The 245,428-nt window shown below is 36.9% G+C and overlaps 4 protein-coding genes across 28 annotated transcripts in view; 2 read left to right on the top strand and 2 right to left on the bottom strand.

Annotated features, from left to right (window-relative positions):
- The first annotated feature begins 62,912 nt into the window (after positions 1-62,912).
- cd180 (CD180 molecule) lies at positions 62,913-65,824 on the top strand. 2 transcript variants are annotated; one of them, XM_019094555.2, is made up of 3 exons: positions 62,913-63,031; positions 63,189-63,349; positions 63,448-65,824. In XM_019094555.2, exons 1-3 carry the CDS (start codon positions 62,930-62,932, stop codon positions 65,177-65,179), a joined length of 1,995 nt encoding a protein of 664 aa, XP_018950100.2. In that variant the 5' UTR covers positions 62,913-62,929; the 3' UTR covers positions 65,180-65,824. The 2 variants fall into 2 exon arrangements, with proteins under 2 accessions (XP_018950100.2, XP_042580975.1); XM_042725041.1 differs by having other exon boundaries at positions 62,929-63,031; positions 63,315-63,349.
- Positions 65,825-67,950: 2,126 nt separating this feature from the next.
- mast4 (microtubule associated serine/threonine kinase family member 4) lies at positions 67,951-198,420 on the bottom strand. 18 transcript variants are annotated; one of them, XM_042725022.1, is made up of 31 exons: positions 197,947-198,420; positions 168,309-168,462; positions 158,679-158,806; positions 125,244-125,275; positions 109,065-109,145; positions 97,896-97,984; positions 95,741-95,810; positions 95,061-95,081; positions 94,275-94,353; positions 91,092-91,246; positions 90,790-90,865; positions 90,485-90,694; positions 90,204-90,305; positions 89,915-90,047; positions 83,159-83,226; positions 82,813-82,904; positions 82,328-82,536; positions 81,647-81,785; positions 81,169-81,301; positions 80,713-80,878; positions 77,899-78,000; positions 77,323-77,445; positions 76,709-76,821; positions 75,819-75,940; positions 74,621-74,838; positions 73,982-74,179; positions 73,599-73,825; positions 73,292-73,414; positions 73,058-73,194; positions 72,535-72,719; positions 67,951-72,304 (listed from the first exon to the last, which is right to left on the bottom strand). In XM_042725022.1, exons 1-31 carry the CDS (start codon positions 198,205-198,207, stop codon positions 68,328-68,330), a joined length of 7,923 nt encoding a protein of 2,640 aa, XP_042580956.1. In that variant the 5' UTR covers positions 198,208-198,420; the 3' UTR covers positions 67,951-68,327. The 18 variants fall into 18 exon arrangements, with proteins under 18 accessions (XP_042580956.1, XP_042580957.1, XP_042580955.1 ...); XM_042725023.1 differs by having other exon boundaries at positions 77,323-77,448; positions 91,092-91,228; XM_042725021.1 differs by having other exon boundaries at positions 77,323-77,448; positions 197,947-198,419.
- Positions 198,421-205,913: 7,493 nt separating this feature from the next.
- Positions 205,914-224,320, top strand: LOC109079850 (protein sidekick-1). 3 transcript variants are annotated; one of them, XM_042725018.1, is made up of 16 exons: positions 205,915-206,139; positions 206,249-206,284; positions 206,714-206,776; positions 207,959-208,061; positions 208,232-208,395; positions 208,632-208,774; positions 215,254-215,389; positions 215,677-215,774; positions 217,609-217,819; positions 217,975-218,184; positions 218,921-219,049; positions 219,570-219,716; positions 221,939-222,082; positions 222,241-222,334; positions 222,439-222,493; positions 223,376-224,318. In XM_042725018.1, exons 1-16 carry the CDS (start codon positions 206,103-206,105, stop codon positions 223,901-223,903), a joined length of 2,298 nt encoding a protein of 765 aa, XP_042580952.1. In that variant the 5' UTR covers positions 205,915-206,102; the 3' UTR covers positions 223,904-224,318. The 3 variants fall into 3 exon arrangements, with proteins under 3 accessions (XP_042580953.1, XP_042580952.1, XP_042580954.1); XM_042725019.1 differs by lacking the exon at positions 219,570-219,716 and having other exon boundaries at positions 205,914-206,139; positions 223,376-224,320; XM_042725020.1 differs by lacking the exons at positions 215,677-215,774; positions 217,609-217,819; positions 217,975-218,184 and having other exon boundaries at positions 223,376-224,320.
- A 5,717-nt stretch (positions 224,321-230,037) lies between these two features.
- Positions 230,038-245,428, bottom strand: part of srek1 (splicing regulatory glutamine/lysine-rich protein 1) — a 22,160-nt gene continuing 6,769 nt past the window's right edge. The window contains exons 2-13 of one of the 5 annotated variants that reach the window (XM_042725015.1): positions 240,154-240,536; positions 238,393-238,523; positions 237,950-238,065; positions 236,854-237,018; positions 236,351-236,529; positions 236,066-236,196; positions 235,860-235,965; positions 235,089-235,199; positions 234,863-234,994; positions 233,130-233,204; positions 232,930-233,044; positions 230,038-231,195 (exon numbers count right to left, since the gene is read on the bottom strand). In XM_042725015.1, coding sequence (XP_042580949.1) covers positions 231,040-231,195; positions 232,930-233,044; positions 233,130-233,204; positions 234,863-234,994; positions 235,089-235,199; positions 235,860-235,965; positions 236,066-236,196; positions 236,351-236,529; positions 236,854-237,018; positions 237,950-238,065; positions 238,393-238,423 — 1,317 coding nt within the window. In that variant the 5' untranslated portion in view covers positions 238,424-238,523; positions 240,154-240,536 and the 3' untranslated portion in view covers positions 230,038-231,039. Of the gene's footprint in view, positions 231,196-232,929; positions 233,045-233,129; positions 233,205-234,173; positions 234,195-234,777; positions 234,995-235,088; positions 235,200-235,859; positions 235,966-236,065; positions 236,197-236,350; positions 236,530-236,853; positions 237,019-237,949; positions 238,066-238,392; positions 238,524-240,153; positions 240,537-245,428 lie in introns of those variants that run through there. The other 4 variants (XM_042725014.1, XM_042725013.1, XM_042725012.1 and 1 more) reach the window with 4 other exon arrangements.

Below are 245,428 nucleotides of genomic sequence, written 5' to 3'. Positions count from 1 at the left end.
ATATTCAGATACAAGAACAAAGGAAGATGTCACTCTGCAAACACCAACCCATTAGCTTCTTTTATAGATTCTTACATCAGTAATTTATCTCCCTCATTTACATATTGATGATTTTCCACCTTCATGGGATGGGATATGAAATCAAATGTCGGTTTATGAAGCAATCAGTGCCTCCTTTGTGTGAGGAGCAAAGGCCTACCATTCAGTTTAACTGCATATAAAATGGACAGATAAATCCATCCAATCCATCCAGTCTTCCACTAGAATAAGGATATTTACATAAATTATGTTGCTGTTTTGGAGTATGCAAAGATATCACCCCAAAGGTCAAGAGCAGATTTTAACCAATCACTGGTCTGCAGTGAAGTAAACAGCTTTGACATAAATTTCTTGTATTATACTGCTGGTTTATTGTTGTTAGGTATTAGGTTTCGGAAATATAGGCTATTCCTTCTTGATATCTTTGACTGTCAGCCATAAGAGTGCTCCATTCCTTGATGCTTGAAAGATGACACAAATTAAAAAGCAAAATGGTACTGGATCTGTTTGGTTTGTAGGTGTTCCATAAAGCTCCTTGGCACACTGCAACCAATTTGTGGAGGATAAGTGATGCTATGCAATGTTAGCATTTGTTCTGCAGGTGTATCATTATAAACAGGGAGGATGATTTTTTACACACCTGCAGTTGTACAAATCTTTGCTAAAATGATTTCATTATCATGTAACAAAGGGAAATGTATTCATTGCTGCACTTTATTTACCTGAAACTGAATGTTCAGTATGCATATCACTGTATCAGTAAGTGTTTACCCAGGGAGGGTGCCACCACCACATTCGTGTTACATCATATATCTGCATCGCTGCGATGTTGGAGTAAATGTTTGCATGAGTTTCCAAGCTGAAGGTCTGACATCAAATGCCATTTAATCAAATTTTTCCAAGTAAGAAGTTGGAAATTCCGACCTTCAGAGTTTAAATAGAATGCAGCACAAGTCCACAAAAACAAACATAGAGTGGTGAGACTGTCATTAAGGCAGCTAAATGCATTCTTTCTGTTACTAGAATTGTACAATTTCAGAGTTAAAAAAGAATTTAGGACAAATTCTTGGGTTTGTGTTTTCCACTACTCTACTCAGGTAAAACATGTGATGCATGATTGTCTAGTGTGTAGCTACTCTAGTTTGATTTGTTGCAATATTGCATGCAGAAATGTTTCAGAACATTGTTCATACATCAAGTCTGCAATGCATTTGCAGCATTGCCACAAGGGGCACTATAGTAGATATTAGCATAAATTGTTTCCTTATGATGAATTTCTGTAAGAATTTCTGAAGGATGCACATGTGCATATATATGTAAGAGGGAACCCACAATGAAGTAAACATCCAACAAAGCAAAATGAATGGGAACAAAATATAGCAAAGTAGTCACCAGGTGCCTTGTTCAATACAGCAGCATCTCACAGAAGTTATTACTCCACCACATGCACATGATGTCATTAATACCAGCCCTATAACACAGGGATGCAACCATGTTTGGGAAACAGTCGTGAATATCTAGTTAGTTTCCACAACGATGCATCACATATGTATTTCTTGCACTGCTATGATGAGTGCATTTTTACACTATAGGGTTAAACCAAAGAAACCACATAGCATCTGTTCACAGTATGTAGAATGGTTTAAACTTCTGACAGAATGTGATAATTCTAAGGTTTTATTTCCTGGTCTGTGCCGTAATCCCTTAGCAAAATCAGGCTTTGTATCTTTGTAGGTCAATTTTTCAAGTACACACTTCATTCTATACCATTTGCATTTTAAGTTGTATGCTAAATGTTTAAAAACACCACAACTTGGTCTAAATGGATATAACCCTTGTGATTAGTACCCTCTGGCATTATGGATCATTGAGTGTTGTATAAAAGCAGGGTAATAGCTCTCTGTAGTGCAGATTGCATTACTGTGGTAAATTGAGTTCTGTTGGGAACAATGCAGACTGTGTGGAATGGTCACATTTTATATTAGGGTTTAATCCTTGCTATTAATAAACCATTACCTATGCTCTTTTTTCCTCAAGAAATTCCTAATTTGCTGCTTATTAATAGTTAGTAAGGTATTTGTTAAATTTAGGTATTGGGTATTAGGGATGTAGAATATAGTAATGCAGAATATGGGCTTTATAATAAACAGCCAATATGTTAATAATAGGCATGCTAATATGCAACTAGTGAATAGTAAGAATTGGTCCCTATACTAAAGTGTTACCAAAATAAGTTAGTAAGAGATAATTTTCAAAATTAGAAGAAAAAAGTGTGTAGAGGACATTTGCTGGGGAGTATTTTATTACTCAGAGGTCTTTCTTTCAGAGCTTATGAGAATTAAAGGGATATTTAATCTCAAAATGAAATTCCTGTCATAATTTACTCACCATGTCGTTCCAAATATTACTTAGATCAGTTCATATTTTCTTGGAACGATCTGATTTCAGACTTCTGTGAGATTACATTTTTGTGACATTCTTAGTTAGTGACTTTGTAACATTTTCAGTGACAAAACCTATGTATCAGAGTAAGAGAGTAAAAATGATCAGTATTCATTCAACTGAAACTAATCTTGTTCATCTGTTGGTTTGTAATGTGAGAATTTACAGTCATGACAGTGTCCTGCTTCCTGACCTGCAGCACATATGATATCAAACACATGGCTGAACACCGTTCTTACATTCTGAGTCCAGCGGGAGTGCAGAGGGGGGAACTTAGACTGAAACGACAGGCTGAAGCTTAAATTATTCAATGACAAAGTTCTCTTGAACTTTTCAAGCATGGCTCAAAATTAGATAGCTCCAATTATAATTAAATCTGTCTAGATTGAAAGAGTATGGCAATGAATACAGGTTTGTTGATGATTACAAGGAAACTTGTAAAATTTTGATGCAAATAAAACTGATTCAGTCAGGCTATATTTGTCTATCTTTGATAAGGTTAATAAAAAAATACAAAAAAAATCATTGTTAGATGAAGCAGTAACTCATATTTCCTTTTATTATTTTATATTTTAACTTTTATATTATTCTATATTTTGAGGGAATTTAAAAAAATAAATAAATTGGTAATCTAATAAATATCTAAACATATAGTGTGGTCTTCGATACAGTCTCACATAAAATCTTACTAGGCAGACTGGCTTCCTTGGAATTATGGGTATCTGCTGGTCATGGTTTAAATCGTATCTCTTTGGACGCACTCAGTTTGTCCAAATTTTTAATCTGAATCATCAAATGTTACCACAGGTGTTCCCCAAGGTTTTGGGCCCTTTGATGTTTATTATTTATCTACTGCCTCTGGAACAAATTTTTAGGAAATATGGCATCCATTTTCATTGTTATGCAGACAACACCAAACTTTATATGTCTTCTTTATCTACTTGTGTTTTTCTTTCAACTTCTTTGTTAAGCTCTCTAACTGAAATAAAAACCTGGTTTTCTGAAACTTAATAGCGACAAAACTGAAATTCTTCTTTTAGCATCCATGTCTAATCTGGCTAAATCTTGTAGCTTTTCTGTGTCTTTTGATCAGTCTATCTATAGTTTCTCCTTCATTACAGGTAAAAAGCTTGGGTGTCACAACACCCTTGTTGTACACTATCTTATGAAACTCACATTAATAATACTGTCTGATCCGCCTACTTTCACTTACAAAATATAAACCATCTTCGTCCTTTTTTAACAACAAATACTACTGCTATTCTTGTGCATTTCTTGGTTGTCACGTTTAGATTATTGTAATTCTTTACTTTTTGGTCTCCCTTCAAAACTCTTACATAAACTGCAGTTGGTACAGAAATCAGCTGCACGAATTATTACTAGATCCCCTCTTGTAGAGCATATTTCACACATTTTTTTTTATTGAATATTATTTTATTTATTTATGTTTTAAAGCTGTATGCAGTAAGTAGTATACTTCCATCTGAACATGGCGTACACAAGTGTGCTGTTGTCAGCCACTGCAACTCTGTTTCTTAGGAAGGGCTGTGGTGGCTGGCAGACTTTATGCATTTCACACGAGGGAGGAGCAGCATGAATAGGCAACGCATGCCTGCTGGCTCCTCACATCCTCCACTTTCACAAGAAAGCTAAAAACTGAACATACAACAGGATTTGGAGGGAGATATATAAATTAAATAAGAATTTAAGATGACGCATTTTAAGAGAGAAATGTAAAAATGGCCATCTGGCCCCATCAAAGATTAAAACTGGCAACAGAAAGACGGAAGCACAAAGTGCAGTCAACAGAGAACCGACTAGCTGTGGTCATTATCGCGTGCTACACAAGCAGAGGCGGTCAAACTCCAACTGCTGTGGTGTGTGATTCATCCCTCTCATAAAATATTTAAGCATCCGTGTTCTTTTTTATTTATTTATTTTTTCCCAAGAAAACCATCTAGTATAAATAACTTTAAAGCAATCCCCGTTTGAAACTTTAAAGCATTTTTTTTTTAGACATTAAAGCAGTTTGGTGGAACAGGAAAGGGGGCACAAAGGTTTTGCATTCATGTGCACGAATAAAGCATTAGCCTGCACAGTTCTAGTGAGATATGCAAACCTTAACCCATCACATCTTTTATCTACAACAAACCCACAGAAGAATGATTGACACCTACATATATTGCTCAGTGTGTTTCTCTTGTGGAAATACAAAAGCTATGGATGTAGAATTGAAATCCTTTCATGTCTTCATTCGCATTGGAATTAGATTTGAATGTCTACTACAAGGTTATCATAATTTCTTATGTCAAACCATCTGAAATGGAAAGTTCCCATCATAAACTTGAGTTATTGTGTAATTTCTTACACTGCCATATCATGTTATAGAATAGTTCACCATTGCATTGTGTCTACCTTTGTGTCAGTTAAATCATTTGAAATATAAATACAGCAAATATGCAGCAGTCTCACCATGTAAGCATATGCAAGTAACCCACCAAAATATTTCATTATTTTAATTTTGCCCAAAGGTAATTCGTTTTAAAGATACATAGCACAAACACTTTTCAATCCTAAAATTTAAATCCTAAAAAAGTGTATTTTAAACTATCTGTGCATAGTGGATCTTGTTCATAAGTAACGGTAAGTAACTTAAAGAGCTGTGGTTACTCTGCTGGACACCCTCCAAAAAAACTATTTGGAAAAACCTAAAGCTCCTTCTGAGAAACTTTAAGCATTTATTTAGAGAAGACAATTGGTTTGTTATCTACTGTAATCCCATTCAGAATTTTTTGAAAAAACTTTTCATGCCACTGCAGATAATATATAATGTTGACACTGTGAAACAGAAGGACAACATAAAATATCCTGCCACTGGAAAAAAGAAAACTGATGTTGTTCCTCTAGCAGATGATGGTGGGAGGTATTTATGGTTTCTGATGAAACACTTGTGATTGGCTGCTTGAGACACACCCTCTCTTGCTTGTCCAGATCTGAATGAGCACTGACCTGCTAACACTGTTCAAAGGGCACATTCACAGAGCCACAGGAACACAACACAGAAAAAAATGCACGCAGCTCTCCAACACAAACAACAGTCTTATCAAATGTCTGTTTATTTCGTGTTCTCAGTACAGAATGCTTTTACCTCAAAATCTGAATGTTATTTAAAGATCTATGGTAAGAGGACAGCACACTGGGAAAGTGGTTTGTTCATATTTTGACTTGTTGAACCATGCATGTGAGATTGAATCTCTGAGACATATCCTCATTTGACATGAAAGTTACTGCATTATTAAAGTAACAGTGGTAGCGTCTTATATAAGGACTGCTTTTATGTAACCTGAGCTTTTCAATTAGCATCTTGCATTTTTAATAGCCTACAGTTGTGTTTTCAGGAAATATCTGTTTTAGGCTTACAATCAGGGTTAGGTGCTTCTACACCCTTTAATCAGCTATCATTTTCCACTGATTTTATGAATAAATTATGGGTAGGGTTAGGTTTAGGGGTAGGGGTTTTGTTGGTTGTGTTTGGGTTAAGTCTATTTTTTTGGGATATTGTTTTTATAGGGGCTGTGTATGCGTGCTCTCCCCTCAATCCAAGCTCAATCCAAAGAGCTTGTGATCGTGATTATTATCATGGATTTACATGTGATGGTCATGCTGTGCATCTCTTTGACCATCAATGTTGATTACTTGCCCCAAATTTGACAATCTCCTTTCCGAAAATGGAATTGTCAATAATTGTTCTTTTGTTCTAATGTTGAAAGCTGTTCAAGCTGCTAGTTAGTGGACTTGCTTCTGACTTGTGGTGCTAGGAATTGATTTACAACATCCTGTTGTCTTGAGCCTTTCTGTGGAATTCGGCTCCTCATGTTTCAACCATGCTCCCGATTGAATCTTTAATTTGTCTGGTTCAGGTCTGATACCCTACATTGGTGCCGTGATCGGTCTTCTGAGCATCAGTGTCGGACGTGTGACGCCAGGAGGAACTCAGCATTGCGCGAGGCTGACTTCGGAGGACTGGTGCAAGGCGGACATCCAAGCATCGGTGCACATGGGACGTCAGGGGACTAGCGCGAGGCATTGACACTTAGCAGAGTTCAGAGCATCAACACGGGGCGGAGCTTGGAACTCAAGATTGTTGTTCCCCTCTTTGGATCGCAACACCCCGAGACAATATCTAATTGGTCAAGACAACATTTGTGGTGTGGCCGAAAGGCCAGTTTAAATACTCAGGGCACCATCAAATTTTGCTCTTAGCTTTTGCTTGTAGTTTTAGATTTTAGCCATGCTTTTTGTCATTACATTTTGCGTTCTTTGAGCGCCATTCCAGCGTGTTTTGGCATGCACGCCTGCTGCTACTTAGCCACAATGAGAAGAAACACCATCTAGTCTCGTCAAACTTTACTTCTATTCTTTTACTTTAGTTTATTTATTTTTTTTCGTTGAGAGTTTCATGTTCTGAGTTAAGTTTTGCCAAATGCCGTGTCTCCGAGTCCGACCTCGAGTGCCCGTCTAAAACTTCAACCAGCCCACAACTCCGCATCTTCAGCCAACGTCCAGTGACTGGCTTCCCAAGACGTCAAGACTACTGAACTTCCAGCCAATCAGCAACTTCGGGAAACCCCCTTTTCCACGACAACAAAAGGGAACCCTTTACACAGGCAACACAAGTAACTTACCTCCAGATTCTAGCTTAACTGGTGCATTTAATATAAAGTTTAACCTCACTGAGGAGCTCAATACGAGGGTTAATTAAGTGATTGATGGTTGTTCATGTCTATGCAATTTCACGCATTGCTGTAAACTTGGGATTTCACAGTTTCATTCTCTTAAATTCATTCTTTCCTAACTTTGTCTCTTCCTGCAACTTGTGTGAATGTGTGAGTGTGTGTGCTTATGTGTTAGATTAGTTTATATGTCTTAGATTTATCTAATAAAGCCTTATTCATATTGAAAAGAGAATTATCTTGTGTTTTGTGCTTACAAGTTAATGTCTTAAACTGCTGATCTTTTTACTGTGGTAATTAATAGTGTTTTCACTATACTTTGGATATTAATATCCATTGGAGAGTTGGTGTTATATGGCTCGTTCAATGAATCGTTGGTCGTCTCAGTGATCAGCCGTAAAACAGTGATTCTGTCCAAATTCCCTTTAAAATCTTAAATGATTCCCTTTGAGCTAAATTGACCTGTTTCCCTTACACCAATGTAACTGGTCTCTTATCCTCTTTGCATTGTGTTGTGTCAATAAAGCTCATGCTTCAATAAATCGTCTCCCATTCATCAATTTATTCACTGAGAAAACACAGTAACACAGAGTGAGTTGATATAGGCCTATTCCAGCATATTCGACACTCCTCGTGCTGGTGCGCTGGCCTTACACACGTGAACTGATAAGTGCAATAGAGCTGAACAAATTCAAAATATATATAACCCATGGTTCAAAATAATGCATTCTCACAAAATCAAAATATAACATGTACCTGAGAAAACACAGTAACACAGAGTGAGTTGATATAGGTCTATTCCAGCATATTCGACACTCCTTGTGCTGGCGCTATTATAAAACACATATTTTTCACTCTCTTCACCAACATCCAACACTTTTCTTGATATTGAATATATGTTGTTGCTCTTAATATATCACACTCTTCATTAGCAGACAATTACAGCCAGAATTACAGAGCTATTAATCACATGACTTACGGGCCTTACACACATGAACTGATAAGTGCAATAGAAGGCACACAGCACAAAGAACCACCCAGCCAATAGGAAGCCCTGTTAACCCTTATTCTGTCCAATCATCCTCCAGTGTGAATATTTAACATTCTTAGCAAGCGGAGACACACAATATATTGTATATGTACAACTCTGTAACATTAGGCAAGTTTTCAACAACTTTTTTCCCTTAATAAATGGAATCATTACTTCAAAACTGAATTGTGTATTTACTTGGGTTGTCTTTGTGTAATATAAAAATTTGTCTGATGATTTGAATAATTCAGATGCATAAATAAATAAATAAACAAACAAACAAATTATAACATTTATAAATAAGTAAATAAATAAAAGGTGGTATTATGATATGAATTATGAATGTTGCCATAAGTATTCATTCCAGTTGATTGTAGATAGTGCTGTCAAATGATTAGAAGCGATTAATCGCATCCAAAATAAAAGTTTTTGTTTATGTAACATATGTGTTTACTGTGTATATTTATTATGTATATATAAATACACACAAATACATGCATATATTTAAGAAAAATATGGTATATTTTTATAATAAATATATTGATATATAATATAAATTATATAAATATACACATGTAAATACATGTAAATATTTTCAAAATATATACTGTATGTGTCTGTATTTATATAGTCATAAAAATATACACAGTATACACACATATATTATGTAAACAAAAACTTTTATTTTGGATGCATAATCGTGATTAATCGTTTGACAGCACTAATTGTGTATAATGTTGACATTAATTTACCCATCATCTAATTTTTAGGTTGTCCAGTGATTGAGTGTTTGTGTGTCAGTCACTCATCCCTTTACCCACAAGTAAATAACATCTGTTAGCACAGATTTCTGACACTAATTAATATTTATGAATATACTCCAAATGCACTCAGAATCAGATAAAGGAAATGCATTTTACTCTTCACTGACTGGAAAGAAAAGCCTGCAAATCAACCAGTGTGTTCACATCAAGTGATGGTGGAAGAACAGAAATATCACAATCAGTCTTTTTAAATTTAATTTAAATAAATCTGAATACAAAGTGTCATCATCATGTATTTAAATCAGAATTACAATGTGTTTTTCTTTCTGCAATGAGTGAAGGAAATGCAGTTTCTGTAAATATATGCAGTTTTCCACTAATTATGTACAAATCATTAATCTAATAGTAATATTGTGTCTGTCTAATAGTAATACTTTGCAACTTCACCCAACTGTTCTCTTGTCTCCAACAGAACAAGTCAGCTTGTTTTTGACTGTCTGCATATTACATCTGCCACAAAGCCCTATGCATACTAAGTAGCCCATCAGGTTGGAGCGGGGCCCTGTGTGTTATGGTTGGAGATAGAAGGCTTCAGATTGCTAGCACAGAGTGTGTGTGGGCGGGCTTTTAAGAAGCAAAACAAGGTCGCTTGGGAACATTTGGTACGCTGCATGTTCTTGTCAACTAGTGGTAACAGAGCAAGTTGAGTCATCATGCAAAGATATATAATTGTCCATCATGGAGACCTGTTCTGTGCAGAATCATTGAAATTGTGAAAGTAAACACTGAACATCTGATATGCATCATGCATGGAGACACATATTTCAGCATGCACAGCTTGATAGGGTTTTGGCCCATTTTATGTTATGACATGTTTATTGAACAGTACAGTTGTCATCAGTACACAGTATTTTATTATTATCCACTTTTTTGAAGGAATATATATATATATATATATATATATAGTAGAATATTGTAGACTATATTTATTAAAGCAGCTCATTCATACTGTTCATTTTAGCTTGTTTTAGTCTTGCTTTTTAACAGTGATTAGGTTTCTGTCAACTTGTTTAGGATATATCTTTAAAAAATGTTGAATGAAAATGTTTCCTGGCATAGAGCCACTGCAAAAAACAAACAAACAAACAAAAAAACTCTGAGAAAAAGGCCTTGAAACTGGCCCCAGAATGTGGAATTCAGTGTTTCTTTATACTATTTCTTTCCCAAACATTTGTCAAGTTTCTCTCTGAATTAGACATGAAGCACAAAAAAATCATCTTTGGAATAAGTTTAAACTTCACTGTGTCCAGAATAGAGATACTAGCTAACTTTATTCAAAATATTGTGCAGTGCTATTTTTTTAACCTTGTTGGAAACACTATAGGCCTATACATTATGCTATAACTATGTTTAAAAAAAAGTAGTATGCAAGACTATCACATAGCATTGCATGTGATTTACTGGAAATAAATACAGCTAGATTTATTTCAGTTTTGTGTAGAAAAAGGAATATTTTAAACCGGTATTAACCTCCAGTTCATCACACTGGAAAGATTTAAGTTTTCTTGCAGTATACATTTTTGTATTCTGTGCATTTAAAGCTGCAGTCGGTAACTTTTGGGGCTCGCGTCTGGCGGAAGAACATTGTAGCCGGAGCTACTTCTCTCCAATATAAACAAAATCCACCGCTCCCGGCACTTCTGGTCCAATCAGCGCAGGGCTGAGCCACAGTGTTGTTTTGTGTTGAAAATGTAAAAAATATATATAATGAGTGAGTACATCATGAATCCATGTTCCAAACCGTGTTTTTGTCTTATCCTGAATCACTACGGTACACCTATAATAAGTGTTTATATTTGGACTGTTTTAGTCTGGTTGGGGTTGGCAACGCTGCAGAGTAGCACAGTACCTGTGTGACTCGCCATAGATGTAAACAGAGAGAAGTAGCTCTGGCTACAATGTTCTTCCGCCAGACGCGAGCCCTAAAAGTTACCGACTGCAGCTTTAATAATATACACATTTAATAATAAATATAGTATCAAAGATTGTAGGTCATGGGCATTCTGAGCATGCATTTGAAAACATCTCAGGTTACGCATGTAACCATGGTTCCTCAAAGGAACGAGACACTGTGTCGGAGAATGCATTGGGAACGCCTTCAACGTGACCAGCTCTTAATCACTTGTGTAATCAGTCCAGTGGATGGGCGAGACATCATAGGCGGTTGACATCAGAGACCAGGAAGCTTAAAAGCATGTGCAGTGAAGCCGGAATTTAGCCTTTAGGAATTAATGCAAGTGCCGGCATAGATGCAGGAAGTGTAGCACTGCGACGCAGCGTCTCGTTCCTTCGAGGAACCATGGTTACATGTGTAACCTGAGACGTTCCTCTTCAGGAACTCTAGCTGCATCAGAGAATGCTTTGGGAACGAGATTAGCCATGCTGCCAGACTTTCAAATCTCTGCCTAGTCTGGGAAACTGCACAGCTAGGGCGATAGAAATGAAGAGCCTGGAGTGGCTTGCATATCTAGTCCATAGAACCTGACAAAGTTTAAGGGCGTGGACCAACCCGCAGCATCGCAGATGTCCTGCATAGCGACACCTGCTAAGAAGGCCTTAGAGGCCGCCACACTTCTAGTGGAGTGAGCCTTGACTTCCAAGGGCGAGGGGAGATCAGAGGACTCATAGGCTAAGGAGATGGCATCCACTATCCACCAATTGAGGGTCTGTTTCATAGGGGAAGACCTCTCTTAGGGGGACCGTAGCAAACAAATAACTGTTCCACCCTTCTCCACAGGGCAGCTCTGTGGACGTATGTGTCCAGTGCTCGAACTGGACACACACAATTAAGCTTCTTCTGGTCTGGCTCCCTGAAGGGAGGAGGACTGAAGGAATGGAGTATGACAGGCCGTGGTATAGAAGAGGGGACCTTTGGGACATACCCCACTTGGGGGTAGAGAAATGCTTTGGCCAGACTGGGCGCAAAATCTATACAGGACAGGGCCATGGAGAGGGCCTTCAGGTACCCAACTTTCTTAAGAGAAGAAATCGGCAGCAGAAAGGCAGTCTTTATAGTAAGGTGGTGATCCGAGATCTCCGCGATAGGCTCGAAGGGAGGCCTACAGAGAGCTTCTAGCACCACAGCCAGGTCCCACGTGGGGACACGAGAACGTACCGGAGGCCTCAACCTCAGTGCACCACGGAGGAAACATGTAACTAGGGGGTGTCTGTCCACTGACTGGCCACCAAAAGGGGCGTGGTAGGCCGCAATGACCGACACGTAGACCTTCAGGGTGGAGTGGGTCAACCCTGTTGAGAAACGGGCCTGCTGGAGCTCCAGCACTGTACCAACCGGGCAGTTAACTGGGTCGGCTGGTGGTCTCCACACCAAGAAGTGAAAAGTTTCCACTTCAAGGCATACAGTTTCCTCATTGAGGGAGCTACCGGAAGCTATGATTTGTGCCCCCTCAGAGGCCACACCCACAGCTTCCACAGCTCCAGGTGGGGGTGGACTATAGTGCCCTCTGCCTGTGAGAGTAGATACCTCCTGAAGGGAATCTCCCATGGAGTGCCGTCGAGGAGAGAAATCAGGTCCGAGAACCATACTTGGCCCGGCCAGAACGGGGCTACTAGCAGCAGACGGACCCTGTCTGCCTGGACAGGATGTCTGCTCCCATATTGAGATGCCCAGGAATGTGAACTGCTCTCAGCGAGAGGAGTTTGTCCTGGGACCACACAAGGATCTGGTATGCTTGTTTGTACAAACGGCGTGAGCGCAGACCCCCTTGGTGGTTGATATAAGAGACCACTGATGTGTTGTCAGTGTGCACCAAGGCAGTTTATATGCCATGTCAGATGGTGACCACCCCACAGACAGCAGGCAGGGTGGCCACTCATGACCGCACCCCAGCTGGTGAGGGATGCATCCGTCGCTAGCGTTATGTGGCAACCAGGAGCTCCCAGCACCGGGCCCTGAGACAAGAACCAAGGCTTTCTCCACATGTCCAAGGCACGTAGGCATTGCCGCGTGTCCTTGATCATGCGAAGTGGTCTTGAGCCACCACTGTAGGGGTCTCATGTACAGCAGGCCAAGAGGTATCATGTTGGATGCAGCAGCCATCAGACCCAGTAGTCTCTGAAACTGCTTGACAGTGAGTGACCGGCCTTCTCTCACTCTTGCGACTGCAGTGAGGATTGACTCGATTCGAGCAGGTGATATCCCGACAATCCCACACCATGCCCAGATAAGTTTTCTTGGGATTTAGTCTTAACCTCAGCTCTCTCATGTGGGCGAGAATGACATCTCGATGTCGAACCACTGTCTGCTCTGATTGAGCTAAAATCAACCAATCGTCAATATAGTTCAGTATGCGGATGCCCTGGAGTCGCAGTGGAGTCAGAGCTGCATCCACACACTTCGTGAAAGTGCGGGGTGAGAGTGCAAGGCCGCAGAGATGAACCCGATATTGGTACGCTTTGCTCCCAAAAGCGAACTTCAGTAACTTCCTGTGAGTGGGAAGGATGGAGACATGGAAGTATGTGTATTTTAGATCAAACGTGACAAACCAGTCCTCGGACCTGATCTGAGACATGATCTGCTTGAGAGTAAGCATCCTGAACTTCAGTCGCATGACTGAGCTGTTCAACTGACGCAGATCTAAAATGGGATGCAACCCTCCATTCTTCTTTGGAACTATGAAGTACCAGCTGTAGAACAGGTACCCTCTGTCATGAGGAGGAACCACCTCAATGGCCTCCTTCCTCAGGAGAGTGTCTACTTCCTGTTCCATGACTAGAGCCTGCTCGGGGCCCATCAGAGTGGGAATAACTCTGTTGAAACGAGGCGGTGGAGAACCAAACTGGATTCTGTAGCCTCTTTCTACAGTGTGCAGGACCCACTGAGACAAATTTAGCAGTATTTCTACGCTCCCAAATAGTCTATTAAGGGAATCAGTCTCTCAAGACTAACCTCTGGTGTAATCAGAGCAGCTAGTTTGGTGCCCTGTAACTGCGGACCGGCAGGAAACAGCCCAACTAACTGTTGTAGAGACCTCCACGGAGGTGGCGAGCCTCTCAGCACCGCTACGTTTCCGGCATGATAATCTCCTGAGGTTAGTGAGGCGAGATGGACACAATGTAAACCGCTGCACCCCGGAGGGGACTGCCCTCATAAGCCTTGGGCCAGTGGCATCAGGACTTTTTAGCCAAGGACCTCTTAGCCTTAAGGACGGTCCACAGATCCGGCTTAGGCTTAGAGGCCCCCGACCCAGAGTGCCGTTCTCTGACCCATGGTCCCAAGACAGGGGAGCACGTGAGGCGTCGCTCTACTTCTGAGACTCCCAGTATGAGGAGCTGGTACTCGGTGGAGGCTGCCCCCACCCGCTGGAACACAGCCATCTGTTTGCGAGCCTCCTGGTACCTGTCGATGAAGGAATTAATGGCGGGGCGTCCATGAAGCACACCCAATCTTTGTCCCTCATATCAGAAAGGGTCAGCCACAAATGTCTCTGGAGAGACAAATCAGCAAACCTCCTGAGCTCCGTAATATCCTCAGATTTTACGTGCTCACACTCATCCAATTCCTTCAGCAGGTTGGCTTGGTACACCTGTAACACTGCCACGGTGTGCAGACACTCTGCCGAGTATCCCTTGCCCACCGGCGCTGAAGTGGTACGCAGTGACTTGGAGGGCATTGCTGGAGCCTTTAAAGACGATGCCGTGCCAGCAGACAGATAGCTTACAAGCGTCTGTTCAACCCGTGGCATCATCTTATAACCGTGCTCACTCATGACCCGCCACATTGCCGTAGTGATCAGAAGAGGGAATGAAGAGGTGGGTCGAGAATGGCTTTCCCCACAATTTATACACCTCGGACCACAGAAAGCACTAATCCAACTTGCTTTTCTGCGGTTCATCCCTTTTCTCGGCGGGCCAATTGATGTTCAACTTGGCCATCGTGCGAGTTACCACCTCCAAAAGCTCCTCATACTGGGGTGACTGAGGGGGCGAATCCTCATCGACGCCCATCACATCAACCTCCTTTGAGGAAGACATTTGAAGCGTTGAGCCCACTCCCCGGGGGAAATTAGCACCGGAGTGCGCTTCCGATCCCAGAGAACTTGTGCTGGATCTGGAGGGTGAGGAAGAAGATAGGGACTCGCCCATCTCCATTCCTTCCGCCAGATCCAATTGTGAACCCAAAGAGCGTGACCACTGCTCCGCCTCAGTGGAAGTGGGACCAGCACCGCGGGGAACGCTAGCAAAGGCTCCATCGACACTTAGGAGCAAATGAACAATTTAATCAAAACACGGCTGGAGACGAATACACACAAATGAGGACATTAACAGAAAGGATCAAATAACGGGAATGGAGGCACATGAGGAGCAAAACTCACACAAAACATGGACCAGAGTCTGACAAGTATACAATAAGTACACTGGAAACACAGATTGCTCTTCAGAAACTCGAGCTGTGTCGGAGAACGCTTTGGGAATGCCTTCAGCATGACCGGCTCTGAATCACGTGTGTAATCAGTCCAATGGATGGGCGAGACGTCATAGGTGGGTGACGTCAGAGACCAGGAAGCTTAAAAGTGCATGCAGTGAAGCCGGCATTTATTGTTATTTATTTTTGCAAGTGTTTTCTGTGTGTGTTTTGTTTGTGTATTTTTTTTTTTGTTTTGTGAGTCTTATTTAGTGTTGTTTGTCCCTACACATTGTCAAAAGCACGAGAAAAGACTAAGCACAAACTGGGCGAGGGCAGGCAACGTTTCAAGCTGTGTGTTCCTCCCTGCCCGCATTACATTACGGGTGGGGATACACACAGTTTGTGCATTGTCTGCCTCGGAGCAGAGCTTGCAGAGTCAGCTCTTCTCTACTCCAGGAAGGCTCTCTTTGCCATTTGGTGTCTGTGTACTTAAAGTGAGTTCTGTCTCCAGTTCTTCGTCAGCTGTTAAATGTCATTCTGTTCTCCTGATGTCTCCAGTCCTGTGATCCCCAGCGTGCCATAAATAAAACCCCTTTTTTGTTTTATCTATTTATTGTTCCTGTGTTCCTTGTGTGCGAGTCATGATAATACTAGATTTATATTAACTGTGCATCAATTAATATGAAACTGTATACAGATCCATACATGGCCATACATAAAGCTTTTATTCAGTTGTTAATTTTAAGTTTCAGGTTTCAGAAATAATGCTTGTTTATTTATTTAATCTTTTTAAACAATAAAATAGGCTACAATTGTCAGTGAGGCCAACAGAGCAACTAAATCTGAGAACATCCGCTAGGGTTTAACATCTGTTTTCCTAATAAACTCACAATGTTACTTTTTACTTTCTCTCTTGCCCCTCCACACTGGTCACTTTCCTCTCATGCTACTTCAACTCTTCTCTGACCTGGGACTGGTTCTGTCTGAGAAACAAAAATAGCAGTAATGGTTTCAACAGACATTCTCTGCCATATGTCTGAAGGTTGTAAACCAGTAAATCTGTTTTGCCTACTTGATAATAATTGTGACAAATTTCAATTACTGATTCTTTAACTTAATGCTGTCAGAATATTATTCTTGTTTCATAAATCAATGACATTAAGAGCATCATTCCTGATAGATCAAATCATCTAGACTGTACTTACTCAACTGTAAGTCTTAACTATAATTGTGTAGCATTGTCTCATTTATTTCTTTTTGTATTGCTCACATGGGCATTTTAAGAGAAGCATCTGAGACAAAGTTACTAAAACCATCGCTCACCCCAAATAAGTCTTCTGAGCCATGAAAAAGCAACCTCTGAGCAATAAAGATTTACTTAGGACCAACATATGACAGCAAAGCCTTAGAAATGCAACAAAGGTCCTTCCATCAAATTAGTGAGTACTGAGTAAGTGAAAACTCTTGACTTTTACTGATACCGTCTCCAAGTGGCACGAGACTCAGTCCAGCTGCTCTGCACATCCCATCATCGTTTTCTTTTAGCAGTTCAATCAATGTACTGTGAGTAGTAACTGAATAACTCGGGATATTGGTTTATTTCGCTTCAGAGGGAGTGTAAGGCACTTTTATAAAAGTTATTTGTGGATTACCTATAGGCTGTGAGTCAGAAGCGCAAGACTGTCCTTGCAAAGTTTGAACTGGCCAACTTTATACAAACAGCCATTGTGCCACAGACGCAATGCAGGCTGCTGATTCAGGAAACAGTCCTCATCCTCCATAAAATGTGCAGCACACATCAAAATATTTAGGCTGGACTGTTCTGGAACAGTGTTGAAACACAACTTTACCACTGATTTCTAGTTGTGTCCTCTTTTGTAAGAACAAACAAAGTTTCACTTCAATGAAACACACAGAGACTCCATAGCACGGCAGCTGCGGCAACAACTAGCATAAACGTTACGCCTTCTTTCTTTGCGTGAACATTAGGGCGGCGTTATGCAAATCTTCCCACATAGTGACGTAGAGTTGTGGGGGCGTGGTAGAATGAGCCGTTTTAGGGGGTGTGGTTGACCCTTAACTTGTATAAAGAATATCTCTTTGGATTTGAGACTTTAGTCTTTGTAACTTTACAAATCTTCTTTATGCACCAAGAGCCTGTAACACTCCAAAGAGAAAAGAAAATTGAAATTGCATCATATGACCCCTTTAAATATTTTGCCAATGCAAGTATAGCACTCTCAGCTCTATTTATCATGCTTACTATAGTGCTGTGAGACGGTTGCCATGAAAACTGTGTTACTGCAGTGGTCTGTTGCCACCGGCAGTAGTGGACGTGACATCACACACTCTATAACAAGCATAAAAAACAAAGTTTTGTATACAAGTGTGATAACAGTGACAGTTGTACTTTATTTAGACTATAAGTCTATGTTAATTTCTAGACAGCATCAATGATTATTATGGGTTCTATAGTATTTTGTCTGGCCTCACCGCTCAGGTCCGGTGTAGACAGTCAATTCACCTTTATTTATATAGCGCTTTTAACAATGCAGATTGTGTCAAAGCACTTTACAGTATTAAATAGGAAAACAGTGTGTCAATAACGCAAAATAACAATAGTAAAGACTCAATTTTCAGTTAAAGGCAGTTCATCATTGTCATCATCCAGCTCAGTTCAGTTTAAATAGTATCTGTTCAATCAAGTCGACGATATCACTGAATATTAAGTGTCCCCAACTGAGCAAGCCAGAGGCGACAGCGGCAAGGAACCAAAACTCTATCGATGACAGAATGGAGAAAAAACCTCGGGAGAAACCAGGCTCAGTAGGGGGGCCAGTTCTCCTCTGTCCAGACAAAATCAGCAGTTCAATTCCAGGCTGCAGCAAAGTCACATTCTGCAGAGGACTCATATGGTTCCTGTTGTCTTGTTCCGGTGGCCATGTAGGAGACAAGGTCTTCACTGGGGATCTGTCTCTGGGGCGCATCTAGTTGTCTTGGTCTCAGTTGACATTCAGAGCTATAGAGGTCATCTCTAGGTGCTGATCCACCATCTGGGCTGGAAACATACTGGATCCAAGTGACTGCAATAACCATCTGATCTGGATACAGACTGGATCTTGTGGGTATGGTGACCTTGTAATAAGAAAGAAACAGACTAATATTATCTATAGTGCACTGATGCATGGTTACAATTTCATCTCTAATAGTATCAATCTTGGAATTAAAGTAGTTCATAAAGTCATTAATTCTGTGTTGCGAAATGTCAACACCTGTTGATGTTTTATTTTTCATTAATTTAGCCACTGTATTGAATAAATACCTGGGGTTATGTTTGTTTTCTTCTAAAAGAGACAAAAAGTAATCTAGCAACTAGGATCTAGCAGTTTTTAATGCTTTTCTGTAGGATAGGGTACTTTCCTGCCAAGAAATACGAAATACCTCTAGTTTTGTTTTCCTCCACCTGCTCTCCATTTTCCAGGCTGCACTCTTTAGGGTGCGAGTGTGCACATTATACAACTGTGTCAGACTATTTTCCTCAATCTTTTTTAAGCATAAAGAGCAACCATATCTAAAATGGTAGAAAAGAGAAAGTCCATAGTTACTGTTACATCATCAAGTTGTTCTGAGCTATTGGATATGCTGAGGAATTGAGATAAATCAGGAAGATTACTTACAAAGCTGTCTTTTGTGGTAGAAGTATTGGTTCTACCATACTTGTAACAAGGATTAGAATTTACAGTTTTAGCTAAATGCAGTTTGTACAAGACTAGATAATGATCTGAGATATCATCGCTTGTCTTCATAATTTCAACACCATCAACATTGATTCCATTTGACAGTATTAAATCTAGAGTATGATTTTGACAATGAGTAGGTCCTGACACGTGTTGTCTTACCCCAATAGAGTTCAAAATGTCTATGAATGCTGATTCTAATGCATCTTTTTCAATATCAACATGGATATTAACAATTAAAACTTTATCTGCAGCCAGCACTAACTTAGATAGAAAATCTGCAAATTCTTTAATAAATTCTGTATGGTGCCCTGGTGGCCTGTATACAGTAGCCAGTACAAACATCACAGGAGATTTATCATTAACATTTGTTTCTTTGGATAATGTTATACGATGCACCATTACTTCAAATGAGTTTTACTTGAAGCCCGCCCTATGAGAAATACTTTAAATATTGTTATAAATTGTAGCAACACCTCCCCCATTACCTTTTTGATGTGGCTCATGTTTATAGAAGTAATCTTGGGGGGTAGACTCATTTAAAATAATGTAATCATCATGTTTTAGCCAGGTTTCTGTCAAACAGAGCATATGTAAGTTATGATCCATGATCATATCATTTACAAAAAGTGCTTTCATAGAAAGGGTCCTGATATTCAATAAGCCAAGCTTTATCATTTGTTTATCTGTATTACATCTGTTTTTATTTGTTGAACATCAATTAAATTGTTACTATTAAATTTGTTTGGACGTTTTTTGTATTTTCTAGTTCGGGGAACAGACACAGTTTTTATAGTGTGATATCTAGGTGAAATAGTCTCTATGTGCTGAGAATTAACTGATTTCTGTGGTGTGAGGCGGCTAGCAGACGATCAGTTTTTTTAAGGGTGTATTTAAAGGGATAGTTCACCCAAAAATTAAAATTCTGTCATTAATTACTCACCTTCATGTTGTTCATCAGATTTGATCTTCAGAACACAAATTAAGATATTTTTGATGTAAAAAAAATAAAAATGTTTTTATATTAAAATACTTATATTTTATATTAAAAATATAAAAATGTGCTTTACAGTTTGTGTTTTTTAAACATTTCATAAATTTGCAAAGTTGGCAGTAAAGCAGTTATCAGTTTTCCAAAATATTTAATAAAACACTTAATTCACCCTTAAATATATGAATATCATTGCATTACATTAAGCATATGCATTCAAGAAGCTTTAAGAAGCTTAGACTTCAAGAAATCAGTAGTGAGGCCACAATATGTAACGCTAGTGGACCTCAGTAAAATAGGATGGACCTCAGAGCCAACTCTCAAACTAAAGTATTGACATTATTGGTATTTGCCTGAAAGAGAAAAAGAACAAAAGCATAAGCCAAAAATATATGCCTGAACTGAAAATAAATGTGACTTCACATGAAAATGTGATCTGTTACACATCATGGATAGTCTTGAATCATATATTGATGAAACAGTCTCAACTAGCAGAATACAACAAACATACTAATTATTTCAGGAGACCAAACCAAATACCAAGTTTGTAGCAAACATCAGTAAACCATTGTGGATTACATGTATTTATTTAGAGCAGGTGTTCTAGATTCAGATGACCCCAAACACAAAACACGCACACAACACAATCACATCACGATAATGATGCTGCTGCTAATGTGATGTTCCCCAACATCATTCAAAAAGTTCAACGAAAAGTTGTCGGGAAGTTCAACAAATAGAAACTGGATCTCAGGTATTATGGGAAGGGATGATGAGTAAAGAAGGATATGATTGTTCACTCATCTTGACAGCTCTTGCATTTACCATTCACTACAGAATAGAAGTGCAGAACTGGAAGATTAGCACTCATCCATAAGAATATTACTACTTACTCTTTACATAAATAAATTAGGTGGATCAGCCATCAATCTGAGTGGGTCAGTGTAACCCTGGCCTGTATATAGCCTCGCCACTGGACAATATTGCATGTATTTTCCTTTGAGCCCATATAAGAATGTAGATAACATTCCCGGGGTAAAAGTATTTATAGCAATCAGTGTAAATATATGTACATAACACGGACATACCAAGGAGAGATCTTTACATAAATGGTATGCTGAAATGTTTGCAGTCCTTGGCTTTGCTCCAAGCATTTGATTCAAAGATACCCTGAACACCGTGTTCCAGCATGTGTCCTGTGCATGTCATTGCATGTAAATTAAAAATATGATCCTGCCCCAGTTACCAGGTAATTGAATGTTCTGATTTCAGAGAACTGAAAACAGCTGTGGAGAAAAGATTTCAAATATTCTGTGAATGCAAAGCTCAACATAACATTCACAGCTCTCTTCTTGCTGAGCAATACTGAACAAACACATAGGGCAGATTAGGGTTGGCTGGCTTTAAAATACTCTGGCCACCATAATAATACAGATGGCCACAGATGGCAGTATGTCAGAAGGCAACTTGAGGGTAAAGTTAATAAAAAATATGTCTAATAAATGCATAAATATGCAGTACTTGAGCATATAGTGTTACCCATGCAAAATAAAATAAATAAATAATATAATGCCATAACTTTAACTAAACTGCACATAACTGCATACACAAATAAAATATTACTTACTTAAATAGAATATAATAAAATATCATGCATCACACAGCGAGACATCACACAGGAAAATCCTTAAGGTTTTCAGTCATAGTAAAATTGAAGGTTTTTTTTATACAAACAATATTTTAGTGAAAAGATATAGTAAATGTATTGTCCTATTAAATATCTAATTAAATATTTCACTGTAAAATACTGTGTGATAACTGATACTTCTAAAAGGCATATTTTTATTAATAACTTAAATTTGTGTTATTGAAAATGCATGTTTATTAACAAATTGCTCATTTGTATGATTGTACTGTAGTATTTATTTATTTATTTGTTCATAATAACTTCCATAAACTTCCTTTTATTTTTTTTCACAGTTTTTTCCATGTTCATGTGCCTTTTCTGTATGACAAATATGGTCTGTATGTAAACTGATCTTTAGGAACGTCTCCTAGTGAAGCAGAGATCATGTGTTGCTTCCTGAGAGTCACAGATCCAAAACTGGGATCCTGCATATAGAATAATAATAATTTCCATTTTATCATCACAATTTATTACTTTTAGTCGAGCGACAGAGAAGGACAGCAGTTTGTAAGTGTTTTTTGCCTCGTTTTCTCATTAGAGTACTGCGTGATTATCGTTGCTAGGGAAACTTTGCTTTAATCACTGTGTGTCTTACGTGTGAATTGTGCCGTTTGGTTTTGCGTTTGCCTATCGCGGGACTGGACAGTTTCGGTCTGTTAAATAGAGAGGCGTGACAATAGCCAGTAAGCCGGTAAAAAGTACTTAAAGAGCTGTTTTGTAAACGCCTGTCAGAAGAAACAGTCGAGCGACAGAGAAGGACAGCAGTTTGTAAGTGTTTTTGCCTCGTTTTTCTCATTAGAGTACTGCGTGATTATCGTTGCTAGGGAAACTTTGCTTTAATCACTGTGTGTCTTACGTGTGAATTGTGGCGTTTGGTTTTGCGTTTGCCTATCGCGGGACTGGACAGTTTCGGTGTGTTAAATAGAGAGGCGTGACAATAGCCAGTAAGCCGGTAAAAAGTACTTAAAGAGCTGTTTTGTAAACGCCTGTCAGAAGAAACAGTCGAGCGACAGAGAAGGACAGCAGTTTTGTAAGTGTTTTTGCCTCCTTTTTCTCATTAGAGTACTGCGTGATTATCGTTGCTAGGGAAACTTTGCTTTAATCACTGTGTGTCTTACGTGTGAATTGTGGCGTTTTGTTTTGCGTTTGCCTATCGCGGGACTGGACAGTTTCGGTCTGTTAAATAGAGAGGCGTGACAATAGCCAGTAAGCCGGTAAAAAGTACTTAAAGAGCTGTTTTGTAAACGCCTGTCAGAAGAAACAGTCGAGCGACAGAGAAGGACAGCAGTTTGTAAGTGTTTTTGCCTCGTTTTCCTCATTAGAGTACTGCGTGATTATCGTTGCTAGGGAAACTTTGCTTTAATCACTGTGTGTCTTACGTGTGAATTGTGGCGTTTGGTTTTGCGTTTGCCTATCGCGGGACTGGACAGTTTCGGTCTGTTAAATAGAGAGGCGTGACAAGCTGACTTCAATCACAGGTAATCAGGCAAATATATAAGTGGTAGTGTGGCACCGCGGCAGCGGTCGCGGCAGCCCTCGTGAAAAGACCATCGACTCTACCTGCGCGACTCCACCGAGCAAGGACACCGACAGGGCACTTGAGTATTGCTTTTCTCCCCTTCAATTTTTGTACCGCTCTTTCCGCAAATACTTATTTTGCTCACTTGTACTCACTATGTGCTTTCAGATCTCTACTATCACTACTAACACTCGGAGAGCACGCTATGTACGTCGAAGGAAGGCCTGCCTGACAAATCTAAGGCCTGTCCCTCTGACCTCTACTCCGACGCTCTCTATTCCACTTGGTCTCTGGAACTGCCAGTCGGCTGTTAACAAAGCAGACTTCATTTCTTCTATTGCTACTCATTCTGCTCTCAGCCTCATGGCACTGACTGAGACCTGGATCAAACCTGAGGACACTGCCACTCCCGCAGCCCTCTCCACTCATTTCACTTGTTTCCCACACCCCTCGTACGACTGGGAGGGGTGGAGGTACTGGTCTCCTTATATCGAAAGATTGGAAATTTGATCTTCTACCACCACCTACAGGTCACGGTTCATTTGAATCACATGCTGTTACTGTAACCCACCCTGTTCAAATCCACTTTGTGGTCATTTTTATCGTCCCCCCCAGGTCAATTGGGAAACTTCTTGGAGGAGTTGGACGTGCTGCTATCAAATTATCCTGAAGATGGTACTCCTCTGGTACTGCTTGGTGACTTTCAACATCCACCTAGATAAACCCCAGGCTGCTGACTTCAACACTCTGCTCGCCTCATTTGATCTCCAGCGAGTCTCTACTACAGCCACTCACAAATCGGGCAACCAACTGGACCTCATCTACATGCGCTGTTGCTCAGTGGACAACACTTTAGTTACTCCACTGCACACCTCAGACCACTTCCTCATTACTGCTAATCTAACACTTACTCCTGAAGCGGCACACGCTCCAACGCGGGTCACCTTTCGACGGAACCTACGCTCACTCTCTCCATCTCGCCTATCCTCTGTGGTTGCATCCTCACTTCCTTCACTCTCGCAGTTTTCAGCTCTGGACACGAACAGTGCTACGGACACTTTTTGTTCCACTCTGACCTCCTGCTTGGACAACTTTTGCCCACTGTCGTCTAGACCAGCACGCACCACCCCATTTTGGTAGGTCGTAGTCACGAGAGGTAATGTTTCTCGCTCTAAACTCAGGGCTGCAGAGAGGAAATGGCTTAAATCAAGAAACTCTACCGACCTCAGTGTGTATCAGTCTCTCCTCTCCTCCTCTCTCTGCAAACGTCTTCACTGCTAAAACATCATATTACCACGACAAGATTAACAACTGTTGTGACGCTCGGACACTCTTCAAAAACCTTCTCTTCTCTTCTTAATCCGCCTCCACCTCCTCCTCAATCGACTCTTACAGCTGATGACTTTGCAGTTTTCTTCACAAATAAGACAAGAACCATCAGTGACCAATTCTCCACGCCGCAGACTGAGGATAACTTCACAACGACTAATGCTCAATCGTTCTCCTCCTTCTCTCCACTCTCAGAGACGGACGTTTCCAAACTTATCCTGTCCAGTCATCCTACTACTTGCCCTCTGGATCCGATCCCCACTCACCTCCTTCAAGCGATTTCTTCTTCAGTCATACCTTCACTTACTCACATTATCAACTCCTCTCTTCACTCTGGAACATTTCCCTCAGCATTTAAGCAGGCTCGGGTAAGCCCACTGCTGAAGAAACCATCTCTAAATCCAGCACTTCTAGAAAACTATAGACCGGTATCCCTTCTTCCATTCATTGCAAAGACACTCGAACGAGCTGTGTTCAACCAGCTCTCTATGTTTCTTGTACAGAACAACCTCCTGGACAGCAATCAATCTGGCTTCAAAAGTGGCCACTCAACTGAGACTGCCCTGCTCTCGGTTACTGAAGCCCTGCGACTGGCAAGAGCAGCTTCAAAATCCTCAGTACTCATTTTGCTGGACCTGTCTGCTGCTTTTGACACTGTTAATCACCAGATTCTCCTGTCCACCCTCAGAAAGATGGGCATCTCTGGAACCGCACTCCAGTGGCTTAACTCCTACCTGTCTGATAGATCCTTCATGGTGTCTTGGAGGGGTGAAGTTTCTAAGTCACAACAACTTGCTACTGGGGTTCCTCAAGGCTCAGTACTTGGACCGCTTCTCTTCTCCATCTACATGACGTCATTAGGATCTGTCATTCAGAAGCATGGCTTTTCCTATCACTGCTACGCTGATGACACTCAACTCTACTTCTCATTCCAACCAGATGACCCGACGGTAGTTGCTCGCATTTCAGCCTGTCTGAGTGACATTTCTAGCTGGATGAATGACCATCACCTTCAGCTCAACCTTACTAAGACTGAACTGCTGGTGGTTCCAGCTAACCCATCGTTTCATCACAACTTCTCTATACAGCTGGGTTCGTCAACCATAACTCCTTCCAGGACAGCCAGAAACCTAGGAGTTGTGATGGATCATCAGTTAAGCTTCACAGACCATATTGCTACAACGACCCGCTCCTGTAGATTTGCCTTATTCAACATTAGGAAGATTAGACCCTTCCTGTCAGAGCAATCCACCCAACTTCTTGTCCAAGCTCTTGTTCTCTCCAGACTGGACTATTGCAATGCTCTCCTGGCGGGCCTTCCTGCATGTACTATCAAGCCTCTACAACTGATCCAGAATGCAGCAGCGAGGGTTGTCTTCAATGAGCCAAAAAACAGCCCATGTTACTCCTCTCCTCATCAGGTTACACTGGCTACCAGTAGCCGCTCGCATCAAATTCAAGGTACTGATGCTTGCCTACAAAACGACCACTGGCACGGCGCCAACTTACCTAAACTCACTAGTTCAATCTTATGCACCCTCCAGAAGTTTGCGCTCTGCAAGTGAACGACGCCTTGTGTTGCCATCCCAAAGAGGTTCAAAATCACTCTCACGGACTTTTTCCTGGACTGCTCCCAGCTGGTGGAATGACCTCCCGATCTCAATTCGAACCAGCTGAGTCTTTACTCATTTTCAAAAAACATCTAAAGACTCATCTTTTTCGCCTGCACTTAACCAACTAATACTAGTACTTACCTTTTTTCTTTTCTATCATATTCCCAAAAAAAAAAAAAAAAAAAAAAAAAAAAAAAAAAAAAAAACCCTGGCTACGTGTTCTGTACTACACTAACTGAGACTTGTCATAGCACTTGTATACCGTTGTTGTTCTCGATGATCTGATTGTTTCTACTGTTCTCATTTGTAAGTCGCTTTGGATAAAAGCGTCTGCTAAATGATTAAATGTAAAATGTAAATGTTAATAAGACATTTCCATTTTATCATCACAACCCACTGGACCTCACTGGTGGGAACTCTGGGTGACCCTTACTACATAATATATTGTTATTTCATAATAAAAACACGTCAAAAAGCAGTTACCTGTCTGCTTAGTGTATAAAAATGTCAGTCCTCTACAACTTTAAAACATATTGAATTCATTACAAGATGATTTCTGTGACAATATATTGAAAAGAAACACTGAATGAAAAGACTAATTTCCAGGATAAACCTGACACTGGAAATTTCAGTGAAACATAAGGTATGCAACAAATAATAAAAAAAATCAATTGGTTAACTCAGAGCAGAATCGATATCTTAAGCTCTACCTCCTTCCTCATCACTTTGAGGTATGGTATCTATATCAGTAAGATCAATTCCATGCCATATAATTAAATCTAGCTTATGATTAAAATGATTAGTGTGCCTGGTGACGTTTTGCTTGACTCCAAAAGAGTTTATTAGGTCAATAAACGTAAGTCCTAATGCATCATTTGTATTATCAAAGTGAATGTTAAAATCTCAGACAATTAGTGCTTTATCAACATTTACCAATAGGTCTGAGAGGAAATCTGCAAATTATTTTAGGAAATCTGTATATGGCCTTGGCGGTCTATACACAGTAGTCAGAGCAAGAGATGGGATAGATTTATTTTATATATCTGACAGTGTAACATTAAGCAGAAGTATTTCAAATGAGTTAAACCTGAATCCTGTTTTCTGATTAACATTGAGAATATCACTATATATAGTATATTGTCTGACAGGGCTCATGCTTATAACAGTAGCTTGGTGGAGTATGATAAAATAACGTTATTAACTGGTTAATGGCCATTTAAAATTTTCGATTCTGTTGGGAACTATAAAATTTGATTTAGTTTCTGGTTCTGTTCCTGTCAAAATTTAGTTTGTTTCCGGTTTTCGTTACGTTCCTTGAACCGGTTCAGAGCCTTGCCAAAAATTTCCCAGGTAAGTGTGCTGAATCCCATACACGTCCATACACTTGAGATGCACTGAGATTTTTGGATACAGAATATTTCTGATTACACACACACTCAACATGTTCAGAGATTTCCAGTATACAAGCCCTTAAAATAATTTTGTTCTTTAAATTTAATTTCCAACACATTTCCAACACCAAGCATTCATTTTCAAGGACTTTACATAATTTTACTAATTAGTAATAAAGGAACATTGAATAGTTTATGGTCTTTTTTTTTCTTATTGTATTTTTCATAAACAGTAGTAGAACTTGCCGCTAGCAACAGCAAGGTCATACATCCAATTCCCAGTGGAAGCATGACGTAGCTGCAGTGTAAGTCACTTTGGATAAATGCATCTGCCAAATGCATAAATATACTGTAAGTTATGTTTATATACTTATAAACTTATAACTTTTGTAGACACAATTCCTTGTGTAAACCTTTATTGGATGACTTTTATTTATTTATTTATTTTCTATTTTGTAGAATACAATTTATTTAGACTAACAACTAAAAATAAGTTTTGCAAAATTCAGTAAGTTTTTAAAAAATTAAGCTACACAAACATGTCCAGTACAAGTGCCTTTTTTTAACCTTTGTCACTTTGTGACTTCCAGCAAATCTTGACTTAGCAGGTCAGAAGTACTTAGCATGAATGAACCTAGTCAATAAAGCAGAGGATAATGTAAAGGAGAAGTTTGATGAGAATTAACACAGCTCATCTCCTCACCTGTAAACCTGATTCCACTCATTGACCCCACTTTCCACAGACGTGTACACAGATGGTCGGCTGATGCTACAGACCACACACAAACCCTGAGCTAGAGGTGGAAGATGTAAACTTCAGTTGAATGCTTTGGCACAGAATATAAAGGAAGATTGAAATGTTTATAGTAACTCAGCCTTGAAGTTTCTGACGTCAAACGTCTGTTGAAGAATGGTGGTGTGAGAGGAACAGCCCATGGCGAGAATAAAAGTATAATTGTATGTGGTCATGATGCAAAATTTAATCCAATTCAGACGGTCAAGGTGTAATAATATGTAAATTTATTAAAAAGAATATAGAGAATAGAAACCACAAATCATAACTTGGAATAAAGTTCTGGATAATAATAACAACCTTCAAATATAGAAAATATAAATCCAATGTTAGTAAATTTTTAATAACAATCCATTTATGATGGATTGAGCCCGTATTAATCAAAACATTAATAAAATTGTAAGTAAAACATAAACAGTTATTTGTTTTAAATCAAAAGTACCAAAGTATTAAGTATTAAAATATTATAATATATCAAAGTATCAGAGTATCAAAGTATCTGAATTTCAAGGTATCTGAATTTGAATAAAAACCTGTAAGACTTCTAAGTCTGAGTCTAAGAGTTGTCGAGTGAAGCCAAAGAAGAGGAAGTGAGCTGAAAAGATAGAGAGACCAGAGTCTCAGAAAGTCAAAAACCCCACTCTATTTTGCAGAGTCTATCTTATATACTGTTGTTCCAGACATAAGTCGTCATCTGGCTATCACTAATAACAACTGACCTTTAAAAATAGACTAGTCAATGTCTCAATTTTGGACTTCTCTTTTAGATTCAAAGTATCATACTGATAATTCTAAGAAATATTGATACAAAAGAACAATACATGCAGTTCAACTTCATATGCAAAACAGACTCAGCTGACTACGTAGTTAGAAATACTGTGAAATTACATATGAAATATACCACAAAGTTTACCAAAAACATTTTTGAATATAAAAATGAAACCTGTTAATATATATATGAGACCGATCACTACCATGAAATATTAATTTCTAACTTTTGAAATGAAACTTATCATTATGAATAGAACACATTTTGAGTACGTGACTTCTCAGAATCTCTCAACAACACTTGGGTTTAATTTAAATATGTGGACTTCTTCTCAGAATCTCTATCACCATGTGGATTTCTTAGAATCTCCACACACCAGGTCATATGAATTAAAGAGATACTCCACCCCAAAATTAAAATTTTGTCATTAATCACTTACCCCCATGTCGTTCCAAACCCGTAAAAGCTCTGTTCGTCTTCGGAACACAATTTAAGATATTTTGGATGAAAACCTGGAGGATTGAGACTGTCCCATAGACTGCCAAATAAATAACAGTGTCAAGGTCCATAAAAGGTATGAAAGTCGTCGTCAGAATACTCCATCTACCATCAGACGTGCAATCTGGGTTATATGAAGCGACAGGAACACTTTTTCTAAGCGAAGAAAACAAAAATAACGACTTTATTCAATAATTCCTTTGTCAACGGTTTCCTCTGTGTCTCTCCATATCACCGTATGCTGTGTATGTTCTTCTGTGTCATCCGCGCCACATGCGTGACACGCGTGATATGGAGAGACACAGAGGAGACTGTTGACAAAAATTTCATTTTGGGGTGGAGTATCCCTTTAATATAGGAAACAGTTTGACTTTAGACAGTTAATTTAATTCACTACATACACTAGCATCATACGTTTGGTATATACTGACTCCAGTCATCAAAACTATGAAATTATCAAACGTAATTTCTCTCAGCCATCATGAGATACATTCTTGGATGCTTTTATTGGAAGTACCCATGTATGCTGGACACTTGTTGGATTGTCTGTCACTATCTGAATATTTGCTCAAGCATTTGAGCAGAAACTTTTAGATTAAAAGTCCTTGAGGAACACGGATGCACTGAGTCAACATATTAGACTATTAGTGTTTTATTTGTGAGTACATTTCCCTGTGTTTTAAAGTGCAAGACACAGAAGCAGTGACATAATTGGTGAAATAATCAACAAATAACCTGCAATGCTGTGAAAGCCCCTTAAGTAAGTCACTTAAGCCCCTGTCTGTGCCCCTAGACAGGATTTGCATTATCATTCAGTGGAAAGAACGTTAAGAGTTTGGCTGGACTCTACAGGATTACTTGTGCTCTGTCACCCATGAGCTTTGAAAGGGTTAATGACCAACCCACTATTATATTTCAGCTGGTTTGGTGGGTTGGGAGCAGGAGGGGGGGCTACTGAACCCTGGGTGAACCCATTGTGCTATGATAGCCATCAGCTTGGGCAAAGGAACATACAGCAAATGTATTATTAAAAGACCATCTGCTGAGTTTCACACGATACGATAGCCATCAGCCTGCCTCCACCTGTGTCTGAACACTATACTCATCACTGCCTGTCTGTTGTCACCTATTTTAGATAATGCCTGTTTTGTATTTCCAATTTATTATTATTATTATTATTATTAATTATTCCATATCCAGATTGTTTGGTTTTAAAAAAAAAATTTCAAGGCGAAATCCAGCAACTTCAAAATGGTACTCTGATTGAGTAAGCATCTGGACTGAAATGAAGTTTCAAGCTTCTCTTTAAAGCTAAAGTGTTTAATTTCTGCACTAAGAGTAGAACCAAACAGAATTAAAATAGGCCATTGGCTATTTTTGATAAATAGCAGCAGATGTTATTTACACTAAGTGAAAATAGTAGTATTTTCTTTGCACAAAAAGTGCAAATAGTATGTTAATGTGATTTTCGCTAATTGCAAATAGAGTTTATTTATACTTATAGTTAAAATAATGGAAGATACTATTGCACCTCAGTGCCTTGCAGTGCATTATAAAACTGTAGACTTTATGGATTTACCAACCCATCAATGCAAGGGCACCACAGCAAATTTCGGTAACACTTTATAATATTATATATTATAATAAAGTATTTTTCTTTATTCATTGTCACTGTAATTAACTAAATTATTATTGTTTAATTAGCTTATGTGTAAAGAGTTAGATAATGCTTTGTTAACAATTTATAAACCATAAATAGTTAGGAATAGAATACAGCATAAAAGCATGTACAGTACAGTATAAAAAACATTACGCCTCTGAAGAGTCAAGTCAAGTCAAGTCATCTTTATTTATATAGCGCTTTAAACAAAAAAGATTGCGTCAAAGCATCTGAACAACATTAATTAGGAAAACAGTGTGTCAATAATACAAAATGACAGTTAAAGGCAGTTCATCATTGAATTCAGTGATGTCATCATGCAGCTCAGTTCAGTTTAAATGGTATCTGTGCAATAATTTGCAATCAAGTCAACGATATCGCTGTAAATGAAGTGTCTCCAAATAAGCAAGCCAGAGGCGACAGCGGCAAGGAACCAAAACTCCATCAGTGAGAGAATGGAGAAAAAAACCTTGGGAGAAACCAGGCTCAGTTGGGGGGCCAGTTCTCCTCTGACCAGATGAACCAGAAGCAGTTCAATTCCAGGCTGCAGCAAAGTCAGGTTGTGCAGAAGAATCATCTGTTTCCTGTGGTCTAGTCCTGGTGGTCGTCTGAGAGAAGGTCTTTACAGGGGATCTGTCTCTGGGGCTCTAGTCCTGGTCTCCGCTGTCTTTCAGGGCTGTAGAGGTCCTTTCTAGGTGCTAATCCACCATCTGGGCTGGATACATACTGGATCCGGGTGACTGCAGTGACCATCTGACTTGGATACAGACTGGATCTGGTGGCCACGGTGACCTCGGAATAAGAGAGAAACAGACTAATATGAGCGTTGATGCCATTATTCTAATGATGTAGCAAGTACATCGGGTGTTATGGGAAGTGTTCCCGGTTCCGGTTTACCTAATTAATGCAGCCTAAAAATCCTTTAACGGATTTGGATATTAGAAGTGTATTAGCGTGTTATGTGTAAGCCAGGTTGAAAAGAGATGGGTCTTTAATCTAGATTTAAACTGCAAGGGTGTGTCTGCCTCTCAAACAATGTTAGGTAGGTTATTCCAGAGTTTGGGCGCTAAATAGGAGAAGGATCTGCCGCCCGCAGTTGACTTTGATATTCTAGGTATTATCAAATTGCCAGAGTTTTGAGAACGGAGTGGACGTGGAGGACTATAATGCAACAAGAGCTCGTTCAAATACTGAGGTTCTAAACCATTCAGGGCTTTATAAGTCATAAGCAAGATTTTAAAATTCTATACGATGTTTGATAGGGAGCCAGTGCAGTGTTGACAGGACCGGGCTAATATGATCATACTTCCTGGTTCTAGTAAGAACTCTAGCTGCTGCATTTTGGACTAACTGGAGTTTGTTTACTATGCGTGCAGAACAACCACCCAATAGAGCATTACAATAGTCTAACCTTGAGGTCATAAACGCATGGATTAACATTTCTGCATTTGACATTGAGAGCATCGGCCGTAATTTAGATATATTTTTTGAGATGGAAAAATGCAGTTTTACAAATGCTAGAAATGTGGCTTTCTAAGGAAAGGTTGCTATCAATTAGCACACCTAGGTTCCTAACTGATGACGAAGAATTGACAGAGCAGCCATCAAGGCTTAGACAGCGTTCTAGGTCATTACATGCAGAGCTTTTAGGCCCTATAATTAACACCTCCTGTTTTTTCAGAATTTAGCAGTAAGAAATTACTCGTCATCCAGTTTTTTATATCGACTATGCATTCCGTTAGTTTTTCAAATTGGTATGTTTCGCCAAGGCCGCGATGAAATGTAGAGCTGAGTATCATCAGCATAACAGTGAAAGCTAACACCGTGTTTCCTGATGATATCTCCCAAGGGTAACATGTAAAGCGTGAAGAGTAACGGCCCTAGTACTGAGCCTTGCGGTACTCCATACTGCACTTGTGAACGATATGATACCTCTTCATTCACTGCTACGAATTGATGGCGGTCATATAAGTACGATTTAAACCATGCTACTGCACTTCCATTAATGCCAACAAAGTGTTCTAGTCTATGCAAAAGAATGTTGTGAGTATGAAGAGTTTGAAAATAATGTATTTGTAAACATTTTAAGGGACAGTGAATATGAATGCAATTAATGGTCAGTAAAAATTGGTTTAAAGCACTTAATTAATGAAATTTTCCCATTTTTTCAGTGACCTAAAGTGAGAACTATTCACTCGCTATTACCCACTAACAATTCCTTTACTATGAGCTAATTAAACAAAAATAATTGTTAATTACAGTGTTAATGAATGAAGAACTCACTATTTGTATATAGTCTAATAATGTATTAACTACAGTTTATAAACTATGAATTAACTATTAACTAATAGTTTGTTAATGATCTGTAAGTACTTTATTAGCATAATGAATGAAGAACTCACTATTTGTATAGAGTCTATTAATGTATTAACTACAGTTTATAAACTGTGAATTAACTATAAACTAATAGTTTGTTAATGATTTGTAAGTATTTTATTAGCGTATATGTATTATTACTGTGTATTACTGTATTTCCATTATTTGAATATTTCCAACATTAAAAAAAAAATAAAAAATACATAAACACCTCTCGTAGCTAATATGCAGGGAGAGAGAGGAATGTAATAAGAAAAGGACAAATTCAAATTTAGGTCAGTCATATTGTATACACTATCCTTACTCTCCACACCACTGTTCCAGTTACCAGATAGGTTTCTTTTGTAATTTTGTCTGGCTCAAACAGACAATGGTGGGTGGAACTTGTGGCCCTTGCCAACAAGATGGGCTATTTGAACTTACTGTAAATAGACACTTTGTTTAAAGCAACTTGTTTTTTTTGTTGTTGTTTTTTTTTTAAGAAAATGTGGCTTGTGATTTAATGTGCAAAACTTGCTGCTATGATGCTAGTATGTAGCCAGTATGATTGCTAAGCTGTTCTGGATGGATTTTAGCATGTTGCTATGCTGTTGCTAGGGTGTTCTGGGTGGTTCCTATGCCATTTCTTGGTGGTTGCTTAATGAATGTTTCTAAATTCTATTCTCTATGATATTTTTGTCTCCAGATATGGCACCAGTCTTCAAATTCAATGTAAGTCATACTATCATTCATCAAGCAGGTTCATTTGCAGCCTGATATGTAATTGCCCTATTTTTGTCAAAAAAAAAAAAAAAAAAAAAAAAAAAAAAAAAGTTTATGGAAATGTTTGTGGACTCTCAGGGCACCATATGCCATAGGTGCAGGCTCATGTTATGTGAGCTGTAGCCAGAGAGGAATGACAATGGAAATTAGCCCGTTATTCAGGAACGGGCATGCTAAATTCACAAAAGCATGTCCAATTTAGAATGGATCAGTTCATCTGAGGGTTCATATCTCTTGGCGACTCAGAGAAACCTGAGTGGTGGGGGGGCACACAGGCCTCTTCCAGCTGCGCAGCTGGGCTGAAGTGTTGGACTCTGGGTCACAGTTCGCACTGTTTCTCATAAGGGTGTAAGACCTGGGAAAACCCTAGTGGAAAGAATTGGCATGCACTGCAATTTGATACTGTGTAGAAGTATTTATCAGCAGCCCTCATAGTGTAACTGGAAGATTGGATTAGTTTTATATTTACATAACATGATTGACATGATTGACATTGAATGCTGCATCAAATAGGCAAGTCACGTATTAAGAATATAATACAGCTGTGGAACAAAAAGAAGTTTGGATGATTATTTTCACACGTGTAATTACGCATGTATTTCATGTTCAATATTTTGTCATGTTTTCTGTGCAAACAGGAAAACATTTTTATGCTTGTTTTCATGGGACCATGAAAACAAGACCAAAATGGGGCCAAAATAAAAATGTTGTGAGAAACTTCAAAAGTGAACTACTTCAGATAAAACATTTGTACAAGATAAGAGTAACTGGAAGAACATTTAACTTTTTTTTTTTTTCACTTGAACTGCTCAGATTAATGTGATTCATGGTTTCCTGTGTGAATGTTCTCCCTTGATCTGTATCTCAGTTAGGGATGCAACTCCAAAGAGATGTTATTTTCAGAGTTTGTTTAATGTCTAGCTCATAAACCTGATTCAGTTTGAGAAAGGAGTTTAAAAAGCATACCTTTACATGTTGAAATAGAAATTTTACAACAGAATACAAATGCAGTTGCAGTTGTCTTAAAAATTATATTATAATATATAATATATATATATATATATATATATATATATATATATATATATATATATATATATATATATATATATATATATATGTATATATATACAATCAGATTACAGTCAAAATTGGAACAGGTCTAATTCTTTATTAGCATTCTCAATGTCAAAGCCATCAAAATAATGGAACAGCAGTAATGACTAAAAACATTCAAAAAATCTAGTATTTGAGCTTATCCGATGTAGCTCTGAACATTCTGGGCATTATCTTGAACAGCTTCTTCAAGTGCATTCTGGGATGCATTTTAAACAATTGCATTGTATAGATTTTCATGTAGGCTGCATGTTACTTTACTTAATTGTTCAACTCATTCATTAAGTTTAGTTTTTTGAGAAATAATTTTTTGACACAATTCATTTTTTTCCACTAAAACTATTTCAAGCATTTAAGCAAGTATAAGGAGTTATATGAGGTTTAAAGATCATGAAATTCACTCAAGTCTGTCCAACCTTTTTGACTGGCAGTCTACTTGCTAGATTGACACTGTTGACATAATGGCAGCAAGTGAAGCTGGATTTCACAGTACTAAAAGTTAAAATATACTGAGAATAATAACCTGAAATCAATGTATTTCAATTTCAAAATGATATAAAATGATGTTGGGAGGTTGCATTTTTATTATTTCCTTAGTTTGCTGTAAAGCTGTGTGTGCTAAAAAAAAAAAAAAAAAAAAAAAAAAAAAAAAAAATCTTACAAAAGGGATGTAGTTTTTAGTCACACTATGTATTGAAATAAATAAGTAGTTTGCTACTGTAAAAAAAACAAAAAAACAATGCAAGTTTGTATAGTGTCTTTACTTTTCATTAATCACTCCTTGATATTGACTGTGATACATCAATATGAGTGCCACAATGAATTTATAAACGTTAGTATGAAATTCTCCTGTAAAAAAAAAAAAAAAACACAAAACAGAAAACTTGAAGGTCGTCCTTTAATATTTGACAAGGTCAAGTGGAAGATAGAAAGAGATAATGAGAGTGACAGGCTGAAGAGAAGGAGAGCACATTTCCCCCTCAAGCTGATTAGAGCACAAGCCCAAAATCACAGAACATCTGCAACCTGTGGCCTCAGCTCAGTCCCTTTCTCCAAACCAGCAGAGCTTCCAACCTGAGGTTCAGACTACTTTCATTTTTTTCAAGGGTCTGTTCTTATCAAGACACACATCTGAGGTCCAAACTATTTCAAATATACACATACCAGGGGATTACACGGGCACATGTTTAACGGGATGCTTGGCCTGACATGTCCAAGCAAGGAAAAATATACATGATGTTAAGTTACAGAAACAATAGACGGATCTCCACTCTGTGTGCCAACTCTGGGAAAAGGACATGGTCACTGCTTCTAGAATGTTTCAACACTGTAGATGGAATACGGCAGGTGACAGCTGTAATTCCTTGCTGTTAAGCTTAAATGTACTAATAACACCTGTTGTCCTCTGTCACAGTGTCTAATGAAAAACTTTTATGTGCGGGAGTCATATGTCTGGACAAGCAAGAGAATTTCTGACTGATGTATATTTCATCTCCTTTCTATTTCTGAAATCATAAACAACTATTGTTTGCATGAGTCGTGACTTGAACGTAATAGATAGCCTGGAATGACAATACTGTTGAAATGAAAATCATGTGCTGTTTTATATATAAACATGTTGATTGATTTTACCACATTATATGTATTACTAAAATTAAAATATTCAGTTCCAAATATCTTTTGGACACTTTTGGAAGTTAATTGCAAGTACAACAAGCTATGGATTCTATTTTGTAAAATGTTTGGTTTAATCCTACCAGTGTTTCTTGAACCAAAATGTGCTGGGGTCTCATTTATAAAACTCTGCGTAGGATCCATACTAAAATTGTACGTGTGCCCAAAAGCCAAAAATAGCGTACGCCAAAAAATATTAAGACTTATAAAACCGTACTTATGCACACCTGTAAGCAATGTTCCCTTTATAAATCACGAATTACCTGCAAGTGTGCGTACTATAATCAGCCACTTACCCCGCCCTGTACACGCCCATTTTTAACCATAAATAGACAATGCAAAGCACCTCATGAATGCTAATCTAAATATTAATGAGCCTTGCATTCACTTGTGCGTTGTTACACTGCATAATGGCGACAGGTGAGAAAAGAGCAAAAAAAAAACGTAATTTCTCAGACACTGACATACACATACTTGTAGGGGAGGTGGAGGCCCGGAAAACAACATTATTTGGTGGCCACAGCAGTAGGATCACTAATAAAAAGAAGCAGTGCGAGTGGCAACGTGTTGCTGCTTCTGTCAACTGCATCAGTGGGACAGAACAGACAGTTGCAGAACTAAAGGAAAAGTGGTCCGATCTGAAGGTATAGTACATCTTTGTAACCCTTTACCAACATATTTAATTGGTGTTATCTGTATTAATTGCTAATTATGTACTATTTATGGTTACGCTACAGCTTATATTTCTACACTTCTTACTGACGTGCATATATGTGTGTGTGTGAGTGTGTAAAGCTTGGATGTACATCTGTAGAACTGCAATAAATGCATTATATTCTTTTGAGTAAGTTTTATTTTGATGTGCTTATTTGTTTTAAATGTGTGAAATAAATAATCCCATTCATTCAAGGTGGAGGCAAAGAGAAAACTTTTCATTTTAGAGTCACATATGACTCGCACATTAATATAATGCACATGCTTTCTGTTAACATAAACAAAATCGTTTTCATATGGAGCCCTTATAGCCAAATGAGTGCAGTCAATTGCACCGATTACATTTGGGAAACCGGACATTGCTGCAAACTGCATTTTAATTTCTGCCTGTTCTCGCACAATGTAGGGAAACCTGATGTATCGACTACCCATATTAATAATACCATCCAAAACGGGAGGCATTATGGCACTCAGGGAAGGCTGTGATATACCAGACCCATAGGATGAGATTTAATAGAATTATATTATATTCAAAGAAGGTCTTAGTGAGAAAGTTTAATATTATATATAATATTTATATAGAACACTTCCCTGTCTGCCAATTCCCGCTGGAAACAGCCGGTTGCCAGTAACCCCAGACTGGTGGGGACCTGTATTTGGACAGGGATGGCATGGTTCCGGCATGTTGCCATCTCTAGTACTGGACCCAATTCAGCACATACATCCAAGAGCACGGCTCTACGGAACCTAAATCGGCTTCTTAGCCACTCATTATCATGGGCCAGGAAATCATCATGGTCCCTAAAGACTCTTTCTCTCCTTATTCTTCCATTGGCGTAATCCTCCAGCAGTGCCATAATGCAACATTACGCACAGGGGTTACTGCAGCATTTATATGTTCACAGTAATTAGAGTGATCATTAAAACCTTGCCAAAATCACAGCATGAAATACTGGTATCCTCTACCCCAGATTAAATTTGAAGATGAACATATAATACGCGAACATGTTTCTTTGTGCTGGTTTTGTATGAACACCATTAGTGAAAACAAGGACATAGAGAGCAACGACTGTGCGTGAGATTAGTGATTGCATTTCCAGATTTTGACATTTGATGATGTATGCACAGTATTTAAGGTAATTTTGTATATATTTACACTGTGTTCTGCAGTTATCTAATGGTAGAGTACGTGATGCTATCCTGTACTCCATCCTGCCCTGCCATCTCCACCTGCACTCCCGTAAGTGATCATGAGACAATGCTGATTTAATATTTACAGAAAATTTTAATTTAAAATGTGAGTTGCAGTTTACAAGAAGGTGTTTATGAAACAGTTATCACTCAGTACAAGAACAAATGTTACTGCTGGATTTAATCTTCATGATAACGTGGATGTTATGAATGATATGGAGTAAAATTAAATGTATGTGAGGCATCAGTACTTATCATTGCTCCCACATTTACTTACTACAATCTGACTTTAGTTCACCACTTCGCTATCTGTGTCGCCAATTCCCCTTATCTTCAGAATGTGCGTACACATGGCTTAGAGTTTACTTAGAGGTGCGTACATTCTCCCGTCAAGTTTGTTTTTAATAGATCACAACCTTTGCATGGGAAGTGGAAACGTTTATAAATGAGACCCCGATCTGTGGTTTAGAGTGGAAAAATGTGAATGTAGTTGCATATGTTACCCCAGAAACGGCATGTTTAGTAAGAGTGGTAAAGTTAGGAACAGCTTGACCACCAGCTAAATGTCATGTTATTTGATACAGCCCTCTAGAGCAGAAACAATACCATTCAATAAAAACATAAGATTCTATATTCTGTTTTACAAATATGTGCTGTGGAAACAAATATAGTCACAACCACGATGCTCCTAAACTGAACCCAATCCCATTCTGATGTGGCCAGAGAAACAAAAATAAACCATCTAGCAAAAATAAAGAAGAAGTGATCTGAATTTTCCTGAAATGTTCCATCATTATTTCCAAGATGGATATATTATAAAAATATATAACAATATATTACTAATATATTAAATATAATATTATAATATTAACATACTGTATATAATGGAATTAATAGTTTCAATCCATGATAAAGATTGGTTGAGTAACGTTCAAAGTTGCTGTCCGCTCTGTATCATGCCTAACAATGGCCCTTAGCTGTTCTACATTTCTGTAAACAATGGCTTCTTGAGGTTTATTGCTTTAATATGTAATTTTGTGTGTAATGTTTTTTTTTATTTTGTTTGTTTGTTTTTTCTGCAAAGATGCCTTTTTTATAATGGCTAATGGTAATGAATCATTAATGCTAAGACTTACTATTTTACACAAGGCACTATGTATCAGTTGAACAGATTTGATGAAAATTTATGTGACATCTGTACACTAAGAACTTTTAGACATGAAAAAAAATCTCTATAATGGCTTTTCTATTTTAGTCGCACTGTTGTACAAATATGTCTTAGTGAAAAGAAAAGAAGAAGAAGAAGAAGAAGAAGAAGAAGAAGAAGAAGAAGAAGAAGAAGAAAGTATGGTCAGCATTCTATTAAGAGAGTTAACTTAAAGGTATACTCCATCCCAAAATGAAAATTTTGTCATTATTCACTTACCCCCATGTCGTTCCAAACCCATAAAAGCTTTGTTCAGCGTAGCACCATTTTGACAAATCTGAGCAGTACGCAGGCGGCTTATGCTCTTCTGTATCAGCCGCGCCACAAGGATACGTTTTATCGTGTATTTATGCTTTGGTTTGAAAGCAAACAGTGCATCGGCGCAGCATGGCTGACACCTGTGTACTGCTCAGAATTGCCAAAATGGCACTACGCTGATTTGGAGAGACACAGAGGACAGGAATTGTTGAATAAAGTCATTATTTTTGTTTTTTTTCGTGTACAAAAAGTATTCTCTTCGCTTCATTATGTTACGGTTGAATCACTGATGGCAGATGGACTATTCTGATGATGTCTTTCATACTTTCCTGGACCTTAACACTGTTATTTTTTTGGCAGTCTATGGGACAGTCTCAAGCCTCCCTGTTTTCATTCAAAATATCTTAAATTGTGTTCCGAAGACGAACGAAGCTTTTACAGGTCTGGAACGACATGGGGGTAAGTGATTAATGACAAAATTTTCATTTTGCGGTGGAGTAACCCTTTAATGCACATGAAAATGAGTGATGGTGTTTGACGGTCCCATTAAAACTGACTTTCCTTTTCATTGACAACACACTACCACTGTGTCATAATGCTGCGAGGTTAAGCTTTTTTGACCTCAGTTGGCCAACAAATCATCCATACCCTCCACCTCTGCATCCTCCATCTGACAATGGCTTATTAGTGTTGAGGGTATCAAAGCCTCTTTCACTAATGGCTCAGGCAGAGGCTGATGAAATGCACAGCTGTGTCCCACGTGTCCTAAACCAACCCTAGTTATTCACTTTCTGACGCAGATCAACAAATCCAATGTATTACTATAATACACTACACACTTAATACCACTTACCAGAGTAAGTGCATTAGCATCTGATCAGCTCCCATCTGTGTTTGTTAGCACATCATCTCTTCTTGCTGACATGCACAGGATCAGTGCGGTCACCACTGAATATGCAGTGAACGCAGGAATATACAATACAGCTTATGTATTCAGAATCCTAATTATGGTTGCTAGATCAAAGCAGCGGACCATAATGTGATGTAACTACTCAAACATTAACAAAATGATTTCTCCCCCATTAGACTGTCAGTGTATAAAGCGGAAAAATGAATAAATACATCTATGCAAATACATTCCAATAGCTGCCAGCTGAATTTCATGTCATGAGCAGTAAATGTTAATGCAAATTATATCATATACTGCATGCCATACATTCTTTGAAAGGCTATGTAGAAATATGAAAATAGATACCAGAGAAGAAACCCCAAAATGAAAATTCTAAATCTTTCACGTTGTCATTTCATCTTTGGAAATGGTGTTTGCTGCATTTATTTATTTATTTATTTATCTTTTTTTGAATTCTTGACAAATGGATTCATTAGCATTGGGTGGTGTGGGGGGTGGGTGCAATTATCAGTGAAAAAAATCATTATTTATAGTTTATTTTTTCAACTGATTACACACATTTTCAAAACGTTGCCACTTTTTTTTTTCTTTTTTTTTTTTTTACTTTACACACAAATCGAAGAATTGCATACACAAAATGCAAAATGCCTCACATCAAATGAAGCACTATATAATTAGGCTAAAAGAAAGAAAGAAAGAAAGAAAGAAAGAAAGAAAGAAAGAAAGAAATGTGTTGTATTTCTGTAAACCTGCAAGTGGGTACACGTAGTAGTCAAGTTTGAAACTTAAAACTTCTGGTCAAGTTGAGACCAAATCCTTGCCGTACAGTAGTTCTGGGCACTTTTGTTAAGTAGGGTAAAATGTCCGTAATACCAATTCAAAAAGTAGCACAACCATTTAGAAGGTTTCACCCAAAATTTCGCAAGATTGAATTTTTTATTTATTTTATTATTATTATTATTATTATTATTATTATTATTATTATTATTATATTATTATTATTATTATATTATTATATTATATATATTATATATAAATATATATATATTATTATTATTATTATATTATTATATTATATATATTATATATAAATATATATTTTTTTCTGCATGCTATGTAGATTTATTGGTGTAGGGAGGATTAGTCCATTTTCCAGACATACTGTAGTACTTTGACCCAGGTATTACATGCACACATTTTTATGAACTGAGCTTTAAATCTGGGTGATCTCTTTCTGTCCCATTATTTACAGAAATCCAGAACAGCAACCTCAATCAGGGCTAATCCACTCTGGGCAGCGGCAGGAGATATCACTGCCTGGGAAAGCTTGGGTAGGCATTGAATTTGGCAGTGCTCGCTCTCACCACTTGATATTCTCTGACTTTTATGCAAGATATACCAGCTGTGGCCAGCGCATGTTGGGATTGGCTTTACATAACAGTCATTGGGTTGCTTTCCTTTCTCCTAAACACAGACCACAGCACAAAGAATAACAGGGGTAGTGAAAAAGACAACAAGTGGTTGCGAATGGACAAAAGAAGTATTGTTTCTCTACAAACAGGTCTTTGGTTATTATATTGCACAGACATTGTCAGAGGAAGGTCAGATTGGTGGTCATATTCCTTAATACTTCCTTCTGGAAAAATGTGTGGGCAACAATTCAGCTAGAGACAAACTTTTGATGCCATCTTGATTTTGCCTTCCATGTATCTGTTTCCTTGTCTTACAGCACTTGAATGAGGATTTCAAAATACATACTTTTAAAAAGAGTACACAGAAATAATATACATTACAACACAAATACTTGTGCATGTAACATGAATGCATGTTTTTGGGACTTAAGTAGATGTCTATATATTATTTTATTATTGCTTCTATTGTCTGAAATATGGTTACTGTTGAATGTACTAACACGTTTATTGACACACACTAAAATAACTGAAATATACTTTAAAGTTATTTCTATTAAATATTTGTAAATGATATTGGTATTTGATATAATAACTTCAAATGTAAAACTGGATAACAGTTTAGATCAAATAATAATCAAATATTTAAATTTTGTTGTTATAAGCACTGTTATATGCTAATTTTGTTAGCCAAATCACATTACAATAAGTGTACTTTTTAAAACCACATAAGATTATAATACCTGATTTAAAATGTACTTTTAAAGTTCAACTTTAATTTGACATTTTAATTTGACAATTTGACAGTCCATAAGTGTACTTAACTACTTAAGAAACACGCACTATGTACTCAATAATCCAGTATATGAATTATATAAGGTCATTTAACATCAAAGTCTGGTAGCCCCTCCCCCTCCCCTACATAACTAAAGCAGTGACAGTTCAGTGCATGAAGTGACCAACATTTCACACTTCATTTATTTATTTTTTTCAGTTAATTAAGTGCATCATTCAAGTATTTGAAGCATGGTTTTTCGTTTTGGAATTTTCAGAGTGAACACACTAATCAAACTATACTAAAAACAGTTTAGAATAGTGCAAAAGTACATAAATTGGGATGCACCTGTATTTTTACAGTTGGATTTTTTTTTTTTTTTTTTTTTACATCAAATGTTGTGCCTACTCTGACAGTATTTTAGATATAGCAAATGTATCAAATCAAGAATAAAATCTGCATGCAGTGGTACCATGAAGTTTAACTGTACATACTTGAATATTTTGCAGTAACTCCAAATGTATTTTTATTTGCCTTTTAGCCTTGATTCAGTGACTTCAAGTCATGAATATAAGCCACTACAACGTATCATGGGATTAGTGTAGTATTGTACTTTATGTCTATATTTGTCTGACTTTGACCTTGTTAATTGAGCTATTTCAGCTCTTTATTCATTACATAAAATGACTAGACAGAACATTGGAACTAAACACACATTGGAATATACTGTCAGTTACTTTGCAGAAATAAATAAATAAATTCATTCTTTCATTCATTCATTCAGTATCCTCTGCTAATTTGTATTTCAGTATCGGTAGTATCCTTATTTGTTATAGCAGTTTCTTAGTCTTCTGACAAATGACTTCTCTACCTCCCCTAGACCGTCGTCTCTCAGTTCTGCCCAAATACAGTACATGTAAGGACTACTTGGCTACAAATCAATTCAACAGTGATGAGTTTGAGGGTATACAACATGTGCTACAGTATTTACTGTACATAAAATAATGAAAGTTCTCTCATCTGAAGTACTGCTGCTATGTACAGTACTGTAATTATATCGTATGTGTATTGTGTAAGTAATATTGAAACCTTGTAGATGAGCCTGTAGGCCAACTTCCCTCATGGTCAGTCCATGCAGAAGAACGTTCAACTATAGTGCTTTCTATTTCATCAGGAACAAATGACATAAAACTTTTTCCCATTTATTGTTATATTCCCCTCCTGTTCCTCTTTGTTTCCCAATACCAGGATTCATTTTCCAGAACTCATAATAAGCTGTGCTCTTGTTCATATCATCCTGAGATTCTGATCTGGGTGTCATCAGTTTTGCTACTTAATGTTCACACATGGATAAATGTGCGCTGTTTGGGTTAATTTTTTGATGCTTGAGTTATTTATATTGTGTGTTTGTGTTTTCTGAATGAGAACATGGTTAAACCTGTGCAAAATTATGGCATTTTTGTGTATAGTTGTGCAGAAAACACTGAGCAAATTGAAACGTGTGTGCAAACAGGTGAAATGTGTTAAAAGTTTTGAGAAACGTGTGTTTGTTTCGAGAGCTATATGAATGGTTTGGAAAATTGGGCCAAATGAATCTGTTATAGTGTGTTAGCAATCGAGAAAAACTGTAACATCAAATCTATAGGTGTGTTCTCTATTGCTTATAAAACACATTCAGCGGTAGATGCACACATATGCTAATGAAAATACATGTTTATTGCAATTCTTCAACAGGGAGATTTGTTTTATATATATTGTGTATATCTAAACAAAATAAAAATTGTTATCCAACACCTGCTATCACCCATGAGAATTATTTAAAAAAATAACAATAATAATTGCCCCTTTAAACTTAAAATCTGTTTGTGCCACCTTTAGCAGCAAGAACTGCAAACTTTTCTGATTTTGGCAACCACTATATATACACGTGTGTGTGTGTGTTTGCTGCATACATTAATTATCCTGAATTACTGTATTGATATTGCCTTTCATTTGCATCCGGAAGAGAATTCCATTGCATTTTATCTACACTAAATATTTTCTGCACTTGCTTCATAGGAGAAAAAAATGTAAGAAGGTTGAATCCATGCTTGACAAACTCCTGTCTCAACATCTCCACAGGCCTCTTCCTTTGTTTTGTTGTTCTGGACCACCATGCCAACATTTGAAATTCATCTGCACCTTCTACCTCTCTTTCCACCCTGTTGTCCACTTCCTCTATGTCCATGTCTTCTTACAGTGTCTCCTCATGCTCTTTCCACTACACCAATACCCTCTTCTCTAATCATCTCTTCTCCATTTCCTTCTCCTCTCCTCTTCTCTTTTCTCACATCTTCCTCTCTGCTCATCTCTTTCTAGCTGTTTCACTCTTCATCTTTTCTTTCATTATGCCCCTTTCTCTACCCACTCTACCACCTTGTAGATTTACACCTTTCTTTAACCCACTTTTATATTTACATATATATTTATTATCATTATTTTATTTTATTTATTTATTTATTTAATTTTTTTTGCATATTTGTTCTTGCTCTTTCTATGCTTTCCATTGTATTATTACTCTAAAGCAATTGTGATAAATGTGTAAACAATTAGGAAAACTGCATTTCCTCTGTTGTGTGTATAATTATCTGAATAGTTATCAGTTTAGGGCCAATCGAAAATATACCATCTTCATTTGATAGAATGACAAATTAAGTTTTGTTTGTTGTGTTTGGACAAATGGTACATAAATGTTTGTGTTTTGTGTAAAACCCTTTTTTCAGATATTTTAAAGTATTGGTTGGTTGTATTAACTTTTGTGAAAACATTTGAGAGTTTTGTGCCCATTGTTTTGAGAAACTGATTTGCATTTGTATGAAATGAATGAAAATGTAAAATCTGTTTAGGACAATTATAAAGTGTTTTGATCACTGTGGTAACTGTTTTGAGAACAGTGACCTGAGTATGGAGAAATGTGTCAAATCGATTGAGAAAAACTGTAAAACTGAAACCTTTGTAAATTGTGACTAAGAATTTACTCACTCAGTCTTGTCCAAATAATATTTTCTTTGGAGTCCATGTTGAGAATGCTGTATGTCTTGGGGAACACTCATGTCATTTCGCCCTCCTCTGACCCTGCTTTAGCCTTACTAATCACGTCCTTTGCAGTGACCTTAATAACACACCGGGTGACTCCTCTTTCATGATCGTATAATTGCATCTGCAGAATGCTGCTCTGATCTGTGCTAAGCCTCAGGCCTAAATCCTCCTCAGCCTGTCTATATATACTTGCTGTGGGCCCACATTGGACGCTTGGTGCTACTCTAGGCTAAAGGTCTTGGCCTAGTGTCTGAGAGGGTATTTCCCCTCCTTCTTTCTTTCCTGACCCTTTCTTCACTTTATTTTACCTCTATACTCATTCTAGCACAATAAATAAACTTAAGCATAGCTTCATTTTTACAAGCTCTGAACAATTAACTCAAAGCCCTTTAATTAACATGATAATGCAGAGCTGGTCACTCATATCATTACAAAATTAAGTGTGTAATGATAAAATGAGGGCTGGCATTAGCACACAGCAACTATTATTAAATCTCAAGAAAATTGAAACAAAAGTTGTTTCCAAATGACTCTGCAAACTCTGCTTATTATTAGTTTAGGAGCAAAGCAGTATTTTGAAATGAAAAATTTTGGGTTGGTTTTCGGTTTGTAGAGCTATGCCCACATTGTTCAGGCCAAACACACACGCCACAGTTTCATTAAATTTCCTCAGCTTCCCAGGACAGAGCTGGTCATTGGCAGGTCAATTCATGGCTTCCAAGGCTTAGATAAACAGCCATTATTATTGTTATATTTGGCCCTTACCACGATACCCTGAAGAAGACTATGTGCACAGCTGCAGCATAGGCATGGCCTAAGAAGCTGGTAAGCTTATGTCAAAAGAAGTAATTTATAAGCTTTAAAACAATACTGTATTTAGAGTATCGTCGCTATTGCTCTTGGTCACACTTAGGATTTATTATTATTATTTATTTATTTTCATTTAGAGACCAAAAAATCAGTGAGTTAGTTTTGTAACCATCTAACAACCAATGAAAACCAGGGTTAAGAGTTTCAAAGTAATTATTAACTAACTATTAACTATGACTTTTGCCTCAATAAACTCCTAATTTGCTGCTTAATAATAGTAAGGTAGTTAAGTTTAGGTATAGAGTAGGATTAAAGGATGTAGAATATGGTCTTGTAGAATAAGGGGTTAATTTGTGCTTTTAAAGTACTAATAAACTGATAATTGTTCCTTAAAATAAAGTGTTACCCTATCCATTTATTTTGTTTTGTTTTGTTTTATTTCATTTTATTTTGTTTAATTTTATTTTATTTGAATTCACAGCACAGTGTTGTTGCTATCAAGTTGAATTTTCATATTTAAAACAGTGTGAAATGAAAATTCACTCTATGTACTTTCTACTTTCAGGGCTGTATTTATTTGGCTTAAACCCACCCCTTAAAGCTGATGTTTGTCTGCCTCCACTTTTGAGTGCAAAGCATACATATAAAAACCCAAACATCAATCAATGCATAGAATCATGTGTACAGATTTTTTCCCTCCAGATAGTCTGTTAGACTTGGATATAAATCAAAATATGGGAGAGAAGATGTATCAACTACAATACAGAAAAGTGTTGTTTTATAATATACATTGCATCAAAAAATTAAAACTTAAAATTTATTTGTGGCCATTTTTTATATTATTAATTTTGTTTTGGAATCATGAAAATATTTAGTTTCAGTTTTTCACAGTTTTTATTTTGGATAACAAATGTTTCTTTTTAGCTTTCATTTCAGGTTTTGTTACAAATACTCTTGCACTGAACACATTAGCAACTGTATTGACAATTTTCCATAGGCAGGTGTAAATATCTAGTTAAAGAGACAGTCCTTCTGGAGCAACCAGTGGATGGTGTTTCATATCTCATTCCTGGTGACAGTCAAACTAGTAACCAATGCCCTTCTGATGATCAGTCCTGAATGTTAACTACCACACCTCACCAGACAGACTGCAGTTCACACATGTGTTCTTGCAATTCACAGAAAACTACCACTTGATCAAGGTCAGAAGTTTGAAGTGTAGTTTTACACCCTGAAATGTATGGTCAATGGTTTTGGGTCAAGTCTAAGAAGAGAAAATAATGAAGCGCTTTCGTCTGCACTGTGGAAACTCAGCTTAAGCCCAGTAGGTCAAAGGTTTTCTCTGACACTGCCATAACTGGTTTTATTTCTTTAGGTGCATGACACCATTCCAGTGCTCTAATAACAGGTCGCTCATGATGTGACTGTCATAGCATTTGAGATTTGTCTTTACAATCTGCAGTGATCAACATTATTTCAAAAACCATCTTTTGTGTGCAGTTTAAGCAATGTGCTAAGACTGAATAGGATGATCTACTGTGAGCCCAGGTCACACTGATGTACAGTCATGGCCAAAAGTTTTGGCAGTGATATAAATTTTGTGTTTTGCAAAGTTTGCTGCTTCAGTATTTATAGATTATTTTTCTACATTTTCTATGGTATACTGAAAAACAATGATAAGCTTATCATAAGTTTTAAAGGCTTTTATTAGCAAAAAAATATAATGAGTCAGTATTTACAATGTTGACCCTCAATCTTCATAACATCTGCAGTTCATTCTGGCATGCTGGATATTAGCTTCTGGGCCAAATCCTGACTGATGGCGATACATTCTTGCCTTATTAGTTCTCGGAGTTGATCACAATTCGTGAGCTTCTGCTTATCATCTCGCCTTTTGAGGACTGATCATAGGTTCTCTATGGGATTGAGATCCGGGGAGTTGCATAGCTACAGATCCAAAATTTCAGTGTAATGATTTTCCATCCACTTCTTTATCACTCTTGCTTTGTGACATGGTGCTCCATCATGCTGGAAAATGCACGGATCATCACCAAATTGCTCATGGATTGTTGGAAGAAGTCGTTCTTGCAGGACATTTTGACACCTTTATTCATGGCAGTGTTTTTGGGCAGAATTATGAGAGAGCCCACTCCCTTGGTTGATAAGCAACCCCACACATGGATTTTATCAGAATGCTTCACTGTTGGCACGTCACAGGACTCATGGTAGCATTCACCTTTTCTTCTCTGAACAATCGATTTTCCAGATGTCCCAAACAGTCGGAAGTGGGCTTCACCGGTCTTCTGGTGTCCAATCCTTGTACTTCCTGCAGAATTTCAGTCTGTCCTTGACGTGGCTTCTTTGCTGCCCTTCTTGACACCAGGCCATTGTCCAAAAGTCTTGTCCTCACTGTGCGTGCAGATGCTCTCACACCAACCTGCTGACATTCCTGAGCAAGCTCTGCTCTGGTGGAGACACGATTCTGTAGCTGACTCCTCAGGAGGAGACAGTCTTGGTACTTGCTAGACACTCTGGGATGTCCTGAAGACTTCTTCACTGCAGTCGAACCTCTCTGCTTGAAGCTCTTGATGATCCGCTAAATGGTTGTTTCAGGCACAATATTCTTTGTAGCAATTTCCTTGCATGTGAGGCAATTTTGATGCAAAGCGATGATGGCTAGTGGCTTTACTTTGGAGGTAACCATTGCTAACAAGAACACAATGATTGGAAGCGCTTCTTTTCTTTTAAAGCAATCAGTCTGCTCTTACAATCTAACTAGTATGATAGTGATTTCACCTGACTAGTAGTCATTCACACTTTCACATGTGCTGCTGATATGATTCGTCAGTCAATGTACGCTGGTCATTTTGTGTCAGAATAAAAAAAAAAAGAAAAAAAAAAACTGACTTTTTTTTGTGAAAAGTTCTTTTTTTTGACCAATGAAGCTTTTAGAAATTATTTAAAATGCATCTAATCAGTCTATACAATAATCTAGAAACAATGTGAATAAACACCACAACAGCTTAAGCAGCAAAATTTACAAAGCACAAAATTTATGTCACTGCCAAAACTTTTGGCCATGACTGTATATTTCGTATTGGGATTTTCCTGATAGAGAGCCAAATGATATGATGAAACATGTGAGTGTCTTCCACCACCTGATCTAAAAGATCACAGATGAAACAAAACCCAGTGGGAACCCTATGAATTCAAACACTCTGAATGCAATTTAAGCCACCACTTTGATCTCTTTATAAACATGATGACAACCCCTTTCTTAGAGCCATAATTAAGATTTCGCTCAAAAAGGAAAAAACTGTTTCACTTACATTAGTCTTATCAGTACAACATAGCCTTGGGCAACAGGTTGCATAACCTCATTGAAATTAAAAGGTGTTTCCCTAAATAGATTATAAAGGGAACAGACTAGAAGCCAGGAAAGTATGAGAGAAGAAAGAATTTGGTAAAATGCCATTTGCCTTAAAGGTAAATTCCAAATGTTTGTATTAGAAACTGGTAGCGAGAACAAACTGACGTTAAGTGACAATCAAAAAAAGTGTAACTGCAGTTGTGCAATTCCAGATTCACATGTCACATTTGTTGTTTAACTAATAAACACACATTGATTTGTATTACATGGCATTATTATGACTCATTTATTTTTTTGGAAACTAATGTCAAAGTGTTCCTTAGTAAGTATTTTGAGTGCATATCAAAACTGCCTGTCATGTAGAGGTGTAGTTTATTTGTGTGCATTTTATCATAAGTCTTTATTTTTAAGAAATGCTTTAAAATCTCTTAAGAGCAAAAGCTGAATGTAGCCTAAACAATTGTCATTATAAACTAAATCTTTGTGAATTCTTTTCCAATTTGTTGTACTGACCTTCAAATCAAACACAAAAAATCCAATTGATTTGCTAGGGGAAGCATCAATAATACTTTTACTATTACTTTTTTCAAAAGTATTGCATTTCAGACATTAATAATACCACAAATAATCAAATCATGTGCATTTTTAAAGAGAGAAGAGGCAGTGCTATTTGAAGTGATCACTTGCTAATATTATGTAAAATGCTTCTGTTTTACATACTGTCAATATGCAAAATGTACATTTACTAGAACCACACTTTGCATATGAATACTTACAACCACAAAGATCATGCTGGGATCTGGTGGCAGGTTCTTTGGATTTTGACAATTATAACTAACTAGCTTGCAACAACCCAGCAATGCACTAAAATGCACTTTTAGTGAACTAAATATAAATATTTATTTGTCATTTATTCATGAAATTGGCATTAGTTGATCAGGCCACTGATCGCTTGAAACAATTCCTGTTCAGTTAAATACAAACCATATAATGAGATGGGAAGTCTGCCAACTCCCAGTCCAAGGGCAAACATTAGATGAATAACTGGGATGAGTGCTGGAAGCTCTTCCCCATATGCATCTGGAATGTTTTCTGTGCTTTTCCAGCCAACTAAACACACATTGATCTCAGACTATTCTACACACTGTTACTCCTGATGTTAACATTACAATGTGTTTTTCTTTCAAAACTCTCATGTAACAAATTGTCTCTGATTGATATGTTTATTCTTGTCTTTTAGTACAAGCAGCCAGCGTTTCCATTTTTTTAGACTGGAGCTTTGACTGTTAATTGCAACATAGGACTGTTGGGCTGAAGCTTGGCAAGCTCCCAGTTCACAAAATGTTCTTGAACTAATTCCATCTGAAGTTAATACAGGCAGAGGATTTATCTGTCTCTCGGATTGCTGTGTATAAAACCGGTCTGTGTCGAGGTTAAACGCTGCCTACTCTGTTACCAAATGTCCTGTATTTTAAAAATGCTTGTATACATAACCGTAATATTTATTTAACCACTGGCAGAGAGAGAGGGAAGTGAGAGTTTCTTTAGACCACTCCATCCCATGAAAAACAAAACACAGTTGATTCAAAACTTGTAGCAGATTATTCAGACACACAAAAGAGACGTTTATAGCACAAGACTTAAACTACAGCGCAAAAGCTTTATAGAGCTGACATTTTAAGTTGACATTTCAAGTTAAAAAAGGAGTCCAAAGAACTCTCTAAATATTTAGAATACAGTGCTCAAAAAGTTCTGTTTGTAGAAGTTATCCATCTCATACTGGTAATAGTTTGCAAGGAATTTACATATCAGAACAGAATTTACATATCACTGAATGGGCGTTGTAACCTGATGCACAATACAACAAAGACAAATATTGTTGTCTTAATAATAAGGCCACTGTGCTGAGTCTCACAAGTGGCCTTGTCCACAACAATAAGTTGTTTGATAGCTATTTGTTAAACAAATGTGCATTTTTGCTCCATTTTACTCAGCATTTTGGCTTTGCCAATGGACATCTGCTATGTATCACACATTTACATCAGCAGATTACATAAAGTCAACTATTTGGAACATACATTTACTCCTGGCAGCCCTGTGAAATGTGTTAATGTGTCAAATCAGTGTGTGAAATGCTGACTTGTTCTATCTGATATACTGAGTGTGCACTTGCCTGTTCTATTTGTCTTTTTTTTTTAATTGTGTGACTCTGTTCTATTAACCCCCAAACTGATTATTTGGAACTGCTCTGCTTGAAGGTTATTGTAATTGTTTGCATGGTTGTGATGAGAAGGGCGGGGCCGAGAGCCGGGGAACAGAGCGAGGCCGGTGGAGTAATTGATAATGAGCGACACCTGCACTACTCACCAGTCTCGAGTCCCAAGGAGGAGTTCCGGAAGGATAAAAGGAGGAGCGACAACAGTGAAAGAGGAGAGAGGACCAGGCCTGGATTTTATTTTGTTTTGGTTCTGTTTGTTCGCAACAGTCATCCATGAGGGGCTGTTGAGCTATTTTGTGTTTATTTTATAATTAAAGATTTATTTGAATGTTCGCCGGTTTAACTGCTACTTGACTACGATATTATAATGCATTGTTGGGGAAAATAATTAGCCAGTCACAACTGTCCTGAAGCATGTATGAAATTGGTCCTGTGGAATGGTGAAATGTCTAAGGCAGTGTGATGTAAAGACCAGGAAGCTTAAAAGTGCATCCGAAGGAGGGACACTGGGCCAGAGAGCCAGTCTCGGGCCAGCCACTGGGCTATTAAAAATAGACAGACCCTGTCCAGGCGGACTCTGTCCAGAACTCCTGGGAGCACAGCAATTAGGGAAAAGGTGTACAGATGTAGACTCAACAGTGTCTTTACCATGGTATCCAGTCCGAGAGGAGCTAGATGTGAGAGAGAGAAACAGAGTGAATAGTGTGAAGTCTCAAGATGCACACAGATCCACCACATTGGGGGTGGAGCCTCCACTGCCTGGGCCTCAGCCCCTGTCTCGGCATGATATCTGCTCATAAACTCTTCCCAGCCTGTAAGGGTTGCATCCGTCATAAGCATACACGATGATATAGAGCTCCCAACACAGGGCCTTGGGACAGAAAACAAGGCTTCTTTCATATGACTAAGGCACGAAGGCATTGCTGCGTGATTTTGATCATGCAAATGGGTTGCCCCTCTGGAACTGTTTTACAGTGAGTGACTGGCCTAGCTTCACACTGTTACGATTATGGGAATCAAATAATACTAGTAGGAGACAAACGTGCCTCTATTGTTGATGAAACCCATACAAGATGGAACATTCCTGGCGTTCCACCCTTAACCCAAGCTCTTTCATGTGAGCAAGAATGACATCTTAATGCTGAATTGCCATCTCTCTGATTGAACTAATATCAACCAATTGTTGATATAATTCAATACGTGGATGCCCTGGAGTCACGGAGGTGCCAGAATTGCATCCATGCACTGGTGAAAGTGTGGGGTGACAATGCTAGGTCGAAAGAAAGAACCCGAATATTGAAATGCTTTGCCCCCAAAAACAAACCTCAGGAACTTTATGTGTTGTGGAAGGATCAATACATGGACGCATTTGTTCTCTATGGTGACAAACCAGTCTTTGGATCTGATATGAGTAAAGACTTGTTTCAACATCAGCATTTTGAATGTGAACATTTTAACAGAACGATTCAGTCTGCATAGACCTAGAATCAGACGCAACCCCCCATCCTTCCTTGGAACGATGAAGTACTAGATGTAGAACCCAGACACCCTATTCAGAGGAGAAACATGTTCTGTGGCCTCCTTGCTCACAAGAGTAACTACTTCCTGTTTCACTACCAGAGCCTGCCCAGGACACATCAACTGCAGCCAAATGCAACACCAAATGCTTTCTGCTCATATGTAAGAGATTCATATGCAAAGTCCTCAATCTCTTTGATATCATTGCAAATAACATCAACAACCTTGGAGGAAGATAGCTGCAGCTATCTATCAGCTATCAAGCTCTCACTTGGAGGGGAAAGAGATCGCATCGTGGGCTTCCAAACCCCAAGAGAGAGTGCTAGATGCAGGGGGTGAATGTGGAGAAAGGGGAATGCTTAAGTATACTCAGGTAGACTGGGGTTTAATTGGTACTAAGGGGTTAAAATGTGTAAAGAAAATATCCATGCTTTCATGTTGTTTACTACTATCCAAATGTCTCAGCAGATATCAAGACTCATCAAACCAGGCAATCGTTTTCCAATCTGCTATTTTCCAATTTTGGTAAGCCCTTGCGAATTGTAACCTCAGTTTCCTGTTCTTAGCTGACAGGTATGGTATCCAGTATGGTCTTCTGCTGCTGAAACAATCTTCTTCAAGGTTTGACATGTTGTGCTTTCAGAGATGCTCCTCTGCATACCTCAGTTGTAACAAGTGGTTATTTGAGTTATTGTTGCCTTTCTATCAGCCTGTTGACTGTGACAAGACACAGGTGAACTTACTCAAGTAATCAAAGGGGAGACAAAAAACTAGGTCGAAGAACAAGACAGGCAGCAAGAGTCAAAACAGGGTGATGGTGGGTTAGGTGACGGCAGAGGGATGGTAACAAGGGATGGAGCAGGAGAGAGAGGAGCCCAAATTGAAGATGGAGAGCTGACTAGCCAGGGCGATGCAGAGGATCCGGAGGGCCAAGATGGAGCAGATGGCTCAGGTGACCGAGGTGCAGGCAGGAATCCAAAAGGACGCAGTGGAGCTGGAGTGACAGAGGACCAAGGTGAAACCAGAGGGAGGGAGGAGCCTGACAGAGCCAGAGCAACAGAGTGACAAGGCAAAGCTGGAGGAGTGGAGTCCCGAGGCAGCGGATGGTCGACGACTGACCAAGGTGGAGCCAGAAGGAAGAGGGAGCCTGGCGGAGCTGGTGAAGACTAAAGAGCTGTGAGCCATAGTAGAGCCAATGGGTCGACAGGCCAAGGCGGAGACTGGGTCTCAAAGGTTGGAGCCAAAGACTGGCCCAGAAACACAATATGGCAACTCCCAATAAATGAAGCACCTCTGACAGGGGAACAACCTCCATGCTTGTGAGAGGACAGACAGACAGTTAATTGTAGTCCTCCATGGTTGTGCAGGTAATCAAAGACAGGCTGACAGTTCAGGACAGACAGGGAATTCATGAACAGCCTCCATGGCCATAACAGGATAAGCAGACATTTCAGATGATGACAGAAGACTGGGGATAACAAAATAAAAGTCTATTAAGTTCTCAGTTATACATTGGGCAGGGCTTCATTCTTGCTCCCGCTTGCTCTTCATCTGCTGTGGGCTCTGGCTGATTCTCCACGCAGCGAGGTGATGCTTGGCTGGGCTCTGGGTCTGATGTTATCGTCAGCTGATCTGACAGTCATAGATCAACTGCATGAAACCAGCACCCACTGCACATACTCTGCAAAGCTCCCTCGAGGGCCCTCCCCGGAAAACTGTGCACATGTAGCGGTGTTCAGTCTGACGTGCAGGAACGTGCATAAGCAGTCATCCAGGAAGGTGGTCAGATGGGTGAGACCCAGGAATTCTTCCAAATGCTCTTCAAGGGAGCAGCTCCCCAGCTCCAGGCAGAGCAGGTTGACGGTGACAAAATGATCCATAGACAGAAAAAAAAAAAAAAAAAAAAAACAGGGATAAAATACTAGAGATACACTTCTCTTTTTACGTCGGTTCTTCTGTCACATCCTGAAGGAACAGACACGAAGACGATGATTCAGATAATGAGAAGGCTTTAAAAATCCACACAGGTATAATCCAGACAGGGCAGGTAAGAGGCACACGAGTTATGAATGTTTAAGACCCAACAAACACACACTGAACAGACAAGAACTTAATTACACAGGCAAATGAGGATAATTGACAAGACACAGGTGAACTAACTCAAGTAATCAAAGGGGAGACAGAAACTAGGTCAAAGAACAAGACAGGCAACCAAAGTCTAAACAGGGTGATGGGTTGACACCCATGAACCAGTCTGGTTATTCTCCCCTGTCCTTTGGCATCAATAAGAATTGTTGCTCACTGGATATTTTTTTCTTTTTTTGGATCTGTAGACCCTAAAGATGGTTGTGCATGAAAATCCCAGTAGACCAGTTTCTGAAATGTTTCAGACCAACCCCTCTGGTAACAACAACCATGCCAACCAAATCACATTTCTTCACCATTTTGATGCTCTGCTTCTTCTGCCCTGCATTTAGTTGTTATCTGATTAGATAATTGCGTCAATGAGCAGTTGAAGAGGTGTACCTAATAAAGTGGCCAGTAAATGTAATTATTAACAAACTAAAAAGAGATAGAATTAAATTTCTAAACATATGGAATTAAATATATAGATTGTACTTTAAGTTAGCTTGCTTATTTTGCTCAAGTGCATGATCTGTCTATGTCCACATACACTGTATAGACAAAAGGGTAACACTTTACAATAATGGTACATGAGAAATCATGTACTAAGACCACAGGAACCACAAATGAGTCCTCTGCACAATGTGACTTTTTTCTGCAGCCTGGAATTGAACTGCTGGTTTTGTTTTGCCAGAGGAGAACTGGCTCGCCAACTGAGCCTGGTTTCTCCAAAGGGTTTTTTTCTCCATTCTGTTACCAATGGAGTTTTGGTTATTTGCCGCTGTTGCCTCTGGCTTGCTTAGTTGGGGACACTTAATATCCAGCGATATTGTCAACCTTATTGCACAGATACTATTTCAACTGAACTGAGCTGGATGATGACACCACTGAATTCAATGATGAACTGTCTTTAACTGAAAATCGAGTGTTTACTATTGTCATTTCGCATTATTGACACACTGTTTTCCTATTTAATACTGTAAAGTTGCTTTGATACAATCTGTATTGTTAAAAGCACTATATAAATAAAGATGACTTGACTAATACCTGAATTAATACTTACTTTAACATGAACTCATGATTAGTGAAGACATGATCACTGAATTCAATGATGAACTGCTTTTAACTGTCATTTTGCATTATTGACACACTGTTTTCCTAATTAATGTTGTTCAGTTGCTTTGACACAATCTTTTTTGTTTAAAGCACTATATAAAGAAAGGTGACTTGACTTGACTTAACATGAGCTAATCAAGAACCAGTCAAGAGCTATCCTTAACTAAGACTGGAGTGATAAGTATTCATGCATGAATAACGCTGCCTTAACTACATGTTAGTACATGTAACCCCTAATTAACATTAAAGGGGTTAACTAAAACCTTTTCTAAAAGAAGGAATAATAAATATTTTGTCTTTCAAACAAATGTAAACATTTTTATATAGTTTATTGACATTTTTTTTAAGTACATTCTTGATTGGCTGGCTTTATACAACTTTTGGGAGTAACTGGACACAGGGTTCTTCATCAGTCCACCTGGTAACAAAGTCGTGTTTGCAATGTACAGAGTGGATACAGTTAGCAAGGATGACATAATCACTGGATTTGCCAAAGTTCATCAGGCTAGTTGCATCAAATATTTGAAAGACATTCAGGGTTTTGTTTGAGGCAATTAGTAAGTAGATATCTACAAGCAGAACTGTTTGTTATATTAGAATAGACTAAAGGGGCGGTCACACTGCACTTTTCGTTCCATTGACTTCCATTCATACGTATGCGAATGCGTCAGACCGGAAACGCAAGCTCATGCGAAAAATTTCGCATTTCGCTGCGTTCCAAAGTTCAAGTTTGGTGAACTCTGACCTGCGAATTCGCATCACGTGAAGACGGGGGATCAGTAGAATGTCAATACGTCACTGCGTGACCTCTCTGTACAGAAATTCAAAAATTAAGGAAGCGCTAATTTTAGCCATAGCGCAGCATCCTATTTTACATAATACATCTTTAAAAGATTATTAAAAAAAAAAAAAAAAAAAACCTGCATGGTTCGGAGTGTCAATGAAACAGGAACAGATGGTACATTTGAATGAGGACACATTTTATAATTTTTTATTGCTTAGTGTGTATGTATTTATATAGAGAGAGAGACAGACAGAGAGTAAAACATAATAAAACACTTTCGACGCCGTCGCAAAAGGCACAGTACAAGCACATTAATCCATGTTGTGATAACTGAGGGGAGACCGTTACCTGCTCCCGCCCATATTCGCAGCGGTGTCCGAAAAAATTTCGCACGTTCAAAGTCTAGTGTGACCGCCCCTTAATAGAATAAACGATTATGCACATTTTATGCTATTTTACCTGCATTTTATGTACAACCGTTCACAATCTTTCCACATAGTTTACTGGTAACATCTATTTCAGATAAACCTGACCATAAATTAGATATAAAACAAAATAAGGTTATTATTATTATTATTATTATTATTATTATTTTTTTTTTTTTTTTTTTTGCATTTCGGTCTGTAAAATGAATAAACATATTATAAACAACAATCAGTTACAGGTTGAGGGATAGGTTTAGTGTTAGTTGCTTGTTAAAGAGCCAATTCTGAATAGAATCATGTGCTTACGTTTTATTTTACAGTGTATTTTAATAAGGTGTCATTGTTGCACTATATTTACATATTTGAGTAATGAGTAATACAACATGTACTTACTATAGGATTTAGGATTAGGGTTTGATTTAGGGTTAGTTGCATGCAATTATTTACTGATTTATTGATCGCATATAATTATTTATTAATTTATTGTTATGATTTTAGTACATGTAGTAACAAGGACAGTGTAAAATAAAGTGTTACCAAACATTTTTATCTGGGGAGACAAACAAAGCAGTCTGATATTCAGTCTTGTGTTTTATCAGTAATTAATCTAAGAGGTTCAAAGTCAGATGATGTAATTGATTATATTACTTTATTTGGACTATTGATTCCAAACTACCAAAAAAAAATAAAAAATTATTCCAAAACTACCATTTTCTAATTTCTGCCTCTTAAATATCCAACATCTAGCTGTAGTGAATAACTTGTAGGCCTATAAATAAAAGAAATGAAACACACATTTCTTCCAGAAGACTTGGCCTGCTTAAAGATTGAGATTCCTGCGCATTCTTAACATATCTCATTTGTTTGTATTTCTTAAGCAGCCTTCAAGATTGTGAGTTCCGAAGCAAACTTGTTCAAGTCTGTGGGAACTATTTTTCTCACTGAAATCATAAACAGTATAATAGGCCTGGAGAGCAGCATATGATAGCACATGATTATAATTACAATTATTTTCTGCAATCACCTTGATATACTTGTGTAAGTGCATGTTTGAAGAACAGTGGGGGTTGAAGTGTTACATACAACACAATATGAACAGTTTCCATATTGTGAAAGGGAGGAATGGCCACCTCTTTCTTTCTGCATTCACTTCTGGCGAGGAGGCTGTCAAAATGATTTCAATTTAGCCGGGTGAGATTAAGGGTTACTCATTCAAGTCTAATTCAGCAATTTGGGTCAGAGGAGGCCCGCTGTCTGCTCTTTGTGTGCCGCTCCTCTTGTACAAGACATCTGATTCATGCAGCTATGACAGTCTCCACAATTGTCCTCAATGCTCAGTGCAGTTTTCTGCCCCATTTCATTGAAACTCACTTTAAGAGGGAGGGAGAGCAGGGAGCATTAAAATCTCTAAGAGGATTATGGTCTGAGAGGAAGGATTTTTTTCTGCTTAGTAATATCTGCGAGTGGGCACAAGTGCATCTGCAATATCACGACTGGGAACAGCTGATGTGGGTGGTTGGCTGAATAGGCCCTCCGGTAATTTTGTTTCTGTGTCACGATGTGGGGGTGTGATTTCAGTGTGCTATTATGCTTCAGCATGCGGCCATGGCAGATTGTCTCTATTTCTAATCCTTTATTACTGGCAGCATTAATCCAAGAATTAAAAAAGGGGTAGTGACAAGTATATTAAATGTGCAATATAATGACTTTGACCAAATTGTGGCTTCATCGGCAAAATAATACACATGGTAATGCTTCAGTGTTTGTATAGAAAAATGGAAAAGCTCTTGTTTCACAGATACATACATACATACATACATACATACATACATATATATATATACATACATATATATATTATATATATATATATATATATATATATATATGCACACACACATACATGTACATGGCATTTATGAATGGTTCTGAATGATTTCATTGTTCATAACTCAAAATGCAACTACAAAGATGTAATATGTACATTTACATTCATCCAAAGAGTCTTACAAATGAGGACAATAAAAGCAATCAAACCAACAAAAGAGCAACAATATGTAAGTGCTGTGAAAAGTTCCAGTAAATGTAGCAAGGTATATACATATATATATTGCTTTTTGAAAGAGAGTTGTAGCAAAAAATAACTATGGAATTTACATAAGTTTGATGGATATTATGGTTGTTACCGTAATTTTTTTTTTTTTTTTTTTTTTAATGTGGTTTTACTGACACATTCCAGTTAGAATCCACTATTTTTCCCAATACTTGAAATCAGCTCATTAGATAAATAAAAGTGGCTTTGGGAAAATTTGCAAAATTACCATTACTTTTTGCTTATCTTATGAGTCAATTGTCTTAATGCAGATGATCATCAGTACATAATTTCCACAGTTCCCTTTTTCAGCTTCCTTGAATTTCTTATTAACACTGTGACATCCGAAACATTTAACCTTAACTTTTACACCGACTGTCCACAATACACATGCTAGAATAGTATCTTTAAGCTCATTTTGATTATTTAGTAAAGAAGTATCCAGGTAGATGTTTTGTAAACTAGTAATAAAGAGGAGAAATAATACCAGGGATTGTAGAGAGAAATTAGCAATTATATAAATTAGATTGTGAAGATTGTGAATATAAATTAGAATGTGAAGATAATCCATAAAGACATGAATTGTGCCAAATACATAACAATTATATAATGCACATATCAATACAAATCCTTTAAAGCAATTGGTGGTCCACACTAGACATACAGGAAGTCATTAAATCCTATCTGGAGTCATGTCCTATGTATTAACATTTGGATTTGAAAACAGAGTAATCCTCTGGCCCCACTGAGACTCTGTAATCTGAAAAAGATTTATTTCTATTTATACGTACATTATAATGAGTGTCGCCTTTATCTCTCAATTGGATGTAAGGATTGCATAACTACTAACATCACAATTTTTCACCCTATTACAGAGGACAGCAAGGACAGCAAAATAACACCCCCTACAGGAAAACAGTCTCTATTGCAAGGCTTCATGAGGGACACTGGATTGGTGTGTGTTTAGTTCCAGTATGATTCCACAAGTCAGTACCCAGTTCCAACAAACATTTAGAATGGTGATTACCTGAACACCTTTCAACCAATCAGAATAGAGAATTCAAGCAGACCATGAAATCATTTCCCCCTTGAACACTAATAGTAATACTGTATTGCAACGAATAGTTAATAGTCAACAAATAGTTTGGCATGCTTGAAGATAATTTGGTTGAAACTGATGTACGAAATGGACACACATTGGATCCAGTCACAATCGTAGATAAAATTTATTTATTCAATTCGAAGTGTTTGCCCAGGTACTTTTTTCACACAAACTGTTACTCAATAGTCAATTACGCTTTTTCCTTTAGCACACTACCCTTCAGGATTAAAACAAAACACAAAATAAAGCTGCGTTTTGGAAAGTACTTCACCAAACTGAAAGAGGTCAAATTTTCCCAAAGTTTAAAACGGCATGTTAGCTTTCTGTACTTCATCACAGGGCTTTAAACATACAGAAAGTCATTGTTGACATAAAGGGAAGTTACAGTTGAACACTTCTTGTTTTACTTGAAGTTCCTCTATTTTACCTATATATTTGAATGAAGAGGAGACACTGTTCTCTTTTTGTCCTGTACACTATGGAGAAGCATTTTGTTTTCTACACGTTATGTTACACTATTTTGTTTCACCTTTTACCGTATAATGAAGCAACACCATGGGCTAGGAGACAGTGTGAACAGGTACATTTATGATAGCCATTTTGCATGATTTTCAACATTACAGACAAAATTGAGCCACAAATTATTATATTATATTATACTGTATGTTTCAGTGTTTGATGTAACACTAATGATTGGTTTCAGTTTATTATTTTTTATTATTATTATTTTTTTTCAGGTAGCAAAAGGCTATGATTGTAGTGATATGAACCTACAAGTCATTCCAAATGAGATCCCAAATTCTGTTCAAATTTTGACATTTAGCTTCAACTATCTTCCTGCCCTATACAACTTTACTTTTCAGAGGCTGACAAGCTTGAATTATTTAGACCTGACAAGGTGAGCAAAACAACTTGTATTTCAACATAAACAGTATAAAATTGTGCATCAGAGAATTTAATGTTTCTTCTTCTCGCATCTAACCATATAACTCACAGATGTGGCATCACTTTCATGTATGAAGACATTTTTAAATATCAGCCGGACTTGGTGACCCTTATCCTAATCGGAAACCCACTTGTGTTCATCGCAGAAAGAGCTTTTTCTGGACCTCTAGCACTCAAATATCTAAGCCTTGCTCAGTCAAAGATACAAAGCCTATCAGACATCCCATCAGATAATCTTGCATATTTGGAGGTTCTGGACATTGGGGGAAGTGAAATTCGATCATTAGACGGGCTAAGCAGTTTCCACTGTCAAAACTTACACAGTTTGCAGCTGGACATGAACTCCATTGACCAGATAAAAGAGGATGATTTAGCACCGCTCCGCAATGTGCACGGGATGAGCATCAGCTTAAAAGGAAACGATCTTGTCAATACAGAACCAGGTGCGTTTAAGTCACTGAACTTGAGTAGTCTTGATTTGAGTGGCTGCTTTGGCAAGATGAACTTCTCCTCCCTACTAAAAGGGCTTGAAGGCCTTAAAACCAACAGACTGAACCTGGGATTGTATGAAACCGATCCAAATGTATACATACCATCAGCTGCACTACAATCTTTGTGCAAGATCTTTGTTACTGACCTGGATTTCCAGCTTCAGCATTTCTCAGACCTAAATAACTTCCCATTTGATTGCCTTAAATGGATTAAAAAGCTTGACTTTACTAGAGCCCACCTGGATTCATTGCAGTTTACCATGACTGGCCCATCTACATTGTCCCATCTGGTGCTAGATGAGAACCGATTTAAAGATGTCTGCAACATCAACACCAGAAACTTTTCCTTGCTTACGCACTTGTCCGTGAGTGGGAATTCAAAGCAACTCAATTTTAGCAGCAAATGCTTGGAGAATCTTGGAATCCTAGAAGAGCTGGATCTTAGTCTTAGTTTAGTAAATCCCAGGGGACCTTGTTGTAATGACCAGCTGTTTGGTCTGAGTGAACTGAAGCTCCTCAATCTCAGCTATGGCTCACAAATGTTCTGGAGTCCACAGCCTTTCAGTGCAACTCCACAGTTGGAGCACTTGGACTTCAGCCATTCATACTACACTTTGAATGACAGCTCACCTTTTAGCAATCTACAGAATCTCATAACTCTTAATCTTTCCTGGTCCAATACCAGTCTGACAAACGTGCACATTTTCAAAGGGTTGAAGAATTTGCAACTCCTCAATTTGAAGGGGAACACAATTCAAGGAGGGGTTCTTACCCAAATGCAGCTCTTTCAATATGTCCCTCTTTTGGAAACCCTCATTCTATCTTCATGCAAAATAACTGCTTTTGAAGAGAACTTGTTTAAAGGTCTCATGCATCTCAGGCAAGTAGACCTGAGTGAAAACAAGTTGGTCAAACTGAGCACCTCTGGATTTTACTCCCTGCATTTTCTCCAACTTAACTATGCCAGTAATGCCATTGTGACAGTGGATGTTGGAAGCGTTATGGACCTGGGAAATAACAGTACTGTTGATCTGAGCTACAATCCCCTGGTATGCAACTGTAGCAACTTTGAGTTCATCAACTGGGTTATAAAAAACAAAATCAAAGTAAAACACTTAATGGAGACCACTTGTAATGGCACAGGAACAAGGATTATTGATGCCAAACTTCAGTGTGAATTACCTGTCGGTGTACTTGCATTTATTATAATTCTAGTAGCAATACTAATTACATTGGCCATTTTCTGCCTTGTCAGGAGAATTAGAAAATATTCAAGATATTCCCAACTGTAAATTAAGAGTTTGTTTGGTCTCCCTCCAAATGCAGACTACATAAACGTAAAACATGAGCATCTGCTTTAAGCTGGAGATCAACATTAGACTAAATGTTTTTGTCTTCATTTCAAATAACATATATGTGTCTAATGTCTTTTTGCAGTCTCATTAAATCTACTTCCTTGATTATGGAGATTTCAAGTCTTTTCAAGTAATTTTAAAGGAAAGAGACAATAAAATGCAATAAAAGGTCATTTTGACATGCCTTTTTATTTTCAGTATTATACAGCTTTAGAAGTATAAATATTTGTTTAGTATACAACATCTATGACATCCATAGAGCTTTCTGTGGGTGATGTACAAAGCTCAAAACCACGTCTTATTGCACAGATCCTAAAAGACAATGATAAGCAGAATCATCTACATAAACACTGTTTTCACACATAGAGAGGGGAAAGAAAACTCCAGAAAACAAGCAAGAACATACTTAACTAGAAGGACAACATTAGGCTACCACACCAATGGTCTTCAACAGTAAATGTCCGCTAAGAGGAACTCACACACACACACACACACACACACACACACACACACACACACACACACACACACACACACACACACACACACACACACACACACACACACACACACACACACACACAGATCACAGTATAACTGGACATGTGATGTAGGATATTAGTTTGGCTGATTGTGATGATGTACATTATTTTGGTAAATGAAGTAGTAGTAAACAAACATTTAATGTGCTTCTTAAAGGATTTAAACATTACTTGTCAGAAAAGGGAAGAAGGGAAAGAAACACCAATAACATGAATGTCTGGGGTAAATTCATGGCAATACTATCGATATTAGAGAACAGACAATGCATATGTCATATAAAACATTCACATTTTATCATTAACGTTTCTATTATGTTTGCTTAGAATCTCTTCCCCAATTTCCCAATAAGAGTTGTGTTTTTAATCTTAAGGTGCCTTGCAGCCCTTTAGACCTCCTAAGCTACATTTGTGAAGCCTATAAGGAACTGAAACATCAGTCTGCTAATACACTTTAAAATCGCTACAGTCTTTTTATTATAGATTCTCTTTACATGGTGCATTCTGTAGTTTAGTTACTTATGCAGATCTGTGTTTAGCTCAGATATATACTCTGTTTACATAAAACATTAATCACAAATACTTCAATATCATACGGTAATATAGCCTAGATGTTTCACAATATACGTATACTGAAATTGGCCTAGATACACAGTCGCTTGTACGTGATGTATGCACACCAGCAGAGCTATAGCAGGTTCAAAGTTCAGACTAAATGTTATCAAAAGACAATGATTCATCCTCTTCTCTGTTCTGATGCTAAACTTCAGTGGTCATTATGCAATTGCTTAAAGGTCAAATCAAGCACAACTAATGACAAATATGCTTTTTAAAGTTTGAGCACAAAAAGCAAGGAGAGCTTTGAAAGGTATTGAAGGTAAAGAAAAGTGCAGGAAATGCGCTTAGCAGTCCTGCTGCATGACTAGAGATGTTAATAGCACATATGCATTTAGCAAAGCATTAAACAATGTACTTTGCATATGAATATGTAAGAAATATGAATATGATTGGACATGAAGAACGAACATGCAGTGAAACTCCTGACATTTACCACAAGAGCTGACATGTTGCTAAAACACGCTGATTATCTCCGTATAAGCCCTTTTAACCAAACCAGGGGAAATACATCATGTTCCTGTATGCCAAGTTAGCCCTAAAAGCTTGACATTTTTCTTTTTTGAAAAACAGATTGTATATAATCTACATAATAGCAAACCTTAATCATGGGGTAATCCTTCAGTATCTGAAACTATAATATAGTGTGCTACATCTGCCTTGTCCCTGTTTCATGTAGATGCAATATTTCCTTGTTAGTGGCATCAAATATAATGAACATTCTGAGAGCAACTCTGCTGCATCACTTAAAATACATATCTGAAAAAGCATGTGGTTAAGCCCTACATACCTTAGTGAAACTTCAAGTACAGTTAATTTCAGAGTGAGACTATCATTTTTCTGCTAGTTTAGACTCTATATCAGCACAATTACTGAGCAGATAACATCACTAGGAGACTAACATTAAGTACAGTATACAAACATAATATGACATAGCAAAATTTATACATATAAAACAAACAACACTCATTTTCAACCAACCCCTCTGTACAATTAATGCTGCTGTATTTACAATATATTGCATAAAAATTAATCCTTAGAAATGTATGTGAAAGGAATGTGAATTTCACCATGACCTGCAAAGAACAGCAAGTCATATTTCCGCAAAAAACTCTTAGGCCCCTTCCACTACGATTCTAGAACCATAAGATGATTCCAATATAAAATAGTTCCAGGTGAGAAGCACAGGACAAAGTGCTTTCCCTCTGTGCACCACTACCCAAAACAAAACTTTGCTGACAAGGTCGCAAAAAAACAAAAAAACAAAAACAAAAACACAATAAGTGAAAACAATAAAATAAGTGATCTGTTCTGCTTGCAGAATGCAAGCCACATCAATAGCAACATTGCTACATATATTTTCCTAGTGGTTTTAAAATACACCAAAAACCAGTGTAATACATGATAATCCTAGCCTGAATAAGCGTGAACCTTTTTTTTTTTTTTTTTTTTTTTTTTTTTACACCGTCATATAACATGCACCTTCATGTCTACATTTGAGGTGCACTTTGTTTGGTACAGTTACTCTCAACCAGGATCAGCACAGTTCATTTAATCCTTAAAAAAAAGGCATCTACACTCCGTCTCCCCAATTATTGCACACGCCACACATTACATCACATCGCAACACAATACAATGACTAATTTTGGCACTTTTGCGAGATCTAAAACAAGACCACAAATCAGCAGCAAAACAAGTCAACATTCAGCCAACACTTTTTTTTTTTTTTTTTTAGACAATAAACGGAGCATGATAGAGCACAACAAAAACAAACAAATTCATCTCTGGTTTCTTATGAAAACCCAAAGTAACAGCTTCACCGGTCCTCAGATAGAAAGGGTTCATGATATCACATATAGACAAAAATGATGTTTACATCCTCATAGTCTTTTCAAATTCAATACGCTTGGCAACAATACAATACAATACATCACTTTTTACAAGTTGAACCACGTGGTGTATCCTTTGTTTGTTTAGGACGGACTGCTTCTTTTTCAATATTAGTACTATCCTTTGCCAAAGGCATGCCTCTTGATGAGTCTTTGCGGTTAGTTTTGGGTGCTGACGATGTATCTTGAGTAGGTTCCTTTCTCTTCTTTTCCACTTGCTCTTTTTGGTTGGATGAAATTTGTTTGTAAGTTACCTTTGACTCACTGGAGGCATGTTTAGGGTCAGGACTGGATATAGTAGCAGTAGTTGTCCCTATGGGATCACTTGTGCTGGAGCCCTTGAGAGACTCTGATCTTGGAATAGCAATTTTGGACTTCACTTGTTCCTCTGAGGAAGGTCCAAGTGATTCAACTACAGTAGCGCTGCCCTTACCAGAAGGCAGTCCACAAGACACATGGATTTTAACTGCTGGCACGGGCAACACTGGCACAGAGCCACATTGAGAACCAGTGCGGGTGTCTTTATGAGGCTGAGATTTAGGTGTAGACAAGACTGACTCTCTTAGCTCCTTTGGTTTTACTATGTTATCTTTGACAATAGGCTGTAGCTGTGCTATGTTTTCCTGCTTTCCCTTATCTTCTATTGTCTTCCCAAAAGACTGAGTAACAAGCGGAGAGTCTACTCTGGGCTTGTTTTTGGAACTCAAAGGGGTTTTTTTTAATGTAGCACTACCAGATGGTTGCGTCTGTTTTATTGCACTCTGTGCTGTACTTGTCTCTGTCATGGACATGTCCATAACTTGCTTCTTGGCCTTCTCCTTGTCTACATCAAAAACACTTTTGGACTTCGGTATTTCTTCTGTTTTAATTGCAGATTGCGCATGCACAGTGTCTTTTGTTGAAGTGTCACAACTACTAGTCTTTGGAGGGCTTGCACCCATGTCCATTGATGTGAAATTCATGTTTACTTGGTTTCTGAAGATGGCTTCCTGCTTTTCACAGTTTTCTGAAACTTCAGCTTTGACTGAAGGGTTAGAGGCACAAGTAACCTTTTCACTCATACTGCATTTGGAGTCCTTTTTAGAAGCCATTTTGTCTCTCGAGTCCATTTTGTCTCTACATGCTGGCAGGGTTTTAAGATCCGTCACCATTAAATTGGATTGGCTATTTGCCTTCTCTGCATTTACTTTGTCTCCATGTTGATTTTCGTTTAAGCCCTGTTGAGACTGATGGGTTTGCACTCTGAATCCTCTGCTACCACTTGATGCATCGGAATTTTGTGTTCTGTCTGAGATTTGTTTGGAGAGTTGAGCTGAAATACTTGCTGTCTGTCCATTTGCCAAGCCAACAGAGCTTGAAATTTTGGCACAAGTCTGATCAGACTGTGGAGGTTGGATGGTGGATGTTTTTACTTCAGCCAACCCAGAAAGTTGGGGGGTGGTGCTTGCACTGGCTTTGGATTTTGAATCAAAAGCAGGCATGTCTTTCAATGGGGCAGCAATGGCAGTTGGAGTGTTTTTTCTTTGAAGGGTAGACAATGAGCTTTTAACATTAGTGGTCTCAGGTGCATCTGATGGCGCTGAGACAGAAGACACAGTGGATGTTGTGTTAGAGGAAGTTAAAGATAGACTCTGCAGGATGGGTACTGTTTCTTTGATGGATATCTCTGGTTTAGCCTGCCCTGAGTCAGCATCTGAGGTTGGAGTGCCAGTGGTTCTATCTCCCAGTATAGTGTCCAAACTTTTCACTCTGCTAGATGTTTTGCTTTGCTTCAAATCTTGAAGATGCTCTGGATTGATGTCAAGAAAGTCTTTGGTGCTACCAGCCCTATCCTTTCTGTCTATCACAGTCTTGGTTTTAGCCAAAGTTGGGCTTGATGTTGCATGTGCATTGTCCATAACATTTTCTGATGAATGGACCTGCTTTATTACTGCAGTGCTCTTTGTGTCAGCTGGTTTGTCTTTATTAGTGCTATCCTTCTCTGGAGACATTGCTGGACTGCGTGAAATAATCAGAGTCTCACTCAGCCTACTATTATTTTTGCCAGAATTTGCTTCTGAGATTTTCTGGACAGAGTTGAGTTGAGAAAAAATAGCAGAAGACACTGGGATTTCCTCAGGTTGATTTGTTTTACTAAGGACTGGTTGTATCTGCCGAGTTTCATTTTGCTTTGGAGATGCATCCTCTATATTTTCCATGTCATCTTCCTGGTCTTCATTGCTGACTTCCTTGATGGAGGGCGTTTTCCCACATGCAAAGTGAGCATTGTGTCGTGCAGCTCTCATCTCCTGAGCTGTCTTTAGCCTAGTCTCCGATTTCACACTTGTGTCTATGGACTCCACTTTAGTGGTTGTAATCTGCAACTTCACTCCATCGTTAAATTTATTTCTATCATGCAAGGCCTCATTGCAAGCAGAACTTATTGTAGAGTCCTTATTGGAAATGGAATCTTCTTTTGTAACCGTTTTACTGCTCAAATACACATTGTCCTTATGGTTAAGTGTCCCTGATGTCCCTGCATGTGGACTTTTCTGTTTTTCTGTAGTTTTCTGTTGAATTGGCTGTTTTCCACAAAGATCTTCTGCCAACATAGTACTTTCACCATGACTGTCTGCCATTTTGGAAAGATATGTGTCAGTTTTGGATACCCGAGGCCCAGAAAGCAGACCAATGTCCAAGGTGCCCTCTAGTGGCTTTAAAGAGGACACAAGCCTTCCCTCCAATTTGTACTCAGAGGAGGTCTTCCTGATAGGACCATCAGAAGAAATCATCTGAAGTTTTTCTACTGCACTCTCTCCTCTTCCACTAAAAAGCTTAGGGGCCAAAGTTTCAGAAGTGCCATGGATGTTGCACATGCCCCCTTTAACATGTTCTAAAGCTAATGCAGAATCCAGCTGAAGACTTTTGGACCTGGTGGTGTTGAAATGAATGCTTTCATGAACACCTGGGAATATTCGACACAAGGAGTCCTCCCTGTCCTCAAAGGATTGTTTCTTTCTGGCAAACTCCATGTTGGAGGCTTTGAAATCTGGTTTATTACTTTCCTTCATAGCCCGAGACATTTGGCAATCTGATTGACATGAAGGTGACCTCCCATTCTCACTTAAAAGTGATACACAGTCTCCACTAGTGACAGACTCAGCTATGCTCTCACAGACTCTTGGATTTAGTTTTTTGTAGAGGACATCCTTCAAAGTAGCATTTGTAGACTTGTCTAGGGATCCAGATTCAGAACCCTGGGGTCTCACACTGGGACGTGTAAGGACACTCCACTCCTTATCTTCAGCAGCAGAACTTTCCACATCTTGCACAGTGTCTTGTTTTTGCATAGACTCTCGTCTCTCAGCCCAGTCCTGCCTCTTCACCACCACTTTAGTTTTCAGCTTCTCTCTATCTAGCTCCTCTACTGACTCTTGTCGACCAACTTTGCGAGTAACAGGCCGCTTTAGGCAACCCTGCTCAGCAGGCCTCACCCGAGTTATGGTGGGTGGTTCACAGGAAGTGCTCTCCTCTATGGATGGTGGGATATGCTCCCCTGTAGATAAGGCTTCCCCCTGAGACTCCTCTTGTGTAACCTCCAAACTGTGCTTTCGGGTGCATAAATGTTTTTTGTCACCAGCGTAAGAAGGGGAAAGCTTCTCCTCAGATTGAACTCGCTTCAGGAGTGGGGACCGAGGAGGCTCTGCACTTTTAGGTCGTACCATATGGCGTACAATAGTTGGGGGTGAGTGCATTTTGGCAGGGAAAGCTTGAGAAGTTTTGCAGCTTCCCACAGTGTGAGTCAGCAAGGGAGATGGGGACCGCTGAGGAGAAGTCGGCTGAGGCTGAGGGGTCGGGGAAGGTGTGCGAGCCAATGGTGAGAGAGGAATGCTCCCTGCTGATTTACGTCGACCCTGACGTAACCGTCCAGGTAGTTTGGGACCCAGGCCATGCAGAGTGCTGGGTCGGATGTGGCCAGAGCCTGCTGGTGAGTTAGGTGCGCTGGAACTGGGGGAGCTACTCTGTGATGAATTGGCACCTGGATGAAAGAGTGGAAAGTTAAAACATTAAGATAAGCAGCAATTTTTTTATCACTTTCATTCAGATTTCATAATTTTACATTGAACTGAACAGGAAATGCACAGAACACTAATATTAACACCACTTGACACATGACAGGCAACATTATTTAAATATATATACATTTTTTTTTTTTTTTTTAAATGAGGACCAATGTCTGGGAAATGTAATGTAATGTAAGAGACACACCTGACTGGTTAAAGTCGGGTGTTGTGCGAAAGGCAGCTGTGGGGGAGCGTGGCGAGAGACTGTGTGTGGGAGATCCAGGCAGACTCTCTCCTGAAGACAGTGAGCGGTTTAGCGAGGTGAAACTACGGCTGGTGTGTAAAAGTGGAGAGGGTTGCATGGCAAAACGTTTGAATACTGAACGCCGCCTGGAAAGAAAAAAAAAGCTTAAACTGAAAAAAACACACTGGATGATGAAATTATTATATATACATACTGTGTACTGTTTTAAATAATAATTTAAAATAGTAGGTCATATACTGTATATACTACACAGCATGCAGCAGAAAAGTACACTAATTTACCATTCTGAACAGAGTGTACATTACAAAAACAATGCAGCAACAGCTACATCTAGTGGCAGTGAAGGATCTTGCTACTGAGGTGTAGGTACTGTGTTTTATCCAAATATATGTGGATATGTACTGTATATAAACATTTGTAAAACCTAAAATAGACAAAAATAATGACATTCTTGTTTTCTTACCTTTCTTGAGTTTTCTCTTTCTTTGGCTTCTTGGTTCTTCTCACCATTTTGCTTCTGTAACTATTTCTTCTAGCTGGACCGGTTTTGATAGAAGTGTTTTCAAAAGGGGTTGTGGAAATCGCGACTTTACTTCCACTCTGCGAAAAAAAGCACATGTCACTTACAGACGTACTGTAACAAAATTAAATGGAAAACAAACTGTGTTGTGGTTGTAACATTGGTTGTTTTTTTCACCTTCAGCAATAGTTCCACCACCTCAGTGTGAAGCAGCCCATGAACGGTTTCTCCATTCACATGAGTGATCAGGTCTCCAGCCTTAAGACCAGCCTTGTGAGCAGGGCCACCATCCTCTACATTCTATTTCCAAACAATACAATATACACAGTAAATAATACATTATTCAAAAGCTTTCATCAATATCACCAATACCTATCAATATGTGTGATGCAGTAAACTGAGATATGAAAAATCTAAGTGAGAATACATTTTGTCAGCTGTTTGGGTTCTATAGTGGTGTGCTGGACAGCCCTGCCACACTTACCCAGACCATGTGATAAACTGTATAAACATCACTGTCACAGGCGTAGACCCGGATTGCTCGCAGAGTGAAGCCAAACTTCTTCCCTGAGCTGTGAATGATGATTGGCTGACGATTGACGACACCACTGAGGGAGGAGTCTCGGCTGGGGGAGGAATCTCTAGAGGATGGGTCTGATGACAGCGAGTATGGAGAAATGGGGCTTGCTAATGGTGACACACCAAAAATATCTGGGGGGAATAAATCAATAAATCAACTGACTGGCGCTGTGCAACAGCAGGTAACCATCTTTCAAAAAAAAACTGGCATGGACAATAACAAACACTTGGTCACAAAAGTAAAGATATTCCAACATATTCTTTCACATAGACATGCTGTACACTCACCTCCAGGAATCATGAGTGACAGTGCGCTGGTAGACACTGATTTTGGGACTTTGCGGACTGCACACTGTTTCTCTGTGGCTTCAGGTCTGGGAGCAGTCAGGAAGAAGGATGTATCAGAGGAGGGCTTACAGGAGCTGTCCAGACTCTCTTCTCCATCTCCCCGTGATGGCGCCTGATCCAGGTGCTCAGAGAAACTGCCTACTCAAAAAAATAAATAAAATAAATAAATAAATAAAAAGTGAGAGAGAGAACAGTTAGTTATAACAGTTATGCAACCTATAAATAATTGTAACATTTAAAATTTTAATTATTTATTTCCCTTTTAATAATTTTTAATTTTAATATTAATTAATTACTGTTTGTTTGATCACAAACAAATCACTTTTTTTTATAATTAAATGGCGGTTCTACTGTAAACTGGCAAAATCTCAAAATAAAATCAACATAAAATACAGTAAATACACTGTAAGACTCCACTGCCTATAGCACCTCATATACACCAATAGCATGTGAAAATTAATTGCATTTCTTAATGTTATATACATGAAGTCTTGAGTCTTGAGACCTCAAACACAAGTAAACATTTATTTATTTATATGGAGGACATTCGATCCCATCTCCTGTGAATCACCCCTGTACCTGAGAGAGTGGAGTTACTGATGGTGCTACAGGGTGTGGTGGGCTCAGGCTCATCCTGAGGCAACTCCCCAATACTAAAGGTCACTTTACTGGGGTCTTCCAGAACCAGGGAACCCTCGCCATCTTCCACTTCTGCAGAGATTGCAAACTTGGGAAGAAGACCGGAACATCTGCTCAAGCTGGTGCTCTCAGTGTCAGATGAATGAGAGAGAGAGGGGCTGGAGAAGGTAAACAAGGAAAAATGACATGATCTACTTGAAAAAGTCAGGTTCTACAAATTTAAGGTAGTTTTAGGAAAACAGAATCTGTTTTGTTGGTGGTCCAAAGAGGTCTACCAGCTCTAACCAGCTTTATTAAGAGTGAACTGTGAGGTTGGCCTTAAAGGGTTACTCCACTGCAAAATGAAAATTAATCACTTACCCCCATGTTGTTCCAAACTCGTAAAAGCTTTGTTTGTCTTCGGAACACAATTTAAGATATTTTGGATGAAAACCGGTAGGCTTGAGACTGTCCCATTGACTGACAAAAAAATAACAGTGTCAAGGTCCAGGAAAGTATGAAAGCATCATCAGAATAGTCCATTTGTCATCACTGATTCAACTGTAACGTTATGAAGCAACGAGAATACTTTTTGTACACAAATAAAACAAAAATAATGACTTTATTCAACATTCCTCTCCTCTGTGTCTCTCCAAATCAGCGTAGCGCCATTTTGGCAAATCTGAGCTGTAAAGATGCGGCGTATGCTCTTCTGTGTCAGCAGCGCTGCGCCGATGCATTGTTTTCTTTCAAACCAAAGAAAGAAACGTATCCTTTATTTAATGAATTAAGTCATTATTTTTGTAGTATTCTCGTCATTTCATAAAGTTACAGTTGTATCGCTGATGGCAGATGGACTATTCTGACGCGCTTTCTATACTTTCCTGGACCTTAACAGTGTAATTTACTTGGCAGTCTATGGGACAGTCTCAAGCCTACCGGTTTTCAACCAAAATATCTTAAATTGTGTTCCGAAGACAAACGAAGCTTTTACGGGTTTGGAACGACATGGGGGTAAGTGAATAATGACAAAATTTTCATTATGGGATGGAGTATCCCTTTAACCCTGCAAGCTGGTTACCAACCATATGGACCAACTTGGGCCAGTTCATGACCACAAATGTGTATATAAATGATTTTCCTGTTAAATTTAACATACATCTCAGTGAAGTCTGGAGTCCAGCTCAGTGAGTCAACAGTGAGAGGACTGTCTGTTGTCTTCTCTGCCTGTTCTCCTTTCTCTTCCAGCCGTCCTTGAGACAGATCCAGACTACTGTAAACCTACACACACACCACATACAAACAAACAGCATTTATATGCATAAAAAAAATTAGATCTTGCAGTAAACATAGGTATGTCACAACATTCAAACATGAGAATGAGATAAAGAATCCTGAAAAGCAAGAAATTCTTCTGCGGGTCACTGCTAGGTTGCTCCTAAGGTGTTCTGGGTGATTTCTAGGTGGTCGCTTACTCTCCCAAACAAATTAGTGGCAAATATGTATGAATTTGTACAATCTCATTCCACTAAGGTTTAAAACACAATTGATGATGCCTTAATTTTATATTGATAGTAATACTATTCTTAATAAATTTAAATTATTAAAATGCTAAAGAATACATATAATCAATAAATCATATTCTATCCCCGTCCTAGTTAAAAAAAACAAACAAAAAAAACAACAACAACTAAATAACAAATTAAAATCAAGCAACAACCCCATAATTACAGTATATATTTATAAAACACAGCCTTCACCAGATTCTGCAAGCAACTGATACTGCAATGCACCAAAGCTTTGCATGCCTGAGAACAAGGACGTGCACAAATATTTGTGTGTGTAATGTTTGTTCCCTGACCTACAAAAATATATCCCTCTAACAAAAGCAAATGCATGTAAATATATGAGCTGAGCCCTATGACACAGTGCTGGCCATAGTTTTCCACATTTTTATTTGAACATACACTGGTCAGGAATCTTTTCATCTGAGCCATTCTGCTCTGAATTAATTAACAGTGTGTGAGGTAAAAGACAGACACAACTCACTTTTGAGAATCGGTGTGAAGATGAGGAAAACTGCCTCAGTTCCACATTGAAATCTTCATCATTGGTATCATCCTCCTCCTCAGTTTCCAAGTGATGGTACCTATCAGATCGTGCTGAGATAGAAAAAGAAAATGTGTCACAATGTGTGGTGACATCAGTTGTCAAGATGCTCTCATGTCAGTTATTTTGAGATTCCTTTCTTCTAAGAAATTTTTAAAGGACAGTTCAACCAAAAATCAACATTCTGTCATCTAGCTTGGTCATTATACAATACATAGAAGAAAAACAGCTTGTTTACTTAAATCTATATTGTTATTACTGAATATATATAAAAAATGACAAACATTTTGACAAAGAAGTGTCCCAAGCAAAGCAAAAAAAAAAAAAAGAAAAAAGAAGACTAAGCTAGAGCAAACTGTTGACATTTCTCCAAACAAATGACAAAGATTCATATCATCAACCAACTGTGTTATACTAATATATGACTAATCTTTCAGTCTGGGAACATCTGATCCTCCCTTAAGACATAAAAACAGACATGGGCACTGGCTCTCAGCCCTGCACTGCTTGCATGGACCATGAAGGACAATGATTTCACTCCTGCTGTCACTCACTGTCAAAGTAGCTGGTGTCATCCTCAGACTCCAGCTGGGGGATGAACTCTGCCTTCTGCCTCAGCAGGCTGTTCCAGTCCAGACTGTGAAAGAACTGATGGTGCTTGACCTCATACGCCCCTCCTGCTAAAGATACATATCCAATCAAACTTCAGAAACAATGTGATAAAGCAACAAGCGGTAAATTCTATTTACTCCACTTTGTGTATTAAATATTTGTTTTTCTTTGGGGTTTTTTTGTAGTTAGGGTGAGTAGTTGTGGTTTTGTTGCATTTCACAATATTTTCACTTTATGTGATGCCAAAAACGTGATGCTGGAATCTTCTTAATATCACCAGAAATTTTATTATGTGAATAAAGTCTAAAATTTCACTGGCAAAGTGGTGATGAGTCTAAAATATTTATTTTATTTACTTAATGTATGTATGCAGGTTTTACATTGCATTTCATCTACAAATTTCATCTATTGCTATTTCAATCCTAAAATGCCTTTCTGGACAACTAGACATTCACTTAAATGTCAAAAGCAATTTTTACTCTTTTGGAGCTTGTCAAGTATTACCAAAAACTCTTTACCAGTGCCGAGGCGCTCCAGAGGGTTCTGTCTGAGCAGTAGGGTGATCAGCTCCTGAGCATCAGCTGGTGGCGCATCCTCTCCCTCCGGCCAGTTTATTTCATCTACAAGCAGCAGCAAACAGTTTCATCCTCATTAACCAAATGGAACAAAATCAATGTCTTTTCCAAAAATTATTACTTTTCATTCAAAATGAAAGCTCCTCTCTAGTTTTGTTGGGTCTTTATTGTAACACAGAACTGTTCAGTTGTGCACAGCACCAAACTAACGAATACAGAGAATATTTTTACATATGAATCAAATGTGATTATTAAAATGCATCAAAATGCCTGCTACAACATAAACAGGCATGAATAAAGGATCTTAATATTCGACTTTCACATGCATCAATTCTATGCATGGATTTCCAGTATCCAGAGGTTATTTGGCATTTTTCACTAATCAAAGAACAGGGAACTTGACACAATCAAACCACAAATGATTGCAGAGCAACAACAAAACTGAGCTTAAATCAGAAAGAAATGGGGACTTTAGCATAAAGGCCAGGGGAGTGAAATAAATGAAGAGCTGAGCTTTGTTTGTTTCCCGACTGTCTCTACAGCAACATGAGCCTCACATTTGAATCACATTAAGAAGCATGAATATGCATCCAAGCCCAGGGCAACAGCAACTCGGTGGGCTCATTAATTAAGACTCACACCTATGCTAACCCCATAACAGAAAATGAACACTAAAGGTACATATGGTAGAAGAAACATTTAGGAGCTGCAGAAACACATGGGAGTTGTTCGAAGGTTTTCTGGCTTAATGGATAATAAAAAAAATCCACACAAATATTTTGGCAATTTAAATTTTTAGGTCCAATTTAAGGACAGAGCATGTATATTCAATTGAAAACATTTTTATCATTAAAAATGTATCAATGTATTCTTCAAATGGCATTTAATACAAATAAGATCATCTCCCAAATGAATATATTACAAAAAACATAATACTTTGAACTATAATGTTAAGGGGTTGTTTTCAAATGAGGACTGAATTAGGGGGTAAACACATTTTGGCACAATCATGAGGATATTCATCACTTTACATGGCTTAACTTAATGCAATACTGCTAAAACAAGTGTCTGCGTTCTATCATTATGGTCCAAAGGACAGTCTTATTAGGTTTGCATATGCATGACCATGAAAATGTCACTACATGTAAAAATAAATCGTATGTATACTTCTCAGCGGTACTAGAAAGTAGAGTAAAATTAAAAATAAAAATAAAATAATAATATGACTAATACCAATATCGAGGCCCCTGTCAAGCTATAGAGACAGAGCGCATTTAGGCCATGCTCACACCAGGGGGGAAAGCAATCCAATGCTCTCAACTGACTTTGTATTGCGGGAAGCTGCCTACTTGTCATTTCTGACTTATAACAAAAAAACAGAACAACGCCTGAAAGCTGCTGTGTGACAAGGTGTACAGCAAACAAGCTAAAAAACCCAGAACTACGTTTTTATAATTATAGTTCTGTTTATTTGCTGTACACCTTGTCACATAGCAGCTTTTAGACATTGTTGTGTTTTTTTTTTTTTTTTTTTTTTGTTATATTTGAGTAATTTGAGGTTTGTACCTTCCCACAACACAAGGTCAATTTAGAGCATTGGATTGTGGGCGTGGTTTTCAGATTATGTTGATTTCTGTTTCAAAGTGAATAAAACATTTCTTTTGTATAATGGTACACTGAATTTAAGAATGTAAAACATGCTTGCTGGTGTTAAAGTCAAATCTGATTGCTTGATTTACAGGGTTAGTTCAGCCAAAAATGAAAATTATGTCATTAATGACTCTTTCTGTTCCTCCATTGAAAATGTATGTACGGTATACTGTCCACGTCCAGAAAGGTAATAAAAACATCATCAACATAGTCCATGGGACATCAGTGGGTCAGTTAGAATTTGTTGAAGCATCGAAAATACATTTTGGTCCAAAAATAACAAAAATTACGACTTTATTCAGCATTGTTGACGTATGACGCTGCTGATGTGTTTTCTGGCGCGCCCAATAACAAAGAACACACGTCAGCAGCGTGGTACGTCAACTGTCACAGCAGTCGCGCTCACAACAGACCCGGAAGAGAAGACAATGCTGAATAAAGTCGTAACTTTTGTTATTTTTGGACTAAAATGTATTTTCGATGCTTTAACAAATTCTAACTGACCCTCTGATGTCACATGGACTACTTTGATGATGTTTTCATTACCTTTCTGGACATGGACAGTATACCGTACATACATTTTCAATGGAGGAACAGAAAGCTCATGGACTAAATCTAAAATATCTTAAACTGTGTTATGAAGATGAACAGAGGTCTTACGGGTCTGGAACGACATGAGGGTGAGTCATTAATGACATAATTTTCATTTTTGACTGAACTAACCCTTTAAGGTAAAGGCATTATTCATATCTGTGAGAGACAGGCTATGTGGCAATGTTTAAAACTTAATGTAAGTATTTTGTTCGGCTAAATTAACATTTTATTAGACAAGTGACACTTTGCTTCTCATATAAAAACAGAATCACATTTTTATAAGACAGCAATGAATAAATCCAGAGAGATCAAAGTTTGCATAACAACAGTCGGAGGATAAGAACAGGAGACCCACATGCCTGCAGGGGTCTTTTGGTGATTCTATGAGAAACTGATATGCATTAATGAGAAGCAGAGTTGAGATTACGCAACAGAGTCTGAATCTGCTAAAGCTCTTGCTGAATGAAATTTATTGCATATTATTGCATAACAGGAATTCAGAATGTGACTGACCGCTGATGACCTGGCCGAACAGTTCTTCTGGAGTGTCTCCAAAGAATGGTACACAGCCCACCAGGAACTCATAGAGGATGATGCCCATTGCCCACCAGTCCACTGGTTTCCCATAGCCTTGCCTTAGGATTACTTCTGGAGCAATGTACTCAGGTGTCCCACACACCTGTGAAGAAAAATGTATGCAGATATAACAACCCTTAAAATCAACAAAGCTAGTCATTAGTAGGTTTAGATGCTGGTGTCTAGTCTTATCTAGCCTAAACAGCAAATTGCTTAAAAGCATGGCAATGTTAGTCCTGGATCAACATCAAACCAGCACTAACCAGGATAAACCAGAAATTTGTGCTTCTCTAAAAACCAGATTTTCAGAGCAGATATCCAACATAGAGGTTATGACAATGACTATGCAAATTCAAACGAAATATCAAGTTTCACAGAGAATTGGATCTTTACCTGTTTATCAGAGAACTCTCTAGCATCCTTCTCAATGTGACCCTCATAGAGGTTAGTGGTCATGTTCATCAGCCCCACTTTCGATAGTCCAAAGTCTGTCAGCTTGATGTGTCCCATTGAAGTGACCAACAGACTATCACAGAGCAAGAAAAAAAAAAAAGTTATATTAGAATTATCAGAGTAAAACCTTGCTTGTAAAAACAGAGCTGGTAGTGTTTTTTTTTTTTTTTTTGCCAGTTCTGGCAAATGCTCTGCATACTCTAGCTACCATAACAAAGATCTTTTTCCAAACTGAAACCCGGTCCACCAGGTGGTAGGCAGGCTTGGACCAACTAACAATACAAATCACTAGCTAGAAAGCATGTCAGATCAAATTCCATTAGCTTGGATTTTTCACAGATTGTTCACTGTTCATGTTCATTTCACTTGAATTATGTGTACTATGTGGTAGTTCACTAATCAGTCCCACACAGCTTACTTGTCTGGTTTGAGATCTCGATGGACAATTCCATAGTTGTGGAGATATTCCAGGGCTAACACAGTCTCGGCAAAGTACATTCTAGCCATGTCCACAGGGAGAGGACCCATGTTCTTCAGCAATGTAGCACAGTCCCCTCCTGTCAGTATAGGAAACATAAAAAATTAATTCTCCATAAAAAATATGAATATATTGCATGAATAAGGTAACATTCTTCATAGTAACATTACATATTTTGGCTTATTTAAGTCTCATTTATTTGTTGGTTCAAGCACTTTGTTAGTAAATTTTTTTTATTTTTTTATTTTATTTTTTTACTTTCCAAAAATACATTTCCTTTAAATTTGATTCTATAAAAAAGCAATGTGAATAATTTTATATTTTATTTATTCACTGACCAGTACATGGTTAACAGCTTATTTAAATATTTGACAAATGTGCTGATAAAAAAACCTCTAACTGGACTAAGACGTAATTGGTGGTTACAAAATGTTAACTCTAGTATCATTACTATTACCAGGTCATTGATTTTTTTAGTCTCTGGTTACCCTGCATTCCATGTCACTACTGATACAATGTTTCCATGTATGTATTTCATTACTTTTATTAGAAGTAATTGAATAATGAAACACTATTTTAAAAAGTAACATTCCTCAACACGGTAAATATGTTACAGCATACCTTCAACATACTCCATAACCATGCAAAGGTGTCTGCGAGTCTCAAAGGAGCAGTACATGCTGACCACAAAAGGGTTCTCAGCAAAAGTCAGGATGTCTCTCTCCACAAAAGCCTGCTGTATCTGGTTCCTCAGCATTAGGTTCTGCTTGTTAATCTTTTTCATGGCAAAACGCTGCTTTGTCTCTTTGTGTCTCACTAAATACACCGCACTGTGGGGGAAAAAAAAAATACAAATATTGGTTTAAATGAACAATGTATGATAATTTAATACACAGTAACCACAATATAGAGAAAACTAATTTAAAGGACTAAGCTACTGTAGGAATGAATTACTATGATTTTGCTTACTGTGCTGTATGTAATGCAAACCATTAGCACTACACAACAGAATGTGAGACAATATGCAGCATATAATGCTAAACGTTTAACCTAATAACTTGCTTCAATATTGTCACATGACCTCATTGCATGTTTTAGTAACTTACCCATAAGCCCCATTACTGATCAATTTGATCATCTCAAAGTCAAGCTCACAGGGTTTACGCCGGTGCCGCAGTGCTGCACTCAAACTGTGGGACTGGATATATAATTTTGATAATATTTTTGTTAGGAAGACTGCTTTTCTAGCAAATGAATGACATATTTCAACTTTAAAATTAATTTTATTCTAAAAATGTACATTTTCCTGTTTAATAACTTCTCTGTAGCATGCTTTAATAATCACAGTTGTTTATCTGTTTTATATTCCATACATTTCTGAATAACAATTGTGCTCTACAGTATTGTATTATTTTCTTGGTTAAACTGTTTACAAAAGTTAAAACTGCTTACACTGACAGACTCATCCGTCTCAGGAGTTTCTGCAATCCCGCTGTCGTAGCTAGTTAACTGGGCAATTTCTGCAAGACAATGACAATTAATTAGATTCTGGACTAATAAATAAATAAATAAATCTTTCAAACAAACTTAAAATAAGAAGCTAAGTATACAAACAGTGACAACTATGACCCTCTAGATTTGATTCTTGCTAAACAAAATCAGTCTATTGTTTATTTCCAAATCGTTGGACATAAAGTTTTGACTACATTTGGTCTTTCATTTATATTTACATATTTGCGAGGCTCTATGCAGATTTTTTTTGTCATTTAAAAGACCCAGAATGACTATTGTTAAAATAGTCAAAACTATCCTTCCATTGTGTTTTTATTTCTTTTTTTATTTTTTGACTGAAAGAAAACAAACAAACCAACTAACAAGTCATTTTTCCAAAAGAGTAACTTGGTAGAGCTGACTGCTGTGGTTTCTACATGAGTTAAATGGCGTGGAAATCAATGGTAAAATCTACACACATCATGAAACATTTACTTTGAAAAACTGCCACTCTGAACAAATCCAGGTGAGGCAGCTCTCAGGGGGCTCCAAAAGTAACTGATGAACAGCAGGGGGTAATGAACCAGAGGGTCATTCGGCTGCCTTGAAAGACAACTAAGCCCATCAGAAAGCCCTCACAACAGCTGCCGATCTACATTTCCAATCATCACACCAAACAATTTGGACGTTCTCCGAGGATTAGAAAGCCTTGGAGGGCTTTGTAACCAACACTGCTTTGGCAGAGATGGCAAGACAGAGGCATCAAGGTCTATGAGCATATTCTGTTCTCATTACGGATAATGATAGTCTTGAGTACAAATTCAGAGCTTTGTTACAGTATGTTGTGTCTATTCGAGGCTTTCAGATAACATTACAAGAAACAAAACTCAAAAGAAAAGATAGAAACCATTTTCTGCACCTAGGCTCCTGACCTTGAATGTATAAAATGCATCGATACATTGTAAAAGATTGTGAGCAGTAAATTTAAAGCCTTTAAATCCTTCTGATGTGTCCAACCCAATTTTATCCATATTTTTACGTGAAATTCAGGGGCAAAAAAAATAAATAAATAAATTAAAAGGTGAAATTGAAGAGATCACAAATGGGTGTGCAACAAATCAGTAGCATTTACATTTAGTCATTTTGCACATGCTTTTATCCAAAGTGACTTACAATTGGGGAAGACAAAGCGATTCTTCTTAAAGAGGCAAACAGACACAGGAAGTGCTCATAATACCAAGTTTCAGGCATTTGTTCAAATAAGTACCAAGCTAGAAAGGGAAGGAATAAATAAAGATAAATATATATATATATATATATATATATATATATATATATATATATATATATATATATATATATATATATATATATATATATATATTTAGTATGAAGTCAAGTAGCATTGAAATAGATGAGTTTTGAGTTGTCGCTTGAAAATTGTCAGGAATTCAGCATCCTGGATAGGGGTGGGAAGATCATTCCACCAGCCAGGAATGGTGAACGAGAATGTTCTGGAAAGTGATTTTGAGCCTCTCTGTGATGGTACCACGAGGCATCGCTCACTAGCAGATCTCAGACTTCTGGAGGGGATGTAGATTCATCGTAGTGAGTAGAAGTAGGCGGGTGCTGAGCCTATGGCTGTTCTATATGCAAGCATCAGTGTCTTGAACTTGATGCGAGCTGCAACCGGTAGCCAGTGCAAGGAGATAAAAAGAGGTGTAACATGGGCTCTTTTGGGCTCTGAATCATTTGTAGAGGTTTGATTGTGCTTGATGGAAGTCCAGCCAGAAGAGCATTGCAGTAGTCCAGCCTAGAAATGACAAGGGCCTGGACAAGAAGTTGTGCAGCATGCTCCGTTAGAAAGGGCCTGATCTTTCTGATGTTGTGCAATGCAAAACTGCAAGATTGAGCAGTCTTTGCAATGTGGTCTTTGAAGGTCAGCTGGTCATCAAAGACTACACCAAGATTTCTGACTGAAGTTGATGGGGTAATTGTAGAAGAACCTAGCTGGATGGTGAAATCATGCTGTAGAGTTGGAGTGGCAGGGAAGACAAGAAGCTCAGTCTTTGCGAGGTTGAGCTGTAGGTGATGTTCTTTCATCCATACCGAGATGTCTACCAGGCAGCCTGAGATCCACGCAGCTACCGTTGGATCATCTGGTTGAAATGAGTAGCTCCTTTAAATAATTGTGATACAGTGTATAATTTTGTAATACAACAAAAAGTTGCTGAAAATGTGTACAGAATTTTAGTAATATTTATCAATATTTTCACAGACTTTTTTTTGTTTTATTTTACGAACCACAAAAATCAAATCTCCAGTTATGATTTCCATGACTGACTGACAACATGCGTCTACTAACAGTCAAGTCAAATCAAGTCAAATCAAGTCATATTATATGATATATCTATATACTACCAGTCAAAAGTTTTTTAAACAGTAGGATTTTTTTATGTTTTTAAAGAAGTCTCTTGTGCTCAACAAGCCTGCATTTATTTGCATTATCCAAAATACAGCAAAACAGTAACATGAAATATTTTTAGTATCTAGAATATATTTTAAAATGTAATTTATTCCTGTGATTTTTATCATCATTCCAGTCACATGATACTTCGATATCATTCTAATATTCAGATGTTCTGCTCAAAAAACATGTATTAATATTATTATTATTATTGTTGTTGTTGTTGAATTTTTTCAGGCTTCTATAATGAATGTAAAGTTGAGAAGAACAGTATTTACCTGAAATAGAAATCTTTTGTAACATTATAAATGTCTTTATCATCACTTTTGATCAATTTAAAGCATCCTTGCTAAATAAAAGTATTATTACATACTTTTAAATACAGTTATTTTAAATAGTAAAAATATTTCACATTATTATTGCTCTTGCTGTGTTTTGGATCAAATAAATACAGTCTTAGTGAGCAGACGTGAATTCGTAAAAAAATCATTAAAAATTTTACTGGTCAAAAACTTCTGACTGGTAGTGTATATATTTATTTATATATCAGGAGCGTTCTGTCCGTATAAGCTGTGAATGCTCCGCAAACTCAAGCCATTTGAGAGAATGGGATCACAGAATGGCTAATTAATATAAACATGATTATAAATTGATTTGCTGTCACTTGAGCTTACAAAATAAAATGGTGGGAATAAGTATGTAAAATTATTTATTTGCAAAACGAAAGTCATTTTTCTGTAAATCTGTGTCAATTATGGAAGCAACCAGGCAAGAGGATTTACAGCAGTTTTGGTGCTTCCACTCTATTGCTATTACTCATGATTTTTGCATCTTCATTAGTGCTGGCATGCTGATGATTCTTATGCGTGAGGTAAGCTGTCAATGAATTGCTCGCCCAAGCAGCAGCCGCTCACTGCAGAACACAAGATCCAGAGGGCGTGGTTGGATCCACATCTATGTGGTGGAGATGGGTAGGTTTAGGGATCAGGGGGTGGAGACGGGTAGGCTTAGAGATATGTAAGGAGGGAGGGGTTGGATCTGGATCCAACCTCGCCCCCTGGATCTTGTGTTCTACAGTGAGGACCATCTCCATTATAAGTGGAAAAATAAGCTGTTGTCTGCCAAAAAAGAAAAGAAAAAAAGAACAAAAACATTGTAACGGTATATGGTCCTACTTTCATAGGCAAAGCTACTTTTAAAAAATGTATCTTACATTTTTGGCATGGATAATATACAGGTCCTTCTCAAAAAATTAGCATATTGTGAAAAAGTACATTATTTTCCATAATGTAATGATAAAAATTAAACTTTCATATATTTTAGATTCATTGCACACCAACTGAAATATTTCAGGTCTTTTATTGTTTTAATACTGATTTTGGCATACAGCTCATGAAAACCCAAAATTTCCTATCTCAAAAATTAGCATATCATGAAAAGGTTCTCTAAACAAGCTATTAACCTAATCATCTGAATCAACTAATTAACTCTAAACACCTGCAAAAGATTCCTGAGGCTTTTTAAAAACTCCCAGCCTGGTTCATTACTCAAAACCGCAATCATGGGTAAGAGGTTAACCCAGAAGGCCATCATTGACACCCTCAAGCGAGAGGGTAAGACACAGAAAGAAATTTCTGAATGAATAGGCTGTTCTGTATCAAGGCACCTCAGTGGGAAGTCTGTGGGGAGGAAAAAGTGTGGCAAAAAACGCTGCACAACGAGAAGAGGTGACCGGACCCTGAGGAAGATTGTGGAGAAGGACCGATTCCAGACCTTGGGGGACCTGCGGAAGCAGTGGACTGAGTCTGGAGTAGAAACATCCAGAGCCACCGTGCACAGGCGTGTGCTTTTGAACCAGAAACAGCGGCAGAAGCGCCTGACCTGGGCTACAGAGAAGCAGCACTGGACTGTTGCTCAGTGGTCCAAAGTACTTTTTTCGGATGAAAGCAAATTTTGCATGTCATTCGGAAATCAAGGTGCCAGAGTCTGGAGGAAGACTGGGGGAGAAGGAAATGGGCCAAAATGCCTGAAGTCCAGTGTCAAGTACCCACAGTCAGTGATGGTCTGGGGTGCCATGTGAGCTGCTGGTGTTGGTCCACTGTGTTTTATCAAGGGCAGGGTCAATGCAGCTAGCTATCAGGAGATTTTGGAGCACTTCATGCTTCCATCTGCTGAAAAGCTTTATGGAGATGAAGATTTCGTTTTTCAGCACGACCTGGCACCTGCTCACAGTGCCAAAACCACTGGTAAATGGTTTACTGACCATGGTATTACTGTGCTCAATTGGCCTGCCAACTCTCCTGACCTGAACCCCATAGAGAATCTGTGGGATATTGTGAAGAGAAAGTTGAGAGACGCAAGACCCAACACTCTGGATGGGCTTAAGGCTGCTATCGAAGCATAAGCCGGCCTCCATAACACCTCAGCAGTGCCACAGGCTGATTGCCTCCATGCCACGCCGCATTGAAGCAGTCATTTCTGCAAAAGGATTCCCGACCAAGTATTGAGTGCATAACTGAACATAATTATTTGAAGGTTCACTTTTTTTGTATTAAAAAACACTTTTCTTTTATTGGTCGGATGAAATATGCTAATTTTTTGAGATAGGAATTTTGGGTTTTCATGAGCTGTATGCCAAAATCATCAGTATTAAAACAATAAAAGACCTGAAATATTTCAGTTGGTGTGCAATGAATGTAAAATATATGAAAGTTTAATTTTTATCATTACATTATGGAAAATAATGAACTTTTTCACAATATGCTAATTTTTTGAGAAGGACCTGTATATTGAAGACTGGTTATTTTGCAGCATACTTGGGACTCAGCATACCCAGTTTAAAAGCCTATTGTACAATTTGTACAATGCAGACTGTTTCAAAGCAGCTTCACATAATTAAGCAGGAAAATAAAATTCATTAATTTTAAAACTAATTCAATTTCAGCTGTAAAGTAGCTCTACAAAGCTTAATTTAGTTAAATGCTGATTCAATTGAGTTTAATAACAGTATCAGTGTTGCAAAGTTAGTGTCATTATCCAGCTTAGCCCTCAAATGCATCGTGGTCACTACAGTGGACAGATATTTAGAAGCCATTTTGAACCATTTAAGATGTAGCATCATGTCCCAACCACCAACTGGCGAACCCCCAAAGTGCTGTCTACGATTCCATTTAATTGTTGTCTTTTTATCTATTTTTTTGTTTTGAGATATTGCATAATATATTCAAAATGGCAGCAGGAAAAGGGGATGCATCATGTACCTCGGAAATAAGTGTTAAATACTTTTATTCTCAGAAAACCAGACAAGTACAAAAACATTTTTTTTTTCAGTTAAATAGGATGTCAGAAATAGATTCATCCAGATTTTAACAATATTATATATATATATATATCTTGTACATTTTTTTTATGTGACAGAAAATATATCTGTCCACTACAGTGGAACGTCATGCACCAAAGCGTACAATTCTGCCTATGGGCCTATATATAGGTTCTGACTTATTTTGTGTTTTATTAAAATTATGATATAATTTACACATGAATGGTTTAATTGAACAGAAATATTAAATAGTCTGCATATTTATTTAAATGCTTACAGTCTATATTTATTTCTAAGTTAATATAAATGTGTAGGCATGTATACATGTATACTGTATGAGTGCAGATATATGTGTGCACGATTGTGTTCGAGTGTGTGTGCTTGTATTTGTGCTCACATGTGTATGAATAGCCCACCATCCCGACCCCCCCACACACACTGCCCCACACAGCCCCACACACCCCTGGCCCATAGTTACACACTCTTACATTTTGTTTGTTACACTTCACATTTCTGTGCCGTCATGACATAGCTTGTTGTTAAAAAAAATTGGAATGATTTTACACTTGTTTAAAAGTAAAAACAAGCCTAATTGAATCCTTTATGGTTTAATATTGTAAAACAATAAAACAAACTCCCAGCAGAGTGACTAGTTTTATAGACACTGAACTCATCTTATCTTGTTTAAAGGTTTGACAAACTGGGGCAAATCCAGCAACTAGTTCTTCTTTGGAAGCACTTAGCCTGAGAGCCTGTTAATACAACTTTATTTCTTGATAGACTGATAAAAACCTATGTGCCTAGACTCCCAGAAGTTGCATGATTTTCAGCCAAGCAAACTGAAACAATTTTTACTCGCTCTTGGCACTGCAAAACGGGTGAACCCTCTGAGGCCAAGACTACTCAAAACCATGTACTGAGGTCCTCCTACCCTCAAGTGGGTCCCTTGTCAAACCAAGTTGGCTGATAATGTAGCGTGGGATGTCGGTCTTGATGCCTTGTCCCTCTTTGGCATGACCTTCTGCAGCCTCCAGGAGATGATAGAACTCTTCAGGGTCAAACTCCTATAAGACACAAAGTATTTATCTTTAACACAAAACTTTGACCAAACTGTACTAATAGATTCTCACTTCTTGCATAGCTTAAAGCATTTGGACATACTGATTTAAATCAGGCTGACTGACCCAGACCATTGTTAAGAAAATTTATAGACAACCTACCAGACATTCAAGGAGTCGAGCAGGCCTGGCGATGACGATGAGAATCTTCTTCACCAGCTCCTTGATGAAGGTCACCTCTGCACTCTCTGATCGCTCAGTTGACTGAATTACAATGACAGAACACATCACAAGTGGCCAGCTATATGCATGCATCAATGAAAGCAATAATAAGAAACAACTTGAAATGGAAGAATACACAAGGGGAAACGTATTTTAAATACAGAAAGTTAGTTTTAGCTCAGAAGAATGAAGAATGCAAAGTCTCTGGAGGCATCATTTACCTCCTGAAAGAGCCTTTCCAGTTTATCCGTGAGCTCACAGAAGTATCGTGAGGTAATGAGGCCGAGACGGGACTTTTCCAGGCAGTCTCTGGCCAGCTCAATGATCTGATGGTGTGCGAAACTGAGTACACCGTCAGCCAGGGGCAAGACATTCTCAGGGGAATTGCTTTGAATGATCTCCTTGATGCGCTCCTCCATCTGAGCTGTGGCCTGAAGGGTGGAGAAAATAAACTGACAATGAATTCTCCTTTAAAGATACAATTACTCAATACTGAGGAAGACTGGTGAAAGTAGGTTGCACTTACCTTGGGAAATCTTTCTTTGTACACATGATTCATCATGATAATCTCATGGTCACAGCACGATGGAGATCTTCCAGGACTGTCAATGCAATTTAAAAAAAAAAAATGTTTTCAATATACTCATACATTGTAGTACTGTGACATACTACAGCATTAACATAAATCTTCATACCTTTGGCATACTACTTTGTGATTTGGTATGCAGTAATTCTTGCATATTATTTAAGACAGATGGTATTTGAATTGTGATGCACTAATACAGATCTCAGATAAGCCCAAAAAGACAACATCTAAGCTTCCTGTACCTGAGACTGCGGGAGCGTGGCCGCATAGGTGTAGCTCTCCTGTGGTCATCTCCAGCAATGCTCTCTGTGTAGAAATGCTTGGACAGGAAGTGGAGCTCGTCTGGTGTGGGCTGGAAAGGCAGCTGATGGAGCTTCTCCTGTGATGAACAGGACGACTGGAAATGAAACGAAAATACATTGAAAAAGAAAAGAAAAAAAGAGAAAATGAAATGAAATGAAAACAAATCAAGAAAGAAAAGATGTCCCCCGATGTGTTACAGAACACATCATTAGGTGATAATGCAGATGATGAATAAAACTAAAACACAGCAGTGGGTTTTCACTGTTTTCCTGTTTCTTCACAATTCAAAACAAGTCTATAAATGATGTGGACCAGAGACCTCGGAGACCTTATATACGCAAGTATATAAGTGAAGTATCTAAAAAATGCAAAATGCTATTGTGCAAATATTGTGCAAAATGCTATGCTAGCTCTACCAAGTTTGCTGAAACCAAAACAGAAATGTCATCATTTATTCCACCTCATTTCACTGCACAAAGATAGAATTTTTATTTTTGTGGTCAACTACTTGTTTCATGTAAGAGGGAGTCGGAATCTAAAATTTAACTATAACCTATTATTCTTTTGAAACTGACAATATATTGTAGTGGATTCTGAAAAAAAAGGGTTCATTTTGCGCATTATGTACTGTATTAAAAACAAACATTTTGTCCACCTTTTTATATTGTGCCTTAACCAACAATGACAGGACAAAATCCCTATAATTCCCATTCACATTGAAATCAGATATCAAAAAAAAAAAAAAAAAAAAAAAAAAAAAAGTTTTCCAATTAATGCTTTAAAATGTAATTTATTCCTGTAATGGCAAAGATGATTTTATTTATTTATTTATTTATTTATTTATTTATTTATTTATTTATTTATTTATCTATTTTTTTTGTAACAATGTAAAAATCTTTACACTTTTATTAAGTATTAATTTCCAATGAATAAAAATGTTACTGACAAAAAAAGTGTCATGTTACTGACAAATGATACTGATGGGAAATTTCTGTAAACTAAACATTGGTTGGCTGGTTTGCCAGCATCACACTGTTTGCCATTTCCTGTAAAGATGGGCAGCTGCAGCAACTGTGTCACTAAACAACAACAACCAGAGAGTGAGCGATTGAGTGGGTGGGCAGTTTGGCATGGATTCAGGGACATATTTACCAGGAAACAAATCTGGCGCTGCTCAGAGGCACATGAATCAGACTGGGAGACAGTCATGGCAGCATCTGTTGCCCGTGGCAGATAGTCTCAGCCAAGTATCAAATCAGTTGTGCATGTAAGCGCAAGGACATAGACACGAACCAAAAGCTTCAAAGCAGAAACAGCAATGAAGCTAGTAATGTCAACAGCATACAAAGAAGTAATGTTGGTGTTGCTCATTGCATACAAAAAGATGCATACAATTTTAGTTGACAGTTGGAGATTCCTTTGTTACAAAACCTAGTGAGCTGCATACCTAAATAACATTTTAAACTATCACAGATGTGCTGCTAATAGAAAGACAACATTATGCCCGTCTTTATTTGTCTAATGTACCATCACATTTGAGGAAAAAGCAATCCCAGAATGCATGGCTAAGATAGCAGATGAGTAAGTAGAAATGTTGATTATAAGTACATTTCATCTAAATACTAAATGTGGTAACACTTCACCTAAAAATGATAATCAGCTTGTGTTTTACTCACCCTCGAAGCATCCTAGGTATATTTGACTTTCTTCTTTCAGACAAATCCAGTCGTAGTTATATTAAAAATTATACTAATCACACAAGTCATGTGTCTTACATCATCCGCCGGAACTGCTTCAGTTATGACAGTCAGCGGAAGTGAGAGAAAAGTGTTTATTACATTGGAAATATGGATATTTTTCTTACAAAAACACATGGATTCGCTACAGGGGACCTTTATTCATTCCTCGGAGCCGTCTTCGGCACGTTTTAATATGAATGTGCAAGCTTTATTTGACCACTTGTGGACTGTTCAACTGCAACACCCGCTGACTACAATGATAGAGCTTTGAATAACCAGAATAATTTTTAATATAACTCCGACTGGATTCATCAGAAAGAAGAAAGTCATATACACCTAGGATACTTTGAGGGTGAGTAAAACCAACAAATTTTTGGGTGAACTTACCCTTTAACTATGATTTTTCCCTCAATAAATTCCTAATTTGCTGCTTATTAATAGTTAGTAAGGTAGTTGTTAAGTTTAGGTATTGGGTAGGATTAGGGACATGGAATAAGGTCATGTAGAATAAGGCATTAATATACTCAATTAGAACTAATAAATGGCTAATATTCTAGTAATATGCATGCTAGAGACCCTGAAATAAAGTGTTACTTTTAATGTACTGTTAGAAGTGGATACATTTAAGTATGCAGGGGGTCTAAGCAAACCTCCAAGGCGGGTAGAAATGGTGAATAAAAGTATTTTTTTTAAATCACTATCCTTAAATCTTTATCTAGTGAACAACTAGAAAAGTCATGTAAATTTATTGGTTAAAAAGAGTGAGAACCCTACAAAACAGAGAAAGACTCTAAAACGTTCTGCAAGCCAGATATTTAATGAACTGAATTTAATTAATTTATTTATTTTATTAATTTATTCAAAATGGGTCAGGGAGTGTAGACAATAGGAGGTCTTGGAGTAAAAAAAAGGCTGTCATGTGAGTCATGTCTCTCATTTGCTAATGAGTGTTTCACTTCACTTATGAGGTCACTTATAAGATTCATTTTCAGTTAAAAGCTGCCTTTAAAGGCAGTCAACAGCAAGGCAGCTCACTAGATTTTGGAACAGAGTCTTTGTCTTCACAGTTCAATGCTAATTTAGGTTTACTCGAAGATGGCATTCATACTGACAGTGATTTATTTGCTTAACGCCACCAAAATGTTTTTGCCACTGGTTGCTGGTAGGCCTTCCTGCTCAAATAAAGTATACAACCAACATCTTTATATGCTGGAATTCTGCTCAACTCAATGACTCCAGAGTTGGACGTTGCTTAAATCTCTTCAAATTCCAAAGAAAATGAATGTCATTTTGTCATTTATACTTCAAGTAATTTTGTTGCTTCAAATCTCTGCCAATGAATGCACACTTTCTTCTACCATTTGAAAAACATGTGGTACTTACAGAGACGGTGGAGCTAGGTGTGTTTGTTCCATAGCCAGAGGAGGGAAGGGATGCCAATGACCAACGTCGCCCATCAGTTCTGCAAACACAGACACCCCTTAGTCCATTTCCTCTCAAATTACTCACAGTAATCACAGTTACTGTGTAGAATTATCATCAGTAAATAGCATATTCTAGATTGCACTGCATTGGATCCAAGACATGAGAGGCGGGTGGTACACTAGATAAAAGGAATATGCTGAGTGAGTCATTTATTTTCAACGTAGAGCAGATGAAAGACAGTGGCAGAGTGATCCATGAGCTGAGGCTGCTATCTTTTCGAGCAGTGCTCTGTGAGCAATTTCCTATGGGTCTCCTGGCTGATTGAATGATCTGATGAAAATCGCAGGAAGACAAACGCCACAAACACTGGAAGGAGAGTTACATGGGCCGAGTAAATACAGAAGATGCCAAAAAAATGGTTGTGCAGGCACATATCTACAGTGAACAGTTTAATGTACATGGAAAGGAGTGTGATGCACTATGGATGATTTCTAGCACAAATTACAAGAATAGAGTGAATCCCATAATAACATGTCCAGGTCAGATTGCACCCTTATTTGTTTGTTTGTTTACCATCATAAAATTAACATTATATTGTAATAATTTTTTTTTTTTAAACAAAACAAAACCAAAAAACAATAGACTTTAAATAAATTGTAATTATTTTGAATTTGGTGAAATATGACCTGAAAATGTTTAAGACTGGTATCTTGAGATTCACTCAATAAGTTTCATTTGAATTACCTGTCTGCTCTTAGTCCATGACTAGAAGATTATAAATAGTAAAAATACAAAATAAAAATAAATAAATAAATAAAATAATAATAATATTTGAAGTAGAAAAAAGTATACGAATTTTGATATAAAGACCCATTTTTCACCCCATCCTGTCTGATCGAACAGAGTTTGATGTGACAGGTTAAATCTGAACTTCTGAACCATGGTTTTAAATTTGTTCCCATCTAAAACTGTAGAAAGCCTGTCAGCTCCTGAGTTTTTCAAAAGAAGCATCCAAGAGCTTTCATCAGCCACATGCTCCTCACTTCAAAGAACATTGTTTACTTGAACATTGTACTGATGTCCTGATTTTCCTGACAGATCTGGACCACTATTCTAATAATACAGATATTTATCTTTTAAATTATGGGTGCAATAGGTAGTTTACACACTAGGTGCATCTTTACAAATTTCAATATTGTAGTACTTACACCACAATGATACAGTGGTTTGCTTGCTCACCCAAATCAAAAGGGTCTCTATGATACTGTTGTCCCTAGATATAACTTTGATCCCACCTTTAATGCAAGTACTGGATTTTTTTTTAATTCTTTCTACTCAAACTCCAGGCAAAAACCTGATAGCTTAGAAATATAGGAAACTTCTCTCCAAAAGTGTACCATAGGTATAGATCTTCATGTCATTACCTGCGTGTGAAGGAGAAATGAGCTGAAGCACTAGGGGAGAAGTTTCTAGGGCTGTCTTGTGGACTGGTGCCTGAAAAAAAAAAGGTTTCACAGTTTTTATTGTGCTAGCAATACTCTACAATCTTCTAACAATATTATTAACATAATTTTTTCCCGCAGTTATATATGGCTGTGCCAGCTGTACAATCTTTTTTCTTGAAGGGATAGGCAACACTTTCAGTAAACAACAAAATTTTGGTTTGGCCCCGAAACTATTACACTGCCTCTAATGCTTTGGATTATAATTAATAACACATTTGGACAGTTTTTATAGTATTTTATGAGGCCCTTTGTCCTTTTTGGCAAACATAGGAGTCAGTTAAACCAGAAAGGTACATACGCCATTGTCACCATATGTGCCCTCTTATTAGCTAAACCCCACTGTTTCTGGGGACTGCTTTTGGCAATATGGCCACAATTGAGGGTCTGGGAGATCCCAAATCACGGCCATTAGAGCCAGTATCCTGCTTCCACCAACAGAAAAACAGCCTTCTGCCCTGCAATAATTACAGATAATTAACCTGATTGAACAGGGGAAAAAGTTAATAGTTAATTACCAGACATGCCTATGGCCCCACTGTTGTTGATAAAGAGAGACCCCTGAGCTTTGCTGCTGGTGGCTGCTCATTAGTGGTGACTCATTTACTGATATTCACACACAACTGATAAACAGAGTCAGAATGAATTGAAATTAATGCAAATAAGAAACTAATAATGATGTGGAATTTGCATTTTATTAACTGATATGAGGTTTTCAATAGAAGATGCCAATATCTACAAAGTGGAAGATTGCTGATACAGTGGGATGAATACAATATATCATCAGCCTGTGTGTGAGGGTCTATTAATACATTTAGACAAATTGTGCAATTGTGATGTCGACTTTATCTCCTGTGTCTTGTTTTAAGTTATTTTTGCCCAATAACCCACTTTGAACAATCTGCCAGTGATTTGATGAATACAATATATAAAAATAATTCATACACATACAGTATTTTCAATACAATACAATTTTATGTATATCAAATACTGAAGATATTTTGCCCCCCCCCTTCTTTTTTTTGTTACTTCTGTTCAACAAATATGCCTTTAATTGATCTAAAGTGACAGTAAAGATTTCTACATTGTTACAAAACATTGTTTGCACTTTCTACTCACCAAATAATTCTAAAAAAGTAGGTTTAAAGTAATTGTTTGATATAATGCAATCATTGCGGACATACATGTTTTTATGTGTACTTACAATTATAAATATTTTCCTGTAATTTCATCTGTGATTAATTTCAATAGTTATAGTACATACTGTTAATTATACTGTAGTCCCTTACCCATCAAACCATACCAACAAACCTTTGCCCTCACAGGAATAGATTACATTTTAAAATATATTAAAACAGAAAACGGTTCTTTTAAATTGTAATAATATTTCAAAATATTACTGTTTTTACTATATTTTTGATCAAATAAATGCAGCCTTGTTGAAAATACTATGTAAAAATGATTTAAAAATATCTTTCAGATCTCTAAATTTAAATCAGTAATGTATACAATAAATTTATAAATGTATTATGCATTATCCTCACATAATTCATAACTCAAGTCTATAAATGCTATGCTAAATGGTCTCTCAGAGCATAAGCTGTTATAAGCCAGCTGACTATGCCTCATGTTTAATCACATTAATACACTGTAATTAAATCAACAGTAATGCTAAATGTTCTTTAAAGGATTTCAGTACGGGGCACTGTGTGCTCAGTCTGCAGAATGAGAGAGACAAAGACCTAGAGCGCAGCTCATGAATCAGACACAGGATCGCTGCTTGAACACACTGTAGTTCTGCAGTGCTTTATCCAGTTTTGTGGGCCTGGCCGCCTTAAAACAAACTGCTTTCTGTGACACAGCTAAGTATTAAACCATGCCCTAACCAGGTGTGAAGCAACAGTTAAATACTTTGATATAAAGCTTATATTAGAGCTTTTTTAGAGACTTCACTATGGGTAGGCCCTCAATGCAAAAATAATAATCCAAGTATCACTTGGACAAGACTCGACAACGAGACCATCAGTAATAACACACATGTACATACGCAAACAGACAAACACACTGAACCGGTTACCTGTGTGTGACGACAGAGGTGAGTGTGGTCGAGGAAGGGCTGATGACTGTCCACTCCCTATCAGACTTTTTCTGTTGCTTGTTCTGCAGCTAGAAAAACAAACCAAAGCATTGTGTTTTGTGCGCAGACCACTGCAATAATACCTTTGCATTACAGAAAAATGACAACAGCCTTAAGACAGGTGAGGTATTTTAACACCTGGTCACATTGGCACAAAAAACAAACAAACAAACAAACAAACAAACAAACAAAAAAACAGAGAGGTGTCAGTACTTTAATAGAGCATATTTTGCATCTGTCATGGTTTACATAATATATCACTATAGATTTGAAATGATCATTATAGATAACTGATTTTATATATGATCTGCATAGAAGTAAATAGCAAATACCATTTACTGCAACACTGCTGTCTGTCAAGTGCACCATTACATAAAAAAAATAAATAAAAAAATTGGAAAAAACAGGGCAGTGAACTGCAAAAAATCACTATTACGGTATGTTTCATATTTCATTTTTGCAATGAAAGTGACAGGTTGAAAGGTGCGGTTATTTTTGTTGTTGTTGTGTTGTTGCTTATACAAAACATTTACTGTTAATAATAGCCCACTACTGGTGTCATACTTTGTCATTTTGAATTTGAATTGCCTTGACTTTTTGAGTTTACTTTTTTTTTTTTTTTAGATAAAAAAAGTTCGCATTTTTATTTTACATTATTTCTGAACATATAGGATATGTTTAAGACAAGTTTGAACATTATTATTATTATTATTATTATTATTATTATTATTATTATTATTATCTTTTCTGCAAAGATAAAAACCAAGTAATTTCAAGTAATTTTAAATGACCATGCTGACCAGTTCATGTGTGGTGCATTTGGAATAAAGCTTTCTCTAACCAGATGTTTAATAAAGAATGTTACTTGAATCATGTTGTAGTTACATTTTGAAGTTGACTAGTTAAAATAATAATCATCATCATCATTCAAACACTCTAATAGCGTTCTTGCCATATCGCCCAGTCCTAAGTAATAGTTATGCTTTAGCAGCACAATAATAGAGGACAGGGTGAAATCCTAGAGGGGAACTGAACATGTGACTGTGGACTCTTCTCTAGCCATTGATCCCAAAGCTGGTGTCTGAATGGCAGCTGGGCAGACATCACAGATGACATTGCAAAGCCCTTGTGATCATCACCTCAACAAAGAGAATGTAAAGAGCAGCTGCCAGTGAATCTATCACATTCATGGAGATGTAAAAGGAATAGTTTGCCCAAAAAGTATCATTATATCATCTACCAATTTTAAGTAGCTCTGTCTACATATACAAGAAAAACAAAAACAATTTAAGCAATTTTCCTGAATGCAGATAGAGATACGCATGACTCTAAAAGGGGGAAAAATAAATCAAATGTCAAGTAAGGAAAATGGCAAGGAATCAAATAATCATTTTAAAGCACTATAAAGGAGGCATATCTTACATACAGTATGTGCACCAATCTTGTTTTAATATTTTCTCTCGAAGCCCACTTGTGCTAGTCAAGGTTTGTTGCACTAAATACTGATGCGATTTCATTTTACATGACCGTTTTCCAACTTTCATCTAACCCTTGGACTTCAGATATGTAGAGACATGTACAGTAACTTGAATATGCAAACATGGGCAGTCATATGGTACTGTAGTGAGCTTATTGTCATGATGTTAAAGGGATAGTTCACCCAAAAATGAAAATTCTGTCATCATTTACTCTCCCTCATGTCGTTCCAAACCTATATGAGTTGCTTTCTTATGTTGAAGAAGATATTCTGAAGATAGCTGGTAATCAAACAGTTGGTGGTTGACCTTGACTTCCATAGTATTTTTTTTTCTTTCTAATATGGAAGTCAATGGCAACCACCAACTGTTTGATCATTTTTGGGTGAACTATCCCTTTAAGATGTCATAATGAGCTATTTTGCAGTAAATGGTGTTTTAAACCTTTTAAACTGGTAATATAGTTTTAAGATCTTGAAAGTTAACAGTATTCATTTACATTAAAAGAGCAAGGAAAGTCCTGTCATGATATGACCCCTTTAAATATGTAGCATGATTCAGAATAATATCTGGTTTATAAGTGCTCAGTTAAAGAGGATCAGATTTTGCTATTTATACAGCTGCTATACACAGGCAGATTAGAAATGGACAGTGCTCAGCTCCGCACTTCTTGCTGTATAGCTATAATGAAAATGCAATACCTATATGCTACATTTGAAGGAAACCCACACAGAAATTACTGTAAGCAACGTAATAACTGAATCAAGGGTCAGTCACAGTTTTGCCACTTGAGAGCAGACATTTTGCTTTCATCACTGACTAATCATTCAGCCATTTACAGACACTTTACAAAGGCTAATTGTAAAGCCGTCTCTTTAATGATCTTTTTTATTGGCTTGGCCTCAGTCTGCCCTTTCTTAAACAGACTTAAATCCATCATTGTTCTTTGCATATAAATACAGTATTCATTATATAAATGTTATTTAAATGATGTTCAATTTATCAAGCACCAGCAAAACATCCAGTAACTTTTAAACATTGCCTGGAAGTATGATTTATGCAACTATATCTTTCTAGGCCATTAAATACACAATGAAACAAAAGAAAGCTCTGATTACTAAATTACTGTACAAGTGGCCCTTATCTAACTTATGTCAACACATGATAGGTTTTATTCATGGCCGACATTTCAGAATACTGTAGATATTAGGTCCGCTATTGTCAGATTCAAAAAGAGAGCTATAAAAACATGATTGAAAGCCAGAACTTTAGATTTGAGATGGAGCGCATAAATCAAGGTCAGTACTATAAATTATGAAGATCTCTTTGACAGATGGACACATCATGCATTTCATTAGTATATACACAACATAAAACGTAGTTCTTGTATTAATTTACTATTGAACACAGAAGGAATACACCGCTTTGCTAGTGGTGTAACAGCTTAGTGAGTGCCATTATCAAAGTTATTACAGATAAAGACATTACTCATTACTGAAACCTTCACCCAGTACAAACTAATAAACAGCACTGTGAAGAAAGCACAATCATATTTTCTTTGCATGTTCTCCACAACTAATTCATTTCAACATAAATGATAGATTCAGTCTGATTTACTCAGCCTGATGATCCTAATCGGATCATCTGTATCATCAATGGTAAAATAGGTCATTGCCAGGATTAAAAAGAATGCAAGATGGAAAAGCACAAGCAGAAATGCACATGAATGTTTGCTAGCAGAGATATCTACAGTATGGCTGGTTGGCCTTTTGGTGAAGGTTTGGTCTTGTCACATGAGAGGTGAAAAGGATACGGCGCAACTTCAGCATTTCCTGCGAGAGCAGTGTATCCGACTGTATCTGTCAGATAACGTTGAGATGCCCAACTCTTCTCAGAAGGATTAGAGAACAATCCATTTTCCTCATATTCAACATGCATATTTAGGCAAATGCACAGTAATTACGCATGTACGTAAACCTCTTTTGTGCCGCCTGCTGCATGGACTGAACAATAATGCCCTGATTACAATCAAGAGGTACTCCAGTTCAACATTCACTACGGAAATCAAACACAATAGAAAACACAGCACCTGCATTACCATATTGTTCTTATCTAACCTCAACTGACTTAAATTTTGACAAAGGTTTACCACATAAAAACCCAACGAAAGTAGTGACAAGCAATCAACTCGATTACCTTTTGGAGCGCCGTAATCTTGCTCCACCGATAAAGTGAGGCATAGAAAAATTGGAGAGTAGAGTCCGTAAGCTGGAGTCGGACATTGTCCCAAAGTCATGCCCCCAAAGTGCTATGAGCTGTTTTGGAAAAGAGAGTGAGGAAAAATGCCTGGCTTCCACGAGAAGTAGGCACCCAACGCAAGAGTCCCGGGAAGTCCTCCCAGCGCGACGCTCTGTCACTACAGAGGTTCGTCCATGCACATCTGCTGCTCTCTGCAGCATACACAGGCTGTCAAGGGGGACAGTGTGTCCTTTGAAGTGTCCTAAATCGAAGAGTGTGAAAGCTCCTCTGAGCTGTTTCCTATTCAGGTTATATACGCTCCTGCTCAAACGCTGGGTGCCTCTGGGACAGAGGGACAGGACCGCTTCCAGCAGGATGACTTTTTGTTTTGATGTGAAAGTCGCATGGCTCTGCTGCTATCACCGTAGACTCATTGAGACTCAGGCGTGCTCCATATCGTGTAACAGGCACCTACCGTACCACATCCTGAGGCGGGGAGGGGAGAGGAAAGGAAGGGAGGGGGGCGTGAGTCAGAGCAGCAATGCATAATCAGCAGACGACGCAGTGAATGCAATCATGGCTCTCCCGTCTGGCCCTGATCCAGAACCCACAGGACCCTCTGAAATGGAATTTTTCAAACGTAACCATGTGCAAGTCCTGCACCCTGTAGCCAAGCATCTTCACCCCTCTCCTTTTTTTTCCCTTCTCTGGACCTGCCATATGAAGAAAACCACCCTCTCTCTTCCACTTCAGCACCTTTGATCTCCTCCTGTTCTGTTCTTCAATCTGCTCTTTTGGCAGGCAGGGACATGGAGAGGCCCAACCTCCCTGACACATGACAGATGAAGTCGGAGGGGTGGAATGGGGCCACTCGCCCTCGACAATTAACCGTTGAATGCAGAGCTAGCCACTAAGGTGTGAGGCAAAGGACATCACTATGAGGAGACAAATTGGGACACGTCTAAAACAGCATACGACTAAACCAGGCACACAGACAACTAATCAAGCCTTCAAAGAGTGCTTCAGATATGGACATAATCACAAGGAAGCTGGTCACACATGAATTGAGCAAAGTCTAGCTCAGTTATCTCACAACTTTAGTCTCATGACTTCTTATCTCTTCCTGCAAGGCCAGTGACCTATAGAAACTTAAATCTGGGAACAAGCCAAGCCTAGTCTCTTCTGTTCAGCATGTGCTCTATATCTGTATGCACTGTTTTTGGTGTTCCAGTTTGGAGAGGATGAACCAAAAACAATAGCAGTGGTCTGATTCAACCAACTGCAAGTTATCTTTCTTAGCATATAAAGCTCAGAGTAGGGATGCACCAAATATTCGGCAAACAAAATTCAGCTGAAAATAGCAACAACAACAAAAAAAGCTATTTCGGTGTTCAGCAAACACGTCTGCAGTGTGGAAACAATTAAAAGTGTCAGAGAAAGATGCAAAAATCATAAGCACCGACTGCAAGAGACTGTTTAGTACTGCATTGCATGTCTTCGATGAGAAGAGGAAGTGGTGGTTGTTGCTGGTTACTGTATGATGACTGCAGGGGCGGATCTAGATAATTTTAGGGTGGCAAAGGGGTGGCGTGGGGTCTATGAGGGGTGGCAACACCAAAGCAAGCCCCATACATAGTTTTGGGGATTTATGGTCTGATATACACAGTTGTGTTCAAAAATATTTTATTACCATTAAGTAATCATCTATACAGTTTAAAATGAAAAATAAATAACAGCATTTGAATATCCATCAAGGCACCAAGTCAATTCACAATATAAAAAACGTCAACAGGTTATAAATGTTTCTGAGCTTGTATCACTAAAGAAGATATGCAGTTCTATTAAAATTACATAGACTTCTTAGATGGTATAAATCACATTTTAGTGCAAGTTTAAGAGTAACACAAACTTTTGAATTTCCTTACATTAGAAAGAAATACAATAATATCAAAGCACTGAAACTGAATCAGTTTTGAAAACAATGTTTGATTTTCTGTTATTAACAGTGGTGGGCATGTCTGTAATCACCCAGAACAAACTCTATCAACCATATACTCTAGCAACACCCCGGCAACTGCATAGCAAGAGCCTAGCAACCACCCAGAATATCCTAGCAACCAACTAGCAACACTTTAGCAAACAACTAGAACATCCAACTGACCAAATCATTTTTAAACAAGACTTTAAGAGAAGCCAGCATAAATTTGTCTTTCAAACTTTTCAATATAGTTATTAACAGTTTTTCTTACAGGTTTTTTTCAACTGCTCACACACATTTTCAGACCCTTGCCTCTTTTTTTTTTCAAAACTTTACACACAAATCCAAGAACTGCACACACAAAATGCAAAATGCCTTGCAAAATGAAGCACTGCATTCAAAATATCACAAACACATCTCAAAAGCAAACATTTGCAAACACCTTTGCCATATTAAATTTGCAATATTAATTCCTGTTAGATTTTTGTGTTACACAGATAATTGTTGTATAATTAGTGTATGGTTTTGCAGATTTGGTGTGTGGTTCTGTTGTTCGTGTCAGGTTTCAGATATTGTGTGACAAGTAAAGATTTTGTGTGTAAGCAGTTAAAAAAAAAAAAAAAAAAAAAAAAAAAAATCTCTAAATGCTTACACACAATTCAAATACACAGATGACTTCCCTGCCCAGTGAACACTGAGATCAAACACTGTAACAAAAAAAAACTCTTACTAGGATTCAGAAATTATTTTTCTCAGCTTTTTGTATATTAAATTTCTATTGAAGTTAAAATTATAAATTAAATTACAGATAAAGTAATAATTTAGCGATTAACTTTTGGGAAAAAATCATTTTGATTTTACCACTGTGAAGTAATTTTGCAGTAGATGAAAAGCACTAGAAAAGTTCAAATACCAAATAATTGTATGAACTTGACGTACCACAATACAGTACAGCAAAAAAAGTAAATTTAGCATCCTTTGCACATTTGGCCAAATTTCATTACAGTATACAGCGCTATAGCAGTTTCTATGTCTTCTGACACAAGACTAGCTATATTCTCTATGCAGTCATTTCTCAGTTCTGCAAAAATGCAGTACACATAAAAAATGGTTACAAATTCAATTAAATTTGACAGTCACGTTTTGAAGGTGTACAGCATGTGCTACAGTCTACTGTACATATAGAATAGTAAAATTTCCATTATCTAATGTACTGGTACTGTACTGTAATTATACAGTATGTGTAAGTATAAAACCCTTGTAGATGATTGGCTCAGCTCTCTCCTCTCGCCGTTGTTAACAAGCAGAGATTCTGATTGGTGTGTTAGCAGTTTTGCTATCTAATGTTTAACTTACTCATTGTTAAACTTTTTGAGAAGTGTCTTTGTTTTGAAAACTAAATTAATGATTTGGGGGAAAAAGTGGCTAACTCTGCTATTAGTTTCCATGATCGGCATCTTCTTATTGATTTCATGTTATTGTTATGGCTTGTTATATCCATGATGAAAGTGGAGCGAGCGGTCAGAGAATCTGATCACCAAACAATTACGTGATGAATCTCGGACATATCCGGACGGGATTCGATTTCTCAGAGGACTTCTGAGTTACCTGAAAAGCAGTAATTATCTGATTAACGTACAAATGTAAAAACTATTTGTTAGTGAACTGGGCCACACTTTCTGGTTTTAATTCAAAAAGAACCGGTTCATAAGAGTTATTTTTTAATGGAGCCGACTACACTGGCATGCTGCGTGCACGTGCAACCATTGTGCACAGTTTATTAAAAGACAAGTTTTTGCCATTATTTTGTGTTACTCTGTCATCGGCGTGACTGAAAAGTAGCCAATGAAACACTGCTTACATTAATATTTTATTCTGTGATAATTTCAGGGTGGCACTGCTTTTTCTAAGGGTGGCACGTGCCACCCCGTGCCACTCCAGTAGATCCGCCTCTAGATGACTAAAATAGCGAAATGGCCTTAAGCAATTAAATAAACCGCAGAACGTTATGCTTTCTAATACATGCACGAATTGCATGTATTCTGACAGCGCTGCACAAGCTCGCAGCACTATCTGCTTGTAGCCAGGGTTCATCCTATCAGCCCAAAGCATGAGGAAAATCTGCACTGAAACAGTGTTACTCGTCAGTTGCTCAGTAACATTTGTATTTTTTTTTTAAAAATAAAAAAATAAAAAAAGACAATAATAACGATAATAATAATTACAACAGCTCTATTAATACATTTATTATAACATTCACACAGTGTTCAGATTGGGATCTGTAATATTTTCTAATGTTTTAAAGGGTTCTCTTATGTTCAGCAATGCTGACAGAAATCACTTTTCAAAAACAACAACGAATGGCTCGTTTGGACTACATCGCATATTTTCCGGGATTTGCAATATCACAAATATTGACGAATGGGACAAGACCCGGTTGAGCTGCACTAGAGAAGGCAACCAGTGTTATCACTATGTTGGAGACACGCTAGCTTTCCAAAGGCAGATGAACTTATAGTGGTTACAATCATCTGAGTTTAAATCGCGCTCAAATTGATTTGATTTTGATTCAATAAATACACTGAAGCTCACAGCAGGCGGCTATGGTAAGGGGCATGACATTTCCCAACCAGGCACAGAGTGCTGCCAATCACAACACATACTGGCCCAGCTAACCAATCACAGCACATTTCATATTTCAGAAGGCGGGCCTTCATTTGATACAGGAACTATTCTTGCCGTTCATGCCAGACTGGGGAGAGAGGTGTTGTAGTAATGTAAAATATGTGAAAAATAATGTGTTTTTCAAACAGCCTAGTATGAGAGCCTGTTCTAGTACACCTCAAAACAAAATCAAGACCTTGTAAAATAGCATAATAGGACCCCTTTAAATTAAATTGTGCCTTGTTGGTATAAATGTCTGCTAGAAAGTGTTAAGTTAAATTTTCAGTGTTAAGTAAATATTTTTTAATTGTCGTTTTGTAATTGATTTTTTCTTTGAAAAGCAAGACAAAACAGTAAAAAGCACATTTTGGCTATTTAACTTGTGCAATGGTAAAAAAAATGGGCAAGATACATGGGTGAAAAACACGAAAAACCATGTTTGGCCTTCGGTCCAGTGTTTCATTTTATTCGGCTTCGCCCCAAGAATTTTCATTTCGGTGTATCCCTAGTTCTGAGTATACCTTCCTTGTCCACATTCTGCTTTGGCTTGCAGAAAATCTATATGACATCATTTTATTAGCACAGTCTGCTGATATCAGTGTGCACTGTCTGTGATTCAGCATTTTTAGCATTTTCACAATTCTTAGGGTAACAAAACTGATAGTACTATACTTGTATTATTAATTGGAAGCATAATAAAATGTAACAAAATATTCAATAAACAAACCCTTGAAGGTTGAGGGATGTGAATGACAGCTGTTGCAAGTCTACAGACATCTGCGGAATTTTCTTTAGCTTCATGTGAGCCACTCATTTATCAAGTAATGGATTTTGGACTCTCAGGACTTTTCATATTATTTTTCAGAAACCATGCGTATGAATGTTCTGTAATGCAGTCATGGGGCCCTATCATACACCCGGCGCAATGCGGCGCAAGTGGGGCGCAAGTGTTTTTGCTAGTTTCAGCCAGACGCAGTTCTCATTTTCCCATCCTGTGCCGCATTGTTTAAATAGCAAAAGCATCTATGCCCATTTGTGCACCCATGGGTGTGCTGGTCTAAAAAAAAAAGAGGTGTATTCAGGCGCATTGTTGGCGCGTTGCTATTTTGAGGAACTGAGACCAACTCAGTATAGACCAACTCGCCATAGACCAATTCAAACCTGGTCTAAAGTCTGGCGCAATATTTTTTCTATTTATTAAAATGCGCCTATAGGCGGGTGCACAATGTGCATACACTTTGCTTATTACACACACAGGGATTGCTAGCAGAACATAAACATTTTTAAAAATGAAAAATACATTCCGCCATGTAAATAGCGAACCTGCCATGGTGCGATCGCAACTGGCTTTTAAAGGGATGGGAGATGAGACTCTGATTGGTTTATTGCAAGTTACACCCAAAAAACACCCATTACTCATTAAGATAATAGGGACTACCCATTTATAGACCATGCACCAGGGGCGCCCACCGTTTCCCTTCGTTAAACTAACAAAAGTGGATTCGAACATGCCCTGAGTGCTCCTGTGCCGTGTGCTTTAGACCATGCGCTTAGATCGTTAAAATAGGGCCCATGACCTCCTTATCGTATAAACAGTTTCACAACTATTGAGTGTAAACACCAACTAATCAAACTAGTTCAAACAGCTCAATGACCCATTTCATCAGCAAGCCAAAGACTTCCTTGATGACAAGCAAAAGCAGATTGGCTGTGCTGTTCACCGCTTTTTTTTTTTTTTTTTTTTTTTTTTTTTTATGTAGAACAGGCCATAAAGCATATAGCAACAAACAAAAGGAAGCAAAGCTGTGAAACAAAAGAAAGCTTCAACAAAATGTGATGATTGTCAGTTTTCACTCAAGAAATGAGTATAGATTCAAGCAAACAATAGTCATGTTTATATCTGGTCTTAAAACTTGTCCTGAATGATCCAATTACAAGAGTGTGAGCTCAGACACTATGCTGTTAACAGGTAATGTGTCTCAAATGACCATTTGTGATCAAATTTCAAAGGAAGGGGTTTCAGATTTTGTTACTACATACATTCACTGTCAAGAGCTCCAATGCATGATCATAAAACACAAAATCACCACACTTGCTTCAAAGTAACAATACAATATGATGTAATGTAATGTAATGTAAATTAGACTGTCTAAATGTATTTATTTATGTATTTTTAAAGGGAAATTAACACATTTTGTGTAAACTCCTTATGAAATGTATTCTAACCTATAAAACCACAATCTTTTCCAATTGGTTAATTCACTGTTATCAAGCCTAAAAAAACATACCATTCAAATAGTCTTGCTTTCTCAAAAATGCTTCATTTGTCTTTGCCGTAAAAGTAATCGCTGCCACAGTTCCTCATTTTTAATCTTTTGAAATGACCTGGATTCCACCAGAAATAGTGCAGAGCTCTTTCCACCGAAATGTTCAATGGCCAAAGCAGCAAATCCTATTTATCACATAAAAGAGGGCGAATGAGAGACTCACCAAAAAGGCTGGGGGAAGGGGGTGAATATAAGAACGTTATAGAAGCACAAGAAACAAAGCTATTCCCCACAGTTTTAGACAATAAAATCCCATTCAAAGATTTCAAATGTAAAAATGATAAAACTTAAAAGAGGTAAATGAATAAAGACCCTGTGCCGTTTCGATCACTGAACTCAATGCTTTCATTTTCAGTGGCAGAACACAGAGCCTTGAACACGGTAAGCCTCAAAACAAAATGGCTATGTAAAAGAAGCACGCGCTTACCTCCAAAAATGAAACGCGTGCAGCGGGCTGCATGGACTGCAAGGGCTTGTGGGAGTTGGGCTCAAGCTTCGTGGAGTGAGGCTGAAAGTCAAATTGAGTTTTGTGAATGTTCATCATGGACAAGAACAGTCTCTCTCGGGATGTAGTTTTTGAAGTTGAGAGCTTACATGAGTGCAGAGACATTCACAAATTGGCATGCATTAACCACAGAGCAGCATCATGCATGAGTATTGAAGGCATTTCGGGTAAGACACCGTTTTGTGACGCAGTTGCCACAACAATACTCTATGTCATTCCATTGCCTATGCATGAAATGTTTTTTTTATTGTATACTTGTTGATATTATACAGACTGGCCACATGTTTCAATTTAATTAACATTAAAACATTCATTAAAATAACTGTTAATCTACAAAATCATGCGTTTATCAAGCATTGCTTTTGCTGAGAAACAAAACATGTCAGGTGAAACTGCTGAGCTGACATGTCCAGGAGATACGCATGTATCTGTATCCTTAGCAACAGCAGCCATGATGCAACACCTGATCACAGCCACAAACATGCATCTCTTGCGACCCCGTAAACAAAAACAAAGGCGTCTCATCTTATCAAAACATCAATGGCCAATCGAGTATGACGAGAGATTAACCGTTTACGTTGCTGCACCAAACACTACAGTATGGTGGCGTCTTTGACTTGCTAACAGGTCAACAACAAACAGGCCTTCCGTAGGAGGGATTTAACCAGTTAATTTAGTAAGCAATGGCGATCAAAAGCTATAAATGCTGCGAGAGGAGATGTCAGCGTAGCCAAACAGAAAGGCAGGACACCCAGCTGCTGCGCAAGTCCTTCTGGCTCTAGTCTGACAAGCCATGGCTAGAAGATGACCCTGTATTGATCTAGCATCATCGTCTTTTATCCAAACATGAGCCCATTCCATAAAAATGACATGCAAAGCTGCCGCAAAGGGACACTAGCTGGACCTACATAAGCTAGCAAACCTATATTTACCCTTCAACACATGCCGCAGACGCTGCTACTGTGGTAATGCTGCACTGCTCAGCTCAGATGTGCCGTCACCACTACAGCGACAGACACACTGCAGATAAACAGTCTGCTGTCATCCCAGCCAGAGAAGAGGTGAGAGAGAAGGGAAAATACTCACTCCAATGTCAACCCCGGAATCCTCAGCCTCTCCCGCTGGGCTTTCATGATCGTGCTGCACTCGTTCACTCTATTGTGTACATGATATATTCACACCGCTCGTCTGCCCGCACCCCCATGCGCTGACAAAGAGCCAAAGCCAGACTCTGGTGCAGAGAAAGCAGCTGAGAGCTGCTCACAGGGGAGGAGTAGATACTGGGGACCCAGCGCTCTGAGCTGTTCAACTTCCACCCAGAGCTGTCAGATGTGATCATCAACTGCCTGTGGAGGGAAGGGAGGATGGGCGACAATGTTTTTCCCCTCCCCTGTCGCTCATGCACCAGCACTAAACAGATCTAATGCCCCTCCTCCACTGAGGAAGGAGACTTACGTCAGCAAAGTACAGTCAGAGGTGTCTACACTACATGCAGCACTTCTCAACTGCAGCAGGGCTGTTGACCATCATTCATGTTGTTGGTGTTGTTCCTACATTACACTGCAGCATAACTGTCAATGTTCAAAATAAAGGTGCGAAATAAGCAATAAATGCCTCAAAAGAACAAAAAGAACCCAAGAACAAGACATGGAGACACCTCATTAGTGTTTGCAAAGACAAACATAAAAAATTTGCATAGTTAAGAGTTAAGAATTTGAGTGAATCCTTAACCCCAAGTATTAATCTTTGGTGTGTAACAGCTGCTACAGATATGAATCATATATCAAATCATCTGTTATTTCTCTAAGCAATAAGACTTTTGGTTTTACTTGCCAGATAATAAAAAGGGCAAGAAAATTTCACAGACTTCAATTAAAAGGAAGGACTTGCACTATATTTAGAACAGAGTACCACAGAGATTTGGAGGTGGGAGTTTATAACTTGGACTAGCACTGAAGTGCACTAAAACTAAAACTGTTCAAAATTAAAATTTTCATTCATATGAGACGTAACTATAGTAGCAACATTTTTACAGTTTCCAAAAGTTCAAAGTGAGCAGTGCATCAAAACACCAGAACTGCTCAGGATTGTACAACAGTAGCAGACAGAACAGAACAGAACAGAACAAATAAAACTTTGAAATAATTGTTTTCTACTTGATGACACAAGAGCGATTCGATTATTATATGCATTGTTTTTAGTAGATATTCAATTTAAACAAAATAAAAATATGGTACAGACTTCAAGAGGAAAACCCTAGACAACGTACAGTATCTTTTCTCGGTCATATGGCCTCCTGCCATATAGGTATTGAGATGTAAAATAGCCTGATAAAACATTTTATCTTACCTTTTAACAATCACATCTAACTGATGAAATATATTATGATCTTGTAGAAAAATTCTAAGATACCACTGCTTTGGAGATGGAAATTTACAGTAACTATTCCAAAAAAGTATTATTCAGGCCTCTGCTGGGAAGGAAATATAAAGACTGATCATCTTGGAGCTTTAATTGAATACTTCTGCTTTAAGAAACATGACAAAATATCAATTTTCTAGAATGCCTTGAAAAGAATCTTGTTATTATATTGCACTAGTCTGTACCAGGCACTGAGTTTCACTGGGGACAAAGGTGCTTGGAGACCGCTGCTATAATGAGTTCAAGATTTAACAAGCAATTTAACCCGAGTTCCGCTAAAGACCTGCTAATGAAACTCAAAGCCGGGAAAAGGCATCAGACCTGAAACCACATGTGTTCTTTTGCTTAGCAACATCAATATGCTCCAGTAAAATGACAGACATGTTCCTCAAAACTCTAGAAGATGTAGGAAATGGCTAAAAAGATGAAGTTAAATGAAGATGAAGATTGTGATAAATGGGAGAGAAAAATGGCTCTGGCATACTTGAAAACATTACTAACCAAGTATTGTAACATCATGTTTGAATACATACATCACATTTGAAATGTACTTTGAAACAAGGGTGCCAACAAAATTAAAATATCATAACTAAATCTGACCAAAAAGCCCCTTTTTATGGGGACAAAAGCCTATTTAGTTACACTCTCATGGGTGCACAACATTCTGATTTGCATGTGTACTTTGTACTTTCTGCAATATGTGGTTGAGCGCAAACTGAGATTACTATAACGCTGGACAATCTTTTAAGTGCTCAGGCAAACAACAGGATGAAGATTTACATTTACATTTAATCATTTAGCAGATGCTTTTATCCCAAGCAAATGCAATAGAAGCAATCAAAACAACAAAAGAGCAACAATATATAAGAGCTGTGACAAGTCCCGGTTTAGTCTAACACAGTAAAATATATATATATTTTTATTAAATGATAGATAAAAATAATAATAAAAAAATACATATAAAAGAGATAGCATAGAAAGAGCTAATGTTAGAGGGTCAAGTTATTATTATTATAATAATTAAAAATAAAACAAGTAAAGAGAATAGAAAAAGGAATAGAGAATGCTAGTGTTAGATGGTCTTTTATAAACGAAGAAAACAAGTAGTTTCTGGTCACACTTTATTTTAAGGTCCAATTCTTGCTTTTTATTAACTATTAACTATGTCTTTTGCTTCAAACTCCTAATTATTGCTTAGTTAGGTAGTTGTTAAGTTAAGGTATTGAGTAGTTTAGGTATGTAGAGTATGGCCATGCAGAATACAGTATGTGCTTTATAAGTACCATATGCTATTAATACATGCTAATAAGCAACTAGTAAATAGTGAACATTGGTCCCTATACTATAGTGTTTCCAGAGTTCTAGCGATAGAGAGCCAAGTGTACATGGAAGAGATGTGTTTTTAGACATTTCTGGAAGATGGCTAAGGACTCAGCTGCTCAGACTGAGTTGGGCAGGTCATTCCACCAGCAGGGAACAATTAAGGTAAAAGTCTGTGAAAGTGATTTTGTGCCTCTTTGGGATGGCACTACAAATAGACGTTCACTTAAAGGGGTCATATGATGCAATTTCAAGTTTTCCTTTCTCTTCGGAGTGTTACAAGCTCTTGGGGCATAAAGAAGATCTGTAAAGGTCCAAAGACTAAAGTCTCAAACCCAAAGAGATATTCTTTATAAAAGTTAAGAGTCAACCACCCCCACCCCCCCCACAAAACGGCTTGTTCTAACACGCCCCCACATGTCTACGTCAGGATGTGGGAAGAGCTGCATAACGCCGCCCAAATGTTCACGCAAAGAAAGAAAGCGTAACTAGAATTTTTGCAGTTGCCGTCGGCACCATGTTGTGGAGACGCTGTTTTGTTGTGAAAGCGAAAATGCTTTGTTTGGCCTTCAAAAAGAGGACACAACTAGAAATCAGTGGTTAAGTTGTATTTACATCACTGTTCCAGAACAGTTCAACCCAAATATTTAGTGTGCAGCACATTTTATGGAGGACTGTTTCCTGATCCTGGGAGAGAAGACTAAAATGCCGGCTGTTCTGACTCACAGTCAGCAAGTACGTTTACATATGTAAACAATTTGCCACTGATGATTCAACGCAAGTTTTGTGCAGTGTAGAGCAGTGAATTTAAATTGTATTTATTTACAGAGGTATATGATGTCACACTTGTCCGTGTGTGAAGATGTTGCACAGCGCAAATCCATGAATGAATATTCCGAAGTGAGGTTATCTTCAACAGATTTCCCCTGCTCAGAGATTAGGGAGCAATGAACACTGTGTAGGGACCATGTCAGTGGGAACAGAGTTCATGCACGGAGCTCACTTCTAACGAGTTGATTATCTGAATCAGGTGTGTTAACAAAGAGAGATGCATTGAGCACTTGAAGCATTCGGCCAATCACAACGCACTGGATAGCTGGCCAATCAGAGCACACCTCACGTTTCAGACCGGTGAGCTTTGTAAAAATCGACATGTTTCAGAAAGGCGGGGCATAGAGGAGAAACAATAATGTACAGTATGTGGAAAATTAAACCACATGATTACATTTAATTACACTAAATACACAAAATAATGTTCTTTTTACCAGCATCATATGACCCCTTTAAAGAATGCAAGCTTCTGGAGGGCGTATAAGTCTGGATTTAGGTAAAGGGGTGCAGAGCCAGTTCTTGTTTTGTAGGCAAACATCAATGGCTTGAATTTTATGCGAGCAGCTATTGGTAGCCAGTGCAAGTTGATAAACAGAGGTGTGACATGTACTCTTTTTGGCTCGTTAAAGACTAATCTTGCAGCCTCATTCTGAATCATATGTAGAGGTTTGACAGAACTGGCTGGAAGACCTGCCAAGAGAGCATTGCAATAGCCCAGCCAGGACAGAACAAGAGCTTGAACAAGGAGTTGTGTAGAAACTATACGAAGGCAAAACCAATTACACCACAAATGTGAATACAGTGAGTCTAATGAGCAGCATTTCAGGAAAAGTAAATGGTTGTCCACAGTTGGCAGGCTCATGGACGCACACAATCGCAGATGACAGTGTACAGCGCATCAGATGGAACATAGCAGCCGGCGGTCGGGAAGTGGGGCGTAAGGACAGAACCCAGTTAAACACCTGCTGCAGTTCTTCTGAATTAGGCCAAACTCATTCATGCTGAGAAACTGGATCAGCAAAACTTATTTATCTGAAACATATTTATCTGAAGCAAAGAGACAATGCTTTAATATATAATCAAAATAGCTTTAATCTTTTAGATTGTTCGAGAATGTTCATTGTGTGCATGGGGGCATGTGTTTGAGGGAATGAAGCAATCAGCTGAGGACGCTGGGTCTGCTCCATTGGGATTAAAAAGGTCACACTTCACTTATTACCCTCTACTTACGTTCATTAATTGCTGTAACCCATTCTTTTCCACACTGCCGTCATATTGGACCATAACATACATGTGCATTAGAAGGATATATAAAGGAATTACTTAAAGGCATCATATTTTAATAACTGTATATTTTACAATAATATTAGTTATGTTTTTCACTAAATGCTGTGATATAGTAGCTGAGAAAAAAAAAAAACTGAAATAAAAACAGAAATATAAGTATTACAGGAAAACCACTTTCTGTTTACAATTAAATTAAGATTGTAAGCTGAAATATTATTTAACTGAAAATGTTTAAATTAAAACACTAAACTTACTAAAACAGAAATTAAAAACAAATCTATAACAAAGCTAAGAAATATTTTTTATAATAATAATAAAATGACAAAAATAGCAAATTACTAAAACTTAAACTAAACCACCTAACACCTTAGTAACCTCATACCAACACGCTATCAACACATTATAACATTATGGTTCTAAGTTGAAAGAAAATTTATGTGAAAATTAGAAATGTTGCCATGGCAAGTAGCCTAAATGAAATGCAAAGGGAAATGAAATGAAAGTTTAAAATACTAAGTTTAAGTACTAAAATTACTAAGGGTGCTTTCACACTTGTTTCGCTTACCTGGTCCGAACCAGAGTTTGATTGCTCCCCCCTCCCCCTGCCCCTGCTGGACTGCATTCATATTATTTTATTTGGGTCCGAACCGCGGTTCGTTTGCATCATCAAGCCAGAAGCTGTTTACTCCATTGCTTAGTAACAGTGGTTCAGGAGAAGGCGGCAAATGCATAACATTGCTCTCTGCACTTTTATATATTTACGTTTTTGAACCATTAATTTTGTTTATGAAGCTTCAGTACATAATGGCACTTACGCCGGTCTTAGGAATGTACTGCAAATGATCTAAAAAAAGCGTAAGGCAAACAGAATTGAGATATACAGCTCTCTGTTTGCAAAGCGTCAGTCACGCTCGTCAGGAAAGTGAGTGAAACACAAACACATTTTTATCAAATAATACATCATTAATAGTAGTACACTTCTGCGATTTGGTACGATTGCATTCACATCAGCAGCAAACCGTACCAGAGTTCACATGAACCGTACCCCAGACCACCCTTTTTAAGCGGACTCGGGTACGGTTCGCGGGAGCACACCCGAGTTTGGAAGACTAGCGTTCTAGTGTGAAAGCACCCTAAAACTAGAATCTATATAGAAATCTTTTTTATTTAAAAAAAAAAGGGAAAAAAAAGAAAAAAAATGCTAAGCAATTCAGTTTCACAAGACACTTGCTATATCCCTCAAATGGGTCATATGATGCGATTTTAAGTTTTCCTTTCTCTTTGGAATGTTACAAGCTGTTTGTGAATAGATAAGATCCCTAAAGTTGCAAAGACTAAAGTCTCAAACCCAAAGAGGTATTCTTTATAAAAGTTAAGACTCGTGCACGCCCTCCTAAAACGCCTCGTTTAAACACACTCCCACAAATCTACGTCACAATGTGGGAAGATTTGCATAATGCCACCCAAATGTCCATGCAAAGAAAGAAGGCGTAACTTTGATTCTCGCTGTTGACGCTGGCGCCATGTCGTGGAGATGCTGTTTCATTGTGAAAGTGAAAATACTTTGTTTGGCCTTCCAAAAGAGGACACCACTAGAAATCAGTGGTTAAGTTGTATTTACAACACTGTTCCAGAACAGCTCAAACCAAATATTCAGATGTGTGCAGCACATTTTTTGGACTACTGTTTCCTGATTCTGGGAGAGAAGACTACAATGCCAGTGCTTCTGACTCACAGTCTGTAAGTACGTTTACATATGTAAAGGATTTGCCACTGATGATTCAAACATGAGTTTTAAGCAGTGTAGAGTTTGTCGTTTCTCTAATTACAAATGCAGACATGGTTTTATGTTTATGCGGCGGGATGCAACGCAACATGTACAAAGACAGTACAAGTCATTATAATCCATAATAATGTCCCCACTGGATGCAACAAATGGCTTGTTTGTAATGGGTTTTATTGTCATTGTCTTGTCGTGCAGGTGTTCTGACCGGGACACCCTTCACCGTATGGTAAGGGGCGTAACATTTCCGTCACGCACTTGAGGCATTTAGGCAATCACAACGCACTGGATAGCTGGCCAATCAGAGCACACCTTGCTTTTCAGACCGGTGAGCTTTGTAAAAATCAACACGTTTCAGAAAGGCAGGGCATAGGGGAGAAACAATAATTTGCAGTATGTGGAAATGAATGTGATTTTTTTAATCTTAAACTGCATAAACACATTTCATTACACCAAATACACAAAATGTTCTTTTTAGCAACATCATATGACCCCTTTAAAATTAAAGTCATTTTTGCTTTTATTTTTCACCATTTGCTAGCTAGCAAAATTTTAATTATGCTATAGATTTGTAAAAGCTACTTTATTCGTAGTAAATACATATATATATATATATATATATAAAAAGGTTTAAAAAGTCAAAGTCGAAACACATTTCAGGGCCATTGACCTGCTGCTGCCGATGCTGATGCATTAACGGGTGACTCACTTCTAATTAACATTCAGTAAACACATCTGGAGAGCATGACCTGAGTGTCCATAACCTCCCCATCCACCACTTCAACTACATCCCACTGTTGATCGAGCCCAGTCACATGACCACTGCATCGACTCACTCCCTCTCAGAGATAAACAGTAACAGCACATTCATCATACAATGCCAGTGCCATCGTCACAGTAGCATGCCATAAATCATAAACGCAAAAGGCCAATAAAATTCATTGACATGTTTTTTTTCTTCTAATTTGTTTCTGACAGGCTGAGACATATTGAAGATCTATCATATACATCCAACCGAGAGAGCGTAACTGACGGAAAATGGGTATGATGAGCATGTATTTTCAGAGACACTGCACTAGCAATCAGTTTTCCCATAAATAAATATTATTAAAAGAACAGTGAACATAAGAAATGAGTGCTGTGGTGTGGGAAAAAGTGTGACATGTCTAAAACAGGTTGAAACAGGATATGTAAACCAGCAAACAAAAAATATTTATTATAGAATTGCTTGAAATATCTGTTGTACATTTGCCACAAATCACTTCTGAACTCCAGTTACGGTGTGGGATGAACGGATTAATAAATAAATGTATGTCATAGAAACACACCAAGGTGGTATGGGGTCAATCAAACAATATGTATTGTATATTGTGAGGTAAATTCCTAATGTTACTTCAAACTAAAAACTGCCATTGCACAACCTGTGATTTTGGTACTTGGTAAAGTACAGATTTGCACCTTCACAAATGCCTGGCAGATCAACTGACACCAGACACAGTCACAGCCATAAAAAACTGCCAACTGTCATGGTTTCTAAATATAGAAAATTAAATCTCTGACCTATTACAAACATAAACAGCCACAACCACCACCAAACAGACATACAAACATATGCTAGACCCTTCTTAAACTGTCATTATCTTGACTCCTCCAAACTTTACCTACTGTATGAGAATATACAACAATTCTATATGCCTATAATTCTATATACATAGGCCTAAAACTATAGGGCTATCAATCAATCTTATTAATATAATTAATTACACAATATGTGATAGATAAACCTGAAATGGTAATGGTTTTAAATGCATTGTTTGTTTTTATCATTAAATTATAAACCTCTAAATTATAGTGTTAAATTAACAGCCCTAATAAAGACCCTTTTGATGCAGACCAGAGATCCATCTGTCCATTCATTTGGACCAGGTTGTGGTGACAGGCTAAGGATGTCCTTTTCCCTGGCCACTTCCTCTAGCTCATCTTGGGGGATCTCAAGGCGTTCACCTGGCCAGCAGATAGATATAATCCCTCCTGGGTCTGCCCTGGGGTCTCTTTCTTGTTGGCCATCCCTGGAACACTTTCACCGGAAGGCGTCCATGACCCATCCTGACCAAATGCCCAAACCACCTCAACTTGCTCCTTTAAACGGTGTGGATTAGAAACGCTATTCTGAGTCTCTCCAGGATGTCAGAGCTTCACTGCCTGTCTCTCAGGGTCAGCCCAGACACAATAGAAAACTAATTTCAATCACTTTGTACCCACAAACTTATTTTTTCAGTCATTACCAAGAGCTCATGACCATAGGTTGGAGCACATATCGACTGATAAATTCAGAGCTTTGCCTCAAGGCATTGCTCTCTTTTCACCATGACAGCCTGCCCTGGTACAATGACCACTTTACTGCTGCCACCACACCAATCCGACTGTCAATCTCATGCCCCATCCTACCCACACTTGTGAAAAAGACCTTGAGGAACCTCTCTACCCGCCACTATGCACTTAATTGCAAACGGCCCAGTTAAAGACTGGTATCATCCACAAAAAGCAGATATGCCATCCTAAGACCCCCAATACTAGACACTCTCCACCCCTCGGCTCTGCCATCAAGTCCACAAATATCCATCCATTTCACTATGAAGAGACAAAAATTGCACTTGATTAAAGTGCTTGGGCAGAAAACTAATTTTGCATTATATCCAACTATATCATATTAAAATGTACATTTTTCGAGGGCTGAAGGCGGAGACAAGGGATCCTCCAGCCACGATGCCAATGGAGACTAGCAGACCTGCGGCGATCCCACCGCACAGATGGTGAGCTGAGGGGCTGCCAGGTGTAGCCGCACTGGGTAGTACGTTAACGTTAGCTCAAATGATATATAGGGAATTTTAATAATTAATCAGGAATATGATTAATATATATATATATATCTCGCGTAACAGTTACATTAAAATTATTGAAGATGAAAAATAGGTCAATTGTATATATCAATAACTCATTACAAGGCACTGTAATTTACTCATTAATACGTCAATATTCCATTCTTCATATCAATTAACATGATATCTTTTACTGGGAATTAATGCAAATCATACAGTGGTTTGTCCAGCAAACGGCCGTAAGATTAACTTATCAACTTCAATAAAGTTATCACTTCTTATAATTCCAGGAAAAATAGTTTCTGGCCATGAAATCATTCTCCCGTCCTTATAAAATTTAGGTTACTGGAAAGTAACAAATAAGCTTTGTAGCTAAGATCAAACATTTCATTGACTTCGTAATGTGAGCATTTTAGACAGGAGCAATCATGAATATATTGGCTTTTAATAATTGAACTAATAATACATCAAACTACTATTCACACAGAGTAAATATGCGTATAACAATAAAAACAGTAAAAACAAATACAATACAAAACGAATAACAAAATGAGAGAGAGAGAGTGAGTGAGAGAGAGAGAGAGAGAGAGAGAGAGAGAGAGAGAGAGAGAGTGATAGGCAGAATCATGCAGAATGATCGCGCAGTATGGCAAAATCACATACAGTAACCTTTTTGAAAGACAACAAGGAATCAGATCACCTTGAAAAGGGAATAGACAACCTTAAGCAGCGTTTAAATCTCTATAGGAAATAATACTTGCATGGTATCTTTGTGCCTGCTAAGAGCTGGGCGTGTTCTCTCGTGTCTTCCGGGGCGAGCAGACTCGCGCGAAGTTTCAAAGGTTCAACGAACGTGGAGTTACCAAAGAAATAATTCAAAGTTCGTCTCCCTCGTGTAGGGAGAGGCGCATATAAGAATAAAACTTAGTAAAGAAAAGCAAAGAAAAACGGAGATGAAAGCTCCCTAAGGAGCCATCGCGACAGACGTTCTCTCGACGAAGTGCCGAAACAAAAGTGCAACGAGAAAGTTCTGTGTCAGTCTCTTATGGAGCGACTGGGTTCACGCCTCTGTTTGCGCGAACAACCAATGAACGTCCACGATCTGAAGCGGGAAAAAGTTCCTTTGTCTCTGGGGAGACACCCACTCGAGTGAGTTATGGTGTTGTCAGAATTCAGCAATTATATTCCAGCAAGATGGTAATTCCAGAATAATACATTTTACTGTAATTTCCTATGTATGAGTGGGTTCGGTCAAAGCAATACGGTTAAACAGATACCAAAAATGACAGGTAAAGGTAGGAGAAACATAAAGTTACATTCATATGCAGAATTACACACATTTAAAGTTTGATTAACACAATAAAATTGTAGATACTCCAATTTGATATGGAAGACATCGAAGCACAAAAAGGAAATACCGTCAATACATTTAGAATATATTTACTTTCCTTTTTCCTTACAAGAATTCCTAGCGATCTGGGCTTTTCTCTTTTTTCTCCCAGTTTGGGGTAATAAAGTTTTACGATCTGGTCAGGAATTTTAAACCCAGCCATGCTGGCACCAGGCTGGCCATTCAGCTTGCAGAGAGTTTGATTTACCTGCATGAGTTCAGGGGCTAAAAGCTTTGGGTTTTAGCCAAGGAATGTGCATTGTTTTAGATTCAACGAGCCATGATTCATTAATTCAGAACCAATGAATGAATGAACTGCTCATACGCTACACAGGAGACAGCGATGGCGATGGTGAGGACTGGTACAGAGGTGGTGGGAGAGAGAGGCAGGGTGGGAGTTCAGGATGCTCAGGGGGCTTAGGGACGGTTTGGCTGCCCACACACACCATAAAGCCACTTCCAGCACCGTGAGTGACAGGGGAACGACCTCCGTGGTCACTATAATATAGGCATACAGTTCAGGGCAGACAGATAATTCCAGGCAGATATAAACAGACAGTTCAGTTATGATCCAGGACAGACAGATAGTTCAGGGTAGGCAGAGAGTTCAGATGAAGGCAGAAGAAGGGGAGGCATGTCTGCATATATGTTATCATCCTCTGAGCACCCGCAGCTTCAGCTCACCCCTAGCGGTAGTGCAGAATGCGGGGCATTCCTCTGTGCCCTCACTCCCTACTGACACTTCCACCGTCGCATGTCTAGCAGCCGGCTTGTGCACCTGGACTGACGTTGATTGAGGCTCTGGCTCCAGGGTGATCCTCAGCACTGTCGGGCTCTGGTTCTCTGTTAAAGGTGGGCTCAAACTGTAGCGCAGCGAAGAAGGGTGGTAGAAGGCTGGGCTCTGGGTCAACCATAATAACTTAAAAGGAAAACTTAATAAACAAAAACAAAATGCGGGGAAACACACCACTTTAGTTTCACTTTCAGCTACGGTCTTCAGGGTTCCCACACCTTGGTTAACTTCAAATTCAAGGACCTTTCAAGACCTTTCCAGGGCCAATACCCTCCAATTCAAGGACTTAATGTGGGGACACATTTCAAGTGAGAGCAAGGTTACATCATGCTACCTTGAAAGATACATTGTTACAAGTTGTTTCTGGCCATATGACAGATATCTGATATTCTATTTGTCGTATTTCTGTTTTGCATAATACTGAAGAATATTCAGTGCATCCTATACTGTATTCTAACATGATCTGATATTAACTATTGCATTAGGGTTGCCAACTTCAGAAAATAAAAATAAGGGGCAACTGTGATTCTTTATAGGAAAATAAGGGACAGAAAAAGGGACAGTCAAAATATTTGTTCTGTACCACATAGAGTGTGTCATTTCAGTGTCTACGGTTAAGTATGTGTATGAAAGGTTTTTAGAAATAATCACATTTGTTTTGCTTAACCTTTGTACAATTATTCTAAAAATAAAGTTTAATGTCAAAAAAATTTTGCGCATTGTTATATGCAAAGCATAGGCCTGAGTAAATTTTACCTCTATAGAATTGTGACTGTGCCACTTGTGTACTGCAGAATATACTTTGAAATTACATACAATATCACTTACAACTTGTAAGGATAACAACTGAACATCTATGAAACTGCAATCAAATGAGCATTTAAAAAAATATATATATATATGAAATAAAAAATTTTGAACTAAAATGTTATTGCAACCACATAGCCTATGAATTCATTCGTTTTTTTTTTTCTTTCTTTTTTTTTCAATTCAAGAGAACTTGGAGTGTGTGGGCTGCTTTTGGTGCTTGGATTTGGTCTTCAGTATTAATGAGGTCCAGGTTTAGGAATATGCTAGAAGTTACAATTTTAAAATTGTGTAATTTTGTTTCTCTATTTAACAACATTAACTTACCATACTTAAAGACGTCTTTCCTCAGGTAGATGGCATGTTTTCTTGCCTAGCTGGATGATCAATAATCAAGTTCTTTGCATTTGCCCAAACGGATTTGGCGAAATCAAAACGCGGATGGTGAAGGGAACTGCCGTTAGCTGTGTAGTGGGAGCAACCAGGCGGCAGGGGATTCTGCAATGTCTTAAACCCCTTCCTTGAGTGGCTACATTTGCAATCAAACAATGATTTGTGCAAAAAGAATGATTAATTTGTTATTTGTATGGCCTAGATGGCCATACAGTGTATACCTGCGAATACGGGACAATCTGGATTCTGAATAGCTTTCATATGGAACTCTTCTCTGATGCCTTAAATATGGGACAATTCCATATTAGGCTATACGGAATGGTTGACAACCCTATTTTGCATGGAGTTTATTGAAAAGAGCTTAGGCTCATGTAACCAGAAGTTTTAAGATATATGAAAATGCTTTTAAGTTTTTCTTGCCTCATGGGTTTACATTATCTTAACAAGCAAAGCAATGCAACGTCAATTTCACAGTGTATCTATGAAACTTTGAGGTACCATCGTAGTAGTTTCGTGCACGTGTGAATGTCATGGCAACATACAACACACTTAACGTAATGTGTAAATGCATGTAACTAACATAAATCAAGCAAGCTAGTATGCATAGGCCACGAAGTGTTGGTGAAATAACATATTAGCGGACCAGAGGAAATAATATGGAATTTTTTCCAGAAAACTTCTTGCACAAAATAAATTCAAGTACTTTCAAGGACCTGTATCTATGTATGTTTATTTTCAAAACCTTTCCAGGGCCTTGAATTATTTATTTTTTTTCAGATTCACAAACTTTTTTTGATTTCAAGGACCCGTGGGAACCCTAGGTCTTCTTTCACGCTACAGTGAGATAAACGCACAAAGAAGATTAATGCAAATAGCAAATACAAATCCACACAAGGGTAAATCCAGGACAGAACAGGCAGGAGCACACGTAGGGACGTAGTAGATTGGACAAACACTAACAAAACAGACAGGGACATAAGTACATTCATAAACAAGGATAATAGACAAGACACACCTGAACTCAATGACATAATCAACGGGAGACAGAAACTAGGTCACACAGAGCATATGAGCGAAGAAAACAACAAAAATAGTACAGGGGTGTGACAATATATTTATAATGTTTCTCCTAAAAATTCTAAGGAACTTGTTTGAAAATCCAAACCATTGGCTAGGGTGTAACACACAGATTGGTTTATTTGAACTGCCAGTAATATAAGTTTGTCCTGTAGTTTGAGACTCCCTCATAGTAATCAGACATCATCAACAGAGAGTTTCAGAGGTTTACTGAGGGCCCAGTTCACATGACAGTCAACGATCTTATATTTCAAATGTCTGTTCAATGCCAAAGTTGAAAACAGCTGTGTGATGACTCGGCCCATGCAAGAGATTGCCTGGAAGCCTTGAGCTCAACATGACGGAGTAAACAAAACTCAGCGGTACTTACAGGTATGACATTACCATTTTGTAATCAATATCAGCTGCAATTTTCTAAAAAAAGGTTTTATTTCATATTATTTGTATGCAAATATGTAACTCCAAAAATGAACTAATAAATAAGTAAAAATAAGAATGCAAGGCAAACTTTAACAAGCAAATCCTTTTATGTAGATGCAAGGACAACAAAAGAACTGTTTACTCATCAACTTGCATAAAGAAGCTCGACATGGGAAGTAATTGGGAAGGTGATTTACATAAAACTGTTATTTTCAGAAATTTAGTTAACTAGGCACGTTTTACATCTTTGTCTCTCAAAATCTTCAAAGAAAAAAAAAATGACCAAGAGATTGATATGCTTTTTTCCCCCTTTTAATAATGAAATCTAATAATTCACTGTAAAACAAAGCCTGTAAGAATTTATTGTACTTATGATAAACACATCCTGAGATAGATCACAGATCATTTTTAATTTTCCATCAATTAAAAGGAGGCTGTGATTGATAAACGTCCTACACTGCCTCAAAGTCTTAGGTCACTCCTACATTTTCCAGCAGATTCATTTAAAGGGGTCCTATTATGCTTTTTCACTTTTTCAACTTTAGTTAGCCTGTAATGTTGCTGTTAAATAAAATAAAATAAAATAAAATAAAATAAAATAAAATAAAATAAAAACTTAAAAAATGTTATGCTGGGGATGCAGGTTTATGTCTAGGCTCAATTTTGTGTGTTAAATTTAAGACAAAGTAGATTTACTCACAAACTTCCTCGTCTGGGAAGGCTGAGCTCTTTCTGTAAAAAAGTACAAAAAAGAACAACGTTCATGACTAAGTAGATTAAAACACACACACACCATTTATAATATTAGGAAACATTTCATGTTTAAAGGTGATGCATGTAATAATTTAAATGCTAAAATCATAACTCCTGTCCAAGTTGGATGTGGAACTTGGGCACCCTGACAGCCAATTACCAGCCGTCTTTGCTTAGTCATTCACCGTCAGTGCATGCTAACAGGTGACCCAGATTTTAATGGAAACCCCAGTGGTGCCAGCAGTGACCTAGATTTCTGGCTCTCTAGATCCATTCAGTCCCAAAGACAACATGAATATTTAACCACATAAGCTCTGACTGTATGTGAAACTCAAACATTTGTAAGAGTAGTTCTGAATTCTTTTCAATCGTTTGGGGTCAGTAAGGTAAACTTGGGGTTCTCTTATGCTGACCAAGGCTGCATTTATTTTATCAAAAATATAGTATGCTTTTAAGGCAGTTTTCAAGGGAGCTCAAGAACACATTTATCATTATCATCTTTTTTCATTAATAGAAAATAGAAAAATGCAAAGAACAGCATTTACTTGAAACTGAAATCATCATTACAAATGTACTAACGGTTAGCTTTGATCAATTTAATGCATAATTGCTGATTAAATGTAACTATATTAATTTCTTTCAAAACTAGTACAACAACCACTGCATCGATTACTGACTTACTGACTTTTTAAGCGGTAGTGTATATCTAATCATAGGAATGGGTTTGCTCTGTTACTGTGGAACCATTAATTTTCATATCCATAGTAGCAGAAACATTAAAATGATTAATCCGTTTTAGAGTATGGGTTATTTCTCACTTAAACATGGTTATTTCTCAAAACCTTCATCAAAGTGAAGTATGCCCTTTATATATATAAAAAATATTCCTAACCTAATTTATTAATTTGATGGTTATACTTGTGTAAATTGAAATTAATACAATATAGACTGCCACATTCCCATTTGAGCATCTGTAGAAGATCCAGTTATCATTCCTCAATAAGCATGTGTAATTGTCACAGAAGACCACAAGAGGGCATTTGAGCTGATATAATAATTTATACAATTTGAGCCCTTTTTATGTAGGAACAGCTGATGTTTTGTTATACTACGCTCCAATATAATATATGTATTACCATTACAAAGTGATAAAATCAGTAAAACACAGGCCTACTATCTGTATATGACCAGAAAAGAATAGATGTAAAAAAAGATGAATGCGTGTGTGAACAGAACAGATGGAAAAACAATTTACATAGTTCCAAATCACAACATGTCACACCAATAATAAACCCAGCAATCAGGTAACTTTCATAAAGTTAATTTTTAATTAGTAATTTGTCATTTAATTTTTAATTAACCATCTTGCCTCTGTTCCTACATCAAACTGATTAACAGAAAAAGATTTTATGCGTTCAGCATAAAATGCATATATTCCAGCTGGACTACTGTTTCCAAAAATGGGATGTCACATTTCCAGCAGCAGCTTGTTCTGAACTTCTGATGTGCGACTGTGACTTCAAGCTCCGCTGTATGGTGCTGCACCACCCTGAGAAACCATAGCCTCACGCTACTCAAAAATAATGAATGAAAAGGAGCGCTGGAGCTGCTGCAGAGCACAGCAGGGAACAGCAGTGAAATGGTGCGACTCTAGCAGGGTTTACCCATGAATTCAATGCTGGGCAGGCTCACCCACAGCTCAACATGAATATACGCATTACTATTCACTCTCAAAGCTACTGGGAAAGATGCTTCTCTGGAAAGCTGGGAATGAATGAATTATATTTCCATCATGTTTCAGTGGAATTCCTAAAATAAAAAAAAATAAAAAAAGTCATGGGGGAAAGTTAAAGAATACACACGATGAACATTGTGAGGACATGGAAAAGATCCAAACTGCATAAGATGCATAAAGACTATATTTACAACAGACATGATATCTGACATTACAAGATATTTAACATCAATTTTACAATTTTATAATATTTTATTTTAATGCACTTTTTATTTCAACATTAAATTTTTTTATTTTTTAAGAGGTTTCTTATGCCCACCAAGACTGGATCAAAAATGCAGTAAAATATTACAATAACTGCTTTCTATTTTAGCGTATTTTAAAATGTTACATTTATTCCTGTGATGGCAAAGCTGTTATTTTAAAATATTCCAGTGACACAATCTTTCAAAAAACAGTCTAATATGCTGATTTGTTACTTAAGAAAAAAATTTTTTTTACAGTTGTGCTGCTTAATATTTTTGTGGAAACCATCACAAAACTTTTTTTTATTTATTTTTTAAAGATGAATAGAAAATTCAAAAGAACATTATTTATTTAAACATTTTAAGCAAAGTAGAAGTCTTTACTGTCACTTTTGATCAATTTAATGAGGCATTGATGAATAAAAGTATTAATATCTTTAAAAATATATATTTTGAAGATGAGACCAAATATTTCTTTCTTATGTTTTTAGATACAGATGTAGATAATATTTTGTCTTTTAACTATGAATAAATTAAATATGAGATCAGCAATCAGTGGTGCCTTCAAACATAAGGTTTCAGGTATTGAGAGACAGCCAACTTCAAAACAACCCTGGGTGTTTGAAGACATTTACCTTCAGTAATTTCAATGACAGCAAGTAATTCCAATGCAAAACTCCAATCTATAGTTGGCAAAGCAGCCCAGTAACAAAACTCCACTTATCTGACAACACAGAAAAAACTGTCTTAAACATGTCTGCATTTTTGCATGTCCAGACCACGACGTGAAACTTCCTAATGTTCCAGCTACATCAAAGCTTTAGGTAATATGGTTTTAAAGACCTTGCCATGATAGCATATTAATAATTCCCTTTGAATTTGCTGCATTTCTGCACCATCTCAAGATCAAAAGTGTGGCAGTGTGAAATGCTGACTTGCATCTGTAAGGGCTTCCCCTCTCATTCTTCCCACATTTTTTTTTCCTTCCCAAAATAGAAAAGTGATCACCGGATCTAACATCTGTTATTTGCCAAAATGACAGTGGTGCTGAGACCTCCGGTCAAGAGAAACAATGTTCCCATTATGATTTAGGATAAAATGAATATTTTAACTGCTAAGACAAAGCAATCAGAGCGCTTACAATGGCAAGGGAAATCTTTCTTCCATGCAACATAAAATAAGATATTTTGCAGAATCCTTTTTTTTTTCATGCAAAAAAATAAATAAAAATAAAAAAATTGTTATATTGTTATATTAATATTGTTTATATTAATCATATTATTGCTTTCATTGAATAAACATTAGTTTGATTCTCAAACCTATTGTATGGCTTCAGGAGACTTTCAATATGCCAGGAGTCATATGGACCACTGTAATTTTTTTTGGAGGTTGATGGAATAAACCACAATCAGTGGCATATAATTAAAGTTACTACAATAAATACATAAATAAATAAATAAAGGGTTCAAGCACTTTAAGGCATTTAAGTACATATGAAAAAAGACAATTACATATTATTTAGCAAGCCACTTATCCACCTAAATCAATTATTTAAAAAGCATTTTTGGCAAATCCAGGTAATTTACCATAGAATCATAGAAAGATGATTTTTAATGTTTGTGACTTATAACACCAGCTGTGGGACGATCTCCATAAAACTTTACATGCTTTTTTGATGTGTAGGCTTTGGGGAATATTTGTCCATGCCATTTTCTAAATGACCCTGCTACAGCTATTCAAAGGGGAGAGGTCAGGAATTTTTTTTTTTTTTTATAATTATTGACCTAGAGAGTCCAGAGTATTGTACTGCAGTGTTTATTTTTTTAAAGGGATACTCCACCCAAAAATGAAAATTTTGTCATTAATCACTTACCCCCAGGGGCGTTGGACTGGGGGTAAAACCAGAACTGATTACAAGGGGCCCCAAAGGAAGAGAGGGCCCTTAAAAAGTCTGGAATATATTTTATTTTACCTGGATATTTTCATTGGGGGGTCATGGGGGCCCATCAGGACTGCCTATGCATAGGGCCCGGGATCTTGTGCAACGCCCCTGCTTACCCCCATGCCATTCCAAACCCATAAAAGCTTTGTTTGTCTTCAGAACACAATTTAAGATATTTTGGATGAAAACCAGGAGGCTTGTGAGTGTCCCAATAACTGTCAAATAAAATACACTGTCAAGGTCCAGAAAAGTATTAAAGACATCATCAAAATAGTCCATCTGCCATGAGTGGTTCAACCGTAACATTATGAAGTGATAAGAATACTTTTTGTAAGCAAAGAAAACAAAAATAATGACTTTATTCAACAATTAGTCTCCGCATCACTGTAGCGCCAATTTACAGAATATCCGCTGAACGCAAGCAGCTTACGCTCTTCTGTGTCAGCCGCAACACAAGGATACATTTTCTAAGTGTATTTGAAACAGCGCATCCGTGCAGGGCAGCTGACACAGTGATGCGGAGAGATTGCAGAGGTTATTTTTGTTTTATTCATATACAAAAAGTATTCTTATCACTTCATAACGTTACGGTTGAACCACTGATGGCAGATGGACTATTCTGACGATGCTTTCCATACTTTTCTGGACCTTGACAGTGTAATTTACTTGGCAGTTAATGGGACAGTCACAAGCGTCCTGGTTTTCATCCAAAATATCTTAAATTGTGTTCTGAAGACGAACAAAGCTTTTACAGGTTTGGAATGACATGGGGGTAGGAGGTTTTTGGGGAATGACATGAGGGTTTTGGGGGTGGAGTATCCCTTTAAGGTTGCGTGTAAAACCTAGGAGTAGTTCGAAAAAGGTTTTTTTTTTTTTAAATAATGTCAAATATTTAAAGAACTTTGTGAATGACAGCACTGATCCTAGAGGCTAAGATGTTCAAAGATCTAGTGATGTAGTAATGCCCGTTAAACTTCAACATTTGTTTTTGAGATTTATTGACCTAGAGTGTCCAGAGAATTGTACTGCAGTGTTTTTTCCAGATTAAGCGGAAAATTTAGGACTAGTGTGCAAAAGTATTTTTTATTTTATTTTTATTTTTTTATAGTGGCCAGTTTCTCTCAAATTTCTCACAACCCTTTTGGGCTGCGAGTCAAACAGGCCCACTGATTTTCATTACGATCAACCTCTGCTAACTTTGTCTAATAGATGCTCAAAATTCATTAGCCAATGGCGCCCATGTTTTTTTTTAGATACACAAATGTCCTCATAGACTATTGTTGTGCTTTTGACCAAAAGTACATTCCAATTTTCATGTTGATAGGACAAATGGTTGTGTAGTTATAGCCATTTTTATGTTTTCCCTCTTATAGATTTTTTTCATGTGACCTCAGATTGAGCTTTTACATAAATGTTCTGAGTTTGCCAAATAGATCTCATTCAGTTCAAAAACTACAGCTGTTTTAGTTTAAGCAACCTTGCCCCCTTTCAAATGTTTTGGCATCCCTTTGCGACCGTGAGTTGAAAGTTTATATATATATATATATATATTGATATTCACCCTCCAGAGAATCTTTCTGAAAAAGGAAGAACTCTGCATTCAGCTGTAGTTTGTATTGGTTATACAGAAAGTCAGTGGTCAGGGTGCAAGGGCTGGGATGTGCTATGGAGGTCAATCCAGCTAATAATGTGTTCATGGCACTCAGCGATCCCTCAGGGCCACAGACCAGTGTTTTCATCTTCTGTAAAGGTCAGCTGATATGACAGGCTGAAGGAACGTGCCTAGCTTCCCTTCACACCATCATATCTGTTATCCTGCAGTATTTCGTCCTGTCTGAGCATTTTGATTCACCTTATTATTCTACACTGGGAAGGTCTGTATTATGTGGCATTTCTAGAAGACTACAGAGAATGCAGTAAAACAAAGGGCGAGTGTGACAACTGTGCCAAAAAGCTTGTTTCTTTTCATTAATGTTTTAGTGGCCTGTGTTTAGAGAGACTATCATCTCAGCACAGCCACATAAACACACACACATACACACACACACACACACACAATATTCTGACACTCCTTATATGATCTTCTAACACACTGTAACAGTTTAGGTTCTTCTGTTTAATTATTCATATAAATGCTATTAGAATTTTTATTCATATTTTATTCATCCATGCTTCTGTTCAAATTACATTTCTGTTTGCTTTCTCCAATCCAAAAAAATCTAACAATAATAATTCTAGTAAATGCATGTATAATAATTATAAAAGAAAAGAATCAGAACAAAAACATTTTTTTCCAGAATAAAATTGTAATAAATAGTAATATGTAATATTCAAATATAAACACTACATTCATGTGCACAGATATCATATTCATCATAGGAGACTAATTTAAGTGCAGGACAAATCAATGTCTAATTTCCAAGAAGAAAAAAAAAAAAGTAATCTTTGCCAAGTACCAAGCAGAAGAAATGTACATTTGTTTGATGTGGGTCATTTTACCTTGACAAGCTTTTTCTGATTTGGAGCTCATTTGAAGTTCATTTAAAGTTTCCATTACTTGTTTTCTTTCAGTGGCACCTCTGAAGGTGAAATGCACCTCAGTGTCACAATCTAATTTCAACATTTCTAAAGTCCGGCTCTAATTATGTCAGTCAATCAAACCCACTTTTGCAATTTCTCCGCTTACTTCATGAATGTTTTTTCAATCTCTCCACAAAGTCCATCTTCAATTAAGAATTTTTAATTTATTCCAACAGTCTAAGAAACGTATGGGAAGAAGTGTATGGGAAGAAGTGTGTAGACTTCCATTGCTAGATTAACACTGTGTCAACCGTGCAGGTAGGCAGTATATGGCACACAGCGCATACAAATTTAACTTAGATGTGCTGATAACACACACTGTGCTGGACTGGCGGGTTTTTGATGTTGCCATGAATATAGAAAGAACTCAAAACTACACAACATATCAGAACAAACATGCTGTTGCTGCAGTATTAGTATTTTAGCTGAATCCAGTATCAACAGTGTTAAATATGCTTTGTTTTTATTAACAAATAATAGCAAACCACCATTATATTATATAAAAAGCAATTTTCTGAAAGCACCACAGTGCCGTTGCTTTACTTCTATTTGTCCACACATTACAAATAAATAAATAAAATATTACTTTTAACTTTAAAAGCCCTTGTAATTCTTGTAATTGTAATTCTCCAGAATTCATAATGAATGCACAGCACACAGTATAGTGTCCAGTGCATAAATACAAAAAGCCAGACAGTTAACATGTAAACCATGCACATTAATATTGTGGAAAATGAGAATTGACTGATGTGCCCATATGGGTACAAACATCTCTCATTAGACATTATCAATCACGCTTATTGAATTCTGATACATCGTCATATATCATGCACAACAAAGCACTCTTGTCTTTGTGAATGTGACTAAGATTGCTCACTATCAGGCAAGTCATTCACAAAACAAATATTACATTACAAACGTATAAGTGTATATTAAGTATACAGGATATGAAGTGATTTTTCCATAAAGATCTTTTAATTGCCTAGACCTTAAACACATATTACTTTTTAAAAAAAACAATCCATATTCTTCAAGATTGCCAAAAAAAAAAAAGCAATTACATGTGCACACCTTTTTTTTTTTTTTTATTAGATCAAGTCAAATGTGAAGCGAAGCTTAATTCAACTAAACAAATGCAGGGAGATGACCCCATGAGACCTCTGAATGCACACATTCACTGCAACTGTAATTACAAAGCTAATATAGCACCACTACTGTCTATTCATTCTAATTACCTGCCAGTATCTACCGCCCATTTCAATATGTTCTGCTGACAACAATATCCTCAGTGGAACCAGCCAATCTTACAGGATACAGCCCGGAAGACCCATGTTTATTTGCGAAACAATATGTTTTAGTCTTTTTGAATTGCATTACTGAAGCTAATGTCATAACAGGCAGAACATTTGGGCGGTAGTGAGAAAATTTTATCAATGCTTTGGAAAGTGAAAGATCTTTTTATATGGCATGTTGTTTAAACTGAGACTGTAACATTTCATTCTGTAACATGACCAATTCAAACCAACAAAATTATATAGCAAAACAGATCCCCGATGAAAGGTACATTTTATTTACACAAAGACTTTTAACCCTTTTCTTTATTTAAAGGCTGAAATGTGAGGTCTACCATTTTATGAAACTTTTTCCAAGCTTTATTTGAAAGTCTAGGTTTTTGAACATTTCAAGCACATTTTAACAATACCATGATAATCGTGATACTGTGATAATTTTGGTCACTATAATTGTGATAAGAAATTTTTATATCATTTCATCTATCCATATAACCATGTATGTGACAAATAAAAATCTTGAATTTTGAATCTCTAGAATGATGAAAAGAATAAAAGACATAAGAAATACAAATTGATGAATGAATAAACAAATGAGTTAAAATAATAAATAAAAATGAATAAACAATAGCAAAAAACACAAGAATGAACAAATGAATTTATAAAATACAAGAATGGGTGAATGAATTAAAAAGTACAAGAATGAACAAATTAATTAAAAAAAATACAAGAATGAACAAAATTTATAAAATACAAGAATGAGTGAATGAATGAATTAAAAATACAAGAATGAGCGAATTAAAAAATTACAAGAATGAACGAATGAATGTAAAAAATACAAGAATGAGTGAATGAAATAAAAATTAAAAGAATGATTGATTGAATGAATGTAAGAAATACAAGAATTAGTGAATTAATTACTACAAGAAAGAACAACTGAATTTAAAAACATACAAGTATGATTGATTGATCTAACTGGGGGAAAAACCTTGCTCTGTTGTTGGTCAAATACAGATTATCATTTTAGGAATTATTTGAGTTTAAAGAAATGCACTGTTACAATTATGATGCGAATATGCAATCGAGGTGTGTGAACAAGCCTTTAGATTTAAACTCCAACATAATTATACTCAACTGAAAGCTCTCCCAAACACAATTAGAAGTGAGGCTGTGTGTTTAGTGAGTCTCAGAACAATTGCCCTGCATGCTGCAGCTACCTTGATGTAATTGACATAAAGCAGCTAATTGACTCAACCTTCTCACCGGCATCAACCTGTCTAAATTTAGCAATGTAACACAAACACACTTTCTCTGCTGTAGTGACAATTACAACATTAACTCAATTCAGGAAGTTTCCTAACATAAAAGATTCTCAGAGTCTCCGATTTATGATCTCATAGCCTGAAGCGACACAGAGTGTGAAACAGCGCACTGACATGCATTTGACTGACATATGAAAACACTGTGTCCCACATGAAATCATACAGCAGAACACTGAATCTTGCTCTCAGGGCAAACAATCTTTGTTTTATCACCAGCTGTGGTGATGTCCACAACACAGAGTTTAGAAACAAGTGTCCTTTACCATGCCTAAACAAAGTAAAGACTAAGAGTCTCTTTAATGTCACCATTTCACAAAGAGATTAACCGCCAGTGGATGGATGACTAATTACTCCTTTTAAACTCACAGAGCAGTTACTTCAAATACAATGTCTTGAAGGGATAGATCATACAAAAAAGGAAATTCCATCATCATTTATTCGCCCTCATGTTGTTCCAATTAAACGTCCAATTAATTGTTAAATTCATTCATTAAAAACATTAATTAAAAATGCTCTGAAACTATCACAAACACAATCCAACCACAATAGAATTTTCAAAATTAAAAACAAATAATGCTAAAAATATGAATGAACTAAAACACTGTCAAACATCTCACTATAAAGTGTTGTCAGAAACTTCATTGTTTTATTACAACTACCAATAACTTAAGTCTAACAAAGACTTCCTTTAAAAAGATCATTTTCTAGTGTTCTATCAGTTTTGTAAAGTTGCTGATCTTGTTTAAAAAGAAACTGACAAGGTATAAACTATGTGCAGAGAGACAGAAACAGTACCTATATTTGCACTTTGCCATCTTTTCAGTGACAAAACTCACATTTTCAGTCTTCCAGTGCAGTATTTGGACATTTCAGCATGCAAAGACACAGACTCTAGTCTGTAATTCATCCCACATCCAAGTGTTCACATAAAAGCTACAAAACAATGAAGTGGCAAACACCCACACCCCGCATCACTCTATATTCCCTACCTGTAGCCCGCGTCTCCTCAGAATGCTGGACTCATCCATGCCAGAGAGGCAGAGCGCATACTTTTTCATTCGCACTCTCTTGCTGTGTGTATGCGTCTCACTGCTACTTAGCCATACTGCACCGCGCTGCCTCCTCTAGCATTCCCGCGTTCCTACAGGCACACTCCATCTGATCCGAGCAGCTGCTAAAGACTTACATCAGAACTTATCCGATTGGAGGGGGGCGATCAGCTGACATGTCGCTGTTTCGCTCTCTTTGAACTTCAGGACAATGTGTGAGCATGTACGTGTTTGAAGAGAAGAGAGGATGTGAGAATTCGAAAGAGAGAGAGAGCTTGTGAACGCGTGTTTGAGGGAAGAGCAAGAGAGACAGGAAATGCAGGAGGGGTGAGAGAGGAATAGAGAAGTAGGGGGGTGAAGACCGGGAGCTTTAATTCAGTGTAAAATCCCATGAGGGCCACCGATTCATTCCCCACCAAACAGGCACATTCTGTGGCACCCGGAGTGACCGCTTGCAGGGAAAGAAGAGACAGGAAATCCTGTTGTGCATTGTTTTGCCAGCACTAAACAATGCAGCTGGCAACCTGTGTGTGCGTCCACATTCAGTCAATGGTGTTAGCGAGCCGATGTTGAGTGGTATTGAGTTCCTATTTGTGTTTCAACTGGAGCTGTGGATAAGGAGTCAGGAGTGAAGGTCAGAAGGCTTGGCGGTCATGGCCAGAGTGAACTGGGCAGAAATAAAATGGAAGGACCGCACAGTGAGAGCACAGGGGTAAACAGGGCATCCTGTAACGGCTAGTTTGCAAGCACTTCCTTCATTATTGTGATGAGCTATAGCTGACAGGAAGACTTTTCCTTCCCTTCCAACATAAACAAGCTTGAACAATAAAACCTTTTCTATCAGATTGTCCATTTTAAACCAGCATTGCTTCTGCCATAAACATGCAGACAATGTTTTTGGCCATTCTAACGCAATGAGCTCTAGGCATTTGGCAAATTGGCAAATGCATGCAAAAGTTTTTGAACACAAGGCTGCATCCTGTGTGACCACCCCTTAAGAAACATTAGATCAGGGTCAGATAAACCAGGAACCGATATAATTATAAGGGGTTTCCTCAGTCAAAAATTAACTATTTACCAAAACTGCCAAATGGCCGGTGACTTGAGAAAATGCACCCTATATAATATAGTATATAATATATATAATATAAACTATTCTCGTTAAAAATGTGGCAAGATAATTGGTTGCATGTTATAAAGGTGAATTTTTGGCTGCATTTGGCACTTGATAACTGAATGTTAATTTTAGGCACAGTCCCACCTTTTCTCCTGCTAGTGCCGCCCCTGCATCCGACTCTGTAACAATACAAAGCTGGTTGAAAACTGGCCAACTTGTTCTTTAAGACTATTTGTTAAAGCAATTTTCCCTAACCAGTCGCTTTTGAAAGTATGTTGTTTTGTACATCCTACTAGTCTCAGCAACTGCATGCTAAAATGTCCAGCTCTAATTTAACTGCTGTTACACAATTTCTAGAAGTCAGGAAATGTAGCAATTTATCTGGCAACACATTTGTGTTAACAATGAGCACTTTTAAAGAACAAATAATCATAGGAAAGTTTACAAGGTACTCAACGAGGTACTCTTGTTTGTGGCACTCAGTAGCAAGTAGACGACATATTTATGAGCAGAATTATATTCCAATATGGTTTGGTAATTGTATAGCTATAGCAATAAAACAATGCCCAAAATAAGCTGCCAAGTGGAATAGACTTAAAAGGATAGTTCACCCAAAAATAAAAAAAATGATGTTTATCTGCTTACCCCCAGGGCATCCAAGATGTAGGTGACTTTGTTTCTTCAGTATAACACAAAGATTTTTAACTCAAACCATTGCAGTCTGTCAGTCATATAATGGAAGTGATTGGGAATCACGGCTTTGAGAGTCAAAAAAACATACACAAACAAAATCAAATTAAACCCTGCGGCTCTTGACGATACATTGATGTGTAAAGACACAAAACGATCAGTCTGTGCCAGAAACTGAACAGTATTTATATCATTTTTTTTTACCTTCAATTCACTGCAATGTCTGAACTGTCCTGAGCGCGTCTCTCAAATGGACCATTGACACTCTATCTACGATCTCAATTAGGAGTGTCAATGGTCCATTTGAGAGATAGGTGGCAGTAATGCACTTTTAATTCTGCGATCCGCCATAAAGCAAGAATACGACGCATCACGTGCTGGCTGTTGAGAACACGCTCAGGACAGTGCGGACATTGTGAAAATGGTCAACCCTTCTCCATTCTGCAGATATTGTTGCGTCTGGTTTGTGCATTGTAAATCAAAAAAACTTTTTTTTACCTTTATTTACACCTTTATTTTCCACCCCCACAAGCTATACAGAACTACCCCCAAACCCCTCCAGCTGGACTGTATTCAGTCGCTACTGGTTATAGTGTAAAATGGACACGCTCTATCTAAAATAAAATAAAAATGGTGTAACATAAACCAGTGAACTGCAGAACACATTTGTATGAATCATTTTACATATTATTTTATTATATATAAATAAATAAAAAAACACCACAACCTGGGATTTTAACTGTAAACTGGAGAAGGAAACTTCCTTTCTCCAGACATGCTCTTCATTCATCTCACTTCACAATAATAAAAAATAACTGTGTCATCAAGCAGATAATTCTTGTGTGTTTATTATAGTGTTAAAATGCTGATCTTATATACAGTATAGAGGCCCGGATTGGCTAATCGGCAGCACCAGGAGGATTCCCGTTGGGCTAGTCTGTTTTTTGGCCGCGAGGGCTGTGTTGTCATGCTACTGGGTTGAGATATGCTGCCTGCACTCAAAGCAGCCCTACTCTTTTTATTTATTTTCTCGCAGCCCATATTATTATTTTCACCAGACCATAATAATACATTTTCAATTGATAATTAATCATTCTTTTTGCAAAAATCATTGTTATTTGTGAACGTAGGCGTTTGAGGAAGGCTTTAAGACCAAGCGGAATCCTCTGCCAGCCGCTCCCGCTTTACAGCGAGCACGACTTGCGCTAACTGCACCCAGGTTCACTGTCCGCAAGTTTTGATTTTACAAAATCAGTCTGTGGTGAATACATTGAAAAACAAATAATGTAGTGTTTGCTATTCTTTTGCTCTAGTGTTGGCTATTCTTAAACTAGGACCTCATTATATTGAAGTATCAATCCAAAAAAAAGTGTTCTTTCATTGAAAAGTATGCATTTTTATTCATTCACAGGCTATATGTTTGAAATAATGTTTTAGTTCAAAACTTGAAGTGCCATTGTTTTAAAAAAATGCTTTATTGACTGACGTTTCATAGATCTTCAGGTTTTTTATTGTTTATACTAGATTTAACTTGAATCTCAATACTATTAAACTGACTTTAAAATCTCAAGGAGTTTATTAGTTGAAATGGGTGAAAATGTCACAGTGCATGTTAAATAGCCTTAATGAACTTGTATAGTAACCAAAGACCTTGACTGCATGTTACCATGAAACTAACAATATAATTTGATTGTATTCCTGTATAAAATGGGACAGCAACCTTTATATCAAACATTTTTAAATTGTCCATAGATGAGCAAAACGGGAGTCAGGTTCTGCGCCAGAGCGCACAAAGTGAATGGGCATGCACAATTTTTAGGGGGGAGGAGGCTTTTTTGTTTCTTAAAGTAATTTTCAGATGCAAATGGAAAAAAAACGGGATAAATACAAACACGAAACTTATAAATAGGTAACAACATAGTCTAGATTAACCCACAGTAACAAAATTTAATCGATGAATTGGTTAACCCACAGTAACAAATTTTAACCGATGAATTGCCTATTTTCATTTGCTGCGTGTTTTTAAAAACAGTAAAACATAAGGTAAGGTTGGGTTTTCATTCGGGACAAATCCAAACGTTTCCATATTCGTGATGTTGCCCATTTTGAAGCTAAACTATTATTCATTAGGTATTAGCGTTTTGTACTAGCAACAACCCAGTTACCATGTTCCATCAACCTGACCACCGTAAACTGGTATACGACCTGTTTTTTCCCACTAAGATGCCCACCAAAAACTAATTATCCCCAGAACCATACATATCTGGAGTCAATATAGTGTGATTTCATGGACAGCTGTAGTGGTATTTTTAAGGCATCCATTTGTCAATCTTTTTTTTTCTCCTGGAGTGTTATACAGCAGTGCAGTCTTATGAAGAGATGAAACTTTAAGCGACAACCATCGTGCCAATCCCAATCGTAAATTTTACAGTCTGCTGTGTTTTTTTTTTCTTGCTCGCTCTCTCTCACACATTCTCTCACCTTCCCACACACTCACACTCTCTCGCTCCAACATACTCACAAACCCTCAGCCTTTCTAACTCATTCATTTCAATTCACCATGACTGCCATGTGAATATTAAGTGGGTTCCCCCCAGTTCTCCTTGTTTCTCCAATGAAGCTTGAATGATGCCAGTTACAGAGCAGCACAAAAGAGATCGACAGTTACCTGCAGAATATGTACAAAAATGATTTTAGATGGTCAAACGTGTAAAAATGTAAAATGTTGTTCTCTGTTATTTGTTATATCATATTTTGCATTTTGGATAAAAGTGTTCATTTGGTGAGAGAATGATAAGAAGCATAATCTGACATGGGCATTTTAAAATTCTTTCAAACTGTGGCAAAGAGCTTGGATTAAAATATGTCTCTTCTCTGTAGAGGAACAATTTCAAAAGATTATCCTGGGAGAATTAGTCCCGATTCAGCAAGTACAGTGAATGGTAGGAGAAGGGAACAATTACAACATTCCCTTTTAAAGTTTTGGGTATGCTGCCTGTGGTGGGGTATGAATGCAAACACTGAACTTCCTCAAGTGTATTCAAGGAAACGGTTTTTGACAACAAAGCTTTTTAGAATCAGAATCACAGTCAAAATTAGCTTTATTCGCCAGGTGTGCACAAACACACAAGGAATTTATTGTGTTTCTTTTTAAGGTGCTCCTGGTACATAAATACGTGCATACATACATACACATCTGACATAAAAACAGAAAAACATTTAAAGGGGTTGTTGACTGATTTTTTTCTAGGCTTGATTGTGTTTATGTGGTGCAGTCTAACGTGTTAATGCTTCGTTTTTAGTTTTTTTTTTTTTTTTCACATCATTTACCTTTAATCTACACCGCTCTGCCCCTTCTCCTTTGAAGGTTCTGATGATTTCCTGATTTTAAGAAGCTCCACCCTCAGAAATACGCGTTGTACTCTGATCAGTTAGCTGGCTCAGTGTGTTGTGATTCGCTAAACCGCTAGTGCACGTCTAAACATTACGCCCCTGGCCTCAGTGGCATGTGCTCCAGTTGTATTGTAAACAATGGCTTTGTCAGTACTATCAATTTGAATGAATTTGAATGAGACGCAGAGGATATTAGTGAAGAGGATCACGCAGAACCTGTGCAAGCACATGACGTCACAAACCCAGTAAGCAACTTGTTGTAGTCCCTACGAGCCGTTTTTGTAGGCATTAAACTGCCATCATTTAAAAAGATGATATCTCCATTTGCACTGAACTTTCAGAGTCTTAACTTTGCAGATATTGTTTATGCTCACACAGCAACATTACACACCAACTAACGTTAAAAAGTGAAATCGCAATCAACCACCCCTTTAAATAGTAAGACTTAACAATAAATAATAATGTGTATGAATCTGGAACTGTAGATTTATGTACAGATTTGTGCATTATTTACTCTACATACAGCTGTATAAATAAAGAGATGCATACGTATCTACATAATACTTGAGAAAGAGGCAATAATTAGAGATGGAGGATGAATTACAGAAATTAATTGCAGAACATATGTATTGATTCATGTGTTAGCTGTTTAAGCTGGAGATGGCATGGGGAAAAATGTTTTTATGCGTCTGCCTGAGGGAAGAAGTACAAACAGGTTGTGTCAGGGGTGAGAGGGGTCTTTGATGATGTTACCTGCCTGTTTCTTCACTCTGGAGTTGAACAAGTCCTGAAGGTTGGGCAGGTTCACACCAATGATCCTTTCTGCCATCCTAACAGTCTGTTGCAGTCTTCTTATATCTGATTTGATGGATGACCCAAACCAGACAGTTACAGAAGAGGACAGAACCGACTCAATAACAGCGGAGTAAAACAGTGTCAAATGTGCCTGTGGCAGGCTGAACTTTTTCAGCTGATGAAAGAAGTACAACCTCTGCTGGGCCTTTTTCACAATGGAGTCAATGTGAATGTCCCACTTCAGGTCCTGAGAGATGCTAGTTCCTAGGAACTTGAATGACTCCACTGCAGCCAGAGTGCTGTCCTTGATGGTGAGAAGGGGAAGAGCAGGAGGTTTCTTCTGACGTCTACTATCATCTCCACAGTTTTGAGCGTGTTGAGCTCCAGGTTGTTGTGACTGCACCAGACATCCAGCTGCTCAACCTTTTGTCTGTAAGCAGACTCATCACCGTGCTGGATGAATGTGGTGTCATCTGCAACCTTCAGGAGTTTGACAGAGGGGTTTTTAGAGGTGCAGTCATTCATGTAGAGGGAGAAGAGCAGTGGGGAGAGAACGCAGCCCTGAGGAGCTCCGGTGCTGATGGTGCGGGTGTTGGATGTGAGTTTTCCCAGCCTTACTAGCTGCTGCTTGTCTGTCAGGAAACTGGTGATCCACTGACAGATGGAGGTGGGTACAGAGAGCTGTGTCAGTTTATTCTGAAGGGTATCTAGAATTATGGTGTTTTAAGCAGAGCTGAAGTTCACTAACAGGATCCTTGCATATCTCCCTGGTTTGTCCAGATGTTGGAGGATGTAGTGCAATCCTATATTGACTGCATCATCCACAGACCTGTTTGCTCGGTAAGCAAACTGCAGGGGGTCCAGCAAGAGTCCAGTAATGTCCTTAAAGTAGGCCAACACCAGTCTCTCAAATTACTTCATGACCACAGATATTAAAGCACAGGTCTGTAGTCATTAAGCAGGGCTCTAGAGTGCGACCAATTTGGTCGCACATGCAACCTAATTTCTCAATGGCGCTACCAGCCGTTTGAGGAAAAAAAAAAAAAAAAAGTCTCTGCGACTCTGAAAGTCTCCCTGTGGTTCAACAACAGACACTAGAGCCCTGCATTTCAGCCCGAGCCCGACGGACCCCGACTTTTTTTTTACGCCCCTCGAGTTTTTCTAAATTAACTTAATAAAAAAATAAAAAAAATAAAAAATAAATATAATCACTTTTTGCTATTACATACAAAACTTAACTATTGTAATAGCTGAGACAGTAGTATAAGCTGTTTAGGGACTGTTTAGCTGTTCAGATCAGACACTAGGGCATCCCTTCATTCAGACACAGTGGAAGATCTGATAAGAATCAGTGTAGAGGGGCCAAGTCTGGAAGATTTTGATGCTATAGAGAGTGTGGCCAGCTGGTTTAGCCAAGGCCAAAGATCAAGAGGCCAAACTACAGGAGTTGGCCATCCGAGGGGCATGTGACTGCAATGGAGGATAGTCCATAAGACATTGAGCCATGAGATGTTCAATTTGAAGCCCTTAAAACACTTAATTTAGATTTTCTTTTTATTTCATTTATCTTGAGATTTTTTAAGTTTAAATTTTAGCTCAGTAAAGCACTTTAAGCACCAACACTTTTTCAGTAAGTTACCTTTCTTGTAGAATTGTGCTTCAAATAAAGAACATTATGTTGACCAGATTGTTAGTTAATCATTTAGGCTACAAGTCAATATTGCCTATATGGACAGCGATTTAAAAAAAAAAAAAGGGAACTTGTAATAATGAGGTTTTAAATGTGATGCGGTAAAAAATTTGGGTGCACCTAACTTTAGGCACACCAGTGCAACCAGTGCAAAAAGTTAGTCTGGAGGCAGGCTGGAGAGACATTGTTTGGGCCTTTGGCTTTCCTTATCTTCTGCTTTCTAAAGACGTGGAATACATCAACTTTAAAGATCTTACAGGCAGGCTGAGAAACTGTAGGGGGAGAGAGGGGGAGTGCGTTGATGGCTATGCTGTGAGATGGTCAGAGCGGGTGTGGGGTGTCAGACCAGTCTTTTGCTTTTCAAATCTGCAGTAAAACTCGTTTAGGTCTTCAGCCAGTTGTTGATTGGCCTCAGTGCTGGGGTATGGGGTCTTGTAACTGATATAGAGTAGGCATGGACCGATTACCAGTTTCAAGGTATACCGCGATTTGAAAATTTCACAGTCTCAAAACCACAAAAATTTTCCATTGTACCATTCCTGCGGTATGCACTGTTTTCCATGTCTCCTCAATGACTGAAAGAGTAGGAATCCCTCAGGCTGAGTGCAGTGTAGAGAGTAACACTGACCCCTCCTCCTCCTTTTGGTGCGAGCGAGCGGTCAGTCACGTGTGTGTAGAATGGGCGAACTTAATACCCGGGTACACTTCACATTCAGCATTTCCTTTCCTTTTATTTTCCAAAAAGTAATTTATGTGAAGACACTGAAGACAGACGCACAGAGAAAAATACTGTACCAGGCAGATCACTCACTGTTTATGATGCACAAACTATTGGAAGAAAATCCTCAATATTGATTTGGGGGTTTATCTGAATGTGTTTCTGAGGGGAGCTGACTGTCTTCTGAAAAGTTTACTTGGTATAATTTCACAAACCTTGTCAGAACATTCTGTTTTTGCTTCAAATTGGGTAATTATTAAATCAAATTATGTGTATGATTATTATTATCTAACTAAATTATATGAAATTATATAAATTATATGTATATGAATTATATCACTAAAATTAAATAACTGTAATTACAGATTTAGGTTAAATAAAGATGTCAGTCTTTTTTTTTTCTTTTTAGTAAACAAATCAAAGAAAAACATAAACTAATTCTACTATTTCTAATATTCTGTATGATGCTCAAAAACAGAATATATTGTGTCCAGCTGGAATATATTGTGTCCAGCTGGAAAAAATAAAACAAACTACCCAGTCATTTAAAAATAACACATTTCAGAGCTGTAACAACAATACCGTGATACTGTGAAACCGTGAAACCGTGATATCCTTGCTTAAGGTTATCATACCATCAAAATCTCATACCGGCCCATGCCTAATATAGATTTAGATTGATATATTTTTTTTCCTTTTCAGAGTAGTTTAACTTATCTCCCTATTCAGTGTGTATTTGGCCTGTTTGTACAAGCAGGAACTGCTTGCAGGAACTGAAAACATAACCCATGCAGGAACTAAAAACATAATTGGCTGGAAACCACTTCATTGGCAAAAGCGAAAACTCGCACCTTCCTGTAGAACTGCAGGAAACACATTCAGTGAGGAATACAGTTGAGTCAACCACTGCATGCAATTTGCTTGACGTAATTTACCGGAGTACAACAACATCCTTTTGGTTTTGGAACATTATTGGATCATATAATCTTCCTCTGGCCAGGCTTTAGGAAGATCAACAAAATTCTAATTTCAAATTATGTGATCAAATTTGATAATAATTGGTGTCAAACATTTGAACATAAAAAAAAAATTTAATACATACACTTGATGCACGATAACTAATGAGGTTTGTATGTCTCTATGTATGTGCATTGAAATAAAAGACTAAATTAAATCTGTTCAAATAAATCTATATCATTTGGATTACTTTTACAATCATTTTATGAGCATTTTGAAGCATCACAGTTTTAGGCGAATAGACTTTCAATACAGTGTTGGAACTCTCAGAATTTTCATTAAAAATATCTTTATTTGTGTTCCAAAGATGAATGAAACTCTTATGGGTTTGGAATGACATGAGGGTGATTAAATGACAGAATTTTTATTTTTGGGTGAATTATCCCTTTAAGGCAACTTTGACAGTCCTAAGAAATACATTTTCCAATACATTAAACACTATTATTTATTTGTTTGTTTGCTTGTTTGTCTGTTTTCTCAAATCCCTTGTAGATGATCATGACCATAAAATCCATCCTTCTCTGATTATAGCCAATCAAAATTAGCCATGTTTTCTGACTACATGAATACCTTAGTGGAGCTACTACACTCAACATATAATTTTCATTAAAAAAGATTTATTATAAGGTCTTGTGAGGATTCAGCAGGTTATAAATCTTTGTTTAATAGAAAGTTCGAGGACCAACAAAGGATGCTTTGTACATAAATTACATTGTGCACCCTGTCTGATACTGGTGAAGATGAATATGGGGATAAGGAACAAGGGAGATGGGCAGTGCAGGGTCATGCTGAGGTCATCACAGGTGAAGAAAGAGGTTTTGGCCAATGGCCATGACAGGATGTGAGAGACCTCTTTGTTCTCAGTGGGTGGGAGACTTGAGAGGCTTCCATATGAAAGTTTAAAGAGTCTAAAGGAAATGGAGAGATAGAGAAAGAGTCGTAAAGTGGAAAGGGGCTTCAGAGGTGAGGGCAGAGGGACCTGTGGTGAAGGTTGATTGAGTGTCCTGTGAGGTCGGGCTTCGTTCTAGCCCATCTGAGTCTGTCAGGGGCATAAGGATATGAGCCAGAGGCTTGCAGAGACCAAACACACACACACACACACACACACACACACACAATGCTGCTTCACAGACCTGAAACCATTGCAGTCACAGTCTGTCCCACCAGTCCTGATAACAGCACGCTTTAATTGACACATCAAACACCAAGGGCAAACCTGCACCTGCAGTACGAGTATCACATCAGAGTACAATGACGTCATGCAATAGAATCACTTTCTTAAATGTCATATTACATGACTGTATCAAACCAATTCATAATTAAGACTGTTGACCTAGCATTATAAAATTTAAGCAACATTGCCACTAATTTTGCCACTGTTTTCTAAACTTATCACATTAAATTAGATTCAAGCTTCAGGACATTAAGATTTTTAATAGCATATTTAAATTTCAGCAGCAAAAATGGCATTCAAGTTGGTGCTGTAGGTTTGAATAATTTTTGTGAAACATTTCAAAGGGTATATTTCAAAGAATCATTTTCAAACCATTTAGTGTGGAGGGCCACATTACTCAAAATTAAATAATTAAATGAATGTTGAAATATATAAATAAATTGTGAAATACATAATGAAATAATTAAATACATAAATGAGTGCATAAATGCCGAAATAAATATATATTTATTTATTTATTTGTTTATTCATTTATGTCTTCATTTATTTATGCATTTATTTATTTATTAATTCCTTCATTTCTTCATTTATTTATGTGTTTAATTATGTATTTATTTATTCATTCATTCATTTATTTATTTATTCATTATTTCCTCCCTCCACATTTTCACTGCGCTGCTTAAGCTCTGTTTACTCCTACAGCCAACATCTCCCAGATATTTTCTACTTGTATCAAAATTATGTCATAGTCAACGTTTTGAATGATAACTTCATCTGCAAGAGTCAACAACAGATCTTTTACTGTACCATCCTCAACCATAGCTCGTGTTGCAAAAAACAAGAAAAAGGTGCCTAAACTAGAAAGACCAAAGAAATCGAGTTTGAAAGGTGACACCGGCCACTGAGTGATGTGCCCAGAACCGTAACCCTGAAAATGAAATGTGGAGGGAGGAAATAAATGAATAAATAAATAAATAAATAAATGAACAAATAAATGAAATAAATAAATGAGTAAATAAAGAAAGAAATACATAAAGAAAGAAATTAATGAATGAATAAATTAATTAATATTTCTGCAATTATTTCTGCATTTATTTATGTTTAAATATTTCATTATGCATTTAACGATTTATTAATATATTTCAACATTTAATTACGTAATTTTGAGTAATTTGGCCCTACATAATTTAGTAGTATTTTTAGGAAAATTTATATAGGCATTCATTTGTTAATTGCTACACAACCGGTAAAAAATTTGAATAATTACACATTTTAATAGTTTTGAAAGAAATCTCTTATGCTTACCTAGACTATTTTTTGTGTGTGTGTGTGAGTGTAATACTCCAAAATAACAGAACAGTTTTCTATTTTAGTCTAAATCATTCCTGTGACACCAATAAATGTAAAAATGCCAATTAATGAATGCCGATATATTAAATAAATGCAGTAATAAATAAGAGACTGATTTAAAAAAAAAGAAAGAAAAGAAAGAAATTAAAATGATTTAATATTCTTTGTTGTGTTTTCCAGGGAAAACAGGGTGGAAATCATCTATATTGTTCATTTTTAAAATATATATATTTTTTATAACACACACACACACACACACACACACACACACACATACACATATATATATACATATACATATATGTAAATATGTATATATATAAATAATTAAATACTTGCCAAAACAAAATAAAATATGTACAAAATATAGTTTGTCAGACAGCATAGCATGGCCTATGTAGACGTGACGCTGACGCATCCAACCAGTGAAACGCCCGCGCTCAGCTCTAAATTCATCATAGGTAATGTTAAGTCGCAATGGCAATGCCCCTGAGTTAGTTTATCTGAGGATATGTTACAAACCGCCAATTAAGCATTAGGCCTACATTTAAGTGAAAATGAATGGCAGGTAATATGCAGCTTTTTGTGTTTTTGAAATCAGCAAAAATGGAAGGATCGTGTAGAACGTGGATTCACACAAGTTCACACCACGCACCTGCAGCATTTCTATGAACACAGAAAATGAAATAAAACTATATAGGCTACATAAAAAGCAATATATAGGCCTGTACATGAAATATACTTCACTTAAATCATTAAAGGGGTCATATGGTGCGATTTCAAGTTTTCCTTTCTCTTTGGAGTGTTACAAGCTGCTCATGAATAGATAAGATCCCTAAAGTTGCAAAGACTAAAGTCTCAAACCCCAAGAGATTCTTTATAAAATATCACTGCATTAACCATCAGGTGAAAAAAGTATAAAAGTTATGAAAGTTAAGACTCGTCCACACCCTCCTAAAATGCCTCGTTTAAACACACCCTCACATGTCTACGTCACTGTGTGGGAAGATTTGCATAATGCTGCCCAAATGTTTATGCAAAGAAAGGCGACGTAACTTTTATTCTTGCTGTAGTATTGTTGCTGTCGCCGCCATGTCATGGAGACACTGTGCGTTTCATTGTGAAAGTGAAACTACTTTGTTTGGCCTTCCAAACAAGGGCACAACTAGAAATCAAGTGGTTAAGTTGTATTTACAACACTGTTCCAGAACAGTTCAAACCAAATATTCAGATGTGTGCAATGAATTTTACAGAGGACAACAAGGAAAACGAGAGTAGCCTACAATGCCGGTGTTCTGACAAATAATGCTTACTCACAGCCTGTAAGTAGGCTATGTTTTCATATATAAAGAATTGCCACTTACTATTCAAATGCAAGTTTTGAGCAGTATAGAGCAGTGCTAGTTGTTTGTCGTTTCTCCAATCACAAATTCAGATTGCAGACATGGTTTTATGTTTATGCGGCACGATGCAATGCAAAGCGTAAAAAAACAAACAAAAAAAAAACCAGTATAAGCCATTATAATCAGTAATTATGTCCACACTGGAAGCTACAAATGCCTCTTTTGTAATGGGTTTTATTGTTTTCGTCTCATCGCGCCAGCCTGAGACACGGCATCACAGTATGTTAAGGGGTGTAACATTTGCGTCACACGCTTGAGGTATTCGGCCAATCAGCACTGGATAGCTGGCCAATCAGAGCACACCTTGCTTTTTTTAGAACGATGAGCTTTGTAAAAATCAATGCATTTCAGAAAGGCAGGGCATAGAGGAGAAACAATAATGTCAAGTATTTGGAAAACAATGTGTTTTTTTTTTTTAAACAAACCACATAAACACATTTCATTACACCAAATACACAAAATAATGTACTTTTTAGCAACATCATATGGTCCCTTTAACAGATTAACAAACCAAAAGAAAAAATTGTGCTAAGTTTGGATCATTGCAACACGCTCTGGAGTTCATGGAAAGGAAAGCCGTTTTCTTTATTTTGCAAGAGCTGCATCAAATCGCATCAGCAACACACATATAACATATTTTTGCTAACTCGACATCGCAGCCTGATCATTATAAAAATAAATACAGTTAAAGATATATAAAATGTCTGTGCGGTTCAGCGTAACCACCGCCTCACCGTGCTTTTATAGTCTATGTAAAGGATGATGTTTTATGTCGAAAATGCGAGTGAAGAACAAAGCATATAGTTTACATAATAAATAATATTTTAGCATCCAGATACATTGTGAATATGGAAACATTTGGATTCGTGCAGAATGAGAGAGGTAGGCTTCAGTTTCGCTTTTAAATGAATTCGTTTTGGCTTACAACTTTTGAGGATTTGTTGTAGAGTGAAGGGAACTAAAATAGCCTAATTGTGTTTGTAATGTCTGTAAATATTTTGCTTTATTTACCAGTGTTTTAGCCTACATTATTTCTGAATAATAATTATAATAAAATGAAATAATAATAATAATAATAATAATAATAATAATAATAATAATAATAAACAACAATAATAATAAATTAATAATATAATGTGATGTACAATTTAGGCAGTTTTTTTCCTCTCAAAACACTTATAGGAGTAGTGTTTTTTATCAATGCTGCAAACATTTTTAAATATCTTGAAAAAATAGGCCGACTTTAATGTCTTTAAAGCGTTGACAGTATTTTATCAAGATAGGCTACTAGATCAAGACTGTTTTTATTTTTTTTTATTTTTTTTTAGTAAAAAAAAAAAACGCTGTACTTTATTATTATTATTATTATTATTATTATTATTATTATTATTATTATTATTATTATTATAGGCAAAGAAAACCAGTATTAACCAGTATTTTTTCTACTCAAACCGGTTTCAGAACGGTAATACAGAGGAACACAGTAACAGAAACGTTCAAATACCAATTCTTGAACCGATCAATGTGTTTTTTTTAACCCCTGCTTTATGCAATTGACCAATATCGGTATTGGAATCGGCCAATAGTTGCTTGGTAAAATCATATAGGAAAAAAAAGATGATCATATTGGTGCATCCTTATATATGAAACTTATTATTATTGCAATACCTGCCAGCACTAGATAAAATGGTATGTAAATTTGCACTTAGCTATATGATTTTTATTGCTTGTGTTCCAATTATATCTCACCATCTTGTAGCACTTTGAAGGTTGGAAAATATGACAAACAAATGTCATTTCACCTGATGGTTAATGCAGTGATATTTCAATAGAAAACCATTTCAAAATGGAACGGGCCAGTGAGTCAAGGGTTCAACATCCCAACTGCTCCCACTTCATCAGAAAGACAGTTCCCATTTAACTGCTGTCTCCCTGTGTACACACTGACATGCAGCATGTCTGTAATTCAATTCGGGTTTACTAAACGAGGTTTTCACCTCTCATAAACCTCTTGAGATAATTTTGAAAGTCAAGGAAAAATGGACATATGTACCACTACAAAATGCAACAATAAAGGACAGGAGGTTATTTTAAGTCCTACTTAAAACATTGAACTTTAAACACAAATGGCAAAAATTGAGTTTTTGATGCCAAATGCTGATATATCCAGAGAGTTAGGTGGCTAATGACCAATGTAATGCTGATGTGTAAATAACAGAATTTCATTAAAAGCTACTTATTTATTTTTTAATAAATAAATTAAAAGAAAAAGTGTAGATACTTTTAAAATGACCAAAATATCAACAAGTATTGACTGTCAATCAAACAACAGCATTAAAAGCACAAACATAAAACCTGAAAAGCTGTTGGTTTGAGTGACGTTATTCTTCCTGCCCTGCGGTTCCGGCTCAGAAAACAGGCTAAGACAAAAGACACTGTATCAGTAAAGGACATCTCTGGCCAAAATAATGAAGAAGGTCTCACGGCCACAAAGCCTCAACATCAGGATTATGATTTCTTATCTCCATACCTGGCCAGGAGGAGTTGTATTGATTTCCTGTCAGAGTTAATCATGCTCAGGACAGATGAGATGCCATGACAAAAGCAGGTTAAAACATCAGATTTTTGGCTCTTACAGTGGATCTGGCTAAGATTTGTTTGGCTCAACAGGTCCACAATCAGCATGAAAACACAAGGGCTTCATGGTGCACCATGACAAGCTGTAATGCTCACTGAAAAGAGAAATAGACAGAGGTGGAGGAGAGGACAAACCCACATGAAGTCACGACTTTGCACTATACTATTACAAACACAAAAACATTTTAAGTGGTTGATAAAACTCTGAACTACACAGATGGTGAAGTGCTGGCTATGTCTCAGCAAACATCCACTATGACAAGTTCCTTTTGGATTTAAGCCAGGCAATAAAATACCTCAAGCTATGTAACATCATCAAAGCAAAATATTTAATAAACATCCTTTTGTGTGAAATTGTAAAGTGTAAAACAACTGTAGAAATTTCTGGTCTGGTCCATGTTAACGGTATGTCCTACAATGGATGCACAAAACACAGAGGTTTGATTTTAGTTACTTATTATACTACCATATTTTCACTTTTTTACTAAAATGTGCAGTGACTTTTATTCCAACGCAATTTAAATAATGCAATTAACATCAAGCATGCAAAACAGCGTTTTTTGGTACTTTCTGTTTTGCTTAAAAAAAAAATGTTTAAATATTGTTAATAATGAAAAATGACTTTTGATCTTTTATTCCTGTTCAGAGTTAAATTCAGAGATTTGGTGTGAAAAAATGGAAACTTGTAAGGTTTTTTAATAAACATTTTGTTTTATTTACTGGTATTTTACATTAATTCTGGATGTGATTTACACACTGATGTGACTTATCAGGGCTCTTTCTTTCTCACTTTCAAAAAAAAATAAAAAGGCAATTTTGACCTGGTGATTTACAGTCACATGTAACTTATTTTCTGGAAAATGCAGTATATATTCAGTATACATTATAATATATACAGTTATTTGATAGTGTATATTTAATAAATCTTAAAGTATTAACATTTAAAATGTAATCTGTAGGAAATCTATAAATGAAAATCTATTATTTCATACTGCACATTATAGGGTTGTGATTTCTTAATAAAACACAGAAACTGAATATTGTGTATTTACTGGTTATCAACCACAACATGTAAATAATAATCAGCTTTCAGGTTTAAACCAGTATTTTAGTAACATTTAATCCCTAATTTCCACCAAAATTCTATTATAATCCGTAGAATTTTGGAGATCATAAATTATTTATTATTAATTTAATAAAACTGAATAATTTAGTTTTACAGTATTAACAATAATTGTAGTCTCTATGGGGTTTCGTCTCAAACTACTGTTAACATCGCAAATTATTTTAAGGATTGTAAGTATAATATAATGTATTATATTTATATATAACACAATATATAAATATAATTTATCCAAACATCTCCTTATAGCTCAGACAGGATTTGGGAACTGATGAAAATGTTCTCTAAGGGGACCTTTAACTCTGGTGACTCACTGTGACTACCGCAGTGTCATAACTAATAAACAATCCCTTTGTAGTCATCATTTGCATTCTTCCCTGTGCGACTACCGCTGGATCCTAATAAAAACTGCAATCGCCCTAAGCGGACCTGCCAAAAGAGCACAGAGTCGATTCAAAATCTTTCTAATAAATTGCATAATTCATCAGTTTCAGATATGACAGTGTTAGGTCTGTTAGGTCAATTTGATTTATAGAGCACAAAACCCATAGTAAAGAAAATGAAGAGAAAAAGGCGGTGGCCATTTCTGAAAAGCTCTCCTAGCAATTTGAACACAGTTTTATACATAACATGCCAAATAATATTCAGATTTCACAGCTAGGGTTGGAAGGCATGATATGTGCAAGCAAGCAAGCAAGAATGAATGAATGAATGAATACATGAATGGTGTTTCTTGCTTTAGAATTCTTGGATTAAAATGCTTTAGTCATATTGCTGGTCACTAGTCACCATCCACTCTCAATGTATAGGAAAAGAGCAGAGTTCAACATGTGTTCATTATGTAACATTTCTTTGTGTATTCCACAAGAAAAATCCATGGTTTCCATAAAAAATTTTTTTTAAAAAAAATTATAAATTAATTAAATTAGATTATTTGCGATGTTATATGGTATGATTGTTTTCCAGTTATGCCCATAACAGAAATTTGTCAACCAGTAAAGATTTTGTTATACCATTTACACCACTGTATATCCACCACGATTTACAAATTCCAACACATGACAGAAAAGCCCACTTTGAAAACAAATGGGCTATTCCAGTGTAGACAGCTAAGTTGACTATAATAGGAGTGATTTCATTTCAACACGTCACGCCTTGTCTCACATGTCCAGTGTAAATACTGCATGACTGAAGATTGTTTACGGCTGCTATGCAATGTCACAACTCGACACACTAATATAGCATTCAACTGTATGTTCATCCAGACACATTGATACTGTATAAATCAATTTTTTTTTTTTTTTTTTTTTGCTCAACTCAAGTGTTAATGCAAAGCTAAAAATGAGCTAAATCAGTTACATCCCTCTATGGAGGGCCAGAAAGCTCTCGGATTTCATCAAAAAAACCTTAATTTGTGTTCCAAAGACAAACTAATGTCTTACAGGTTTGGAACAAAATGAGGGTGAGTAATTAATGACAGAATTTTCATTTTGGTGTGAAATATCCCTTTAACAGTTCCTCTGGACAATTGTCAGGTTTTATAGTATATTATTTTACGATTGTGTACGCATGCATTTCCGCTGAAGCAGTTTTTTTTTATTGTTTAACTGTTTCTTCTTAGAGTTCCTGTGAAGAACTCGATAAAAAGCAGAAAGCACTGTAAACACAAAATCCCCTTGATAAAACTGAGATATCTACCATGATCACTGAAAAAAAAAAAAAAAACATTTTATCTCATCCCAACTGACTCCAACAACACGTACAGTTTACAAATTTCTTGAATATCCAAACAAACCAAAGCAAAAACCCATATACCCTCCACATGAGGTTTACAAAGGGAAAACAGATAAGCTCCCTCTGTGTGTGAGGAATATCTTTCCAAGGTCACATATGAACCGTCAGCCTACTCCACAGGCACTCGTTTTCACTAAACAGCCTTAACATTCCCAAGACATACTCCTTCACTTTGTATTTTGCAGGAGGGGGATCATCCAAAAAGATAGCGCAGGAATGGCGCGGGGGAAAAGGCCATTAGCAATTCAATGGGAGTAAACGCAAAGCGGGAAGACCCCAGCATCATTGATTTTCAGGGAGGCTGATTTAGAAGTAGGGTCATGTAAACGGCCTGATAAATCCAAAGCAACTGAGATGATACCAAATACAAGAGAGAGAGAGACACAATTCTATTAACAATCCTTTTTTGTAAAGCAACAGCATATACACACAAAAATCACAGAAAATTTCCACTAAATCTCACATTATGTATTATTCATGATCACTGTAATAGACATGATGGTGTCAATTACTTTTTTTTTTTTTTTTACATTTTAGGAATAAAAGAGTGACTCCCTTATCTTGGAAAGAGTAATTAGCATTTTTGTAGTATCCTAAACATACACAATAATTAAATATTTACAGAGTTTTTGCATATTGTAAAAGCTGCACAAAAGTTTGAAATGACTGCACTGTGATGGAAATGACTCCTGATAAGTAATTAGAAATTATTTATGAATATTTCAGTATTAATGAATATTTTTTCTTTATAAAGTATTGCAAATGTAAAAATGTTATGATGTATTTTTAAAGTCTGCATGAACCGGAAGTTGCTGCCAACTTTATATCAGTGTAGTGACGTATTTCCAGGTGAAACAGAATATTGAATAGAGGGAATGGTTTTATTTTTGCGCTCCTCCGCTCTGTCTCTCACTCATAGCAACCTAATGGTTGGAGGGGCGTGTTTAAGGATATTCTGCACAAGCCGTCAAACTGACATCATCAGAAAAAGGAATGCCATTCCAGAGCGGAAGCAAATGTTCAGATTTTGATTAAAGATTACCAAGACAAACAATTTTTTTTCAGCGGATTAACTTGCATGGATTAATTGTTCACATCAAGACTTGCAATGAATGCTAGTAAAGTAAATAAAGTCAATTTTGATTTCATGCGGACTTTAATCTGGGTTTGGAAAAGAGGTAACATAAAATCTAAATCAAAGAGACTTTCAAAAAAATGGCATGAAGGCAAAGTGAAAAGTTTCCAATTAGACTTGAGTCTCTCAACATTACACGTTTACTGTACATTTATTCATTTAGCAGAAACTTGTATCCAAAGTGACTTACAATTGAGGAAAACAAATGTAACTTTTTTCCTTTTTTTTTTGGAAAGTGGTAAATCTCAAGTGTAAAGGACTACATTTTGTTCAGTTGGTTGTATGTCCAATGACCCAGATGGGACTCCAACCCACAATCCTCAACCCCTGAATCCTGATGCTACCCGTAACACAGTAGCAGAGCCCTGACTGATTAAACACATGAGAAAATAATACATGCAGCTTAGCAAGTCAAAAAAAAAAAAAAGACCCATTTAGTAACATTGTGATCCATTAGACTCTTTCAGTCTTTTTTAATGGATTCAATAAAATCACATTCAAGAATCATTTGTCCAGTCTGAATGCTCACAGTCTGGAGTCCATTTCTATTGCACTGTGCTATAAACGGAGTACTGTAGTGTTCTCCCCACACTAGAGAAAAAAAAATAAAGTCATGAGTCATTCACTGAAGACACACAAGAACCAACAATTGGACCAAATGTAATTAGAAGCATTTGTTCCAGCATTAATATTATTATTTATTTTTATTTTATTTTTTTATTTGGATCCCCAAAAGCTATGCCCTAAAGCATTGCTAGTCTTCCTGTGGTCCACACAACACTTAACATTCATACATTATTACATACATCTAAATAAAGAAGAAAATAAAAAGTTAAATTCATCCTCCGCATTCCAAAGCATCTCTATAAATGTTTCTTCCTCCCTTTTTAACATCTATAAAATATAACTATATAAAAAAACATATTGCTCATTCAATTAATTCCTATAACCCAACCTGCATACATTTTTTGTGTTATCCTAATTAAATGACAATGGTAAAAGACTCCATGATTTCAATGCCCTAAATGTTACTGTACATTATTTTTCTTTCTAGCATTCTTTTATATTCTATTTCTTTTTAGTATAATTTGTATTTTAACAGAACTGGTTCTGAATAAAATTTGGTTCTTGTTTTTCAACCCTCAGCAGCATGCCTAATACAGAAAACCAGTAGTATGGTTTTAACTGGTTATCTAAGCTGGTCAAAGGCTGTTTATTTCGGCAGGGGAGAGTGAGAGAGACCCAGGAGGGCACAATGAAAGCAGATTGGATACGGCCGCTAAGTAAATGACATTCTGTTTGTTGCAGCATTGACCCTGCTCTCTGCGGTCATTAATTTCAATCAGGCGCTCAACATGGAACCTGGACCTCTGTTTGCCATGGCTCAGGAGAGGCAAACAAGACATGGCAGTTTCTCAGGATATCATCACAGCTTCCAGCTCAACACAGGCAAAAATAAAGTTTCAAAAACTGGAATAGGAATATGGCTGTATTAACATCAACATTGCTCCTCTTAGTCTTGCAGACAAACCAAAGTATAGGTTTGAGATTAGTGTTTGTTTGTTTTTTCTCTCCAGTGAGCAATGCTGAGGTATAATGCAATTTAATGATGCAACTGAAAAATAAAAAACACTGGTATTAAATAATTTACTTCACACTATATACACTCAAAAATGAAGAAAAAAAAAAACGGATCCTTACTGACTGTCATTAGACTTTACATCATGTTCTGTTATCATGTACTCATCTTCATGTTCTTTCAAATCCACAGAACCTTAGTCCAACTTCAGAAAACATATATAGATATTTTAAGTATTCCCATCTCATTTTTGTCCATCCACTGAGAGTCCACAAAACCAATAACAAAAACTGATTAAAAAAAAAAAATCTATAGCAATCCAACCGTTTAATCCAAGTTCTCTAAAGAGATATAATTGTATTAATAAACCATTAATAAATTAATAAATTGTATAATTTAAGAGTTTTGAAAATATGTAACGTGCATAGAATGCATTAAACACATTAAAGCTCTATTGTGCATGCTTGACACACATGAACAAACCTTATTGGTTTATATGCATCAAGCCAGGCTTTTTAGTTGCATGGAGATCATGGACTGACAAAAATAATGAATGATTTAAAAAAATATATCTTAATTTGTGTTCCTATGATTAACAGAAATCTTATGGAATTTAATGATATGAGAGTGAGCAAATTATGGCAGAATTGTAATTTTTTGGTGAACAATGCAGCCAACAAAGCAACTGAAACCGACAAAAGAAACTTTACAATTTTACTTATCCAGACTGCTTCTCTAACTTGCTACAATCCTGAATTTCTTTATATTAAGCAATTTGTAAATATTGCTCTTCACAAGAGTCTAATGCAGTGCTTTTATGGAGTTTGACAGCCTCTGGTCAACACTTTCATTGTAAGGAACAGAGCAGTTTGGCCATTCTGCGAAATCCTGATAAGTGTAACACTTAAAAAGATTTAAAACACATGCAGCTAAGTAGATTCTGACAGCATTTTCATTTTTGTGTGAAATGTCCCTTTCATCTGAGTCCTATTTAATACTCTGTGACACAACAATGGTTCCATCAATACTGCAGACCATAGACAACAAAAGATGATTTTTCCTGGCAAGCGAGATGTGACATGTCCATTCATAATAACTGGAACCATGTTTGGTACCATAAAGTGTCATTCAATGTATTTTGATGCGTTAGTTTGTACTGTATGCAAGGGGGGAAAAACAGGATAGGAGCAGGTATACAAAGCCAGAGGCAAACCTTCCTCCCACCCCATAGAAAATCAGTAAAATGTTGTTTTAACTGTGATTGAGTTTTATATATTTTTCTAATTAACTATTGGGCTAATATTTTCCTTATTCATCGTTCAGTTAGTCAGAAAAAGTTAATCATTCTCATCAGTTCAAGCCAAATGCCAGATTCTTTTTGCTTTTGTTTCTTTGACAAACTACCAAAATGTTTCCAAATGCAACATGCTATAAAAGCTACATCTTGCTAGTCAACTGTATGGAAATTAAGGGGTTTCTTTATCACAGTGAACAGGCCAAAATATGTTATTTGTAGCGTAAGTGATGCAGCAGTGATCCCTAGTGTTTGAGTAGGGAATCTACCACATGATATCAGGTTAAACCTTTTTTTTGTAGTATACTGACCAGGCTGGCTGTGAGAGAGGGTGCAGATTTGCCAAGGGTCTGTGAGCGCATGCGCACCAGGTTGGTGGTCTCTGAGCCTGTAGCTGACCATGTTTGTTGGGTTGAGGCATATGGCAGCAGGTACTTCCCTGGAGGGAAAAATTAAAGATGTCTGTGAGTAAAAAAACAAAGAGAAACCACATTTTATTTTACTTACATTTAAACATTACATTACATCCATAAGAAAAAAGTACTGTGGAAGCATACTAAACAAAACAGGTTCTTAAAAGTTAATGTGTTAAATAATCTAATCTCTTCAGACAATATCAGAGAGGATTCTGGGGGTGCCTCACTATTTCACAGCCAATGACTCACTGGTGCATCATAATGGACATGTCATAACAAACACATGGGACTCAAATATGTATGAAATGAATGAATGTATATACATGTGTGTGGGTGGAGAGGAGAAAGTAGTGTAGTGTGGTGAGAAAATGATTTTTTTTGTTAATAAAATTATTATGATGTATGTGTGCACTTTTACACTCCATCCACTGCTGCTTTCTGTATGGCAGGCACAAAAACATTTGGACATTTAGGAGCTGTTCACACAGGGGTTTTTTACACTCCACTGTGTTGCTTTGCCATTGATACCATTTGCTAGGGCTATTAATTGGAAAACAGTTTCGTTTTTGACCTCAAACGATTATGAAAACACAGTAATAGAGTTAAAATGATTCTTGTGCCCCATTCCGCCCCCTTTCCAGCTGCGCTTTCGTTCCTCCATAAAAGCCCAATATCACATGCAAATCAGTAAAATCATGCAACATGACTTTTGCAAAATGGGACTTGCTTGAGTTATAGAAGTATATTTATTTATGTTTTTAAAAGCATGAAAGAGAACTTGCGCTGCTCCTCAGGAAGATATGTGCTCAGAGTCGGAACAGAACACGGTTCGACACCCCTGCCTTATAAAGTCATAAGAACTGCATATGCTGTACGTTGCAATCATTCACAGCTCTAAAACAACATGAGGCTGGTTTTGTGAATAGAAAGTCTGTTGTACTGTAGTTCTATTGTACATGTGAGCTTTCAGTGACATCAGTTTTGATTTAGAATATAAATGAATATGTTAACAAACTGAGCTACTGTATTTTACCATGCAGATGACTTGTATTATTGTATGATCAAAAGCTTGGATGTCAACTGGCCTGGCTCAGTCAGAGTCTGTGTTCTGTCAGAAAAGCCAAATCAAGTTCTTATTCCTGTCCTGACCTGAGTACAAGCTCTCACTGTAATTCTGAAATTCTTATATAAAGTTTAAATACCATATTTAAATATGACCTGTGTACCTAATTACTGTTTGTCAGATTAGTGCATAATCTCTGAACAAAAAGGGGTATCAATAAGCACCATCTGCTGGCAATAGCTGCAAATGTAAAAACAATAAAAGCTCATGTTGTTTTCCAAAGACAGGTATTGATAAAAATGGTCTGTATCTTAAACCTGCATTGATTGCTTCCCTCCACTGTAACTGATTTCCCCACACAAATGTTAATGCTAACTTAAGTTTGATCACTGTTAAAGCTATAATGTCCACTAATGTGTTTATTTACAAAAAAGCATGAGTGTAGAAAAACGAGGGAATTTTTTTAAATAAAATTTTTCATAAAATGTGATTTAATTATTTATATAGGCTATACAAAAAAAGGACAAAGTAAATAGGCTGAATAAGCTGATCTATAGCATGTTAAATGGTAGTAGCCTAGTCAATGAATGGTACACCCCCCTAAGCTCACAGAAATGGTTTAACCCAAATCTTCAGTAGCCAATGACACTGACCCATTCAAACTGACTTTTAACGATTATTTCAGGCGTATATCAGGCGTATTTCACACATATTTAACACGTTATATAAATGTTGAATAAGCACATTTATGCGCAGACTTTTCACGTGTGAAATACGTGTATTTAACATGTTGTTGATGTGTTAAAATTCACGTGTTTTTGGCCCTTTTGGCCTTCCATAAAAATGCGGTGCTTAGTGATTATTCATGTATACCTTTGTTGGTCATGTAATAAATGACCGTAAAGTTTTGAGAAGGAAAATACGTGTGTAACGGTAAATTGGAACAGTGCGGTTCTTAAAGTGAAAGCGGGCTATTTTCCTGCTGCGACTGTGTACTTAATCTTAATCAAACAACAAAAAACAAATTCAAAAAAAAAAAATCTCACACTTCTCTGCTTTAGACTTGCATACAAAAAAAAAAAAACATTAAAGCACAGTTAGTTTCATTTGTATCTTTTTATTCTATTGTATTTGTCCTTTGCTTTTTAATTACTGACAGTTTAATTATTTTCAATAATTTTGAGGACTTTGTTTGAAATTCCGCTGGTCTCTACAATGTAGATGTCATAGCAACCTTATTTACAGGAAATATATATTTGATGTGTATCACTATCTTAAAATAAATCACTCATATATAGTTTTGGTCATATGTAGTGGTTGGCCGATGAGATTTTTACGATGCTCATCGTTCTGAAAAGCAAGGTGTACGCTGATTGACCAGCTATCCAGTGCGTTGTGATTAGCTGAATTCCTCAAGCGTGTGATGGAAATTTTACGCCCCTTACAATACTGTGATGCTGCGTGTCATTAAAATTATAAATGAGGCATTTGTTACATCCAGTGGGAACATGATTATGGATCATAATGACTTATACTGTCTTTTAACGCCTTCCGTTGCGTTGCTTCGTGCCGTGTAAACATAAAACCATGTCTGCATCAGGAGAAACGACAAACAACAAGCGCTACTCTACACTGCTCAAAACTCCTTTTGAATCATCAGTGGCAAATCCTTTAAATATGTTAACGTACTTACAGACTGTGAGTCTGAACAGCCGGCATTGTAGTCTACTATCCCAGGATCAGGAAACAGTTCTCCATAAAATGCGCTGCACACATCTGAATATTTGGGTTGAACTGTTCTGAAACAGTGTTGTAAATACAACTTAACCACTGATTTCTAGTTGTGTCCTCTTTTGGAATGAAACACACAAAGTCTTCACAACATGGCGGCAGTGGAAGCAGCAACAATATAGTTATGCCTTCTTTCTTTGCAATAACATTTGGACAGCATTATGCAAATCTTCCCACATTGTGATGTAGACATGTGGGGGTGTGTTAGAACGAGCTGTTTTAGGTAGGAGTGGTTGGCTCTTAACTTTTTAAGGCCCGTTCACACCAAGAACGATAACTATAGTGTCCTATTTAGTGTCCACACCAGCAGACATATCATGTTTATTACAAGTTCATGCTCATCTGCTGCTTTAAAAGCTCCAGCTCAGGATTGATTCTGATTGGCTTTCAATGATTTTATCATTCATCAGCTGGGAAAAAAAAATCATTCTGAAAGTGATGAAACTGAATGAGTTCACTAAATTAGCCACTCAGTTGTTGGTTTTAATAAGATTATGACACTAGCAACAACATGCCACTCTGGGCCTTCTTTGCTAATTCTGGGGGCATCTTACCAATTTCCCTTTAAAATTAAAACAATAATTTTCTTTTACAAATATAAAATGTATACACATAATTCACATTTAAATTAATAATAATAGAATAATAAAATAGAATAATAAAAGTACCCCTATTATGGATTTTTGAAAATGACCTTTCATGCGGTGTGTAACACAGCTGTAAGTGAATGAAAACATCAAGGCAAAGTTTTAAATCTGAAAACGCACTGTGTATAAAGTTAGTGTGTCTCAAAAGAAAAAGTATACTCTGAATCATTTAAATGAGTCGTTTTGGCATCAACATGAAACATTAGCATGTTGCCCGCCCACTTGTTGTGCGGGCAGACCAGGGAAAACTTTTACAAATTTATCACGCATTACAGGCATGATGAAATGGAAATGAAATTGACCAATCAGAACAATCACCACAGATTAGCATCACGCAAAGGAGGGGTTTGGAAAAATGACTCGCTGAGCAAATTGTTTGGAAGACGTTGAGCAAATAAGGTAAAAATAAATGCATATTTTAAAACAATGAAAGTGTTTTTTGACCTTAAATGCATGTCATCCTGTTGTTGGGGACTCCCAGAACTAAATTATGAACCTTTAATAACCCATAATAGGGGCACTTTAAAATATATCCAACATAATGCAATGTCGCAAACCACCGGTTTTGTAGGGCATCTGACTCTATTTTACCCTCCTGTTCAAAAAAATGACATGTTTTAGGACACCATTTGTCAAATATTATTGCATAATATTCATAATTAAGGAGATTAACTACTCCTGCAGTAACTCTGCTAGGACACTATATTCATGCTATAGCATGAACTTGAGGAGAACTGACTTCACACATCCACTAAAAAAAGAAAGAAGCTCCAATAGACCAATATTCAGCTCATATTCGAGCCCTTCACACTGTGTCACAGCATTTCACAGCACTGTGGATGGCCTCTTCACCTTGACTGATCCTTTTCCAGCCCCCTGTTGTTCGGTTCAGAGTTTTGATTGATAATCTAACATCCCTTCATAACACAGAGCTGCCATACCAAATGTAATTTGTTGGCTGAGAAGTCATGTCAGACTAAATTAAATCTGTTAGAACCAAATTATATACAGTTTAATATGATAAATTTACGCTTTTGTCATCTTATATTTCAGGAATTGTTTTCACAGTGCATTAGGTGCTGCGTACAACTGCAGCTCGTTATTCTGAGAGAAGCAAGTATTTGATGTGTTATTTCCAAATAACTGCTCATATAGCAAATAATGCATTACTGTAGCAAGGAGATTGGTAAAATACTGGTAAAATGAGTACAATATAGCATTTTCTGAACAAAATGTGAGTGGTGCTTGTCCATGCAAAGCAAGATAAAACTGAAAAAAATTAATAAAAATAAAAATAGAGAACAGCAGGGGTTTTAAGGCCATGACAAAAGCATCATCATAGTGTTCATTTCAATTAATTTGAGTCGAGACAATATAACAGATGATTATTACAAATACAAAATGCAATCAAATGTATTAAACAGAACTTAACCATGCGATTAAAATGGATTTATCTGACCATTTGCATTACGTGTTTGTCCATGCGTATCTGTCCTGCTCTTCAGTTTGTTATATTTTTCAAGTGTTCTTCAGGATTAAGTGATTTCTGGATTTCTAATACCCTTTACATATGAAGCAGTAGCTGTTTGTCCTTTCATACTAAATACAACACAACCTTCTCCCTGGCAACTAACAAAACCTCACAGCAATAAGGTTTACTCAGTAATAAAAATGAAAAAAAAAGAATGGCAGTGTTTTGTTTTGAAGTACACAGACTAGAAAACTGAACTGAATTAGATTGAATCAAATAGACAAAAAATGAGGAGAATGGATCACTTTGCAGTTTTCAGTGTAGGAGAGATGATCCTTTTAACTAATAAAAGAGAGAGAATTTTAGTTCAGCTATAGCATTGTCTCTCAGACAACCTATTGCTAACCTATATTTATGTGTTTGTGGGCTCTACATGGTCACAGAGCCAGGTCAAAAAACAGGACGCGTAGGAGGAAAATTGCAATTTCTGCTCAATGGGAAACAGCTTCCACATAGTCATCAGCCACAGAACTGAGGAAATGCCAGCTAGACACCCTCAGCAGATTTCAACATTGTGCCCTATATACCTGAATCAACATGTCAGACGGCAAGACAAACACTGAATAGAACAGCAGGGTCATTGTTTGTCAGATCAACCAAATCTTCCCCAGCTCAAATTTTTGATTTGTCAATTTTTTTCTGAATAAAGATAAACATGTATAATGATGAAAGCCAAAATATTAAATGTCACTAACACATATTTACTGAGTAATTCTACTGTTTTGTAGAGGGTAAAAAAGCTTTTTTCTCCAAAGTTTGGATGCTTGTAACTCAAGAAGTTTTGAAGATATCTTAATTATCTTTTAGATTTTGGGTCTTAATCTGTCCTTTTGGCATATTCATTTTTAAGGCTTTATATGGTTCCATTTCAGCAATATTGGAATCTCAATATGTACACATTTTCAGTTGTCAAAAACCAAATGTGGGTCACTTTGCATACACATGATGTTTTATTTCTTTAAAGAGGAATGTCTGAAGAACAGATAATGTTCAAACTAGAAATGTATCTTGTTTCCCTACATCAAAATAATTGGACAGAACATAACTATCCAAGTGGCATAAATATATAAATATATATATATATATATATATATATATATATATATATATATATATATATATATATATATATATATATATATATATATATATATATATATATAATATAAATATATATATATATATATATATATATATATATATATATATATATATATATATATATATATATATATATTTTTTTTTTTTTTTTTCAAAGTTGTGTGCATTTAACTCATGAAGAATAAAAGTTATCTAAATATCTTTTTAGTTATGGTTCCTAATAAACTTTGCTTTTGAATCTTCATTTTCAAGGACCTATATTGTTCACTGCCAGAGATATTGGAATCAGTGTGGCTGTGTGGAATCTCAGTTGTTGAATATTACCCATTTTCAGTGGTCGGAAACCAAATGTGGGTCACTGTATAAAGCTGATACTAATTGTATTTAAAAGGGAACTGACATGGAGTTGACACGGACTGACCCAGAATGTAGTCGAATATGGTTATCACAATGTCCAGTCTAATGAAAACAGAACAATGAAGCTCTGAAGAGCCAAATGCAAAAAAGAAAAGTAAGTGTTCTGAAATATTTGGCCAATTTGTTAATTTCAAACTAGGGCTGTCAAACGATTAATTGCAATTAATTACATCAAAAAAAAAAAGTTTGTTTATATAATGTGTGAGCACTGTATACATTTATTATGTACATATACAGTAAATACAATCACATACAGTACATGTATATATTTAAAAAATGTTTATAAAAGTTTTTTTAATATATGTATTTTGTGTGTGTACACACACACACATATTTTGTAGACACAAACATATTTTGGATGTAATTAATCACGATTAAACGTTTGACAGCCCTATTTCAAACACTCTATTACTCTCCCTCATCTTCAGAACACAAAAGGATAATTTGAAATCTGAAAGAATCAAAATCTGTCCCTCCACAGAAAGTCTGTTCACCAAAAACTTAAAGGGGTCATATAATTTTTCCTTTCTCTTTGAAATGTTACAAGCTCTTGGTGAATAAAGAAGATCTGTAAAGTTGCAAAGACTAAAGTCTCAAATCCAAAGAGATATTCTTTATAAAAGTTAAGTGTCAACTACTTCTACAGCTCATTCTAACACGCCCTCACATCTCTACGTCACTATGTGGGAAGATTTGCATAACGCCGCCCAAATGTTCACACAAAGAAAGAAGGCATAACTTTTATTATCTCTGTTGCTGCCACTGCCATGTTGTGGAGACGTTGTATCCACATATGGTTTTATTTTTATGCGGCGCAATGCCAAGCAACGTGTAAAAAGACAGTATAAATCAGTGGTTCTCAATTCCAGTCCTTGCGCCTATCGTTTCAGACGTTTGTTCTATTCAAACATAAGTGCCCTGCGAAGTGGACATCACAGGATATTCCGTCATGATTCCAGTTCGAATCGAACGTATATTTTCCATTCAAAGTGCAAGTGAGCGAGACATGAATTTAAATTGTATTTATTTACAGAGGTATATGATGTCACACTTGTCTGTGTGTGAAGACGTTGTGCAGTGCAAATCCGTGAAGTAATGAATTAATGTTCCAAAGTGATGTAAACTTCAACAAATTCCCCCTGCTCAGGGAGTAGGGAACAATGAACACTGTGTAGTGACCATGTCAATGGGAACACAGTTCATGCATGGAGCTCACTTCTAACGAGCTGATTATCTGAATCAAGTGTGTTTACAAAGAGACATGCAAAATATGCAGAGCCTGGCGGGGCGGGAGGACTGGAATTGATAACCACTGGTATTGTCATTATAATCCGTAATTATGTCCCCACTGGATGCAACAAATGCCTCGTTTATAATGGTTTTTAATGTTTTTGTCTCAGCGCTCTGGGACACATGGCATCAAAGCATAGTAAGGGGCATAACATTTACGTCACACGCTTGAGGCATTCGGCCAATCACAATGCACCGGATAGCTGGCCAATCAAAACGCACCTCGCTTTTCAGAATGATAAGCTTTGTAAAAATCGACGAGTTTCTGAAATGTGTCGCATAGAGGAGAAACAATAATGTACAGTATGTGAAAAATAATGTGTTTTTTTTTTTTACTTAAACCACATAAACCCATTTCATCACACCAAATACACAAAATAATGTTCTTTTTACCATAAATTTTAGGCATAAATTTTGCATATTTAATTTGTGTTCCAAAGACAAACTCATTTCCTATCGGTTTGGAATGACTTACATAATGTGAATAATGTCAAACAGACAAAACACGCACAAAGCAAATAGTTTATTTGCATTTCCCATATCCTGATATTTTTAGTTTCCATTTAAATAAATTTCTTTAGATTTATAATAAATTATGTTTCTAATGAATGCCACTATAGAGTAATTCATTTGTTTTATAGGCATGTTTGTATGTTTGTTCCCCTCACTCTACCACAATCCTTGCAATTTAACAGTACACTGTATTTTTATTATTTTTATTATTATTGCAAATAAATTCCTCTTGTTACACAGATGACTTCAGTGATGTATTCAGTGTTTTCTTTTTCTTGTTCAAAATAAGATAATGTGTTTTTTAATTTCTTTATTTCTTTCTTTATTTATTTTTTTAAGTGAATTGATTAAAAATGTCAACACTGTTCAGTGTTTTTTTTTTTCATATTTCTGTTTTTAATATTTGGTGGGGGAAGTGAGAAGTAAACAATTGTTACTACAATTTTTCTATTGGCTGATTATATAATTTCTGTTAAGCCAATGTTAGCAAACTGTTGCCACAATTGATAAAATTCAATTAACAGAAATTCAATTCGGCCAAATTTAGATGTTACTCAAACATTGAGTTGCCATTATTTACAGTGTATTGAGAAAAGAACAGGAATTAAAAATGTTTATAATTTATCAAATATATATTTTTCTGCCATTCAATTCAAATGAATTACATTATTATCATGTATTTTAAAAATATGGAGTAGCCCAATATGACCCTCTTTACCTAGGGTGTAATGGTTCTCTGTAAAAAAAAACAAAAAAAAACAAAACAAATCAAATCGTGCCTTTCTCCACACACGGTTCGGCACGCATTTGCACCACAGTTCAACTTAAAACTGACAATGCATCTGTAATATAGTTTGTTATAAATAATACATAAAACAAACAGAGTTTGACTAATGTATGTTTCTGTTGATGAATGGGCATTCTGACTTCCCAACACATGAAAAAAAAATCGATGAAAAAAGCGATGAAAAAAAAAAGAAACAAAAAAAACCTGGACAAACCAGTCACTCTTTGCTCAATGCGAGTGAAAACCTGAGAAGCATTGTTTATTTATTTGTATCTTTGCACTATTGTATTTATTTTTGCTGCTGCGTGTAGTCAGATTATTTGTTCTCATTTTCTTCCCTAAACACAGCAGTACATCTGGCTATACACAAAGGTCAGGGTGTTACCTGTTAAAGCGCCCCCTAGACTTCCTCTCCGCAGCTGTTTGCCATCTTCACTGAGTTGTCGTTTAAATTTCAGCGCTAAACTGGAGCCGTGAGAAACCTCTGGGTTGCTGGACTTGCGGAAGGGCATTGAGGGGGGGTAGAGGATGTTATCCGGCTGAAAGAAAGATGAGATCAACATGGAGTTCAATCTGGGAACCATTACAGAAAAAGATCACATTAGGAATAGCACTGTAGTGTTTACAAAAATATTTAACACATTGCTGCATATCCATTACTGACAATGCATTACTACATTCATTATAATGTTCAGTAGTAACTTATTACAGCTCTAAAAAGCCTTGCCTTTTTTGGCTGACATCACTCTTTATTTTTCAACCCCAATAAAGATAACTACCCATGAATGTCATCTCATTTTGATTATCAATCTCAGTATGAATAACATGTTAAATCCCCTGTTATTATCATCATAATAGTCATTTTATTTTTTTTAAACACCATGTTATATAACCAACAATTTCCTACACTTTCAGTTCATTTGAGGTTACCCCTTCACCCCCTCCAGCACTTACTGAACAAAACAAGCCCTTTTCTCATACAGATAGAATCTTTCTAGACAAGCAAACACATCTGAGGGCTTTTTCTACCTCAAATGATAAACACATTAGTGGAAACGTCAATGGAGAAATCCAAGACAACAAACTGTTTATTACCAAACCATATAGGGTAGCACGATTAATCAAAATAAAACCAAAATTTGCAATTTGAAGATTGTGCTGCACAATATTGCATTTAATTAAATAAATATGCACTGCACTTTGTTCAATTACACATGATCTGGTTCAGTTCACAGTAAATGCGGCTCAACACAAATTCATCAATCAACAGAGTGATCTGCACCACTTGCAGTACTCATTCATTTAACAGATAGACAGTAGAGTTATTCAAGCAATTTTACTATTCCTTGTCCTTCTGAAATATATACATTTTAAATGTATGATTTTAAAGGCTATTATGTATAAAGATACACTTACACTGAAAGTGAAACTCAGAATTTAAATACAGTAAACGTTTGGCTTTGAAGAAATTTTTTTTTTTTTTTTTGCTATTGTTGCCATCACAAACACTCCACCTCCATAAACGTCCTTTCTTTCCATTGTCAAAAAGAGTTGAAAGGTTTGCGGAGCTGAGCAGCACCTCGCTGCGCAACAATGGAAGAGAAGAGGAAGAGGTTGCTTCCAACAAATGTAAACAAATGGAGGCCCAGTGTGTTCTCTAACTGGAAGGGAACTCCCTCTGCTTTGAGAAAAGTGATTCATGATGCTACACACTTTTCTGTGGAATAGCTTAAAAGGGCTGCAATGATCCACAGATGGAAACCAAACCTATGTGAGAAAACCCAGATCTTAAAGAGAACACTGCCATAAGACCATATGGAAAAGACATGAGGTCACCGCCACCTGGGACTAGTAAAATGCATGTGGCATATCACATTTCCATTCAAAGCACTGGTAATAAATATTTAACCACACTTGAAATAAATAAATACTGATTGACAACTCTGAGACAATAACCCAACACAGTTGAGTTTTAAAGTGTTTGGAAGTAGTGATTTAGAACCTATGAGAGGAAGTGCAAGACTAGCAGTACAGATTACAGGTTACGTCACATCTTTATTCTCGGAACAGGAAGACTGGACCAAGTCTAGCTTCATGAAACTATTCCAGCCAAACATTGTCAGCCTGTATCAGAAGACACCTTCTGACTGGAGCAGGCATAAATGATCTGAGAAAAAAAAAAAAAAAAAAAAAAATGTAAGCTAAAAAATTCACAGGTTTGCAATAAATTGGCAGCTTATTTAAATACTGGCACAACAATCCCCCTGAAATGATGTACAATACCAATGAAAACCGTTGGAAATTTGTGTAGACTTTATGTATTTTGTTTATAAAAACTTTTAAACATTGAAGAAATATATTTCCAACAATAATTATGGGTAACACTTTATTTTGATAGTCCACTTTAGACATTCTACTAACAGTAAGTAACTTTGCAACTACATGTGAAATAGCAGTCATTAGATTATTAGTAGACTGTCTGCTTTGATAGGTCTACAACACACAACTGAGTATAAGAATCTTTACAAGTACATGACAACTTATTGTACGAACCCTAAACATTACCGAACCATCTACTCAGAGTTAGTAGACATGTAGTTGCAAATAAATGAGAATTAGTTGAAATGTAGTTGCAAAGTTACTTACTGTTAGTAGAATGTCTAAAGTGGACTATCAAAATAAAGTGTAACCTAATTATGCTTCATACTGCAAATGAATTTATCCAAAATGACTTATAAACTGCATGACATTGGTTATGCTAGCACCATGCTCTAGAGTTTGAGCAACAGGAACAGACAATTCATTAAAATAAACAAAGCGGCATCAAACAACTTATTTGCCACTTAAGAACTTGAGCTAAACATATTTCAGGGAGATTTGCACTGCTGAATGTATTACATAGCAGTAAGATAATGTCTTCATTTCTGGGCATCCCAACCCTCACAATGTAACATTCTGACCTAAATACATTTGCCAAAATTCTCAGGAAGACAAGTCAAGGTGAGCTGGAACAGGAGGAAATGTGCCTTACAGCCAAGTTTAAAAAAAAAAAAAAAAAACAGTAAGGCAACTAATATTTTTATCATAAAATGATTTTTGTGTCATGTTTATGAAATGCTAAACTACTCTGAATTTTGATGAAGAGCTATGAGGCATGCTCATCAAAAGCCAAAAGCTATTTTGTATGATTCATTAAATCAACCACCTGGACCAATCTGGCTTTATGCCCAATGCTGACAGCAAACCTCAGCATCTCTCCAGTTCATGGATCACCCTTCCAAAAGATATAAACATCCAAAATGTCTGCGTATAGGACAGGTTTAAAACATTAGGACAGGTTTTGTAAAAACAGTATTTTTTTGGAAAAATGCAGTCACTATTGAATAAAATATAAAAAATGCACACTAGTGTGCTTTAATGTTTAACCAGGACGTTTGTTACACTTGTGGTGTTCCATACACAATTTTTGGTCATTAAACCTTTAGAAATTATTTGCAAAATATGCCCAAAAGGTTATCTTGTAGCTTTGAAAATCAAAATTTTTGGTATGTAAAGAAATTCAGTGTTTACGCAGACACATTTCATAAAGAGGGTTTAACCCTTTGATGCATAAGCTATGAAAACCCCTCCTAATGCACAACATGGGTCTAAAATGACCCGTATTCATTTCTTAAGTTATTTCATACTTCGCTGGGCACTTTAAATTTTTTTATATCCATGAATAAACTGAACTGAGCTGCATGATGACATCACTGAATTCAATGATGAACTGCCTTTAACTGTCATTTTGCATTATTGACACTGTTTTCCTAATTAATGTTGTTCAGTTGCTTTGACGCAATCTTTTTTGTTTAAAGCACTATATAAATAAAGATGACTTGAATATTCAAAGTTCAGATCCTTGATGAATAGCTGTTATGCATTGGCCACAACACCCATGTAATAATTGGGGTGTTGCATAGTGAAGTTGGTGTAGGCCAGGGATGGTCAGCATAAGTCCGGGAGAGCCACAACCCTGCAGAGCTTTACTCCAACATTGATAAAATCTCACCTGCCTCTAGCTTTTTAATAACCCTTACACCTTGATTAGCTTGTTCAGGTGTGTTTGATTAGGTTTAGAGATAACTCTGCAGGACAGCGCCACTCCAGGACCGACTTTGCTAACCAATCTCTGGTCTAAGTCATCATCAGATATTTCAGATTTTAAATCAGGACTAAGAATTGCCTGATCTTCCTCATCATGTAGAATCTAAACAAACATTTCAGCCATTAACCTAGATTGTCTGGGACCAGCCATAATAACACTCTAGATAAAGAGTGCACAACAAGCAGTTGGTCATGTATATACTGATATATATATATATCGTGTCGGTCAGACAGAAACCTTGTACTGTATGTCCAAAACCATTACTTTTTCAAAAACACTGACAGACATGAAGGGTGACCAATAGCACTGATTTATGACAAAAAAATGTGGCGATACGAGGTTTCTGCCTGACAGCAATGATATATACTTGTATATAAAAACGTATTATTGACTTTTATTTTGTTGACCTAGCTAACATCAGCTAGCTAAGATAGAATGTGTCAACAACAAGCTAGCTAATAATATTGGACATGTTTCTCGGTCTCACTAGTAATAGATTTCAAGGTCCATACCCTAACCTTCAAATATTATATCCAGTTATCTTTCACAGTATATCAAATATTTTCTGTGGTAATAAATTATAAAAGACTAAATGCATCAATTATACAAAAGCAGCCATGCTGAGATGTGAAATGTGTGGCAGGTAAATAGTTTTCTGCAGTAAATACGTTTCTACTTGCAAAAAAATTGTATATAGAAAAGGTTTCTATATGGGTCATTATAATGTTTTGTGGGGCAAATAATGTTTTGTGGAAGTCAAAAACAACATATTTAAAGTCTACCTGGAATAATAAATGATAGAAAAACATTTATTTTAGATATTCAGGAAAGAAGCACTCATCCATAACTGATATAACACAGGAAATGAATAAGGGTCATTTTAGACCCATCTTGTGCATTAGAGGGGTAGTGATACAAAAATGATTTTTATTTAAAAAAAAAAAAAAAAAAAAAAAAAAAAAAAAAAAAAGAAAGAAAAAATAATGATATGATCAAAAACTGAGGAAAATTGAGCAATATCTGGAATTATGAATGATGAAATTAATTTATTGCAAAAATATAGAAAAACTCAGTCGGGTCACTTTAGACCCATGATGTGCACCAAAGGGTTAAGCATAATACCCATCATGTACAGTTCTTCCACCAGCCCTTTCACATACTAGACCACAAAATTGTGAGCTCCTCAGCCAAAATGGGCTAATATGCGATATAATCATGCACAGAAAGCAAAAGGTTTGTGTTCAAAACAATACAATGTTTTCCCTAAAGCAAAAAAGTTTGACTGCTTCAATACTAACTACAAAAGAAGGATAGAATATCTTAATTATTAGACTATTTACTGTACACTTCTGCGAAATATGAAATAAAATAAAATAAATGTATTTTATAATTCAATTCAATTCAACTAAAGGCCATAAGTTTGAATATGTCAGGGTAAAACAACAGTCCTGGTATTCTAAAACCACATTTAATATGTCATACATACATATAGGCCTACACATAAAGATCCTATTGACAATAATCCTGCTTGGCTGAGAATAGAATTCTGACTGGTTGATATAAACTCGCATAGTCAAGTCAAGTCAAGTCAAGTCGAGCTTTATTGTCATTCCGCTACATGTGTGGACATACAGTGGAACGAAATGTCATGCCTCACAGACATACAACAATGAATTAAACAGTATAAACCTATACACAACTAACCTACTGACAGATTTTTGACTATAAATATACAGTACTACAGCATATATAAATGTTTACCTATACATAAGCTAAAAAAAAATACAGACTAAACAAATGCTTCACATGATACTATACCTATACACAACTAACTGACAGATTTTGACTTTAAATACAATATATAAATGTTTACCTATACATAACCTAAAAACAAAATACAAACTATACAAATGCTACACATAAACACTGTACCTATACACAACTGACAGATTCTGAATATAAATATACTATATATAAATGTATACCTATACATAGACTGTAAAGGAAAAATATATAGACTATATGAATTAGAGGTCGGCCGATATATCGGGCCGATATTTGTCATTTTTTAATATATCGGCATCGGCCGATATCCGTGTTTAGTAGCGCCGATTTAAATTCAACAACAGTCCTGGGAGATAAAGGTAGTCAGAGAATTTCACTCTGTAAATGAGGTGGAGTAGGTGGCAGTTCTCACAAACACTGCAGCGTGATTGAGGGCTCCGTTACTCCGCCCCGCTCTCAGACAGCACCGTGCTTGGAGAGACAGCTGTCCTGGAGCAGCACAGAACGGTGAAGGACATTTGTTCGGAAGCATGGTTTGATGCAGACAATAGCCAGGTTTCCATCCAACTCATTTGCATTTAGGGATGTCAATATTTGATCATTTCCATGATCGATCGTCGTTTAAATTAACAATCAATGAATAAGCTTAATGCTGCAAAATGCGTCTGCAGCGGTATTATTATTATGTGCAAAAGCCACTCGGAAAAAAAAGCTTTCTCACCCGAATTAAAGTGGTTTTAGTCTGAATAAAATGCTAGTAGCAGGACTGTAAAATGAATATATGATTATGATCATTTGATAAAATGAAGGGAGCGCGCTGTACATTTGAGATCATTTTGCTTAGTTGACTGTTTCCCGTCAAGGAGAACGCTGAATGCGCCTCTTTAAATGGCTTCGTGGTGCTCGTTGTTGTATTTTAAAACGCAATTGCAATGTTTTCAAATGACAATATAGTATTAAAAATAAAATTATCCCAAACGTAGGCTAACTGTGGCGCTTGTGGCTGTGCAGTCAGTGAACCGCTTTTTTCACATTAAACATTTTATGCGAGTATTAATGACCAGTACTTTATTTGATCCGGTTCTGCAAAATGTTCGATTTTGAATTTTTGCATTCCGGTAGGCCTATTTGTTTTAAAAAATCCTGCATTTACAGTGCATTAGATCGTGACAGTGGGTGTGTGCATGCAGAGTCAGACGAGGACGAGCGCGCGCGGGTTTGGCTCGATGTATTTGGAGGTTATTAGTCACGTCTCGTTCTGCATATATCCAAACGTTTCCATATTCGCAATGTATCTGAATGTTAAACTATAATATTTTTTATTTTTTTAATGTAAACTAGACGGAAAAGATCATCCTCTTCACATGAGCTAAAACGTCCTTGGGATAACAGCAGAGTGGACCGGTATACTACGGTCTATTTAAACTGACCAGTGTAACCTTTTATATGTTTGGTTGAGTGTACTTAATCTTAATAATGAAGAGACTGCGATGTAAGTTTGAAGTTAGAATGCACTTTAGATGTTCTGTGTCATTTATACCAAACACAAATGTTGCTGGTTGCTAGTGTGTTTGCAGCACTACTTTTATTTATTTTTTATATATTTTATTTTTTATATTTTTCAGTTTAATTGATTTTTTTTTTATATATTTTTTTCTTTTATTTAAATGTATATTTAAGTTTACATTTATGTTCCAACAAACTTGAAAAATTCTGCTTGATAAATGCTCTAAAACTTTTATGTAAATGATTGACTTTTATTTATATATATATTACCTGTTTTATATATTTAATACTTGGTCAGTTTATTGATTTGTTTGGTTAACTTTAGATAATTTTTTTAATTTGTAATACTGTGCAGTGCACAAAATTAAGATTCGAGAGATGGTTCAAGTCAGTGCTCAATAAATGATGATAAGTTTAGAAATGTTGTGCATCCACTTATTATTAGTGTGACATTTTAGCATGCAAATGAGGGGGAAAACTTCCAGATATCGGCTCTAAAAATTGGCAGCACATATCGGCCATCGGCTGACCCTGACCTCTAAACATCGGCATCGGCATCGGCTATAGAAAAACCCATATCGGTCGATCTCTAATATGAATGCTTCACATAATACTGTATATGTGCAAAGAGAAACATTGTGAATAGTGCAAGATGATTTGTTGTGCACGGGCATGAAAACACATATTTGAGTCTTGTGAGATGATGTACATACAGCAGTATGTGTGAAAAGTGTCTAGTGCGCATAGAGGAGAATTGCACAAAAAAAAAGAATGTTTCAGACAGTTTTGATGATTTGTGGTAAGGTTGGGGGGGTGTGGGGAGTGGAGGAGGTGAGATGGTCCATGTTTCAGGAGGTAAGGGGTTTGTATGGGGTTTCAGAGGAGGGTGGGGCTGTTTGAGCTCAGGGCTCTCACAGCCTGGGGGAAAAAGCTGTTGAGCAGTCTGGCGGAGCGGGCTCTGATGCTCTGAAATTGTCTTCCTGATGATAGGTGCTGGAAGAGACTGTGGGAGGGATGGGTGGGGTCATTCACAATACTGTTGGATTTGCTGGAGCATCGTGTAAGGAAAATGTCCAGGATGGAGGGGAGAGGGGCACCAATGATCTTTGCAGCTGTATTCACTTTCCACTGGAGGTTCTTGCGGTCTGCTGCACCACAGTTCCCGTACCAGACAGTGATGCAGCTGGTCAGCACGCTCTCTATGGTTCCTCTGTAGAATGTGGTGAGGATGGGTGGACGAAGACTTGCTCTTTTCAACCGGCGGAGAAAGTGTAGCTGCTGTTGTGCCTTCTTGCAGAGTGACAAGGGTTTGGGATCCAGGTGTGATCCTCTGTGATGTGCATCCCCAAAAATTTAGTGCTGATGACTTTCTCCACAGTCGAGCTGTCGATGGTCAGTGGGGGGTGGTCAACAGAGTTTCTCCTGAAGTCCATCACAACCTCCTTTGTCTTCTCCACATTGAGGGACAGGTTGTTAGTGCCACACCATTCAGCCAGTTGTGCCACTTCCTCTCTGTAGTGCGTTTCATCGCTGTTGCTGATGAGACCTACCACAGTTGTGTCATCCGCAAACTTGATGATGTGGTTGGAGCTGAACTTGGCAGTGCAGTCGTGGGTCACCTGTGCTCAGTGTGGTAGTGCTCGAGGTGTTGTGGCTGACACGGACTGACTGAGGTCTTCCAGTTAGAAAGTCCAATTACAGAAGGATCCAATTACAGAAGGAATTGTTAAGGCCCAGCAGGTATAGTTTATGGTTTATTAATGAGCTGTTGTGGGATTATTGTGTTGAATCCCGAGCTGAAGTCGATGAACAGCATTCTGACATAGGAGTCTTTATTTTCTAGGTGAGTAAGAGCCAGGTGGAGGGTGGAGGAAATTGCATCGTCTGTAGATCGGTTTGGACGGTATGCAAACTGGAGAGGATTGAGTGTGTTGGGAAGGCTGGTTTTTATGTTGTGCATGACTAACCTCTCAAAGCACTTCATCATGATTGGAGTCAGCGCTATGGGGCGGTAGTCGTTTAAACAGGACACAGGTGATTTCTTTGGTACCGGTATGATGGTTGTGGATTTGAGACATGTGGGGACGACTGCCTGGCTCAGCGAGGTGTCAAAGATATCTGTTAGGACATCCGTCAGCTGTGCAGCAGTCTTTCAGTACACGGCCATGTATGTCATCAGGACCCGCAGCCTTGCGTGAGTTAATCCTAGATAGGGTCTTCCTTACATCGACTGGAGACAGACAGAGCACCTGGTCATTGGGAGGTATGGGTAGTTTTTGTGCAGGTGTGTCATTCTGCATTTGAAACTGTGAATAAAAGTGGTTGAGTGCATCTGGGAGTGATGTGTCATTATCACAGGCCTGTGGTGGGGGCTTGTAGTCCGTGATGGTCTGAATGGCTTGCCACAGGCTCCGTGTCTCTCTGCTGACTGTGAAGTGATTGTTGATTTTCTTGAGCATATGACCATTTTGCATTTTTGATGCCACAGGACAGATTGGCTCTTGCTGTTTTGAGGGCTGCTTTATCTCCTGATCTGAATGCTTCATCTCTGGTCTTTAGCAGCCAACGAACCTCTGCTGTCATCCACGGCTTTTGGTTTGCACGTGTGGTGATTGTCTTGGTGTCTGTAACATCTTCAATGCACTTTTTGATATAAGCACTCACAGTTTCAGTGTACTTCTGCAGGTCTGTGAGGTTGTTGCAGGTGGCTGCCTCTTTAAACATGTTCCAGTCTGTGCACTGAAAGCAGTCCTGTAGTTTTAGGTAGCATCATCTGGCCAAACTGTGATGAGTTTCTGAACCGGTTTAGTGAGTTTCAGAAGTGGTCTGTATGCTGGAATTAGCATAACAGAGATGTAATCCGAGTACCCGAGGTGGGGGCGGGATACAGCCTTGTACGTGTTCTTTTCTGTTGTGTAAACAAAGTCCAGTGTGTTTTTCCCCCTTGTTGCAAAGTTCACATGTTGGTAAAACTATCTTTAAGTTTGCATGGTTGAAGTCACCGGCAATTGTGAAAAAGCCATCTGGGTATTTGTTTGCTGATGGCGCTGTACAGCTAGCGATGCGCGTCCTTCGCATTAGCACACTGGGGGATGTAAATTGCGACAATAAGAATATCAGTGAACTCCCACGGCAGATAGAACGGTCGACCCTTCACAAACATAAACTCCACCATCGATGAGCAGTGTTTTGTAACTATAACAGCATTATTACACCACTCTTTGTTGACGTACACACACAATCCACCTCTACGAGACTTACCAGACAGTTCTTTGTCCTTGTCCGATCGATAGCAGGCAAGTCCATTTAGCTGAATAGCTGAGTCAGAAAAGTTGTCATTTAGCCATGTTTCAGTGAAAAAAAAAAAACATACAACAATCCCTTTTCTCATGCTGTGTAGACCGACTGAGTTGAATTAAGTCCGAACGTTTGAGAGTATGAGTGATGGAATCGCTGGTCTAGTGGGGTTAGCCCTTAGCCTAGCTTGTGTGCCTCCACGCTTGCCATGCTTCTGTCCCCTCTCACACCACCGGTGTCGCCATTTTGTGCGGGTAAGGTCAGTAGGCGAGGCTGCGGTCTCGGGGTTCGGCTTCAGCAGCAGACAGAGGCCTCTTAGCTTCTCAGTAGTCTCTGGCGAAAGCTGTTATTTGTACACACAGCCGATTTCCAAAAGGCTCTGTCGATCATAGATGTATTTCTGAGTGTTTATCTGATGATTCTGCGATAAGGTGAGACTGTTCGAAGACGAGGAAACGAGACTAACAGACATAAAAACACTGTTTTTGGGACCCGGAGTAGCGGCTGCGTCTGACCGCATGGCCATCTTGGTTTCAAACTATACAAATGGTCTATACAAATTTAAAAGTACATGGGTCTACGGTCTCATTGAATTATGACTCTTATTCTGTTCCCTATATCTATAAGATCTATATTTTTATAGTATCTATAAAAATCAACAAAAAATAGTAATGTAATATAAACAAAAGTAAGCCTACTGCATGACTTCACAACTTAAAGCAAGCCTACACCAACTGCAAACAAAAACTGTGCCTGCAGAACAGGAGCTCATATTGTATACAGGCCTGCTGGACACAAAATAAGATAACATCTCTTTTGACTTACCATAAAGACAACCTGATCTCGTAGCAATCTGTACATATTTTACAAAGTGGCTTATTTGTAGGAATCTGTACGAAAGACCACCCCTAACCCCTCTCATAAACCTACCCCTCACTGGGGTCTAGAAAAATCATACAAAAATTGTATGAGTGAGGTCGTACGATTTAGCCTACTCATAAAATACATACAAATTGGTCGTGAGATTATGTTGATAAACATGACATGATAATTGGTCACACGCCAAAGTTTTCTTACATATCTCAACTGTCCATCTATAATAAAAACAATGCTGTAAAATACCCATCATGCATTTTAGATGGTTAAACTATGACTCATAGTTACACTATAATAATTTCTGTGGGACAGAGGTGAAGCATGAGTTATAATTTTATTGTACATTTTATTATGCCTCTGATCCCTGATTGTAGATCATTCTCGCAGCCAACACAAAGTTCATTTTGGGACTTTGTGAAGTCTAAAGCTTTAATACATCTTTCTCTCTGACCCCTCCTTTTTTTATAAACTTTAGAACAAGATTACCTGGGATTTACACCTTTGTTTAGCAGGATTTCATACACACAGATATGAAAGGTTATATAATTACAGCACAACTCAAGCAGATTAATCAGTCCTGAACTTTCTAAGAGGATTAAAGGTGTGCATCAGTAAAACATCTACATAAACCATCTTTCCTTGCAGTCTGGCTGACTATGAAGGACAGATACTGTATGTGGAGTTCAGTTCTTTGTATAGCAAACTGTGTGATTTTGAAACACATCTACAGTGTCTCACAAAATCTAATACAGTCCAAAACAGAAGCTTTAATGCTATATGGACAGTTAATTGCAAAAAGTATATGTTAATGCATATTAAACTACTTTTAGTCAGGTAAAACTAGAACAAGCTGAACTGTTTCATTTCCATGCAACTAGATCAATCAAGTTGAATAAAAAAAATGAATAAAAATAATTATACACAAAATAACATCTATTAAAAATGAGTGTCTTTCGTAAAACTGCATTTGCAGTTTCTTTCAGGTGGGATGAGAAAAAAACGTATGGCCTGTGCTGTGAGAATAGTTTAAATGAATTCTTGAATTAGACAACTCATTGCACACAGGGAAAATAATGATATAACAGAAGCAGTGTTGTTTTGTTGCAGGTGTTCCTCATTTCGAAGCAGTTGAGCATAGCACCAGGAAAGCATATACAGAAGAACCAGACTGTGGAAGCATTCACTTCTCTGTCTGAGTCCATCAGTGTGGAAAATAACTGCACCACAAATGATAAAGAAACGAAAACAGCAGAATTAACTTAGCATTAGCAGACAAATATAGCAGACAAAAGAATACAGTTTCTGAACCCAGAGAAGAGGAGGTAGTTGTCATGTGAAGAGTTCTAGAGAATGATGTGCATTTCTCTGTTATCAGAAGGGCTTGTTGTCCCAAGCCCACCCAGGGACGAAGGAAGCTTTGGGAAGTTGTGGCCTAATGGTTAGAGAGTCGGACTCCCAATCTAAGGGTTGTGAGTTCGAGTCTCGGGCCGGCAGGAATTGTGGGTGGGGGGAGTGCCTGTACAGTTCTCTCTCCACCTTCAGTACCATGACTTAGGTGCCCTTGAGCAAGGCATCGAACCCCCAACTGCTCCCCGGGGCGCCGCAGCATAAAATGGCTGCCCACTGCTCCGGGTGTGTGTTCACAGTGTGTGTGTGTTCACTGCTCTGTGTGTGTGCACTTTGGATGGGTTAAATGCAGAGCACGAATTCTGAGTATGGGTCACCATACTTGGCTGAATGTCACGTCACTTTCATAACTGCAATCGGTTTTCAGATGGAAATGTATTCCTAACTCAGGGATCTGTGCATACGCCGTGCTGTGTGACCAGATTAGTAACAATATTTCAACACATCTCCAAGTGCCGGTCATTAAGTAATGCATTAAGGGATGTTGCAGTGTTGCCTGGAAACTAATGAGTATAATATCAGAGGAGATACTTGATCAAACAGACTTATCTGAAGAATTTGGTTCTTAGACACAATTCTCTGACAACCAAAACAAAGCACTCATCTTAAAAAATAAAACTAACAAATAATAAATAAATAAAACACTTTCCCTTGTCGACCATTTGTTTTTCCTCATTGGGTTTCTCTCCCTCAGGCAGGGTCTAAGTGAAAATGCACTCTGTTACATAATCATATAAAACCATTTTTTTATATCAGAGGTACATTTCACATTACACAGTTAGTTAAGCCACTTAAAAACACTCAGCAACAGGAATAATTAATGTCAATTTCATCACTAATAGAAAACATGAATGCCTGCAGCCTGGCAAAGCATCAGTCCTCTTTAGAGCAGGGATGTCCAACCCTGCTCCTGGAGAGCTACCGTCCTGCAGACTTCAGTTCCAACCCTGCTCCAACACACCTGTCTGTTATTATCAAGTAGCCCTGAACACCTTGATTAGCTGCTTCAGGTGTGTTTGATTGGGGTTGGAGCTGAAATCTGTAGGACGGTAGCTCTCCAGGGGCAGGGTTGGAGACCACTGCTTTAGAGTATACAGCATTTTAAAGTTATGTACAACTTATTTTTATAAATCATCAAAAAACACAATTACCGAAAACAGCTGGAAAGATGCATGCTTTGTTGAGCTAAAAAGGCTCAGTCCACAACAGTGTAAACTCATTGTTAGACTTCATCTCAATTTGTGCATTTATTCTATGCACTTTGCTGGCGTTACTCGAGTAAATGACTTAACAGTGCACTATTATTAGCACATAGTACCACATCATAAAATCTCTGATAGCACAGATTGTTGTAAATGTAAAGTAGGTACATATATATATAGTACGTGTGTGTGTGTGTGTGTGTGTGTGTGTGTGTGTGTGTGTGTGTGTGTGTGTATGTATATATATATATATATATATATATATATATATATATATATATATATATATATATATATATATATATATATATATATATATATATATAATACACACATATATATACATATATTATTTAAAACATTTTTTTTTTTTTATATAATATATTTTTTTTTTTATTAAATAATTTATTTATTTAAATCATATATATATATATATATATATATATATATACATAAATATATATATATATATGTATATATATATATATATATATATATATATATATATATGTGTGTATATATATATATATATATATATATATATATGTGTGTATATATATATATATATATATATATATATATATATATATATATGTGTGTGTATATATATATATATATATATATATATATATATATATATATGTGTGTGTATATATATATATATATATATTTATTTTTTATTTTTTTATATATATATATACAAAAAAAAAATAAACAAACAGACAGACAAATAAAAGTGTTCTTTGAATATTTATGGGGAAAGTATATCAAGACACATTTCAGCACAATATTTTCAATACAGATGCACCAATGCACCAAATCTAGTGTTGCATATACATAACTGTTACTCAGAGTGTTGTGCCAACAAACATAATTGGACGGAGGAGGTCAACATTTACTGAATAACCAGTGAACCTCTGCAGATTGCTCCACTGGGTAATACAAGAATTTAGGGGAGAGTTACTTCCACAAGTGTGCTTGAAACAGAGCAGGAGCTCATTGGAAGCTTGACACCAGATCACAATTTTAGTAACTGCATTGAGAATTTGACAACAGAAGGGGGGTTCAAGAGTAAAAGACTTACTCCAGGGAATGAGTGAAAGATAAAACATTTGGAAAGTGCCTTATGTTTCTCCCTTTTTTATTAGTGGTTTAGCTCTACATTTGCCACTGACAGTCCCTTGATCTTTCATGGTCAGTCAGCAAACAAATTCAGTCCTTGAGTACAAATTATGACTTGTTGGGTCAAGGTTTCAAGCCACCCTGGTGTTACCTTTTTATTTTGTACATCAGTGGACATTTTTTGATTTCACCAGAACTTACAGTTTCTGCACTCATTATAACATAAACAGCCAAAATAAAAACAACAGGAGATGTAATGAGAGTAATTTTTTTATAGTGGTGACGCATATACATAGGCAAATATGGGCTTCAGTTGGTTTATTGTTGAGCTATCAAAACAAAAGGCCTCTGCCTAAATACACAACAGATTTAGGTAATTTACCCTTCCTACCAACTTACAAACAGCAGTGTTTGTTTACATGTTGATGACATAGGACCTTCTGGTCATCTTTATGTATCAGATGACTTTACTTTTGCATTACATGGACATGAAAACCGATCCTGAACTCCAATCTCTGCCAACCAGTGCTGCTAATGTCATTAGAAACACATTTTCCATTACTACAATTTGTCTGAGCATCTGATCAGTGGTGGCTCATATGTCACTGTCAGAAATGAATCAACATGAGAACCTATATCATATGCAAAAGGTCAACCTCACTCGATAGAAGCTGCACTGTGGCCCATGTGCCCAAAATAGCCAAGGATAATATTTTAAACACTAGTCAAGTAAACCATGTAACCACCAGCCACAACAGCACTGAAACTTGAAACACGGGGAACTGGCAAGGTCTTATTTGGTTATGCTTTACTTAAAGCTTTACCACACAATGTTTTTTTCTTTTTTTTTTATCCTTAATGGGGTCATGAAATAAAGAATCAAACTGTTCTTGATATTTATACATGCAAGTGTTACTCTACAATTAGGGATGTAATGATGCAACCCGAGCCAATTGAAAAAAAAAAATAGCTAAAAACAAATCAAGTCTGTTAAAGTGTTAAACCAATTGCAACCCAACTGGTGGTCGGGGTTCACATGAACGTACCTCTGAAGGGAACTGATTGTCTTGAGAAAAGTTTAGATGGTATTTTATTTTCATCTTGCCTCAGTAAAATGCACATTAAAGTAATGCTGTTAGGGATTAACAGTGAGATCAGGTTGGACTTAACTCATGTCTGCCCATTAATCACAAAAGTGGCACTGCTGTTACAGAAGATAGAGATTTTTTGGTGTTAATTTTTTTTTTTTTTTGCAAACTTTATAAATTAACCTAAAGGAACATAATATAAAAGTCTGAAACTGCACTTTTTTTTAACCATCATTACCTGGGATCTTTCTAATATGTAACTGCTCAAGTACAGTTTTTGTCGACAAGTGATTAACTGTTGTTTATGAATAAGTGAATTGAGCCAGTGATTAAACAATCAACGGCACACTGTTCATGTTAGTAGCGTGAAAATCTGTTAACTATAAAATATATCATACACAGAAAGATGTCAAAGATTGGTCTCTTTATAATCACTGGAGCGGTAGATTCAATATAAGATTCAATATAATATTGCGTTCTGCAGAAATCATGTTGCAATATGATCACTGCATTGTGTCTTCAGTAGACATGACTATGTTCAAATACAGTGCAGTGCTGCAACATTTGATGCAACAGGAGTAGATCTAAAGTGTTAATCAACACTTTTCACGATCGGTCAGTCTTGGCAGCTGTTATAGTAAAAATGCAAATAGTAAAAGTAACAGTTTTCGAGATGTACTGCTCATTTCATGAGATGTTAGACAATTTTAGCAGTGGGCGTTGGCCCCAGTAAAGAATTTAAAATTATATATTTAACATATAAACTGAACTGAGCTAGATGATGACATCACTGAATTCAATGATGAACTGCCTTTCAGCATTATTTTCCTATTTAATGCAGTACAGTTGCTTTGACACAATCTGTATTGGTAAAAGTGCTATATAAATAAAGGTGACGACTTGATTTATGCAAGATAAGCAGTGAATGCTAACTTAAATTTTGGTCTGCTCCTCACAAAGCTATGTCTTTAGAAAACAGTAAAAATACAGAATATACATTTAATCATAATGCTAAGTGTGTCCTGTCCTGTTCCTGTAGGGCCACTATCCTTTATTTCCAATCCTAATTAAACACACCTGAACCAGCTAATCAAGGTCTTCAGAATTACTAGAAACTTTCAGTGTGTGTTAAGAAAGGATGGAGCTTAACTCTGCATTGGATTGAGCTACGTCTCTCTTGCAAGATATTTTGTTAATCTCAAGAGAATAAGGAACTAATCCAGTATTAAGGGTTAATAAATATATATACGGTTATATATAAACAAACCAATAAACAGTAAAAGACTGATATCTAGGTTTTTTTTTTATCATCTGATATAAGAGATTTGAGTGAATCAAATCGAGAGAGATACAGACAGTTTAACTAAATAACAGCTCTGTTATTGTTTCATGTATTCAAATAACCATTACCTCAGCACACAGTCAGATTAAAGTTTTGTGGCATCCCTGGACACAATGTCACAGTGTGGGTCTCTTTGGCCATTCAATCAAGTTTTTTGCCCTTTCTTTGTACCCTTTCTTTTTACCGATTTCTATGAAAGGTTTCTTGAGCACTAAATCAGCATAGTTGAATGACTTCTGAAGGATAATGTGACACTGAATACTGGAGAAACTGCTGAAAATTCAGCTTTATCACCACATGATAAACTAATTTTTAACATGAATTAAGATATAAAACATTTAAATTGTGTGCCTGTTTTACTGTATTTTTGATTAAATAAAGCCCTGGTGAGTATAAGAGATAAATAAATAAATTCATGACCCCAAACTTGTGAATAGTAGTGAATATTATGCAGGAGACTGGTGAAATATTTGCTAGCAAAAAAAATAATTTCATTGGAATATATGGACGCTAATGACACTAACTTCAATGTAGAAAGAATCCAAATGGTGTAAAGCATCTATCAATGAGTGTTGGGCAAGCTACTTGGAAAATGTAGTAAGCTAAGCTAACAGTTACTCTTCATTAAATGAAGCTTCACTACACTAAAGCTACAGCCCTGTGAAATGTAGCAAGCTAAGCTACAAACAACACGGCAAAAGTAGTTTACTACATCTAAGCTATTTTTTAAAAAAAAAATCATTTTTATATTGAACCAACATCATACCAAGTCAATGCTCTCTCAGTGATCAATACAACTGTCAGTCAGGCAGATAGACAGGCATAATAGTTCAGTTTAGTTGTTTATTCAACAGCTGTTCCAAATCAATTTGGCAACAAAAATAACCATCTTCAAGAATCAAGAAATAAAAGACTTGCACTCTAAAAAACTATGTATTTACTAACTGGTTGTTTTCTTAAAAAAAAAAAAAAAAAAAAAAAAAAAAACCTAACACTTGCTTCTCTAATCTTTTTGTATTCTATCTTTGTTTTCTTTTTATTTATTATACAATTAACAAAAGCAAAAAAGGCCTCTAAATTAAAAAAAAAAAAAAAAAAAAAACCTTTCTACATATACTGCCTTAAGCTAACTGAGACTTTTTATAGCACTTATATATCATTGCTCTTTTGTTGATTTTGATTTCTTCCATTGTGCTCATTTGTAAGTTGCTTTGGATAAAAGTGTCTGCTAAATGACTAAATGTAAATGGTAACCCTTCACAATAAGGTTCATTAGTTAACATTAGTTAACTAGTGTAGGTAACACGAACTAAGAATGAACAATACTTTCAACATTTACTAATGCATGTGTTTGTTGTCATTAATTAATGCACTGTGAACTAACATGAACTACAAATGAACGACTGTATTTTCATTAACAAAGATGAATAAATACTGTAATAAATGTATTGTTCATTGTACGTTCATGTTAGTTACATTAGCTAACATTAATGAAATCTTACTGTACAGATGTATAGGCCTACAAATAACTTAGGCTACGTTTATTTGCATCGTTGCATGTGTCATTCATTATATTATTAACGTTTCACCAAAATCAAGTTTAAATACTAAGTTTTGAATGTTTTCGAATGTTTTCCCCCGTCATTAACGCCACATTCGAAGGCAGCATGGGCATCTACGGGCATCATGAACTTGTAGGTTGGTATCAATTTTTCTGTCGCTATGTGGGCGCTCAGTTTTTTTTCTGTTATTTGGCCAAAGTATCATATTATAAAAGATTCAGCGCTTCTCACAAGCTATCTGACTGTGACTTCACAACACATGCTAAGACACTCTTCTCGTCTCCTCAAATACAAAAAACATTAGCCTTTATAAATATAGTGTTTCTTGAGTAAAGAGAATGCTGTACTTATTGAACGCTGTACTTATTCAATCAACAGTTATTTTATTTACCTTCATACTGCAAACAAACTAAGACCTTCCAAACTGTGCGCCGCACTTCATTCACGAGAGAGGCGGGAAGAATAATAAGGTTTGACTGACAGTTTGAGGAGCCAATGACGTTACGAGGTTTAGTGGTGGTGGCGTCACTTTTACTGGTCCAGGATCAGTGATCCTTAGCAGTTATATTTCTGATTTGAGCTTGAGTTTCAGAAATGCTTTGGATAATGTAACGTCAGCTTTTGTTGACGCTACCACGCTACTTGATCAAAAAAGAGCTTAGCTACTGAAAAGCTATTTGATTAAGAAAGCAGCGACGCTACCACCACGCTACTAAGAAATGTAGTTAAACTACTAGCGTCACTACTTGTAGCGACGCTACTGCCCATCACTGCTATCAATGCTTTACACAAAGCATAATGAGGCCATGCTAATCAGTCAATCCTTGACCCCTTGATTTACACTGCAGTCATGAACTTCCCCTACCTGGACAAAATCTCATTTGCAGTCTATATGTAAACATGCATGCATGGAAATACAAGTCAATAACAGTGGGAAGAAACCTTTCTAACATTTTAGCCCTGAAACCTCGGAGACCTTTGGCACAAAGCAAAAGCTACAGCTCTCAATGGTCAATAGCCTTTCAGTCTGGCAGAGTTATGTCTGAAACAACAGCCTCATATCCTGAGAATCAGCAAAGGAATTGAGGAGGCTGCTCACACAGTTTCAAGCTAATAAGACACTGTAGGCTCAAACAGCCACACAGAAACAATTATGTGAACAGTTAATTTTTTCACAATAAGAATTAATTGCATTACCTTTTATAAGTTTATAAATGTAAACTCATGTTGTCATAGAGGCGATGGGAGTTATCTTGCATCACTTGCTGATGCCTCCACTTTCTAAATGTAATGTCCTGTCCTATATAGTCATTATTAAATGAGATTAAAAAAAAAAAAAAAAATTAAGATTCTGTCCTTTAACTTGCCTTCATCTCATTCTAAACGAGTATGTTTGTTTCTTTTCCTCTAGAACATAATGAGAACTGAACAATTTCCATGCAGAGAACTTCCAACAGGTCATAGTAACCAGAGGCTGTCAAGGTCCAAAGAGGCCAGCATATATAAATAACAGCAAAAGTAGTCATTTTGTGCTCTATTTCAAGTTCTCCAGAGTCAAATAATATCATGATGTTATTGACAGAAAATCTTCTCCATCTGCCACTCAATTTTATTCTCCACCCTGAATATTAAAAATTATGTTCCATGTAAAAAAAAATAGAATTTTAAGAACAAATTGTATTTCGTTCAAATCAAACTATAGACAATGCAATTTTAATGAGGATAAGAATCAGTTTTCATCACGCGTTCATTCAGAGTTTTAAGGGGAACATAAAAAAATATATATATATATATATTGTACGTTATTTCCCTCATGCAAAACTATTAAAAGACAAATACTATACTGTATGGCAGGGGTCGGCAACCTTTTCGGCATGATGTGCCATTTTTAATTTTTCTGGTTAACCACTGTGCCAATGTGCCACTGTCCACCCCCAAATGCATTCTGTACATACACATTTTTAAATTAAACGATAAAAAAAAAAAAAAACACACAATAGGTATGTTTGTTTTTTTTTTCATGTAGTTTGTTTGTGTTTTTTTTTTTTTTTTTTTTTTTTAAGTTTTTTGTTTAATAGATGTTGTGTTGTGGTACTGAACACCACTATATGTGTTTGTATGTGTGTGTGTGCAAGGCCAATGCATTAAAACCATTCAGTTTAATCACTGTTCTACATTAATGTGCTGCTTTACACACACACACACATCACTCCCACACAGAGATCTGAGATCGTGCTGTGCAAAAAGAAACATTCAGAAGCTCATAAACTTGTCAGCGCTGCCATGCGACTTTTATTAATCGATACTGAATCGCTACATTATATTTCTCAGCAAGTAGGGGGTTAAAAATCGCTGTTTTTCAAGTAACTAAACTCAGCTTCATTGTTTGTAGAGAGAGACAGATGCAGACAATTTACACATCTCTCTCTTTCTCCCTTTCTATTAAAGTGGCCATATTTGAGAAAAAAATCGAGTAGTTTGCGTCACTGGATATAGCTGTTGGTCATTTAACATTTTTATCATAAAACGTATCATTAAAATACTTATATTAATGTTACTTATATATTACTTATAACTTATTTGCAGCTTCATCTTACCTCGCTCTCTTTAAGGTTAAACTGACGCTTCACGCTCTGCTTCTGTCAACAGTTACTTTGATTTGATTGGTCATCGAAGTCATTTTGACATTTGACGAGCACTGTCAGACCGATGCGGCTTTGATCTGAAGTGGCTAGTATGTCACGCGTGCATCCGTAGACTAGCGCAAGTTAATTCTGACACTTTAATAATATTTATAGCTCCTAACAGGCTGTGTGACTATAAGATTATTACCTCAAAACGTTCGTCAGTATGCAGTTTACCCTATTGCCCCCCATTGCTTTATGCATTTAAATAATTAGACATGCTAAAACACAGAATTAGGTAACAATAAAACATATGGTGAAGAAAAAATAAAACATTTCATAAAAAACAGCACAGTTTGTTTCATTTGTATATTATTTGTATCTTTTTTGCCATAATTGAGAAGCCAACTCCAGTGCAGCAGCTAACGTCATAACTGTACATCTGCCTGACCTTAACATTTCCCCTGCTCCATTTCCAACTAAATCATGTTCCTCTGAAGGTTAAACAGCTCACATTACTGTGCTGTGCTGCTGGGGTCAGCCTCACCAGAACGCCCCGGTGTCACAGAAGTTCCCACTGCCCTAAAAGAGGCATGTCACCCCTCACACTGCACTGCTCCTTTCCTGAAGTTTTACTGGTGTCAACAGCCCTACAAAGTCTCAGTAGCAAAGCTATGTTTCCTGTGTTGACAAAACCTCCCTCTGGATATAAACAGATGTGTGGTTTTTAGAAGCATGGTCGAGTACACGTGCTTGTATATTTCTTATATTTGGAGGAAAAGGAAATTGCTCTTCATCATTATTTGGACATGTTCATTCATGAAGGAACTCCCAAAATGCCAGAGAAGTATGCCAGATGACAGTGTGCCTACTAGCAAACATCAAACCACACCATGCAGATTCACTGTTCAACATTCTGGGTTCAGTTCAGTCAAGCTCAATCTACAGCATTTGTGGCATAATGATGATTTCTATAACACGTCCACTTCTTCCTTTTCTTAAACAAACAAACAAACAAACAAAAACAAAAATCTAGGTTAAAGTGAGAAACTTACAATCCATAAATGCTAAAATACTGAACATGAGTCTAACACAAATTTCTGTGTAAAATTAAATTTAAGTTTACAACTTTGTTGCCATGAAAGCCCATGACAGCACAATCTCAAATATATATTTAAAAAAATTATAATAAAAAATACAATAAAAAAACCTTGCAACTCAAATACAATGGAGAATTATAAATAAATTAATTCAATTGGTTTAATAAAATGCCATACTTTTTTTTTTTTTTAAACTTCAAAAAAACTGACCCCATTCACTTCCCCAGTTTGTTTGTTTACTTATTTTAAGAAAATAAGGGGCAGGTTGAAATTATTTTGTGGCAATCAACAATAATTCACAATTGCTGTTTTACTGTATAAACCTAACGTGCGCTGAAACTAGAATATTCCTTTAAAAGGCACAAAAATAAGAAACTGCGTCATCAAAAAGAAAATTCTGTTTTTGAAAACAGAAACCCATCAAATAAACAAAAAAAGATCATTTGAAAAGCAGTCATTTCATTTAACATTTAAGATGGACAGTATGTGAACTGGAACATACTGTAGTGTGTACTGTACTCAAGAGAAAGCAAGCATCAAGACAAAACTGGATCATTCCCATTATAAATCAACAAAGTCTTCGCACAATGTGGTAAAACTAGATCACACCTGCAGTGTAGACAGCTTTGTGTTTATAATGGGGATACATAGGATCAAGTTTAGTCACTATGCTTGTTTGCTCTGTGTGCAGTATATCTGTCTAAAATCAAGATAAGATTACTGCATCCCAAATCATAGGATACTCCAAAAATAGTAAGCCACAGTTAAAATGATTAATGCTTTCAACAACCCTTGCCTCGGCCCAAACCTGTAAGTCATCTTAGAGAGCAATTGTGAGAATGATTATAATGATTTTACACAGCAATTACAAAAACAAGAATTTAATATTGTTACATTCTAGATTCAATGTATTTTGCCAATGAAAATAGATCAAAACAAAGCCACACCAGAGCTGTTGTGCCCTTCCAAACAACACACAAAGTTTTTTTAAATTACTGAATGAGTCCACATTTACGAACAAATCAAGTGTGCTAATGATTTAGTGACCCATTTCAGTCACTTGCTTCTTTTCAGAATGAATCAGCCTCTTGAACATACTGGTTGGATGAATGAATGACTGACTGAATGACTCACTCCTTAAGACAGTGACTTGCCACCAACTATTGGTGGTTTTAGTTTCATATTTACAATATCAATTCATGAAAAAAAATATTAATAATAATAATAATAATAATAATAACAATCAGTATAATAATAATAATAACTATAATAATAATAATAAGTATTATTATTGTTGTTGTTGTTATGAATTTCATAATTAATTTTTAAAATCATGAATGCCCATTTAAAATACATTAATCTGATTGCATTTCTTTTTATTATGCAATTCTAATTGCAGTGTAAATGCAGTTTACACATTGACTGGTGCTTGTTTTCACCGATTCGGCATTGGTCTGTCTGTCGGTGCAGTGTCAACTGACCTTAAAAATACATAAATGCCATTTCAGATGCAGCTTTTGAAAACAAATGTATAAGCACATTGTAGCCTTAAATTTTTATGTGGAAAAAAAATCAGCAAGACTTTATTTTAAGGACCAATTTTCACTATTAACTGCTTATTAGCATGCATATTAGTAATAGCATACTGGCTGTTTGTTAGTACTTATAAAGGACATATTAACACCTTATTTTGCATGAGCATATTTTAGATATCCTTAATCTTACCCAATACCTAAACTTAACAACTACCTTACTAATTATTAATAAGTAGCAAATTAGGAGTTTATTGAGGGAAAAGTCTAAATTAATAGTGAATGTGTTCCCTTTCCGCTATAGTGTTACCAAAAAATCAATACTGAATCAAAATATTTCATTCTAAAGCTACTTTTTGTAATGTATATTCCATGTTTATCTCATTTAACACAATAATGACTTCATCTTTTGGGGGTAATTTCTCAGACTAAATTAGCATGTGATTAACCTGCGATGAATTTGATTAATAAATCAGCACATTAATTAGACAAAAAAAAAAACATGCTCAATATATAATAAATAGACAATAAATATATTTTAATTAACCCGGCCTTCATGAATAATGGAGGTTTATAAAGTTTCTGCTAGTTATAAAGTTCCACTGCTCATTTACAGTGTAGACAGTGCTTAAAGAGTGTTAAGCAACCAGTACACACTTCCCTAAAAAAACGGATGTATTTGCCAAGCCTTTCACTTTTCCTGAATCCTCAGGCTTAGCGTGTGTCTTTGATAATGGAGTATTGTAAACAGAATCCATCTCAAACAGCCATCAGCCCACAAGATTGAATACAGATACAATTTATGAAGAACAGACACCATAGTTTACATTAGATACATTACAAAATGGTTTGTTGTCACCTCAGCCAAGTTTCCACACAGGTGTTAACAGTAAGCCATAACCTCATAATAGCAACAACCAAACCACACGGTCAGCTATACTGCTATTATATGATCTGCAGCTTCAAATTCAACACCAGTTCAGAATTCAAATAACGTTTTGTTCTTATAAGGTTATATTCTACCTATACTACAACAAAAATGTGATGAGTCAATAATATGAATACATTAATGGCCAATATCAAAAGCTATACAGTTTGAAAACAAAAAGTTTCTCTATTCTTACCCTACACCCATCAGAAGATGTCCACATTGGTGCTATGAAATTCCTTTTCAAGGCCATTAAAAGGTTTTCCCAGAAGCCAATGCTATATCAGTCTCATCAACAGTAGACCAAGCGAAAACCAATAAATCAACAGCAAACAGACAGGCATGCTGGGGATGAGATGACATCACCCACAATAGACAGAGGAGAAACCCTAAACAGATTAACAGCAAATCCTCTTAGCAAGCAAGCCATTCATTCTACCAACACTCTACATCCTCTTTACAGGTCCGAGAAACCCTGTTAAAATAAATGGATGGTTATTTATAACTCCGGAAATGGAGTTTCACTTGTTGAGCCCTGCTGAGAGCTCCACAACAGATGATTCTGATCGAGTATAAAAAAAGATGAATGATTCACTGTCAAAAATATGACCAGAAAAGATTAAAGGTATGAAATTGAGACTGAGAGATTATGACTATAATCGGGGAAACATTAATATAATTTTAATAATGTACTATCATGTTGAGGATTAAGTCTTTCCTGTACAAATGCATTAGTACAGAACAGCCAGAGTACATTGTACATTGTACATTGTACATTCACTGCTATTGATTCTTAATGATTTCTTAATGTCTTATGATCATCATGGCTGTATTTATTTAATCAAAAATACAGAAGAAAAAAAAAACAGTAATATTGTGAAATATTATTGCAATTTCTAATAATGGTTTGCTATTTTAATATACTTTAAAATAATTTATTTTTGTGACACTGCACTGAATTTTTATCGATTATTGCTTTGGTATTGATTGATTTCAGCATTCCTGCAATGGCAAAGATGGATTTCTTATTCAGAATAGAAATCTTTTCTAACAATATAAGTTTTACTATCACTTTTTAACCATTCAATGCTGAATAAAAGTATTGATTTCTTTACAAAAAGAAAGAAAGAAAAAAAAATTACTGACCCCAAAGTTTTGAATAGTAGTGTATTTGTAACACAAAATTTCCATTCTGAATAAACACTGTTATTTTTAACATTTTATTTATCAAAGAAACCTGAAAAAAGTATCACAGGTTCCAAAAACATACTGTATTAAGTAGCACAACTGTTTCCAACATTTATTATAAATCAGTATATTAGAATGAATTGTGAAGGATCATGTGACACTGAAGACTGGATAATGATGCTGAAAATTCATCTTTGCTTCAAAGGAATAAATTATATTTTAAAGTATATTAAAATAGAAATCTGTTTAAAATACAAAACGTTAAATTGCAATTATATTTCACAAAATATTTTTTTTTCTGTATTTTTTATCAAATAGGTAAAGAAACTTCTTGATGTTAGCAGGCAGTTGGAAGTTCTGCTTTGGGCAACCAAAGTTCAAATCCCTGACTGTGGTGCTTTCTGGTCCAGACCACCCTTTCCCACTTCACTTTAGGACACTCTATGGGCTAATAAAGACAAAACGCCTGTCTAAACAAAGCCTGGGTGCTTTACTATCTCTCAACAACTTGCTGCTCTTTCATCATAAGTTCATTATTTAAAGGTTACTGCACCATTAGCAGCATTGAAGGGAATTGGTTGAGTCAATGTTGCTGTGTCTGCCCAGTTGACATGCCCAAACAAATAGAAGAGAACCTGCCTCAGTAGAATCAACATACAAAAAAACTGCACATTAAGACTGGAAAGGAGAAAGTTTTTTATCATTCAAAGCCACCTGGCTAAAATCAAAACCTAACCGCTACACCACAACCACCGTCCCAGAAAGCTGTCTGTCCTCATATAGTCCCTAAAGGAACAACTGTAAGCATCAAAGACACGCTCAGGACAGTGTCGCAGTGTTGCTGTCTTTGCATCTTTTGCTTTTCTGGGGCAGTATTCATGAGGGAAAGTGTGAAAAGAGAAAGAGGCTATTTAGAGAGAACTAAAACGGGGTTGGTGAGTGAAAGCGGTCAAGTTTGGGATGAAATACTGTAAGTGCACAAGAAATCATTAAGAAGGCAAAATAAAATTGAGGATCCAAACATTTTGGTGTGTTCTACATAAAATCAAATGTTACGATTTTGAACAAAGTTTATTTAAATAAAAATAAAAATAATTATAACTGGAGCATGCAATATTCTTCTTTAAGAATGTTTGTGACCGTGCCACGGTTTATACACATACTGAATGATTACAATATTAACATTTAAAATAGTATTAAGATATTTCGAAAAAGTCGATAATGTCCATGTCCTTTTTGTAATTCCTGACTTAAAGTCTTTCTATTCATCATTTTGACATTATAAGAAAGTACAGTGATGATAATTCCTTAGTGTATATTGATTTTTATTTTTTCCACTAAATGTGGTCAATTATCCAGACACTTAAATGTCATAAGTGCTGTTAGCTACAATATCACAAGTACATCTAGACCAGGCTCTTTGATTGTTCACACGAAGGGTGTATAAATATGTAGTAGTTGGAATCCCTTCATGTAAACAAACAGCAGCGGGGGAAGATAAGCTGCACTGGCTCTCTGAAGTCTGTCTTCTGCATTGTAATACAATTGTGGCAAAAGGGTAGCTCTATCTCTATGAGCTTCAGATGGCTTGTTTCCACTCGTTTGACCTGGCTGTAAGTAAACAGGTGATGACATGGCTCTGAGAGCGACCAGCATCTCAGGTATCTGATTGGTGTGGCAAAGCCATCTAATCCTCGGGCAAGCCAATTAGACGTCACTCCCAGTGAATAGGGTCTGACATATTAGCTATGCTGGAAAAACCAGTCAGGAATTGTTTTTGACAATGACTAACCTACTTTTCAAGTTAGACTCTGCAAACAAAGGCCACAGAATCCCTCCTTGGTTTAAAGGACTTACTTTATGAAACAAGCGAAAGGATCTTTTGTTTTTAGATTATGTGCAAACCAAACACAACATATACAGCTGAATGAAACTGAAAGCAGATGAAAATGCATGTGAGAAAGTTCAAAGTACAAATGCAGAGTACCTGTACAGAACACCTACAAATGACAAGACAGAACGACAGAAACTCCCTGTCTGCTCGAGATACAATACAACTGAGATACACTGAGTACAATATTGCATATATGCCTCTAGATGAATAGCTTTTTAATTTTAAGTTTAGGGTGAGACTAACAAGGAATTAATTGTGAAAGGTAATTAGAGAACATGAATAATAAATAAATAAATAAGATGATTTGGTGATGTCAAGCGGAAAGGAAGGCCTGTTTAGATGTAGAGTAAGATATTACATTTTGATGAAATAATATGAAGACACATATGCTCCAATGAATCATTCACAATAAGACCCGGTAAATGTATTCATAAAGTAAACGGGGTTGAGTTCATGTTGACTTTAAGGTAATGCACAATTTAGGATGGATTAAAAAAAATAAATAATAATATAATAAAAGAAAAAAGCCCATTTACAAACATGCCAACTGTATGCTTTTGTATAATCTTCACACTGTTTAGGCTATTTTAAATATTATATTAAGTGTAACTGTGCTAATATAATAAACATAATGTCTCCCACTTTTATCTAATAAAAGGACAAATCCATTTTCATAATGTTATTAAATATTTTTGATTAAACAAACAAGTAAATATGAATGTGTAAATAAATATTTGATTCAATAATTACGTCTTCTGATAAAGGGATTTATTAATTAATAAACTCTGAACTATATAGCCTATAAAAAAAATCTGTTTGCAATGAATATTACAACACAAAATGCAAATGTGTTTATTTATTTATGTATTAGGCATGCATGAATAAAGCAACTATATCTTTGTTAATAGTTAAACGTGGAAGAAGAAAAAAACATTGAGTCAGAAAACAAGCGAAACGTGGAGGAAACCGAGTATGCAAAAGACGAGACCGATCATAATTCAATATGCGAATACTACAGCCTTTCAATCGCAATTTAGTATGCATGAACACGTGACTGTCGGTATAGTTTGAAAAGGCTAATTATTCATAGAGAGAAATTACGATTTTATCATATCATTCATGCATTAAGTAATTCATTCATTCATTAATAAATAAACAAATAAACAAACAGCAGATGTAACACTTAGGTTAGAGGTGAGCAAAATATAGCCTATGGTTGCTGATTATCAATATCAATCAAGCCTTCTCCAAAACTAACAACATGGTAAATCTTTTTTTTTTTTTAACCAGTCAACAACAACATGCAGAACGTTTTCGCTCAAACAAACACACCTGCAGTGGCTCGTTTACAGCTTTCATTATACAAACACACACAAACTTAATGTCATGAGTGTTTAGTGCTATCATAATTCATGTACTTTACCATTTCGTCCTCGTCTCCATCATTTTCTCCCTCTTCTTGGTAATCTCCATTTCTCGCTTTTATCTCGTCGCTGCATTCAACAGAATCATTTCCCTTCACTTTGTCGTCAAGACCTACAAAATCTGAGGATTGACATTTAAAATCCTCAAAGTGTAACTGGGATTCATACGGCTCTGCTTGCGTCTCGCCCTCTGACAGCGTGTCGGAGCCTGGTGAATCTTCTCCGCCGCCTCCAAATGTTCCTGACTGCTCACTCTCCATTGCCCTAAAACATCACGTTAATTATCTTTAACTAATGATATGCTGAAGGACACCTTATCTGAGCCCCTGCTAAGCGCCCGAGAGAACTCCCTTCGCTGTTCTGCTGTAATTTTAACTAACATCAGTCTTTAAAATATGACAAACATCCATTGAAAGTGAAGTTTGTTGCGCGTCCTGCTCAACGCATTGCTGCAGTGTCTTTAACTAAAGTCTGCGTTCATTGGCCAAACAAACTCCGCCCATCAGCCAATGAGAAAAGAGCGCGCTGGTCAAGGCCTTTTAAATCAATGGCGCACTACTGACCCTTACGCCCACAGAAAAGTGTTTGTCCGAAGAAGAACACTGACAGGTGTAGAGTTGCCATTTACAGCAGGGATAAAAACTCTGTTTCTTTTTATTAAAACAAGAGACACTAATTATTTGTATCATTTTACACGTATGCATGTGAGTTGGCTTTATTGTGTACAATTGTTTTGTTCAGGCTACTTTCGTGTTATGTTTCCGATTAGAACGGGTTTCCCATGTGCACTGAAAAAGACTTAAGATACGCCTTGAAATCCATGAATGACGTAATATAAAAACAAAGTAGCATTTATTTTAATGAAAGCTCTTAAGCACACTTTTAAAGAAAAACATTTAAAAGCAAGACATCGTTATATTTCAAACGGTGATACTCTGGGAGTTATAGTTGCAAAGTACTAAACTGAATTTCTAAAGGGGACCCATCAAAATAAATCGAAACCCAATAATCTCTGAACTGTAAGTGCATCTGTCATATGTTTTAGGGAAAATCAAATTTCTAATGCATGTAAGCTATACAAAACATGAACTTACCCAAAGCGTTTCATTCATACTTCAAAAATGTACCATGAAAAGTCGATACACAGAAAAATGATATGCACATGCATGTATATAGTTGGCCTACATTTAATTTTGCAGCAATCTATGCAAACATAAAAATTCAAATTTGCATGTCAATTTGATTTTATTTATTTATTTATTTATTACATGTGAAGTGATATATAGTGAATGTAAAATTGACCCAAAATGATGACAAGCTCCATATACATGTGACTAAAATTATTGGTTGATTGATTAAATAGCAGGTCATATGCCAAAGCACACATCACAAACATTATGTCATAGATATTTATGGAAAGTACTGTATGTGTATCTGACAGAATTTTATAACTGAGTGGATGATTTCATGAGCATCAACTCATCAGTTTTATCAGCATACTCTATTGTTCTTAGGAGAAAAAAGAGAGAATTAATCCAAAGTGATTAAGAAAACCTAATTTTTTTCAGATTTCATGTAACTACATGGTCAAACCATATACAATATTGTGGTCATTGTGCTTTATAAATGGAGCCTTGTGCTTTCAGGTGCTCGTTCTTGTTATTAATCCGTAAAGATTCCAAGTACTCCACTTGTGCACTCCTCTATTGGGAGTCACACTCATGGTCTTCGCGGTCAAAAGTTCAAGTGACACCTGAAATGTAATTTATTTATTTTTTTTTTTTTCTTTAATTAGTATAATTTATTTTTGCTCAATAATATTTTTTTCATTTTTCTTTTGTATTTTAGGAGAATTATATGGTACTAAATCCAGTTTTTGAAGGCAAAATAGCACCTCCTGGTGAGAGCAAAAAAAAAATTTTTGCTCAATAATATTTTTTTCATTTAAAAAAAAAAAAAAAATAAAAAAAAAAAAAAAATGAATGAAAAACCTGTAATTTCACGGTGTAACCACTAGATTCCTGTATAGGACTCTATAGAGAGGCTTGTGAATCCCCTAGTAGTTTTTTATACATAATTGTTTACTTTTATTAGGTTGTTTGTTTAAATTTATATTGAGCCATTCTCAAAGACTACTTTTTGTTAAGGTTTATATTTTTTGTTGTTTTAAATGTTGATCTGAATTGTAGGTTTTTATTATTATTATTATTACTCCTACAACTAAATTCAAACTTGAACACAGAGCATTTTGTCACACAAAACATTAAAATTCTATAAAAATAAACAGGAATGCTTTATCAGAGCTTAATCCTTCTGGGTCTGATCTGATTTTAACCTCTTATTCCAGTCTTCTAACTCATTTTAGCTATATGGTTATAGCCATACTAGTTCATTTGAGTATGTATAATTCTGTGTGTGTGTGTGTGTGTGTGTGTGTGTGTGTGTGTGTGTGTGTATATGGTTATAGATATTTTGGCGACAAATTTGTACACAAAAGTGAGCTAAACCTGACAAAATCTCAAAAAACCTCCCATTGGGGACATCCTCATTTGTAAAACCTGGTATAGAAATAAAGTATGCAAAGTTTTTTTTAAATTGTAAAAATGCAGAAAGTTTCCTGTAAGGGGGGTCAGATGTAGGGTTGGTGTAGGGGCAACAGCACATACAGTTTTGTACAGTATATGCTCTACCACTGAGCCACAGGAACATACAGAACATACAGTTTATTCAGTATAAAAACCATTATGCCTATGGAATGTCCCCATTTAGATAGCTTGTGTGTGTGTGTGTGTGTGTGTGTGTGTGTGTGAGAGAGTTGGTGTGTTGTCATTTTTGGCCGAAGACCATGAGTGTGACTATTTTTTTTACGACCACTTAGCTTTTTTGAATCATGCCTCAATTTTCTTTTGTGTGTGTTCACATACCAAGTGCCATAAAAGTCACAGAGTTTCATACCATTCTTGTGAAGCTTCGAATTCTACAAATTCAAAATGACAAATTCTCCGATCAGAAGTGACCGAAGACCGCACAAGGGTTAAGAGATTATAACCCAAACAATAAGGTAAAATGTACTTACACTTTTGTTGTATGCTCTATTATATTGCCGTTGATTTAGGATCCCCAGACTGTTGAAGTGTTAAAAAGCAATGGGAGATGCTATATGATCTCTTAATCAGCAAGTGGTTTTGTCCAGTGTTCATCACTACTGTACAGCAACTGTGCCACCCTGACGTAACTGTAAACTTAAAAATGTCAACTTATTAATCAATACAAGACTGATAGATTCACTCTGTATCTCTTTCAAACACATTTCAAGAAACATAATTGCACAATAAAGTAAGTGATTTTTTTTTTTTTTTAAGTTATATTTAGATTATTTATTTTTTTTTGGAAGCTTTTTTTTACATTGAATAGAAAAAAAAGCCACAGTTATGCACATTATTAAATCAAAGTCAAAGTGGTTACAGTAAGTAACTTTGCAACTACATGTTAGCTAAATATCACTAGTATTAGCAAACTGTTAGATTATGGTTAGGCAAGGCAAGTTTATTTATATAGCACATTTCATACACAATGGTAATTCAAAGTCCTTTACATAAAAGAAAAAAAAATAATAATAAAAAAACAACAATAAAACAAGGAGTTTAAATACTTTGAAAATGATTTAAAAAGTGATTTAAGAGGTTTAAAATTTGTTTGAAACAGTTAAGAATAGAAAATGATTATACAAAATATAGTGCAATCAGTTTGGACATTGCACAGTGCTCATTCAATAAATGCACAGCTAAACAGATGAGTTTTGAGTCTGCATTTAAATGTGACTATTGTTTTAGCACATCTGATCTCTTCTGGAAGCTGATTCCAACTGCAGGTGTCATAATAACTTAAAGCAGATTCCCCTGCTTTGTGTGAACCCTTGGTATGACTCGATCCTAATGATCTGACTGGTCTGTTAGGTTTATATTTAGTGAACATATGAAAGTGAAAGTGACGTGACATACAGCCAAGTATGGTGACCCATACTCAGAATTTGTGCTCTGCATTTAACCCATCCAAAGTGCACACAGCAGTGAACACACACACACACACTGTGAACACACACACGGAGCAGTGGGCAGCCATTTATGCTGCGGCACCCGGGGATCAGTTGGGGCTTCGGTGCCTTGCTCAAGGGCACCTCAGTCGAGGTATTGCCGGCCCGAGACTCGAACCCACAACCTTAGGGTTAGGAGTCAAACTCTCTAACCATTAGGCCATGACTTCCCCATATACATATCTGCAATGTATTTAGGTCCTAGGCCATTGAGTGATTTATAAACCAGTAAAAAGTACTTTAAAATCAATCCTAAATATAACTGGAAGCCAGTGTAAGGACCTGAGGACTGGTGTGATATGCTCAGATTCTCTGGTTCTAGTCAGAATTCTGGAAGCAGCGTTCTGGATGAGCAGCAGCTGTCTAATGGTCTTCTTGGGAAGGCCAGTGAGAAGACCATTACAATAGTCCACCCTGCTGGTGATGAAGGCATGAACAAGTTTTTCCAAGTCTTGACTAGAAAAAAATCTAATTCTTGCAAATGTTTTTTAGATGATAGTATGCTGATTTAGTTACTGCTTTGACATAACTACTGAAACTAAGGTCTGTCTCAAGAATCTCACCAAGATTCCTGACTTGATTTTTAGTTGTTTATCATTATTTGACTTAGTGCGAGCATATACAGGCTAAACAAGAGCGGTGCAAGAATTGAGCCATGTGGGACTCCGCATGTCATGGACGTCCACTTAGACTTATGCTCTCCTATACTCACATAATAACCTCTCCCTTTTAAGTATCACTTGAACCATTTGATTACCATCCCAGAAAGCCTGACCCAGTTTTCCAGTCGGTTAGTAGAACATATTTGAGAAATAATACAGGGTAGAATATCTGCAGATATCAAGCAGACAGACTATTAATACTCTAATGACTAGTAAGTGACGTGCACTTGCAAAGTTACTTATAGTCAGCTGAATATCTAAAGTGAACTATCAAATTAAAGTGTTACCATCTAAGTATTTAACTATGTACTGTGACAGTTTACATTAAAAAGGTGAAATAGCTAGATAGTTAGTACATTTACTTCACACTAGATGGCGTTCATCTACAATAGTTTGATACTGTAAAGGTTTGTTAGAATATAATCTATAGTCCAACTTTTTGAGAATGATATAAAATCAGATTGTTTTCATTGGGGTTAGGGTTAGTGGTTCAGGGTTTATCAAAAAATAAATAAAAAATTCAAAAGAAACAACTGAAATATCACATAGGCTAGTTATTCAGACGCTTTTTAGCTCAGATGAATACCATTTGTCTGAATCATCTTTGAATATGTTTCTTCACTTTGACTAGAGTCCATCTGTGGCAAATTCAATAAATTGAAATGATGTCGAAAAGCAAAATCATGTCTATATAAGGCCTCACAGCTGAAAATACATATCAGAGCAATAACTAATTGAATGCATTTTAGCATATGGCTGCAACACAGCAACAGTTTATACTAAATACATTCTGAATGCACCATATGTGTTAAAATATTTTTTTTTCCACTGTCTTTATCATCTCACTATCCTTGTAGCATTCTAAGAAGATGTTGATTCAGTTTCAACCTTTACCACAATGTCACGCAGAGCAAAACAGCCCACACACTCTTATCTACATCGAGGATCAAGACGTCGTCTTCAATTCACCAGGTGATCAAAGCAATGAGTGGTTAAAGTACTGATAATCTTAAAGGTGGGGAATTTTAAAACTGTGCTGTATATTACTCTTAATATATGACCAATTTCTTGTGAATGTCCCTTTGACTGCTCTGTGCAAGTTTGTCAAACAGATTAACACAAATGGCTGACTCACATTTTAGTGTTTAAGTCGGAACAAATTTGAAATATGCAATGGAAAAATATATATATATTTTTTTTTTTCAATCTTGCTCATGCTTGTTTCTCAGAATGAGACATGCTATATGTAAACTAAATGAAAGGATGTTCATTTTATCAAACCCACTGATCATCATGTGGTTGCAGTTGTTTGCACTGTCACAAAAACATGTTCCGTGTGCTGTTAGCAGCAAACTAGGTAAAAAAAAAGACTCTTCTTCCATACAAACAAAAAAAAACATTGCAGGTTGGTAGATGGCTATACACAATGAATCTTATTGAAATTGTGAAACAGTGCATATGTGAAGGTTTAGGTTTTGCCTGGATGTCTTTTCTGCATTGATAAATGAAATGTGTAGAGATGCTGTTACGGAGGACAAGCTTTTTATGTTACACTGCAATGTGTTTCCTAAGTTGGGCCTCCTAACGTTAAAGTCTCTGATGTGTGAACATGCCTCTTCCTGTGTGTGTGTGTGTGTGTGTGTGTGTGTGTGTGTGTGTGTGTGTGTGTGTGTGTGTGTGTGTGTGTGTGTGTGTGTGTGTGTGTGTGTGTGTGTGTGTGTGTGTGTGTGTGTGTGTGTGTGTGTGTGTGTGTGTGTGTGTGTGTGTAGGAGAAAGAAAGAGATACTTAACTTCTGACAGCTAACACCACAGGTTCTCTAGTACAGTATGTCTAGTAACTATAGAACTGCCAAATACATTATTTAGATAAAACTGTTTATGCTGATTTTGTGCTGTTTTATGCACTGAATTTGTTTGTGTAAAAATATGGTATTCTCATTTATGAACATGGAATATGTCTTTAATCACTTCGTATGTGCAGTTTATTAGGAACTTCAACACAATTTCAGAGAGAATTAATTTTTTTATACATTAGAGTGTGTAGAACATTAATCTGGCTGAGAATATGTTTCATTGAAAGCTCAACAGAAGCGAAGAATCAAACTGTCATAACAGTTCGTCTTTGGTTTTCTGAAATCTGTCATGTGAAATGTTTACTCATTTCTCAAAAGTTTCAAGGGCCTTAGAGTAATCTAAGAAAAGTGTTTCTTCCCTTAAAAAGGCAAGTTCCCGCCACACATTTTTTACTTGTTATGCTGCATTTCAACTTTGAACATAAACAAAAACTGAATTTTAGATAAAAGAGATAAAAAAAAATCTGATATCAAAATCATATTCATAAAGATAGTTGATATCATACTGCTTATAGTACCTTATATATATATATATATATATATATATACATATATATTTATATATATATATATATATATATATATATACATATATATATACATACATATAACAGTTATATAATAACTACTTATTGGTTATTTGTTGGTACTTGAATTATTAAATTGCTTAGAAAGAAAAAATATATATGTTAAAATTATAGTTCTTATAGTTTACACAATCCTGCAGTTCAGTGAGAAAATTAACAATACACGCTAGTTCTATTCTAGTTTGCAGAAGTGAAACTGTTTTTCTGCACAAGCCCTGCATAGGTCAGTTCCATTGCAATTTGATACCAAAGAGGATTAATTAACATCCAGCTACTATATGGCTATGATGGCATAGCTTGCAGTGTATATAGCCTGTAATGTAAGCACTATACTAATTTGACTGTGCATGAACATTTGGTCCGACTAAAAATTCTGTTATAAATTAATGTGGTTGCCAATGTGGAACACAAAAGGCAATATTTTAAAGAATGCTTAAAATGTTTTGTCCATTTCCTCAGTGACTTTCATTGTAAATAAATAATTAAATAAATAATTAGACTATTTATTTATTTATTTATTTACAATGAAAATCACTGAGGAAATGGACAAAACATTCAAAGCATTCTTTAAAATATTGCCTTTTTTGTTAATTAATCTCTTAATCTTCTTAAATGTGACCAAAAAAAAAAGTGTAACAAAATCTATTAAGGCTTTGAGACATAACAATAAGGGCAAAATTTCTCGAGCACAGAAGTGTCTGAATGCTGTGGAGAACCAGCTGACTTTCTGCCCAGCATCGTTTAGCGCCTATAATGGCCAAAAATACTCCGCGCGCCTGAACGTTACCGAGTTATGCTCTCGAGGTAGGCAGCTCATTAGGTTCTGAGACAGCCTATGAGACTTAAAGAGGATCTGTTAAGGCTGTAGTTTCATGTGTATTGAGAAAGGAATACCCCTAGCTCTTCCGTTAGTTGGTAGGCTGCGTGAGTAAAAGTAGAAGACTGTCAGAGGAGGCGACAATGCGCAAGTGCTCGGCTGCATTTTACATTACTCTAGGTATGTGTTTTAGCTGTGTTCTTAAACAAGTGTTTAAACAGTATGGCATAGTACTGCATTTCATTCATATGGTTGCTGAAGTGAATTTCAGTAGATTTAATAATTTCAGGTTTCGTATCTCTCTGGACAACTGAAGCGTCAACAGGTCAGTAGCCTACAGCGGGCGGTGTCTGTGTGTGTTTGTTTACCTGTAATCAATAAACAAGTTTTAGAAACAAGTAATTAACAAGTTTCCAATATGTTTTAAAAAATAAAACAAAGACATATTAAAGATTCTGCAGTGTTTCTAGGTCAGTAGTGAACGACTCTTTTTTTTATACATTTTTACTTGTTTCTATTTAAGCACAAGATGCTCTTTAGCTTTCTCAAATCATGCTGGATTACACAAATCTGTGGCGTTCACAGCATTTTTTAAAACTTTTTTTTTTTGTTTGTTTGTTTGTTTGTTTGTTTTAAAAAACGAGAATAAATTACAACTTGTGGAACATAATTTCTCCTTTTGCAGGCACTTATAGTCATTGTTCAGAAGATAATCAAAAATCTCTTAACACAGCTTTTCATTGTAACTTTACAGGAACCTGTGAGTGTGGACGTGACATTTTGAACTTATTGAAAAATAAATGTAACAACACAGAAGGTAAGAATTTAACATTTCCATCAATGATGTAAGCTAAGTCTTTTTATCCAGTAAACTGAAGTAAAATAGATTAGCCTAGTGTTACATTGGGTGACCATATTTTAGTTTTCCAAAAAGAGGACAGTGGGTGTGGTTGGTTGGTGGTTAAAGTAGTGCCCAAAGAAACGCAACAACCATATCCCAAATATCAAAACTCAAAATCATGTCATTTCCATATCTACATTTTTTTAGTCACTGTTATGCATATTGATCATAAACACAGCTAAAAAGCTTCTTACCAGTTGTCTTCCTTCACAAAACTCAACAGCGCAGTTTTATTATAGGTTGTAGAATGTAAAATGTTTCTTTTGATAGTTTTCACTTGATGTCACACCCTTACAGGAACGACTGACTGACAGTTATTTTTTGGAGGATTACATTTAGTAGTAATGTAGTAAGACAGTGATATTTAAGGGCCAAATTCACTATACACCTTATTGAAGATGCGTACTTTGTACAGGCAAGCAGATGAACCCAGAATATAAATGCAATGCACAAAGTTTAATATTAAATGTTGTCCCATAGAACACCATTATAAAGAAGATGCTTAACGTGACCTGAATTAATAATATACCTTAATTATACTTTATTTGTATCAGGAATAACTGTACATTGACACATCAAAATGTTTTAAATAGCTACAGCTTATGAAAATGTGTCAAGACAAATGTCCTTTAGACACTTTTCCAATTAAACATATTCAGTTATTGTTTGAGAGAGGCACTGTTCAAGTTGCCCTATAAACTATTACTGCCTTCTGACAAATAGGGCAGTTGAGTGGATCGTACAGTATAAGGACAGTGGATTTAGTTTCTGACATGACCAACCCGAGTATGAATCTTCCTTTTTCCAATTCTGTTCTTCTCCCTTTTCCTATATGTATATGCAATCCCATGTTTTTTGGTTGATTAGCTAAATTCATTAGATGAAACATTATATAATGTAAAATATAAACTAGCCCTTAACCTTCTTGACTGTTTAACAATTAACAATTAATGGCTAGAAAATTAAATGGCTTACACCTCACGATTTGGACAAATACTTTGTTTACATTTCATTTTCTCCAATCCTAGTTTGTACTGTATTTGTGGCAAGTGACTTTTTTTTTGTTTATATTATCAGTGGACATTTCTCATTTCACAGGGGTCTATGATTTGGCATGCTATATAAAACATAAGAAACCTCTTGCGTCCGTCTGTAAATGGAAAGGAGACATATCAACCTCATACACACTGTACACACAACAGTAAGTTTCTGTAAGAAGTGAGAAATGTGATGATTTCAGCTTAATTCTGTTTGTTTTCTGGCTGAGCTTCACACCTTTGCTATTGTTTGATTTTTATCGCTTACTTATATATAAAATTTGTTAAAACTGAAAATTCTTTTAAACAGTCCAAACTTTTTTTTGCTGTGCAGGAGGAAATGTAGTTGTGTAAAAGTACATCAGAAGAATGGAATTTGGACTTCTGATGACTTTAACGTTCTCTTAGATTGGAATCTGACAGCTCACGTTATTGAAAGCAGTGGATATCCGCACTGGTGCACCTACAAAAATTTCAGCGCAATTCCATCTAAGATTAGTATGTTAATCAACAATATTAGTATTCGTAACTTTCAATTTATTAATATTTTAACTGTTTCTAACCCCTGACCTTAATCTAAATATACTGATTTAAATTGCATTTTCCAGACATAGTAGTTACCAAAAGTTCTAGTATTAATAGAAGCTGCTTGAAGATTCTTTTACCAGACAAAAATTTCTGCAGGTTAGTATGTGATTCTGCTTTAGATTGTTTAATGTTTTCGTTCTTTGCAGCAATGTGTGGTCCTCATTCAAAACTAACTTACAAAAGAAGCTCAGGCCATCTGACTGTGCAGGTGGATTGGGGAGATGAAAGTACATATATTAAAAACTTCTTTGTAGAGTACAAAGAGTTCAACACTACAAGCTGGAAAGAGGTCAGTAACAACAACCTAAGTTTAAGAGTATATGAGGCTCCGTTATACAACAATTATGTCTGCTTGTTTTTATTCTGCATATGCACATATGTGAAATAGGGTGAAATGTCATAATTCTTTTGTTCAACTTTGTTATTTAAAGTCGGGCCAGAAAGTAATTGTTTAAATAAGGCACAGTATTCACCCTATGGAATTGATTTTCAGGGGCATTTATTATTTAATTCATAGCCAAATAATGCTAATAGCACATTGTGACATTAATTTGTGAACGTATTTAGCCTAATTGAAATAAATTCTCATATTTTCATAGTCAAATTTCTCATAAATAATAATGGCTAATTCTTATAAAATAAAATAAAAAAAAGACAAAAGTATCGCTAGCACACGTTAAATAATTTGCCCATCCCCAACCTGTCAGATGAGTACAAAAGAGTGTCTTTTTTTCTTTCTTATCCCTGATTAAGTTCTCTGTTAAGTAATAGAGTGTGGATCATTGTAGATTTGAGAAAGCACCCTATACTAAGGTGTGGTGTGACTTTGTGGTTAAAGATCTGGGGCCTCATTTATAAACCTTTGTGAGGGTTTAAACCCCAGAAGTATGTGTTAGAACAAACTATACAACAGGAGTAGCTTATAACAGTATAACCCCTTTTCAGTCAGTTACGTAAGAATTATTACACATGGATGAATTAAAGCTAGTAATGGGAATTCCAGCTCTTTTTAGGGATCCAGATCATTTGGCTCAGCTCAGCAAAAAGAACAGGCTCTTTTGGCTCCCAAACGGCTCTTTATTTAGTACCACTTTTAACTTTAAAATCAGCCAAAAATTTTTTTTTTACCTATGTCTGGTATGTATGCATAAATATAATTATTCAAAGTAATTAAACTAAAACATTAAAAAATACAAAATTCAAAAATATAAAATGCCACGTAGTATTCAGTTTTGTTAAATTACACTATAATTCAGATTCACACAATTGAAATTCAAATGTTTTGTCATATTTCTGGCTCCATAAGCCTTTCCGAAATACCATAATTTTACATTATTTTTGTAAAAACATAAAACACTATTACAGAACGCTATTACCCAGATTACGCATGTACATTTCTAAGATGTCTGTTAAAGAGTGCTTGGTCTAGGAAACATCTGCTGTGTTAAAACAGCCAATAAACATCTTAGAATAAGCAGAAGATTTACATACATTCTAAAACATAAACATCTTCAAGACATCTGATAGCAAACATCTTAGAGACATATTGCAAATGTGCAAAAAAAATGTGTTAAAAAAGAAATTAAAAATGCAAATGTGCAGTGTGTTTTAAGGGTTAATTATTGGAGATGTTAATTAATATATTAAATTGATGTGCAAAATATAACATGGTGTGAATTATAACAGAAAAAAACTAAATTACAATGTGCAAAAACACAGTTGTCTCATTATATCTATTAAACCTGAAACATTGTCACATTTTGCACGTGTGTTGAGTCTGTTGATGTGTATGTGCATGTGCCCAAACGTGAGCGAGAATCATCACATACACTTCAAAGCAAAATAAGTTAGAACATGAAATGTGTGCAGCTAACATGCAGTGTGGGGAAAAAATCATCCAATTAGTTTGTCAGGTGGCTGAGAGAGCTCAACGCACTGCAGCTTTAGAAAACACATGCAAATAGAAAAAGCACCAGAAAATTAATGCTTAGCGTTCACATTGGCATTTTTGACAAGTGGACCTAAAGACACCAAACCTAAAGGCATAGTGATACATTAACAAACTGATTGGTAGGCTTGAATGATGTATATATCGTGACGGAACTCGCCGAACACCCTAAACAAAAGGTGCATTAGACTTAAAGCAGCGCTGCGGGTGTATGATATCAAAGCACCCATTAACCCGATGCGTCTGCTCAGTGCCGCTTTAAGACCGTACCAAAAAATATGAATTGGGCTGAGGACCAGCTGTGGTGTCTGTGGCAGGGAGGTTGGCCATTGGAAAGGTATGTGGAGGAATTCCTCAAGCTGTCTTACCAGGTGAGCTGGCATGATGCTGCACTCTGTGCTTGTTTTCAGTTGGTTCTGAATGAGGAAACTATCCGTTATGAGCTACCTGCATGTGGTTTTCCCTTGGTCGAGTTGATTAATCTCATCCTTTATTTAAATGGTTTTACTTTTGAGGTAGAAGTTAAGAAGAATGAGAATCATCCTCATCCAGAAACACACCTTGCCTCTCCAGCTCATCCTACGCTGGGGCCCTCCACATTCCTAACCAATGTCTCCGATCACCCATTACCTTCCATTTATCCCAGAGCCCGTAGATGGACATCAAACAGTGCTGATCTGGGGGCCAAGATGGTAGACCCTGCATATCAATCTGTCCGGTCAGTGCTCAAATCCGCATCCCTTTTCCAGTCTTCAGTTCCAAGCTCCTTCTCAGTCCTCAGCCCAGAAACGCCAGCCACAGAGTCAGGTTTACCAGCCGCTCCACTGTCAAGCCCGCCAGCCGATTTACTCTCAAGCCCTATGATGACAGCAGCTATTTCCTTAACCTCAGCCCAAAAAAAGGAGAATGAAAAGGAAAAGACTGTTGGCCCTGGCCCCTGACCAGAGTCAAGAGATGGCTCTAGCCCCTGACCAGAGTCGAGAGTCCACCCCAGAATGCTCTCCAGAGTCTGCCCCATAATGATCTTCAGAGCTCAACAGGGAGCCCATTCATGCCACAGAGCTCAACAAGGCATCCAACCCTCCTTCGTCTCCTGAGTTTTCTTTCATCTCCGCTGGTCCCATCCAGCTCTCCTGTGTATCCTGACTCCAGCCCAGAGAGGGCTCCTGTTCCCAATTCAAGCCCAGGGAGGGCTGCTGTTCCCACGTACGGCCCAGGGAGGACCACGGATCCCAAATCAAGCCCAGGGAGGGCTGCTGTTCCCATGTATGGAACAGGGAGGGCCTCGGAGGGCTGCTGTACTGTCCTAGCCCAGGGAGGGCCTCAGATCCCAAGTCTAGCCCAGAGAGGGCTCCTGGTTCCATGTCCAGCCCAGTGAGGGCTCCTGTCCCCACGCCTATCCCAGAGAGGGCAGCTGTTCCAACGTCGGGCCCAGGGAGGGCCTCAGTTCCTGAGTCTAGCCCTGAGAGGGCTCCGGGAGAGAGGCCTCCTATGTTCCTGATGTTGGGCCCAGGGAGGGCCTTAGTTCCTGAGTCCGGCACAGAGAGAGCTGGTTTTACCGTGTCTGGCCCAAGGAGTGCCACAGATCCTGAGTCTAGCCCAAGGAGGGCTCCAGTTTCCACGCCCAGCCTAGAGAGGGGTAGCTGTTCCCACATTTGGCCCAGGGGGAGCCTCAGTTCCTGAGTTCAGCCTGGAAAGAGCTGCAGTTCTTGTTTCCGGCCTAAGGAGGCCCACAGATCCTGAGTCTAGCCCAAAGAAGGCTCCTGTTACCACATCCAGCTCAGAGAGGATGGCTGTTCCCACGTATAACCCAGGGAGGGCCTCAGACCCTGGGTTCAGCCCAGAGAGGGCTTTGATTTCCACGTCAGGCCCAGAGAGAACTTAAATTCCCACATTTGACCCAGGGAGGGACTCTGATCCTGGGTCCAGCTCAGAAGGGGCTCCTGTCCCCACATCACGCCCAGAAAAGGCAGCTGTTCCTATTTTTGGCCCAAAGAGGGCCTCAGACCCTGAGTCCAGTTCAGACAGGGCTCCAGTTCTCACGTCATGCCCTAAGAGGGCTTCCGTCACTGAGTTTGGCCTAGAATGGGTTCGCGTTCCTGAATCTGACCCAGAGAGGGCTCATATTCCCATGGATAGTCCAGAGGAGGCTTCAATCCCCAAATATAACACAGAGAGAGCTTCAGTTCCTGATTGCAGCCCAGAGATGTTCCCCATTCCTGAGTACTGACCTGAGAGGGCTTCTATCTCCAGGTCCAGTTCAGAGTCAAAGGGAGCCACTATCTCAGCACCATCCTCGCTTCTTCAGTAATCTGCCTGCCTGCCTCCCTACCAGCGCTTCTTTTCAACTCTTTTCAACTCTTTTCCCTCCTCCTGTACCTCCACCCTCCCTCCACGGTTGACATGTCTACGGCACGTGGTCACGCCTTCCGGGAGGGGGGATTAATGTCAGCACTGGCAGGGAGTCCTAGTCACTTCAGTAAGAGAGTCTCACGGTGTGTTCCAAACAGGATATATCACCCTCCGAAGGGCACTTCAGAGTGAAAACAATCATGGCCGCAATATTGAAGGGTTGTGCTCAAAACTGGCCACTTCATAGGGTCACTTCGGGCTCCCATGATCCTTTGCGCAGATTGTTTGCATGATGATAGCACATCCGTGTGGGCACGTGATGATGATGCAGAAGGGCACTTCAAGAAACAGTTGTTTGGTCCCCTACACCCTTCAACCCTTAGAAGATCTCAGTCCGGAGGGTAAACCCTTTGTAGGGATTAGGGCATAGGGATGAGCCCTTCCAAATGGAACGCAGGGTACATCACCACTATCACCCCAGTCACCACAGTCATCAGCCCCAGTGCACACCATATCCCAATCACCAGAGCACTGATTGCCCGCACCTGCCTCAGCTCGTTAAGCTTCTTATATCACCACACTCTCCACACTGCCTCATCGTCTGGTCTATAGTTTCCATTACCGAACTAAGCCTGACTCCTTACCTTGCTAATTACCTGTGTTTACTCACCCTTAGATGCTCCTTTGCTCCTCCGGATCACCTGCAAGAGACAATCATTTGTTACTATCAGCTAAGAGATCTGAAACCTTTACATATGCATAAAACTCACCTTCTGATCGTTGCTTCTCATTGCCTCAGCCTGTGTGTCAATAAAACTGCTGTTTTGAATACTTCTGTGTTTCTGGCCTGTTTGCTGACAATATATTTATTAATTAATTTTAATACCATAGGCTATATGGTTAATTTTTCTGTGGGAAGTTGTAAAAGTAAGTTAGTCATCTTACAAAATCCTTAATTGCATGTCATCAGCTAATAGGCTATATGGTTAATTTTTCTGTGGGAAGTTGTAAAAGTAACGTCATCAGCTAATAATATAAAAAAATGTTAAGGAATCATATGATCAGTATTTTAAACAAAAATCTCACCTTTCAGAGCAAACATTGATAAATATGTCTTAGCAATGTTGGTCACTTTGTTGTTCCCTTAAACATTTCTGATGTGGTCTGTGAGTATTTGCAGTGCATTTCTGTTTTTGCAGTGTGTTTCTTTATTTGGTTGTGTTGTGTGCATTTGTAGTGCATGTGTTGTCAAATCGATGTGGATGTTTTCTTGTTTTGTTGGTTTTTGTTTTTTTTTTTTGTTTGAGGATTTTTGTGGTCTTTATTTGAAGGTGTTTCTTTCTTGTATTAAGAAAGTAAAAATAAATAAATAAATGAACCCTGGGAGCAATGTTAGAAAACAGCACTCAGACGGGAGCTGACTCATATCGTTCACTTAAAGGAGCCGGCTTGTTTGCAAACGACACATCACTAATGAAAGCTCACTAATGAAAAAAAATAAAATAAAAAATGTCACTGGGACTGTACCTTTTAAAAACCTCCGTACTTTATTAACCCCTAGAAGGTGCATATTTGTAACTTCAATATACACATTAGTACCTTAAGTGTACATATTAGTACCTAATTGGTATAAATGGTACATATAGCGACTTTTTAAATGCTTCCAGTCCAAGTGACAACTTTTGTACCTTTTCTTCTGACAGTGTACAATTATAGCACACTTAGTGGCATACCCATGATGTAATGTGCTTATATTCCATTTGAAGAGTGGCCATTGAGACGGAAATAATACAAATTTTAACATCTCTCATGACTCATTATTGGAGAATGCCGAATACTGTTTCAGGTTGTCATCTTATTTTAAGAAAATAGTATGCCGTATGTTTATTACTTGGTCACTGGAGCTGCACAGTTTTCCAGACTAACTTTCATTTCTGCAAATGCTATATATATATATATGCAGCACCATGCTAAATAAAGTTGAGCTTAGAATGAATTGCACCATTTGTGTGTCTCATTCTTTGGTCCCAGGTACCTGCTCTCCTTTGCTCTGTAGCCCAACCAGAACCAGAACCTAATTTCCGATCTGGAAAGATAGAATACATTTTTATTCTAACAATAACACACTGGATTTGAGTAGAATGCAAGTCAGCTGATAATATGGACAGTTTGGTACAGAACAAAGTAATAGTGTGGTGGGCTACCACAGTGTGAAAAAAAACAAGGGTAAAGTACAGAATAGTTAAGAATAGATTCTATCTGTCATTTTATCGTTCAGCCTGTAAAACCTTTAAACCTTTTTAACACCTTTTCAAAATTTTCTTTCAAGCCCACTAAGTTTGTCTTGACTAACTTTACTTGTCTAGTAGTAAAAATGTAGGACTTGCAGTAAAGTTTGCCAAAGGTCCATTTCCTGATGTGAATTGACTTGCTTGTTCCACCTAATTTTCTCTTCTTGTCCTTCACAGCAACAGTTTAAAAACAACAAAGAAAGTGTTTTGTGGAATCTGACATCATCTCTGCCTTATGAGTTGCGAATACGTTGTGATCCCACCAATGAGTGTGTACAGTGTCCTCGTAGTGAGGTCATCGTGGTTCCACCGGGTGAGTTGAGCACAGGGTGTGTGTATTGACCGATCTCTGTATTTTCTTGAAATGTGTCATTTCTGTATAATGAAACAGTGTAAGTTACAAACACTCCCTCGCCTTCCATTGTTTGATCACACAGGCATTATTGCACTAAACGGATGGCACTGGTATAGCCAATGATGTTCCCAGTCACTCCGCTCAGACAAACAAGTCCATTTTGTGGTGCTGGTGGCAGATAAATCACACACTTTATCTTTAATATTTAATTGACCAATGTATTTTTCGAAATTTTCATTCCCCAGAACTCACAGATGCACCATCAATCCAGCTGGAGATTCAAGACCATATACAAAATCGTTTTATATCACCAGGACAGAGAAAAGCAGTCGTGAAGTGGGAGGTACTAACACATGTCATTTCCCAGGGCCATCTGTGGTGTTTTCTGTGGTTGAACTAATGAGATCCAATACGAATCCACTATCAAATAAGATCCTACTGGATAACCAAAAATTCTAGTAGGATCTTATTTGATTCTTAGAGAATTCCTTAGAGATCCTGGTGTGTTACCAATACTTTTCTTTCATTAATGAAAAACTACAGTAGTAACACAGTATTAACGTTCTAGTAACTACTATAAACTATTAGCACTCATTTGAATGTACTGTAGTAGTTCACTATTAGCTGATCAAAAATGAATTTTTCATCCCTCCCAGAAAACTGCTAAGAAACTATATACAGTTTCATTATAAATGTAAGTAATGCAGAATTATTTTTAAAGTGATGAATTGACAATCATGGTAGTTACACAAATATTACCAAATCCTTCAGATGGAATTACTAATAATTTTGGTACAGTATTATAAAGTAAAATACATCATAGCTCCCTAGTAATGGCTGAAGTTCTTTAGGTTTTGGATAGTCCCAGCCTCTGATATCACACCCACGGTCCGTTGGCTGAAAATGTCTGATGCATATCACACACAAAATTGGAAACACTTCAGGAGTTTCAGTCTGATTGGTCGAATTATACAGGATTTCCGGGAGATGTGTGTGTTGTATTCTTTAACGTTGCACCTGGAAACAAAAATTGCTGTGTTGCCAAATCTCACGGAAGATGAAAGCCATTGTTTTTACAACTGTGACAATTAGCGCTTATCAGGATCAACTTTATGCTGGATTTTTCAAAAGTATGTGAAATATTTAAAGTTCACGTCATACTCTTTAAAATACATCCAAGAGTCTAACACACCAGTCTGTTACTGTGGGGACATTTTTATGCCCCTAAACATGATGCAACACAAAATTAAATGTGATTGGTTGACTTACCTGTCAGCCATGTGGCCTCATTCAAAGCGGCCAAGCTTTCCCATATCTTCTTCTGTCAGTCTGAAGGTCTGGCAACACAAGACTAAGTTTTGGATAGCAATTCCTTTTGAAGGATTTGGTAACACTTGAGTCATTACTAGCAGGCTACCATCATTCTCACAGTAGTTACTAAGAAAAATATAATCCTAAAGTATATAATTTTCTAACCATTCATAATAAAACAAGACTTACGTAAAAGACATACAAAGAATCATATCTTTATGTGAGGTACATTAAATTAGTCACAGGCATTTGGGGTGTGGCTAATGACTTGAAAGGTTTCAACAGTTTTTTTTTTCGTTTTTTTTTCAGTGATTCGGTGAGAAGAGTGGACCTATAGCTATCTTTTCTTTAAGTAGCCTAGTAAAGTCAATTTGCAAAAAAATGACAACAGATAAGGGTGAAGTTCTGAGGAATGATAAGCCACAGTAGCAAGGTCCAACAACAAAGACTACTGAAACACGTAAACAAGATGGTGAGGGTAATTAGTACTGTAACTGTGGAAACAAACTACTAACTGGAACAAAGGAAGGGAATTACAAACCAAAAGTCTAAGGAAAACGAAACTGAACAGAAGCGTGATAGTCGTGAATTACTAGTTGACATTAGTTACTAGAATGTTAACATTGCATTACTAATTTGTTCCTGTGTAGTTGTTCATTAATATAGGAACAGAGTTCCTAATACTATGTATATTTACATTTTCATTTAGTCATTTATCAGACGCTTTTATCCAAAGTGACTTACAAATGAGGACAATAGAATCAATCAAAACTAACAAAAGAGCAACAATATGTTTGTTATGTAATGACAAGTCTTGGTTAGCCTTGGTGGGGGGGGTGACCATACCATAACTTTTTTTTTCCCAGTATGCAAACAGTGAGGCTGTGGCTTACTACAATGTGACAGTGAGGAAAGTATCCGGGGAACTTAGCAATCAGGACAGTTTCAGAACTGAAGATTCATCTCTCACCATGATCCTGTCTTACTCTGCATACAACATCAGTATCAGAGCTTTAAACACTGCTGGATCATCTCCTGTTTCCAGTATAGCCACTGAGCAAATGGATGAATGGAGGGGTACATTACTTTTATATTTTCTTGAATGCTATACATGCAGATTACTCTGGTTAGCCTTATGTCCAAAAAGTAAATCTATTGTAAATGAACATTGGGTGAGAAAATTTGACATGTTACTGTTTGTAAATGCTGTGTATTATTTACATTTTTTTTAGATTCATTTGGGCCATTCAGTGTCAACATAACCAGCCACAACCATTTTAGTCTGTCCTGGAATATGTCCGCCTCAAGTGTTTGTTACTCTGTGGAGTGGTGGGCCAAAGGACAGATACCAACTTTTTGTCCATTCTACGAAAAGCAGACACGCAAAGAAATAACTGGGAAAACTGAAAGCTGTAGGAGCAAAGGACGTGACATGTGGCCAAGTACGGTGACCCCTACTCAGAATTTGTACTCTGCATTTAACCCATCCAAGTGCACACACACAGTAGTGAACACACACACAGAACAGTGGGCAGCCATATTGCTGCGGCGCCCGGGGAGCAGTTGAGGGTTTGGTGTGTTGTTCGGTTTGTTGTATTGATGGTGTAAAAAGATTGCTGGTTATTCACTCCCCTTACCAACAATCCCTGCCAGACCTGAGACTCAAACCCACAACCTTCAGGTTACAAGTCTGATTCTCTAACCATTAGGCCACAAGAGACCCAAAGTACTATTCCCTTTCATTCTCCCTTATTAAGTAGGATAAAAAAAAAGAGAGACAATGTCCAAAATGATGAAAAAACCTAGTATAAAAGAAAAAGTTATATGAAATCTTTGTTTTTATGATGTAATCATATTTCTAGTATTCTCAAAAATATTGATTTTAGTAACTAAAATTTGGTGTAAATATCTTGTAAAAAATAAAAAATATATATTTTCATTACACACTGGATTTATTTTTAATCATAATTTTTTTTTTTTTTTTTTTTTACAATTTTATTATTGTTATATATCTAGAGACAAATAAATAATGTTTTCTGTCAGCATAGTACACACTTTTGTATATATTTTACCATAATTGTAGACAATGATAATTAACATTAATTAATAATTTATTTATTCTCAGCATTTAGATAGTTTTCCATATTGTTAAACTTTTTTTGTCTTTTTTTAATCCAGTTTTTCAGCCATATACAAGATATTATTTCGTCCTGCACACCAGACCGTACCCAGACACCTGCAACATGAAGAATGTAAACAACAGTGAGACGACCTATGGCACAGCCCAAGCTTACTTCACTGAAGGAAGTGAGTCTAAATATTCATATATGATAAAACTACTAATATATGCTAAATAGAACAGCTAGGATGTTCAGGCAGATATTCTCTATATTGGTGCTGATACATTCAGAAAAAAAAGTGCAAAAATTTTTTAGGGGTTCCTTTAGTTGTACCTGTTGTACTTTTAGGGGTAGATCTTGTTGCTTGAGCAGTACCCTCAAAGCCACCCCCAGGATCCCGTTCTAATAGTTGTACCTGGTAATATATATATATATATCCTGATATATATATATATATATATATATATATATATATATCCCTTCTAATATATATATATATCCTGAACTCTGCCAGAGAAAAATGTGCTGTTGTGTGAGGTAAAAATAAAAGCTAAACACTGGAAATTTACAGTATTTACAGTCAGATTATCTACAATTATAACTTCTCTGCTCTAGTTTTCTGCTAAAAGTTACAGCAGCAGATAAGAATAATCTAGATAACCGCTGCATCATTGTGTCTTAATGAGCTGAACTCTTTGGGATTTTAGGTCCTATCAGTGCTCCTGGGAATGTGAGCATTTTTAATATTACTCGGCATTCCTCAGTAATCACATGGTGCCCCGTGTCTGAGGAAGACCTGCGTGGATTCTTATTAGGCTACTACATCTACTTGATGTGGGACAATAATGAAACATGTGAGTAGTAGTCAATCATAAGTTTATTATGTGTAAGTTTATTAATGTTTTATTTTAAAGTAATTAAATATTTAAAAATAAATATTAGGTACATAATTTTAAATTACCATTAGAATATATATTATATACAGTGGTGTGAAAAATTGTTGGCCCCCTTTCTGATTTCTTATTTTTTTGCATGTTTGTCACACTTGACTAATGTTTCAGATCATCAAACAAATTTAAATATAAGTAAAAGATAAACACAACATGCAGTTTTTAAATGAAGGTTTTTATTATTAAGGGAAACGAAATCGAAAACTACATGGCCCTGTGTGAAGAAGTGCTTGCCCCCTAAACCTAATAACTGGTTGGGCAACCCTTAGCAGCAACAACTGCAATTAAGCATTTGCTATAACTTGCAAAGAGTCTGTTACAGTGCTGTGGAGGAATTTTGATCCACTCATCTATGAAGAATTGTTGTAATTCAGCCACATTGGAGGGTTTTTGAGCATGAACTGCCTTTTTAAGGTCATGCCACAGCATCTCAACAGGATTCAGGTCAGGACTTTGACTAGGCCACTCCAAAGTCTTCATTTTGTTTTTCTTCAGCCATTTAAAGATTGACTTGCTTGTGTGTTTTGGATCATTGTCCTGCTGCAGAACCCAAGTTCGCTTCAGCTTGAGGTCACAAACAGATGGCCGGACATTCTCCTTCAGGATTTTTTGGTAAACAGCAGAATTCATGGTTCCATTTATCACAGCAAGTCTCCCAGGTCCTGAAGCAGCAAAACAGCCCCAGACCATCACACTTCCACCACCATATTTTACTGTTGGTATGATGTTTTTTTTCTGAAATGCGGTGTTACTTTTAAGCCAGACGTAATGGGAGACACACCTTCCAAAAAGTTCAACTTTTGTCTCGTCAGTCCACAGAGTATTTTCCCAAAAGTCTTGGGGATCATCAAAATGTTTTCTGGTAAAACTGAGAAGAGCCTTTATGTTCTTTTTGCTCAGCAGCAGTTTTCGTCTTAGAACTCTGCCATGCAGACCATTTTTGCCCAGTCTCTTTCCTATGGTGGAGTCATGAACACTGATCTTAACTGAGGCAAGTGAGGCCTGCAGTTCTTTGGATGTTGCTGTGGGGTCTTTTGTGACCCCTTGGATGAGTCGTGGCTGTGCTCTTGGGGTAATTTTGGTCGGCCGGCCACTTCTGGGAAGGTTCTCCACTGTTCCATGTTTTTGCCATTTGTGAATAATGGCTCTCACTGTGGTTCGCTGGAGTCCCAAAGCTTTAAAAATGGCTTTATAACCTTTTCCAGACTGACAGATCTCAATCACTTTCTTTCTAATTTGTTTCTGAACTTCTTTGGATATCGGCATAATGTCTAGCTTTTGAGAATCTTTTGGTCTACTTCACTTTGTCAGGCAGGTCCTGTTTAAGAGATTTCTTGATTGTGAACAGGTGTGTCAGTAATCAGGCCTGGGTGTGGCTAGAGAAACTGAACTCAGGTGTGTTAAACCACAGTTTTAACAGGGGGGCAAACACTTCTTCAAATGTGCCAAGAGCAGGGTCATGTATAATCCGTTGAAGCCTATTTTTTGATTTCATGTAGTTTTGGATTTTTTTTTTCTTCATTTAAAAACTGCATGTTGTGTTAACTTGTGTTATCTTTGACTAATATTTAAATTTGTTTGATGATCTTAAACATTAAAGTGGGACAAACATGCAAAAACATAAGAAATCAGGAAGGGGGCCAACAATATATATACTATCCCTTAAACTTGTGTCTGATTTTCAACACTGTTTCTAAAAAAAAAAAAAAAAAAAAAAAAAAAAAAAAAAAAAAAAATATATATATATATATATATATATATATATATATATATATATATATATATAAAATTGCTCACTAATTACTGGAAAACGATTTGACAAACTGTGGATGACAATTGGGACATTGCACCAAAGTATGATTTGATAGACCATGCTTTCAGAGAGTTTCAAGTTCGCAATAGGAAAAATTAAATTAAATTAAATTAAATTAAATTAAATATTACTGAAATTAAATTAAATTATGACAATGGGACATTGCACCGAATTAATTAAATTCAAAGAAATTAAAAATTAAATTAAATTAAATTAAATTAAATTAAGTTCTCAAGAATCAGTGAAACCCAACTGATAACTGTCTTTTTGTTTTGTTTTGTTGTTTTATCTATTATATTCTTCAAATATTAAGCCTTCACAGTGGATCCCAGCGTAAACAGTTATGAGCTGCAGAATCTTGAAAGCAACAGTGCGTACCGCGTGCAGCTGTCTGCATTTACAGCGGCTGGAGAAGGAGAGCGAAGTGATTTCAAACACTTTGTCACAAACCTACTAGGTAAACTCGTATTTTACATGAGATGATAATGTCTGTTATCGAGCTGGTATTCTAGGTTTTTCTGTTCACGATGCACAGTAAATGTCTGGAGGTTTGTTTTTTAATTACATGGATTGAAATAGTCACATACGTACTGACTATATGGTTCATTTTGACAGAATTCACAGCTTTGAACAGCATTATAGCCGCGGTTGTTGTGGGAATAATAATTCTTTTACTAGCAGTTCACCTCAGCTGTCGACTTCTGCACAGGTAGAGATATGCATTTTATGTTCTGAATAATTACCACTATATAATCAATCACTATCACCGCATGTGTTGTTATCTAATATAGAGCTCACTGTGCATTTTTACAGACCAAATCCTGAGAATAGCAACGCTGTTCAGAAAATTGAAATTGCCTATGAACTGGTAAGCAAAAGACAATATAATGATGGAACCATACATTTCATTGTCAAGGAAAAGAAAATACAAAAACATTATATGAAAAAATGAACACTAATGAGACAGTACCAGAAGTACAATGATGACCTGAGATCATAATACAATGGTTTATATGGTATACCATGGTACTTCACAGACTATAATTTTGATGTGATTATGATCATCAAAAAAGCTAATTTGTTTTTATGTATTATCTTATTTTAAATTTTTTTTTTTTTTTTTACAAATATTGTGAAATCATTCATAATATAATTTCATGAACTTTTTCATAAAAACATGAAATTATCTGATGCTTTAAGAGACATATTGAGCCATAACGGTCTTTAGGGGTCTGCTCTTTGATATTATTTACTGTTTTTTATCCATGATTCTGCTTGTTGTTTGGATCACATGAGATTGATTTTGAAAACAGATATATTTAAAAAATTAATAAGCTGCGAAGGCTTGTTTGTTCAATTTTTTCCCTAAGAATTAATACTTAAAGATTATGCCAAACTATTTTCAAACCTGCTTTCTTCATTATATCAGGGCAGTTGTATCAACCTGAAATTTTTGACTTTATGACACCCCAAAAAATATCAAAATGACTTAATACAACCATTAAAAACATGCACATCGTAGAAGAAGTGTATCCAAATAAGTATATGTACACTACCATTCAAATGTTTGCGTCAAAAGTATCTTTAAAGCTGCAAACATTAGATATTGTGAGATATTATTACAATATAAAATAACATCCCATAGAATTTTTTTTAAGAGTACTTTTTTTTTACTACATTCCAGTTCAGATGTTTGAACATATTTATGAGTGAAATCACTTTTTGAATCCTTTGGCCACTTTCTTCACTGGGTATCCTGGAGCCACTGAACAGACAGAGGTTAGAGGAAAGTGAGGGATGTGATTCCAGTACAGTGTTTGTCGTTGGGAGCAAGAGGGAGGCATCTCCTCTCTGTAGCCCTCCCACTGCTCAGGATGGTGTGCCCACCACCCTTCTCCTCAGTGAAGATGAGGACATCCCATCCATCCCGGAGCAGATCGCACCACCTGACACCCCAACACAAGTCCCCACCAATGAGTCAGGTTCCACAGAGACCTTCCCTATGGACTTTAATAAGACAGACTCCACTTTGAACACTTCTGTTGATGAAGAAATCACAACCTTTGTCTCCAACACGACTGGATCGGACTTCATTCCAACATCCCAACCTACAGTGGTTTTCATGAGCGATTACACTACCATGGAAATCTTCCAGCAGGTCACTATGGCTGGGATTCAGGGTCCATCCATGCAAACAGTGAAACCTGGATTGGTTCCTGTACATCCAGGGCAGGATTATGTAAGGCAGTCCTATTTTTCACAAGAAACAGTCCAGTAATCCACCAGGGGCATGTAACAGTACTGAATTATTGAACACTGAAATCACAGTGCTCTGAAATGTTTTTATACAGTGATTTAGAGGACATTTACTGTACAGACACAGTCCCTCTGGAGATTAGGAGCCTCATTTAAGGGTACTACGTTCATTGTCCTGTTGCTGACTGAGCTTTAGCCACTACTCAATACCTCCTATAAAAGATGGAATACGTCACTTGTATTGACAGTGAACTGGACCCAGGTCTCCGAATTCTACCTCTGAAGCACCAGTGCTCACGACAGAGACCACTACATCAATTACATTAAAATAATTTTCAGTTCTTTATATTGGTCAGCAGAGTATATATATATATATATATATTTACCGGCCACTTTATTAGGTACACCTATTCAATTGCTCGGTAAAACAAATTGCTAATCAGCCAGTCACATGGCAGCAATGCATTTAGGCATCTAGATGTGGTGAAGACAACTTGCTGAAGTTCAAACCGAGCATCAGAATGGGAAAGAAAGGGGATTTAAGTGACTTTGAACGTGGAATGGTTGTTGGTCTGAGCATTTCAAAAACTGCTGATCTACTGGGATTTTCAAGCACAACCATCTCTAGGGTTTACAGAGAATGGTCCGAAAAAGAGAAAATATCCAGTGTGCGGCAGTTGTGTGGACGAAAATGCATTGTTGATGCCAGAGGTCAGAGGAGAATGGGCAGACTGGTTAGAGATGATAGACAGGCAACAGTAACTCAAATAACCACTCATTACAACCAAGGAGATGCAATACCATCTCTGAACACACAACATGTCGAACCCTGAAGCAGATGGGCTACAGCAGCAGAAGACCACACCGGGTGCCGCTCCTGTCAGCTAACAACAGGAAACGGAGGCTACAATTTGCACAGGCTCACCAAAATTGGACAACAGAAGATTGGAAAAATGTTGCTTGGTCTGATGAGTCTCGATTTCTGCTGCAACATTCAGATGGTAGGGTCAGAATTTGGTGTAAAGAACATGAAAGCACGGATCAATCCTGCCTTGTTTCAACGGTTCAGGCTGCTGGTGTTGGTGTAATGGTGTGGGGGATATTTTCTTGGCACAGTTTGGGCCCCTTAGTACCAATTGAGCATTGTTTAAACGCCACGGCCTACCTGAGTATTGTTGCTGACCATGTCCATCCCTTTATGACTACAGTGTACCCATCTTCTGATGGCTACTTCCACCAGGATTAATGCACCATGTCACAAAGCTCAAATCATCTCAGACTGGTTTCTTGAACATGACAATGAGTTCACTTTACTCAAATGCCCTCCACAGGCACCAGATCTCAATCCAATAGAGTAGCTTTGGGATGTGGTGGAACGGGAGATTCGCATCATGGATGTGCAGCCGACAAATCTGTAGCAACTGCGTGATGCTATCATGTCAATATGGACCAAAATCTCTGAGGAATGTTTCCAAGACGTTGTTGAATCTATGCCACGAAGAATTCAGTTCTGAAGGCAAAAGGGGGTCCAACCCGGTACTAGCAAGGTGTACCTAATAAAGTGGCCAGTGAGTGTATATATATATATATATATATATATATATATCACACACACACTATATATATATAGTGGCGGGAGGAGCAAACAACAGACACAGTGGGTGTGGCGTCAGGCCTCGGAGAGAAAAAGATAACCAAAAGAGGGAATAAAAGTGTCCAAAGGGAAAAAGTGTCCAAAATAAGCAGGGGATCTGGTGTACTTGTCGTGCTGCGGGGTATGTGAAGGGCAGGTAGTGTTCAGGAGAAGAGGAGCACTTGGCATTTAAACAGTGGCGGTGATAAGGCTCCATTTGCGTCAGGTGTGCCCAGTGGCACCCACAGAAAATTTTAATAGGGGTGGCCAGATGAGGCCACAGTAAATCTTGGGGTGGCACACCAAAATAAAGAAATAAAAAATACAATAATTGAAAGTTCCACTTAATGTGTGTTATACATATTTACTTTTGTTTCTGGTTAATGTAATAATATGATTTTAATTAGCAATTAATTACTTGCCCTTAAAATAGTGTAGGTCTTTTAAATAATTATACATACAATAATTCAAAGTTCCACTTAATGTGTGTTATACATATTTACTTTTGTTTCTGGTTAATGTAATAATATGATTTTAATTAGCAATTAATTACTTGCCCTTTAAATAGTGTAGGTCTTTTAAATAATTATACATAAGCAAATATATGGACAATTTTTTTTCTAAAAGTGTGCACCATCTTTTAGGTCAAATTCTTGCATTTGGGCTGTTACCAAGCAAATGCAATCAGTATCAACAAAATTGATCTTTGCAATGCAGACAACACAGAAGCTGCATCTGAAGTGCCATTTAGATGTTTTTACACACTGTTTAATGCAGCTCTGTGGGACATGGAATACTTTAACCTGGAGTTACAAATGAATAAATAATGTTTTGATATTTTAAAAATAAAACATTGAAAAGGTACCTTAAATGTGAAATTAAAACCGCCAGTAGATGGCAGCGAGTCACTGTTAATAAGTGAGTCATTGCGGTTGAACCGAATCATTTAAACGGTTGATTCAATCAGGAATGAAACACTATCATGTCGCTCAGAGAAGCAAAACAGTGGCTGTATTTGGAATGATTTTTGTTTTTAGAAATATGTTGTCTAAAACGTAAGTCTCTTAATATTAACTTCTTGTTTAATGAACTGTTGTATAAATTCAACATCACATTTGTAATAACGCTGCCTTTTGGAGAAAAAACTCTTCGTGTTATAGTTACTATATGAAATTATATAAATCTATAAATTTTCTGCCCCATATTTTTCAAAATGTGATAATTCTAAATTTCCAATGAAAGAACGCACTATAAATGCGTATGCGCACTTGTCTAGAGCATCATGTAATGTATGCGCGCGCACTCTGTAAGTGTTTTGTTTGCTTTTCGCAATATACTCGTTAAAACCACACATATATAGAACATCAATACCATGGTAAAAATGTAACTATATGGTTTTTATTTTGTATTTATATGACAAACAGTGGTAGGCCTATATAGCCTACATAAATGATCAAACACTAATCACAAACAATACTGTAAATATATATTATATTGCTCCTTTAATACATTTAATATATGTCTATTAAATAAAATTCCATATGAATATCCCACATGACATTTATGACACAATGCATGGTGCAGTTAATGTCACAGTAAATCCGTGGTAAATGATGGCAATTTGTAGATTGAAAAGCCTTCTGACTATATCGTCCTTGCACACGTTTCTCCTGTTTGTCAGCGCTGTTTAATCTGGATTTAAACTAGTTTAAATCACATTTGTGTTCTTCGCTGAATTCAAGCGCTTCATACCGGATCTCACAGCGCTGTAGTGGTCGCGTGATTATCTTCGTTATCGTTTTATCTTTATATATATATATATATATGACCTGTACTGTATATATATATACAGTACAGGTCAAAAGTTTGGAAACATTACTATTTTTAATGTTTTTGAAAGAAGTCTCTTCTGCTCATCAAGCCTGCATTTATTTGATCAAAAATACAGAAAAAAACATTAATATTGTGAAATATTATTACAACTTAAAATAATAGATTTCTATTTGAATATACTTTAAAAAAATAATTTATTCCTGTGATGCAAAGCTGAATTTTCAGCATCATTACTCCAGCCTTCAGTGTCAGATGTAACATCCAGTCTATCACATGATCATTTAGAAATCATTCTAATATTCTGATTTATTATGAGTGTGTTGGAAACAGTTCTGCTGTCTAATATATTTGATGAATAAAAGGTTTAAAAAGAACTGCATTTATTCAAAAAAAAAAAAAATTCTAATAATATATATTCCAATAATATATTTTCTTTACTATCACTTTTTATCAATTTAACACATCCTTGCTGAATAAAAGTATTGATTTTATTTTAAAAAAAGAAAAAAAATAACTGACCCCAAATTACTGACCAGTAGTGTATATTGTTATTACAAAATATTTATATTTTTAAAAACATAGCTTCTTCTTTTTTTTTTTTTTTTTTTTACTTTTTATTCATCAAAGAACCTAAAAAAGTATCACATGTTCTGAAAAAATATTAAGCAGCAGAACTGTTTCCAACTTTGATAATGAATCATCATATTAGCATGATTTCTAAAGGATCATGTGATAATGATCCTAAAAATTCAGCTTTGCATCACAGAAATAAATGAGAATTTAAAGTATAATAAATTTAAAAACAATTATTTTAAATTGTAATAATATATCACAATATTACATTTTTTTCTGTATTTTTGATTAAATAAATGCAGGCTTGATGAGCAGAAGCAACTTCTTACAAAAACATTAAAAAATATTAATGTTTCCAAACTTTTGACCTGTACTGTATGTATATATATACTATATATATATATATATATATATATATATATATATATATATATATATATATATATATTTCACTTCTTAAACTATTTTGAATTTACATTATGCATTTAAATTAATAGTACCCACTGCAAATCATCCTAGGGATGGCCACATGGGTGGCCAGGGTTTATACAGTGGGGGCGCCCCTGGGTGTGCCCCATCACACGCCGCCAGCGTTGGCTCTTCCAGCGTCCCTCGTCTCTCACGCACCCACTCTTGTCGGGAGCCTGGTGAAGGACGGCGATTAGTGGGGAGGCAGCCAACTCGTCACTCTATATATATACTCTATTTTTATGTGAATACAATTTTTTGTCCTGTGCTAATGCTCTAAATAACTTCAAAAACAAGATAGCAAGTTGTACATGTGCAAGCACCGTTCAATTACACAATATGAAATACACTGCAGTTGATAAGCTGGAAGTATAACTCTTTAATGTAAATTTTATGTTAGGGAAAATCTTTTATATACGTATCGTATGTCTAAAAAGATAAACAAAATCTCACAAACCAATATCATTAAGTTACTTCTTATTCATATTAGTTCTGCTGCTGCTGCTAAAAAGTACTGTATATAATTATATATACCCACTTAGACTAAACAAAAATTAGACTGAAGAAAAAAACAAACAAAAATACTATAAAAAATAATATTCAGAAGCTTAAACTGTACTTATTCTGAAGGAGACAGGAGTCACTGTTAATAACGATCAGTAAAGGCTTCTTAGAAAACCTATTAAACATCTGAATATATGCCACACAATACTTTGTATGAAGAGATTACGCTAGGACTGTGTACACGGTTCAAACAAAATACTGTTAAAAAATAAAGAGAAAACTATGCATTTTACACAAGCTTTCCTATAATACTTGATAAATAAATCTTTTTGACTTGATTTACATTTGCCATTAAATATTTTGTTGCCACAAACTCTGTCTAGGCACTTTTAACATGCACTGTGTTCCAACCTGTTTTTATACAGTCTGTGGTTCCAACACAGTTCACCTGGGGTCCGTTCTTCGTACCTACCTCGCCTGATACATCTGAGATTATTTGAAAGATTCCAGATCTAGTAATCATGATAACTGATCTCTGGCTAATTTGGTTCTTCAAACGAATTTGCGAATTTGATTAAAACATCTGGATTAAATTGTCTAAGATTATTGTGCGTTCTCGTGTTCCCCGAAAAGGTAAGATGTGTCGACACTCGAGACCACGATCAGCAAAGCAGCGATTGGCTGGCGCCAAGACTGTAACGTAATGACACGTAATTAAAAAACACACCTGACGAAAAAACTTGACAAATTTCTGGAAACAGCCAAGCATACATAAATGTAATAATAGATAAATTAAATGTGCACTGTTTTTATTTTATTTTTTACATGATTCACGATTTCTAATAGCTATTTGTACAGGCTTTACATTTTTATTTCAGTGTTGCAATTAGCAATTAATTTAATTGATCATGTTATCTGCATCTCCTGCGCTCTATCTAGCTATTTTAATTTTTTATTTTAGAATTTAAATTAATGGATGTCTGGGATTAAATTTAATGACATTATAAAGTAATTATTTAATCACGAATAAATGTTTCAACGAGTAAACCATGATGACTACACTACATTATATTTTTTGGTATAATTATTATTATTGTAAATTACCGTCCCTGGATCAGTAGGGTACACTTCTAATAAAGTAGCAGTGGTTGGGACAGATTTTAATGATCAGTTTTGCTTACAAAGATGCGATCTAATGCTGTTTACATGAAATAAACCTGCTTCAGAGGTTTACATTTAGGGACCCTTTGCTATGACAGCAACTCCGGGATGAGCTTCGAAGAACCAAACAATCCAAGATCATGCCAAATCATCAACAATCAAATCCAGCTAACTGGGTTAGAGATGTAAGAAGAACGGGCCCCTGTAGTGTTATAATACACATGTGCTAAAGTTTTTGTTTTGTTTTTTAACTCAGTAAATGGAAATGATGGAAAAGACCAGGTATAGAGTGGGTGAATCTCGAGGTACCCCAAAATCAGTTTCTGGCATTATTTTCATCACAATTAAGCAACTCCTTTTCCACTTTAATGTGAATAAGTAAAATTAAAATAATAATAATAATAATAAATAAATAAATCTGTCCAGGCAGGATGTTTTTACATTATAGCAATAATCAGAGTTTTAAAGGAAATGTACTTAAATGTCAAAAGAAAAATCAAAAACATCTTAAAATATGCATTATGGTCTTTATGCAAAATATGTTATTTTGATTTTGGGGTAAAATATAATATTTTTTTAGATTCACAGTAATAATGGCTTGTTTTAGTAAGATGGACTGAAAAGAGAAACAAAATAGCATAAAACAACATCTTCCCACAAGAATGTAAACACAACGTTACATGCAAAAGAAAACAAATGCAAAGCTGATTTAAAAAAGTGACCTCAACAAAAGCACCTTCATTCAGCACACCGCATCTCTCAGCACAATAAAGATCTATCCAAAACTTTACATTTTCATCCATATGAATATCATATGACAGTTAGCATATTCACAGCAGTAGAAAATGTTTTCAGAAGCCTACAATCACACAGCAATGGACGCAAGAGAAAGTACTTCAAAAGGAGTGACAGCTGTTACAGTATCATACATGATGCTGTGCTCTCCAGACAACATCACTGTTCTTGGCATTATGGGTACACGCGAATCACTCAGCTGCAGAGAGATCATACTCCTCGACGTAAGTGCTCCTATAGCTGCCGTTGAGATGAGCTTGAGGAGATCTGTCGTCACTACCCACAGAACCCAACCCATCCATGTCACTGTCATACTCGTGGTCCGCCGGCTCGTAGCCCCTCTCCATCTGAAAAAAATCAAACCGGACTTACAAGAGTAAATCTGACTGAAAGCATCCCATGTCCCCAACACTTAGTCCAAAGTGCGCAACGACAAAGCGTCTAGACATCTGTCTGAATATAATCATAACCACAATCCATGACACAAGTAACAAAATGAGGTAATCAAACACCGAATTTGTTTTGCCAGTAACAGGGAGGAGGTTTGCTGAATTGCACATATGAAGAACCAATTATATTTCAGCAAAATGTGTTCTTTTTGTTGGAGGGATTCTCTGTGATTGGTATGAGGTCCTCCCAGCCATGATTAAAGCATATTCAAAGGCACTGTCTGGAGTCTGTCTGGTTTCTGCTGCGCAGCAGGTTAGTGGAGCACTAAAGATCTTAGTCCGAAGTGATAATGTTCAAAGTGATAGTGTTGTCGCCAGTAAACACGCTACAGTATAAACTCTGTAAATGTTGATGCTTTGGGTGTCGCCAGTAGACGACAACAACTAAAAACTTAGGTCAGGTGCGTAGGAGAATTTCTACAACAATGCATTAAAATGATCAAAAGACATGTAGAATTTTACAAAAGATTTCTATTTCACATAAATGCAATTTTTTTCTATTCGTCAAAAAATCCTGAAAAAAGTAGCATGGTTTCCACAAAAATATTAAGTAGCAGACTTTTTTACTGTTTTACCTAACAATATAAATATATTTTTTATCAATTAAATGTAGCCTTGGTGAACATGAGAGCCTTCTTTCAAAAACATTAACATAAATCTTACTGATCAAACTAAATAAAATAAACCTTACCTTAAAGTTTTGAATATATATCATAAATATAGTTCAGTACTTTATCAAACCATAATTTATTCAGTTTCTTGCATTGTAAGTCCATTACTGGCCAATGCAAATGATTCATGTGATAAATCATATTTATAAAAGTCACATAAATACATACAAAGCTAGAAAGACACTACACTACGTATGATTGATTTTTAGATTCTGTAACCGATGTATTCATTTTCAGACTGATGTTTTGATGTTCCACATCGAAAGTGTTTTCTTCGAATGACAAAAATGTCACAAAGGACTTCGTCAGAAAGATGTAAGATTTGGGGGAAATAAAAAAGCTTTACTGTTAAAGCAGTCATATTGTTGGTTATCAGAGGTAGACAGGCCAAAAAAGACTGTGAAAGTTGATCTTTGAGAGGATCAGCTGTGATCATCTGTTTCTTATCTATAAAAACTAGAGCAGCACTCATGTTGTGCAAATTATTTAAAACAAACACACACAGTGAGCTCTTTGAGATGCATGGGGAGCAGTGAGTACCTCAATATGAGAATTAGAGGTATGGAGTTTTCATTTATCACTTCAGCATTCAAATATAATGGCAATACAATATAATAGTATTAATGCAAACTGGTTATTAATCCAGCAAACTGAACACATAAGAAATTCACATTGGTCAGAAGAATACTTATTGACACTAGCTGTTCTCCCATAACCAAACCCACAATATGATTAGCTGTACCTGGCATTGGCGTAGTTTCATGAAAACCACAATATGAATAAAGTGACTGCACTTACATGGCGCTATTAACATTATAAGTCACAGAGTATTTGTGTTGGTGTTAATTTATGTAACCTCAACTCAAAATTACGGCACCAAATCACCAATACAAATTGTGTTTCATAAACTGAATGTGTAAATGTAAATGAGGTGTGTGTTTGAAATATAAATTGGACAAACCAGTGATGGTTTAGATTTAGGTTCATAATCCCTGCTTTTCCTCCTGGACATTGAGATTTCTGTCCTTTCCCTGCTACTGTCCCGTCCTTTATCCCTCTTTTTATCTTTCTTGCCTCTGAAAATATACAGAAGAGATTAAGATTTAGTAATGAGTCTGATCAAACAATTACGTCAGACACAAATTGTCTCACACAGTAAACCTTTTAGACGGTGATGGTGACCTGGCTCTCCATCTTGGTGACCTGGATCGAGAGCTGCTTCTTTTCTTATGGCCTCTGTGAGAAAAATGGAAAAATATTATCATCTTTATCTAAACACACAAGCTAACTTCTAAAAAACCTAGTGCTGTCAAAATAGCGTGTTAACACAGGTGATTACTTTTTCCAGTTTAACAACGTTAACAATATTTAACGAAATTTTACGCAGGGGCGGAGCTTGCCTTGAGTTGGCCACCCCACTCACAACTTCTGCTTCGGTCTCTTTTTTTTCTTGACAAGAATAGCATTTATTTAGAAGCAGAAAGTCTTTATGAACACATCAAACAGGAGACTTTTCAGACACACACTCCACTTCGCCTCAGCACCAGGCACTAGTCAAACGAGCACAGAAACGGTACAGGTGACGAGGAAGTTCAGTAGAACATCAGTGAACTGCAGTCAGATGAGATGTTGCCAGGCCATATGTCAGTAAAAACAATTTACGTTATATATTTCATATTAAAGCGTAAATGAAACTACGAGCATGCAACCTGGGCTTCAATAACACCTCAGCAGTGCCACAGGCTGATTGGCTTTCTTCACACACCGCATTGAAGCAGTAATTCGTGCAAAAGGAGCCCCAACCAAGTATTGATTGCATAATTAAACTACTTTGGAGATCTTGAACATTTCTGTTTTGTAAATCTTTTTTTGATGGATCTTTGAGAAAATATTCATATTTTTTGAGATACTGATTTTTTTAATTTTCCTAAGCTGTAAGTCTTAACCATCAGAATTAAAACAAAAAACTCTTGAAATATTTTAGTTTGTGTGCAATGAATCTAGAATATAAAAAAGTTTGCTTTTTGATTTAAATTGCAAAAAATAAATAACTTTTCCATGATATTATAATTTTTTGAGATGTACCTGTAGTTTCCGAGGTGAGGAGAAAATATTACTGTTTTCTGTTTCAGGTATGATTCTGTAGCTTTGTCCATATGTCCATAAGTGTACACTGTAATGAGGCTTGCAAACTCACGCTGAGACACGAATCAGTCTGTTTTAAAACTAAAAGATGGAAAACAGACGTTTTCTCATGCTGAGAGATAAGCAGATGTATGTGTGTGAGAAAATATTATATATGGTTTTAAAAAAAAAATGACACAACGGATGTTAAGAGCTCCTATTCTCTGTTTTTGTTTAAGCATGAGGCATGTTCGGAACATTCTCTTGCCATTTACTATTGCTATCAGGAACTTTTTTTTTTTTTAGCAAAAGGACAGCATTTAACAAACTTGCTTAAAAAAAAGTAACATTTCAATTCATACATTTTTGGTTTTAATTTTTTTTATTGTTTGGTAACAGCGTCGTGCCTAACAACACCCTTCAGCCGTGATTTATTCACGATACAGCGCCGCCTCTCGAACCTTATTACTTAAAAATATACCGTCTATAAAACTGTACTTTGTTGTTTCTACATTAATTTGAAGATTAAATGTGAAATTATTGCAATTTGTATATTTAAAAACTTTAATGTTAGGTAGGATTAATCATGATTAATTTCAGAAAAAAATGTGAGATTAATTCATTATTTTTTAATCGACTGATATCACTAAAAAAAGAAAAAGAAAAAAAGAAAAAACAACAGTACCTGGTTGAGCACTTTTTTGCATTGTAGGTGATATTTTGAGCATTCAAACTTTGTTTCAGGTTTAATACGGACACTTTCTTCTGACCTGCTTATGCTGCGGGAACGTCTAGAGCCACTGTAGCCTTTAGGAGGCGTCCTTCCCTTTTTGTCCCGTGGCCTCTTTTCTTCCCAGTCACCTTCCTTGCTTACTTTGCCATCCTTGTCCTTCCTTAGGTCCCTGTGGATAAGAAACAACACTGGTCTAAAATGTCCTTTGTCAGACAAAAACAGAATATGAGTGTAAAGAGGCCGATATGGTGGTTCAGGTTAACCTAGAATAAGATCGACTTCGGCTGTGTTTCCTTTCTCGGGAACGTGAGCGCCTCTTATAGGACCCACGGGAGTCATTCACCTTCTGCCGTGATCTTTGGGACAGGCGTCCCCTTTAAACATCATTGAAAAAAAGAAAAAAAAAAGTTATTTTTCCATTACTACAGTGAACATTTCTAGATACTAACATTAAAATAAAGTGGAATTTATGTCCGAACATATATAACAAGCAAAGCTCAGGTGATGTAATACAGTGTATCTGCGGAAATTAAAATAAAATTTACAACTTTTTTTTAAAGACCTGAACCATTAAAATTGATATTGTCTGTTGATACAGAAGAGACCCATACAATCTCAAAATAATTCAGATTCTTTTACTTAATTAAACAGGCTGGGGTACATTTTCAATCAGGACTTATATCAGTAAAACGGGGTAAAAAAAAATTTATTCAATGTGCATTAAAATTGGTTTGTGTTCCAATTTATGCTATTTAGGGTTCTTTTAAGAATAAACAAGATGAAATACACCAGGACTCTTAAACTGAAATGTCTATGCTAACTACTTCCAGATGTTCATTCAAATTCACATGAAGGAAATAAAAATATAATTACATACAATGTTAGTAATATGTTTGTTTTTATTATTGCATCTTATGTAACTAATTACTTTTTCAAAAGGTTAGCTTGAGAGTACATTAACTACTTAACTGTGAGTAGCCTTAAGCTTGCATGAGTTAACATGGAAAGCATGCTTAAGGATGTGTGTAATTTACCTTTGCCTGGATCTGGATCGCTTTCTTTGTGAGTGTGATGGGGAGCGAGAGTGAGATCTGGACCTTCTAGAACGTCTAGATCTACTGGATGAATGATTTTTATCTTCTAGAAGAAACATTCAAAACTCTCATCAATTAAAAAAATATATATATATTTAGAGAAAGCCTCACTCTGTTTGTGCCTGTCCAGGCTAGAGAGGACATACCTGGCTCGATAACAGCAGCAATGGTTGACTGAGCCTCTCTGACTTTCTTCATCACGTCCTCCAGCTCTTTGGCCGCAGCTTGAGGTGTGAGCTCTGGAGGCTTCACTATGGCATTATTGGAGTGGTTAATCCTAAAAAAGTTGATTAATAAGTATTAAAAATACAGAATGCTAGCACATAGATAAAAAAGGAGGCACTGAAAATCTTGTATTAAAGAAAACTCGTAATTTATTGTGTGTATTTAAAGGGTTCAGAAGAGTCGCTTTCTCAAAAAAGAACACTCACTTTAGTGGTCTGTCGCCAAACATGACTCCATTAAATGTAAGCGCTCGTGTCACTGATTCCTGATCAGCAAACTCCACAAAAGCAAAACGTGTAGGCTGGGTTTCATCTCCTGCCATTCTAACAAACTTAACATCTCCCACTTGCTTGAAGAACTTGAGGAGCTGCTCTGCTGTGGTGCTCTACAGGACATTGACAAAACAAGTACAATGTGTGCTTGAAAGACAAAAACCAATCTTGATGTCATTTTTGATGCTCACTTTAATTACATTGAGTTTTCTACGCATTTGTCATGTAGTGGCAATAGTAATTATGTTGGGGCGACTTGGACCTTCATTCTTGAGCCTTCAATGACACCTTGATTATTTCAGCTTAATGCATACTGTTTTATAATGTACTACAAATACACTGAGCTGCAAATAGTATCTGCCAATATGTAAGTATTAGTATCTAACACTATCTGCACTTGCAAATAGCCCCCGAATGAATTACATTTTTGTACTTACCTGTGAATTCAAATTGCCGACATATACCGTCCTCCTGATCTCATTGACTTTAGAAGGATCTACATTTCCCATGAGCGGAGGCTGTGAAGCAATTGCATTTAGAGCCGCCACAGATGTGTCCAAACTAGATTTCAGGACCCCCAGATTAGCTAAAGGAAGACCACACTGTCGGCCAACAAATATAAGACTTTAGTGACAACTGACAATTCGAAATAATACAGTAAATCTGTGGCATGCTGCTGATGATGTAGGTGATTTTTTTTCATAATTCAGTAAAGGCTGGAATACACTACACAACTTTTAAATTTGAAAATAATTTAAAACACTAAGAATGATACACTTGACGACTTTGAAAATGACAAACTTGTCATCATACACTACCAGACTTTCAAGTCAAACACCTTATTATTAGGAGACATGTGATACCAAAAAATTGATACGTGACCCTGGACCACAAAAACAGTCATAAGGGTTAGTTTTTTTAAATTGAGATTTATACATCATCTAAATAAATAAGCTTTCCATTGATGTATGGTTTGTTAGGATAGGAAAATATTTGTTCAAGAATATTTAGCCAACTATTTAAAAATCTAGAATCTGAGGGAGCAAAAATTCTAAATATTGAGAAAATCACCTTTAAAGTTCTCCAAATTAAGTCCTTAGCAACGCATATTACTAATCAAAAATTAAGTTTTGATATATTTACAGTAGGCAATTTACAAAATATTTTCATGGAACATGATCTTTACTTAATATCCTAATGATTTTTGGCATAAAAGAAAAATCGATAATTTTGACCCATACAATGTATTGATGGCTACTGCTTTAAATATAGGCCCTACCCATGCTACACATGACTTTTTATACATTGTGCGACGGGATGGAATCATAATCTAAAGCTAAAGCTAAAATCTATTGCCCATCACACATTACATGACTTTCTGTGAAAAGTGTCAACTTCGACTGCCCCAAATCTGCAAACTTGCTGCCTTTTTCCAACTACCACTGGCTCCTCCAAACTGCAAATTTGAGCAAAAACCTGGGGAAAAAACAGTGTAGTGTTTTCCAGCCTTAAGTTGTGAGATTGTGTTTTTACATTCTGTAGTGTAGTGGGGCTAGGAATGGGCAGAAGTCCTCCTCCGCTCATCAGGCTGGCCACTGGCACGGCGGGGGCCAAAAGCGAGAGCGCCTTTGCCTCTTCAGGGATTTTTCCTGAATAACAAGAGCACCAGCATTAGAGAGGCCAATGGAGACGTCTCCAGCTGCTTCACCTATGACCCAAGATTCAGACGAGGGTCCACCAACAGCCTAGCGCTCTAAAACCCACCCTAAGCATCTCCAACCCCGACCATGAACAATCTGAACTAGCATAGCTACTCTTTTTACTATCAACACATGACATACTGTAAACAGGATGACTTTTGCACAAAAACAGAGAAAAGAACATTGTAATTTGTCCTTTTCTCTCTTTAAAAAAGAAAAAAAAATCAGAACAGAACATGTAAAGAATGAGTAAACACTTTGTGGTATATGGGTCACCTGTACTGGAAAGATATTGGTCATGAACCATACGATATCAAGCATGGGCACTTTTCTCCCTGGGGTGATCGTGTCGCAGTGTTGGAAAGGGTGTGCAACACAAGACAACCGTTCATGTTGGCTGCATCACACTAATAGCACATAGAACATCAGATACAGAAAAGAAGAACATTTTAAGTGTCTTTGAAAACCCCCCCTTCAAATGATCTCCCCTAAAAATTACTGCCTTCACAATAAAGTTAAAAAACATATAATTTTTCCAAATACGTTTCAGCCAATGTTGGTATAACATACAGTATACACGCATGCTTTGCGCTTACACTGACTATAATATTCATGGGTTAACTAACTGTTGGTTGGTATATCTGTGCTGTTGTGTTAAGTGAAGAACTACTTCAACCTCAAATGTGACTTTCAGCCACTTCAGTACTACTCTAAAGACAATGTTCCCCAAAACCATGCAACGGAGTTAAACATGTTCAATGTTGTGAGCCTTTTTAGAAGAACGATTTTATTTCTTGTCATTACAGTGAACTGAACAAAAGTGCCTTGCAAAAACAAGCAATTCTAAACACTCTTTACTAGCAATTCTGTCATTTTACTGAATTACAGATCCTACACAGGAATAAACTGATATTGCAATATTTAGTTTTTCAGTGATATAAAAAGTAGTAATTTTCACCAAATATCTTGAATAGCTCAATTTGAAAATAATGAATAATTTGAGAATGACTGGTGTGTTTTTTTTTTTTGTTTTGTTTTTTTGTAGGGGAGAAGTTAATAAGACAAAAATTAAAAAAATAAATGAAAAAATAAATAAAAGAATCAGAAATTTACTTTTTTTTTTTTTATTAAAGTGTTTCCCTGAGTCTTCACATGCCACACTGACTACAAATATACACACACACATTAATTTTTACTGATTATTACATAAAAACACTTAACAAGATAAGAAATATTGCATTAATGCTATTATAATGTAATAATTTCAAAAATCCGATACGTTGCAATATGTTTCAAAAATAAATATTAAAACTTGATTTAATAGCATGTCTGTAAAATTACAATGCTATTATTTACATATTTACAAATGTAAAACTATTAGGCTTAGAAACATCAAGCTCCACACAAGTAAATGAACACAGTGCTGCGTTTCACTCCAAAACCCATAGCACATTTATTTAATTAATTAAATGGCAACTTCTATTTTTATATTCACACTTAGCCTTATTGCAATGGCAATTTTATTGATATATCATGCAGCCCTAGATAATAAGTATTAAAAAAAAAAAATACTAAAAGAGAACCTGTTTTAGCTTACAAACTGAAGCTTTGAAACTGAAAAACTGAAACTGAAAGTCCTGATCTACATTTATGCATTTGGCAGACACTTTTATCCAAAGCGACTTACAGTGCATTCAGGCTACTAAAAGTTTTTCAAGAATTTTAAAAATAAATTATATAAATAACCAACAAAATAATAATTAAGAGCATTTGAGAATATTTTCTAACAAAGCCTGACATTCAGTTTAGTGCTCTGAATACAAAAAAATGTATTTCAGTACTTATAATTCAGTAAAAACAAAATTGGTGAAGAGTCTGAATACTTTTAAGAGGCACTGTGTGGTTATATTACATAATGAAGGAATATATAATTTTTCAAAGTAAAACCCTGAGCAGATCAGTGGAGAGGAGCGAGAGAGAAAGAGAGAGAGGACGAAATCTTAATGCATTAGATATCAATAAGAGCTGCCCTTGTACCGTTCAAACTTCCCTCCAATACTGTGCGGCAAGTCAACCTGGACAGCATTCAAAGACAGGCAAAGGGGTGCAACTGTGGGATTGGGGACGAGGGACAAGGGGACAGGAAAACAAAAAAAGAAAAACAATACAATGAATATGCAACTCTTCTAAGAGGCAAAAAAAAAGGGACAACATGTGAGAGAAATAAAAAAAAAGGAAATGAAAATAAAATAAAAGAAAACAAAAAGAGACAAGGTGTCCATCTCGGAAGGTTCAGCGGCTACGCTCCTGGTCACATTCCCCCCTTGAAGGCAGCGTGGGCCCCGGCGGGTATAGTGGCTTGGAAAACAAAGCCTTGAGTCAGGCTAGTGTAGTAGTGTAGCCTGGGTCACTCTAGTCATCTGATATGCACACATAATCAACACAGAAAAAACATACAGAAACCAAATTAATCAACGTAGTAAGCCATCCAGAACCAAGTCACGAGGACAAGCATTTTAGGCAAGAGGGACGCTTAGATACCATGTTTTCATGAATACGGATGTTTACACTAAAAAAAATAAATAAAAAAAGACAACCCCAAAAAAACAAACAAACCAAAACAAAAAATCTAGAGGTTAGTCAGTGGTTGCACAGTAGACTTGAGAAGACCTCACCCTTTTACCTCATACCCTTTGCCTTCATGCTCTGCTTACAAATGCTTGTTTTATAATTTGACTTCCCTTTGCATAAAAAGGGTACAAAAACAAGGCTTGAAACTTATTTTTTTAAACAATCAAGTGATCTATTGTTTCTTGCTCAATGAATGTTCTTAACCTTCAGAAATCTAACTAAGGAAGCAAAACTAAATGTTTTATTGAATCTTTTTTTTTTTTTTAATATGCTATGTGGCACATGTCTGAATGCAGTTTAAAACTTAAAACTAATTTATTTTGTATTTTTTTCTTTATTTGCAATACAGATTAACCAAACAAATGAAGCAAATAAAATGTATACAACCTTTTTTATTATTATTATTTGAATAAGAAGAGTTGCATTTGTATACTAAATCACTTCCCATCAGCTTCCCATGAATTAAATCAAATGTATTTTATTGTTTTTATTACAAATAACTTCAGTAACAGGATTGAACAACTGCGTTTGACTAATGCATGAAAGTGCCACAGCGAAAAGCTGTTAAGGCCTTTTCACACTGAGCGCGATGCGAAAAAGAGAGGCAAATCGTCGAAGAACAGTGCTTTCACACCGAGCACGAAATGATTGTTTGCCTTCTGCTAATTCACGCCTGCATGCTAGGTGGCGCCGACCAGCAATGCATTTTTTCTTCATTTAGCGTATGTATCTCGTATGGTTTACATCGTCCGCTGCTCAAGATAGGGCATTAAATTAAGATAAATAACTTTTTGGTTCTTCATCAGAAACACAAACCATCCATAATGCTTACAAGAATACATCTGAAAATATAATTAAAGGTACAATTACAACAAGTTACATTCAAAATGTAACTTAAAATTTTTTGCTCAAAACCCACTTTGAAAGCATCGAGTTCTTGTAATAACTTCTGCAGGCTTGCCAACTCTCACACCCTTTCAGGCTCTGTCTGATGCACTCACGCTGATGTCATACACCCTCGATTTCCGGTTTTGTTTTGTACAAAACATAGGGAAAAACCAAAGACGCTTGAATATATTATGCGTTATACAAACAAGATAGCGGCGCGTCCACACGCAGCGGCTTCTCTCTGTCCCGACAGAATGGTGTTTTCGTGTTTTTTGTCTTGTGAGTCGCAGTGTTTTTGTACGTCGTCATCGCGTCTATCTGTCTTTAAGCGCGCATACAGGCATGAGTTTCTGCTGGATGTCGGCAGAGCCGCATTTTTAGAGCTAAACTCCGCGCACGTGGAACAGCTGCGAGATCTCAGACTGCTCCGGAGGCCTACATCATCACCGACCCCCACTGCTGCATCTTGCCCACAGCAGAGGTGCCACAAGCGGCGTGAGAGGAAGCAGAAGAGGGGTAAGCGCGGAGGTATCCGGGCTAGGCTAACGGCTAACCCACACAAGCCATCCATCCCCACCATCGTACTGGCTAACGTACGCTCTTTGGACAATAAACTGGACTTCATCCGATTACTGCGTTCAACTCAAAGGACTGTAAGAGTCTGTTGTGTTTTTGTATTCACAGAAACATGGCTCAGCGACAGCGTTCCGGACTGCGCCATTCAGCTCGACCAGCTGACGTGCTATCGAGCAGACAGAGCTCGAGTCGCGGGAGGAAAAACCCGTGGCGGCGGGCTTTGTGTTTACATCAATGACGCCTGGTGCCGCGATGCTGTTGTGATCTGCAAACACTGCTCACCCCTGGTGGAGTTTATGATAATTAAGTGCCGGCCGTTCTATCTGCCGAGGGAATATACTGCCATACTGCTCGTTTCGGTTTACATTCCCCCGAACAACAACAACTGCAACAGGAACGATGCACTAAATGAACTGCACCAGGGGATCAGCGAGCAGCAGACGCACACACCCCGATGCTTTTTCTCATCATAGCTGGGGATTTCAACCATGCTGACTTAAAGAGTGTGTTTCCAAAAAATACACCAACACATTAACTTTCCAACAAGAGGTAATAACATTTTTAGACTTTGTTTACATCACACAGAGAGGAGCTTACAAAGCTCCTCCCCCTCCCCCACCTTGGTGCCTCAGACCACATCACTGTCATGCTAACGCCTGCATACAGACCGCTCGTTAAAGTCGCCAAACCAGTTCAGAAACAGATTCAAATGTGGCCAGAAGGATCGTCTGACGCTCTTCAAGACTGCTTTGATACAACTGACTGGAATATGTTTAAGCAGGCTGCCACTTACAACAACACCACTGACCTCCAGGAGTACTCGGAGACTGTCACTGCCTACATCACCAAGTGTATTGAGGATGTAACAGTCACAAAAACCATCACTGTCCGGGCCAACCAGAAGCCGTGGATGACAGGGGAAGTCTAGAGACTCCTGGAGACGTGGAACGCTGCCTTCAGAGCTGGAGACGAGGGGGGCCTGAGAACAGCCAGGGCCAACCTATCCCTAGAGACAGTACTCCAGGAGGATAGCCCATCGTTTCAGTGACAGCAGAGACACTCGGAGCCTGTGGCAGGGGATACAGACCATTACGGACTACAAGCCCCCACAGTGGACCTGTGACAGCAACATCTCTCTGCTGAAACGAGCTGAACACCTTCTTCGCTCGCTTTGAGGCACAAAACATCACCACTGCACAGAAGACTCCACCTCCTGCCGGTGACCAGGTGATGATGCTGAACCCGGACAGCGTGAGGAGATCCTTCAGCAGGATCAAATGCACGCAAAGCTCCGGGTCCTGACAACTTTCCTGGGCGTTTACTGAGAGACTGTGCAGCAGAACTCACTGATGTCTTCACAGTCATTTTCAACATCTCACTTAGTCAGGCTGTTGTTCCCACATGCTTCAAAAGCTACCACCATCATTCCAGTCCCGAAGAAGCCATCTCCATCCTGCTTCAATGACTACCGTCCTGTTGCACTTACTCCCATCCTCATGAAGTGCTTCGGACGGCTAGTCATGCACCACATCAAGTCTGCCCCCCCCCCTCCCTGGACCCATTCCAGTTTGCATATCGGTCCAACCGTTCGACCGATGATGCCATCTCAACTACCCTCATCTCAGCACTCACACATCTAGAGAAAAAAGACTCCTACGTCAGAATGCTGTTCATAGACTTCAGTTCAACATTCAATACAATCATCCCTCAACAGCTCATACACAAACTGGTCGAGCTGGGGCTCAACACTTCGCTGTGCAACTGGCTGTTGGACTTTCTGACTGGAAGACCTCAGGCAGTATGTGTCGGCAGCAACACATCCAGCACCATCACACTGAACACTGAGGCTCCCCAAGGATGTGTGCTGAGCCCCCTCCTCTTCACTCTGCTGACCCATGACTGCACACCGTCACACAACTCCAACCTCTTCTTTAAGTTTGCGGATGACACGACTGTGGTGGGTCTCATTAGCAACAGAGATGAGACAAACTACAAGAGCGAGGTGAGCCGCCTGGCCGGGGGGGTGCAGTGACAACAATCTCTCTCTGAACGTGGAGAAGACGAAGGAGATTGTTGTTGACTTCAGGAGAGCGCACACTCAGCATGTTCCTCTGACCATCAACGGTGCGACTGTGGAGAGAGTGAGCAGCACCAAGTTCCTGGGTGTGCACATCACAGAGGACCTCTCCTGGACCGACAACACTGCAGCACTGGCCAAGAAATCACACCAGCGTCTCTACTTCCTCCGCAAACTGAGGAGAGCCAGAGCCCCACCCACCATCATGTACACCTTCTACAGAGGCACAATCGAGAGCATCCTGACTAGCTGCATCACTGTGTGGTATAGCGCCTGCAACGCGTCCTGCCGGAAGACTCTGCAACGCATAGTGAGAGCAGCTGAGAAGATCATTGGTGTCTCTCTCTCCTCCCTCCAGGACATTTATGGAACCCGTCTCACTCGCAAAGCCCTCTGCGTTGCAGGTGATCCCATCCACCCGTCACACAGCTTCTTCAGTCTGCTGCCATCAGGGAGGAGAATGCGGAGTCTCCAGGCCAGGACCAGCAGACTGAAGGACAGCGGCTGTCAGGAAGCTGAACTCGCTCCCGAACTTGCCCCCCCGTCCCTCCTCTCTGCCCCAGGCACCACTGAACTATGAACCCCCCCCCCACCCCCAGATCCAACATCTCCAGGTCCTTCCACCCCACCTCCCTCTAACATACGATGACAAGCACCAGTCACTTTATGCAGCATTGGTCTGCTCACTACCTCATTCACCATGGAACTGACGTCATTCTACCACCTCATCAGTCAGTTTAAATAAAATAACTGCTCTTGAGCCCTTTGTCACTTTAATCAGACTGAATAAGCTATTTTTTTTAATGCACTAAAAATCTTTTTATCTGCACTGTTTGTTCACTGGTTTGCACTCTATCTGCCAAGTGCCTTGCGCTGCTTTTATTTAACCTTTTTTTTATTTTATTTTTTCTATTATGTCTTTTTTTACATTCCCTTATTGTATAGTTTTATTATATGATTATTTGATCTAGATTTTAGGCTCTACTGTTAGTGTTATCTGTATGCACCAAGGGTCTGAGAGTAACGCAATTTCGATTCTCTGTATGTATGCACTGTACATGTGGAAGAATTGACAATAAAGCAGACTTGACTTGACTAAAAGACCGGTGACGACCGCACAGAGTAGCATTATAACAGAAC

This window comes from Cyprinus carpio, chromosome B5 (assembly GCF_018340385.1).
Source record: "Cyprinus carpio isolate SPL01 chromosome B5, ASM1834038v1, whole genome shotgun sequence".
Lineage (NCBI taxonomy): Eukaryota > Metazoa > Chordata > Actinopteri > Cypriniformes > Cyprinidae > Cyprinus > Cyprinus carpio.
This window is presented reverse-complemented; position numbering and strand designations above follow the sequence as displayed.

Bases quoted from the DNA above. Each gene is read 5' to 3' on its own strand.
- cd180 (XM_019094555.2), top strand. From the start codon at position 62,930: ATGGAGAAGCATTTTGTTTTCTACACGTTATGTTACACTATTTTGTTT. The intron at 63,032-63,188 runs GTACATTTATGA...ATTTTTTTTCAG, and splicing joins CTAGGAGACAGTGTGAACAG to GTAGCAAAAGGCTATGATTG. The intron at 63,350-63,447 runs GTGAGCAAAACA...TATAACTCACAG, and splicing joins AATTATTTAGACCTGACAAG to ATGTGGCATCACTTTCATGT.
- mast4 (XM_042725021.1), bottom strand. From the start codon at position 198,207: ATGGAGAGTGAGCAGTCAGGAACATTTGGAGGCGGCGGAGAAGATTCA. The intron at 158,807-168,308 runs GTAACACCCTGA...TTTTCCCTCCAG, and splicing joins TCTAGGGGGCGCTTTAACAG to GGAAGTACCTGCTGCCATAT. The intron at 80,879-81,168 runs GTAAAGATCCAA...TTTTCTTCACAG, and splicing joins GAGAGTTCTCTGATAAACAG to GTGTGTGGGACACCTGAGTA.
- LOC109079850 (XM_042725018.1), top strand. From the start codon at position 206,103: ATGCGCAAGTGCTCGGCTGCATTTTACATTACTCTAG. The intron at 208,775-215,253 runs GTCAGTAACAAC...TGTCCTTCACAG, and splicing joins ACACTACAAGCTGGAAAGAG to CAACAGTTTAAAAACAACAA. The intron at 219,717-221,938 runs GTGAGTAGTAGT...TCAAATATTAAG, and splicing joins GTGGGACAATAATGAAACAT to CCTTCACAGTGGATCCCAGC.